This window comes from Pseudorca crassidens, chromosome 3 (genome assembly GCF_039906515.1).
Source record: "Pseudorca crassidens isolate mPseCra1 chromosome 3, mPseCra1.hap1, whole genome shotgun sequence".
In the NCBI taxonomy this organism is placed as follows: Eukaryota; Metazoa; Chordata; class Mammalia; order Artiodactyla; family Delphinidae; genus Pseudorca; species Pseudorca crassidens.
The window spans coordinates 143,745,338-143,989,130 of record NC_090298.1 but is presented as its reverse complement, the minus strand read 5'-3'; the positions used below and the strand labels follow the sequence as shown (position 1 = coordinate 143,989,130).

The following is a 243,793-nucleotide window of genomic DNA, read 5'->3' as shown; positions in this document are numbered from 1 at the left end:
TTTCTTAAATCTTTTTTGCTAAACCCATCTCCAAGTGGCAGTCAGACCCCTACCAAGTTGACCCCCCCCCCAGTCTTCCGGCGACAGCTCTGTTATCAGTTAAATTGCGTCAATCAAAAAGATATGTTGAAATCCAGACCCCTGCCCCCAGGACCTTAGAAAGTGACCATATTTGGACATAGGGCTGTTGAAGATGTAATTAGTTAAGATGAGTTCAATTTGGAATAGGCGGGTCCCTCATCCAATAAGACTGGTGCCTTAGAAGAAGAGGACACACATAGACACATGGGAGAAGGCAGAGATTGGAGTGCTGCAGCTACAAGACAAGGGACACCAAAGATTGCCGGCCACCACCAAAAGCTGGGAAGAGGTGAGGAAGGACTCTCCCATAGTCTCAGAGGGAGCATGGCCCTGCTGATGCCATGGCTCAGGACTTCTGGCCTCTGGACCCGAGAGAGAACAAATTTCTTTTGTTCTAAGCACCCAGTGTGTGTACTTTGTTACGACAGCCCTGGGAAACTCAGCACAGCTCCGCATAGCTGTCTTCGAATCTACCACTGAACAAGAGTCTTTCAAAAGGAACTAGGTGATAGATGTCAATTGGCTCAATTTGAATAGAATTTTGGAAGCGAAACACATTCACTTTTCACCGGATACTAAAATGGCCTGTCTTCCTCTAAATGTCCTACCAAAAATACAGAGACATTCGAAGATGCAACACGGCTCTCTTTTTCTTATCCTCAAAAAATAAGTTCTCAGGATAACAGGGAGCGAGAGAGCAGAATCATGCAGAAGGTAGACAGAGGGAGAACGTGGGATCTCAGAGTCACCCCTTCCCTATCAGCTGCGTGCTCTTGGACAAGTGGACCAGTCAGCGCCCTGGAGGAAAGACCCTTCACAGCACGTGGTTAGGGGACAACCAGGGATGCTGAGGCAACAGAGGGAAGCTGGGAGCAGCCCTAGGGCTGGAGGACAAAGGGAGGAAACTGAGTTATTGGAGGTTATGGAAAATTTAGTCATGGAGGGACACAGCTCCTGGCAGAACTCCCTCTTCATTCTGAACTTAGTTTTTTCCTCTGCCATTGGGGGATAAGACCACTGACCTGATAGGCTTGTGAGTAGTTAATCTGGTAATGAATTTTAAGGGACATAGCACGATGCTTGGCACAGAGGTGCGTCCTCCATAAACATCTCGTAAAGGTACAGTGATGGCAGAATGAATATTTTTATAAGGCACACACGTAATAATTTTCTTTTTGTAAAAAAAAAAAAGTCTCAAATGATAGACTTGGATAAGTTATGCCTCCACTCCGTGTCATAAAAAGTACAGAGGGAATTGTATAGCATATAAGAGATAATTAACTCCAAGTTGAATCAGGGCTGCCAGAATTCAGAAAGGATTCCTCTAGTCAATCTTGCCCTAAAAAGGCACCGAGGCACACGTACGGGAAGAAAATAGAAGCCAATTAATTCAAAACATTTGGTACCTTGTAGCCTCAAGAGGTTTAGATGGAAGCACTCAGTGACTGTGACTGAAATAGCAAGTGCATTGGTGGCACGTGGTAGGTTGGACACAGCTGATTCAGCCACCATCCAGAGGAGTCCATGGTGATGTCCATTTCCGGTCACTGTGGACTCAAAGGCAAAAATGCAACATTAGGGCCAGTGGGCTTGGAAGGGGCGTTGACAGCAAGGGCTCTTTCTATTTCTGGGGAATTATATTTGAGTCTACCCAATTGCAAGACGGAAAGGAAGGGAAATAACTGGGCTCCTGCAAACGTGTTGGGTGATGGGCTAGAAGGCTCCTGCACGTTGCTTCTGCGAATCCTCATAGCACGAGGAGAGGCAGAAGAGGAAACACACCCAGGGAGGACAAGGGTCTCGTCCAAGGTCCCATTACAGCTGAGTGGCCCAAGAAGAACTCAAATTTAGGTTGTTTTCACTCTTTGCTGTGTATGTTTTCCACCCCATCATGAGTCAAACATGTCGGCCCTACTTTTAAGGTGTGGCCATAACAACCCCAACAGGAACTGTATCACCATACTGGAAGATAAACAGAAATCAAACCACCACATAGGAAGAGAAACAGGGGACCTGGATTTAAATTCCAGTTCTGCCTCTGCCCCGGAGGTTGCTGCCACCATATTTCAATGATTTGAACTCACACTTATTTTTTTTCCCGCATTTTAACATCTGAGAAATCAGAGCATAATTCACAATTAATAGCATGTCATAGTCTGACAGTGGTGATTCTTTCTTAGTAGTTCATAAGATAATGGTGTGCTTTATAATTGCTGGTGCCTTTATTTATGAAATACATGATTATCACCTTCATTTCTCATGGATGAGTAACAGCCTGCTCACAAGTAAATCGGGGGTCTCCTGCCCATCTCCCTGACCTACCCTCCTCCTAGGACACCTCCCTCTTGCTACATTTGCCTTCTCTTCCCACCTCTCACCACAAGCTTGTGCCTATTTATACTGGGTACTGTTGGTTGTCTGGTTAACACTCTTTCCACCTCCCACCACAGCTAACAGAATCCTGATTTGGATAGACATGTTCACCCATGGTGGGTGGGCGGTGGTTATCGTAGCCCATCGCAATTAGATGCTCAATTTAATCATGGATAATGCCATTTCTCTCACTTGTGATTGGTTTGGGGCTGGGCTTGTGAGCCAGTTCTGGTTTAAGAAAAAGTGTCCTGTGTGTGTGTTGGGGTGGGGGGTGGGGTCTCCCGGGGAAATCATCTTCTCTTTTCAAAATGACCCATGAGAAGTTTTCTTCCCTCTCCTAGACACAGGTCTAAATGTGCCTGGAACTACAGGCAGCTATCCTAGGACCCTAAAGGGGATCCAGCCTTGGAATGCTGGGACTGGCAGAGCAGTGACACGCGCAAGACCCCACATTCTAATGACGTGTTTGAACACTGCTGTGTTCCCCGCTTTTCACCCTTGGACTTGAGAACTCCCAGGCAGGGAAGTCAGAAACTTCCTTATCATTTAAGCCACCTTGAGTTGGGTTTTCCGTTACTTTCAGCTGAAAATGTGTGCATAGCCTCAAGGCTTTTCCTCTTGCCTGACCCTCTCCCCCTGGCTGGCTCCACCCCATCCTTCAGGTCCACCTCTGAGGTCACTCCCTGTCACTTCCCTGTTGGATGTGCCTCCTGCCAATCACCCCATCCCATCCTGTTAGGTTTCCTGCAGAACCCTTGGGAACTCATGAAACCTCTCTTGTTTAGGGACGGCACCATCCTCCCTTGTGTTGGAACATAGGGCCCATGAGGGCTATTCAGCTCGCTTTCCAGGACCTAGCCCAGTGCCTGGAATGTAGAAAGCACTCAAGAAATCATCTCCGGGTGAATGAGAAGTGGAGAGCTGGCATTCTAATCCGAGGCACCTCCCACCTTGCTAGACGCCACCTTTCAGAACCCTTCTCCTCCCTCCTTTCGGATTCAGGTTCCTTGTTTCCCTAGCAGCGTGGGCTCCCTAACTTGCAGAGGCAAGTTCCAGTTGATTAACCTCCCTGGCATTTCCCCCTAATGATCAGCATTCTCCCTTTGCACTTGAACACTTAAGAAACAGACAACCAACACATAAGTAACTTCCTGGCCTGCAGTTGGTTTCTCTGCCCAGGATTGATGCCTACGGTCCCTAGACTGAGATGCCGGGCCCAGGATTGGAATGGCTTTATTGTCCACCTCCCTGCCTTCTCTGCCAGTAGCGCCCCACCTGATCTGCTGCAGTGGGGAAAAGGTCACATTGGCAATGGACCCCAAGAATTCCTCAGAAGATGGAAATTTTAGCTCAGACTGGGAAAATGATCTGGCCACAGGCAGTGAGTGGAAGACGACCTTGGTTTCCTCTCTTTTCAGATTCCAAGATCTTTTCAATAACCTGTTACTTCTCTTAGATGGAGACAGAGAAAATGGAGATCAGACGCCTGAGTTGCCATTACGTCCAGGGTAACCTAGAACACGTCATTTAAATTCTGTGAGCCTCTGTTTACCCATCTGCAGATTAGTGTGCTCAGCCAGCCTCATGGCTCTGTGTGTGTGTGTGTGTGTGTGTGTGTGTGTGTGTTTCGTAGAAGATTGTGCAAGCGCTGATATAATGCTTATAAAAAACACTAAAGCAGCTTCTTCTCTAAGGCCAGTTTCAATGTCCATCTAAAGCAGGCATTTAAAAATTTGACCTCTTATAAACATGCATCAGTGTCCTTAAAAGATGCTTAACCTGAAACATCCATTTTCTGCTTGCCTCATCTGACGAGCCATGTCCCCAGCTCCCAGACATCTGGTGCCTGCAGCTGACCCATTAGCTGCCTCTCCTGCCCCCATAGCAGAGAGATCTGTCCTCCAGCTTGATCCAGGCCACCATGAAATATTTAAGCAGCCCTGACAGCAGATAACTTATTTTGACTGGATTCTGCTAGGATCGTGGATTGGATTACAGATGAGAGGCCTGACCAGCTAAGAGAAGTCGGAGGTCTGAAGCAGGGCTGCCTGCAACATGGAGAATGAACACTTAGAAAGAAATTGCAATTTAGGGTGCTACTTTTTCAACAAACGCAAACTTTGCAAGTTCAGACTTGCTGCAGACTCCTAAAACAGTGGCCGAGACCTGAGAACTGATACCAGAGAGAAGAGGATTGCCGTCCTTAGAGTCATAAAGATCTGGGTTCAAATCCAGCCTGGCCATTTTCTGGCTCTATTCCCCTGGCGAGTTACTGAGTTATACTGAGACCCAGTTTCTGTCTGTGTAAGTTGGGGAAAATAAGGCTTACCTCCCAGTGTTGCCATGAGGTCTCAATGTGATAAGATTATTTGGAGGTACCTGGTAGGTTCTTACTTTATATAAGTTTCCTCCTCCCATCCAATCCGGGGCTTCTTACCTAGGTCAACTTTAAGAGACAGCCAGGCATTACCTGATGCATATTGGGTCACCTGGCAATGGAACCAAATTCACTCCATCCACACACTTAGAACCTACTCGAGACTCCTAGGATTTCTTTACCATTCACCTCATTCTACCTCAAAAGGATCTGAGGTTGTTGACTACATAGTGTGTTTATATACACTCCTGTTAATAAAACAGGAGTAGGAATAATAACAGATAATGTTTACAGAGCGCTTACTATATAGCAGGTCCTGAGTTAAGTGCCTTACCCACATTAATGTTTTTCCAAAGATTGGAAATAAAAAAAGGAACTCTCTGGCAAGCAGGTGAAAGCAGACCTGCTAAGCATTGGTGGCCCATTTCTGGTTTTAATGCCAGCGCAGCCCCGAGTTCAGGGCCATGGTTATAAAATAAATTGTTCCGATGGCAGAAAAAAATAAGGGGGTTTGGACTAGAGAGCTTTAGCGTCGCAATAACACAAATAATTTTTCCTCCAGGAGTCCCAGCAGTAGAAGTGTTTCTGTAGCTGGGTGTTCACAGCCTTAAAACCTAAATGTCAGCAGCTCCTGCTGTGTTGGATCATGTGCCATTCCCCTTACGGCCACCAGCTCTGACATCGGGGCAAAGTATCTTAGGTATTTTTTTATCCTCTTTATCGTCTTTTTCAGCCAGTGTTATGACGAAGTCTCTCAAAGCAAATGTTATAACTTCAAAGCCATTCACCTATCATCCTTGTGGTTCCCTTAGGGGGCCCGGTAAGGCCAATTGTATACCGTAAATAATCCATTGGGTTATAGCCAGTTTGCACAATGGACACTCACACTACAGGAGAAAAGTCTATGGTTGAGGGCCCAAGATCTCTCTGAGCTCCCTGGCAGCCCATTCCCCAAGGGAAATTCGGTGAAGTCCGGAGGGTGTTGGTGCTTTGGCTTGGCGCTTTTGAAGTGGGCACCATCTACCAGGCTTTGGGCTGGTTACTTTTTACCCCTCTGGCTGTGGCTTCCCCGGCATGAACACAGGATCTGTCTACTCGTGCAGTGCAGAATGCCTGTAGGATTTGACAGACCCTAGGCTCCGCTCCCATCGTTCCCGGAATGTGTCAGTCTCTGTCTACCTGCCCAGATTCCACACACACCATTTCAAGGACTCTTGACAAGTCCCCTGTGAGGTAGACAGTATACTCCTCTTTGACAGATGAGGAAACGGAGGCTCAAAGAGATAAGGCAAGCTGTCCAATCTCACGTAACCTGCGAGTGGCAGAGCCTGGGCTAGACCCCAGGTCTCCTGACTCCACTGCAGCTTCAGAGGGGTCCAAGGCTGGGCTTAACAGCACACAGAGGTCATAGTGCTGGGACTCAAACCCAAGGTTCTGGACACGGGTCCAGCACGCACCCCATAACACAACATGACTGCCTAGCTGCTGTGCACCCATGTAATAAATTTTTGCTGCCCACTTACCAGGCACTAGGAGCTATTGGATGTCATGAGGACGCAGCTGTGAGCAAGACAGACAGGATCTGTGTTTCTTGGGCTCACCTTCTAGTGGGGGAGGGAGACTCTAAAGAAGGAAGCTGATAAATTGACAATCACTGTGGTTGGGATGAGTCTCATGGTGGAAATATGCAGGGTCTGTGGAGGGAAGAAGGGGTGAGGGTGTGGGGTCACTGCTTTAGACAGGAGGTCAGGGAGGGCTTCTCTGCGGAAGTGACATTATCTGAGAACTGCATGATAAGCAGGAGGCAGATATGGAAGAGAGAACAGGACGGGGGAGGGCCTGGAGGTGCGAAGGCTCTGTGACAGGGACAGGGTAGAGTGGCCAGCAGGTCATGAATGAAGACAAGAAGGGCTTGGGGTGAAGTTGGGTTAACCACAGGCCTTGAGGACACATGGAGGGGCTGAATATTTTCCTATGAGCAACACCGAGACACTGAAGTTTTTAGGCATGGAGGTGACATGACCAGATTTGCATTTTAGAAACATTACTCTTAGCTGCCGCCACTGCTGTTGCTGCCGCCGCCGTGTGTGTGTGTGTGTGTGTGTGTGTGTGTGTGTGTGTGTGTGTGTGTGTGTGTGAGTGCACACGCATGCATATACACGCACTGGGGGTGGGGATCAGGGAAGCCAGAGAGATGCTGCTGTGGGAGCCCCAGCACGCCTGGACCAGGCTGTGGTAACAAGAATGGAAGAAGAGGGCAGATATGGGTCATGCTGAAAAACAAAATGATCAGAATTTACGGATGGCCTGAAAGTGAGCAGCAAGGGAGGGGGAGGTGTTCAGAATGACTTCCAGGCTCTGGGCTCAAACACACCAGGTGCAGAATAGGTCTTCTAATTTGGGGCTGTTAGAACGGGTCCGTGAGGGCGAGGCCTGGGGGAGGGTCAAGGACCTTGCCGGGAGGCTTGAGTTTTGAGTCCCACCCTGCAGCAGGAGTCCTTCCAGCAGCCACCAGACCCCTCTGCCCACAGAGCAAGCAGATAACAATCCCCACTGTGCCCAGAGCCTTCCGGGAGCCCCCGCCAGCCAGGCTCTGCAGCAGCCAGGGCACTGCACTCTCTAGATTGGGTTCCTGGAAAAACTGTTCAATAATTGATAAGGAGCCCTCCTGACATCAGTGAAAGATGAAGAGGCTCTCTCCTCGCTTAAGTAAGGCCTCTCTGGCCTGCAGATCTGGGTCCTGCAGCTCAGCAGTTGGAATGTGAGGGAAGTGAGGGAGGGGGCAATGCAACAGCCATAAGAAAAACACACAGCACAGAATAATAATAATGACAATACTGTCATAACTATCATTTTCTGAACACTTGCTGTGTGCCAGGCAGGGTTCCAAGGGACCACATGTTTCTTAAGAACTCTAAGAGGGAAGTCCTATAATTATTCCCACTTTACAGGTGAAAAAACTGAGGCAAAGGGAGGTTAAGTTGTCCCAGGTCACTTGGCTTGCAAATGGTGAAGCCAGATTTAAACCCCAATAGTCTGGCTCCAGAGTCCCTGGAAACCCTCTCTGCTCTGTACTGTCTCCGTGTGCTAACCGAGGTGGAGAGCTGGAACTTGCAGCAGTGGGGGCTACTTTGTCTCTCCTCATTTAAAATGAATTTATTAGGGGCTTCCCTGGTGGCGCAGTGGTTGAGAGTCTGCCTGCCGATGCAGGGGACACGGGTTCGTGCCCCGGTCTGGGAAGATCCCACATGCCGCGGAGCGGCTGGGCCCGTGAGCCATGGCCTCTGAGCCTGCGCGTCCGGAGCCTGTGCTCTGCAACAGGAGAGGCCACAACAGTGAGAGGCCCGTGTACCGCAAAAGAAAAAAAAAAAAAAAAAAAAAGAATTTATTAGATAGAATGATGTGGGAAACATTTAACTAAGGCCCCTGTTAGGGGCTTATGTTCACTACTTAATTTGATTTACTAGCCCCCTGTGAAATGAGGACATGCCAATTTTACAAATGAGGAAACTGAGGTTAAGAGACATAAGAAGTTTTATCCAAGGCTGGGCAGCTAGGAAAGGATAGACCTGGAGTTTGATCCTTGGTCACTTAACTCCAAGGGCAGAGACCTCTAACTTCACTGCACGTGTAGGTATATGTATATCATATCTATAAATTGCTCAAGTTCATTGAAAAGAATCTTACTCTTTGGACACAGAGCTATGAGGCATATCCTGATGCTGTGAGGTGGACCTTCTGAGCGTGTCTATCCCCACAGAGAGCCCAGTGAATGGTCCACTGGGAAGCTCAAATTCCAGCTGCTTCCGTGCTTTCCTTTCTCTGATCTTGGGAGTGTGCCTGTCTTTTCGTGGCCTTAGAAGAAAGGAAGTTAGACCCTAGACCCATTTCTCTAATCTTCCATCAATTTACTGCTTTGAAAAATTCTGTTGTTTCTCTTTATTTTGCTATCTTCAACAGTTTTCAATATCCCTCCTTCTTCTCCTTCCTTGCCTCCTTCCTTTGTCATTCAAGGAGGACATTTACAGAGCACCTGCTCAGCAGATGTAGCTGCTGATGTTGCACAAAGATCACTGATGGTGGGGCTACACAGCTGGTGCTCAATTCCCAGCTCTGCCCTTGACTAGCTCTGTGGCCTTGGGCAACTTCTTTCCCTACTCCCAGCCTCAATATCCTCATCTGTAAAATGGGTTAATTGTACAATCGATTCCACATGGGTTGCCACAAACAGGAAAGATGGTTACAGTTATGAAAGTGTCTGATGTGGAAAGTGCTCGGTGAATGTGGATGGACACTGAGACTTTGAGTGTGAGAGGAGACAAAAGGATCAGATGCAGACGCTGCCCTTGAAGAGCCCCCTGCCTAGAAGGGGAGATAGGGCCATAGGAGGAGACACTTAAAGTGTCCTGAGGACTGGCAGGCATTGTCATGGAAATGCCTTCAGTTCTATAGAACAGCCTAGAAACACTTTCCTTCGTGTCTCTCTCTCTCTCTCTCTCTCTCTCCCTCTCTGAGGGGTCAGGAAGATGTTTTTCTAGGCCAGATTCAAATCTGCCCTGAATCTTCAGTAAAATAGGGCAGAAGGTAATGAGCAGGAATCGAGGTGATACTACCTGTGATTGAGGCCAGCAGGTTTAAAAGCAGCAGAAAGGTCCCTCGGGCTGGTCTCATCCACGGGCAAGAGACAGAAGTCCAGATCTGCCCTGAGTCCGCACTCTGTCACTTCCTAGCTGTGTGACTTTGGACAAACACCTCACCATCTGGAAGCCTCAGGCCCATCACCTGTAAAATACAGTTAACAATAAATAGTGCTATCTTCAGGGTTGCTATGAGGATTGAGAGAACTATATGCAAATTCAAGGCATATGGAATATGCATAACAAGGACCAGCTTTTAACTTTTGTTCTCTTTTTGGTGGGTGGGGGTGTGTTTGGGGATCTTCTAAGACAGGTGGATTTTATTGGGCAATTAGAATTTTGGCAGCTCCGCTGCAGAACAACTGAAGGGTAGGCACTTGACAATTTCATGTTTTCAGTATTTGAAAGAGGAAACTGTCAGAAATAGATGTGCTCTGAATCAATGGGAGCAAGCCAATTATGAGAGAGCCAGGTTCCTGCATCCAACTTGGAGCTGAGTTCAGGGGCAGCATCCATCGGATCTGATCTCATGGTCATATTGCAGGGTGGGTTTAGGGAGACTTTACAGGGAGGATATCCATGAGTGCTTTAGTTGGCAGCAGCCATCAACCTGGGATGAGCACTGTGAACAGGTCAGCACCATCAGCGATGTTCAGAGCTTCACAAACCACATACACACACATAGCCTCCGCTGAGCTCATTCATGCAGTCAGCTCATGCATATGCAGGAGGTTACTGTTCAATGACCAATCAGAGGACACCTTCTGAGCAGGAAAGGAAAGAGCATTAGACCAGGGAAGTGGAACTCTGTTCAAATCCAGGTTCTGCCTCTTTCATCTCTCTGAGCCTCAGTTTCCTCATTTGTAAAAATGGGGAGAATAACAGGGGCTGTTGGGAATATTAAATTAGAGAACTGATATGAAAATGACCTGACACAGTGCTTAGAAAGTGGTAGGGGTTTAATAAATGCCGGTTAAATTGGAATCTGCTGAGGACTATAGGGACATAAAGATTTAACGAATATTTTTGGGATCCTACAGTATGTCAGTCTCGTGTCAGGTACCAGGCATACAGAGATGAATAAAACATGCCAGGGGCTTCCCTGGTGGCACAGTGGTTGAGAGTCCGCCTGCCGATGCAGGGGACATGGGTTCGTGCCCCGGTCCGGGAAGATCCCACATGCCGCGGAGCGGCTAGGCCCGTGAGCCACGGCCGCTGAGCCTGTGCGTCCGGAGCCTGTGCTCCGCAATGGGAGAGGCCACAACAGTGAGAGGCCCGCAAAAAACAAAAAACAAACAAACAAAAAAACATGCCATTGTGGGGTCTGTATTTAAATAGTGGGACACATGCACACAAACATCATGAGAGACATCACAAAAGGGAAATGTATGCCACGTTTGAAGGACACAAATGGGTTTGTAGTCAGAGACATCCTGTTTGCAGAGTCCTCTTTGGCTACTTCTGGCTTTTAAGAGAATATAGCCATAGAGAAAAATGAGATTCAACAGTTGATTCAATTCGAATTGGTTGAGAGACTCCATCCAAAGTGTGGAGGGGCAGAAGGTGATGTCAGGCTCCCAGCTGGGCCAACACGAGTCTAGTCAGGTACCAGCCATCCACCTCCACATTCCCTGGAACAGGCCACCATCCCTAAGATCCAAAATTTCTCTTTGCCTTTGAATCTCCAGTCCCAGGGTGGGCAACGGCCTCTCTGTGGTTCCAGTTGAGAACCAGTGTCCCAGAAATCTTCCCTGTGCCCATCCAGACCCATACTCCACCCACTTTCACCCTGCTCTGTGCCTGCCCCTGGGAGGCTGACCTTGGTGGATTCAATCAATGGAGCCCCTTACCCTCTGGTTCCTGGTTAGGCTCAAACAATGGGGAGCCTGAACAGGAGATGGGAAGGTGGGAGGAAGGTGAGACTGGGGTATTTATTCCTCTCCCTCCGCCTTGCTGGGCCTCTGTGGGTTGGCTGAGTCCCTCTACCCAAGGCCACAGCTCCTGCCAGGTGGAACTCTCCACACAGTACTCTGTCTCACGGTTCTGGTCACCACTTTTCCCCCTCTCTCTTCAGGCCTTAGGGGAGGTGACAGAACTCAGTTATTACCAGTCCCGGGGAACTGGGCTATCTTTGTGGTTCCCCCACACCTTTGTAAATAGCTCTTTTATTAAACGCTCCTCGAATTGCCTAATTTGAGCATGCCATCTGTTTCCTGCCAGCCCCTGACTGACACCTCCAGGTTCTCAGCCTGGAGATCACTTTGCTCTGCGCATATATTTTTCTGGCCCACGTGGAAAATAAGGTTGGGAATTTGGCCATGATGAAGCTGCCCTTCCGAATCTCTGCACATCCTGTTTGCTCTTTGGTTTGGACCAGCCAGTCACTTTTTTCCCCAGCTCTAAGGAAAAGTGGTTTTCAAGCCTCATCTGAGATTAGGAACCTCGAATATATGTGTGGACAGAATTCACATGAGCCACCAGGGCCTATTCATCTACCACGCATGGTGGTTCTCAGAATTAATTTGCAGCTACACACGCCAAACCCTCAGGAGGACACCTGGTATACAGTAGGCACTCTTAACCTCATTTGGTTGTATCATCGGCTTGCCTATATTCCCTAATGATTCACAGATTCACACAGACATTGTCTCAAGCATCCATTCTGCTCTGTCGCCTTGTCATTTTACATCTGCAACATGTAGAAATATAATTCACATTTTTTTGAACTCCTATGGTAGAGAGTGGAATTGACAGAGTGACTAGACATGCTGACTCTACCCACTCCCCGCCTTATTTATTTACCAACCTGTGACCTTGAACCAGTTACTTAAGGCCCTTGTTAATGCCTGTCTCCTCATATGTGAAGTGTATACGATAATGGTACCTACCTCCCAGATTTGTTGAAGTGAGTTAGCTGTGTAAAGCACTTATATATGCTTATTATGATTATGTACTTACTTTATCCTCACAGGATTAGGAGCTATATGTGATTGTCAGAGCTCTGCAGATCTGTCTGACTCCAAAGCCTGGTTCCAGCACACTGTTTCTATGGCCATAGGGATTATTGGGGGGACAGAGCTTGAGAAGGGATGTAATGAAGATATTAACAATGGCTGCCGTGTGTTGGGTCATTACCATGCTTGTCAGGAACTGTGCTAAGCATCTTCCATACGTTATCCCGATTTCAACTTCCAATGATGCAACAAGGAAACCATTATTAACCTCATTGTACACGAGGAAACTGGGGCACTGAGGGTTAAGTTACATACGTAGGGTCATGCATATTAAGTGGCTCTGGCAGGATGGAATCCTGGTCTGCTCTGACTCAGACATTCACGTTCTTAACCACCAAGAAGACAGTACCATGCTTCTCAACTGACAAAACTCAGGGATCCTACAGAAGCCTGTCTGGGGGGATTCTGCCCTGTGAATTGCATCCCAATATAAACGAGGTTGGCATCATCCTCTGCTGCAGCAGTGAGACGCGTAGCTTAGCACTGAGGCTGACAAACACAGCATCTGATGTAATCTATTCCATTACTGAATGCGCAGTAGCTCACATTAAAAAAAATAAATAAATAAAAGGAAAGAAAGGAAAAACAGGCTGTAGAAATGGTAGGAAGGCGGGAGGCCCAGAACCCAGACAATCGAAAAGCAGTGGCTGGTATTATCCAAGCTGATCACGGTGGCCATCAAACAGGAAGCAGGGGAGGACCCTAACAGTTGAGGTCATCACCACCCCTGCCTGTGGGACAATGAAGGATGAGGGCACTTTGACAAGGCCCGGTTCAGCCAGGCGCCCACAGCCAGGCCCAGCTGTACACAGCAGTGTCACTGCCTCAGAGGAGACCATCTAGGGGGACAAGAGCCCCAGTATATAGTCTGTCCTCTGCCTCCCCTGGCTGTCTGCACCAGGGCAGGGGGAGACTACCCTGTTTCCTCCTTAAAGGCCTTCACTCACAGAGGAGAGATGGACAAAAAGCAACAGGAAAATAAGATCTGGCTTCATCCAACACCAAAGGGGGACAATGTGTGTCAATCCCAGCATGAAAGAGACTGGGGACAAAGCTGATGAGGGAGGGGCCCTGCTGAAAGGGAAAGCCAATAGGACCTAGCAGCGGGCAGCTGCCACTATGGAGGGCTGAAGCCTTGCTAGAACCAGATCCAAGGCAGGTTGACATCTTCTGGCTGGGTTGGCTTCAAGAACCGGATGCCCTGGATTCCACACCCAAGTCAGCCTCCTGGCTGGGCTTCCAGCCACGGAGGCTATCCTCTGTGATCCCGCCCCTGGGCACATTCGATTGGGCTGGGGGAAGAGGTCAGCTGACCTGAGATAGACCAATCAGAATCTCACTGGAAGGGACACCACCACCAAAGGCAGCATTTGTTTTGGTTTGTTTCTTTTTTTCCTATTTTGTGCAATGTTAAATCCCAAGTGCCTAAGATTATGCCAGGCACAGTATATATTGAACTGACTCTTTCTCTGCACTTGGAATCAGGATTTAGCCAACTGTCCTCTGCAGGCCTGGCACTGAGGGACACTTAACCCGAGAGTTGAGGCAGCTACAATCTGCAAAAGGATTAAGGACTGTGCAGAGGGTAAAGGAAGAGGAATAAGAACCAGAAAGGAGAGGGGTGGAGGCAGAGAGGGCCGAACAGGCTTCCAGAATATGTCCCTGTATCTTTATGACGATGTTCTTCTCCCCGCTTTCTCCTTAAGCTAGCCTGAGTGGGTCTTGAGATTTAAAACCAAGTCATTCTAACCAAAACATGCCTCCTTGAAGTCCTTCCCCAAAGGGATTGTGAAAATTCCTGTGAATCCTTGAAGTATTTTTAGCTGCGTATACTTGGACAACTTTAGCCCTTGTCTGATCTGCCTACTGAGACACAGAAGTGGGAAGGCAGGATGGCAGTCTAGAGCCTGACTCCTGGCTCCCAATCCTGGCCCCTCGCCATCCATCCTGCAACCTGTGTCAGATTATCTCACTTTTCTGAACCTCAGTTTCTTCCCCTGCAAAATGGACATTATAATAGCACCTACCTCTGTGGTTATTTTGAAACTATAAAGTGCTTTGCACAGTACTTAGCACATGCTTAGTGCTAGCTTAGGAAAAATAATGTATCCAATACATTGAACGAGCAGGATTCTTATAAAAACAACTTGATTTTTGTCTCCCGTTTCCCTTTAAACCTATTCATTGCAAGTAATCTGTTCCTCACTCCTGAATGAGATTATGAGCAGTCCCGTGAGTTTTCTAATCGCTGTTAGGTAATAAAAGGTCATGTGGTCACTTTAAGTCAGGGACAACTGCCTCAATTCGTTACTTACTTCTTCTCCCCTCTTTCCACCAGGGCCTGCTGCCAGCAGGATCCTGCGGGTTGGGTCTTTCTGCTCCCCCACTAGCATGATAACCTAGTTTCTGGTCCCTCCAAGGATCACATGCGGATAGAGAAGGAAAGTAAGGGGGATAGGAAAGTTCTCAATTGTTTGGTACTGTCAAAGGCTGGCATTGCCCTCTCTGAGTCTGACAGATGTTTGAAGTTGACAGTTTCGCACTTAGGTTTTCTAGAGATATCCCTGCTGGACCACCCATGATGACAAGTCCAGGCTTTCCATTTGGCCAGTCCCCGCCATTCCCCATCTCGGCCTCTCCCTTCCAGCACTTCCTTCAGGACAGGATCTCTTTCACAAAGATCCCAGGCTGACATTCCTACTGTGGTTCTGAATGTGACAACCCCCCAGTCCCCAATACCTGGCCCCCGTTTCACCTATCTCTGGCCTGCCATCGTAGGGCCATGTCCCTTTTCCCCTTCTCTGCTGCCACCAGCCACTGTAGCTCCCTTGAGCACAGGTCAGGCCCAGGCCCACCACATCCTCCAGCTGCAGGGCACACAAAACAAGCTCTCTGAGAGCCCCAATGGGCTAAGACTCAGGGTGAAAGCACAAACTCCTTCTCCAAAGAAGGCATCACAAAACCTTCCCAAAATTTCAACAGCCCACCCCTTTCCTACCTTCCAAAGTGGTGGAGAGCCTTGAGAAGGGTTTGACTGGTTTTTGGAATTTTCTTTTGTAAATTCTGCTCTTGGCTGGCCTTGCCCCTCCTGTGGAATGCAGCAGCTGTCATACCTTGGTGCCTCAGCTAGAACTTCAACTTGAACCTCCTGTTAATAATGAATTGACATGTGCATCTAACCTCTCCGTTCACCAAATGTGATCAGATGCATTATCTCACCTATTCCTCACAGTAACTGTATCGAGGTGGCAATTCTGCTCTCCCCATTTTTCTGATGAGGAAACTGAGAGGTCAGAGAGCTTGTCTTAGATCACTCAGCTGAAGACTTAGAGCCACATTGGTGCTATCTGCCTGACTCCTTTCCACTGTAGCACAGCTTCCCGAGGAAGAAGGCATATCAGGGCTCTGTGCCCTTGCCCTGTGCTACCTGGCACTTGGGCTGTGGGCCTTCCATGGCCCCAGGACACTCCTGACTCAAGGGATATCCTAAAGGCCTGCCTGAAAAGGCAGCAGCCTCCTCAATACAGAGCTAAAACACAGACGGGAGACTTGCTTGAAGTGGATCGAGGCAGCCAGCCCTGTGACTGGCAGCTGGGTTCAGAGAAGCAGCCAAAGAAAAGCCTCGCTTCCTTTGCACATAAAGCGTCCATTCTCAGCCACACACACTGGCACAGACACTCACAGACCAGCGCCTCAAAGGGCCGGACAATGAAACAGACACAGGCAAGAGCAAGAGATTTTTTTTTTCCCTTTCCAAATGTAAAACTCAGATAATACTCAACATTTATATACAATTTGCATATGAGCTGACATTTTTATAGGAAAGGCAGAGATTTCTCGTGCCAGAGTTTTGGGGCAGATGGCTGGGGGCGGTGTCTATAAAGACAGCTTTATAGCCTGTGGTCACTTCTTCATGGTGATCAGCACATGGGCCAAAAATATACCAGTTCCCTTTCCCCCCATGTTTCTTACCTTCTATCCGTCTTGCTCTCTCCTCTCCCTCTCTCTCCATTATTGATATTTTCTAGTGGCCAGCCCTGGAGATGAGTGATACTCCACCCTGCCCTCCAGGGGCTCACAGTCAGGTAGGGGAGCTAGGAGAGGAAAAACCAACAATGAAAATGCGGGATAATAAAGTAAAGATGGAGATGCATGCAAAGTGCTGTGGGACCCCAGAGTGGAGTAAGGGAAAGAGGGATGGGCCGGGAGGTCGGGGGGATTTTCCAGATATTTTACAACTGGTACTAACGTACCAGGCAGAATGGTCACCTAACCCGTCAGAACAGATTCCAGTCTTTACATGGAATTGGGTGAATATCAGCTCGTGGTGGATTGAGAGAGAGCTTCACAGAGGAGGAGATGCCTGAGCTGAGTTGTGAGGGCTTGGTCATTAGGCAAACAAACTTCAAGAGCAGAGACAGGAGAGAGAGTCAGTTAGGGGGCTATTGAGACTTCTTTATCTCTGGTCCCTTAGAAGCCCAGAGTGGTCAGGAGATGTTTGTTGAACGAATGAATGAAATGGAGGCCGTGGGATGGGTAGTCACAGGGGATGAAACTGAAGAGCAGCGGTAAGACAATAATGGAGCTGCCATTTATTGTAGTCTGCTACATGTTCCTTGCTGCCTGTCAGAGGGAGATGAATTGCCAAGATTAGAGGAGCGAAGTCACATCACCTAAAATCCTCTGGCACATAGCAAGTGTTATATCGGTGTTAGTTATTATTATCCCAAAGTTACAGATACACATGTGGAAACTCAGAGGAATATGATAACAGTTTGGACAGCCAGACCTGTCTGACACCAAATCTTATTCCCTTAGCCCATACCCTGCAGGGGAGTAGGACTGTTTCACTTATGTAAATTGCACTATACATATTTGAAAAAAACCACAACATTTTAATTCCCAATGGCCTGCGCCCTGAAGTAACTATGGGGTGAAGCCTGATTCATCTCTCTTCCCACAGGCCTCTCATGGCCAAAGCATCTCGGTGTGACTTCCACACAGCCAAGTTCCTAAATGCAAACATATACTCCTTTGGGGGTTCAATCAAAGAAACCATGATCTGGTCCAAAAATGGAAGCTAAACCATCTTACTGTACCACATACATCGGATAGGCAAGTGAAGGCATTTGCAAGGGTGGTTTTTATAATATACATTGTAGTACAAGCTGTAGTATATGGTACGGTGCAGTTGTGCTGTGTACAGCCTCCAGGGTTAGGAATGGTGAGCTGGTATTTGGGTTAAAGGTCCTTGGCTTGGCGGTCATCCTTATGCCCCTATGTCCTTGGAGTGTCTGGAACCTCCTGATTCTCAGTGGTCAAAACACTCAGATTTTGTCTGAAACCCAATATTGGTTTTCCCAGCTGTGGGAACACAATGAAAATCTAATGGACCCCACTGGATGCTACCCCCTGGTTCTCCACTGCCAGTCTTTCTGTAATTAACCTTTGGACCCAGAAATGAAAGCTCCAAAGCAGGGTTGGAAGGTTCTCTCCAGAACAAGATGGAGCTTCTGAGCTGAGACCCTTTCTCTTGACAATCTGAAAATCGAGATTCAATCAAGGAGAACAGCCATCACCCATATTTCTAAAGTGACCAGCCTGTCAGGCACCAAATAACATCCAAATGTTAACCCACATGGTGAGAAAGAAAGAAAAATAAGATCAGGCTACTTCATCATTAGTCTCTCATAGATGCATCTTATGAATATTTTTCTTTCAGAGACATGTACTGAATACTTGGGAAACAGTATTTGTGTGTGCTTTCATTAAGTCTCCGACTCCGAAACACATTCTGGGACTAATTATTTTTTAACTAACTAATCAGCATGTTTCATTCATAAATTGGGATTTATCAGTATAGCACATGAAAGGAGAGAACATATTATTCTTTTAATTTGGCTAATATGCAAAAACGCGCTGTGTTTGTAATGACCTGCTTTCAGTGAATAGAGGCGGGCTGGAAATAGTAGCAGCTTCCTCTAATGAGGGTGCTGGCTCCTGGCCCCAGCTGTTCACCACCAGACACTCAATGTGCTCCCTGACCTATCAGAGCACGTGTTCCTCCGGTGAGGACGCAGGAGCGATTTCCTCACCAGGGGAAGAACTGATGGCCTTGTGTTTGTTCGACTGATGGAACCAGTTACACCCGCTTTGTTAGTGAGAAGTAAAAGCCTGGGGGAGGAGGGTGGTGGGAAGGAGTGTTCATTTTTGTTGACTATAACACACAATCACACACACACACACACACACACACACACACACACACACACACCGTGAACCTGTCAAGAGTTAAGGCCCAAATCTATTAATAAGAGATTCCACCGTAATCTAGTGATTCTTGTCTTTCTCACCCTATTGTGCCTGCCAACCAGTGTGCAGCTTGTCGGCTATGCAAATAAATCCTCCGCTCTGAAGTCCCCTGATAAAGGGATTTATTTATCGGCCCGACCTGAGTGTCCCATTTGTTCCTGCAAATTTGCTCCTCCCCGCTCTTGCGCACTCTGATTTAGAGCCACGGACGCAGGTTCGCCTGGTTGATCAGGAGCCGGGACAATCTCCCCCGCCTCGAAACCCCAGGTCCGGCTTTGAACCCGAATCCTCTTGCGCCTCTGGTCTGCGGAACTGCTCTGGCCTCACCCAGCAGGATCCGGGGGGGAGGGGCGGGGGCCGGAGTCGCGCTGGCCTTCCCGTGACACACTGGAGCAGGGTCCAGCCGCATTCTTTCTGTCCAGCCCTGGTGCCAGCCTGCCGAGGACTCCGCCCGGGGACATCCTGATGTGGCACATTTTCCAGCCAGGCGCTGCTTTTGTGTTTTAAAGGAGGACGCTTCCTCTTCTGTGTTTTTGTTTTGTTTTGTTTTTCTCCCGTTTGTTTTCAAAACTCTTATTCTAGGAGCTTTTTTTTTTAAATTGAAGTATAGTTAATTTACAATGTTGTGGTAGTTTCAAGTGTACAGCAAAGTGATTCAGTTATACACATATTTTTTTTTTCAGATTTTTTCCATTATAGGTTATTACAAGATATTGAGTAGAGTTCCCTGTGCTCTACAGTAGGTCCTTGTTGTTTATCTATTTTATATACAGTAGTGTGTATATGTTACTCCAAACTCCTAATTTATCATGCTCATTGTAGAAAATTTAGGAAAAACAGAAAACTAGCCATTAAAAAAATCTAAATCCCACTGCCAAGAGGCAACCAGCTTGTATACTCCCGTTCGGGGTATTTCCTTCTGATCCTCTGTACCTGTGGCAGAACGGGGTCTCTCAGCCAGTGAGACCAGTCTGGCTTCCTCTATTTGTGAAGCAAATGCTAAAGCAGGATGGAAAAAAACTGTGCTGTATTTTAAATATTTACAGGCAACAATCAGAGTCACATGATATTAGCAAGAGTATATCTGTGACTATGTGCGAGTATCCCTATGATTATTTATAGAACTGCATTTAGAGATGATGTCAAAAATCTAAATCTGAGACCTTAGGTGAACATGAGGTGCAGTCAAATAGCTCTCCTGGGTCCCTTACCTCACCCCCGTGGGTCTTATGTATGTGTATTTGTGCTTATACCATATTTGAGATCATTCTACCTTCACCTTTTTATATTAATATGACTTTGGTCACATTTTTACAAGTCGACAAAATTCTTCTGCAACAGGTTTTGATGGCTACTCAGCATTCCATTATGCAAACTTACCATTTAAGCTGTCACCCATTACTGGACATTTCAGATGATTCCCTTTTTTTTTCACTCTGATAAATAATAATGCATTGAACACCTTTATATGAAAATCTTTGTGACTCTCTGGGGTTATTTCCTTTGGCTGGACTCCCAAGAGGAAAATTACTGGGTCATAGGGTAGGAACAATTTAGTGTCTTGTTTCATGTTGCTCAGTTCGATTCTGAATAAGTGGTACTGATTTACCCTGAAAGAACATTTTCACCATTTTAGTTAACCTTTAATTGCAGAAGTCATTCACAGCATACACGCTCCTTGTAAAAAGATTTAAAAGGTAAGGCCCGTATCTCTTATCACCACTTCCTCCAATCTCTGAACCCCTCAAAGGCAGCCACCGTTTTCAGTTAAAAAGCCCTTAATCAATGCATTTAATTAGTTATCTGTGTGCTTATATAAAATGTATATCTATGAACTAATAAAAACTCTCATGTCTCTGTAACTATAGAAAACATGGTGGTTTTTGTGTGTGGAATTTTTTTACGTGAATGATATATTGTATGCGTATTATGTAACTTTTTCCCTCAGCTATCTGTCTCATAGCCTTTACTGTGTATATATAAATCAACTTTACTCTTTCTAACTTTCCATACATTTCTATGGGATAGATTCAGCCTAGTTTTGACAGCCATTCTTCTATGCATAAATATTTGGGTTGATCCCAACTGTTTTTCATTTTGACAAAAAGTGCTGCAATATATACCCTTTTACACAAGCAAGTGATTTGAACAGGTTTTGTCTCTACAGTAGGAACCAAGAAATAGAATTTCTGGATCGTGGGATATGCACACTTTTTATTTTAATAGATATTGCCGAACTGTAGAGGACATTTTACATTACTTTAATTAGGGATCATGTAGAATGCCTTGGATTTGGGCTTAATTATCAGGATGTAGTTCTGAAGTATCCTATCAGGTAGGATGTCACCCAAAGGTCTGTTCATGTATTCATTCACCAGCCTAGCCATTTCTGTCTTCTGAGGACCCAGCATGGCCCCTGATACATAGTGCAGAGTCACTAAATGTTGCTAAGGTCCTCTCCTCTGCACCAGCCACACCCTCAAGGGGCCTCAACCCAACACCCGATTCCTTTCTGCAGCTGCCAACCCCCAGCTCAGCTTTCCAGACAGCTCTCAAATATCCCCTCTTCTTGGAAGCCCTCCCTGGAGCTCAGGCTGAGTAAGGCAGCTTCTCTTCCGTGTCCCCATGGCACCCTTATTTATAGGCTTGTCATGCTTATTGCAATTTGGAATTTAGTCACCTCTCCCCTGTTACACTGGACAGTCTCAGCATTTCAGTGGTGCATGGTATTTAGGCATCACCTGATCAGGGTTTGGGGACGGTTGGCAGCACAACAAGCATGTATGCATGGCAGTCTGTTGGCTTTGAAAGAGAGGGGGCCAAGTGTGGGCAGCATTCTTCACATCGAGCTGAACAGAAGAAGGCTGTAAAAAACTAGATGGCAAATATTTGACCCTTGACAGTGATCATGATGTTGATAAAAATGATGAATGATCACTAAGTAGGGTAAATCACAAACTCTCGCACGCACAAAACTTTAGAACCACATCACTCACCTCTTGGGAAAATGTTTGTAATGCTCCTCACTTCAATATTTCTCCATGAAATCTAGAAGTTTCTCATGCAATTTATCTTTTAAAAGGCATCATGGGGAGTGACAAACAGCAGCCAGAAAGCCGCTCGAAGTTTGGAACGTGGCAGCTTATTGTCATCAATCTCTGGGTAGGATCTCAACTCTGAAAAGAAACATGAAAAAAGACTGAAATGAATATATCAAAATGTTAATAATGGCTTTACCAGTGGAATGAGGGTGATGTGTGATGCTCTTTTCTTCTTCTTTTTACTTTTTTTTACAAAACCTTTCAGATTATGTTACCGTGTACATAAATTCATTTTACAACAGAAAAACAAATAACCAAAATCATTTCTAGCAATTAATGAAGTTGCTAAGGAGACAATTTTAAATAATCTGTGATGTGTGGACATCTATGACAGAAGATAATTCCAAGGGGACTAACCTGAACTATCAACTCTCAGGTTAGACAGTCACTCATTCAGTATGAATTGGGTACCCCAGCCGAGGACTGTGCTAGGGGTGAGGAGATGAAGTGCAAACATCAGGTATACTTCCCACCCTCACGAAGCTCACAGTCTACTGGGAACCACAAACTCAGCACTAATGGGGGTCAGGCAGCAGGGAGAAAGGAGTGAAATCCACCAGCAGGCCCACTCCTCATATTTTGCAGGCCCTGGGAAAAAGTTTAAATGGAAGTCCATCTACCAGATCACTAAATACTTTACAAGCTATAAATCGAGTTAACAAATGAAGTAACTTCTAGTCTCCTACTCTGACAAATGTACCTTTATAATGACCTGGAAGGCCAAGTTCAATGTAGAATTCTCAGACTCCTCAGGGTTCCTTACCTGAAGATGATGGGGAGAACTGGTCCCCAGGCCAAGGGCTTCCCCACCCCACTCAACACACCGTCTGCTCTTCTTCTCTTCCCATGCCTGACTCCATCCCCCACAGCAAGGAACTCTGTACAGGTGGATGGACACCAGGGCCTGCACATTCAAGCTTCAGTCCCTTCCCTCCCTCCAGCTTTTGTCTTGGCCACTCCTTGGGCATGGGGTATACTCCCTAGCAGTGCTATTCGCCCTTGGGAGAACTAACTGGGAAAGAGGTCTCTGCAGGCTCTGGAAGCAGGCTTGGGTCACGTGGCCAGGGCCCAGCAGCCTGGTCTAGACGAGGCAGTGCAGGCATCCCTTGGTTGCATGGGGTCAAGGGCAGGGCCCCCACTTGCCGGAGTCTTAGGGCAGCACTGTCGCCTTGGGAGTGTTGTAGAGCAGATGCCCCATCGTACAAGAGCAGCAGCTACTCAATGCCAGCCCTAATTTGCCATATGTGGGGAATGGATTCAGATGGCTACACCTTCCACTTTTTTTAAAGAGAGAACACAAATCTGGGTTTTCCTATGAAACTGCATAGTTTTTACATTACCAAGTAATAACAATAATGAAAAAAACACAAAAATCATCCGGCTGGCCAAATTAAAAAGTATCTGTGAATCACTGTGGCCTCTATGAAAGGAAAGAAAATTAAAATTCCATTTACAAGTTGCTTGACCACCATTTAGTTTTGAAAATGATATTCACCAATTCATTAATGTCACTTAAGCCCATAAGTAAATGGTATGTCTCCACTGCTGTATATATGTCTGAATTTCATGCACTTTCTCCTCCCCAGCAGAAATCCAATTTACTTGGTACCTCCTAGTACTGATGTATGTCCCCCATAAGCTATCAGGAAAGGCCTGATTTGGGGATCTGCTCATTTTTCTTCCCTGCCACTGACTCTCATCATGTCCTCCTCTGGCCTGCCATAATAACCTGGGAACCTACCTCTCCCTGCACTTCCCATGTAGCACTGTCATTAGCTCTGTACACGTCTGTCACTTCAAGAATTACCTCCATGTCCCCAGGGCCTACCACAGAGCCTGTCATATGGTAGACACCTAGCACATTTTGTCTGTTCTGGACTGAATTTGTTGGTGGTTGGTTCTCTGTGATGACCCACATCTCCCCAATCACAAATGAATAATAATCATAGGGGACATTTCTTGGACACTTGCTATAGGTAGGCACCATCCTAAGAGCTTTACATGTATTACCTATATAATCCTCTCAACTAACTGCTCAACAATTTTTTATCCCCGCTTTCCAGATGCAGAAACTGTGGCTCAGAGAGACAAAAAGACCTGCTCATGAGTCATTCAGCTGGCAAATGTCAGAGGTGGGACTTGAACCAATCTTGCCTGATTCGAAAGGTACGTATTACTCAACCAGTAAGCCAGGCTTCCCTAAAAGTGCCACCGACGGTTTCTGAGATGTCTTTAGATGGCACAGAAGAACTCTTATTTCTATTACTAGGCATTTGCTTGACTCATTTATTTTAGTGTGGGTTAGGAAAAAATAAATGACAGCATCCATTTATGGCATGGTGTATTGATTTTTCTATTTACATTGGTGATAACAGAATTTTTCTTTCCAACTCATTTAGTTAAGTTCTAAAACATTGAGTCCATATGTATACGTATAGCTGATTCACTTTGCTGTACAGTAGAAACTAACACAATATGATAAAGCAACTATACCCCAATAAAAATTTAAAAAAATAAAAGTAATAGGGCAATGAAAGAAAAAAAGGAAAATTCTTGGCTCTATCCCATACCTATTTAATCAGAAATTCCAGTTTAACTAGTCTTCCAGGTGATTCTGATGCTTACTAAAATTTGAGGACCACCGAGCAGAGGGAAGAGTTTTGAGTCAAGATACCTGGGCAAAATGGTGGGTGAATAATAAGATAGGTCATACAACAATAAAGCAAAAATTATGTGTCTGAGATAACAAAAAGAACTAGAATTTGAAAAACACTGCCTCATCAGTTGCCATACATGGATTAAAAAGACATACACACACACAATGAAACTAATTTGTAAACTCACTTGCTTAAAAAAAAACACATCCCAGGGCCTGCCTAAGAGGACTCCAACTAGCCTCTAAACTTCTAAATTTGAAGCATGTTTCTTCTTCCTCTTTCTATTTTTGGAATTTAAATAGCCAAATGGATTAAAAACAAACAAACAAACAAACAAAAAAAACCCTGCCTCTAAATAAGAAATGAGCTAGGGGCCTGGAGCTCTCCTCTGCCTCATTTCAACTCCAAGCAAATGGTGAATTACAACACCCCTGGACATAGTGGTTTCTAACTACCAAGCTGCCAGGCTTTTAAATAAGAGCAGCACAGAAGTGCGGCCACAATGCTACCTATTTCCCTTGCTAAATTATTTATGCATTTATTATATTTTACATGGGCTGTTGAACCTGACGGTACTTCTGTGGGGGCCAGGTCATTTCAAGAAACCCATTACTGAGAATCAACTCAGCTATGTTAGAAACTGGCACATCCAATTGTATGTGATATTGTTCGTTAATATTATACAATTACTGCCTCTGCCATTGTTTTCAGGTGGCGATAACTTTGTGTGTGTGTGTACGTGTGTGTATCTGCACTATTCAATGGCTTCAAGGCACACTTCATTAACAGGCTGTTTAACATGGAGGGTATATCAATAAAGACTAGCTTTATGCAATCGTGGAACTGCACCTAAGATGACTTGGCCAAATGAAGCTATTACCCTGTACAATGTGTTTTACACAAGACTGAAATGGTTTACTAAGTTTATAAAGCCACTGATTCGCCAAAAGATCAGCAGTGTGGTAGAAGTTTTATGCTATGCCAATAGAAACTTGATGTACGCTATTAGGAGATTCCCCAAATTTTCCAAGCCTTGTTGTTAAAGTCAACCTAACATTTATTACTTCGGACTTCCTTATGACTTGTATAACAAGAGGAAAGAAAACTGATTAATTCAACCTTAAACACTCATTAAAGGCCTACTGTGTGCTGGGCATAATGCCGGGCTTAGGGGTTCCACAACAGAAAGAAAAGTGCCTGACCTGGAGGAGCAACTCCAGTGGGTGGATCTAAATAGCCAATTACATAAATAGTTATGTGGCCAAGTGTCTGTGCCAACCTGGAAGAAGATGCCCACCTCTGCTGGGGGGGTCAGAGAAGGCAGTGAGGGTGCTTGAGTCCCATCTCCCCTGGCAAACGAGATAGCTGTTCTTGGCAGACAGACATACACTGAAAGGCCTAAGAAAGTTGTGCGGTGAGCATAGGACACGCTTGTTGATTCCTCCAAAGACTTTCCTGCTCCTTCACTAGCAGAATTCTGATTCTGTTTGTTTCACATTGGGATCCTTTGGTCTCAGGGAAGGTGGGCCCAGATCTCGTCTAGATCAAGGCATGTGACCCCATCCTGAGCAAAAACATATAACAGGAAGTGTGCTTGGAGGGTCCTTGAGGTAGACCTTTCCTCCCTGATCAGAGGAAAGCTCGTGACCAGAAACTCTCAGCTCTTTGAAGCCCTCTGTGTCTTGCTTCTGAATGTCATGGTGTGATGACTGGGGCTGTGGCAGACATCTTAAGACCCTGAAGGTGAGGCCAACATCCAGAGATTCCAATCCACAGCCCTGTCATACTTGACCAGCCAGCATCAGCAACTGCTCACCTCTAGACTTCTTGATGTGTGAGAAAAATCACCACTTACTGTTTGTCACTCTTACTCATGCATTCTGTTACTTCCAGCAAATAGTATTCATGACATTGTAAGTACTTGGAACCTCAAGTTTTTCAGAATGGTTGGAACAGTGCTCTCAGAGAGTGGCAGGAGATGATGCTAAAATGTTAGGCAGGTGCCAGTTCATCAGGTGCATGGGGTGCCACACTCAGGAGTCTGGCAGTGCCTTCCAGAGAATGGGTCCCTTCCCAGTGGGGTATATGAGATAGTTGTAGGTGGTACACAGACAAGACAGTATATAATCTTGAATCACACAATGAGAAATTTCGCTCCTTTTCCATTCTTTTTCAGCCCTTCTCATTAGGTAAAGACGACCTTTCCAGGTTGGGCTAGTAAGTCTTTAGCACCTCTCTCTAACCTTATTAATCTTCCTTTTTAACAAAGAGAAAGAAAGCCTCAGACTTAGGGCCGGTGATATACTCACAGGATCTAGGAGCAATTCAATACCATTATTTTGTTTTCATTATTTTAAATGTGATAATTACCTTTTGGTTATAGCATTTCGGGTGGCTAATCAAGTTGTCTTGACTGCATATTTATTTGTTTGTTTTTTTAAAGATAAACCAGTTTATAAAAAATGTTAAAGGAATGACAATGCAGGAACTACATCCATATGGCAAAAACTGGGATGCTGGAATGAAAATCACTCAAGTTTGAAAAATAGAGTTGAATACATAAGGAAGCCACTTGAAAGTATTTAAGCAATGGAGTAAGGTCATTAGATTCTCTACTTAGAAAAATTCAGTGAGCCGGTCCAGGAAGGAAATCCAAAAAAGAGGGATATGTATACGTATAGCTGATTCACTTTGCTGTACAGTAGAAACTAACACAATATGATAAAGCAACTATACCCCAATAAAAATTAAAAAAAATAAAAGTAATAGGGCAATAAAAAAAAAAGAAAAAAAGGAAAATTCTTGGCTCTATCCCATACCTATTTAATCAGAAATTCCAGTTTAACTAGTCTTCCAGGTGATTCTGATGCTTACTAAAATTTGAGGACCACCGAGTAGAGGGAAGAGTTTTGAGTCAAGATACCTGGGCAAAATAACTGAGTTATACTAGACAAGGCCCTTCCCTGGGCCTCAGTTTCCTCAACTGCAAAATGAGGGCATTGACTTGGCTATAAGACCTCAGGTAGTCATGAAACCTCTCTGGTCTACATGCCCCACCCCCAATATCCACCTCCCTTTGCTCCTTTGATAATAGAATATACATTTTTAGCTTAATACATAAAGCATGAAATAAAGACTATACTTCCCAACTTCTTTTGCCATTAGGTGTGCCCATATGGCCAAATTCTGGCCAATGAGAAGAGAACGAAAGTGATGTGTATGTCTTCTGAAGTTCCCTCAAAGAACGGTTGTGTCCTTCTTCATCTTCTTCTATTTCCTTTGGTCTGAAATACAGACGTGATAGCTGGAGCTAGATCAACTATCTTAGATCCTAGGTAGAAGCTGAATTCTGAGGAGGGAAAAGCAATGAAATAAAAGGAACCCTGGTTTCTGATGACTTCTTGAAACTACCCCACCAGCGCTATATGGACTCTTGCAAACTTCTTTCATGTGAGAAAGACACTTCTTTTAGGCATGCTTCATTTGGATTTTCTGTGCTTTTGCATTATTATGAGAAAATCTTTAGTACCTTATAACTTTATGAGAAAATACTATGAGAAAACAATCAGAATATCGTGGGGGCAGGGCCTGGGAATTTGCATTTGATGGGCTCCCATGGGGACTGCATGCTAAAGTTTGAGGTTGGATGCTTACGAATCAACTCTTATAATTGTTCTTTAGTTATATATATATATACACATACATATACTCCAAGAATAGGGGAGCAAGAAATTTGGACATAAAAGGAAAGGACCATCTTTAGTGTTTTTTTATATAGATGACTTTCTCTGAAACTTTATTGCTTACGGGTTCCAAAGTGAAACTCCTTTGGCAGTAAAAATTCTGGCTGAAAGGAAATCATTGGACAAACTGGACCAGTGCCTGTGAGCTCAAGGCTATGTTGGGGCTAAAATTTTGGTCTCTGACTCCCAGATCTCTGATCTCTGGACTCTGCAGCTTCCCTGTGAGCTCCAAAAAGCTCTTCTTTTTCCAGCATCGTAGGTGAAGATCCTCTAGTCTAGCCACAGAGTGTGAGATGGTGGCTGTTTGGCAGCCTGGCCATGGTTTTGATACAGGGAAGTGAAGTGTGTCCAATCAAAACAGCCAGGGGTAATCTAGGTCAACAGCCCATCCACATATGTGGCTGGAACCACAAAAGAATCCAAGTCATCCCATGGGATACATGTCACAGTTTGGAAGGTCAACCCTCCATTCCAGCTCACCTAAATCTTGGCCGGGATATGGCGAAATCAAGTGAAGCGCGTCTCTGTCCTGGACCTTTCCAAACCTTTTGTTCAGTGACATTGCGTTGGAAGAACTGACTTCACCGCTCCCCACCAAAATGGATTGTTAACTATGGACTCCATGTTAATGACAACACCTTAAGTGGGAAAGCAGGAAGAAAACAGTATTTAAAATGCAGAGGGCTTTTGCAGGTTATAAAACAACAAACAAAAGGAGAAAATGTAACCCAGCAATTAACTGTAAAAAAACCAATGGTGCTTTCTAAGTAAATGTGCCTGCTTTCCAACACTGAAACAGGGTGAAGATCAGAGGTGGGTTTAATAAAACCTGCCTTCAGGACGTGGTTCTCTTTCTGTCTGTCTTGCCTTCTGGTAGTGAGCTTTCAAGTAGTTTTGGAAAAGAGGATATTGCATAAGTAATTCCATCCTTCCCTCTTCCCCTACCTTCACAAGACCTGCTTTTGAATATTAATATTATATGTTTTTCTTTTCAGTAACATATATATTCCTCTACTATGTTAGAATCCTTATTAACGCTGCTAAGCAAAATAACTGCTGGGTATTAATCTCTTAGGGGACTGGACCATGTACTTGCCCGGACTTGTCTTCTCACTACAGCTCCCTACCCAAAACAACACCAAGGACACGGTGTCCTTCAGTTCCATTAGAGAAAGCTCCTGGGCCACCAAATCTAAAAAGATCAACTGCTTTACATATTTCTCCATGTGATGAGCATGTGTTCATGTAATTTATGGTAGTATCTGGTGGCTTTGTGTATGAGTGTCATATTTCCATAATGTGCCTCGGTGTCTCACGGAAATGAACCAAAGCAGGGCCACTGCATTGTGCAACAGGGGGATGGGTATTCACATCATAGTCTGTGGTGCCTTATGGAGTTGCACAGTGCACAACCTGGGCAACGATGGGTGGTGGCCCTGATTGCTAAAGTCATTAGACAGGCCCCTGGGGAGCTTGGGTGTGTGCTGTTGGGAGAAGACAGTGTGTGCTTCAAGAGCAGTGGTGGAGGACATTAGCTAGCGTGGGGAAGAGTTCACTCTGTGTGATTATGAGGTGAGATTTATATCGCCTGCCAAGCTTTAAGAGAGGCCGATGAAGGAAATAATAGGGCCCTGCTTCCTGGGAGGCTCCGACTTTGGGGTGTGGTTGACCTCAAACCCCAGAGGGGGCTGGGCTGTAGCCAGCAGGGTCCATTCACTAGCCTACAACTTTTCTGAAGGTGTGTCAGCCCTTAATGGACAGTGAGGGAGGGTTTTAAAAAAAATCTTTTTAATTAAAAAAAAGAAATCTGGTAGCACCTTAATGTCCAGGGAGAGCTTGCTTTCTCTGCAACCTGGAGGCTTACCAGTGAGCATGTTTCATGGGAGGTGCTCTCTTCTGCCAGCAAAGTGTTCAAGCCAGCACTCATCTGCAACTGTTGATCTCTTTGGAAATCCTAAATAGAGCTGCTGAATTGTTGTCATGGTTACCTGGGACAGTTTCTGAGGCCAGAATGTTTTCAAGGAGGGCAGCCCTGAGCTGGGTATCCTGGGTTTCTGAGTAGGCAACTGACTCAAGAGAATTGCTTCCGCTTCCTTCTCCCATGCTCCTAATCCCTAGCCAGGAACCTGATGTCTGCAGAGATCATTTTAGCTTCAGCCCAGCCCAAACCTACTGCCCATGCTTGATTTAGCCTTAAAAGATCAGGCTGACCTAGCAGCACCCTGACTATGGCTCTGGTGTGTCTCCTCCCTCTACAAACCAACATAGGTTCCTGGATTCACTCATGCATGCAGCTTCTAGGCAAAAGGCACTTGAGAAGTGGTTCTCTGTGCTTCATATGTTAATAAGGAACTGACATTTTTGAAAACCTCTTATGAGTCCAGCACTTCACTTGTATCTCATGTAATTTACCACCTCCTAGCCAGGGAGGAATATCATTCACATTTTATCTATGAGGAACCAGGGGCTTGTAGTGGTGATGCCCAGAGCTCTACAACTAGGACGTAGCAGATCTGGAATTCAAATTACCTGTTTGGTTCTAAAGATAGCCCTCTTTCCTTCAAATATGGCAGCCAGTTTAGTCACTAAGAATTGGCAGCCCCAAAAGACTCTCAACCATCTACTGGACATTGAAGATTCATTCATTCATTCATTCGATAAACATGTCCTGAGTCTGCTCTGTGCCAGACCCTCTGATGGCCACTGGGGACACACAGATAAATCAGACACAAGCTCTGCTCTTGAAAAAACTAACTCACTGACAACCAGCAGTGAGTAAATGAGAGGAATCTGTAAGATGCTACAAAAAGGAGCAGTCAGGGAACTCATTTTGGAGGAAGTGACACCTAACTGAACCAGCTAAGTCTCAAGGTATGTCCAGTTGTGGGGAATAAACAGCAGAATCAGACCCAATCCCTAACACTTAAGGAACTCAAAGTAGAGTTACAGAGACAAGACTCATGTTCATGGCACAACGAAGAGACAAAAAAATCACCGATTAAGGTCCCAAACAGGTGTTCTACATGGAAGTATGGGAGGATTGACAAACTTAAACAGCAGAAGTTGGGGTCACTGAAGAAAGGCTAGGGAAATGAAATGGAAGCCACCTTTTTTCATGAGATTCTTCTTAAAAGTCTTTGATCTCTCCCTTTTTTATTCCCGACTCTTGCCATAGTCACCCGTGGCTCTCCTCTGATTTCTTTTCATTTCTCGTTTTCTACTAAAGGAAAACACTCACTTATTCAACATCTTTAGAGCGAGTGCTGAGAGCAAGGCATTAATCTAGGTCCTGATGGTGGTCGTAGTGGTGAGAACGTACAAATATGAACAAGACATGGAGCCCTTGAGCAGCAAATGAACAATCTAAATGATTAAAGTTTGAGAGATGTGAGTCCCAAACCAAATGGCATAAGGAATGAAATTATTCAGATTTGGAAAAGGGACTGTCATTCAGGAAAGATTTCATTGTAGTTGGTTTGTTCACTCATTTCTTCAGCATTCATTCACTGATGACTCCTATCTACAAGATTCCCTCCTCAAAGAGCCCACAGTTGACCACAGGTCCAGGAGACATAAGCAACCATTACAATAGAGGGTGATAAAGAAGCATGAGATGTACACTGGGCCATGGATGTTCGTAAGAGGGAGCTCGGAAGACAGAGTTGGCAGCTTTTGAACCGATTCCTAAAACTAAATAGGAGTTTACCAGGTGGAGAAGTGAGGAAAGGGAAGGCTAAAAGGCGCTGAGATTGTATTTGGAGCACCTTGGTGTGGGGCGGTTGGAGGGAGACGAGGTGTTAAGATATACTGCCCCCAGAGTGGAAAAGCCTTGAACACCAGACTAAAAAGTTTGGTCTTTTTCAAGGAGGTAGTGGGCAGTCGCAGAGAGGTCTGAGCAGGTGAGGACCCTAACAAGCTTTTCGTTTTGGAAATGTCCCTCTAGTAAGCGAGAAGGGTGCACTAGAGCAGGATGGGGATGAGGGCTCAGCCACAGACGTTTACAGCAGCTGTATCTTTGTGCCTGAGACTGCACCAGACGGGAGCCTAAACTAAGCAGGAGGAGTGGGGGTGGGGGAATGGAAGGTGAAAGGAGAGTCCCGCGTGAGGTCTACATTCAGGACAAGGACATACGCAACTCCAGGCACCGCACAGCTGCCGGGAAAACCCGCCTCCTGTTCCAGATCCCTCTAGGGAGGAGCTCCGGTCAAAGCACGTGATGCCTGGGGAACCACGTTTACTATGGGCAGTCCTCCCGTTCATCCGCGGTTTCAGGGGTTGCCCCACCGATCTCCCACACCTGGACTCTTTACCGCAGTGCTAGAGGAATCCGTTCTCTTCCACGCGTCCCGCTATACTCCTCTTGCAGAGCGTGGTTAGGCGAGATAAACAGCGCAGGAGCCCTTTGCCCACACTAAAGATGGCGACCAGTTGCGCTCACTCTGGGTCGGGGGAGCGGGTTCCAGGCGCCAGGCCTCACTGGGCGAGGCGCAGACGGAAGGGGCGTCTCTCGAGATAACTTTTCGACCTTCCTGGGAGGGCGCCTGAGCCGAGGGGTGTGGCCTAATCTGAATTATAGCAGCTGATTGGCTTTTCGGCAGGTGGGCGGGGTGTCTGCCCTAACCCACCCCTCCCTCTTCGAACCGGAAGTGTCTCTCGGTCTTTCCAGCTGGTTGTCATTTCACTCGGCTCGGTTCTAAGGAGAGGGACTCAGCCGCGGCTGCTGAACCCGGGCACCGGGAGGCGGTGGCAGCGGCGGCGGCGGCGGCGGCAGCGGCGACAGCAGAGGAGGAAGGAGGAGAGAAGAAGAGCCAGGCGGAGTCCGCAACTACGACAGCGGGGACTGCGGGACCGGGGTAAAGCGACGGCGGCGGCGACGACGGCCCAGCAACCGTGAGGAGAAACAAAAGCCTTCTAAATTACAGTTTTTAAAAAAATCTGGGGGAAAAAAGAGAGAGAGCGAGCAAAGGGGGGAAGGCCCTTGTCTTTTAGAGTAACTACGCTGGTGGGGTTTTCCTATTTTTCCTCTTTTTTCCCCCCTGCGGAGAATCGAACTGAGAGAACTGAACAAACCGCCCCTGGGTCCCATGAGGGAAAAAAACCCCGGAGCCGCAGAGAGGGGTAGAGGCCGAAACCGCAGGACCTTCCAGGTCGACCCCTTGGTCCCCGCACCCCGGGGCCGCCAGCTTGTCCTCGTCGAGTCTCTCTAATACGTCCTGATCGCGACACCCCCAAGAGGGAGAAACGGGTGTTTCCAACCCATTTCATGGGGGAGAGGAGGCCGGGGGGAGCCCCAGGAACAGCGACCGCAGCAAGATCTGCACCCAGAGCTTCAGGAACAGCCCCAGAGGCCAAAACTGCACCCCGTGAAAGATCAGAAACAGGACCAGGAACAGCAGAAACTTCCCTGCAATCATCTTTCCATTAGTCAATGCTGATTTCCTCTCCCGCAACCAGGAATTCGCCTCCCACCCCAAATAACCTAATATAATCTATATATATAAATATATAATATATAATGTTCTTAAATTATTCCTGATTTTTTTTAACCAAGCTGCCAAGAAAAGAACGTATTCTCCCCTTAGCCCTATTCTAATTTTTATGTGAGTGAATCTAAACTGCTGAAGAAGACCATATGTGATTCTTAAATTATATATATATATATTTTTACTCCGCGCAATGCTTATTCTTCTACATCCATAGATGCTTGAGAAGCTGTGTTTTTGTCATTCATGTACGTTTTCCTTTGGAAAAAAAAAGCGCCTATTTTACTAACCAAAGACTTGATTTTTACCCTCTTCGTTTTTATTCCCTCCTAGAATAAGTTGGATTCATGTCAATGTTTTAAGACATTTTTTTTTTTTTTAGTTTTTTTCTTTCAGAGACCAGAATTCCAAATCTGAACTAATTTAGGGTGATAAGCTGCGATCTTTGAGCTAGCTAAAAATAAGACATTTCAAACAAACAACTTAAATTTGGGGTAGAGGATACAAAGGCGTGAGACATCAGGTTGTTGTTTTTTTTTATCATAAGATTCTGAGCCTAAAAATAATAAATGGGGGATTACGGGTTTGGAGTGCTAGTGCAAAGCAATACTGGGAATAAATCTGCTTTTCCAGTCAGATTCCATCCACATCTGCAGCCTCCACACCATCACCAAAATGCCACCCCCAGCCCCGCTGCTTTTATAAATAATAACACAGCTGCCAATGGCAGCAGTGCCGGGTCAGCTTGGCTCTTTCCTGCCCCGGCTACCCATAACATTCAGGATGAGATCTTGGGATCAGAAAAGGCAAAAAATCAGCAACAGGAACAGCAAGACCCTTTAGAAAAGCAGCAGCTCTCCCCCAGTCCAGGTCAGGAAGCTGGAATACTGCCTGAAACTGAGAAGGCAAAATCTGAAGAAAATCAAGGGGACAATTCTTCAGAAAACGGCAACGGGAAGGAGAAAATAAGAATCGAATCACCAGTGTTGACAGGGTTTGATTATCAAGAAGCCACGGGGCTAGGTACTTCAACCCAACCCTTGACATCTAGCGCGTCGTCTCTTACTGGTTTCAGTAACTGGTCAGCAGCGATAGCGCCTTCTTCCTCTACAATCATCAATGAAGATGCAAGTTTCTTTCACCAGGGAGGGGTCCCGGCTGCTTCGGCTAATAACGGTGCTCTGTTGTTTCAAAATTTTCCCCATCATGTCAGCCCTGGGTTTGGAGGCAGTTTCTCTCCTCAGATCGGGCCTCTCTCACAGCACCACCCCCATCACCCTCATTTCCAGCATCATCACAGCCAGCATCAGCAGCAAAGGAGGTCTCCTGCCAGTCCCCATCCCCCACCTTTCACACATAGAAATGCTGCTTTTAACCAGCTGCCTCATTTGGCGAATAATCTTAACAAGCCCCCCTCTCCATGGAGCAGCTACCAGAGCCCCTCTCCTACACCGTCTTCTTCCTGGAGCCCAGGAGGTGGTGGATATGGTGGCTGGGGAGGTTCCCAAGGCCGAGATCACCGCAGAGGGCTGAATGGAGGAATAACGCCCCTGAACTCCATCTCGCCTTTGAAGAAAAATTTTGCAAGCAATCATATTCAGCTCCAGAAGTACGCTCGCCCCAGCTCTGCCTTTGCTCCTAAATCCTGGATGGAAGATAGCTTGAACAGGGCTGACAACATTTTTCCTTTTCCGGTAAGATTATGTTCCATTAATAGATTAAGATGAAATAAGGAAACGGCAGGGTGTAATATCTATGTAACGAAGAGAGTTTGAATTGTCTGTATTCATATCAGAGCTCTTCTTAGAAAATGAGTTAATTACCAGACATGATTTTGGCAGGAGAGGAGTATAATTTGGAACAAAATATTCAGCTTTTTTTTTGGTAAATTTCTAATTGTTATCTTCCCCTAGATGATCGTATAAATTATCATAATTATGAATACCAGGTAGCTAGTGATGTCATGATTATTAACTATAATACCTTTCTAGCCTGACAAGAGAATCGTGGTTGGTTTTTCCCTACTTAAGTGAGAATAAATAATGTAGATATAAATATATTTCATTGTGGAAACTGATGAGCATTTTCTACCCGTTTGCATAACTATATAACCTCGCAAATTAATTTTTGTCCACTGTAAGGTAGTGATTCACTGAAAACCAGCTATTGAATTATAGTTTTCTCACTGGTTATATTTTAAACCTGAAACCTCTCTGAACCCTGCGGTCTGAACAGTTTGAATTCATCAATTCGGCAATTCCTGTTAAACCTTTTTGCAAATTCTGGCCTGCCTTGTGTCAGTAAGGACTGCTAGAGAAATGATCTAAATATTTTCTTCATCCCCAATTACCCAATTATTTTTGCATACTATGAAACTGTTGATCTCAGAGTGAGTCTTTTATGATGCCTTTCACCCATTTGTTTATTTTCCCGTGTTAACACTGGGGGTGTAGATAATTAAACCATTCCTAAAAATAGACCCAGGCAAAGATCACTTGTCTTTCTTGCCACCAGTGTATCCTTATTCTGCAAGAGTCACATTGTTTCATGTTTTTTAATTAATGAGCAGCCAGTCTAGTTGATAGACATAGGATAAAGGGAATTTCATAGTTAACTGAACGTCAGATGCCCCACTAAATTTGTATACTTTGGGGGTATGATCATTTATATGTGTTTAGGAAATTTATATGGGTTTTAAGCTAACATTGAATCAGTCCTCAGAACAAACCCCACAAGATAAGTTCTGTTATTATCCCCATTTTAGAGATGAGAAAATTGAGTATCAGCAAGATATAATAACTTGCCCAAGAGCACACAGCTGATAAGAGTACAAACTCTAGGTTAAAAAGCAAGGATTAAAAAATGCTACATACATGTGTAGGCATACACATGTGCTATATCTAGAGGGTTATTTTAGAGATCTTTCGGCAAAGGCTCAGACAGATTTCAAAATAATTGCAATGTCTCCATATATGATGTCAACACAAGTAGAATTATCTGTTTTAATTAATAATTTGCTCAGAGGGAGGGGAAGTTTGCTAAGAGAACCCTGTGTCATTCCAAGGAATTAAATATACCTTCTCTAAGGATTCAGGTATAATGATTAGGATGTATCTTAAAATATTTGGTGAAATCTAGTTAAAAAAATTTTTTTTCAATAATTTTTTTGCCCAGGTATAAAAAAAGCTGTTGGCTTTTGTTTTTAGAACGGGTTTTTACTCAAACTGAAGAGAGCAATTATCATGCTTTAGTGGTCAGGTGAAAGGCTGTTGAAGACATTGGCAATCCATGAAGTCTGTTTTTAAAAAGTTGGTTTTGATATTCCTTTGAACATAAATTTAAGGGAAATTTAATGCAAAGGTAACTTTTATGAATTATTTATATATTCCTAATTGAAAAAATCTAAGACGGCATTCTCAACATTTTAACTGGGTTAAGATTGGCTCAGAATTAAAAATACTTTTCTTTTCTATTTTGCTACTTATAAAGTGACAGAATGAATTTATGTGACCTCATAGTTTGTTTTCCATTCTCAGTTTACTGACTTTTGATAAATGTTTGCTTTGGGAAAAATAAAAATTTCAGAAAATGTATAAACTATATGTATATGCACATTATTAATATTTTTATGGAGCTAATGGGATGTGTTTAACATGTGAAATTTTTTTAATCAGATGGTTTCTTAGAGATTAAGCTGGTGTATGAAATAATAGTAGACTAAGATTGATACTAAAAGATACTGTTAGAAACTAACTCTTCCCTTAGAATTGTTGTCTGTTATGCTGAGAATGGAAAATGGATGAGTCAATATACCTGGCTGAAATTTGGTAGGATTAGAAACTAAGTTGTTGCTTTCTGTTCACCATCCCCACCATTTTTAGGAGAGTGTGTATATTTCTGTGTGTGAGAGAGTGAAGAGAGAGAAAGAGAGAGGTTGGGAGATGGGGAGCTGAGAGCAAGCATTGGGTTGAGTTGTAAGTCACAATAAAAATAAGTGATTTGAAAAGAATCTTTATGACAAGAAATTCCTAATAGGGTTTTGAAAATATAAGAAGTTAGTAAACTGAGTACCGTGGTGCTTACTTAAATGAATGCAGTTCTGTGTGTGTGTGTTTTAGAGAATTATTCTTTTGAATAATTTTTTGGCAAAAAATACTGTTTTGAGTTGATATGAATTACTTGGTTAAATCTGATATGAAAAGATTTGAAGAAACATTTATTTGACTGGGAGCCCAGACACCTAGGTTGTGGTCTTGGCCCTGTCAGTGTCATAGCATTTGGGGACCTCAGTTTCTTCATAAAATTGGGGGTGGTGGTGACCTAGGTGATTCCTAAGTTCCTTATGATTCTAAAGCAAGCTACTGTGAAATTTAAACTGCTGCAATCACAGTCCATACTTTTTTCTAAACACTGCTATCTTATTTAAATTTATTGCCTTAAACACTATTAATTTTAGGAAAGACATTTTATAGATTAGTAATTCAATTTCCGTTGCTTTTAGAAAGCATTCCTTAGGTGTTATAGAGAGATCTTAAAATTTACCACAGAAATTACAGGAGAGAATTTACATGGCTATATTATAATATTGGCATTCAATCAAAGGCTAGCATGGAATTATTATATTAAAAGGAAATAATTTACCTGAAATGTAACTAATACTGGGCAGTGTTTATTTTAATTTGAAATGAATCAGAATGGTTTTTACATTTGTTTAATTTAGGTTTGGGTACATACAGTGAATTAAAATTCATGATGACATTTTAAATTAATTTTGGGGGCCAATCTTAACCTTCTCTTTTACCCATGTTTATGGAGCAGGAGCAAAGATTCCAAATATGTGAATAATTCTCTAAATAACTGATATGACAGGCATTATATTTTGGGATTTTCTTTGTATTAAAATTTGTTTCTAAGTTATTTTTGCTTAGCTTAAAGTTTTCATTATGTGGATGCAGATAACATGCCTGAAATCCAGTTTTCAGATACAACTAAACTAATATGTATTTAATAATAGCTAACATGCCTTTGATAGTCTAAGTGTTTTACATGTATTAACTCATTTACTTCATTCAACAATCCTATGAAGTAGAAATTATTATTGTTATTATTACTATTCACACATGAGATTTGGCTTTTAACCATTATACTACAGTGTCTTTTCACATAGACATGTTACAGATGGGGGCAGCGGTAAATGCCTCCCGGAAACGTGTAAGATGAGAGAAAAATTTTTACAGTGAATCATTGATACCTGATAATTAAAAGCTGATTATAAAGTTTTGAAAAGTGGAAAATAATAGAATATATTTATTTGTCAACTTTAAAATATTAAACAAATAATATTCAAATCAATATTTTTTTGTTTGATTTTAGTACGTACTATGTACTAGGTACTGAGCTACGTGCTTTCACATATGTTATCTCACTTCATGTATAGGATTTCTCAACCCTATGAGGCTTAGTTTTATTGTCTTAATTTCAAAATGAAGAAACAAGGGCCATGTTTATGTGACTAAAGGCATGATTTGACCCTTACATTAAGGGGAGGAAAATCCTACCCATCCTGCCAAACACATCCTGGAATCCTGATGTCCAAACCAAATAATATATTGGGGCACCTGCCAGTAATTAATTTGAATATAGCAGTTCTTTGGAGGGGTGCCTAGATCTTCTGTCCTTACAGGAATGTAAAGGAGAATTGTATGCTATATATCCTAGTACTCTCTTATATTCAGCTCAGTTATGCCCCCATCTCCATTAGCTAAGAACCAAGAAGAAGACCAAAAAGAAAAAAAAAAAAAAAGAAAAGAAAAAGGAAAGGGGGGAGACAAAATCTGTTACAAAGATGATCCTAAAACTTGATTGATAGGGAGACATTTTAGGATTTGGAGCCCATTTGCTCTTACTTGGTCACCATGGATTTGTTAAGTTGTCTTAACCAGGCAAATAATTTATGTTACTTTAATAACTCTCCTTGTGTTTTCAGTTTATTGATCCTCAAAATTATATATGGCATCTTATATCTGAAAACAGAAAGTTACTGCATCGCTTCGGGTCTGAAAGTCATGGTGAATTATCAATATTAAAATTACCTAAAGTGCAACGTTGTTACATTTTTTGTTTTCTCATATAGTCCCAAGGGATATAGGAAACATTTTCTTTGACTTTGTATTAATCTATATTAGAAGATGGGAAAGTAATTTTTTTTAACTGTAAGGTATGGGTTGGATGGTTCTGGTTCCAGCAGAATTGAAATATTGGAAAAGTTTGGGAAAAGCTTACCAGATACCATTTTACACCTTTTTGTAGAAAGCCTTTTAACTAGGTTTAATTGCTTTTCTGATGGAATTGAAACTTGGGCAGGGTAGTTTTTTGATTATTTTTTGATGTGTCTTCAGGGAAGCCATGGAATATGATCAACACACTGTTCCAACATCTTTCAGGAAAAACCTGGTTATTGCAAGCCTAGTGAATGTGCTTGTTGCTAGTTGCAACTAGAAAGATGTTATTTAGTTCATGAGTTTATGCTTTTGAGAATAATTTTTGTTGGTGTTCACGAGAAAGAAATGGAAAAGTAGTCTTAAAGTTAACATATGCCTATTTTGAATTTTACAGTCTAAATCTATTTTCCTTACGACTTTTTTGCTCTTTCTATTAAGGAAAGTAAGCTTGAGGTTCCATTATCACATTTTTTCAGCACTATATTTTACCTCAGTTTTTGGTCCCATCACAGATGAGATAATATATTTCTATTTAAGGCAGGGAGCTTGTAACATGAGCATTCATTTTAATTTTTCCTGACAAAAGTCATTTTGTATTTAATTGTTCAAACAAAATTGTTCTTGAGGAAATTAAAGTATATTTTTACCATGATAAATTTATAGCAGTATAGAATTTTTTACTTCAAAGTTAGCGTAGATTCTCATCCTATTGTATAATATTGGAACAGAAGGAGTTACACTTTAAGGTTTTCAGAAAATTCTCAATAGAAAGATAAAAGATCTATATAGATCCTATTTTTAATCAATTTCTGAAGCTAACACTTGGATAATTACTGAGAAAAGCTATTGTGTGAGGCCAAAAATATAGTAGACTGAAGCACAGGCCCTGGATCCAAACAGACTTACGTTTGATCTGAACTCTAGTTAGCTGTGTGACCTTGAGCAAGTCACTTAAATTTGAGAACACAGACCTGGCAGTGAAGGGTTATTCTAAGGTACTTTAAATATGTGGCCGTATTAGGTAGCTTACATTTTTTTGTTTAAAATAAAATTAAAATCTCTAATATTGAGTAAAATCAGGAAATTAAAATAACTACAAAAAGCTTGGGTATCTATGAAAGATTTTGAGCAGTCCTTAGTTTTGCTTGTCTTATCATATATGCTCCACTTCTCAGAGTACTACTTTTAAATAAGCTAGATGCAACCCAGGACAGATAAAACATTTAGCAGAATTATCAGTTTTCTTGAAGAGAAGTTGTTTTTTTTTTTTTGCGGTACGCGGGCCTCTCACTGTCGTGGGCTCTCCCGTTGCGGAGCACAGGCTCCGGACACGCAGGCTCAGCGGCCATGGCTCACGGGCCTAGCCGCTCCGCGGCATGTGGGATCTTCCCGGACCGGGGCACGAACCCGTGTCCCCTGCATCGGCAGGCGGGCTCTCAACCACTGCACCACCAGGGAAGCCCGAAGAGAAGTTTTAATAATTGTTTATATACCTAAACATTTATTAGCATTGGCAGCCTGCATCTTTCAGTAGTTTGAAAGATTTTGCCTATTTTTAAGAAATTTAGAACATTTGATTGTTTTTGTATACATTAAAGGAGACTGTACTTTTTTTTAAACATCTTTATTGGAGTATAATTGCTTTACAATGGTGTGTTAGTTTCTGCTTTATAACAAAGTGAATCAGCTATACATATACACATATCCCCATATCTCCTCTCTCTTGCGTCTCCCTCCCACCCTCCCTATCCCACCCCTCTAGGTGGTCACAGAGCACCAAGCTGATCTCCCTGTGCTACGCGGCTGCTTCCCTCTAGCTATCTGTTTTACATTTGGCAGTATATATAAGTATATATAAGTCTCACTTCGTTCCAGCTTACCCTTCCCCCTCCCTGTGTCCTCAAGTCCATTCTCTACATCTGCGTCTTTATTCCTGTCCTGCCCCCAGGTTCTTCAGAACCATTTTTTGTTTTTTGTTTTTTTTAGGTTCCATATATGTGTTAGCATACGGTATTTGTTTTTCTCTTTCTGACTTACTTCACTCTGTAAGACAGACTCTAGGTCCATCCACCTCACTACAAATAACTCAATTTCATTTCTTTTTATGGCTGAGTAATATTCCATTGTATATATGTGCCACATCTTCTTTATCCCTTCATCTGTCAATGGACACTTAGAAGGAGACCATACTTTAATGAAGAATTTATGATTTTGTTCATTAAAAGACAGGAAAAGGTGCCATAGATTTGAATTGAATATATTTTAGCTTTTATCCTGGAATTAAGTTCTGTTTTTTATATTTTAATTAATTTATTTAGCATATATTTATTGAGTACCTGCTATGTTATGGACTAGGCATAGGTAGATATCTCATAAAAATTGTTTTGATTTGATTCATAATGTATTTCTGACCTGTGCTAATCTTTGAATGATACTGAACATGCATTTTTTATCATTGTAAACAAATTAGCAACTAGCCCAATAGTTATATTTCATTTTAATCCACGAGCTGTTTAAACTTCAAGGCAAACTAACAGGTTCAACTTTAGGTATAACAGAAACAGAGTGTAAATGACAGTTCCAAATATTTTATTAATGGTCACATTTATAAATATACACCTGTACACAACATGTGCTTTTTTAAGTTCTGTGACAAAATGGTACTACAAAAGGCAAACTTTAGCCTGTGGGTCACAGAATTTAGGTCTCATTACATGTCAAGGAAAAAAACTTCATCAGTCACTTACAGGTTCTCCCTCATGTTTGCAAACTGAATTTTTAAAGTTTAAAGTCTTAAGCTGAAGAAGTACTTCTCATATTGTAGAGTATTTAGATTGGGCAATTTCTATTTGCTGCATATTTACCAGATATATCCCAGTCATTGCTTGCTTTTAGCTCTAAAATAAGTTATAGTTAATTCCTCAGTATTATACACTTTAAAGCCATATTTATATTTAAATGTTATGCAACATACTTTTAATAATAGTTTTCCCAGGTGTTTTTGAGGAATGCATCTGGTGCTAGTCAGTAAAATAACTGCTGTAGCCTTACTGTCTCTAAGAACCTTAAAAAGAACCAAACAATGTAAGAACAGTTGCTACTCAGAAAAACCTCCTAATTATCATATGGAAGTCAGATCTGAGTTGATCTGAGTTTCAACGATGGCTCTGCCACTTACTAGCTGTGTGACCTAAGGCAAGCTCCTCAACTTTCCTGATCCTTCATTTTCACATTTCTTTTGTCCAGTGTTTTTGAAGTAAAATGAAATATGCCTAATATTTGGCTTCCAAAAGATTCTGTTGGTATAAGAAAGTCATCAAATAGAAATATTAATTCAAAATTTTGCAAATAGCACAGATTCTTAAAAGGTGAAAACCATTGTGTAACTGGTATATGGTAATTTGAGTTTAACTCTAAAGAAGAATTTTATAATCTGAACTATAATTTTGTTTAATAAACTCAATACTTAATAGTGGGAGTCAGCCCAGATGATGCTCCCATTTTCTTGAACATTGCTGGAAAATTTAGTGACCAACTGTTTTTTTTGTTTGTTTGTTTGTTTCCTCTTTGGATAAAGTTTTTCCCCCCAAGTCTTTTTCATTTCTTATTATGGAAAAGTTTAAACATATTCAATAATAGAGTAGTGTATAGCAAATTCCCATGTACATACATGTCACCTGGCTTCCAACAATGATCAGCTCCTGGACAGTCCTCTTTCATCCATCTTCCTAACTGTCTCTTCCTGCTTTCATGTTATTTTGAAGCATTTCCCAGGTATTGTATCATTTCATCTGTAAATGGTTTAGTATGTGTCTCTAAAAGATAGTCTTTTTTCCCCCCTTAAAAACATACAAAAATATCTTCTAGTTGTTTTTTAAAGAAAGATAGTGAGAAATTGAAGCAAGGCCCACATTTCTGTTGTACCTGCTCAGCCTGTTTCACTGCTCAACCTGATGCTAATCTCTAAAGAAACCACTATTGGCCGCATCTCCCTTCTAGGTCAAGAAGGGTGCTGGTGGTCACATGGCCGTCAAAAAAAAAAAAAAAAAAAGAGATCCAACAAGACACCAAAACATCAGCTGATGACCACAAATTTGGGAGGAGATTGTTCAGTTTTCCTCTCTTCATTTCAGCCTTCTTCTGGGTTCAGGCTTCTGTGGACTTGGGGGAAGGATCTCCAAAAGGAGAGAGAACAGGACAGGACTGAGAGCGTTTTGGTTGTGTTTTTGTTTGTTAATGTGTTTTTGTTTTTCCAAAGGGAAATTTAAAGGTTTGGGGTCTTTTGCAGGCCTTTGGACTGCATCACATTTTTTTCATCTCTTGCTGTTTTTCAACCCACAAATGTTTGATGCTTTCAATGGACTGTGTGCTAGGAGTACATGACCAAGGCAGACATGCTCGTCCTCGTGAACTGTACAGTCTGGTGACCTCTTGCTCTGTGCCTGCGTGTTGAGAAGTGCCTTCTGCTCCGGAGACTGGAGAGCTAAGGATGTGGCGGGGGGAGCTGTGAGGGCCCAGAGGCCGACACTGGGCACAGGCTGCCTTTTGACGTTGCTGTCAAGGCTCATGAAAGAGAAGAGACATTATGGATGTTATGGGTTATAGGATACAAGCCTCAGTTTAAGAATAAAGATTGTGTATTTGGGTGACCGTTCTCTCTGCTGACTCCGGACCCTGATCAGGCCCAGCAGATGTATAGCAGAGGACTGCTGACTGCCAGTAAGCAGCCAAAGATAGAGGAATGGCCAGAGGGTCTAAATGACTTCATTCCTTAGGGCCTAGTTTTAGTAGCTCTTCCCACTTTCCTGAACTAATGACCTCTTGCCCCAAATAGCTTATTAGGTAGGAAATATCTTTTTTTTCCCCTTTTTTGTTTCTCTATGAAAGTGAGCTATGGGAAATAGCAGAGAACAGCTGAATTATTCAGATACAAACAATACCTAATTTAATATGTTAGTTTCGGGCTCTTTTGCCATTTCACCAGAAAGAGAAGGGGCAGAGGGAATGTTTATTGAGAGGATCTCCTAGCTGGCGGGTGTGGTGCGGACCTTGTCTCATTTCTCCGCACCCCAGTTTTATAAGGGAGGTGGGATCCTTATTTCCATGATGAAATCAAGGTTCAGAGACAATGCAGTGTCAAGATCAGTTGTCTTCTAAGTGGTGATTTACACGCAGGTCTTGGACTAGATTTTAATTATTTCCCTCTGCCAGGCAAGGTGAAAATGAGCAAATAGTTAACAAGAGGAAGGGGTCTATTGATTTAGGAACTGACTAATCAAGTCTAGAATGCCAAGTTGTGTTTTTAATACAGTCAAGTGGTGACAAGAAATATTTACCACTTTAAGGATTTCTAATGGTGAACCTGAATGTGGTTTATTTAGTGAAGGTGGGATAAAAGAAAATTTTCTCAAAGGCTTTCTGGAGAGATCAGATTCATCAGTTCATGTGGAAGAAAATGGAGCTATTGATCCAGTCAGGGTAATACCCCAAAGACATTGATTCATTTTGTTATAGTTTATTATTCTATTAGGAAGCACTTGGTAGCCCAAGATCTGGAAGACTCTGCCTCATTATAAAGCGGTCCTAATGAGAAAGCACTGACTGAAGAGGGATCCTGCTAAGAAATATGAGATGCTATTAAATGTGGTTTCTCCTACTTCAGGTAATTACCTCTTTCACTTTAACCTCTGACACTTGTTCTCTGCATTCAGACCCTGTATACAGTGAAGGATTTCATACCTTGCAGGTGTTGATAGATTGGAATTTCTAGGTCATGACAAAGCTCATTTAAATGGACCACTTCTCTGAGCTTCTGCTCTGAAGTCAGACTCCACCACTTACTTCGTGACTTTGAGGGCAAGTAGTTAACTTCTCAGAACTCATTTGCCTAAAATGGGGGTGATAATTGTATCCACTTTACATGATGGTTGTGAGGAACTAATGTACATAAATCATACATCATTCATCTGAGACACAACACAGAGCCAGGAGGGACATGTTAGCCACTTTAATGATGATGGTAACGATGACGAGGGACTTACTGGATGCTGCACAGTTGCTACAGTCTGTGGCTGTGGAGGTGAGTGGAGCTCGCAGTCCAGTGGCAGAGGGGGTGGGTAGCTGTAACAGAACTTGTCAATATCATGTGGGCTGTCAGTGTTCTAGGGGGATATGGGGAAAAAGGGACTTGTGCCTGCACAGGGATGGAAGGGTCATCTGGTAGTGGAATCTTGAAAGCTGACTATATTGCCAACCTTTGGTATCTGTGGCCTTAAATACTTAATCCAAGAAAAATATTTACATTTTGGCAAATTTTGGATTAAAACTCCCAGAGTTACCTTTGATTAATTATGGGCTGTGCTGGCATCTCAGACTTCCTATTTATTTTGGCAGCTATACACTGGCATAGACTTTGCCTTTCAAACCAAAATATTTTCCTTTCCCTTCTTCACCAGGGAAAGTTTAAGCCGGAAAGAGAAACTTCCATAAGCTGATACAGATACCTAGCAGTCTGAGAAGTGATGCTTACAGTAATGTATGTCTTTATAGGAAGGCAATGAGTAAAGGGAGTAGCTGAATTTTGGCTTTGGTTCTTAATAATGTGGGCACGTTCAATTAAGTACATTTTGTGTTTTAGACCAGGTCTAGTAATGCTAAAACATACTAACTCAAGTATAAGAAGACAGGAACAATTAGTGGAGTGGTCAAGGTGGTTGTTCTGTTGAAACTGAACTGAATTGTAATTTTTTTTCCAATTTATGCATCTTAGAGCTTGGAAGAGAGGGCTTTGATTTGGGTTTTGAGAGCAAAGCCCTTTCTCTTCATAAGGAAACCTTAGAATGGTTGATGTAGAATATTTAAGCTGGACTGCATCACAGCTGTCAACAGGATGTAAGCTACAACTCACACCCCCAAGTATCTAATGAAGTTAACCTGTGGAATGGAATTGCTTAACTCAGTGGTTCTCAAAGTGTGGCCCCTGTCTTCACTTAGAAACTTGTTAGAAATGTGAATTCTTGGACCCTACCCAGACCTACTGAATGAGAAACTTGGCGGGTTGACCCGGTAGTCTGTTTTGACAGGACCTCCAGATGATTCTGATATACTCTTAAGTATGAGAAACACTGGCTTACATTATCCATCTGGATTTTTTTTTAAAAGCTACAAAAATGATAATTTTGGTTTGTGGCATAATTGCAATCTGGTTGTTCATCCTGATTGTAATAGACCCAACAGGTTCACGTCCTTCTTGTGGCTACTCTGGGATGTTATAAAAAGACGTGTCATCAGTTCTTTGCTTACGTAGGTCTTCCTATTTTGCTGTGGCAGTCAGGATTATTCAGGTGTATATTAAAAGGACAGGTCCTGCTGTTTGAAATACTAATTTGTTTTGTCAGAAGGTTATTTTTATCAACTTTGATTTTCATAGTGGCTTGTGTGGTTTTTCCTTTAGAAATTGTCCTGTGAAGTAGAGATGACAGAAACTGAAACCAACAAGTTACAACTCAATATATTAAATACAATTAATTTTTACAAAATAAAAGAGGTCTACACATCGTAATCAAGTTTGCTTTGCTGAGCCTTGAAAATAATTGATGGTCTTTTATTTTCATTCATGATTATTAAGCTCGCATGTTCTAGAGTCAGAAGGCCTGGGTTCAAATTCTGCCTTCTCCATTACCTGATGTTGGTAAAGTTACTTAATCATGCTAAACTTCACTTTTTTCATCTGTGAAATGGAATAATAACTTAACACTTAATTGTATAGGATTTTTGTGAGGAATAAATGAGAATATGCATGTAAAGCATTAGAGCTTGTTAAACGTTAGCTGCTGGTACTATTATTATTGCTATTACTACCACTTCTGCTCCTGTGGTTGGCCGTAGTTAACCTAGAGATGCATTTGTGTTAGGTCTTTAATTTGTGGACCACATCTATCTGTCATCTCAACAGGAAGAAGGAAGATAAAGCTTCTTTATCTCTTCTTATGTTTTTAGTATCTCCGACATTATCCTATATTACTCTTATACATAATTTTTGTTCTTTCTTTCATTTATTGAGTAATATTTGAGTGCCTACTGTTTGCCAGGTACTAGCCAGCACATTCCTGCCCCTAGGACCCTTATGGCAGACAGAGTATCTCATTTATTCTAATATATATCTTAACTAATGTGGTCTTTTGACTGCCATGACCATTACTTTACCCAAGGCAGCCCATTTGCTTTGGAGTGAAACTTGGGCTTGCATCCTGACTAAGCTGCTGAACTAGGCAGTAACCTGTCTGTGCAGTAAACTGTGGATTTTCTCTAGTCTTAGTTTTTGTCATTAAAATGAGAATAATAGGGCTTCCCCGGTGGCGCAGTGGTTGAGAGTCCGCCTGCCAATGCAGGGGACATGGGTTCGTGCCCCGGTCTGGGAAGATCCCACGTGCCGTGGAGCGGCTGGGCCCTTGAGGCATGGCCGCTGAGCCTGTGCATCTGGAGCCTGTGCTCTGCAACGGGAGAGGCCACGACAGTGAGAGGCCCGCGTACCGCAAAAAAAAAAAAAAAAAAAAAAGAGAATAATACAATCTAACTTAAATGGAGGTTTGAACATTAATTAAGACAGTATTTAAAAAGTACCTAGAGTAATGTCAGGTACTCAGTAGATGCTCAGTAAAGGGTAGCTCTGCTTTTCTGCTTTTTATTTCTGTAGTCTGCCAAGAGAAACTGGCAGCAGTGGGTTGAAGCAGATGAGTGTTTTTTTGTTTTACAATAGAGTCTTTGAACTTTTATTGGAAATCAGGACATCCCCCTTCAATAAATTGTTTTAAGTAAGTTTTTTGGAAAATGCTTCTTATTTTGCATTATGTTTAGCATAATGAAAACGCAGTGACTGTCCTTTTAAGACTATAAAAGTTCATTTTCTTATTAATCAGTCATTGACCCCCCCACACCTTTTTGTGGGCAAGAAGTGATAAACTTTGATCAGTCATTCTTGTTCACATCTTTGATTCCTTCCATACTCATCATAATTTAAACTGCAAATCTTGAAAGAGCACAGACTATCTTAGGATATCGGAAAGTTAGAATACAAGTGTATTTTGTTTGTGGGAAAGGAATATTAGAGATCTAATCAAACTCTTTCCTTTTTCGGATCAGGAAAAGGGTCTAGAGGATGAAAATGCCAAGCTCACATGACACTGCAGGCTTCCTAGTGCCTAATGCTCGGTTCCACTGATTTAGGCTGATGTTCATATTTTGATCATCAGCTCAAGTTCAATCAAGAAGAGCTGTCACTTAACAAGGTTTCTATTTTATAGTTAGTTTACTTTCTGGGAAATGGATTCTAGAAAACAGGTAAGTGGTTTTGATATTTGGCTCAATTAGCAAGCCAGAAAGGAAAAATCAAAGGATGAAATATAGAAATCAAAGCACTCTTGACTTGTCACTTTGGTTCTTGGGCAGGAAAACCAACATTGTTTGTGCTGTTCTTATTCCTTGGGTTTATTTGTGTCTGTACCCCTCCACCTACTTCTTAATGACACAGACATTTACATTTTGGTCCTTTTTGTAAAATTAGATACTTAAAATAGACAGAAAAAAGTCAGTGAGGGAGAAATCAAGAATGATAAACTTTGGACCCTCTCTGAGAACAGAATGTTTACTTGACAAAATATGTGGCTTGAAACTCTGAATTACCATAGCATCATAAGAAACAAAGTGTTATACAAATGTAAAGTAGTTTATAATAATTGTAATTGCGAATAAGGTTGGATCATGGGGAGGAGTACATATTAGACCAGGGTTGGCAAAAATGTGGTGCTTGTGCCATTGGGTCTGTATCTTGCACTTACAGGTGTCTGTTGAGACACTGTTTTCTTCTAATTCCATTCAGAGCCTGAAAATTCTTCTCAACACATTGCATCTGAGAGTCAGTACCAGTTGATCAGAGTTTGTATATTGGTATTTATTTATCATCCTTGTATTAAACCGTGACGAATGAAAGGAAAGCTAGTATAAGTGTAAAAAGGATAGAGGGCTTTTTGTTTGTTTTTTAATCCCACAAAGCATTACTGAAAATTTAAATATTCATTTAGGATTTTAGTTTTAATGTACCAATTAGAAGTCAGTGGTTATTTTAGCAAAAATCTTTATATTCTAGGCAATAGGCTGGGGGGGCGGTATGAAGTGGCTTCGCTAAATTATAGGTGAAAAGGAGGCTTCTTTACTTACTGGATGGAAACAGCTGTCATAAAACAAACAAAAACACTGTATAATATTCTTTATCGACTGATTCTCTTGGGTGCTTTTGTCATTCAGTGATTGGCAAAATGCAAGTTCTGGAAGTTCACAGGTTGCTTACTACTTTAGTTGCATTAAAAAAAAAAAAAGGCTGAGGTCTCCTCTTCCATCTCTCCCCACCACCATTACATTTTGACCCAGAAAACCCCCTACAACTCTATAGCCGGAAAGGGGATGTATAAAAACAAACCTCAAGATAAGGAAATAGGAGAAAAGAAATATTTCCAACATTTAAAATAAATTACTTGAAGGAATTCATTCATTCCTCAGTTGAGGAAACATACGCAGGCTTTCTAAGCTACCAGGCCCTGTGTGAGGCACAGTGATACAGATATGTGGAACAAGGCTTCTCAACCTGTTTCACATCATGGCACGCATAGAAAATGATAATATAGAAATAGAAATCATCTGCCAGGGAGTTCCTGCCACATCAGGCCCTCTGGGCAGTCCTGTGGGTTGAGGAGATGATATCTTGGCACACCCATCACCCTTTGGGAGTTACAAACATTGGGAACTTTTGATGTAAGACATACTTCCTACCCTTGGGAAACTGACAGAGAACATAGGCAAGGGAACAGATACTGAGCATTAGTGTCTCCAAGACTGGTTTTGTTGTGGAGAAGAGATAGTGGCTGGCCTGATTTTGAGTGTGGTGCATAGATTGTTGGAGGGAGGACAAATCCAGCTACTGCAGGAAGAGATAGCGGAATTTTGTCTTAACTTGTTTCTCCAGTTATGCCTCAAATCCACTTGGCTTCCGAAAGAATGTGCAATAAAGTTTTGATTTAATTCAGGGCTTGAGATGAGGAAGGATAAAAACAGAAGAGTTTTTCCTTTTTGTGAACACTAACCTTAGAAATTCTCATTCTGGCCACCTGTCCTCCTGCCTCTCTATGGACCGTATTGAGAAGATGAGGACAATGAGGAAAGGATCAGGAGGAAAAGTGGGAAAGATATTCTGGAAGAGCCATACCAGTTTGGAGCCGAAGAGCATGTTAAGGCATCTGCTCCCCTCCCATCTTCATCCCCCACCACCCCGGGGGAAAAAACCTGTAATGCTGTCTACTTTAAATATGGATTATATCCCAGTGTAACTGCCCTTGGACCCCTCAGGTTGCAGAAGTAAAAAAAAAAAAGTTTGTATCCTAAAACAATTTAGTGAATATTACTGGATATCTGTGTGGTGAGTGGGGTCAGGAGGGGTGGTCCCTATTTTATGGAAGGATAATAATAGTACAGGGTGAGTAGTGTTATGGAAGGACAAAGGAGAAATGTCAGGATGATCAAAAGGACTACTTTTGCCCTATCAACCTTAAAGTTCTAGAGAAGCTGGAAGGTGGAAAAGTGAGATCCCAACAAGTGTGGAAAAAAAAAATAAGGGGTAAAATGAGGCGAATCCTTTTACAAAGCCAAAGCTTTGAGTTAAAAAGTAATGAGAGGGCTTCCCTGGTGGTGCAGTGGTTGAGAGTCCGCCTGCCGATGCAGGGGACACGGGTTCATGCCCCGGTCCGGGAAGATCCCACATGCCACGGAGCGGCTGGGCCCGTGAGCCATGGCCGCTGAGCCTGCACGTCCGGAGCCTGTGCTCCACAACGGGAGAGGCCACAACAGTGAGAGGCCCGCGTACCACCAAAAAAAGAAAAAGTAATGAGAGAGAAAATGTAATAAAGAGGGCTTTGGAAACCTCCTTTTCTTTAATACCCTTGCTGTGGTCTTTATATGTGTTAATGTGTTTATTTATTCTTAAGGTGGGTCAGAAACATGTATTACTTCTTCCCCTTCAGTATTTAATTTGAAAACTTTTTCATCTACTTTTCACTGTCAAGCTAAACTTTAATTTTAGTTATCTCTAGTACTTTTTGTCCTGAAGAATGCCCCAGCAGTTGGGGTGGTTGTATATTTTCAGATTCCTCACCCACTCATGAAGTGCATTTCGTTAAGCTGGGGTTTAGACCAGCAGTGTTCTCCACACCCTGTCTTTCCTTTAATGGCAGAAAAATCAAGAATACTTTGCACATACTTGCACAAGAATACTTTGTAAGACCACTGAGTGGTCTTACAGACATTTGATGATTATTTTCAGATCTTGGCTTATAAGTAAATATAGCTATTCTGAATAGCACATGTAGATGCCACCTTAGTAGATTACTGCTGGAGCAAGTTTGGGAAGCTTTGCCACATGACTGCAATCTTAAGTGACAGAGAAAGATTATGAATTCTATTTTTACATTTATTTAATATTCTTAATCATATGAAAATTTCTTTTTGCTTTGTTCATGAAAGTTATGCTTTTATTGAAATTATTATTAGAAATCAAATCAATCTTTGCTGAGCCCTGGGTACCTAACGTTTGTGGTTTTGGTGTTTTGGAAGTGTTAAAAATAAAATGTAGTAATAATGTGCCTTATACAGAGAGGGAGGAAAATTGCCACTTTTTGATGTGTCCCATCAAATACAACTTATTATCCTCTTTTATAATTAAATGCTGTCTTAAAAGTGGTTTGTGGCTGTTTGTGTTTACAGGATCGTCCCAGGACTTTTGACATGCACTCACTGGAGAGTTCACTCATTGACATAATGAGAGCTGAAAATGATTCGATTAAAGGTAATTTTCCAAATGTAACTATTTGATTTTAGTAAATAGTTTAAAATGTGTATTATCTATGTAACATGATGAGCAATATGGCAAATATTATAGATTCATATTTTATATCCAGTCAGTTCCATCAATTTTATACATGTACCTCTTTTTGTTCAAAAACAAACATTTTATGCACATACGCTGTAAGCCCTTCACAATACCAATTAAGGGAACTACCTACAAGAGTTACTAATTGCTAAGGGAGGGCAGTTAACTGGAAAGATGGGAACCATACTCCTAATTTTTTTTTTTTATCTCTCAGGCAAAACCTGCTAAGTGCCGCAAAACCTTTATGTCTGTTCACCAATGACAGTGCCTATACACTAGGAAGAGTTCAAATGTTGATAGATTTTTTGGCTTAGTTTCATGTTTTTTAAAATGGCCAACAGTTTCAAAGTTAAAATGAAGCTTTGTAGTTCTTGAAATACTTTTTCTGTATTATGTTAAAAAAAAAATAGTGCTATTCCCACTTGGATTCTGGTCTCAATTCTTTTACCCTGAATAAGATATTGCAGTTTGACTAGGCCTCAATTCCTTCATCTTTAATAGGGGACTTAGAACCACTCTTATGGTAAGGGACTTAATAATGGGGAGCTTTAAAAATACAGGTGCCTGGACCCCATCCCAAGTGTGGGGTGGGGCTTATGATACTTTTTAGTGTCTCACGTGATGTTCATGTGTAGCCAGAGTTGAGAATGAGCAGATTAGATGTTCTCTAAGGGCCATTCTAGCTCTGATTTTGTGAAAACTACCCCACAAAATAAAATATTTTTCTGCAAAAAATCTCGTTTTACTAGACTGAAGAGTTTATTTATTTTTTAAAGACATTTGGGTTGTTTGATATATTTGGTCCTGTCACAAGTTGTTTGTTCGTTCGCTCATTCATTCATTCATTCATTCATCCAATGTTTCTGAGGCTGCTTTGTGCCAACACAGCTTTGTGCTGGGATCAAAGGTGGCAAAGAGCCTGTGACTTCAAGTGGTAACCAGCTTGGCCTAGTTTTCCTTTGAGTTTGGTTTATCATATTACTGATGCAGTAAACCTATAACAGTAAATTTTTTTATGAGGAATTTTTTTGAGGTCTGGAGAAATGAAAAATAATATGTGAAAAAATATGTGTCCATCTGATGAACTAACTTTGAAGTGGGATTATTTTGAAGGGCTTGACTGAATTCCTCAGGGAATTCTGATGGCCTGTAATCTGATTGCATACTTTGTTTCTGAGGAAAGAGGTCTCTCAGAATTGGCCTTTTTTTTTTGGTCACTTCTTAGCATTCTGACTTTGGCTAGTCCTTCAGCCTCTTCGAACCTTTGTTTTCCCATCAGAAAAATTAGGAGAGTCTAAGGCCCTGTCTAGCACCAGAAAAACTGCACACTTTAAAATAAAGTAGCTAAAGGAGAAATCTGAGTAGTCTGTGAATTATACAGTCTCACTTTCCTGGTTTTGTACTATAGTTATGTAAGATGTTCCCAGTTGAGAACACTGGAAAAAGGGTACACAGAATCTATCTGTACTACTCTTTGTAACTTGATGTGAATCTATGATTGTTTCAGAATGAAAAGTTAAGTACAGAAAAAGTTTCTAAAGGACACTTTTTTTCCTTAATTGATTTCCTCAGCAACTTTTTTTTTTTTGAGAGCCTCTTCTCTTATGTACTAGATAATAGGGATAATAATTAGAACTCATTTTCATGATAAGTACCTATGTCTTTTATCAGAGAAAACAGTTTACAAATGGCAGCAGTATAAACACTTTATTATGTGATGCTTCTAAGAAGTAAGCTTCTAACTAGTATTTATGTAAGAGTTTGCACACATTATTCTAATAGGATTAACAACATTTCCTTGGTTTATCGGATACAGTGAGGACAACTCAGGTTTATTTTTTCTTCTAGTTTGCTAAGTGGCTCATTGTGTAAACTTCTGCCTTTATTCTATATTCCCTTTTAAATTTATTCTTACCACTTTTTACCTAAATTAGGTTTCTTTAGGCTGATTCTGTAGAGATAATTAAAAGTTAAGTCTGGTGACAGAAAAAATTAACTGATTGACCTAACGTGGGAACACAAATGTTTTGTGAAATTATGACATAAAAGAGGAAGTGTGGCATGATGGAAAGACCATGGGTCTTGCAGTCACATAGACCTGGATTTAAATTGCCATTCTGGGGCTCCCCTGGTGGCGCAGTGGTTGAGAGTCTGCCTGCCGATGCAGGGGACGCGGGTTCGTGCCCCGATCCGGGAGGATCCCACGTGCCCGTGAGCCATGGCCGCTGAGCCTGCGCGACCGGAGCCTGTGCTCCGCAACAGGAAAGGCCACAACAGTGAGAGGCCTGCGTACCATAAAAAAAAAATAAAAAAATAAATTGCCATTCTGCCACTATAGTCTTGTGGTAGTTATGAGGATTAAATGATATCATGTGTCTATAAAATACAGCATACTGCCAGTTCATTGAGAAGACACTCAATAAATGGTATCGAGTATTACTAAACATCTATTAAGTCTGTTTTCATGCTTATCAAATGAGAAAACCGGTTTCAATATGAGTGCCAAGGAGACTTAAGCATATTAAATGAACTTTGTGTATTTTTTCCTTCTAAGAGAAGTAAGGAATTCACAGATGAGTTCATGGTCCTAAAATGCCAGACTGCAGTTATGTTTGATTTTTTTTTTTTTTTAAACCAAGATGATGAACTTTATACCATTGTAGTCTATCGCAATGCAGTTTTGCTCAGGGGAATACTTTATTTCTTGTCAAACTCGCCTCTGATTTAGATAGCTATTTTAGGAAAACTGTGTTTGATTTTAACAGTGGTTCTATTGTGAAATTTTGTTTAAAGGTGATAATAAAAGCTGAATATCTTTAAAAAATCTAACACATTGTCCTTTTAAAGTAAGTATATAAAACTGCCTGTCCATTTTGAAAATGAATAAATAGCCTCTTCATGAGCTCTGCTTCCTTAGAAACAGATAAAACAGAAAATGGGCATTATTTCTATGAGACTAGTATAGAATAATATGCCTTTCAAAAAATTAATTTGAAAATTGTTTTTAAAAAACTATCATATGGAGGCAGGTTTTATATTTGGGTTAGTTTTATCTTAAAAATAACCATAAAATATATTATGAATGACTTCATTTATTTATTTATTTATTGTTGTTGTTGTTTTTCATTTATTTTTATTTTCATTTGCAATTCCTCATAGATACGTCATTTGTGTGTATGTGTTTAAATAATGAAGCCTAAAATTGATACAAGACCTGTCAATTGAATGAAGTCGTTAAGGGCTGTATTATTTATTTAAATTAAAAAAAAGAAACCCCAAATTGAATTTGCCTTTTCCTTTTGGGAAAAAAGAAAAAAATCTCCCTTAATGAAGTGGGTTTAAAATTTTATTTTATTTTTGCCATCAACAGACAAGATGTTAATATGCCTAGGAACTTTCAAATATAATTTTTGAGTTTATCTTTTATGAATATGCTGTTGATTCCAGTTGGCTTGTTTAGCAACCTTTTTTTTTTTAAAGAAATGTGCAAACAAATAGCTAGCCTTCATTTCATAATTTATATATATATATTTTTACAGTTCATTTAAAAATAGTTTTTCTAAGAATTTTAAGGCTACTGTCATTTTCTCCATGTACAGAGGTTTACCTCTTGGAGAAGAAAAGGGTCCTCCCTCTGCCTTATCTCCATGTCCTTTCACTGATCAGCTGGCATGTCTGTATGTAGTATTTTTATCCACAAAATTATGTACTGCCTTCTCCATAACCAACACAAGTGACAGTCTGTAGCACTTCTTCCCCAGAGAACGATTTCATTTTCCTCACTGCACACCCAGTCTTACAAGCTAAGAGCCTGCTCTGTAGACTAATTTTTGAATTTTGATCTCTGAGATGGCAGCTTGTGCATTGCTACTATAATTATTAGGCTTATCAAGTATTTTCTTCACCTGGACAGGAAAATCTTTTACTATTGTAGATGCTGAGATGATTATTTGGGAGGTATTGTATCTTACTGTTATTTATGTTTTTTCCTGCCTGTGAAATTGCTACTTATTGTTTAGAAATGGAGCAGCATGAAATCGATTAAAAACACGTGCGAGTGCATCTGTTTTCAGCCCTTATGAAGCATAGTTTGGACACAGTGAAATAAAGATTCATGAAGTGGTATTACATTCAGTGTACAGTAGGAGAAACCTCTAAAAATTAAGGAGACTTTTAAAATTTTCTTTCCTGTATGTGAAGGGAATAAAGGAATATATGTATAAACCAAGAAGCAGTAGTTCATGGAATGGAAGCAGAGGGAGACAGCACTGGAATAAAGAGACAAAAACGAGTATTTGAAAATTATCAGATGTCAGAGTAGAACAATTCAGAGTTTCATAGTAGTGGTTGAGTGTTTTAAATCATATATACGAAAACAATTTAATATCCAGTTTGCTTCATTTCACTAGAAAGCCAAATGAGACAGCAAAATTATTGAGAGAACAAAGGCAATCTGTAAATTGTCAAAACATTATATAGTTGTTCTTCAGATATTAATTAACTAAATTATGAATCAGAATATCATTTTATTTTTCTTCAGAATACTGTGAAATTAGAGTCTTCCACTCTTCATATTGTTATAGGAAGTATCTTGCTTCCAGTTTTTGGAAGGGGAAGCTCAGCATATCTACCCCAGTCCCTCTGAGTTTCAGGCATTTTAAATACTTAATTTGCATGTGGGCAATGATGATTGCATTCAGAAATGCAAGTTGTTTAAAGTGCCAGTCTTTTACATATTCCCGTTGTGCCCGAGAAACCTATTGCATATGTCAGTCAAGTAAGTAGTGGGAGTGTGTTAGACCTTACTGCCTCACTTGCCTCATGCATTAATTTAATAAGAACTTATTTTAAGAGCTGGACCTACTCCAAAAATGCTATGCATTTAATTCCAGACTGCTGAAGGTACTGTGACCTTGCATTTTAAAATACTTCTGAGATTTTTTTTTTTCCTTATCTACACATTAAATTAGGGGCCCTCTCCAAACTATTTTTCATGGCTGTGAATTTGTTTGAAACAAATGCTTCAACGAGTGGGCAAGTGATGATTCCATCTGTGCCTCTTTTCTTTGCTGCTAAGCAGAACCATTTATAATAATCTCTAGAAGAAAATCATGAAACTCAGTTGAAAGTTTAGTATACAAAGCCAGTTTTGTTAATTTTCTATAAGATTTTTTATGTCACTGTGGGAGAGAGTGACTGTTGGGATAATTATTTAAATTCTATATCTTTACAGTAGGGGAACGAATAAAGTTAGTGCTGCTTTAAAAAGATATCATAAATAATAACCAGAAAACCTTAAATTTTCCTTCGATCCACAATTGTTTTAATATTCCTATACTCCAAATTGCAGTCACTTAGCTCGGTATTTTCAAGAACAGATGTTGTATACCGATACAGATGTTTTGAACAGATATTGTATACTGACTTTGTGTACACTGAGATAGCTCTGGAAACCTTCCATGAGAATTGCTGACAATAGGACTAAATTTAATATCATTCAGTTATAAATCTGAGTTTCAGAGTAAATACAGTTCTAAAAAATGAAAGGGACTTTTACCGAATAAGTTCTGTTGCTGTAATATTATTTAAATGATTTATTTGAAATAGTTGTGGGGAGATGTAATCTCTTACAGTATTTAACCTTTTCCTATTTAAATCAGTTTGCCTGTGGCAATTTGAGGAGAGACAACTATGCACTGCTCTGTACCCCACTCCCCAGTCACCTCTTTAAAGGATTAGATGGACGTTTTTCTTCAAGGGATATTTAATGGGCCATGATACAAAGTACCATAAAGAAGACACGGATAAAGCAAAACGGCTAAATTTTACTTGGATTCATAATCAAATTTCTCCTTCTTAACAAATTACCATTATGTGGTATCAAATGCCTTCTGGTGAATTGGGGGATCTTTAAATATTACAAGTGTTGAAGATTCAGAGTCTTCCAGGCAGCAGCCCTGCAAACCTGGCTGGAGCCTTCCTGAACTCGGCTGGTTCTTTCTTGCTCTGCTTGGGTGATACCAAGTAATTCAAAGCAGCATAGCAGGGGAGTGGCTGCAGTCTCTGGGGAGCAGAAAATTGCCTTACGCCTAGAAGCTTCATGAGTAATGGAGTAAGGCACACAGCAAAGAATACAGTTCATAAACGTGGCTACAGTTGAACTTCGCGTGTGGCTATTAGAAGTGAGGTGGTTTCCTCTCCTTCCCCACTCTCCCTTTCCTGACTGCTGAAATGGAACATCCTAAACATTCTTTCTCTTTTGCTTGACTTAGTTGTGCCGTAGGATGGGACCTGGGCTTCTGTGTTGAGGTAACTTCCTTTGTGAGGAAGAAGGGGGCAAAGTGCTGGGGCATGATTTTCTGTGTATTACTGGTGCAGGGTGTATTCGTAATTCGGACCCACTGTCTCCTTTTTGGTTTACTGTTGGTCAGGATTTTTCTGATTCCTCACAGCACAGTGCAGGCAGAGTTTACAGAGGTGTCGGTTTCAAACTGTGTGACTATACTTTTCCACGTTGAGGATTGCTGTTGTTTTTTGTTTTGTTTTATTTTGTTTTAAATTTTTCAAGGGGAGGAGGGGAAAGGGCAATGCCTGGGAGGACAAAATGTGTTGTTTGTGAACACGGATGTGCTCGTAGCCTTGGATTGAAGTCTTCCTTACTCTAGGCTCTGAAGTGAAACCAACTTGGTTCATACTAAATGCTCCTGTGCCTTGGCCAGATCCTCATCTGCCCGATTTTTAATATAATATGTACTGGTAAGTACAAAGTAGTGGTCCTCTGTCCTCTGCCCTCCATGTGTTTGTGATAGAATATTGACCCTTGTTCTTATTTGTTCCGAAAATCATACGAGCAGTTGTCACAAAGGGGGAATTTGTCGTATGTCATCAGTGATGGGGGCCCATAATTACTCAAGCAGTCCCTTATCTTAATCCTGAACATTGAGCACAGAGAGTCTTGAGCCCAGGAAAACTGAGTAGGTATCTTAAAACATTGTTGCAACTCTGCTTTTACCTGGGTGAGAGATGAGGGTAAAGGGGGGCAGAGGGGAAAATGACAGTAAACTTTTTATGTTATTAGAAGGTTGAAGAGCCTAACGATTTCTTTCAAAGGTACTTTTAACTCATTAACTTTTTTTTTTTTTTCTTTACAACTGTATTAAGGCTCACGTACTTTATGGCTGTTGTAACTTGATTTTGTTAGACTCACATTCAGGGCAGGGATTGGTAAAGGAATAAACTATATGTGACAGTTAACACTTAGAAATACCAAATCAAAAAACAAGCAGCAGTCAGGTAGCACATTAGTGAGTGCTTTTCTGTGATCTTGTACCTTTTCACACTAAGTACTGTGTACAGCTTAGTAAGTATAGATATTACCATGTGGACAGACAAAAATATTTTCCATTCAGAAATGAAATCTGAATAAATTCAAGTAGTAAGGTTTTCAGATTTTGTCAGCAGTTTGTCAGTGTCAAATATTAGGGACCTCCCTACCGTGTAAAAAAGTAGAAGGAGGTCCAGAACATTTATAGAGATCCGTTTTGTTCATGCACCATGTCCAAATTAATAATATATTGTACCTTTTGATAGTGTCACTTATTATTTTTCTGTTTTTTCCTTCTATATTATAAAATTCTGTAGAGAGGTGACTTGCTGTTTCATTTCCTGACAGCTACTAGAACAGCCCTATATGCTAATAATCTGCATAATGAAAGCCTTTTTGATTATGGAGTAAATACAATGGTGAGTTGTCTGTGAAGGTCTTAAGACTTTCTTTAATCCTGTTATATAATCCTGGAATATGTTATTTGCTGACTTTAAGGGAGTGGAAGCAATGCCACCTGATTCATAGCTGTCATAAAAATATGCAAGATTCTCTTTGCATTCAATTTAACAACAGGAAGCAGAATAGTTGCACAATTGTGCCACAAAATTATTTCTTCCTGACAGGCATGGAATTTCTACCTGAATATTGTAGGCAGTTGATTCACTTAGCAGCTGTGTATACCTGATTTGTGAATTTCTTTATTCACTACTCCTTAGTTTTTTCCCCTCATGTTGCCACTATCCTCATTACCTAAGTTACAAGAGGGAAAAGAGAAAAAACTTGATGCATTTGTTGCAGTTCAGCAGTAAAAATTTGCAAAAGGAATACCTTTTAGCTAGTTTTAAACTAGTTACTACTTTTCAAATCAGATATGGAGATGGCTAGGCTGCCTCTGGGCTTCATTATCTTGTCTGATAGACCGAGTCTGAATTCAGTCCCACACTAGCACACTCTGTTCTAAAAGCAAGGCTTTGTTTTATTCTGGGTATTACCTGGTAACCAGTCAATTAAGAACATTAGTGGAATTCCGAAGGGAGAGCAGTTCCATAATCTCTTTGGAATCCAACTGGGCTGATGCCAGTTGTTATGCATTGGGAAGAGAAGGAGGAATCAACCAATTAGAGGACCCTTTTTTAATTCTTGAGAAACCAGCACTAAAGTGCAGATCTTCATTCTGAAGAGCAGCCATGAGTAATTAGTGTTAATTAGTATAAAGAATCTAGAAAAGAAAAAAAGTCTAACTTCTACTGGCTATAGTATTCCAAATAATAAATGTCTGGCATGGTTAATTAAATGGAGATATTTAAATTGGCCACTTGATCTCTTTATTGTAAAAGATCAGAAGTTGTTAGCTTATAATAGACTTTACCAAATTGTTAAAAATAAAGAGAAGCATTTAGGAGTGTATTAAGACCTGGTTTTGCCATTAACAGTTACATGGCTTAAGTCAGTCACTTCCCTCTAGATCCTGGTTTCTCTACCTGCAGGAGGAAATGGAGGGATTGAATTTAGTGATCTTTAAGTTGCTATCAGCAATTCCACGCAGTCTCTCTGGCATGGTATTTCTCAGTGACAAAGTTGAAGGTTTTTATAGTTGAATGACTGAAAGTATCATGGATTTCATGTGAGTTGGGGTGTGGCAGCATTTAATATTGAGTAGCTTGTAAGACGGGATAGAACCAGAAATCAATCAAATTTATTCAGTTGAGTGAAGGCTTTGTTTCTAGACTGCATTTTTTCTTTTTGAGATAGGCCCAAAAATACTATGTCAAGGAAGCAGTTGTTTAAACTTGGCTTGATATAATGTTTCTGTTCTCAATTTGTGGACCACGGGCCTCTTCAGCCATGGGAATTACTTGATGGGGTCTAGGAACCTATTAGAACCAAGCATTCTAGTTAGATGATAGATTTGTCATGTATGTGTTGCATGATTATCTTCCAAAAGCACATGGATGCTGATGTAATACAATGAAAATATATTTAAAGGTGTTGCTGAATTCATAGTAGCCTTTTATTATTAAGGGTTTTTGTTGTGGTTGTTTTACTTGTAGTATCCACTGGCGTGGGGCTTGAGGGCTTCAGGTGTTATGGTGGGGAGCCTCTGAAATATTTTGATTGAAGTAGGTCTTAATAATCATGGAAGGTTATGAAACACTGCTGTAGAGAACTTCTCTAATTGTTCCGCTTTAAACTCGTACCATTAGAATGTCCCCCATTACCAAAAAAGAACATAACAAAAAAAGGAATTTAATAGAGGAAATAGTGGGGACGAGGACAAAGAGGAGTGAGGAGGAGTCGCTTACCTTATCCTAGATTATCATCTCCACCAAGTAGCATTTTGGAATGTTGTCTCTGGCATCTGAAGCTATCTTACTGCCTTTTGAGGCATGTCTAGGAGTGTGGACTTGTCAGGCTACATCTGGCACAGTGCCAGGGGGCAGGGGGAGCCCTGTGACAGGAGGGGTGCACCCTGGAGTGGAGTAACATGGTAGCCCTTGTTAGGAGGGGGAGATGGCTTTCTTCAACCACATGGTTTGGAAGTACCTTACATTTTAGCTTCTGCTTGTATTCCAGCTCCACACACATTTGAGTGTATTCCGTGTCCCGAGTAGTAGTAGACCACAGGACACATTTGATGCTGAGCTACATATTTCTTTTTTGAGGTGGACCTGGACATTCTGTATAGGAAACAGTGTTAACAACCAGTTTCAAGTGAAAGGGCAGTTACTTCTGATACCATTTCTCTGGCTTTTATTCTTTGCCACTTCTGAGAATTATCTCTAATTTAAATCCTTATAATAACCTTCCATGTGAGTTTTGCGATCTCCAATATACGGTTGCAGAAACTGCAGCTCAGAGAGATATAACCGCTTTTGTAAAGTCACTCGACGAACTGGTGCCTAGAGAATCAAGATAGGAACACATAGCCTCTGACTTCTGGTTCAGTAGCTTAGGTATTTATTGTGTAGCATTTGTGAGGGAAACAAACATTAAAAAAGTTTGTCTTAGTATACTTTAGACAGAGAGCAGGCATTCAGGTTTCTTAATTTCTCTGTAGGAGACTGGGGACAGAATTTAAAATCTGTATTTTATCATAATCTTCTGTAAAAGATTCAGATCTCACACCTGCTGATTTCTTATTGAAGGGTGCCTCTTGGAGGGTGGAGGTCAAAATAGAATCACTGAGGGAACTTTTCCAAGCTGGCTTATTCTTTTCGCTGATTCTGATTCACCAGGTCTGTCATGAGACTTAAGCATATGTGTTCTGGAAGTGATTCAGATAGACTCTCTCCCTCCTCAACCTCAGCCTCACTCTACTTTGAGAACCACTTTAGATATGTATGTAAAGTCTGAAGCTGTGGGAGGCTGTTCTTAAAACAAATAAATATCAAGCACTGTTTCAGGCTGTTGGGATATATCAGGAAATAAAAACTAAGACTCTTGGCCTCATGCAACTTATTCTCCAAATAATTCGCAGTTATCTTTGAACAGCCTGTTTTTTAGTTTTGAGGGCTAATTAATACGAGGAAGACTCAGTGCCTTTAGTATTGATAAAGGAAAATAAGAACTGGCCTTTTGAGACAACAAAAGATGAAATCAGATTAGGCATGAAATCCAAGTGCATTCTTCATGAAGGTTCAATAAAGTCATCAGAATTTATATTAAGTAAGTGATTAGGGTTGATGATATGTATGCAGAAAGCCAACTACTGACTTTGCTGATGGCTTTTTGGGGTTTGCACTTAAGTAACCAGTGTTAAGAATGGCTTATTTCATCTCTAAAGTTCTCAATCATTTGCAAGTAACTTAGTTTATAGTACCTAGGGATTTCCTAAGTTTGTCTTGGTCTTCTTCATGTCAGTACAGAGAGCCATTGCTCAACATCATCTTTACCTTCTGGCCACTTCTACAATTATTTATTTTTATTCACTGGTTCTTTTAAAATATGTCTCTTATAACACATGCTTCTTTTAATCAACCTTTTTGCAAGGTAGAATTTTAATTTACTGCCTTAGCTTTGTTTCTGGATTATTACAGCTTTTCTACTATCCATTGGTCTGTTTTTCCACTTTTCTTTCCATTATATTATCTTTCTTTTTTTTTTAACTGGCTTTGGCTGGTTTACTGTGGATAAAAACTATGCCTAATTTTTTAAAGCTTAAAATATTGCCATTAATCACTGGTATCATAACATCCTCTTAAGGCAAGTTATCTTGTTGCTCTGTCCTCTAAATGCAGCATCCAGAGTCAGAAGGCCTCTGGCAGGGATAAAAATAGCCTGCCTTCCTGCTTGCTGGTTTGTTGTTAGATTTACTGGCAGTAGGAAATCTTTCAAATTCCTTAATTGGGTCAGCTCTTTGCTAGTGACTCTCTAGACATTCCCTTCTGCCTGAAATTCTTAGATGCTTTTAGATCTTCCATCTTTGCACCTGCCCTGAGTTATAGTCAAAGCAAACCATCTTTTGTTATGAAACCTTCTTTTATTCCGAACCCTTCCTCAATCTGTAGAAACAAATCCCATTACCTTAAAGATAGAGGTTCTTTTCTTTTTTTTTTTTCTTTTGGCCACTATACATTCTGGTTTTCAGCTATCCGATCACAATTGAAAAATTAGATCTGAGCTATTGGTACAGAAGAGATCCTCCTTGGCTTCTGTTAAAAGGAATATTTTTAAGTTCCTTTGAATTTTCACATTTCCTAAAATATTTCTGCTACTTTGCCTGTTTGGCTATCATAAAAGTAAAGAGTTAGGTTTTTTCTCTTCTCTCCCCCAGAGAAGAGTGATATCCTTGTTTGTAACTCAGAACGTTAGCAAACTCTTTATTTCTCTGAAGCCAAAAATCCCGCAGATAGCCACTCCCTTCTCCAAGGTTCCAGTTTGGGTCTTATTTGGCTAAGAGGAATCCTTCCTTTCTTTCTCTCACAAGTAGAAAACTGTTGGTTATCTTTGGCTTATAAGTTAGTGACAGAAAAGGAATTAATATTAATTGAGCACATACTCTATACTGGGAGAATTTTCTGGGCTTTCTGCAAAAATTATCTCATGAATTTGTCACATGTAAATAGAAATATCTCTGTTTTACTTCAGAGAAACTGAGTAATTTGACCTAGCTCACAAGATGGGATTGGTCCAACTCTGCACTTTTCACTGGGTGTTTCATGGCAGAGAGACCACCAGCTGCTAGCTTTGTTTTATTCACTTATTCAACAGCTATTTATTGAGTACCTTTCCCTGCTCTAAGCTCTGGGATGCAAGACGTGAAATCTATCCTCAAAGATTTTGTTGCCCTAGACTAGGAACAGAGCTTAGAGATAGGTGATTTAAATATAGTATAGGGCTTCCCTGGTGGCGCAGTGGTTGAGAGTCCGCCTGCCGATGCAGGGGACACGGGTTCGTGCCCCGGTCCGGGAAGATCCCACATGCCGCGGAGCAGCTGGGCCCGTGAGCCATGGCCGCTGAGCCTGCGCGTCTGGAGCCTGTGCTCCGCAGTGGGAGAGGCCACAACAGTGAGAGGCCCGCGTACCGCCAAAAAAAAAAAAAAAAAAAGTATATATATATAGTATAATAAGTGTAAAGCGTGCTCTATGGAGCCCACAAGGCTGTCTGAACCGGGGAGCCCGTGGCTTGAGGCAGGGACTTTCCATAGGATGTGAGGCCTAAGAAAGAAGCTACTTGGACAGAACGGCGGAGGCTTGAGTGGTGAAATACTGGGGCCAGAGAGAAAGGAAGGCGTTCCAGACAGAGGGAGGGACCCAGAAGTAAAAGTTAATGGGCTCGTAGTTCTGAACGTGCAGAGTACCTCATGTGGGAAGGGAAATGGCATTGTGAGAGATGAACCTAGAGAGGTAGGCAAGAGAAGTCAAGTATTTTTACAAGCCCCGGTCTTTAAACTGAAAGTCAAATCTGTCCTGGAGAGGGGTTTTGTGTAGCCTAAACTGTGTGTAATTTAAATGGCTCTTTTGGAGGGGGCAAGACTCTCTGTCCAGTTGATGTCAGCCCCAGCCAGTGTCTCCTTTGTAGTTTTGAGTGGAAACGTCTTTACTGGAAGTCGGTTGTATCACAGATAGGTCAGGGGGTAGAATAAGGTTACTGATTATGATTTGGGGAGTTACTTTTAGGTCATTGGAAGAAATTATTAAAAATGATTATCCTTGTATCATTAAATGATAGAACATAGTGAGCACATTTTTATTCGTTCATATTGATACGTGTTCTGCGTTTGTGTGAGTATAAAGCTGGTATTCAGAAATTGAATTTATTCCACATTTCTTGGACCTTGCTTGCGTCATCCAGGCCCCCACAGCGCCATCTTGCTGCAAGTCTCAGGCAGTGTTGGTAAAAACAGCAGATGGAGAAAGGCAGTTACAGCACCTCCTTTAAAAAATTATTTATGGCAGTATAGCTTTGGCTTACTTAGATATGAGCTAAATAAAATTAGCAGGAGCAAAATCAGGAGAAGCATCTCTAGTTAAACAATAACAAGTAATGTATATGGTGTATGTATGTATGTGTGTGTATGTGTGTGTGTGTGTGTGTGTGTGTGTGTGTTGTGTCATGTGCATAAACCTTTTAATCGGTTTTAGAAATGGACCTAAGTCCATGCCTATCCTTTCCCTATGAGAAATTTTTAACGATGTCCACTGAAAACCTCTCCTTTTTTGTTGGAGTGTCTAGGTTTTTATACTGTGAGTCAATAAAAATACTAACCCAGAATTTCATGCTTCTTGTCACTTCTTTGGACTGCATGGCTATATTTTAGACAACCTTGCAGAGTTATCCCCTGTTATCATTCCTTGGCCTGTACCATGACCCCAACAATGCTGGCATGACTGAAAAAGAGAAGGCCATAGCATGAAATCTAATAGTGCTATAGACCATTTGATATTTTTCGTTGCTTGTGTGTTTGAAATGGCAACATTTATTGTATCATTTACTGCTGAATCATCGGTAGCAATAGTATCTGGGTTAAATTTTAGAAAACAAGGGTACTTTACCTAATTTTGAAAATAATGGAAACATTTTAGAGTATTTCCTTCTAGTCTTTTCTCCTTCCATCTCATTAACTCAGTTACTTTAGTTAGTGTCTTAAAAGAGTATGATAATATACACTGTTGTTTTGAGCACCTCCTCCCCCCAGCAATTCTTAGTCATTCTGGTTGATAAATATTGGTTCTTTCCAACTCGCAAATGCTTAGCATACAATTGCCTAGTTCGAGTCTGAATCTTTTCTAGGCTGTAGAATTTGGTAGTGTAGTTCCCCAGAGTCACACTGTATCAGTTGCCTATATTTGGCTAGGTTGAGTCATGTCACCAAATATAGTCTATGCCTTTTGCATGATGTATGCCAGGCTTCTGGCTCCAAATGCCACAGCTGGCCTCCAGAGATGACTGCTTTTCCTGTCAATTGCGTCCCTTAAGGTTAGGACTGCTGAGCTGGCAGTATTTCTTTGCATTTATAACACAATCAATACCAAGAGCCTCCAAAGATTGAATTTTATCCACTAAATAGGTTTACTTGCCTGAAATCCTAATGCCTTCCTTCTCCCTTGAGGAATTCAATTCTAGATGTGCCCAAACCTGAGGTATGTTTATAGATAGATGAGTTATCAAAGAAACCAATGAAACAAAACCCACAAACACTGGGTTATATTCATATTTAGATATCGCAGGGATTTTTATTTTACTTCACTTTATTCATTTGTGAAGTGCTGGTGTTTTAAGTTCAGTGGAATGAACTAATTAAATGCTTACCTGGTGCCCAAACAGGAAACTCGAGGTACCTACGTTTTAAAAAAAAAAAAAGCTCTTGGGAGTTCCCTGGTGGCCTAGTGGTTAGGATTCTGGGCTTTCACTGCCGTGGCCCAACTTCAGTCCCTGGTTGGGGAACTGAAATCCCACAAGCTGTGTTCTATCAGGGGGAAAAAAAAAAAGCTCTAGTTCCTAAAGGGGGCTATTACTTAAAAGAGATAAGAAAGTTAGCCAGTAGCTGAAATGATTACGTGAGAAGGTTGGCTGTTGCAATATAGATAGAAATAAAATCTGTTGAGTTAATATAACAAGGGGTTTCCTTTTTGGGAAAGGCGCCCTGGAAAAAAATTTGAAAAACAAACAAGCAAACAAAAAAAGATTTGAAAATATCCTCCATTGGAAACAAAGAAAGAGGGCCACTGTCTCAGAGGGAGGGAGGGGATTGTCAGTAATCTAGCCATGGAATAGAAAATGCAAAAATGCCGGTGAAAATTAGCATCCGTAGAGCAGAGAGAATATTAGAGCAGAAATAAAAGGGGTACAGGGAGAAGGTGAAAGGCTTGTAGAAGACAAGGCACTTGTCCCATGGCACTTATAATGGGAGCTTTCAGAGAATTTCCAGAAAGGAAGTGATATATATTCTCCATAATAGATGTCATGAGTGGATGACTCTAGATATTTTAATTACAGAAGAAATTTATAGAAGGAAAGGGCAGGTAGGATAGGGAAGCATTATGAAAGTTTTTTTCAAAGGTTTCTTAATGTCACTGCTAATATTTTAAAATTGAAGTAGAAGGCATTGCTGCTGGTTTAACAAAATATTACAGGTATCTTTACTACTCAGAGGCCAGAACTAATTCCAGCCTGACAGGACTCATGAGAACAGGTCAAAAAATAAAAACAAGTATCACTTTGAGAGTTAAACTGTGAATTTTGCCACTGATTCTTCAGTGCTCTATTGTCTTAGCTGAAGGTTAGAACTACTGCATTTAGAAGTCTAAGGATCAGAAAAAGTCTCAAACGTTACCTACCTTGGGGGTGGAGGGTGGCATCTCTTTAGGAGGTGTGTGTTGAGGCAGACTCTGAGAGAACTGAGTTAAGGGATATTTTTGTGCCTGTCAAGTTGAAATATTCTTATCTCTCTCTCCGTAAAAGGTACCCCAAAGGTGAGTTTCTGATAAGATGGAACTTGATTTGTTAAACTGGGCCAGCTAGTTTGGGAATTTGTTTTTTGGATCCTCATCGTTAATTATCCTTCCTTAGTATCAAGTAAGAAGCATTATAGTTCATATGGAACAGCCCTGGTTTCAGTTGGAGTGTTAGAGTATCTTCAATTAGATACCCAATTAGAGTATCTTCTTAGAAATAGCAAAACATTTTCTTAACTTCGGTTAATATTGTTAAATATTTTTGTTTCTGTGTTGACTTATATCATCTTTTTAAAACATGTTTTATGATAAATAAAAATGGTATGAGTGATAGCTGTTAATTCATTTACCAGAGGGTTTTACAGCTACAAAATTAATGCAAATGTTCCATCATGGAAAATCAGCTGCTACTTTGAGTCAAGTGATTCAGAAACAGCACTCCCTCCCTCCCTCCCTCCCAAGTTTTTAACAGTTAAGGTCATGTTCTTGTTCCAGCATCTCAAGTCTATGCTTTTTTAAAGATAATACTTGTGACAGGTCATATGATCTGGGCTTGTAGTTAAAGCAGTTCAGCTGGAATTCACTGGATTTGGATACTTGACTGTGTGCATATGAGCATTAAATAATGAAGCCAATTTTTAGGAAGAAATTGAAATATCAAAATTAATTTTCACCTCCTCCTTGCCCATCTTCATCCCTACCTCTCTTCCCTAAATAGGAACATGCTGAAATTTTAAGTGGAGCAATTAACAACTTAATTTTTTAAATCCTTGTATTTGGTGTTAAATGGTAGAAAAATTAAGTTCAGATTTTGTTTCACATGAGACTCCAAGGTTTGCACGTGGATTAATTAAAGCTGTTAGCCACAGAGAACAGTTTTCTCTCTTCATGGCATAAGTTTATTTCTGTGGAGACTGTTTCAAAGAAGTAGGATTTTGAGAGACTGAAGGATAGTTGTGGTCTAAAGTTCCTTTTTGAAGAGTTGTAAATGTGTGGCTGGTGGACTGATAGGACCACGTATTAGACCTGGCTCCCGCAGTGTTCTCTGGAACTAGGTGGAGTCTTCCTGGCATCTTGAAAGGCTTGCCCCAGCCTCCAGGCCTGGGAGAGCCTCTGCTTACCCACCTTTTCATTGTCTTAGAGAGTCTGTTGTGGTTCTGTGGAGTCAGAGTTTAGACTGCTGGTTTCCTAATTGGAATGTTTGTAATTCTGAGTCAATTTTAAATTCTCACACTGCTTCTGATGTATAGAGTGCTAGACAGTGGTGGGTAATTAACAGTGAAGCTCCCCTATCCATTCCTTAGATGAATAAGACTTGAGGGTTCTCCACCATTCTTATGAAGGGCATGGGGAATATGGAGACATGAAAATGTTGTCATAGTGAGTTTTGTAACTTATAGCATAGAACTAGTTACATGATGTGTAGTCTAGCTACCTCAACTTGCATGTAGAAACTCTTGCAAAACAGAAATGCATTCCCCCCAGCCTTTATTTGTGGCTACCAATTTGGAAGGTAGAGCATCCTCCCAAAATTTTAGACTTTCACAAACCCTTTTCTGGAGGGTATCTTGGGTGCCCATTTTAGGTTCAAAATTCGAAGGAAATTAACCCAGCATTTGCTGAATGCTATTGTGCCTCTGGGCATTGTGCTGTGTACTTTGATATTTTCTTCATGTGTTAAGTACAATGAAATGTGCCTCTTTACCTTCTGTACTTACTCCCCGAAATTTGAATTTAAACCCATTAGTGTGTCTGTACATGTAGGCATAAGACTGGCACTTTTGTTACGAATTATATAAAAAAATGCTACTGCTAACTACATACTTCTAAAAAGCTATGAAAAACTACACATGAAAGAAAAATTGCACATTTATGGGGAAAAATATGAAGATTGTTATTATGAGTTGGTATTAGAACATAATGGTATAAAAATTTCCTTTGGATGGGGATTTGGAAATTAGAATAACCGAATAGTTAAATATAAGGGGTATTTTATTTTCCCACTTTGAAACTTTCCCTTTTTGAGTGTTTGTGAATATGCTGTTTGATATGTCAACTGACTGTGTGTTTATTAGCACAGCTAAGTTTTATCTCATAATACGGCTTTTTAAATACCTATTAAACAATTAATTCAGCTTTGTTGTTGAATACATTTAAACCATCTATGAAAAAAAATAAATTTAGTAACGGCCTTCTTTTACCCTCAGGTCGTCTAAACTATTCATATCCAGGATCCGATAGCTCTCTGCTTATTAATGGTAAGTGATAATTGATTCACCTTAGTGAAGTTCAAAGAACTGTAACAAGTTAGTACTGGGTAGAAAATACAGTAGTTAAGCCTCAGCAGGTGGAGAAATGACATTAGTTTGCTCTGTAATGAATATGCAAGTTGCTATTAATCTATCACCTATTTTATGGATAATTATTATTCCTCCAAATTAGAGCAGGAACTTTTTTTAAACTTTGAGAGCCAGCTAATTTGCTGTCTTGAAACTGGTGACAATGAGAATAAATGAGACTCCCATAATGACACATAAAGAATGGCTTAATCCAATGTTAGCTTCTGTAGAGTGACCTTTGAAATGTCAACATAAAAACCATTTCCATGTAGTTGGAAAAGTGTTCCAGGAGAAAGGGGAGGTAATCAGAGATCGAAAGTCAGACAAAACAGCCTGAGACCACAGGGCTTGACACTGCAAAGGACAAGGTCATTCACTGTTTGCTGTCTAATGACAACAAGAAAAATGAAGTTTTATTAGCCTTTGCAGTGCCTTCGGTAAATTCTCCTTGCCTATTCTAAATATTACCACTGCGCTGTTGAGTTCTCTTTTTATGTGCATATTCTGAAGCAAACTAAATTTCACACGGAAGGAGGGGCCATCTACTCACAGAAGGAATTAAAGAATTAAAAATTGTCTTTTTTGTAGTACTATAGTTTAAAATAATTGGGTGGAATATAGAAGTCTTGTTTACTTCTTTTCCACTCTTTTACTGTTGAATATGGATTTCAAATTTGTGTGTTCTTAATGCCTTCCATTTGCCAAAACTCATTTTCAGTCCCACCACTTCTGTGAATTACTCTTGACCAAATAACTATATTCTGCTCATTCCCCAAACAAAGCAAAACCAAAAAATCCTACTCCTTGTCCATGCTATAGTATGAATGCGGAATTAACAATTGCTTTTATGACTGGATTTCTTTTTGCTTAGTGTTTAAAATCAGTGTTCTGTAGAATGTAAGATTGTTGAGCCAAGAAATGTTAGAAGGAGATTTGATTTATGAGAGTTGCTGGGTGCATTAGATCCTCTGGAGACTATATGGTTTGTAAAAACCTCACTTGTTCATTAGTCTTTAGTCTTTCCGTGCTACATTTGCCAGAAATAATGCCAAAATATAATATCTCAGTGTAAATGTGTGTAGACCGAAAACCAAACACAGTGGTGACAGTGGCATCAGGATAAGGGGGGTAATATAAGGCTTGCCATTGTAGCATGGTTTCATCTTTTCCTGTGGAACGAGTTCCAGAGTCAAGTGCTGGAAATCGCAGGGAACCAAGATTTGAGATACTGTTGTGTGATCTTAGGCAAAGTGATCAACTCTTTGTTGTCCCAATTGCTTCATGAAGTCGCTAAATTAGATCAGTTGCCCCTGGGGTCATCTTTGTTGAGATGAGAAAAAGAAACACTCTCTAGTGGGTTTCCCTTAAAGCCCAATTCACTTAATATTTTTTGAGTCTTTTATGAGATTCTTTCCTTTTACCTTCCCTCCCCCCTGCCCCGTTAATATTCTTTCATTTAAGAATAGATTATGTTTTAACAACCCTTACTTGGCAAAGAAAAAAGAAAGGTAACTTTCCCCTCTGAATGTTTATGTTTTGAAATTTTATTGGCCCATAGATTCTAGAAGGAGACTAGATGGTTTTTACTGTTGTAGACATGGAAATTTTGTTATAGAAGTATACTGACTGAGGTTAACATTACCTCAGACTGAAAGATAGGATGATAAAGAACAAAGAGATGTCAAAGAGGGGAAACTTGCTGGCTCCTCAGGCAAGACCCAGAATATGGGGTTATGGCTGCCATGCTCTCAGATCCAGTATTCAGCTTTGCAAGGTCCCGGAACTTGATTTTGTCAGATTTGATCAAGTGCTAGTTCTTAATAACAAGCCAACTAGGACCGGGTGCCAATTTATGCATTCATAATGAGGAGTACAACTTCTGGGTAGACCAGATGCTAGAATTTACTGATAGACCCATTCTTTGATAGCAAAGTGCAGGTTTTGGAAGACTGCTTAAAAATCTTGAAATTAAAGCAAGGTGGGGGTGGAGGAATGTTAAGACAGTCCTTAGGCATTGCCCATTCTCTTCAGTCAAATTTATGAACCATCTTCTGTGGTGGATTGCTTCTATAGATAAATTGATCTCATTCATATGTTGATTCTTAGTAGCTTTGTTCTCAGTATAGCTCAGGTTTTGGGGATCCCCATATTGAAAATCTAGTATAATCCATTCATTATGTTTAATGAAGATAAACTTAAAAATCACAAATGCTACCTATTTCATAGGACTGTGGTGGAGATTTAAGTGCATGTGCCATCATTTAGCATAGCACCTGGCATGTAGTCAAATTAAATAATTAGAATGTCATTTTGGGGGGATTGGGAATATTAGTGCTAAAGATTTACAAGGGAAAAAAATACAAAACAAGGGATTATGATTGTCTATGAACGAACATGCTTTCTTTGTCTTATTAAGAGCGATAACCTGAAACTTTATTTACTTTTAAATACAGTCCCTTTGCATCTTACATCCATTCAGCTTTTTCTTAAAACTGAAAATAAAAGCCAGATATGTTATGTTGCTTTATATTCATTATTCAATTTTAAGACTTTAAGGAACCATCAGGAGCTGTTCTTTCCTGTCCACCTAAATAGTCTACTCAGGCTTTTAAAAACCTTTAGAAAGGTGATTATATAGCTATACTCTACTTTGCTTCAACTATAACTTTCAGAGCTTTTTCTTCCAAGCCTCTGTTGAGTTGAGAACCATTTCTTGCTTTGTTTGAATAAAAATGTGAAAGACGGTTCTCACATCGACATTTGAATTTTGACATGATTTTTATTGTATAACTTGTTTTCAAATTTTCAAGCAATCACAAAGCGTTTTGGAAAGAAGTGGGGTTTAAATCCTAAATAAATAAAAAGAAAAAAAGATTCAGAGTAGTCAGTCTACTAGCTTCAGCAATTTATATTGGAATAATATTGGAATTTGCATGTACAAAGATAAAAAGAGCTTACTTATCCAGTGGATCAGATTCAGATTGCTTTCTTTTTTCCCCTTGGCTATGCTCAGTCATCAGTTTTCAGATTATGCAGTTACCCTCATATTACCACTCATAACTTTTAAAAGACACTGCCAGTATAATTCAACAAATAATAATTGCATGTTCTAGGGAATTATTATTGTTGTTATTAGTCATAGAGATATTTTTGAGGGGCATTCTTGGGGAAAATCCTTGGATTTTAAATGTATTAAAACAAAACAAAACAAAACAATTTTCTAGCTACTTTCTGGATATGGGATTAGTTTGCTAGGACTACTGTTAACAAGTACCACAGACTGAGTGGCTTAGACAGAAATTTATTTCCAGTCTTGGAGGCCGGAAGTCTGAGATCAAAGTGTCAACAAGGTTGATTTCTTCTGAGGCCTCTCTCCTTGGCTTGTAGGGTAGCTGTCTTTTCCTTGTCTTTACATGATTTTCCCCTGTGTGCAAGTCTGTGTCCTAATCTCTTGTAAGGACACCAGTCATTGGATCAGGGCCAACCCCGGTGACCTCATTTAACCTTAACCACCTCTTTAAAGGTCCTGTTTTAAATACAGTCACATTCTGAGGTTCTGGGGGTCAGGACTTCAGCATATGAATTTTGAGGAGGGAACACTATTCATCCTGTAACAGATGCCGTTTCCTAGTTAATCTTACACTTAGTAGGAAGATAGAATATCCATTTTATGTTATGATAAGCAAGCCTGAAACTTACTCAGTTTCTCAGCTAAGTCCGAAAGGAGTGCTAAGCATAGGCCAGACTCACCTTATATTCCTCTGGTGTGTCTTGGTTTAGCTCTGAGATAGATATCAGATTAAATGATTAATATTCTTTTTACCCAACTTGAAGCTTTATTTTATCCAAGAAAACTAATATTTAACCACCACTACCTCTGTATAAAAGTGCTCGTGCGTGGTACTTTTTTCCCTAACCTCCCGTTTCACTGCTTTAGCCCTTAGGATTAGCTGCTTCAAAAATGAACCTTGTGGCAGGGAAAGTTATAGAACAGCAAAATATTGGGTTGGCCAAAAAGTTCATTCAGTCAGTGAACACGTTGTTCAATAAAGTTCTTCGTGAAAATGAAAAATGCGTCTTTCATTTTTACTTAAAACTGAATGAACTTTTTGGCCAATCCAGTAAATTAGTTTCGAACAGGTGCATGTATGTATGTATTTCCTAGCCTCTGTGGATGTCTCTCCCTTAGAAGCATCAGCTAAAACGTTTGCTCCTCCCAGAAGAGAAGATTAGTAAGAGATCTTTTAAAGGTTAGCATAGAACAACACCTCTTAATTATAGTTCTTTGGAAGGAAAGGGAGAAGATTTTTGCTTAAAGGGGACGGGGGCGGGGCAGAAATCTATGAAAAGGGAGGGGAAAATTTACCCAGGAGAAATGTAGATTATAGTCACTTGCTGAAAATGTATATTGTATGGTTCTAGTTGCTACAGTAAGGAGCATGTTGAGAGATCCCTTCTTGAAAAAGACAATATGAAAGCAGACTATAAACTCTAAAGTGCTCTACAGTTGTTAGCCTTGGAATAGTAATGGAAAGCTGAAAGTAACTGTTGAACACCAATCTAAGAATTTATACATATGAGTTTACTTTTGAGGAAGAAAATTATTTACTGAGCGTCTGTCTGACTGACCATCATATATACATGTGGTATCTTTTATGATTCTCTCTTCATTTCTCCATTTTTATAAATAAGAAACTGAGGATTAGGGATATACAGAAACTAGAATTACATTCACACTCTGCCCTTCTGTAAGATAGCTCTTTATAAATAATCCTCTCGTATCTTTATTATACCTTATCAACATTCTTTGAATATTGTTAATGCCAGCAGGCTAGTATAAACAGAAGCCAGTGTGACATAGGAAATTCTCTTAAGCATACATCTAAAGTAATGTTGTGACAATGAGCCCGTTAATAAATTAGGAGGTGATTTATAAAATCCTTTAAAATGATTCTTCGCATCTCTGTTGAATTGTATGCTTTGGTCTTTGTGATGATTTTCTGCTTTTGGGTTCTACCACCTTTATTCTTTTGTTAACAAATCAACTCCTTTTAGCTTCCAGGCTTTGATTTATATCTTTTTAACTGACTTACTAATTTGATTCCCCCACATACTTTTTTTTTTTTTGGTGCTACTGGAAAAGTCAGTTATTTGATAACATCTTTTAATCTGAGCCCTCTCCCCTTGTTTTTCCAAGTAGCATTGCTATCTGCCTTCTCAACATGGGGGCAGTGAGAGGTAGATGGAGAGGCTGAGGTAGGCCAGAGGTAGTGTGAATAGGATCAATCTTTCATTGCCCACTAAAAGCTAGTCATAAAGTCCTGTTATTTACAGAGTTGATTAGATGCCCTCGTGTAGGAAAGGATGCTTTTCTTTAATATATCATTTGTTTGTTTTTAATGTAAGTACCAAGAAGAAAACCCAAAAGGGTCCATTAGCAAATATAGTAATATAGTGTACACAGTAGTAATAAATTTAAATGGTGCAGAAAAGGATAAAACAAGAAGTGGAATCATTCCTTCTTTCCCCATCCCAGTCCGTATCCTCAAAGGTTCTTGTGGTTGTTTCTAGAAAAAACATTTGTGTACATTCCCACATATCTGTTTATATTTCCTTTATTTTTAAGTTCACGTAATAAGAATCATACAATACACACTTAAGCACCTCATGCAAACTACATTTTAGAGAGCTTTAATATGAACACATGAATATGTGCCATATTTTTTAAATGGCTGCACTTTTTGTTATGAACGTATCACTATTATGGATAATTTGTTCCTTTTGTGCCTAACAAATGTTATAACATGAGAAAAAGATACTTTTAAAGAGATAAATAAATGATATTTTCATTTTTATAATGAAATATATATATAATGTGTATTGAAAAAGACCCGGTAAGTCTTTCTGTACCTTTTTGCAAGTCTAGAATGCCAGACTACTGAAATTTTACTAGAGGGAATTTACTGATGAATATAGGGCATTTTTAAGCAATCTTGTAAAGACACTTTGGAAATAAAGTATTTATCATAGATCTAATAACAACATGCATCCAGAAGTTATAAAAATTTATAGCCATAATGTTTCCAGCCCATTAAAAAAATTCTTGAATCATTTTAATACTGAACATTAAATTATATACATCAAAACTAAATAATAAATATAAAAGATAAACATATAAATAGTATTAATCTTAACTCTGATGGGAACTAGAAGATTTTTATTTAATAATAGTATGCATTTTTGAAAACTTTTAACAGTGTATATACTCTTTGGTAATTCACGGAAAATTCTAAGCAGGGTTTATTTTAGCTGATTTAGCCAGAAGTTTTTCAAAATATAGATTTCTTTAAACATATTTAAAGTGATTTTTTTTTTAACTGCCGCTTCCTCCAGTATTTGAAAAACATCAAATAATGTGCAACACTTGCAATCATAAGATTGGAAATCTGACATTTTCCTCAGGAAAGTGGTGAAGCTCTGTGTTATAAGTATTTCATCATAATATGTTTCACCAAGTATAATTTGAAATAGGTGAGAGAATTGTGCTTAAGTACCGCTTTTGTACATAGATGAAGTGGTACCACTTACCATTCATTCTGTTAATGTCTGGGTTCTGGTTACATAGGTGTGTTCATGGTATGGAAAGTTCATTGAACTGTACACTTATGATTTGTCAACTTTCCTGTATATATGTCATATGTCAAAATCTACATTAAAATAATGTATAGTATTATAATAAGTGGAAATAAAAAATTTAAACATTCTCATTTTCTGTGCTCCAGAATGTCATTGTTTTTATTTTTTGGTAATACTTTATATTAATTTGCCTATTTGATTAGGCAGTTTTTGTAGCTATAAGCATTGTACACCTGTAACCTGTTTTCCCTAAATGTGGGAAAATGTTTCTAAATATAGTTTTTAGAATCTAATCGTGGAATTTAATCATGAATTCTTTTATATTAAGCAGCTTAATTTTGTGGTACAGAATCAAAGTTTGAAAGTACACGTTTGAAGACTTGGAGAGTATTTGATTTTTGCTTTTGATCTATATAGCCTTTACTGTTCCTGAAACTCTACTTATTTTTGAAATAGCGGAAGCTATGAGATTTTTTACTGTTAATTTTGTAGCTTTTAAAAGCCCACTCTTTTCAAATATCTGTTTTCTCAGAAATCCAAGAAGCATCAATCAACTTTTTAAGATTGACAGAACCAAGATATTCAAATAATTAATTTCCCCAAACTCCCTTGTCTTTGAAGCAGTTGTATGAATAGAATATTCTTAAACAACTACTTCTATGATATTTTTGTCTTTCTAACCTCTGTCAGGTTCACTAAGTGAGAAAATACATCCACTGCCACCCCAAATTTAAGAACTACTAAAGTGAAAATCTAACAGCTGAGGGAGATTTTACTGGTTTTAATCCATTTGCCTAAGTACTTTGGTGAAATTCAATGTTATCTAGTAATGATAGAAATTATTTTGGTATGAGACATAATTTCATTTTGGAAAATAGGTACATGGTACTTCTAAGTTATAACTCAGTTATAACTGAGCTGTACTTACTTAGCATTTATCGAGAGGGCTAAGAATGAAAACCCTGACCAGTTAGTGTAGTGATCTCTTAAAATGTGCTATAATTTCTAACTGGAAAACCTATCCCAGCTTCCTGTTTAAACTTCCTTTCCAGTCAAGAGACCTCACTTGTTGTGTATGCTGCTATTCTCGGCATCTTTCCTTGAGCATTACAGCACCCCTATTCATGCCACTGCCAGGTCTTGCAATGCCCTTTCTCTGTTTTCTCTTTAAGGTCCATCTCAGAGCCACACCCTCCCCTCTCTGTCTCTTTAATCAGAACGAGTTTCTCCTCCTCTTCTGCTTCTGTTGCACCTAACACTTAACATGCCTATTGCTGTAATGGTTACATTACCGTTATTTGCTTATGTGGCCACCTGGCCTTTAAGTTCCATGTAGTCAGACCCATGTGCAATTCATCCATAGTGTTTAGCAAGATCAGGCATGCATTCAAGAAATGTTTGTTGAATAGAATTAGGGTATTTGGACAAACTGCACATACAAGTTCCAGTTTGTTTGAGGGAAGACATTTTCTCAGAAGTTTACTGATTTGAAATTTATACTGCCATTTTCTGAGTATTCAGGTATATACATATAATAATTATAAGTCTATATTATATTGTATTATACTATATATTATATTCTTTTTCTTCTCTTCTTGGTTGGAACCTACTTTGTGATAAAATGCCATACTTTTTACTTTTCAACATTTGGGCCATGGTGGAAGATTTGATTAGGGACAAGAAGCTGGCTAAAAGGAAGTTTATAAATTTCCTAAAGACTTCATTTGTTATGAGTTTCTTTATTAGGGAATAATTGAGAAATAGTATAAAACTGCTGTTTATCCTGTAGTGGCGAAAAAGTCATGAATTAAATATTGAAATATCTACTGAATGGCTAGTTAGCAGGGAATTCTGGGAGAAATTAAGATCAATATGGTAGGAGTTGGTTTAGATCATGTTACATATCCCTTAGTTTCATACTAGTTTGGACCTTGGGTGACAGAGCAGAAAGCTTCCCTTAAAACAAGTAAGGCTCAATACACTTTTTACAGTGTCCTTGAACTTAAAAAAGAAGGAATGCATTAAATTGACCTCTCACCATCCAAATTCCATATTTTTTTTGAGATGCTTACCAGGAAATGAGGAATACAGCCAATTTTTTTCAGTTTCTAAAGCTGGTAGATGAAATCACAGTTGATTCTTTTGACAATGTTTGAAAGGTTGTTTTTTTGTTTTTTTGTTTTCTCATTTGACATGCAGCAAGGACATATGGGCGAAGGAGAGGTAACATTATTGTTTCTAACTTTTGAATGTATCAGTTGTATTTGGAGAGGACCCAAGTTTGCTCAATTTCTAACCCTTGTTGGGAAGCGGGTAGGGGGAATGAAACATAGCTGTGATCAATACATACTTTATATGTTATAGTTAACATAGACATTCTAATTTGAAGGAGTCAGAATGGTAGGATTTGGGTTTGAATTGAAATAATTTCAAACTCACCTTATTTATATCTGAAGATTTGTTTCCCTTTTTCCTTTGTGAAAGGAATTTCTTAGGAGAACAAAATTAAGAATCTTTAAAAAGGAAAATATAGTGTGACTGGTCCCAAAATACCTGATTATATTGGAGGTTCAGTTATGCTTGAATAGCTTAAATCTGCTTTCAAAAATTTTTATTTATTTGTCTATTTATTACTGAGCATAATACTGCATTTTGTTTAAAATGAGACTAACTAAATAGATGACTAATCCTATAAATTTCAAACATTGGGGGGGAAAGCTCTACACATTTTAGAGAATTTCAAAGAATCATTTCCTAGAGTGCCTGCCTGAATAAACTTTATTTTTTGCCTCCTGTACTGTAGTTTTGCCTTTTTATAAGAAAGTAAGTTAGGCAGTTAAATAACGTAGCTTTAAAATATAAGTGACTTTTGAAGATCCAGAAATAACCTCCAATTTTAGAGTCACTTTTTATCTTCATTATATAACTCTTTTGAACTGTGGTTTTATAGGGTAAATTCATAACAAATATACTGTCAATTGTGTTTAATAATGAAAGTTGAAAGGAAGACAAGTGTGGTGACAAAAGGATATTGGAATGTTTCAGTAAAAGAAGAGCACTTAAGATATATTTCTGCAGAATCCATTAACAAATTCCTTATGTAGTACCTAGAAGTAAATTGGCAGCCTGAAAAGTGACAAAACAGTGCTTGAGAGATTCTACAGTTCTTTGTAGCTCTTTGCTTTGCTTATGATTTATACGTTCATAGTTTACTGACAGGTAAGTATGGGAAGAATATTAACCACATTGGCATCTCTGGTCTTTTCTGTTTTTATATTCTGTATGATAGTATTTTCTAACAGCAAACGTAATGACTAGTTTTTAGAATTAGACACTACCTGTACCAGCTGATATTTACTCAACTAAAAGAAAATTTATCTTTAGCATGCCTAAAAATCTTAAATTCTTTAAGACTAGCCAACAAAATTGGATAACAGCATCAAGTGGATTTTGATGGCATGCCATTAGTTAAGGTAAACTGAGTGCTCACTTTGAAAATCACCTTGTTCATTTTAGGGACATTCTTAGAGGAAATTGGGCAGGCTATATTGTATGATGTTTTAAAGAAATTTAAGTGATCTAGCATCTGATGGTCAAATTTAATCCTTAGTGTACATGTGTAGGTTGCCAGTGGCCGTGGGGCCCTGCCAAGGTGGTGCAGTCTGCTGCCAACTGCTTTCAAAAGAGTGCTGTCTCCTATTGTACTTACACCTCACTCAAGTTTCCAGATCCCAGTGGGATGGTTGAGCAGCCCTCTGTTGAGCCATGTACTTTCTCCCTGACTCAATTGGGACCTTAAGGTGATGGAAATTCAAGAGCATGTCTAAGTGATTTGTTGTTCAGTGAGAAAAATAAAAGCAGCAGTTTTATTGGATCTGCTGTTTTCCTTGTTTCTTGTGTAAGATAATCAGTGGCAAGGAACATTTTCTGTTAGCTTTTTTTTTCCTGCTTTCTGTTCCAGGTCAGTCTTCACTGTTTCCAATGGAAGATGGATTCTTGGATGATGGCCGTGGGGATCAACCTCTTCATAGTGGCCTGGGTTCACCTCACTGCTTCACTCACCAGAATGGAGAAAGAGTAGAACGATATTCTCGCAAGGTGTTTGTGGGCGGATTACCTCCTGACATCGATGAAGGTATATTTAGAAAGAGCCGTTTATAGCATGGTGCCCAGACTGTGGCACATAGTAGGTAATGCATAGGAAATGGTTGCTGTTATTATAATAACAGTCTTATCTGGCTCCAGGTGTTCAGTTGTGATTGCATTGTTCTCTTGTCCTGTCTTCCTAACACAACACGTAAGGTTAGTTCACGGAAGGAAAGGGAGCAGGACTTTGGGAACCCGCTGAAGCAAGTGGCTGGACTAAATCAAAAAGAGCAAACATCACTGGGAAAACCTCTCAAGGATTCTGCTGTGGGCAAACACAGATGCTAACTGCATTTTTGTCTGTGTGTCCTTCCTTGGCCAAATTCAATTATTCATTTTCCTATTTTCTACCTTTTATGAGTGCTCTATAAATGTACAGTTAATTGTTTAAAATCTTAGAATAAGCCTGAACTTTTGAAAAATATAGCCTGGAGTCGTATCATTTTCTGAGTATTTTTTCACTTGTCAAATATTTACATGCTTTCTGAATGTTATGCACTGTTCTTAGGATTGTTTAAAGTAGTAAATAAGATAGAAAGCCCCTGCTCGCATAGAGTTGACATTCTACCGGGGGAAGGGGGATAAAAAATGTGTGAAAATATTAGAGAATAAGTACTGAAAAGAAAACAGGTTGATGTGATGTAGTGAAGTCTCAGAAGGGAGACTTGTGAGATTAGGTGGTTAAAGAAATCCTCTTTGAGGACATGGTCTTTGAGCTGAGACCTGAATAAGGAGCCAGTCATGCAAAAAGACATAGAGGACTATTGTCCAGAAGTATTTTATTCACCTGTGGGTCTAAGTGACCCTGACAAAAGTCAAAGTAGCGACCATATAGCAACCATATATCCTTGCTTGCTCTTTGTTCCTAATCTATTTTGTCTTGGTTTCCTGAATGGAAATGGAAAGAAATGTTACGGAGGATAGAAGAGTTTTCTCTAAAAATCTATAAGGTCTAATAATGAGGTTTAATAACTTCCCATTTAGATTGAGGTTAAACTTACTGAGCCACTACATTTTCCTTAAGATGATCAGTCTTTTGGAAGATTGAAACAACAATGGCTTCAAAACAGCCAAAGATTGAAATAAACACAGGTTTTTTGTGTGTATGTGTGTCTATGATAAAATGTCCTGGAGGAAGCTGTGCTGAAATTTCAGGCCAGACTGGCTCAATCCCCGTTCTGTCGTCAGAAGGCATAGCTTCTGTTCAAAGTGTTCATCCTGGGTTGAACACCTCATCATGATGTTGTTCACTCCAGTAAGCTCCTGGGTGTGACCTTTTCTTTTCTCTAGCTGGAATCGTCACTTTCCTTAGCATTATGGATTCTAGGTTTTATGAGCCTTTAGAGGTCAAATCTTTAACACTCCTGAGCCCTGGATGGACTTCAATGAGGAAATTATGTGCTTATATACAGAAAGAGGAGACTGAATTTTATCTGACCTTGCTCGGGATAAGCTCCTTCTCTGGCTTAGTTAGTCTGTATCTTTTAGGAAAATTACTAAGCAATCTTAAATGTATCGTTCCTAAAATTCTTAGAGGCACAGGTAAATTTGACCAGTTTGGCAAAGGAGGTGGTTTAAACTGAGCAAAATTAATGGGAATTGTGTTAGTCATCTTACTTTATCCTCAAGACCATGTATGTTGATAAGTTGGTAGCAATTTAGGCAGGCAGCCCTTTCTATTAAAATGTGAAATACCTATTCATGAAGAATACTGTGTTCTGCAGAGTTGTGCACTAAGAATCACAGAGTTTATGGGGCAAAAGGGGCTAGAGGCAGATCACTTAGAACCTAATGAATTTTGTACCAGAAGCACTAACAAAAAGAGAATTAGTACCTTGGAAATAACTTGGACAGTTCAGGCAAGCAGCTCAGTATGGTTAGAGGCTGCCTCAAGGAATATTGAAAATGCACAAAACCAATAGAGCAGAAATGCTGGCTTGCTAGCTTGGAGGCAATGCAGATGAAAGTGGACCTCTGAGCAGATGAGGAATGGAAACTCGCAGGAGATAAGAGCCCTGCAAGGTTGGGGGGACACCTCTCTGACCAGAGAGGCTTGGTTGCTGTGCTCATTTTTTATTTTCTTATAATAGAGCTGAGGGGGCTCCTACCTGCACATCACACAAGCTGGGGGCTTTTTCCTTTCCTGCTGAAGGTTATGGTTCTCCCACTATGCTAGCTCACCTTGCTTAGGAAAAGTCATTTGTGAACCCGTATAATGTCTAGGTTACACTGACATCATTCCCCTATTTATCAGTCTCACACGAGCTAAATGGTACCATAGCAACAGGCATCATAGCTGTTCGAACAGACTACTGTTTCACAATCTGGAGGAGATGAGAACAGTTCTACCAGACTGAAATTTGAACGTGTTTCTCATCTCTCTTTTCTGTTCCTGCCCTACTCCCAGGTCTTATCTACATATGCTTACCTACTCTTTCTAGAAGTTTCCTGGAAATTTATTTTCCTATAGTCTACTCATTAGTTCTCCAAATATATAATATAGCATAACTGGTATCGTTTACATTAATAGGAAAATATGATCAAGTCTTCCTTGTCCATCCCATGTGCCCTTCCTTTACCTTCTTCATAAGGCTCAGAGATATTGGTGTCCAAGGAAGGTGGTTGGTGAGGGGGAAGAGGGTGCCAAGTGGAGGGCATGTGTAGGTATACACATGGAGGGGCCTGCTCGGAGGCCTCAGCAGCAGTGTGCATGGTGCCCAATAAATCAGGGCAATAAGGGCTAGGGTGCAGAGGTGGAAGGTAGAGGAGACAGCCAGGGCAGCTAGCTGAAAGATGGGTTACTTTGAGCAAGGAAGCCAACATATTGAGGATGATGAGAACTTAGTTTCTCATAGCGAGAAGGGAATTTACAAACATGGGGAGGGGGGAAGGCTAGAGAAAAACACGGGATGTTGGAGTGGACTTTGCAATTGCCAGTATGAACTCATTTTTATAAATGTACACAGATACAGAAACAGTTGTAAATGTATCTGTGTGTATATTCATATATTTCCTAGCTTGGTCCTCTGAGAAGAATTAGAAATAATAAATAACCACTAGCAATGACTATATGGAATACCCAAATCTCAGTTTCTGAATATCTTTTGTCACTGAAAGGAATGAGGATTTCTTGGGGTGTGGGGGGAGAGACGGCGAATTCTGAGGGTAGGGCAGAGAAAGAACAAGATGAAAGCGTGGAGTATCTTCTTGGGCCAGGAAGTATGGAAGCCCTTGAAGGATGATGGGGGGATAGGTCAAAAGGACATAGGAACCCCCACTGGCCAAATCAGGGACAATTTTGAAGACAGATTGAACATCAAAATAAATGAGGAGAGAATCAGATTACAACCCACTGAATAAAATAGGTCCATACTGGTATAAATAAATACATGACTAAATAAATGGGGGAGAAGGGAAAACTCTTCCTTATTGTATAATACTAACTAGTAAATGTAGAAGGATTGATAGAAATAGGTAATCAGCATTTGGCAGTAATCATTGTGGTAGTTGATATAGGTAGGAGTCTTCAGTGGATGCCAAGTCTAATGAGGGAACAGGATATTAATGGATAACACAATATTCCCCCACAAAATACTAATCAGATTCAAAGGGGAAAATGGTTTCTTTTTGGTGGAGAAATCAGGCAGGTATCAATTTGACTAGCTGAACAAGATTAACATACCTAGTGAAAGGACAGGATGACATAGCATCATTATGGTGGTTTTCCTGTTTGGAATGCATAGGTCATGAGGAAACAGTACCGACCCAGGTTGAGAGCCATCCTGCAGAATGAATGGTCTGTATATTTTAAAGCTACTAAGCATGTAAAAGACAGGAAAGAATGAGGAACTATTGTAAACTGAAAAAGACTGATGACCTGGGACATGACATCTAAATGTAGCATGGTTCTGGATAGGATTCTGGATCAGAAAGGAAAAAAGAGATATATTGTGATAGTTTAAAATTGGGATGGAGTCTGTGAATTGGGAGTGTTTTATCAATGTTGATTTCCTGATTGGAAGCAGCGTTGTTTGGTGGTACATAAGGGAGTGACCTTGCTTTGAGCAGGTACCAGTAGTTGTGTTTGGGGGTAATAGAGCGTCATGTCAGAAAAAGATGATAGATAGATAGATAGATATAGATAGATAGATAGACAGATAGATAGATTCATGCATAGATAGAAGGGGAAGAGGCGGAAGACAAACACACAAAATGTTAACAGTAAGGGGAATCCAGATGAAGGAGATGTGGGAGGTCTTGGTGTACTATTCTTGTAAATAGTAGATAGGAAACTTTTTTTCTAAACTATTCCCCAAAAATGAACATAAAAATACTTAAATCTACTTTTTTGGTTTGTTGTTCATTAGATGAGATCACAGCTAGTTTTCGTCGCTTTGGCCCTTTGATTGTGGATTGGCCTCATAAAGCAGAGAGCAAATCCTATTTTCCTCCTAAAGGTAATTTTCAATATTCAATATACATGCATAGTTTCTCCTTATGTTCTTTTCATAAATGTTTACCTTCACTGTACAATTTTTCATTGTTAAACTTACATTTTCCCAAATATGTCTTTAAAATTTGTATTTAGTATGTACTTTCAATTCAGATTTAATTTTACTCTAAAAGAGGTTTCAAGATAATACCAAACTGAACTTTATGTTGATATTATCAGATTTAGGGTGAGATTTAACTTTTAGGGGTTTCTGTTTGTTTTCATTTTTTTCTACACCTTTTCCCTTCCTTAGTTTTATGCTTCCTTTCCCTCGAAGAATTATTTTAAAAATAGGAAAAATATAAATCTTTCAAAAATTTTTTTATTAGGCTATGCATTCCTGCTATTTCAAGATGAAAGCTCTGTTCAGGCTCTCATTGATGCATGTATTGAAGAAGATGGAAAACTCTACCTTTGTGTATCAAGTCCCACTATCAAAGACAAGCCAGTAAGTGCAGTCTAGCATGAAAATAGCTTCTCATTTTTGCCTCTATTTGTTAGCTCTGAAAAACCCACAGACATCTTTATGTATCTGTTAATTGACATGTTTTAAGTAGAATCGAAATGAAAAAGTTTTGTTTTTGTCAGCTTCCTAGCATTGACATTCTGTATATTTGTGCACATTATTTTGACATTGAATTTTTGGTTAGTTAAAATATTGGTGAATCTTTCTATTAAAAGACTTCACCTGGAAATGCATTTGGTAAATATAAAGTAGCTGAATTTCCTCTGAATGACAGAACTCAAATCACAAATAGATCTGTCTTTCTCCTTCCTCTCTTTGATCAAGATTTTACCCAATACTATCCTTAACTTTTTGCATATGGTACTCGCCAGGTAAAATGAATTATGTATATACATAAATGTACATTGCATATTGTTTCTTTTTGAAGAAGTTTTTCTTTATTATAAAATTTAGTCTTTAGGAATAGTAGCAACTAGCCTGTTTCGACAAATCTGGCAAACCAACAATCTGGTATCGCTCAGCCAGTACCTAGTGATGGGGTCCAGTTCAGGATGGAGGCGCCAGTGAGCTCAGCTCAAACAGTGATTTGTGGAGCTCCTCTTAGTGTCTTAGGGTTGTCCCAGAATTCTTATGTGGCTAGACTCTATTTGACTTGCTTGTTCCCTGCCAGTCCCTAAATTTAGGTATTTAAATTTGGGACCTTCTGGCCTTGGGACTTAGTTTGGTGTACCTGTTGGGAATACCCCACTATCAACCCCTTAGCCTTTGGTGTGGGCATTGGTAACAGTTTATACACGCAAACAATTGAATTGAGGTACTTGATCCTTGGTTATTGTAATGGACACACTGAAGTGTTTTATCATAAAAAGCTTACTGCAGATATCATCAATATTTTTATTTTGAAATGCTTTTTGAAACAATGTAACAGATTTGTTAGTATCAGGAGTAGTTTGCATTTCCTGGACATAGGATTGGACACACAGTCCTAGTTCACATAGCACTGAATACTAATCAACATCCAATACCGTGCTAAATTTAAATTATATGGCTACTGGGGTGCTGCGTAGGAGAGGGGCCCAAATAAGCTGTAAAATAGTTAATTAACTTACAGATAATTATGGGCATGTTAGTGTTAAGTGATTTGGGTTATAATAGGCAACTAAATTGAACTTTCCACCTTGGTTAGTCTACTCTTAAATGTGAAATGAAAGGTTGGAATATGCTACTTGTAAGTCTTTCCTAGTTTTCCAGTTTTATTGATTTGTAATGACATGGATTATTGCTTTTAAAAGTAAAATACTCTGCAATAATTTTAAACTTCCTTTCTCCATAAATTGTCTGTGTTGAGAATGAGACATTCTGGTTTGCACACTCTCTAGGTACAGATTCGGCCTTGGAATCTCAGTGACAGTGACTTTGTGATGGATGGTTCACAGCCTCTTGACCCACGAAAAACTATATTTGTTGGTGGTGTTCCCCGACCATTGCGAGCTGGTATGATTAAACAAAGAAACAAACAAACAAACAAACCCTATTTATCCGTTAGCATAAGAAATATACAGATTTTTCAGGATAAATTCTCCATAAGCATTTGAGTTCATGTCTAGGAGTGAGAGTTCTGGAATCCAAGTAACTGGGCTTGAATTCATGTGCTCTGCTTCCAGTTAATAGCTGAGTAACCCTGCTCAAATTAATTTCTCTAATTCTCAATTTCCTCATCTGTCAAGTGGAGTTATAAGTATGTCCTTTATGGAGAGTTGTTTTGAGGATTAAATGAGATTGTGGATGCCTAGTGCTTAGCGCACGGTCTCGTAATGCTAATGCTCATCGCTCTCATCATCATCTGAGAGAAAAAAACCCTTCAGGGATGGGTTAGGTATCGAGATGTTTGCTGTTTGTTTTCCACGTCCCCATGTGCTCAACAGCTGCTTACTGAGCTCTGAAATACAGCAGGGTTCTTAGCAGTGCATTGTGTTTTCAGAGCAGTGCTTACAGAAGAAATTTCATCCCCAACTTCAAGTAATTTGAGGTTTAATAGTATAAGTGAGATAAAGAACATAAAATGAACATGAATGCAGTTTCAAAATTGTAACATTTCATGGAGAAGAAGATGCATTTATTACTTCAAGTTTCTTTTTTTTTTATTGATTATTTTTTATTTATTTTTGACCGCGTTGGGTCTTTGTTGCTACGTGCGGGCTTTCTCTAGTTGCAGTGAGGGGGGCTACTCTTCACTGTGGTGCACGGGCTTCTCACTGTGGTGGCTTTTCTTGTTGTGGAGCACGGGCTCTAGGCGCACGGACTTCAGCAGTTGTGGTACGCAGGCTTGGTAGTTGTGGCATGTGGGCTCTAGAGCGCGGGCTCAGTAGTTGTGGTGCATGGGCTTAGTTGCTCTGCGGCATGTGGGATCTTCCAGGACCGGGGCTCGAACCCGTGTCCCCTGCATTGGCAGGCAGATTGTTAACCACTGCGCCACCAGGGAAGCACTACTTCAAGCTTCTATGTGAAAAATTGGCAAATAGCTACACGGTAAGGAAAGGTAAAAAGGATTTTGTTGGAAATATGCTCAAAGGACCCCCAAAGAGCCTGCCAATCAGCTTTCTAGTGTTCAAATGATCATTTATGTTAAGCAGTACATTGTTAACTGGTAAATATATGGTGCATCGTGGCGTAGAGCAGATAGACCAGGGTGCCAAGTGCAGCACAATCACTTAACTATCCATGACTTTGCACAGATTAATCATCCTCTCTGTGCCTCAGTTTCCCCAGAAAATTACTACCTACTTCATAGGGTTGTTGTGTAGATTAAAAGTGAACATATGTGAAATACTCAGCAGAGTCCCTGCCCTTAGTTACAGTAGGTTAAAGATGAACACATGTACAACTGGTTATAATAACTAGTTTCACTTTAATAATTATTGTAATGACAGACAGATGAACTGCTTTTGATGTAAGAGCCAGATGAATTTTCCTGATTTCAAATGTCCCATTTGCTCCTTCCGTATGTAGTGGAGCTTGCCATGATAATGGACCGGCTGTATGGAGGCGTGTGCTATGCTGGGATTGATACCGACCCTGAGCTGAAATACCCAAAAGGAGCTGGGCGAGTCGCATTCTCTAATCAACAGAGTTACATAGCTGCTATCAGTGCCCGCTTCGTGCAGCTGCAGCATGGAGAGATAGATAAACGGGTAAGTCCTGGACTACATTCTGGCAAGTTCTAGAAATGGCCGTCTATGTCATCACCGAGCTTGGAGTGGGGGAATTTTATGTGACAGTAAACTGACAGCTGATAGTTATTCCCGTAGGACCCATTAGATGCATGCTCTGGGATACATCTAAGAGTTTCATATGAATTTCTTCTGTCTCTTAGTTTCTGAATAGCCTAACCAGAACATTACAGTCACTTTGCTCGAGTCCATTTAATCTTTCCTAAGGTATCACCTCCATCCATTCACTTATTCAGTTAGTCATTCAGTGCATATTTGCCGAATCCTTTGTACTATGTTATATCAACTATACAAACATGAACACCCTTGAGATCTCCTCACGGTTTTTTTTTAAACCTGGGATATCAAAAATACCTCAGCAAGCCCTATTTTCCTATGTAACAAATGATTGAGTAAATTCATTTCTAGGACGGCATGTATAAGAAATATTTCATTGTAACAGATTAAGTAGAACTCAGAATCCTTTCATCTGTAATCTATTTTACTGCCTGAAATTAGGTAGTAGTTCATTAGCATTATTTTCACACTTTATATTCCTCTTTGTTGTGTTTATCCTCTGAATCAAAAGCCTGGAAAAAAACCCTCAAAGTTAACTCTTCTGTTTTTTAATGTATTGTATTTGAGACTATGTGTTCCAGTATATGTCTTTTTTCTTTGCATTCACGAATTTCTTATTTTTGTGTTTCATGCATTCAACAAACATTTTAGTGCCTAGGGCAAGAAGTCCCTGTCCTCATGGATTTATGTTCTGGTGGATGGAACTCTATCCTACACCAGTACTACTCAAAATACGGCTTGTGAACCGACTGCCAGTTGGTAAATGGTTTGTTAGGAGTTTGTGGTGACATAGGAATTTATACCAGAATGTGAATCTGCTGCATTAATAAGCACAGTGTTTATAGTTCAGTTGAGATTTTTTCATAGAAAGACCTTCTTGATGAAGAAAGCAATGTGTTGATTTACATTCTGGTGTCAGCTCCTCATTTCGTGGCAGACTGGCACTTTCATTAGGGCTGAGTTAGGTATCCAACACTCCAAGGCATTGTGCTCAGAAAAGTCTTTGTTGATTGACTGTATTGTGCCTTTCTCAATTCAGTACGTAGAAACTATCAAGTCACTAGTGGTTTACACTTACTGCTTATGTTCCATTTCATGTACATTCCACATCGGTGGCAGCTGAAAGTTTCCCATGGTAGTGATCATCATACTGTGAATATATTAAGGAGAAAGGTATACATTATACTGTAAACATGGAGGAGGGGGGCAGGATTAGTTGCAGTATATGTTAACATGCCTCCTTGTTTTTTATTCACACTAAAAAATATGTACATCTGAGTAAACGGACACTCCCACCTCATCGCTTCATTCCATCATCGGTTTCAGAATTGTAAGGTTAGCCATTAGAAATTCAGACGTAATTTGTTTTCCTCCAGGATCCAATTCTTTGACCAGTGTTCCTGCCATTCTGTAGATGTTATGGAATGGCCTCGGGGCCAGAAGCCTAATCCTCTGATTACATCTGCTCTTCCTGCCTTCCATATCATTCTTCTCTTTTTGTTCACAGCTAACCTTGTTCAGGATTCCTTGTCAGAAGTGGATGGCACCAGTGGTAGTCATAGCCTGGTATAAGGGAGTTTCAATCATGAGTCTCTCCAAGACTAAAAATAACCAACTCTTTTCCCACTGGAGAATTAATAGCCTGGTTATTTTTAATGCTTGAGAGGCTCAAATGACATTGGCCTATTGAACACTGGAACAGACCCAGTTTTATAAATTCACCTCTGACTTTTAGACTGAAGTAAACCATTCTTCCTGACAAAGAACAAAGCAAGGTTTTAGATTATGAGTACTATGGCTGCATCTTGTTTTCCTGGAGTTCGAGGTTTGTGATTATAACCCAAGATGTGTACACTGTAAATAGAAACCATGACCCAAACCTTATTACAGCTCAGAGGCTTGTGATGCAGAAGGCAGGCAGCTTCCCTCTGATTTGTACATTGAAGTGTTATTTTGTGGCACTGGGAATCTCTCAGTTGGTCTTGTGTAAATTATAATTCCACATATGACAAGAATCCAGATCCACTAATTAAAGTGACGGTTTGTGTCTATGAAAACTCTCCTGTGGGTTTAACCTCATAATGTTCGTAAACGTTAACTTGGCTTCACTCTTAACTTTCTGCTGGGATCTTGCTTTTCGTTTGAAAACTGTTTATTTAATAAGACAAAAATGTAAAACAATGGGCATAAAAGCCTTACCAGTTTATTTCTTAAATGATGACAGCTAATTTCAGTAAAAGAATTATTGACTCTTCCTTTGGGGTACCTTGGCACAGACTCATTCAGACAGTGGATGGAAATGTACATACACGGTATAAGAGTTGCCTGGTCCATTCACTGAGAAATGTAAACACCCTTGTTTTATTTTTGATTGCAGGTGGAAGTTAAGCCATATGTCTTGGACGATCAGCTGTGTGATGAATGTCAGGGGGCCCGTTGTGGGGGAAAATTTGCTCCATTTTTCTGTGCTAATGTTACCTGTCTGCAGTATTACTGTGAATATTGCTGGGCTGCTATTCATTCTCGCGCTGGCAGGGAATTCCACAAGCCCCTGGTGAAGGAAGGCGGTGACCGTCCTCGACATATTTCATTCCGCTGGAACTAAAGGATAACTACAGTGCTCATTTTCAGGCCTCAGAATAAGTGCACTCTTCTGTTAATTCTGCCCCCTTCCTCAACCTCTTCATGCTGGCATGTCCTTTTGTGCAGTCTGTAACTTAACAATAAGTCTAATGGAAAGAATGACCTATAATATAGGCATTTTGTAGATTCTCGTGTCACTGAAAACAATATGTATGAACTCCTTTTTCGTATTGCCATCATGTTGCATGGAAGTTTCATTCTCTTGTTTTGCTGGAGACCAAGAGGATCCAAACTTCCCACAACATTTTCTTAGAGGAGAGAGAGAAATATTAAAAGAGAAATGAAACAATAGAGTATTTTGGGTTTTTAATAAAATTATTGTTAATAATGTAACAGATAAGAATACTTTTATTAAAATAACCACATAACAATAACACTATCAATCTCTCCTGACGCGGGGTTTCCCCCAGGGAAGTGCTTTTGCCTTTCTCTTTCTTTTCTTTCATATTTTTTGCCTCTCTCTTTTTTTCCGTCCCCTTCTTATTCTTTTAACAGCAATGGAAGAAGTTAACAATTATTAACAGGAGAGAGCGTGTTAAAGCAAACACAAATGCATGAGCAAGATTGAAGCAGCATTATAACTAATTTTAAGGGTTTAGAGGCGGAATGTGATTTCATTATGCCGCAAAGTTACTACCACATCAGAAAAAAAAAATAGTAAAGTAGGCAGAGCTAGGTTTATTTTCTTTTAAACAGGTTTTTAAATTTAGAATATAAAAATTGGGTACATTTACTTCTGAGGGGAGTGCACTTATTTATTTTAAACTTTTACTTATCTGGTCACAGCCCCAGGAAACCTACCAAAGCTAGAGTTAATGACAACTGGTGGGAAAACTAGCATTTCCTCTCCTAAAGAACAAATATATAAATTTTATTTTTGATGTTATATATAAACTCTATATCCTAATTTACTAACACTCATCAGGTGTCAGCCTTTGCTCTCCATTTTGACGTTAAAAAAAAACAAACAGATCTAGAGATACCTCAAGGATATCATTTTTGATTTTGTGTTAGACTACCGTGTGTAGCCCAAACTGGAAGACAAAACCAATATTCAAATTGGCTGCCGATTGGCTTACTTTTAGATTTAAAGTTACTTTGGGTATCCTGTAATTTAGTTGTAACATAGAAAACGAAAAAAAAAAGTTTAAAAAAAGTTAAGTAGTTGCAAAGTGTTTTGCACTGTTGAATTAAGTAACTGTGTAAATCTGTGCAAAGGTACGTCTGTTTATCTTACTCTTCCTATAAAATAAAATAACATTACAGTTTCAGAACTTAGCATGGGACATAGTCAGTGTTTGAAGTGCCAACTTCATCAAGTAATGCATGCTTTATTATAAATAAAACTAGCTTTTGAAAGGCGTTATGATGTGTTGAACAGTATGCTTCAGGGGTAAATTGAAAATAGTCTCTTGAAGCCCTGGTCATGGAAGTAACTTTTATTTTTATGGACATTCTCTTATGAAACGCCCTATCCACCATGAAAAGGATTATCATCAGTGTGCAAAACATTAAAAAAAAAAAAATCTAATGGCAATCTTGCTAGTTGTGCTACCTAACAGTACCATCTTGGATCCTTCAAAACCAAAGACTTGCCCCAGGAGTGCGGTGGAACCACCTGGCTGATGACCCCTGCTGATCTGGAAAAGCAGTCCTTTATTTTTAATCCAGGCTTTAATGAACTATATACCTGTTAAGTTCCAAAGGTCAAAATGGAGGCATTTGCTGTCTGTTAGATACAGAAAGGGAGCTGCTTTGAAAGAATCCCCTGCAAATATTGAAAGCGGTCATGTGAATGGAGGGTGCTCTTGCGTAGCTGGTCAGGGACTTTTTTTTCTTTTCTCCTGAACAACATAATTCTAATTGGAATGTTCATTTGCCTCTTCTTATTCTTTTCAGTGCTTGTAGGTGGCTTGGGGTGTGCTATCGTGCTGTTCCTACTCAGTAAACAGGTGTGATGAGCTAACAAGAAATAAGAACTAGCTTTGAATAATAATTTTTCCCTTTGTACATGACCTGCTGAATTTCGGTACAGTGTTTTTGTAGCTAACTTATTTTGTCATGCACATAATGTATATTTGTTATGCACTACTTTTGTATATCTTGTTTTTCCAACAGTGAACATTTTTAGGCACACTTTTCACTGACGGGATATCTCTTTATGCAATACCTCAATTTTTCATATTGCAAAGAGTAGCTTTTTGTACTTTTATTACTGAGAGATCTTCATATACTTCATTTTTTAATATAAATAATTTTAATAAATTTTATTTTCTTATATTCTGCTTTTTATACATTTCAGTGCTCTGCATACATTTTAAATTATGAATGTTGTGCACTGGCAATGCTATTTTAGAGTCTGCAGAGAAGAGAAAGCATGTTGCTTAAACATCCTTCCCCAGCACCAGCTATTGGTGTACCTATAATTTAAGAAATAGTCTATGTAAAGTCACAAATTAATGAAAAAAAATTCGCATGAAAATGACAGATAACACTGTAGTTCCTTAAAAAAAAATGAAATGCATAAGCATAGGGTAGAAATTTAAAATAACAAAATTGTCTACAGCTTCTTACTAAGTTTTTAAAATTATTCATAACGCAGACATTTTTGGTGAATGTTTAGCCATTTTTAATATTAATAAATTGGTGTTAAGTGTTTGATTCAGAGATGTCTGCTCTTTTAAATTATATATAAAGAAAAAAAAATAGCCTGCCGTGGGACAGGTGTGTAATGTTAGTATGCATGACTAATGTAAGAAATTGTTATTCTACTAATATTTACTTGTGATTGTGTGACAAGCGTGTTTACAGATTATTTGGTTACACTTCAATTTACAGGGCATAAACAATTATTATCTATTACTCTGGACTTTATTGATTACATGTCCTTCAGATTACATGGGATTGTAGTTGGGAGTTACCATGTAACTCAAAACATAATTAACATGTAATTAGTTTACAGATTTTAGGGTATCACTTCAATGTACCAAGCATGTAGTTCTAGCGCACTAGCATGGCACCAGCCATGTACTTACAATGTAGTTACAGAGTAATTACATGGTTATTTTTGCAATGTAAAATAAAGTGTTTCTGATTATTTTCTATGTAAAGGAACCCTCTCCCTTCCCCTTCTGGTCCCCAAGCTTCGGTAAAATATATATACTTCTCCATACACAGACCTCTGCAGAATGCAAAATAAAACTTGCAGTGAATGAATTTAGCATTTTATGAGAGTGCTGTTGGAAAGACTTGATAATTCACCCTTTTTGTTTTGAAGAGTTGAATCTTCTGTTAAAAGGTGATTTAAAACTTGAATGTGATGAATTGTGGCAAGTTAACTTCAAGTTATGTGCAATACTTATTTCAAACTTTTGAAAGATCTTTGCAGTGTAATTCTTTGTTTTTAATTACAGACATTTAAAAATGTCATTTTCTACTGTTAAGAGTAATCCTCTTTCTTGCTGGTGTTTCTAAAGAAAAGAATCAGAACTCAATCTTTCTACTAATGTAAATTTGAGATTATTTTTAAAAATGGAATAAAAGAGGTTTTGGTCATTTGCTTTATTTTATTATCTTATTTTAAAGCTACTGTGATTGATAGCATTGTAAGAATTGGGACAATATTGTATTCAACTGTTTTATTTTTTATATTTTTAAAATTTAAAGTATAATTAGTTTTTATAATTTTCATCAGATTTTTGTTATATTTTTTGGAAGTGAAACTTTTAGCAAGTGGGTGTCTAGTTTTTACTAATCCCTAATTTTTTTTTTCCAGTGTATTGCTCATATTATCAGAAGGAAAAGTTATTTAAGTATGTCAGTTAATTGTACTACTTGGCTGAATTTCCATATAGTTTTTACTGTGTATGGGGAGGTTGTAGTATTTATTATAGCATTTTAAATAAGGGTAATTCATTTTTTATTAAAGTCATTTTCACGTTAAGTTCCTATTTTTGTATGTTCTACTCTTAAGTTATATAACAGTTCCTTTTTTAAAAGAGTTCATTTGTTGAAGTGCTAGTGGAAAATTAATGTTATTAAATAGTTTGCAAATGACTATTTATACCAGTATGCATATAATTTTTAAATATTTGTAATGTGAGATGTTGAATGAATAAAACTTTTAACTCAGCTTTCTTTTAATATACTTATTTATTTTCAACATAAGTAGATTATGCTTCCACGGTTGGGGATATAACATTTAAAAATATGAGGAATGTACTCTTTGGCCAAAGCAGAAGGAACTGAAATGAAAAGATGTCCGGTCATATAAGTACTCCTGGCAAGTGTGCCTTGCTTATGTAAACCCATAAATGTCAGGGGTGGTCGTCTTTGGCCTGCACTGTTAGTTCACACGCTGCCCTGCAGAAGTCTTTTCATTTGTAGCCTTCAGCATGTGTGTGAGGCCTAAGCCCAGGATCCGAGCGTTCAGTCATCTGCTTTAAGGCCAAATGTCCAATGAAAGTAAGGGAACACGTGTTTACTTAATAGGGAAGATGAGTATTTGAGAGGTTTAGTTTTGGGTCTTTGTCAGTGAAGAACCTTGATTTCTGGCCACTCTAACAAGAGGATCTGGGTTGTTAACAAGTCTCTCTGGAATTTTAACCACCCAGTTCCTCCCTAGATCCTGACGTCACAGGATGTGGCCTCTGGGATTAAAATCAGTAGAGCATGTGAATTGAAAGTATTATCTTTGGGTTGGTCCATAAATCATGTGGACTACTGAATACTGTGATGTGTTAGTCATTTGTATTTTAGAGTGCATTTTCAAGCTTTTAAGGGTTTATTATAGCATAAAACATAACACTGAATATATCCTGCTTTGTCAAATTTAATTTCTGCTCTTTCTTACCTTGGGTATTGTATTCCTAAGACTAGAAGAAGCAGTTCTTGTCCTGAGACAAACGGACTCTGGAGGTCTTTTGCTTCTAAGTTGTCTAAATATTCCCAATATACAACTCTTCCAACTGTAGGGGTTTCTGAGAGTTCACGCTGAACCAGCAGTGCATAGGAGCCCCCAGGAGTACTAGGTCACAGAAGCTTTGGCTGGCAGTAGCCAAAACTTAAGTTCAGAGTTCAGTGAAGGGCCCCTGAGAAAGCCCCAAGGACATAGGAGATGTGGGTGACATTTGGTTGCCACCTCTGCTGTATCCCTGGGCATGCTGGCATGGTTTCAGCACTGTAGGAGAGGGAGGGAGAAAAAAACATGAGTAGATTTAGTTTCTTTATTTGAGGAAATATTTATTTTAGGCAAGTGATATATCAACTATAAGTGATGTAACTGGTATCTTGAAATAATATGTAGGTGTAGTACTTCTGGTGTCTTAAGTCATGGAATAGTGAATCTGGAAAGGTTGTGTGAGGTTATAAGGGCTGCATTTTCTTATTTTATTCAATGGTAGCTTACCTAAACCCACCCAACAAGGAAAGCTCTTTACTACATTCTTAACGGTCCTTAACAATGAAGTTATGTCATAACTTCTTTTGGTAATGGGTTTGTATTCATACACAGTTCAGAAGGAAAATAAGTTTTTTTTTTTAAGTTTGAGAAATACTTAAAGTCAGAGAAAGAAAGTCCTTGGGAAAATAAGTTCCTGATTTTAAAAATTAAGGAACATTGAAGGTGTCAATGAAGTGAGTTAAACACATTGAAAGGGTAATTATTTTTCTGAAGTATGTAATGACAGAATAATAAACAAGAAACTCTTAATATTTGTTTCCCAGATTCTCATCTTCAGAGCATTAAGATAGTCCTTACCGCGAGAAAAGGACAAAAAAAAAAAAAAAGTTCTGTCATTAAATTAGCACTGAAAATAAAGCATCCTGTTTCTTGGAAAATAGGCAATTGACTTATTAAGGCTTTGAGAAGTTCTACAGTGAAGAAACCTAGTTGCTTTGTTTCAAGCGTTTTCCCCCTGAGCTGCTTTGACCGTAGACTCTGTTTCCAGGTAATGCAGGATCCCATGGCACATACTTTGGGTGCACTGCTCTACTTGGTAGTACGTTTGCTGGTGTCAGCCTTAGAACCCCACTTTGGATTGTATTCTGCAAGGGCTCCTGTTCCTGCCCCGCCTGAGTCATATCCTTGGCTGTTGCCATGGTCTGCATTGAACTTGGGTTCGACATACTTGCCTAGCCTCTGACCCCTGTCCCATTTCCAGTTCACCTCCTTTCTTCCCTCTTCCCTCTGCTCCCACCCCAGGAGAAAAAGAGTTTACTCTGCAGCAGAAACTATCACCTTGCAATGCTATTTTGATTATGCTCCTCGCTGACTCAGATCGGCCCTTATTTCTCACGAGTGCCACAAATACCACGTCACCCAAGCAACCTGTACTCTGAATCTGTGGTGCACTGTCTACCTTTCTGATAACGCATATCATTTGCCTCCATCAGAAATTTCCTTTGCCAACCTCCCCCAGCACACACCCCACACCCCATGCTCTGAGAATAGGGACCACAGGCTTCAAATACACTTAAGAATTCAGAAAACGAATATTTCTACCCTACTATGAGCCCCTTATCTAGCAGTACCCATTCGGTCTCTTTTATTAGAGAACGTTTTGTTTTGGCTTGCTGAGTCTTGTTGGTGTATTTTAACTTGGAATCTTTTTCTAGTCAAATTGGGTGTCATTGTTTTGTCTTACTGTGATTCACTGTGGTGACCAGAGTTGGCAAAGTACAGTTTGTTTCAAGGAAGTTAAAAATGAACAGCAGCGTCAAAATCCAACGTGTGCCCAAACCCGCAGTGTTTGCTATTGCGGATAATCTGATTAAGCATCAGTAAAAACCTGCTTGTGGGTAAGTGGGAGGCGGAGGGTGGTGAATCAGTGAATACAATGCCAGAAGCTCAGCCTGCACTTTCTTCACCTTTTCATTGCAGTTCTATTTCAGTAAGCAGGGCTTTGACACCATCAAAATGTCACTGCGATCAAAGCAGATGTCACCATTTTTAAAGAGACTATTTTCAATGCTTCTCCGACCCTACTCCCAACACCAAAAGAGAGAAGAACCAAACATAGCCAGGAAGGATCCCCACTGAACACAAGAGGGCATTTAAAACTTGTTAGCAGGAAGGGAACTGGCAGTAACCTAAGTCTGTGAAACCGTAAAAGGTTTTAGACAGAATCCAGGAAAGACCTGAGCCTCCTTATTTGAACGAATGGAGGCATAATTCACCTCTCATATTGGAAGGAAAAGACAAGTGGCCCCTTGTGTGTTTAACTGTGTGGGGTGGGGGAGGGGATGTGGAATGGCTTCATGACCGCGAGGACGATCGATGGTTTGGTTCTGGAAGAGGAAGCTAGCGACTGCTGATTGACTGTGGTGCATCAGGCACTTACGTACTTTGGCAGGTTAACCCCCATTCCCCCCCTCCCCCCGTGAGGCACTGAACAGAATACAGAACTGTGTCCTGTCCCAGAGCAGTTGGGTGACCTGGAAGCTTACACAGCTAGTATGTGGTGAAGCCTGGACTCCAGTCCCCACCTACCACAACCCTTCCTCTATAAACCTCACTGCCCCTGGAATAGCAATGGACAGGATTTTTTTTTTTTTAAGTTAGGTTTGTTTTCAAAACAAAAAATGTCATTCCTAAACCTAATCTAGGTGCAAGCTCTCGTATTTGAAAGTATAGAGAGAGGGTGATGAAGCAATTCACTAGAGAGAAGGTGAGTTTTGATTGGAGTCCACGCATGAGGTCACTTGCTCCCCCAAGAACTGGTTCTTGGTTAAAGGATTTTGCTCAAGGTCATATAGGTGGGGAGGGGAGGCCAGGTAAGGAGGCCAAAGCGCTTCCATCTATGAGGCCAAAGGGGGCTCCTGTTTACCTCTACAATTCTTGTCTGCCCCACTGGCCTCCCTTAAATGTGTGTATGTGATTCAGCAGCCAGACTGGGGTATACATTTCCAGGAGTAGGGGCAAGGGAGTTGAAATGTCATTTCTATTCACTTCAAGGGACTACAGACTCCTGAGTGCATATCCTCCCTCTTTGACTTCACCACCAGGAAAAGACACATATCAGTTTGGGGGGCAGGAAGAAGGAAGGGCCTTTTCTCTAGTACTGTGAACCCCCAGATCCCAGAAACACAAGCCGCTCTGGCAGTGAGAATAATAATCATGATGATGATAACATCTACTAGCATCGATGGAGTGCTTACCAGGTGCAGGCATCGTGCCTCTCTGCCTCTGCCCACAGTCCTATGAGGCAGGTACTGTTAGCATGCTCCTTTTAAACATGGTCAAGATTTAGAAAGGTTAACCAGTTTTCAAAATCAGGGTTCACACCCAGGTGCTGTTTCTCCTCACCCCTTGTAAGTTTCCAACAAGAAAGAAATTTTAGTAAAATTTTATTCCCCGCCCTGCATTGACTAAGAAATCACCAAGACGTTATACCGAAAGGATACATACCATTTTAGAAACCCATCAAAAAATTATTTTCCTTTATTTTGTTTGACAAGGATGTCTTTAAAGATAAGGTGATGGCTATTCCTTGTGGTTGTTATGTTGCCCGCTAAGTTGTCGGGTGACGAAGAAGTGGTCCAACCAATCATTATCACGTGGGTGCCAAGGAAGGATCTCTAGTTAGCTGGATGGATGGATGGGCAGATGGTTGGATGAACGGATGGAGAATGGATGGTTACGTGGATAGGTAGGTAGGTAAGTAGGCAGACAGACAAGACAGACAGATACAGATAAGGTACACAGGTATAGAACTATACATCAGATTTTCTTTGAGATTCAAGGAAAATCCCACCAAAGAGAAAGGGTTTTACTTCCTTCTGTAGAACTATAATTGAACAACACGTTCTATATAGAAATCAAGCCTCCTCATGAATCTCATCCTTTGAGACTCTGCACCATCTCTGTAATCAGAACAAAAATAGTCCTGAAAATCCAAAGGAGCGGGGGAAAGGCTTTCTTACTGGTGTGCCCTGTTGAATTTCAGAACAGCCCTTGAGTATTTTGCTTCTGGGCTGAGATGTCAGAATCGTTAAAATAGATTTCTACAGAGAATTTATGTTCCTGATTTTCATATATATGTAGAAAGAAAGAAGAAGTGTTTGCCATTTTTAGAGCACCGGAGCTCTGGAATGTAGAGCTTTGATCATTGCTGCAGCCTGAACAGCTGTTCCTGAACAGATGTGACACTGTGGAGCCTGGAAGAACCAACTTAGAATCTGGAACATAGATTTGCAGCACAATGGTTCTTCTGAGGGAGATACTAAGGCCATAGCCAAACACAGTCATCAGTAACTTCCTTTTTATTTGCCACCCAAAGAATTCAAATCAAGGACCAAATGCAAAATTCTAAAATTGGAAGGGATGCAAGTGGGGACGCAGATTTACTGCCCTAAAGAGTCCGATTTAAATCAGGATCAGCAGCCCTCCTCGAGGGGTGTCAGAAGGTGGTGGGGAGGAGGGTAGGTGAAGGCGGGCGTGGAGGGAATGGGAAGGATGGGAGGAGAAGGGCAGTGGAATGCAACTGTCAGGTGCAATTTAGTGTCCAGAAGCCACTGGCACCTCCCTCCACCCCCATACACCCCATAACCAGGACACAGCGTCCCACACTCCTGATCGCAATCTCATCTCTCTCTCTCCCAGGGCGAGGCGATTTTGTAGTGACGCTGTAGTCCCCCATAAAGGGGGGAAATTGGAATCTTTTTTGGCTTTCCTTATACTTGTTTTATATCATAATAGTTTCTTTTCTGAATTACATATGAAGAGTGGAGCTCCATAATTCTCGAAAGTTGGGTTCCAGCCATGTCTTTTTTTGATAGGAGTTAGTGCGTGTTATCACAGAGTAAGTACTCAATATGTTTACCTGTAATTAGTAGCATCATAATGACAGTTGTTGTGCTATTATTATTATCTACACCCTTACGAATTGCGAGTCCCTGTACTAGGTGGGGGGGGGGGGGCAGGAGTGGGCGGCAGGGTCACTGGCAGCAGGTGGAACCCTCTGATGCTGCTTTCCCACCTCCTGCTTATTCTCACGGTTCAACCAGATCCACCCCGGCAGAGTTGCTATGGTGACGGAGAAAGCAGAGACTCCAGGCCCAGTGCCCACTGCTGCTGTGCTCAGTTCCTGCTATTTTCCTTCCTATCTTAGGAACAGGGATCCTCCCATGGGGCGACCACACTCTGCAACAGAGGGGCTGAGTCTGTGCTACCAGCATGAGCATGAACTCCAAGGGGCTATGTCTTGGGACCCTGGTTGTCTGGAATCTTTCTCTTTAGGGAAAGAAACAGGAAAAGAGGAGTGGAGCTGGAAAGTAGACCTTGGGTCTCTCAGCTGACAGCTCCATTATACTGCTTTTGAGAAAATACGATTTTCAGTTCCTCGATTATTTCCCCTTTGCCCTAATGAGTGGCAAACTGTAGGCAAAGTGACCCAGGCACAGAGTGGGATCGTAGAGACCACATGGGTTTTGAAGTCAGGCAAAGCTGGGTTCAAACCCCAAAGACAGGAACCACCAGGGTTAAGGACGTGGCTCTGGGGTGAGACGCCCAGGATTTCTGTCTCTTTGCCACCGCTGGCTGAGTGACGTTGGCCACAGTAGGTAACCTCTGAGTGTCTGTGGTCTCATTCATCAGAAGGCACAAATAATAATACCTCCATCGGGTTGAGGTGAAGATTAAATGAGGCAGTCATAAACACACACACACACACACACACACACAACTATAAACATTAGAGACTCTCATTATCGTCACCATTATTGCCCCAGATCTGGCCATTACTGGCAGCAACTACCTCGGCAAAGTCCCTTCCCCTCTGCGATATTACACCCTACCCCACCCATCTCTGTACGGAGGGGATGGTGAGGATCAAGTGATGTGAACGCCCAGTGCCCCTCGGGCTGCAGCAGCGCCTCCTGGCGGCCCCTCCCCGCTGCCACACTCACCCTGCTGCAATTCTCCCCCTGCAGCTAGAGTGGAACAGAAATCTGGCTTTGCCAGGCTTTGCTAAAACCCTCCAACAGCTTCCCTTGGCCCTGGAGATAAAATCCGCACCCTTCCCCAGGCCCGGACGCCTAGCGTGATCTAGCCCCGGTTCCCACCTCAACCTCCTCTCTTTTTTCTCTCCGTCTCCATCATGCCCAGCCACGCAGCGGACGAACCTCTCCTTCCTCCAACGCAAGCCCCCTTTCCTCGGGCAGGGTGTTCGCTCTCGTTTTTTTCCTCCTGTGAGAAATTATCCACCTGCCCTGCTCTGCCTTCTCCCGCGCTTCAACTCAACTCAGAACAGACCAGGCTCCTCATTCACCCTTTGGGACTTGGATTAAACATCACCTCCGAGGGAACTTCCTGAATCACCCTTTCTAAAGATTCCCCCCGCCGCGACTCACCATCATCACACTTGATTGTTATCACAAGCGCTCCTTCTGAGTAGCATTTATTACACTAATTATCACGCTATGTAATTTGTGTACCTGCGTTTTTGGGTAGGGGAAACAAATGCTGTCTTAATCATATTGTGTCCTTAGGACTTGTCACGCGCCTTGCACATCGTAAGTGCTTAATAAATGTTTGCTCAGTGGGTGACGCACAGGATCCTGACGTTAGTTCTCTTTCCCAGGCCGGCTCTCAAAACTGCCACTAAGAGGATGGCTGTGCTGCAATGGGGCCCCAAGCCTAAGGTATTTCCCAAGCAAAATAGAGATCAGAATGCTCGATAAAGGCAGCTCAGAGTCCTCAAATGCTAATGGGCGCCAAGTTCACCTGGGGATATTGCTCAAATGTGGGTTCTGGTTCAGCCCCCCTGGGAGCCTGAGACTCTGCACTTCTAACAAGCTTCTCAGACCACGCTGGAGGCTGGAGAAAGAAGCAAGTCCCTGTGGAAGCCTTGGAGTAACAAGGACAGGGATAGTGTGGGTGCTGAGAGAAGAGAGTCTGGCTGGGTAATGGACGCAGCTTGTGGACTGGAGACTGGGGGACCCAGGCCCCCGGGTGGAGGTAGGGGGAGGAGCAAAGAGCTGGTCTCTCCTGAGGCTAGAAGAGACCAGCCAGATACAGCAAGAGGCTGGGAGCTGCTATGTCTTAGAATTTGCCTTAGTCCCAGAGAGAGAATTCTGTCCAGGAGTTTGCTCATTCATTTATTCATTCATTTCGTCAACAAATATTTGCACATTATTCTGAGGATACTGTGGGGATGAGACACATAAAGTCTCTGTCCTCTTGGCATTTACATTCTGGGGACAAAGACGTGGATTTGAGCCCTAAGCTGTGTGTGTGTGTGTGTGTGTGTGTGTGTGTGTGTGTGTGTGTGTGTCGATGTGATTTTGGTGAGTCATTTCAGTAATCTGAGCCCTAGTGAAATGTGATGCCCACACCCAGCACTGGGAGTTGTTGGGTGGATCTCAGGAGATAATGCCTTACAAAGATAAGGTTTTATAATTATTCACAGAACCACTAATCTGAATTTTGAACTTGCTCTCTGTTAGCCAAAGGTGGCAATCTGCAAAGGAGAATCGTATCAAGGAGTTTTCTTACTCATTCAATCATTCATCTAAGTGTTTGCCCTGTTCTATACTCTGGCAATATTATGGGGGCAAAGCCATGAAAGTCCCTATCTTGTTAGCATTTATATTCAGAAGAGGAAATCAGACAATCGCCAAGTAAGCACATATATAAACAAGAAAATGTTATTACTGTTAATGTTATGAGAAAAACGAAACTGGATAATATGGTGGAGACTGGGAAGGGGCTACTTGAACTGGGGAGATTAGAGAAGGCATCTCTGACAGGTAAGATTTAAGCTGAGATCTGAATAATACGAGAAAAACTAGCCATGGCAAAATCTGAGGGAAAAGTGTTCTGGGCAAGGGAACAGCATATGCAAAGGTCCTGAGGCAAGACTGAGCTTGATATATCAAGGCTGTGACAAGACAGAGGGGTCATGAGATAAGCTCAGAGAGGTCAAGGGGCCAGATAAGGCAGGGCCTTGCTAGCCAGGGTAAAAATTTTGAATTTTATTTTAAATTAGATGGAGAGCCACTGAAGAGTAGCTGCAGCAGAGGGACGGGAAGTGATCAGTGATCACTCTGGCAATTGCATGGAGAATAGATGGTAGGGGAGCAAGAGTGGGAGCAGAAGAACCATTTAGGAGGGGGTGGCAGTGGTCTCTGTGAGTGATAATTGTGGATGACGGTGAATGTCAGTGGATGTCAGTGGATGACACTGGCTTGAGGAAATGTGGGGAGTGAGGAAGATATCTGAGAATGACTTGGGTTTTGGCAAAATCCCACATGCTGCACTATTTTTGGAGGAGATACAAGTTACCATGCAGTACTAACCCCACTCCCTCGGAACACTTCGGCAAAGGCAAAACCTTTGTGAAAGCAGAAGGAAACAAGGCCCGTCCTAATCCTACCCAGATACACAGAAGCTTCAGAAAGGAGGGTGTTGATTACAAAGGGCAATCTTTACCCCAGTCCCCTCCTGTCCTCTGAAGTCTCATTGAAATGCTTGGCTTGTATGAAAGGGCACAAGAGATCCTGCTTTAACAAGTAACAAGTGGCACTTAGTGGCATTGAACAGGCTCTAATTCTGTGTTGGTTGAGTGATGGTGAGGCAGCAGGGGAGGGGGAATGGGCTGAGTTTCCCTGCTACCAGGCCTAGAGGATTCTCTCTCAATTCCCCATAGGGTGGGGTCCTCCCATCCATTTGGTCCCAACAAACTCAGTGTTAGGCTAGGTCCCCTGGGACCCAAGATCCTCTCGTTCACAAAGGCCAAAAATGGAGACAGTTGACATTAAACAATGGCCATAGAGATCTAATGACAAGTAGGAGAACAGAATCGAGCCATCACACCCCTTTAAGCTCAGGGCCATTCCTCTGCTTGTAACACAAAGAATCCAGTCTTAAAAGTAACTCCTGGGATTTCTTAGAGAAAAGCATAATTCTGTTACATTGTATTTTGGGGGTTAACAGCATTTATTTGTTCGATGTAAGCATTTAAAACATATCACAATTTCTTCATTTAAAAATAAAGTATATTGGGCTTCCCTGGTGGCGCAGTGGTTGAGAGTCCGCCTGCCAATGCAGGGGACACGGGTTTGTGCCCTGGTCTGGGAAGATCCCACATGCCACGGAGCGGCTGGGCCCGTGAGCCATGGCCGCTGAGCCTGCGCGTCCGGAGCCTGTGCTCCACAACAGGAGAGGCCACAACAGTGAGAGGCCCGCGTGCCGCAAATAAATAAATAAAAAATAAAGTATACCTTTTCCCTTGCCTCCCTCCTCCTGCTATGGAATTGGCCTGGGCTTCTTTCTTTCTCGAAGTCCTGGGGTTAGCTTTTGGAAAGTCAAGGTGGGCTTGGCAGCAAGAACCATTTCAGTCCCCAAACCCATTCCACTCTCAGGAACACGGTGGAAGCTGCCAGAAGCATGTGGCAGAGCCAGTGGAGAAGGAAGGAACAACATTTCAGGCGCAGATGAGGTGGGAAGGCCCTTTTCTGACAGTCATCTGTGGCTATCTCCTCAGGGGACCGTATGTCCCCACGCCTGCTGCTGGCCAAATGGAATTCACGACTAGGAATATGCATCTTTTGCTTCTCTGCTCCTGCAGCAGTTTGATGAGGGGTGGGGGGAGGAGCAAATCATCTCTTCTGCTGGCTGAAAAGACATCTCGCACAGTTGCTCCCGGTCTTTCTATGCAGGGCACCCCCCAGGCAGGCGCTGAACTTCTCCACCAGCCTGGCGGAGCAGCCGGGGGCCACGCACTCCACGGCGCCTAGGGATTAGAAACGCACTTTCTCCAAGCACCATTTTCAAAAAGCAACCGAAAAGAGTCGAGGTTTGAATTCAGACTACTCATTCCTTGGTAAATATAAAAATTGAGTTCTTTCTGGAAATGGGGGGAAATAAAGGGAAAGATGATTTTATCTGGGAGGTGCGACTGCCACCTGGTGGATGAAGCTAACTGAGCAACTAAAAGGGCTGCTTACTTTAATGAGTCAGCCGTTCAGTCATTTCTTCCCTCTTCTCAATTGTTTTCACGCGGAGAAGCTCCGTGGAGGGGAGGAGAGGGCTGGCCACCGCACAGTGGGATGGATGCTGTGATAGGGCCAGTCTTGAGTAGGGGTTAAGGGCGTGAGTGCTGGAGCCACACCGCCCAGGTTTGATTCCCTGCTCTAAGACTTTCCTGTTGTGACTTTGGCTGAGCTGCTAAACCTCTTCTGTGCCTCTACTTCTCATCTGTGAAGTGGGGCTAACACTTCCTATCTCATAGAGTGATTGTGAGACATAAAATACACGCTCCATACAAACGGTTAGCACAAATCTGGTGCACAGAAAGCATTCAGTTAAAGTTAGTTGGTGGTATGGTGTGAAGAAAAACATGGGGCTGTGGGCACCTTTGGACCTACTATGTGCTGGGCATGCTGTGGTGCCTTGGGGATATGCTGGTGAGCAGAAACTTTGCCCTGATCTCATCGAGTTCATTGTCTGGAGGGATTCAGGCACAAGCAAGCAAATAACCACAAGAAGAGCAAAATAGACATGGTCCTTACCCCCAGGGTCTAGCTGCGGAGTTAGACCTGTAAACGGGTGATTATAATTTGAAATAACTTTATTCCAGGATGGTCCTCAGTGCCCTAGAAGCACATAAGGAGCAACTAACACCTGGGGAGGGGGATGCTTTGTGAAGAAGGAGGCTGTAAGTTGAGTTCCAAAGGATGAGAAGGAGTAGCCAACTGAGGCAAGGAGAAGAGGGTTCGAGCAGAGTTGAAACGCTGCTCGCGGTGGCTCATAGTGAAATCAGACTCAGTGCCTTTGAGGAACTGACAGAGGTTGGGTAGGGCTGGAGGCCAAGGGAGAGCTGGGATGAGGGTGAAGATGCAGGCAGGGGCCAGCTCCGCAAGGGCCCTATGAGGCCCATGAAGGGGACTGCATTTTGTCTTCAGAGCAACGGGGAGCCATGGTGAGGTTAAATCGGGAGAGCAAGGCCAAAAGTGGAGAATGACCTTGTCATGTCAGTGGAATGGCAGAGGTGGGACACCCTGGTACAAAGGGTTGATTACGTAGGAGGAAATGTTGGCTAGGTAAATGGTGGAATGAACAAGCACACTCTCTCCCCCTGTTATCAGAAGACTAAAGTCAAAGGAAGCTGGTGGAGCTGATATGCGGAAGCTGGTACCATCCCTTGGAAACACACTTAAGGACAGGGGTGGCTTCTTTTGAAATGGCACCAGCAAGGTGAGGTGGAGAACAGGAGAGAATTAGAGATCTGGCCTCTAATGCTAGCAGGGGAAATAAACAGCTCTTCCTCCACAGAGTTTTGACCTGTATGTAGTCACAGAAAATGAATGTTTATCTTCGCTAAGTGACTTAATAAAGAGAAGCAGCTGTGCTGACAGAGAGCCCAACTGGGATTGGGACACTCCCATCCACCCTGGTTCTTAGGACTCAAGTCCGACCACCATCCTCCCCATCAGGTAGGACAGAACGGAGAAGGCCACTGCCTGCCTGGCGGACACCAAAGGCATTGCTTGGGATTCCAAGACACAAGAAGGGACCAAGGGATAAGCTCCTCCTGGGCAGGGTGAAGTTTTCTGAGGGAGAAAGTGAGTTCTGGGAGATATGCAGGAGGCTGCATGCAGGGAGGGGTGGGGCTGGAAGAGAGCAAGACCCAGGAAAGGAGGAAGCTTGCTCTTTGCAAAGGTCTTGTGTGGAAGAGATGGTTCTTGTGGGATTTTTGCCGTTCATTCCTTCTACTCTTGCCCTTTTGTAATTTGTCTGCCCATTCATTTAGTTACAGGCAGACCTCATTCTATTGCACTTCATTTCATTGCGCTTCACAGATATTGCTTTTTTTACAGATTGAAGGTTTGTGGCAACCTTGCTTGGACAACTCCATCCACTCCCTTTTTTTGCAAAAGCATTTGCTCATTTCCTATCTCTGTGTCACATTTTGGTAATTCTCACCATATTTCAAACTTTTTCATGATTATTATATCTATTATAGTGATCAGTGATCTTTGATGTTACTACTACAACTTGCTGAGGGCTTCAGATGATTAGCAATTTTGACCAATAAAGTATTTTTAAAGTATGTACATTTTTTAGACACAAGGCTATTGCACACTTAATGGACTACAGTATAGTGTAAACATAACTTTTATATGAGCTGGGAAACCAAAACATTCGTGTGACTTGCTTTATTGCGGTATTCGCTTTATTGCGGTGGTCTAGAACTGAACCCACAATATCTCTGGGGTCTGCCTGTACTTCCTTATTAATACAACAAATGAAAGTGGAAGGCCTGTGTGTTTCAGGCACTGTGTTAGGCACCTGGGTACATGCTGTGGGAACAAAAGGGCCAAGGTCCTCACTTTCATGTAGCAATTGTGGGGTTGTGGGGAGAGGGTGGCACTCAATAAACAAGTAAACCACTAAATGAGAAAGACAGTTTCAGGCCATGGTGGAGACCATGTATGAGGGAGGGACTGGGGACAGGGGCTGCTCTGGACAGAGGGTCCCAGGGTGGGCGCTCTCAGGAGGGGCCTATAGGCTGAGAACTGAACGGTGAGAAGGTTCTGGCTATGTGAACCCCTTTTACCCACCAGGCTCTCTTGTCATCCTGCTGGTCACCCCGTCAGTATCCATCCATGCTGATCTTGGGTGGAGCGCTGCGAAGGCCCGAGACTTTAAGTTGGGAGACCTGAAGAGCTAAGCACTAAAGAGTAAGACCAAACAAGATATACACTCGCCTATGTAAAGACTGAAGCCAAGCTATAAACAACTCAATTTCTGATAGGATTAAGATGAGCTCCCCCTACCTTAAGTGCCTGCCAGAATCAAAAGTAAATTGTAAAAGATAACATCATCCCAACCCTCCAATAAACTCTACAGTTTTAATTATACAATATCTGGCATTTGGTTAAAAAAATTCCCCATCACACCAGGATTAAAAAAAAAATCAGATAACCAAAGCACAAGAGAGAAAAAAGTTGTTACAGTTATCATAATGGTATTGAAAATAACTCTGATCAACATTTCTAGAAAATATTCTGAAGAAATTCTGAAGAAGAAAATTCAGCAGAATGGAAATGAAATTCTAGAAATGAAAACTATAATAATTGAAATTTAGAACTCAGTAAGGGAGTTTAATGGAAGATTAGATGGTACTGAAGAGAGGATTAGTGAACTGCTATATTGATCAGTAGAAAATAACTAGACAGAAGCTTCAAGAGAAACAAGGACAGAGACTACAGACAAGAGCAAAAGAGGTAAATGGAACTGAGTACAAAGATATAAAATGTGTAGTGGAGTCTCAGAAAAGAAGGGAAAGATTAGAGTAGAATTCACCAAAACTGATAAATGATAACAAATCACATATTCAAGAAGCACTATGAAGTCTAAGCAAGATAGATGCAAAGAAAATCATGCTCAGCTGTATCATGGTAAAATGTCTGAAAAGCAAAGACAAAAAGAAAATCTGAAAAACAGGCAGAGGGAAAAAGAATGTATTACTTTCAAGTGGGGCAGTAATATGACTGACAGCTGACTTCTCAATAAAAATAGTAGAAGCCATAAGACAGAATGTATCAAAGTGCTGCAAAAAAAATAGCTGGCAACCTTTAATTTTATACCCAGCAATGATTGCTTAAAAATACAGTTATATAAAAAAATACAGTTATAAAAAAAGACATATCAAGTAAACAAAAACTAAGTGACTTCATCTCCAGTGGAACTATACTAGTGTAATGTGTAAAGGTTGTTCTTTAGGTAGAGGGAAAATAACCCCATTTGGAAGAATGGATATGTAAGAATGAAAGAAAACAATGAAAAGTGTAACTATATCAGAAAATCAAAATGAGTATTGACTATATAAAACAATAATAATTTTAATGTCTCATGGTGTTTAAAATATATTCTAGAATTTTAAAAAATCTATATGCTGCTTACAATACACATTATAAACATAAGAATGAAAAAAGGTTGAAAGTAAAAGAATGAAAGAGATAACACCATGATACACTAACCACAAGAATATATGACAAGAAGCAGCGTTAGAGACAAAGAAACACTTCCTAAAGATAAAAGAGTCAAAGTACCAAAATGATTCTAAATGTGTAGGCACCTAACAACAGTTAAAGACATATAAAGTAAATATTGATATAACCAAAATGACAAACAAATTCAGAGCCGTAGAGGGAAATTTTTAGCATACCCCTCTCAGTAACTGATAGAACAATCTGATCTATTGATAGGGCAAATAGATCAAAGAAAGATCAACAAGTATACTTGGAATAGGAAACCCAGATAAGACACTTCACAAATATGATATAATTTTGTATATATATAACACTAGACACAACAACTACAGAATACACATACTTTACAAATGCATACGGATATTTCCCAAAAGTGGACCACATGCTGGCTCCTAAAACAAGTCTCAGAAAATTTCAAAGGACTGAAATCACTCAGAGTATGGTCACTAACCACTACGGAATAAAAATAAAAATAAACAACAAAAAGTAGAGAGTTCCTAAATGCTTGAAAGTGAAACAATATATTTATCATAACCCATAGGTCTTATAAAAATTATAATAAAATATTTTGAACTGACTAGTAATGAAAATATGACATACAAAACTTGTGGGATGCAGCTAAAGCTATGTTCAGAGGAAAATGTATAGCATTACATGCTTGCATTAGAAAAGAAGAAAGGCTTAACATCAATGATTTAAGTATCCATCACAGGATAGTATAAAAATAATTAGAAAACAATAGAAGGAATCAACAAAGTCAAAGGTGATTCCTTGAAAAGATTAATAAAATTGATAACTTACTGTTGAGATCAAATTTAAAAAAAGAGAGCATAAAGTAACAGTATCAGGAATGAAAAAGGGATATCACAATGCTCCTAGGGACATTAAGAAGATAATGAAAACATATTTGAACATGTTTTTTGCCATCAAGTTTTAAAGGATAGGAGGAATGAACAAATTCATAGAACACAATTTATTGAAACCGACCCAAAAAGAAATAGAAAATCTGAATAATCTTATGATTACCAGAAACCTTACTCACAAAGAAAACTTCATGACTAGATGTCTTCAATGATGAATTCTACGAAATACGTAAGGAAGAAGCCATTCTCTCTCATGAACATAGAAGTAAAAAATCTAAACAAAACACGAACAAATCAAATTTAGAGGTATGTCAAACATATTAATTGATGATATGTTACAAACAAGTTGGACGTATTCCAAAATGCAGGTTTGTTTTAACATTAGAAATCAATCAATGTAATACATCACATTTTCAGAATAAAGAAGTAAAATAATTGTCTCAATAGATTTTAGCAAAAGCATCAGATAAAATTTAACACCAATTTATTACCAAAAACTCTTGGCAAATTAAAAATAGAAGGGAACTTCCTTAATCTGTTAAATGATATGACAAAAAACAAACTTACAGCAAATGTTATACTTAATAGTGAAACATTGAAACTCTCCTTTAAGATCAGAAACAAGACAAGGATGTTCATTATCATCATTTGTATTCAATATTATATTGGAAGTTTTAGCCTGAATCAACTGGATATACATACGGACAAATAATTAATCTTGTCCCTCTACATCATACTATTCATAAAAAATCAATTCCAGGTGGACTGAGTATTTAAATGTACAGATAAAACAGTAAAGCTCCTAGAAGATAACAGAGGAGAATATCTGGAATAGTCAAAGGTTTATTTAACCAAACACAAGAAGTATAATAGTAAAGAAAAACATTGATATATTGGACTACGTTACAGTTAAACTTTTTTTTTTTTTTTTGTGATACGCGGGCCTCTCACTGTTGTGGCCTCTCCCGTTGTGGAGCACAGGCTCCGTGGCCATGGCCATGGCTCACGGGCCCAGCCACTCCGCGGCATGTGGGATCTTCCCGGACCGGGGCACGAACCCATGTCCCTTGCATCGGCAGGCGGACTCTCAACCACTGCGCCACCAGGGAAGTCCCTAAACTTTTTTATTTATTGAGTTTATAAAGAGAATAAGAAGGTGAAGCACAGATGAGAAGAAAATTTGCAATATATACAACTAACAAATAGCAAATATATAGAATATGTAAGGAACTCCTCTTAATGAATGCGAACATTATGAGAACCCCATATAGAAATAGACAAGAGGGACTTCCCTGGTGGTGCAGTGGTTAAGAATCCACCTGCCAATTCAGGGGACACGTGTTTGAGCCCTGGTCTGGGAAGATCCCACATGCTGCGGAACAACTAAGCCCAAGTGCCACAACTACTGAGCCTGCACTCTAGAGCCCGAGAGCCACAACTACTGAGCCTGCATGCCACAACTACTGAAGCCTGTGCACCTAGAGTCCGTGCTCTGCAACAAAAGAAGCCACCGCAATGAGAAGCCCGTGCACCGCAACTAGAGAAAAGCCTGCACACAGCAACAAAGACCCAGTACAGCCAAAAAAATAAAGAGGCAAGAGATTAAAATGCAAAAGATAATATCCAAATGGCCAATGAGCTCAGCTTCACACATCATCAGGAAAATGCAAATTATAAGAAAGTAATACCACATTGTGATGGTTAATTTTATGTGTCAACTTGCCCAGGCCACAGTACCCAGATATTTGGTCAAACATGCTAGGTGTGTCTGTGAAGGTATTCTTTAGATAAGATTAACATTTAAACAAGTAGATTTGGAGTAAAACAGATTACTCTCTATAATATGGATGGACCTCATTATGGTGTCAGTTGAAGGCCTTAATAGAAAAAACAGAAAAAGAATGATGTCTCTTGAAGAAGGGTGGATTCTGTTAGCAGAAGACCTTCAGACTTGAACTGCAGCATCAACTCTTTCCTGTGTCTCCAGCCTGCTGACCTATCCTGAAGATTATGGACTTGTCTACACACACATATCCTATTGGTTCTTTTTCTGGAGAGTCCTAATGTGCGCATCCATTAGAATGGCTGAAATGAAAAAGATTGACAACACCAAAGGGTGGTGAACCTGTGGAGCAACTGGAATTCTCATACTTTGCTGGTGGGAGTGAAAACTGGTACAACCACTTCAGGTTCCTGTCTGTCAGTAGCTGCTAAAGCTAAACATATGAATACCCTAAGCAATTCCACACTAAGGTACATATCCTATAACATATATTCAACTATATATATATAGTTGTTCCCAGAAGCACTATTGATTGATGATTACCCTAAATTGGAAACAAACAAATTTCCCTCTACAGTGGAATGAATAAATGGTAGTATATTCAAATGATGTATAAACTTATGCAATAAATTGTGTCTCATAGACATACAGAGTAAAAGAAGTCAAACACAATGGGCAAAACTAATTGATGCTGTTTGAAATCAGGAAAGAAGGCAAAGGGATTGGGACTGGGCAAGGACGTGATGTGCTTCTGCAGTGCGCCATTTCTTAACCTCTGCGGATACTACGTGGGTGTGTTCTCTGCGTGAAAATCTATCCAAATGTATACTGATGATTCGTGCACTTTTCTGCACATATTTATAATCCAATTTCTTGAAGTTTAAGAGAGTATGTCTCTGTCACTGTCTATTACTTTGGGGAAGTCACTCTACATTTTGGAGCCCCAGATCCTCTGCTGTAAAATGCTGTATGGATTTAGAGATGGTCCATGGTAAAGCTACTTGACCTGGTTTCTTCCCTCTCCCCCCACCATGCTCTTGGTTCAGTTCATTTTCTCAGAGAGATCTGCCCGTCATGGTCTGCTCCCCACTCCTAAGTGATCTGGTCTCCAAACTCTAACTCCAACTTTCAGATGAGTGGTCCATCATCCACCCCCCAACCAAACACCTTCTTGCTCCCCACTCCGTGCAGAGTGGTCCAAACTCCCCTCTTCCCGCTGCCCACAGGGTGACCGGTCTCTGTAGCCTCTCTCACTCCCCTACTTGTTCCCTCATCCCTCATCTCTCCCCAACCCACATGCCGCCCCCCACGCCCCCAGGGTCCTGCTCCACAGCTCGCCCCTCACCCCCTACACAGTGCACAGTGGTCCAGCCCCTCAGCTCTACCCGTCCCCCCTTCACACACACAGTGGTCTGGCCCCCAGGTCGCCCCCTCCTCCGCGCGTCGCCCGCCCCCAGTCGCGCTGGGCTGGGCGCTGAGGGCACTGCGCGGCGGTTGCGCGAAAAAGGCAGCGATGACGGCGGCGGGCCGTGAGCAGGAGCGGGACCGGACGCGCTTCGTCTACGTGACTCGCTTCGGCTCGCACCAATGCGGCGCCGTCCTTCAGCTGGGCGGCCGCCGGGCTCAGGGTCTGTGTAGGCCCGGGCTCGGGGCCGGCCGCAGCCGGGAGGAGCCGCAGGCGGCTGTGCCGGGGGTCGCTGGCGGCGGGGAGCTGTGCCCCGGCTCCCCGCCCAGGGCCCCCGCGGCCTCCTCTCCGGCGCGGGCGTCGAGCTCGCGGAGCCGGCCTCGGCAGGAGGCACATGCAGGTGGCGCGAAGGGCCGGGCGGGCGGGGACTCGGGAGGGGGCCCCCGGCCTGTGGAGGGTGCCGGCTGGTCAGCCCGCCTTTCCGTCCTCCTCGGCAGCCGTCCTGCCTGGGGTCCGAGTCTCAGGGCGGTCGGCTTCTCAGCTCGCGGCCTCCCTGTCAGCTTCCGGTCAGCCTCCCTCCCGGTGGGCCGCTCTGGGCTCGTAGTGTCTCTCAGAGGCCTCGGCGCTGGCCGCGGGCAGTGGTCGGCCCTCCTGTCTGTCCGGGGGCTGAGAGACAATCCCGACCTCCGCTTCGGTGTTGCCCCGAGAGGGCGCTGAAGTGCAAGTGAAGGTCATTTGAGTTCCGAATCCGAGAGGGGAGGCTCTTGAACGGAGCCGCTGAAGTCCTTCAGAATGATGGGGGCCTTGGCGTGTGTGTCCATATTCCTTTCAGGACTCACTGAATTTATAAGTTAGCCTGAGGAGAACCGACATCTTTAATGATGTCACTTCCTCTTTGAAAAGAGAGGATAGGATGTCTTTCCATTTTCACTTTACTTTTGTGTCTTTCAGGAATGTTTTTAAAATTTTTCCTTCTATCGGTTTTTCATGTATCTTGTTAAATTTATTCCTAGGTATTTGATCTTCTCTGCTGTAGTAAATGGGGTTTCCTCTTCCGTAATGTCCTCCAGATGTTCATTGTTTGTGTATATAAAGCCTCTTGATTAAAACAAACAAACAAACCCAACAACTTTCAGGAGATTTGACAAAGTTATACACCTGATAGTACACCACCACAATCAGGACCTAGAACATTTCCATCACCTGGAAAAGTCCTACCTCTTTTTGAGAGCCCATCCCTCTACCTGTGCTTAAAACAAAAAAAAAAAAAAAGAAAAAATAGTTTATTGAGACGTAATTTACAATCCGCTCAGTTTACCCATTTAAAACGGGCAATTCAATATTTTTTTACAGTGTTGTGCAACCATCATCAAAATCAATTTAGAACACTTTTATTACCCCCTCAAACAAACCCTGTACCCATTAGCAACTAGTCACTCACCGTGCCCCTTCACTGCCCCCAACCCCAGCCCTAAACAAGCACTAAACTTCCTGTCTCCATAGATTTGCCTATTCTGGACAATAGGCAAATTTGGAAAATACCAAATTTGCAAATTTCTGGATTTGCCTATTTGCCTATTCTGCCTATTTCATATAAATGGAATCACAGAATATTGGCGCTTTTGTGACTGACTTCTTTCACTTAGCCTACTGATTTTTGTACGTTAATTTTTGATCCTAGTACTTCACTGAAATCATTTATTATTTGAATTAGTTTTGTCATTAATGCTCATGATTTTCCAGGTATACTATCATATTATTTGTAAATAGAGATAATTTTATTTCTTTTTAACCCATTTTTATGCCTGCAATTGATTTTTTTTTTTTTTTTTGTCTAATTGCACTGGCTAATACCATGAATAGAATGTTGAATAATAGTGGCGATAGTGAGCATTCTTGCCTTGTTCCTGATCTTAGGGGAAATCCCTCTAGTATTTCCCCATTAAATAAGGTATTGGCTTTAAGACTAAGGGGGTGTATGTTTAAAACATTAAAATGTATTCTTCAATTTTAATTTTATTCAATGTTTTTACTAAGAATGGGTGTTGAATTTTGTCAGAGGCTTTCCTAAATCTATGGAGATAATATTTTTTCCTTAGATTTGTTAACATGGTGTATGATACAAATGGATTTCCTAAGATTGAACCAACTTTGCATTCCTGAAATAAATCCCACTTGGTTATGATGTACTTTTTTCTTAATATAGTGTTAGACTCTCTTTGCTAATAATTTGTTTAGGATTTTTGCATTAGAATTTGAGACAGGGTAGTTTTTCTTTCCTTGTACTTCTTCATCTGGTTTAGGTATCAGATTATACTTAGTTCATAAAAGGAATTAGGAACTTTTCCTTCCTTTTCAGTGCTCTGGAATAATTTATAGAACATTGAGACTATCTGGTGTTTGAAGATTTGGTAGAATTCTTCTGTGAAACCATCTAGGTCTAGTGCTTTTTGTGGGATAATTCCTTAATAACTTTTTCTGTATCTTCTATGGAAATTGGTCTGTTTACACTTTCCAACTCTAATGGGTCAATTTTGGTAATCTGTATTTTCCTAGGAAATTATCCATTTCATCTAGGTTTCCAAATTTATTTGCATAGAGATCTGCAAAATAGTGTCTTTTGATTTTTAAAAATTCCTTGTGTTTCAATGGTTATTTCCCCCTTTTCATTTTTTTTTTGATGTATGTGCTTTCTTCCTTGTCCTTGATCAAGTTCACCAGTGTTTTGTTAATTTTTTTTAAAAACACAGGATTTTGATTTGTTAATTAGGTATTTTGTTTTTTTAGTCTCTTCCTCAATAATAAAGGTAAATAATAAAGATAAAACTTCATTATTTCCTTATGTATACTTTCTTTTGGTTTACTTTTTTCTTGTGTGCTTTTATTTTGAGCAAGAAATTTAATTAATTTTTTTCTTCCTTTTTATTGATAAAAGTGTTTAGTGCAATGAGTTTTCTTCTAACCACTACTTTAAATTCCACTGATTCTGGGGCTTCCCTGGTGGCGCAGTGGTTGAGAGTCCGCCTGCCGATGCAGGGGACACGGGTTCGTGCCCCGGTCCGGGAAGATCCCACATGCCGCGGAGCGGCTGGGCCCGTGAGCCATGGCCGCTGGGCCTGCGCGTCCGGAGCCTGTGCTCCGCAACGGGAGAGGCCACAACAGTGAGAGGCCCTCGTACAGCAAAAAAAAAAAAAAAAAAAAAAAAAAATTCCACTGATTCTAATGTATAGTGGTTTTATTGTCACCATTTAAAAATATATTTTTTTGTAATTTCAGTTTGTATTATCACTTTCACTCTAGAGTTGCTTAATAGATTTAATTTTTCAAAAATTTCCAGGACTTTTTCTTTTTCCTAGTAAACTCTAGTTTTATTGCATGTGATCAGAGTGTTGTTTGTAATGTCTCCACTTTATGGATGTTACTGATGTTTTCTTTGTGACCTAATTTATGAGCTTTCCTTTTGGTTCTTTCTCTCCTCCATAAGCCAAGAGATTGGAAGACTGTCCCTTTAAGTTGTTTTTATCCCTTTAAATCATGCTTGCCCCTTTAACCAAATCAGTCTCATTAAAGTGCACATTTTTGGCATCTGGCCCTTTAAATCGTACATTGAAATTCTCTCCTGTAGTCTGTGCTGTGATCTGCCTGGTTATCTTCTAGTATTTTCAGAGTTAGGGTGGATTTCAGTTTGCTGTTGGTTGCTCCAGCTCTCCTGCAGCCACCTTTTCTAGGGTCCCTCCTTTCTCTTCCTTGCTGGCCACAAAACCCTGCTTAGGGTGAGGTTTGAGCAAATGGCATCATAGTGCCACGATGTAATGACTTTTCTCATTTTGCTTACATTTATTTTTCATTTCCAGCATTCTCTGTCTTCAGGTAATGCTGAGGGTGTGGTTTTGTGTAGAATTTTTGTAATGTAAAGTTGTTTGGGGAGAAATTTTTGGAAGTTGATTACTATACCCTGCCTCTCCCCCCAACCCCATCACATCGTCTAGAGCTACCCAGAAGTTCTGCCTTGAAAGGTTTTGAACAAGAGAAGTAATAGGGTCAGATTTACTTAGTTCATGCTGTATAGGGGAGATTGCATTGGAGGCAGGCAAGACTGAAGCTCAAGTTGAAAAATATATAAATATATTTTTTGGTATCCTTTCAGAACTTACTTAATTTTACTTTGATAATTTAACTTACTTAAATTTACTTTGATAATTTGGAAGTATAAAACTGTACTCTGTGTAACTTGATTGACTCCTGAGAATAAGCTTTTCAGAGATCCTTCATCAGGGGCACTATTTTAGACTTCATGCTCCTCTAAAGGTCCCATTGCTAAAAGGCACTCAGGTTTTTTGTCTTTTTTGGCCCCTGCGCTGGTGATTAAAAAATTTTAGGGGTAGTATAAGACACTTTAGCACTAGGTTTCCCCCTCCTTTGAATAATAAAAACAGATAAAAGATTTACTCTAGGAATTGGAGAGAGTATGGTGGTGTTGGTGAGCTCTTCACCTTTAAAGGGGGGAGAGCAGGAAGTGAGGAAAGAATAAAATGGATCTGATATTGCATTAGCACCAACAGATCAAAGAGACAAATAATAGTCCAGCACTAAGATAGTGGATTGGAAGTGAAGAACATTGAAAAACAGGTGAAGAAGCTCATCGGGGAAGGGAAAGGATGCATGAATTAGTGCTGGAGATCGCCACATAAGTCAGGTAGAAATAACAGGATGGCAAAGAGCTGAGATTGTGAAACCAGCTTTCTGCTCTTGTAGCTGGTTTGTGCTGACCTAGAATGGCTTTCCTCTAGTTGGCTTCTCTTCTGGGAAACAAACAATAATGCAGTTTGTTTTGAAGTTTGGTCCTGAAATTTTGGAATTTTTTGCCGTTCCTTTGTGGCAGGGGTGACATGATCAGAGCTGGAGGGAGGATAACAGGGAGGGAGTGGGATTGGGAGAGATTGGAAGCCAGAAACCAGTTTTGAGGCAGTAATAAAGTAGAAAGATAGAAGGCCTGAACTAAGACAGTGGCAATGGAGGCAGAATGGACAGGACTGATGACTGGCTGGAAGAGGGAGAAGGATGGGTTGAGGCCAAGTCTGAAGTTTATGTGCTGGGCAGCTGGGTGGATGATGGAGCCATTAACTTTGGTGACCACTCTGCTGTGCTTGTGAAACCAACAATAGGGTCAAGGGAAGGAGGTCCTGAGGTAGACTTATATTTCAATCAAGCCAGAAAGTGCTTAAGTGCTTAATGATTTTACTCATTAAGTAAAATGAGTAAAATCACTAAGTGCTTAATGATTTTACTCATTCTTGGATGTATTTAGTATTAACGTTAAGTGGACATTCATTGCATACTTTTGTCTGGCTCTCTGTTGGAAACAAAGGTGAATTATTTACCCATTCAGTAACATTTATTTAACATCTACCATACTGTAGGCACTAAGTCAGGTGCTAGTGACACAGATAGATCAGACAAATATTTTATTCTCAAGGGACTTATAAATGAATAATGTGAATAATGGAAATATAAGCTAGCAAGCATCAGTGCTGTAAGAGAGACAACTTAGAAGGGCTTTGGTAGTTCAGGGAAAGGGAGACATAGAAGGAAGAAATCAAGGTAATGAATGGAGAAATTGCTAGTGGGACAGTGGATATTATCAAGAGCATTGGCTTTGAAGTCAGAAAGTCATAATCTTGGCTTTCTCATTTACTAGCAGTGTAATATTGGCTAAGTTAATTAACTATTCTGATGTTCAGTTTCCCTTTCTGTAAAATGGGGATAATAGTTCCTACTTTAATGAGTTACTGTGAAGTAATGATTAAATGAAGTAATGCATGCAGAATGCCTAGCACAGTGTTTGGTATAGAGTAGGTGCCCAGTATATGTTGGCACACTCAGCAGGAATGGCTTAAGGGAAGAGAAGGTGATCAGCCCAGTGTCTAGCACATAGTGCATACACTAAATATTTATTGAATGAATGAAAAATTAGTTTTGGACCACATTATGGAATGCCTTGGGGACTCTAATTTTATAATCACTGCAGATTTTTGAATGGTGGAGTCGAGTTATCAGAGATACAGACACTTCTGGAAGATAAGCTTTTAAGCCGTTTGAGATGTCTTATAGTTTAGAAGTCCAGGGGCAGCCAAGTCAGGTAACTCTTCTAATGTTTCAAACAAGACTAATCAGTCAAGCTGGTTCCCTGTTCTCACAGAACTTGAGATACATACCCATACTTTATATATAGTAGAGGATGTTGAATGCTGTTGTGGAGGTACAAATAAATGCTTTGGAGGTGGTGAATAATTTGGGGATGAAGGAGTCAAGGAAGGCTTCGTGGTGGTGGAAGTAGCTCCATGAAATTTACACATATTCCTGAGATAGGAGGGGATTACAGGTAGGAAAAACATGTTAGTGAAGCACTGAGTATGGATCAGGGATGGATAATGATTTGGGAAGAAGGAGAAGTGTATTTTGACAGGGTCAGAGTGTGTGGAAAGAGGAGGAGAGGCAGATTTGAAGCATAAGCTGGGACAAAAATCTACGGTATACACTGGAGCCATAGCCTCAGTAAAGTACACAAAATAAGTGGAAGAAATAATTTTGCCTTTTTTCTTTTTCCCATCCGCTATACTCCTTGACATATTTTATATTCCCAACTAATACAGATAGACGTGATGGCTCCTATCTTGACCTCAAGGAGTATATGTCTAGGTTATGTAAGACTAACAAACAGAAAACATTTGGAAGTGATGCTGGTGTAGTATTCCAAAGGTTGTAGGTACTTAGAGGGAAGGATACATATGGGTATATGAAGAGCTGAGTTTCCCAAACTTAAGTTATTTTCCTATGTTTTATCTGCACATCATCTGCACTATCATTTACTTAATGTATTTATTTAAATAGGTGCATGTTTTTCCTCCCAACTAATTTTCTTTTTAGAACACTTTACATCATTACCTCAGTGGAAAACATGTATCATTTTCCATAAATAGAAATTAATTAAAAACAATCTAATAAAGGTAAAACAATATTAAATTCTAGCCAAATAGGTTGCCTGCTGGAGGTTGCTGCAGTCATAAAGAGAGATTAGCAAGTCTTAGAAAAGTCTTAATGACATAATAGTTACAAACTCAGACTTTCTCCTGGCTGTAATCAGAAGATTGAAAAAGAATTTGAAAGGGAATGAGTTTCTCACCATGTGAGTTAATATTCTTTAGTGCTATGTCTGCGCCCCACTCAGAATCAGTGGCATGTTTCTCACAAACTGGGACATGCCATTTTATTATTTTTTTAAATTTATTTTTTTAACATCTTTATTGGAGTATAATTCCTTTACAATGGTGTGTTAGTTTCTGCTTTATAACAAAGTGAATCAGTTATACATATACACATATCCCCATATCTCTTCCCTCTTGTATCTCCCTCCCTCACACGCTCCCTATCCCACCCCTGTAGGTGGTCACAAAGCACCGAGCTGATCTCCCTGTGCTATGCGGCTGCTTCCCACTAGCTATCTATTTTACGTTTGGTAGTGTATATATGTCCATGCCACTCTCTCACTTTGTCCCAGCTTACCCTTCCCCCTCCCTGTATCCTCAGGTCCATTCTCTAGTAGGTCTGCGTCTTTATTCCTATCTTGCCCCTAGGTTCTTCATGACCTTTTTTTGTTTTTGTTTTTTAGATTCCATATATATGTGTTAGCATATGGTATTTGTTTTTCTCTTTCTGACTTACTTCACTCTGTATGACAGACTCTAGGTCCATCCACCTCACTACAAATAACTCAATTTCGTTTCTTTTTATGGCTGAGCAATATTCCATTGTATATATGTACCACATCTTCTTTATCCATTCATCTGTTGATGGACACTTAGGCTGCTTCCATGTCCTGGCTATTGTAAATAGTGCTGCAATGAACATTTTGGTACATGACTCTTTTTGAATTATGGTTTTCTCAGGGTATATGCCCAGTAGTGGGATTGCTGGGTCATATGGTAGTTCTATTTTTAGTTTTTTAAAGAACCTCCATACTGTTCTCCAGAGTGGCTGTATCAATTTACATTCCCACCAACAGTGCAAGAGGGTTCCCTTTTCTCCACACCCTCTCCAGCATTTATTGTTTGTACGGTTTTTGATGATGGCCATTCTGACCGGTGTGAGATGATATGTCATTGTAGTTTTGATTTGCATTTCTCTGATGATTAATGATGTTGAGCATTCTTTCATGTGTTTGTTGGCAATCTGTATATCTTCTTTGGAGAAATGTCTATTTAGGTCTTCTGCTCATTTTTGGATTGGGTTGTTTGTTTTTTTGATATTGAGCTGCATGAGCTGCTTGTAAATTTTGGAGATTAATCCTTTGTCAGTTGCTTCATTTGCAAATATTTTCTCCCATTCTGAGGGTTGTCTTTTCATCTTGTTTATGGTTTCCTTTGCTGTGCAAAAGCTTTGAAGTTTCATTAGGTCCCATTTGTTTATTTTTGTTTTTATTTCCTTTCCCTAGGAGATGGATCAGAAAAGATCTTGCTGTGATTTATGTCATAGAGTGTTCTGCCTATGTTTTCCTCTAAGAGTTTTAGAGTGTCTGGCCTTAAATTTAGGTCTTTAATCCATTTTGAGTTTATTTTTGTGTATGGCGTTAGGGAGTGTTCTAATTTCATTCTTTTACAAGTAGCTGTCCAGTTTTCCCAGCACCACTTATTAAAGAGGCTGTCTTTTCTCCACTGTATACTCTTGCCTCCTTTATCAAAGATAAGGTGACCATATGTGCGTTGGTTTATCTCTGGGCTTTCTATCTTGTTCCATTGATCTATATTTCTGTTTTTGTGCCAGTACCATACTGTGTTGATTACTGTAGCTTTGTAGTATAGTCTGAAGTCAGGGAGCCTGATTCCTCCAGCTCCGTTTTTCTTTCTCAAGATTGCTTTGGCTATTCGGGGTCTTTTGTTTCTCCATAAAAACTGTGAAAATTTTTTTTCTAGTTCTGTGAAAAATGCCAGTGGTAGTTTGATAGGGATTGCATTGAATCTGTAGATTGCTTTGGGTAGTACAATCATTTTCACAATGTTGATTCTTCCAATCCAAGAACATGGTATATCTCTCCATCTGTTTGTATCATCTTTAATTTCTTTCATCAGTGTCTTATAATTTTCTTCATACAGGTATTTTGTCTCCTTAGGTAGGTTTATTCCTAGATATTTTATTCTTTTTGTTGCAATGGTAAATGGGAGTGTTTTCTTAATTTCACTTTCAGATCTTTCATTGTTAGTGTATAGGAATGTAAGAGATTTCTGTGCATTAATTTTGTATCCTGCTACTTTACCAAATTCACTGATTAGCTCTAGTAGTTTTCTGGTAGCATCTTTAGGATTCTCTATGTATAGTATCATGTCATCTGCAAATAGTAATAGCTTTACTTCTTCTTTTCTAATTTGGATTCCTTTTATTTCTTTTTCTTCTCTGATTGCTGTGGCTAAAACTTCCAAAACTATGTTGAATAATAGTGGTGAGAGTGGGTAACCTTGTCTTGGTCCTGATCTTAGTGGAAATGGTTTCAGTTTTTCACCATTGAGAATGATGTTGGCTGTGGGTTTGTCAATGTGGGCCTTTATTATGTTGAGGTAAGTTCCCTCTGTGCCTACTTTCTGGAGGATTTTTATCATAAATCGGTGTTGAATTTTGTTGAAAGCTTTCTCGGCATCTATTGAGATGATAATATGGGTTTTCTCCTTCAATTTGTCAATATGGTGTATCACATTGATTGATTTGTGTATACTGAAGAATCCTTGCATTCCTGGGGTAAAACCCACTTGATCATGGTGTATGGTCCTTTTAATGTGCTGTTGGATTCTGTTTGCTAGTGTTTTGTGGAGAATTTTTGCATCTATGTTCATTAGTGATATTGGCCTGTAGTTTTCTTTCTTTGTGACATCCTTGTCTGGTTTTGGTATCAGGGTGATGGTGGCCTCGTAGAATGAGTTTGGGAGTGTTCCTCCCTCTGCTATATTTTGGAAGGGTTTGAGAAGGATAGGTGTTAGCTCTTCTCTAAATGTTTGATAGAATTCGCCTGTGAAGCCATGTGGTCCTTGGCTTTTGTTTGTTGGAAGATTTTTTTTTTTTTTTTTTTTTTTTTTGCGGTACGCGGGCCTCTCACTGTTGTGGCCTCTCCCGTTGCGGAGCACAGGCTCCGGACGCGCAGGCTCAGCGGCCATGGCTCACGGGCCCAGCCGCTCCGCGGCACGCGGGATCCTCCCGGACCGGGGCACGAACCCGCGTCCCCTGCATCGGCAGGCGGACTCTCAACCACCGCGCCACCAGGGAAGCCCTGTTGGAAGATTTTTAATCACAGTTTCAATTTCAGTGCTTGTGATTGATCTGTTCATATTTTCTATTTCTTCCTGGTTCAGTCTCAGAATGTTGTGCATTTCTAAGAATTTGTCCATTTCTTCCAGGTTGTCCATTTTATTGGCATAGAGTTGCTTGTAGTAATTTCTCATGATCCTTTGTAGTTTTGCAGTGTCAGTTGTTACTTCTCCGTTTTCATTTCTAATTCTACTGATTTGAGTCTTCTCCCTTTTTTTCTTGATGAATCTGGCTAATGGTTTATCAATTTTGTTTATCTTCTCAAAGAACCAGCGTTTAGTTTTATTGATCTTTGCTATCGTTTCCCTCATTTCTTTTTCATTTATTTCTGATCTCATCTTTATGATTTCTTTCCTTCTGCTAACTTTGGGGTTTTTTTGTTCTTCTTTCTCTAATTGCTTTAGGTGTAAGGTTAGGTTGTTTATTTGAGATGTTTCATGTTTCTTAAGGTAGGATTGTATTGCTATAAACTTCCCTCTTAGAACTGCTTTTGCTGCATCTCATAGCTTTGGGGTCATCGTGTTTTCATTGACATTTGTTTCTAGGTATTTTTTGATTTCCTCTTTGATTTCTTCAGTGATCTCTTGGTTATTAAGTAGTGTATGATTTAGCCTCCATGTGTTTGTACTTTTTACAGTTTTTTTTTGTTGTTGTTGTTGTTGTTGTTTTGCGGTACGCGGGCCTCTCACTGTAGTTCCCTCTCCCGTTGCGGAGCACAGGCTCCAGATGCGCAGCCTCAGCGGCCATGGCTCACAGACCCAGCTGCTCCGCGGCATGTGGGATCTTCCTGGACCAGGCCATGAGCCCGTGTCCCCTGCATTGGCAGGCGGACTCTCAACCACAGCACCACCAGGGAAGACCTATTTTTTACAGGTTTTTTCCTGTAATTGATATCTAGTCTCATAGCGTTGTGGTCAGGAAAGATACTTGATATGATTTCAATTTTCTTAAATTTACCAAGGCTTGATTTGTGACCCAAGATATGATCTATCCTGGAGAATGTTCCATGAGCACTGGAGAAGAAAGTGTATTCTGTTTTTTTGTGGATGGAATGTCCTATAAATATCAATTAAGTCCATCTTGTTTAATGTATCATTTAAAGCTTGTGTTTCCTTATTTATTTTTATTTTGGATGATCTCTCCATTGGTGAAAGTGAGGTGTTAAAGTCCCCTACTATTATTGTGTTACTGTCGATTTCCCCTTTTATGGCTGTTAGTATTTGCCTTATGTATTGAGGTGCTCCTATGTTGGGTGCATAAATATTTACAATGTTATATCTTCTTTTTTTTTTTTTTTTTTTTTTTTTGCGGTACGCGGGCCTCTCACTGTTGTGGCCTCTCCCGTTGCGGAGCACAGGCTCCGGACGCTCAGGCTTAGCAGCCATGGCTCACAGGCCCAGCTGCTCCACAGCATGTGGGATCCTCCCGGACCAGGGCATGAACCCGTGTCCCCTGCATCGGCAGGCGGACTCTCAACCACTGCGCCACCAGGGAGGCCCTGTTATATCTTCTTCTTGGATTGATCCCTTGATCATTATGTAGTGTCCTTCTTTGTCTCTTGTAATAGTCTTTGTTTTAAAGTCTATTTTGTCTGATATGAGAATTGCTACTCCAGCTTTCTTTTGATTTCCATTTGCATGGAATATCTTTTTCCATCCCCTCACTTTCAGTTTGTATGTGTCCCTAGGTCTGAAGTGGGTCTCTTGTAGACAGCATATATATGGGTCTTGTTTTTGTATCCATTCAGCCAGTCTACGTCTTTAGGTTGGAGCATTTAATCCATTTATACTTAAGGTAGTTATCGATATGTATGTTCCTATTACCATTTTCTTAATTGTTTTGGGTTTGTTATTGTGGGTCTTTTCCTTCTCTTGTGTTTCCTGCCTAGAGAAGTTCCTTTAGCATTTGCTGTAAAGCTGGTTTGGTGGTGCTAAATTCTCTTAGCTTTTGCTTGTCTTTAAAGGTTTTAATTTCTCTGTCAAATCTGAATGAGATCTTTGCTGGGTAGAGTAATTTTGGTTGTAGGTTTTTCCCCTTCATCATTTTAAATAGGGACATACCATTTTAGAACATACTCTATTTCACTCAACAAACAGCATATTTATTGTGTATCTAATTTATACAGTACTGGACCTCTAATGAAGAATAGAACATACTCCTCAAGTAAACAATGTGACAATTCCTATGATAACTGAGCATAGGGTGCTTTGTGGAATCAGAGAAGGCCCTCCACCCCTGGAAAGCTAAGTATTGGAGGAGTAGAAGAAAGCCAGGTATAGAGTGGTGGTAGGGCAGGAATGAGGTGGGGAAGGGTTGGGGTACATGTAGAGTGTTACAGAGAAAAGGAGAATAAATATAAAAGCTTTCAGGGAACACATGCTCATTGTTGTACAGGTTTGTCTTTGGACACACAATCCCTTAGGTTTTCTTCTCACAGTTAATATTTGGGAAGGCAGCATGGTTTAGTGAGTAGAGTCAGGAAGCTTATCACTCTGACAAACCTTTATTAGTACCTACTCTGTGTCTGGTAGCATAGATAGAAAGATGAATAAGGCACACAGTGACACTGACCCTCCAGGAGGTCACAGCCTAGTGGCAGAAACAGTATAAACACATGCTATAAAAGTGTGCTGAGTGCTGTGAACAAAGTGTCCCTGGAACCTGTTCCTGGAACCAGTGCTGTCTACCCTGCTGTTTGTGGGGCTGTGGGTGTTTGAGGGAAGGCTGTAGAGAGGAGGTGATGTGTGGGCTGAGTCTTGAAGAGCAGGTAGACATTTGCCTGGCAGGTGTGTATGTCTGTATGTGTGTGTACAGGCATGCATGCACACAGTGGTCTAGCCCAATAGAACAGCATGTGCAAAGACTGGGAGGGGTAAAGAACAAGATGTATTTGAGGAACCACATGGTCTCCTGTGCAGTTGGAAGCATAATGTGTACCTGGAGTTGAACAGAGAAGAAAGACTATAGAGATAGCCTGGGGCAAGATGTGGTTTTTGGTATTTATTTACTCTGTTGCTGTCCTTTTGGGGGCTCAGCTTTCAAATCAGTAAAGGAAGGAGATCTCCTAGGCACTCCCAAGGTAGTTTATCCTTAGTTTTCTTGTTTTATTTTTTTTCAATATAGTATTAGCTAATTGGTAAACTGGTATTATCTAGTGATCTGAAATATATCAACAAGTGTAAATATCCCCAAAGAGAGCTCAAGAGACATTTATAATTGTCAATTCTCAGGATAGTGAATCCTTTAAAGGCTGTGCTGACCTTGATATTTTACCTTGTGACTCTCTTTTTTTTTTTTAAATTAGGTTTAACCCAGAAGAATTTAGCTAAAAAGTTTGACTTCCCCATACCTTTGAATGAAGCTTCCAAAATAGTGAAGAAAAAGAAAAAGGTATATTATTGTAAAGGGGAATGAGTGATATTTTGAATTTTAGATTAACCTGTCTAAATACAAACGTGTGAAGATACTCAAGGCATTAAAAATAGTGCCATCTTTTGAAAAATTTAATTTACTGAGATGAGAAAATAGAATTAATTTAGCAGTAATGAAACTGGGTTTGGAAATATTTATTAACCATAAAGAGTAGTCCTTCCAGTGTCTGAAGATATAAAACGCATTTTAATCAAAATGTAGCTGACTGTGAGCTTTTTCAAAGCATGAAAATATATGTTCCATAGAATATAACAAACTCAGATAGTGTTACATAAGAAAATCATGGATTTCACAGAAAAGAAAAAGGTATCTCTATTGGTGTCATACTGCTCTTTTAAAGGCAAGGGGTGTACAAGTTTCTAGCAGGAAAGCTGACAAGCATGAACCTTTATGCTGAACCATTTTCATGTCTGGCTGTCCAGATGTCATGGTAACTTTGAGTGTTTTAAACATATTCAAGGGACTTCCCTGGTGGCTCAGTGGCTAAGAATCCGCCTGCAGTTCAGGGGACACGGGTTCCAGCCCTGGTCCGGGAAGCTCCCACATGCCACGGAGCAACTAAGCCCGTGTGCTACAACTACTGATCCTGCGCTCTAGAGCCCGCGAGCCACAGCTACTGAAGCCCATGTGCCTAGAGCCCGTGCTCCACAACGAGAGAAGCCACCGCAGTGAGAAGCCCGCACACCGCAACAAAGAGTAGCCCCCGCTCACGGCAATTAGAGAAAGCCCGCGTGCAGCAATGAAGACCCAACTCAGCCAAAAATAAATAAATAAGTAAAATTAATTAAACATATTCAAGATCAGTTACTCTACTAATCTTTGTTTACCACTATATATTTTACACTTCAGTTTAAAGAAACTGTTAGTTGATAATGACACATAAAATTATATTATTTCTGAGCTTTGAGTTTGTTTGATTTCTAATACATGTATAGTATAAAATAGCATTCAAAGTGACTAATCCTTGCAGCAAGTGTATTTTGAGTGAGAATATAATCTTCCCACTATACTAAGAAATTTTTCTTCTAAGAACTAATTCCTCTTGGGCAATAGCCAATATTTACCTGTAACTACTTTGTGCCAGACACTGGGGTAAGTGCTTTACCTATATTTTTCATTAATTCTAATAATCCAGTATTCGAAGTTATTCCTAAATGAGATTAAAACACTTGCCCAATGTCAAGCAACTGGTTAAGTGGTGAAGCCAGAATTTGAGCCTAGATCTATCTGCTTCTATAGTCTCCATTCTTCCTATTCTAGTATATTCACGTTCTCTAGTAAGTTTGCTTTGGTATGTCCTAGGAGAAATGTTTAATTATTAAGTAGAATAAAATACATTAAAAATCATATCATTGTCCAGTGGTTTAGACATAGACATAGGAATAGAAATTCGCTATTTTTACTACCTTTCAAAACAAAATTGAGTATGTTGAAACCATAGGACTTACTAGATATTGCCTTTGAAAGACATTGCCTTCGACCAGGACAGTTAATTTAAATACTGCAGAGAGGAAATGCTAGGAAGTTGGAAAAAGATATCAGAGAATTCACTGAATATGGGAAAACAATCATGTTTAATTTTTAGATCTCTAAGTATAATATTGCTTTATAATGATAATATCAAACTGGCATGCAACACAGTTGGCTCACTCCCAATTGCCTACATCACAATGTAGTCCAGATTCTCTGCCCAGTGCTCCTTAACTGTGCTTACCTTTTTAAGGTTTCAGTATGGAATGGAGTGTACAAAGTCATTTCTAAAATGCTTGAAGAAAATGAAAAATACAGACTTAGGCTGAAATTATGTAGTGAAAGTAAGTTAACACAATTTTCATTGCTTTAAAGAGAACTGGCTTCTCTAATAGTTTAGTTACCTTTGGATTACATTAGACCAGTAGTTTTCCTAATTGTCACATTCAATGTATAGAGCTATAGAAAAAAGGCTACCATATTATCACTGTTCATTGTAATGAAAAGTCAATGCATTGTAAAGCATTAAGTGTAGAGTAGACCACAGGTGTATGTGTGTGTGGAAGAGTGCAGAAGGTGAATGTTGACTGGAACTGACTGAGTCAAGGGAACATGCTTGTCTATTAAATTTGAATTTTAATGCCAACTCTTTTTTAAAATGCCAAATTTTTAATACAGATTACAAAACTCATCCATATTGATGAAGAAAAACATTTTAATTGTATTATAGAAATATAAATTCTGTGTTGCTTCATACAGTCACTTCCTTTTCATGATGCTGCAGTCCAATTTAATGCATTTAGCAAAATCTGCCCTTGAGTTATGGCCTTGATGTCACTATTTCATTCCTGGAAAACAATTCATAAATTAAACCATGTTTTAAGCTGCATCAGTGAGTTGATATTTTGGCCAGAGCAAAATTAGATGTAATCTAGTATCTTTACTAAAGTAATTGGAAGTTCTGGATGCTCAAACAATTAAGTTGGATAAAATTTATGTAACATGAATTGCTAAATCATAAGGCATTTTCTTTCCTTTACATGCATGTCCTAATACATATATTACCATGCTGAATGCTTCTGTAAGTTTTTAGTGCAGTCACTCAAGGACAACTTTTATATTGACAGTCAGTAAATCTGCATAATTTGATTTTGTGAAGAATATTTTCGTAAGATAATTAAAACAGAATGCCATTTTGTAAGCAGTGTAACACTGGAAACTCATTACTGTTATTGTAATATTGCATCCATAATAGCATAAATTGTTTGCAATCATGGTACATGAACTAATGTTCACATTAGTGATACTCTGTTTTATTTTTCTTATCCATTTAAGGAGGAGAATGAAGCAGAGGGCATTTAAGAGGAAAAAAGTTGTCAGTGGTTTCTTAGGTGACAAAGATGTTTGAACAGGCAGAGAAATGTGCACAAACCCTGGACATTGTTCTGAGTGTTAATCCAGATCCAATTACTCTAATAAATGTACTAGATCACATCTAATTTTGCTCTGGCCATTACCTTGAACTTGCCGGGTTCTTTTGTGCCTCAGCAATAGACCTTCTATTAAATATCAATGATCTTGTAATATGATCTTGTAAGGATTATTTAGCAATTTAAAATAATATGCTGTGTTTTCCAGAAATAGCCTCTTATAAATGAAAGGTATCCTTGTAATTCATTATTTTTATTACAATTTTTAACCTGATTATAGAAACTAATAATTATATTTTAAAAATGTATTATAATTCTTGTTCCTTATTATATATTTATTAATGGGAAAGCCAATGCCAGAGACCAACTTGAATTTTCCTTATATTTTATGTTGTTCCTAGATTCAAATTACACAAAATGAATCTTCTTGTCATCTTCTGGTAAGAATCCACTCAGATAACAATGAAAAGGTGTAGACTTTTTCCTTCCCCTTTACATCCTACCATCTCCAACCTTTAATGTATACCCATTGCTAATTCTAGCCTGTTTCCTTCCTTAAACCCAGTGTCTGACACATAGAAAGCACTCATTAAATATTTGTTGAAATTTAATAAGCTTCATTTGGGCCTCATATTCACAACGCTATTGAAACTACTCTCTCTATGGTCCAAGTTTTATGTTTTTTCTTTTTCATGTCTCTGCTTAGTTCTCTTTTCTTTTTGAACATGCTGTCACATTTAATACTGTTTTACTACTACTTGTTCAAATTTTTCTTCTTATTATCCTGAAGACTATGTCATGGTTCTCTTTCTACCTTTCTGACCATATTTTCTATGTATTTTTTATTTGTCCCTTTTGCTACCATCTAATAACAAATGCTTCCCTAGGAGTAATTGTTGGTCCTGCTGTCTCTTTACATATTTATTCTTAGATAACTCACCCATTTTATAACTTCAGTTACTCTTTCTGGGTGTATGACCCTTAAATCTCTATCCTACTTCTGACCTCTGGTCATGTGCCTCTGAATTTCTTTAGGCTGTTCTACAGTTACTTTTAAATGCCACATGGTTTAAACTGAGCATGTCATCCCTCCACTTTTTTTTTTCAATTGTGCCCTGATTTACTAATCATCTGGGCTCATTCAATTCTTAGGAATAGGTTACACCCAGTTTGGTGGGGTTTGGAAAGTAGTAGAAAAGGTAAGTAAGATGGGCTTTGGAACAGAGAAATTAGACTTTTATAAGTGGGAATGTGGGGGAAGGGAGTATACTTTAAGACATGGACATGAGAAAATTCATGGAGTCACAGAAAATGTTTAGGAATATACAGCTTGATTAAAGCTTTTCAAGGTAGTCATAGTGAAGAAAGGTATACAATGTACTGAGAATGTATTTCAAATGGTCTCACATGGATACTTGGCCAAGGATATGTACTCAGTTCAGTAGGCAATGAAGAAACATGGAACATTTTCGTAACCCTTTATTCCAAATGATTTCAAATGTACATAAAAATCACAAGAAGAATACAAAGACCTCCAGAATACCCGTTACCTGGGTTCACCGATTTTTACATCTTGCCACTTCGCTTTATGATTATCCTACTCGCCCTCTGTCTTTCTCTGTGTGTTATGTGTATCAAGTATTGCCCCTTAATACTTTAGTGTATATATCCTAAGAACCAGGATATCTTTTTTATAACTACACTACAGTTATCAAATTCAGGAAATTTAACATTGGTATAAAACTTTTATGTAATCTATAGTCTGTATTCCAGTTTTTTCTTGTGCCAATAATGTCTTTAATGGGATTTTTTTCCTGTTAGCAGGTCTGGTCCAGTGTCATGTATCGCATTTAATTGTCATGTCTCTTTAGTCTTCTTTAATCTGTAACAGTTCTTCAACCTTTCTTTGTCTTTTATGACATTGACATTTTTGAAGAATGCAGGCCAATTATTTTTCAGATTATCCCTCTGGACTTGCTGATACCTCCCATGATTTGATTCACATTTTGCATTTTTGGCTGGAACATTATATAAGTAATGTTACTTCCTTCTCAGAACATCACATCTGGAGTCATGTGATTTTCATTTATCCCTTATTGAGGATGTTAACTTTGATCTATTGGTTAAGATGTCCATTTCTCCACTATATATAGTTACTATTTTTCATTTTGTAATTAATAAGTATTTTATGGAAAGATAATTAGAAATTACGCAAATATCTTGTATATCATCAGTATAGAACATTTTAAAGCAGTGGGTTGATCAGATCTGCATTTTAGAAAGAATCCAGTGTCATTTTATAAAAAGGTTTGGAATAGAGGCAAGATAAGAGGTGAACAAGAAAATCTAGGGATTGTAACAGCAGTCCAAGGGAAAAGTGAAATGCACTTAGTGAGAGTGGAGAGGATACAGATGACTAGATGTAGGGCAGTATGAGAGATGATACTAAGGTTTGAGAATGAGCAAGTAAGAAATAAGGAAGTCAAGAGAAAGAACTGGTTTTGTGAAGCTACTGAGTTTTATTTTGGCACGTACAATTTTAGACGATAGGTATTCAGGTGAAAATTGTAAGCAATTGGAAGTGTCATATCAGATCCAGTGTGATATCTATACTGCATAAAGGTCATATGTAGTTCTAGCAGTAGATGCAGATGCAACCTCAGTGCGGGGATGGAGGGAGAGGAGAGGACTGAGAACAGAATGTCAGGCAATGTCTAGGATGAAGAGGAAGTCTCAGTCCCTCGAAGAGGGATTCTAGGGGCTTAATTAGGAGTAGTGAGAGAAATAATTGTCAGTTTGGGGGGATACAAATGAAGCTTGTGGGAGATCAAGGGATCAACAGTTTAAAGGACAGTGACCTTGTTCAGTGAGAGTATAGGGGTACAAAAAAGTAGGGGTATAGAAGTATATGTATATCAGCTGGGAATATTTTAGGAGTTCCAGTGCTTAGAAGTAAAGTAGAAGTTCCAAGTGATGACAGTGACCATCCAAGCAATGACTTTGCTTGTGAGTGGCTGAAGTGACTTTGCTTGTGAGTGACTTTGCTTGTGAGTGCTTGTGAGAGGCCTGGAGATAAAGTCCTGTGATATAGTCTTTTTTGTGGCACAGTTCTTGTAATTGGGACTATTGAAGTCACCAAGGGTATTGGCAGGAGTTGGAGTGGAGAAGAAAATATGAGTTACATATTGAGTCCATCAGAAGCTTTTTATGGTCAACTAGAGAAAGTAAAAATCCAAACAGTAAATGCAGGGAGTGGCTAACTGTTGCTTTGCAGTTTTAGAAATGTTAAAATTTTTCAGTGACTACTGATTATGACATTTTGTATTAACAAGATTCAATTTTGTCACCTTTTATTTAGGGTTAACCTATTTTTGGATCTGTTTACCAAAGAAGATTATGAAGAGTTTAAAGATGGAACTTTAAACTGAATCATAATTATATGTTAATTTTGATGTGTTTTGTTGGAATTGGGACTTTAATAGTTGAATAGAAAAAACTATGTTCTTTATCAATTAGTAGTGTTTCTTTGCAAATTAATAAAAATTTTAGTTAAATATTGTTATTATATGCATACAAGTGTTATTTTTAGAATTAATACTTATTCCATACTCATTCAAATTAATATTTTACATAAAATTTAAATTAACATATCAATATAATTGCATGCATTTAAAATTGCCAACTTTTCCCTTTTATTAGTGAGTCTGCATCCACTGCTGGTTTTCTTTTGTTTGTTTAAGAAAAGTTTTACTAATGTGTTAATATTTCAGCAAAGTTATTGCAATGGGTTTGAAAGGCAGACAGACACTATATAGGCTATAAAGTAACAAGTTTCATACAATTAAAATATTACATAGACCTATGGGATTTACTGAATAACTAACAGACCCATAAAAGAAATTAAATCTGAAATGTTAAATCCAGTATTAGCACCTACAATATCTCTGAAAGTAAAACTTTTAACTGTTTCATTCTCTCCTGGTATATGTCCTAACTTTCTCCCAAATACAGTGCTCTCAAACCCCAAAGATGAAGGGCACAGGAAATCCCAATACTAAGAACACACAGCCAAAAAGAACTAGAAACAGTGACCCAGACTTGAGACTTTTAGTTGGAAATCACTTAACTTACTGAACTTGAACCAATCATAATATTTCTGTGCACTGAATACTGTATATGAGGAAAGTCTAGGAATCATAAGGTTTGCCAGTAGGGATAGTTAAAAATTAGCAATATATAGTATTATTCCTATCAAATTTTTTTCTCTTAAGTTATATTTATAACAAAACTATAATTAAAATATTTATTAACACTTGCTTATTCAGGGACACAGCAGGGACATTTGTGTTTGATGGTTTAGCATCCACTTTATTGTGCTTACTTATTTTTATAAGGAACAAGCAACACATACCACATCTTCCCAATGTTCAAGGTAATGCAGTAATAACAGAATTCTCAAAAAAAAAAAAACCCAAAAAACAAAAACCTGGAAATTGCATTAAATACTGCTTTAATCAGGAATTGCTATAATAAAACAAGTAACATTATACATTATTTTTCCAATGAACTTTGGTTTGAGAAACTGAACAGCAGAACTTGATCTTTAAGCTTTGAGTCATGGCAAAACTGGTAATTCTCTGAAATCTGGGAGATGCATTAGCAAAACCGGACACAGCCCACCCTTCACCAAAATCCTGGAGAAAAGCATTTTATGAATTTGGGGGAGTAAGACTGAGCACTGGCTAGTTTACGACTTGCTGAAGCCCAAGGAGTGACGAGAACCACTGGCACTGGTAGCAGGTAAGAAATAAACTGTGTTGGGCTGACCAACTGCATATTTTATTAATGGCTTTGAATAAAAAAAGTGAAATGCTTCATTGTGTTTTCTCAAAAACTAATCAAAAGATTACAGAGTCCTACACAATTTGGAGACACAAAGTGGATGCTGAGTGACTAGAGGTCGCTCCAGGTGTGGAATTTTACAAAGTCAGTCCTTGGAGTGAATGGCACTGTGGCTCTGGCAGCAGATACGAAGGAATGATGCTCTGGAGAGGAGGTGGGGGACACTCTGCGGTTGGCCGGTGGACAGGTGAGGGTCCCAGCTGGAGGTGGGCCTTTAATCCTATGGTTTATCTTCCACTACTCATGCCTCTGTCTTTATAAATAGTAATTTCAATAACTCGAAGTCCTCTCTCCATGGGATCTGTCAGGAGGAGGCCCTGGGGAGCATAGATCTTCTCATTCTGCTCTTGAATGTATTTGGAGACTTTCTTCAGAACCTTCTGGTAGTGAGTTTCCATGCACAAGAAGATGGTGTATGCTGTTAGACAAGCCAGGCAGCCTTCAAGATAGGACTGGCCCCCGAGCTTCTCTGCTTCAGCATAAAGATTATTTAGAGTTCAAACTGTTCCTTCAAATTGTTGCCTATCAATCCTGTTCTCCAGCTCCGCGGGGAACTTTGGTCTGGAACTGGCAGTGGGTGCCACTGATGTAGTCTCACTGAATGAAAACCTTCCAGGACACTGGTGCCTGCTGCGGCCTCATGGCGAGGACAGGACGGGCCGCGCTCCCGGGCCCGGCCCCGCGCACCCCAGAGCCCCGTTCGGCCCGGGAAACACGAACCCGCCTCCGCTGCCCTCCAGCGGCTGTCGCACCGCCTACACCTCCACTGCTTTATTCATCCCTTCATATAGATTTAATTGTTTTAAGTTAAATTTGGATTCATTTAAATTATTTTTGGCTTCCTCACTTTTTCTAAGTTTCTCAATTATGATAAAGACCTACCATTTACATAGCAAACAGTTATTTGGGGTGTTTAATAGTTATTTAAGCCATCTTTTTATCCTAGGGAAAGTTAGTAAATTTATGCAGAGTCTGTATTATAAAGTGGAGTATTTTAGGGAAATTTCTGGATAAAGATCAGAGGAGACATTCTCCTTTCCAGGCCCTTAATTAGATACATTATTTTTATATCAGTAAATGAGAGATTCAGAACTCTGAAAATAATTTAGAAGTGTTTTTCAGTGAAGTCCCTTTATATTCTACTCAATATTTGTAGTAATCATCTAGTACCAACATAAGTTCTGCTTTTTGCTGATGCAGTCTCTCTCCCTAAATTGTATCAAAGGCTGGAACTGAAAATGTGGGAGGGAGGAGACAAAAGGTTTTCCCTTAATCAAGCTCCATGTGCACTCCTTGCTTCTTTCCTTGAGGTGAAGGTCCTCTTTTTTTATCCAGGATGATGACAGTGACATCCATTATTTTTGAGGGTACTGAGAGGGTGAGCCTCCTCATTTCTCTTACAATGGCATTACACAGTGGCAGTAATACAGAATTCTCATGAAATGGTACAAGATGTAAGGATTGTAAAATAATTCATAATTTTGTTTCTTCTAGTTATAAGTTAACTACTTCATGAGCCTAGAACAGACTAGGGTTTGTGGTAACATGTTCTTGTGACTGTTTACCAAATCCATCTGTTTCCCGTTGAAGGATACACTGCCTGAGTGAATGGGCCCTGCTTGCCATGCAGTGTCCAAAGGTCCCCCGGCAGCGAGGGTCATGCAACTTCTTTGGAATGCACTGGGCAAATTTTCAGGCTGCTAAATTCTTGGGTAAAGCTTCAAATTTTAGCTTAATACAATTTAAATCATTGTAAAATGAGACATTTACTTGTTTACACTGCAATTTATGCTGCATAAAGTGTTGTGATGAACATGAATGAGGATGTTAGGTTTGCTTCAATGTAAGTTTATATTTATGTGAGTTATACTACTTGACATAGTGAAGTAGTCTGTTTTAATTTATCAAGTGTGTCAATATTTATTAGATTTTAGAAATGAGTCTAATGCTGGATACAAGCTTGGTCTCACTGTTCTAGAACTGTGGAGTAATGAAGACTCTTACTAAAATGAATGTTCTAGATATTTCCTCTAAATCTTTAAATTTTCATTTAATAATGTATACCTGACTCTTCCTTTCTTCTGCTTGGACCAAAGGCATTTTATTTTTGCCCAATAGTCTAGTATTTGCAACTTCTGTTTTGGAGTCTGCAGTGAGTGTTTCATGCTTAGCTGTGCATGCTGGGGAGGAAAGATATTTTAGTGGTTCAAATTAAGCATTTGGGTGAGTACAGAATAGAGGAGAAACATGTCAGTACTTCAAAATATTATTCAGCCATTTATTCCAGTCATCTGGAGGATTATAGGTGAGCTTTGGAACTATTAGGAAAAACGAATGGGATCTTTTAGCAAAGGAGATAACTAAAATTCAAGACATTTCCCATCTAGTATAAGCTGAAGAAAGGTTAAAATTTGGGGAAAGTTTTGGGTAACCTAGGAGTCTTTGAGAGTAGGCCTATAATACAATGATGAGAGACTAGTCTTGAGTTTGGGAGCCAGGCCTGTGGGAATGGAGGTGGAAACACACTAGTGCATCATTAGTTAAAGGGAGAATGCTTGGCTGGGAAGTGGTATGCCACTGGAGTAGCATCACAAGTTCCTAAGTCAGGGACCATATATCTATGGCAGCTATGTAAATACGCTTCTCAGATTTCCTACCACATAGGGGGACATAATTGACTGATGGCCCACCTGTACTGCATTGTGCATTGACTTATTACATTTGTATGAGGCCCTGCTTCCCAACTAGTTGCTCCTAGCCACTGATTAAGCATGGCAGGGATATTAAGGCAGATACATTTCTGTGAGATGAGCCTCAAAGACTCCCCATTTGCTTCGCTGAAACTTTCTTAGAACCACAGCAGAGAGAGAGTCTAAGACTTTTCCTACCCAACCATCTTTCCTTCCCTCTCTCCCCTGCAGAGATCAGTCCTTCGTCATGCTGGGATGGCTCTCCTAGGCTCCCCTGGCTCTCTCTCTTTTCCCTCCAGGCATTTCTCCAGTAAATACTTGCACATCTAATTCCACCTTGGCATCTGTTTCTGAGAGGACTCAAATGAATGCAAGTGATGTCCAGAGTGGTCTGATAAAGTAGGCAGCAATATGGGGCACTGGGATGGTATATTCACCATCCGGATGGCAACAAGACACTTTCTGAGTGGTATGTGCAATATGGATAGTCCCTGGCACACGGTGGTGGTCCTATTCTTAAAGATCTCAACTGAGGTCACTTGGAAAAACTTCACAGTGGAGTGGAATATCTTCACAGGTGTGATGATCCAAGCATTTGAAAGATATGGGGCAAGTAATGCCTTCAAACATAGTTTAGTTGTCTGGTTACAGCTATGTTGTATTAACACTCTACAGAGAGGATAGTAAAAAACTGTATGTCCATTAACAAGCAGTTAAAGAATAAATGTGAGGACCAGAGTGTCTCTCTGGTAGTTTATTGAAAGGTCTTTATCTGTTGCAGTGGAAGAGCGGACCTTGTTAAGTGGCAGTTAGAGGGTCTAAGAGCTAAAGTTGAAGAGCTCCAGAGGTGAATAAATGATCTGTTAAGGCAGGTCTGCTATGACAAAGTCAAGGCACAGGTTGGGGAAATCTGAGGCCCTGGAATGTGTAATGGCACTATCTAGATATATTTCCCTGAAGATGTTGGCTCTGCAGATTCCCATGAACCCTAGGAATTTGCAAGGTAGTCCACCCTTCCCCTGTGCTGGAAGGTGTTGCAGAAGCCCTTCCCCTTCAAGGCAACAGGTGCCCTCCTCAGGAGCTGCCCTTATCTCCTCTCCTAGCTACTAGGCCATAACTAAGGTTAAATCCTAGGGTAACCCAACTGGAAAAGTGCTAGGCCAGATAAGGCAGGAAAGAGATTATACACAGAAAGAACTCTAAGAATTAGCTAGCATGCAGTGTCATGAGAAAGGAGCATACCCCAGAGATTGGATTTTGAGGTGCCTGATCAAAGTGGCTGAAACGTAAGACTATAGATAATAAAGAATTCATAGACATGGAGGAACTTTCTTGGGATACATGGGAAAAGGGGAATACTCAGGATTCTTGGACACAGGTTCTGAGTTTACTTGGATATCTGGAGCCCCAAAGCATCTTCAAGGCACTCTGATTAGAGTGGGGACATCTCAGGACCAGGTGATAAATGGAATCCTGGTTAAAGTCTGGCTTACAGTGGGCCCACTGGATCTACAAGCTACTCAGTGGTCATTCCCATAGTCCCCAGGAATATACCTGGTATATACCTGGTAGTTGGAGTAATTTCCACGTTGGATACTTGTCATTTGGGGTAAGGGTTCTCATAGTGGGGAAGGACAAGTGGAAATGTCTGAAACTTCCCTCTTTTCCCAACCAAGGTATTAAATAAAAAAAAAAACAAAAAACAAGATCACATTCTGGGGGATGCAGGGAGAGTGGCAGAGATTAGCACCACTATTAAATATCTAAAGGATGCAAGGATGGTGATTCCTATCAGACCTCTGTTAAATATACCACTCTTATCCCTGAAGAAACTAGATGGATCCCGGAGAGTGATCGTAGACTACTGCAGACTTAACCAGTAGCCCTGTTTGCAGCTGCTGTGCTAGATAAATATCATTGGTAGAGCAGGAACATGATGTGTAGCCACTGATGTGGCAAATGCAGTCTTTTCCATCCCAATCAGAGGTCAGAGACAGTTGCATTCACTCAGGGAAGATAGTGTTCATTTAGTTTTGCCTTAGGGCTATGTTAAGTCTCCTGCCTTTCATCATAGTGTAGTCCAAAGAGAGCTGGCCTGCTTGGTCATTCCACAGAACATCACAGTGATCCATTACATTAACAATGCTGATCAGGTAAGTCAAACAATAGATGGCTAGTACTCTGAAAGCCTTGATAATGCACATGTGCTCCAGAGGGTGTGAGAGATAAACTGCAAAGTTTCAAAGACCTGCTTGAATTTTTAGTGAAATCTTAGGATTCCAAAGAAGAAAACTTCAGTGACGTTTTTAGGGTCCAGTGGTCAGGAATATGCCAGGATATCCCCTCCAAAGTAAAAAAAAAAAAAAAAAAAAAATGCATGCATCCTGATTCCCTTACCACAGAAATTGAAGCACATGCATGGTGGATGTCTCTGATTCTAGAAAAAAACACATTTCTCACCTAGGAATATTGAACTGGTCCATATATTAGGTGACACAGAACGTTGCCAACTTTGAGTGGGACCCAGTGCAGGAAAGAGATCTGCAATAGGACCAGGCTGTGGTGTAAGCAGTCCTGCTGCTTGGCATAAGATTTGGAAGACCCTATGGTGTTGGAGATATCAGTAGTGGGAAAAGATGTAGTGTGAAGCTTATGAAAAGCTTAACACAGGCCCCATAATAGAATTATAAATCATAGTAGAATGACAAATTTATGTCTACATCAAGAAAGAAAATGCCTTTTGAGAAACAGCTCCAACATGTTTTGGGGCTCTGGTAGAGACAGATTGCTTGGTCATGAAGTACCAAGTGACTGTGAATCTGAAACTTCACTTTATGAAAAGAATTCTGTTGAACCCATCTAGTCAAGAAATTGGAGTACCTGCAGCAGACTAACATAAAATGGAAATAGCACATCTGGGAAGGAAGATTAAGCAGGACCAGAGAACACAAACAAGCCACATGAACAGGTAGATCACCTGCATCATTTGTACTAGCTCCCCTCCCCCTGCTTGCACCTATGGCCATATGGGCAGTCTCATACAACCAGTTGAAAGAGCAGGAAAAGTCTGAGCTCTCTTTGGATGGATTGGCTTGATCATGGATGCAAGCCAATATATATGGTGGCAGCATGACAGTCATGTTCCAGAGTGGCCCTGAAAGATACTGGAAAGGGAAAAGAGCAGAGTTGAAAACAACACACCTGATCATCCACTTATTATAGAAGTGACTCACAGTGAGAATCTGTATGAATTCCTGGGCTGTAAGCAAGGGCCTGGCCATCTGATCTGGGGCCTGGTAGGAAAGACTGGAAGATTGGAGACAAGAAGGTCTGGGATAGAGGCTTATGGTTAGACATATGGGAAGGGGCACAAAGTGTGAAGATTTTTGTATTACATGCTGACACTCACCAGAAAGCATCCATTCTGTGTGCTTGTTGCTTCACAGCAAATTATCCCCAAATTTAGTGGCTTAAAAAGACACACATTTATTATCTCACAATTTCTATGAACCAGGAATACAGGCACAGCTATACTGAAGGCTCCGCTTCATGGTCTCTCTCAAGGCTGCAAAGTATCAGCTCAGCATGTGTGGTCTTATCTGAAGGCTCAACTGGAGAAAGACCTACTTCCAAGTTCTCTCATTGGTTGTTGGCAGCATTTGGTTCCTAGCTGTTAGCTTATGGCCACCCTCAGTTCCTTGCAATGTGGGCCTCTTCAAAATAGTGAAAGTATTGCCATCACTTTTATCAAGTTATATAAGTTTGAAGCAAGTCACTATGTTTCTTCTGTATTCAAGGGGAAGCAATTACATGAGGATGTGAATACCAAAAGTGGAGATCATTAGTGACCACCTTAGAAATGTACCTACCACAGATTTTTATTTATTAACTCTTAAGAAGATTTAGTGGTCTCTTTAGGGTTTTCAATATACACCTTAAGTTATTCAGCCTACCTTCAAATAACCTTTTAGAGCAATTAAAAATAATAAAAATGTGAAGTATATATTTACACTCATGCCATTTCTAGTGATTTTCATTTATTTATGTTTATTCAAGTTTCTGTCTGCTTTCATCCTGACCGAAGAACTTCCTTTAACACTTCCTGTAGTGCATGTCTGATGGTAATGATTACTCTTATTTTTTGTTTTTCTGAAAAAATTCTTTATTTTGTTTTCATTTTTGGAGAATATTTTCCCTGTTTAGAACTCTGGGCTAACTTTTCTTTTTAAGCATTTTATGGATGATACTCCATTACCTTCTAGATTGCATAGTTTCTGATGAGAAATCTGCTGTTTTTCTGTCTTTGTTCCTTTGTGTGTAAAGTTTCTTTTGTCTCTGGCTGCCATCAAGAGTTTCCTTCTATTTTTGGTTTTCAGTGGTTTGAATATGATGTGTCTAGGTTGTGGTAGTTTGTTTTTTCTTTTTATCCTTCTTGGTGTCCTCTTTTTGGATATTTCTTTTGGTGTTAATACTTTTGGGCAGTTCTGGTCATTATCTCTTCCATATTTCTTCCATTCCATTCTTTCTTTCTTCTTTTGGTATCCAAATTATACATATTAGACATTTGATATTGTCTCACAGATTGTGGATGCTCTGTGCTATTATTTTTCATTCTTTTGTATCTTTGTTTTTCAGTTTGGGCAATTTCTATTGATTTATTTTCATGTTCATCGATTCTTTCGACCACTGTGTTAAGTCTGCTGACGAGCCTTCAGAAGGCATTCTTCATCTCTGTTACTAGCATTGCACTACATTACTAGCATTACAAATTTTTAATTCCAGCATTTTTTTTATTCCTAGCATTTCCACTTGAAAATGGAAATAAAAACTTACAGTTTTTATTTTTCTGATGAAATTCCTTATCTGGCCAATGCATATTGGCAATCTTTCCCACTAGACACTTTGTTCTATTTATCAGACTTATTTTAAATTCTCTGTCTATTAACTCAAACAACAGCATCACATATGAATCTTTTTCTTTTGATTGCTTTGTGTGTTGAAGTTTTGTCCTTGCTTCCTCATGTGTCTCTTAATTTTTGGATACATCATCAGTGCTTAATTCTTTTGCTTTTAGGGGAGATAGGGAAGAAAGATCTGAACAGGATTTTGTGCCTTTCTTTCAGTGCTGCTATTTTCCTATCCAAGTTCTACACTATAAGGGAGGCTGTCTGGGGTCTCTGTTCTGTCTGAGGTCTTTCTTGTGAACACCTGGGAAGATATGTGTAGAAGACTTGTGAATAGGTGAAAATTCTCATGTCTGTGGTTCTGGGGGATTCATTCTATACTTTCACACTGGCTCACATTAAGCTTTTAGCAATCCATCAGAATTTTAAGCTGAATTGTTCTTACCAATTTGTACAATGTCTGGCATTTACCCTAGGTGAGCAAATGCTAGCACCTTGTTTCTTCTTGGAGGTGCCTGTCTTTCCTTAAATTTCAACTAAATTGTTTGTACTGCTCCCTCAGCAATCTGATGGATTAAAGAAAAACTGTGACTTTGCAGTTACCCAGCTTTCTTTTTGTTATGGTGGGAGTGATGCTCTTTCCAGTTTGGCACATACTAAGCTGAATTCAGAAATTTGGTCCATTTACTCTTAATTGATTATGATTAATTTCATGCTATCATGTCATTATAGCTACTTTGTTCTTGCTTTTTCTACTCAAGATAGCTACATTATAGCTACTTTCTTCTTGCTTTTTCTACTCAAGATAACTATCATACTGAATCCATGCATATGATTTCTTTATTTTGCTTTTTATATAGTTTTATTGCAATTATATGTCTTTTTAAAACTTCATTATAAATCTAGGTGTTTAATTTTCTAATAAGGACATTAGGTTACATATAATCTTCTTAGACTTTTAATATTACATTAATATTACTTTTTAATATTACATTGGTAAAATTTATGCATATTGTTGACTGTCATCATGGTTCATTTGTTTTATTCAGAACTTTCTAAAAGTCAAGTAAAGTGTGGGGAAATATCCACATTCCTGGGAATAACACAATTTGAGCCCAGATTATCCCACTTTTCCTCATGATCATGATAAACTCATTTACCACTTGCTTAATTTGTTTACTTTTATTGATAATAAATGACCATAACCCTAAAAGAGACCTCTGATTCCTGTGCTTTTAGAAATCTGATTGCATGTATAAAAACATTTTGTATTCCTAGAAAAGTTACAGTATAAAATCAAATTAATATATAGACTCCCAGTTGAAAGACCTGACATGAAATATCCTCATTTACCCTATTCTCTACTTTCTAAGAATCTGAGTATGAGGGAGTTTTTTTCAGATTTCAGGACATGCTCCAATATGATCTCAAATGACTCCATTTAGTTGTCAGTTCTCATGTTGGTCTTTCCATGACCCTAATGTGTCCTTATGGTACCTTATTATTTCAGGAGTCTGGTGAAGTTTAGAGAAATTTTTCAAATAACTGGAAATAGCCTAGTTGACTATGGATGAGTCCATTCGTCGCAGTATTTTAATCTATGAATTATGTAAGTTGGTATATTTCAGAGAGGAAATATCCTCTCTGAGCCTGACCTTTTATTTTCTTTTTAAAATATCACCATGAAATGGAATCTTCCAGACATCAAGAGAAAAAGAGACCAACTGAAAACTGAAATTATCTCAACAAAAGGTAATACTAGGTAGTTACCAAACATGTGCTACCCACTCCTGCCTGAAGGTGGGAGTCTTCAATTATATAATGGTCTAGGATAGAACTTGTGGAGGAGTGGTGACATCCAGCCCTAACTTATGTGAGTCAGGTTCCAGTGGGACATTCATTCATTTACTCATTTATTTATGTAATATTTATTGAGTCTATATCATGCTCCTAATTCTGTTCTAGGCCTGGGGCAACAGAAGTGAATGAAATATGATAAAAATATACTATGGAGAAAAATAAAGGAGATGCAGGTATGTCAAGGGATACAGTGTTAAGTACGGAGGTGAAGAGAAAGCCTCACATAGAAGGTGACATTTAGATAAAAACCTGAAGTTCGGAAGCCAGACGTGCAGAAAGAGCATAGGAACATTCTGGGTAGAGGCCAATATCCTGAGGCTGGAGAAAAGGAAAGAAAAAAGAAAGAAGAGCTCAGGTAGAGTAAGAAAGATAGAATAGTAGATGAAGTGAGAAGTTAGAGAGTGAGGTGTTCTATTTTGAGGACTTTACTTAGATGGAAAACTACTGGAAGGTTTTGAGCAGGGGATTGACACGAACTGACTAACATTTAACAGAACTACTTTGGCAACTGTTTTGAGAATGAACTGAGAGGAGGCAGGCCTTTCTTACCTTATATGAGTCAGTGGGGGGTAGTTTTTCTCCCATTCTTTAACATGAATGTAAAAAGTAAAGGAAGTAAAATTTCTCTACAAAAAGGAAATTTTCACAGGGAATTTGCAAATATTATAAGCTCTCACTCCTTGGTGGAGATACACAGTCCATTTCCTGGGAAGGGACACTCATATTCTGGTGGTACTTTAAGAACAACAGGTATATGAAAAAACACTAAACATCACTAAGCATCAAGGAAATGCAAATCAAAACTACAATGAGGTATCACTTCACACTTGTTAGGATGGCTATTATCAAAAAGACAATAGATAAAAAGTATTGGTAAGTGAGTGGAGAATAGGTAACACTTGTGCATGGTTGATGGGAATGTAAATTGGTCCAACCACAATGGAAAACAGTATGGAGGTACCTAAAAAAATAAAAAATAGAACTACCATATGATCCAGCAATACCATTTCTAGGTATATACCCAAAGGAAATGAAATCAGTGTCTTGAAGTGATATCTGCATTTCCATGTTCACTGCAGATATATATATATATATATATATATATATATATATATATATATATGGAGTCAGCTCCATTTTTCTTTCTCAAGATTGTTTTGGCTACCTGGGGTCTTTTGTGTTTCCATAAGAGTTGTGAAATTTTTTGTTCTAGTTCTATGAAAAATGCCAGTGGTAGTTTGACAGGGATTGCACTCAATCTGTGGATTGCTTTGGGTAGTACAGTCATTTTCACAATGTTGATTCTTCCAATCCAAGGACATGGTATATCTCTCCATCTGTTTTGTATCGTCTTTAATTTCTTTCATCAGTGTCTTATAGTTTTCTGCATACAGGTCTTTTGTCTCCTTAGGTAGGTTTATTCCTAGGTATTTTATTCTTTTTGTTGCAATGGTAAATGGGAGTGTTTCTTTTATTTCTTTTTCAGATTTTTAATCATTAGTGTATAGGAATGCAAGAGATTTCTGTTCATTAATTTTGTATCCTGCTACTTTACCAAATTCATTGATTAGCTGTAGAATTTTTCTGGTAGCATCTTTAGGATACTCTATGTATAGTATCATGTCATCTCCAAACAGTGACAGTTTTACTTCTTCTTTTCCAATATGGATTCCTTTTATTTCTTTTTCTTCTCTGATTGATGTGGCTAAAACTTCCAAAACTATGTTGAATAAGAGTGGTGAGAGTGGGCAACCTTGTCTTGTTCCTGATCTTAGAGTAAATGGTTTCAGTTTTTCACCATTTATAACAGTGTTAGCTGTGGGTTTGTCACATATGGCCTTCATTATGCTGAGGTAGCTTCCCTCTATGCCTACTTTCTGGAGGGTTTTTATCATAAATGGGTGTTGAATTTTGTCGACAGATTTTTCTGTACCTATTGAGATTATTGTATGGTTTTTATCCTTCAATTTGTTAATATGGTCTATCACATTGATTGATTTGCGTATATGGAAGAATCCTGCATTCCTGGGATAAACCACACTTGATCATGGTGTCTGATCCTTTTAAGGTGCTATTGGGTTCTGTTTGCTAGTATTTTGTTGAAGATTTTTGCGTCTATGTTCTTCAGTGATATTGGCCTGTAGTTTTCTTTCTTTGTGACAACTTTGTCTGGTTTTGGTATCAGGGTGATGGTGGCCTTGTAGAATGAGTTTGGGAGTGTTCCTCCCTATGCTGTATTTTGGAAGAATTTGAGAAGGATAGGTGTTAGCTCTTCTCTGAACGTTTGATAGAATTTGCCTGTGAAGCCACCAGGTCCTGGGCTTTTGTTTGTTGGAACACTTTTAATCACAGTTTCAATTTCAGTGCTTGTAATTGTCAGTTTATTATTTTCTATTTCTTCCTGGTTCAGTCTTAGAAGTTGTGCATTTCTAAGAATTTGTCCATTTCTTCCAGGTTGTCCATTTTATTGGCATATAGCTGCTTGTAGTAATCTCTCATGATCCTTTGTATTTTTGCAGTGTCAGTTGTTACTTCTCCTTTTTCATTTCTAATTTTATTGATTTGAGTCCTGTCCCTCTTTTTCTTGATGAGTCTGGCTAATGGTTTATCAATTTTGTTTATCTTCTCAAAGAACCAGCGTTTAGTTTTATTGATCTTTGCTATTGTTTCCTTCATTTCTTTTTCATTTATTTCTGATGTGATCTTTATGATTTCTTTCCTTCTGCTAACTTTGGGTTGTTTTTGTTCTTCTTTCTCTAATTTTTTAGGTGTAAGCTTCGGCGTTTTATATGACATTTTTCTTGTTTCTTGATGTAGGATTGTATAGCTATAAACTTCCCTGATAGAACTGCTTTTGCTGCCTCCCATATGTTTTGGGTCATCGTGTTTTCGTTGACATTTGTTTCTAGGTATTTTTTGATTTCCTCTTTGATTTCTTCAGTGATCTTCTGGTTATTTAGTAGCATATTGTTTAGCCTCCATATGTTTGTATTTTTTATAGTTCTTTTTCTTGTAATTGATAACTAGTGTCATAGTCTTATGGTCAGAAAAGATACTTGATACAATTTCAGTTTTGTTAAATTTACCAAGGCTTGATTTGTGACCCAAGATACGATCTATCCTGGCGAATATTCCATGAGCACTTGAGAATAAAGTGCATTTTGTTGTTTTTGGATGGAATATCCTATAAATATCAGTCAAATCCATCTTGTCTATTGTGTCATTTAAAGCTTGTGTTTCCTTTATTTATTTCCATTTTGAATGATCTGTCCATTGGTGAAAGAGGGGCGTTATAGTCCCCTACTATGATTGTGTTACTGTTGATTTCCCCTTTTATGGCTGTTAGCATTTACCTTATGTATTGAGGTGTTCCTATGTTGGTGCATAAATATTTACAATTGTTATATCTTCTTCTTGGATTGATTCCTTGATCATTATGTAGTGTCCTTTTTTGTCTCATAATAGTTTTTATTTTAAAGTCTATTTTGTCTGATATGATAATTCCTACTCCAGCTTTCTTCTGATTTCCATTTGCATGGAATATCTTTTTCCATCCCCTCACTTTCAGTCTGTATGTGTCCCTAGGTCTGAAGTGGGTCTCTTGTAGACAGCATATATATGTGTCTTGTTTTTGTATCCATTCAGCCAGCCTGTGTCTTTTAGTTGGAGCATTTAATCCATTTACATTTAAGGTAATTATCAATATGCATGTTCCTATTACCATTTTCTTAATTGTTTTGGGTTTGTTATTGTAGGTCTTTTCCTTCTGTGTTTCCTGCCTAGAGAAGTTCCTTTAGCATTTGTTGTAAAGCTGATTTGGTGGTGCTGAATTCTCTTAACTTTTGCTTGTCTGTAAAGGTTTTAATTTCTCTGTCAAATCTGAATGAGATCCTTGATGGGTAGAGTAATCTTGGTTGTAGGTTTCCCCCTTTCATCACTTTAAATATGTCCTGCCACTCTCTTCTGGCTTGCAGAGTTTCTGCTGAAAGATCAGCTGGTAACCTTATGGGGATTCCCTTGTATGTTATTTGTTGCTTTTCCCTTGCTGCTTTTAATATTCTTTCTTTGTATTTAATTTTTGATAGTTAGATTAATATGTGTCTTGGTGTGTTTCTCCTTGGATTTATCCTGTATGGGACTCTCTGTACTTCCTGGACTTGATTGACTCTTTCCCGTGTTAGGGAAATTTTCAACTATAATCTCTTCAAATACTTTCTCAGTCCCTTTCTTTTTCTCTTCTTCTTCTGGGACCCCTATAAATCGAATGTTGGTAGGTTTAACGTTGTCCCAGAGGTCTCTGAGACTGTCCTCAATTCTTTTCATTCTTTTTCTTTATTCTGTTCTGCAGTAGTTATTTCCACTATTTTATCTTCCAGGTCTCTTTTCCATTCCTCTGCCTCAGTTATTCTGCTATTGATTCCTTCTAGAGAATTTTTAAATTTCATTTGTTGTGTGTTCATCATTGTTTGTTTGCTCTTTAGTTCTTCTAGGTCCTTGTTAAATGTCTCTTGTATTTTCTCCATTCTATTTCCAAGATTCTGGATCATCTTTACTATCATTACTCTGAATTCTTTTTCAGGTAGACTGCCTATTTCCTCTTCATTTGTTTGTTCTGGTGGGTTTTTACCTTCCTCCTTCATCTGCTGCATATTTCTCTGTATTCTCATTTTTTAAAAATTACTGTGTTTGGAGTCTCCTTTTTGCAGGCTGCAGGTTCGTACTTCCTGTTGTTTTGGGTGTCTATCCCCAGTATGTGACGTTGGTTCAGTGGCTTGTGTAGGCTTCCTGGTGGAGGGGACTGGTGAATGTGTTCTGGTGGGTTGGGCTGGATCTTGTCTTCCTGGTGGGTAGGGCCACGTCTGGTGGTGTGTTTTGGGGTGTCTGTGAACTTAGTGTGATTTTAGGCAGCCTCTCTGCTAATAGGTGGGGTTGTGTTCCTGTCTTGCTAGTTGTTTGGCATTGGGCATCCAGCACTGGAGTTTGCTGGCCGTTGGGAGGAGTTGGGTCTTAGTGTTGAGACGGAGATCTCTGGGAGAGCTCTCACCGATTGATATTATGTGGGGCTGGGAGGTCTCTGGTGGTCCAATATCCTGAACTTGGCTGTCCCACCTCAGAGGCTCAGGCCTGACCCCAGTCTGGAGGACCAAGATACTGTCAGCCCCATGGCTCAGAAGAAAATGGAGAAAAAAAGAAAGAAAAATAAATTTTAATAATTAAAAAATAATAATAATAAAAAAAGGAAGAGAGCAACAAATCAAGAAACAAATCCACCATTGATAACAGGGTCTAAAAACTAAGATAAACATAAAAATCAGAAACAAATCAGTCACAGACAGCAAACCCCAAGTCTACAGTTGCTCCCAAAGTCCACCGCCTCAATTTCGGGATGATGCATTGTCTATTCAGGTATTCCACAGACGCAGGGTACATCAAGTTCATTGTGAAGATTTAATCCACTGCTCCTGACGCTGCAAGGAGAAATTTTCCTTTCTCTTCTTTGTTCGCACAGCTCCTGGGGTTCAGCTTTGGGTATGACCCCACCTCTGCATGTAGGTTGCCCTCTGGTGTCTGTTCCCCACCCAGAGAGGAGGGGGTTAAAGCAGTGGCTAATTAGGGGGCTGTTGCTCATTCAGGCTGGGGCAGGAAGGGGTATGGTAGTCATAATTGGAATGCGGGGTGAGCCTGTGGTGGCAGAGGCCAGCATGACGTTGCAATAGCCTGAGACACGCCGTGTGTTCTCCTGGGGAAATGGTCCCTCAATCACTGGACCCTGGCAGTGGTGGGCTGCACAGACTCCCCTGGGGTGGGGGTGGGGGGGCGGCTGGGGGGTGTGTGTGTGTGTGGTGTGGATAGTGACCTGTGCTTGCACACAGGATTCTTGGTGGCTGCAGCAACAGTGTTAGCATTTCATTCCCACCTCTGGGGTCTGAGTTGATAGCCGCATCTCGCGCCCATCTCTGGAGCTGGTTTCGGTGGTGCTCCGAATCCCCTCTCCTCGTGCACCCCAAAACAATGGTCTCTTGCCTCTTAGGCAGTTGCAGACTTTCTCCCGGACTCCCTCCCAGCTTGCTGTGGCGCACTAGCCCCTTCAGGCTGTGTTCACGCCAACCCCAGTCCTCTCCCTGGGATCTGACCTCCGAAGCCCGAGCCTCAGGCCCCAGCCCCCAACCCCGCTGGCGGGTGAGCAGACAAGCCTTTCAGGCTGGTGAGTGCTGGTCGGCGCCGATCATCTGTGCGGGAATCTCTCCGCTTTGCCCTCCGCACCGCTGTTGCTGCGCTCCCCTCCGTGGCTCTGAAGCTCCCCTAACTATACCCTGTCTCCACCAGTGAAGGGGCTCCCTAGTGTGTGGAAACTTTTCCTCCTTCACAGCTTCCTCCAAGGGCTGCAGGTCCTGTCCCTTTTGTCTCTGTTTATTCTTTTTTCTTTTGCCCTACCCAGGTACGTGGGGATTTTCTTGCCTTTTGGGAAGTCTGAGGTCTTCTGCCAGCATTCAGTAGGTGTTCTGTAGGAGTTATTCCACATGTAGATGTATTTTTAATGTATTTGTGGGAAGGAAGGTGATCTCCACGTCTTACTCCTCCACCGTCTTGAAGATCCCTCCTGGTCTTTATCTTTTAAAAATAAAGAAGAAAAGCCTCAACAGTTCTATACAAGGAAATAACACTACCAGAATTTTATTTTATAGAAGTTGCTTGGACTATAGTCTAAAGAATAGATTGGTGCGGAGGAAAGCACAGTTGTCAGGAGACTTGTTAGGTAGGGAAGTAGAGAGCAATTAGGGGGAGTCATGGACATAAGGAGGGGTGGACTGGTGTGAGAGATACTTGGGAGGGAGAATTATCAGAACTTGGTGATTGGATGTAGGAGTTAGGAAGACCTCAAGGGTCCCTCTCAATTTTCTGATTGGAGCAATGGATGGATGATGGGGCAATTCACTGAAAGACAACACAGGACGAGGAGCATTTTTGAGAGAGAGAGACCAGGAGTTCAGTTTTGGACATGTTGAGATTCAGGTGCCTGTGAACCATCCAATGAAGATGTCGAGGAAACAGTTGTATATAGGGGTCTGGAGTCTAGAAGAAATCTATCTGTTGGAATTTAGGAGTTATTTATATATGAATGGTATTTGAAGTCTCAGGATGTGATTGCCAAGTGAAGGAATATGATATGAGGACAGCCTAGGATAGAGCCTGTGCCCTTGGCTGAAGAGTGACACTTTGGCTGAGGTCTTGCCCTCTTGGGAAGGGCGTTCACTTGCATCTCAACTCAGGACAACTATGAAGGGCCATCCCAGCTTTATAGGTACTTGTGAGATTGGCTGAGGGCTTTGTTGAGACTGTATCACCATTCAAGTGCTCCCTCTAACCAATTCTGCTTCCTTCCCTTCCTTTCTTTATCCTGAGAGCACTCCTGAATAAAATTTCTGCATTCAAACTCTCAAAATTGGCTTTTGGAGAAACCTGTCCCACAACAGAACTTTCCACTCAGTTGAGACTTATTTTACAGCATAGACTGGGAAGCACTTTGTTAGATGAGACAGATGAGAGGATCGATTATTTAACAGGAAGAGAGCCCCTTGGAATGCCTTTTAAACCATACATTTCCAGGCAAAATTTAGAAACTTCTCAAAAAACCTTTATTCTTATCAGCTTATTTCTTTCTAAGTGGATCCCCAGCCCTTAATTGGAATGGTTCTTTGTAAGCCTTCCTGTATCAAGCTGATGTCAATTTTCACCCCCAGGACTTGCCTCCTTTACAGTGTCTCCTTCTTCATCTATTTCTAGCCAACTAGAGGAGACATTTGCACTGGGTTTTCTGCCACTTGCCTTTCTGTTTCTCTATTGTTCTTTTTCCCTTTAAATCAAAAGTAGGCAGTGTCCCCTTCCCTTTTTAAGAAGAAAGAGAATCTCAAGCTTTTCATAGCTTTCTGACTGCTGTTATTTGAAATTTAAATATAGAGCTCCTAGCAATAATATGAGCCTAGCTTCCCTTTATGCTTGCCTCTGGGAGAGTCTTAGGACAGATTTCTAAAAAGCTTATATTCCTATCATACCATTAAATTTGGAATAAACTCTTAAACTGACAACTAAACAAGATTTATGATGAGACATCTAAAGTGCTTTTCAAAAAAAAATAATTTATTTATGGCTGTGTTGGGTCTCTGTTGCTGCACGTGGACTTTCTCTAGTTGTGGCGAGTGGGGGCTACTCTTCATTGCGGTATGCGGGCTTCTCACTGGGGTGGCTTCTCTTGTGGAGCACACGCTCTAGGCACGTGGTCTTCAGTAGTTGTGGCATGCGGGCTCAGTAGTTGTGGCACACGGGCTTAGTTGCTCTGCGGCTTGTGGGATCTTCCCGGATCAGGGCTCGAACCCGTGTCCCCTGCATTGGCAGGCAGATGCTTAACGACTGCACCACCAGGGAGGCCCCTAAAGTGCTCTTAGGGACTTCCCTGGTGGTCCAGTTGTTAAGCATCTGCCTGCCACTGCAGGGGACACAGATTTGGCCCTTGGTCAGGAAACTAAGATCCCACATGCCATAGGGCAACTAAGCCTGCATGCTCAAGAGCCTGCGTGCCACAACTGAAGAGCCCGCCTGCCACAACTACTGAGCCTATGTGCTCTGGAGCCCGTGCCACAACTAGAGAGAAGCCCACCCACTGTAGCTCTGTAACAAGGAGTCTGAACGCCACAACAAAAGATTTCGCATGCTACAGCAAGGGTCCCGTGTGCTGTAATTCAGACCCAATGCAGCCAAATTAAATAAATAAATAAATAAATGAATATATTTTTTAAAATGTTACTTAACATGACCTAGTCAAGAAATAAAGTCCAATTATAAAAGACCAGTAAGAGCAAAATACAAACAACAGAAGAAAGGGTTTGCAATTATATTTTACATGGAAAGGAATCCAAATCATGAAATATTAAATAGGACTAATAGGTTATTTTACATCTATAAGCAAAACTCATAAGAAGATGTGGCATCATGAAACTATGTGCCAAATAATGTAGCTTTAATGCAAGGAGAAACATCACAACAATAATGGAAAACAGCAGCACCCCTCTCTCATTTCTTGACCGATCAAGCAAGTAAAAAATCAATGAAGGTATAGAAGATTTAAATAACTTAAGGAACAGACTTGATTTAATAGTTATGTATAAAAATCTGCATTTATATAGAATATGACTTCTTTCTTTATGCTAAGAGAATTTTAACAGAAATAGTTCATATGTTAGGCTACAATGAAAATTTACTACATTCCCCAAATCAGAAAAAAAACAGAAAACACTCTTGGACTACATGCAATGAAACCAGAAACTAGTCTCAAGAGATGTAAATTAGTAACAATGAAAACCAAGCATTTAGGAATTAAAATGAAACAAAATTATTTTACTGAATGACTCTTGAGTCAGAGAAGCAAATCTTCAGTTATACAACATTTAAAGGAGGATAATAAAAAAGCAGCACTTATCAGAGATATATTAAAGTAATAACATTAATTTATTTTATAATAGAACAGGAAGAAAGTAAATCAATAAACTAGATATTTGTTCCAGGATGTTCAAAAGAGAAAAATGAGATACAAACAAGGGAGTGAAGAATAAGAAAATAATTTAAAAAATAAGTTAATAAATTATAAAACTAAAAAACCCCCCTGAGCTAGTTATAAAAAATGCTTATCTAATAATTGAATAATAAGAGTAAATATTTATTTTTCACTTATAGTTGTTGTTCTAAGCAATATATATATATATATATATATATATATATATACACACACACTCATCTAATCCTTATAATGAGCCTATGAAGTATTACTAGTACTCTCAATTAACAATGAGGACATTGAGGCACAGAGAGGTTAAGTAACTTTTACCCCAAATCAGAAATCTAGGAAGTGACAGAGCTGAGATTTGACCCCAGATAGTCTGGCTGCTAAGACTATGTCCTTAATTCTCACACTATACTCACAATTATGAAGGAAAATAGTTACAAGCTCATGGAAATAATAAATAGCAATTTAAAAATTTATAAGTGAAAACAAGCCATATGATATTATGCTAAAAACATGGGTAATTTAAACATATTCTTTATAAGTAATATATGGTAACAGTCACCTGGAATTATCAGGTAATGCTCAAAAGAATAACTATTTCTTTGTTTTATCCAAGCCAGTGCCTATACACTACCTTAAGTGTGTATTATTAATTTAAAAGTAAAGTTGATAAACTAAACTGTTCATCAGGGGATTGTAGTATACACACATCAGTTTTGGTTGTTTTTTTTTTTTGAGTGCTCAACACTCCTTCCAACTTTTTGAATACTCCCTTCCTTTCTTCCAAGAAATGGCTTTGTCCCCATCAACCATCTGGTTTGAGTAGGAGGTCATCTTCAGATCTCATTTCTCTTGTCAGAAATGGGCACTGGATTCAATTGTGCCTACCAGAGTCCTTCCTTGGAAGTTTTGAACTTAGGACCTGAGAGAACAAGTCTCATGTTGTTCTTTGGTATGAAGGAGATTATCTTAGCAATATTTCAGCTGAGAACAACTAAAATTTTGGTTAAAATAAAACCAGCTGTTTGAAACAGCGATGAGATACCACTACATACCTATTAGATTGGTTAAAATTCAAAACACTGACAGCACCAAATGCTGGTGAGAATGTGGAGCAACAGGGACACTCATTCATTGCTGATGGGAATGAAAAATAGTTCAAACACTTTGGAAGATGGTTTGGCAGTTTCTTTCAAAAGTAAACATACTCTTACTGTTCTATCCAATAGTACTGTTTTTGGTATTTATCCAAATGAATTGAAAACTATGTCTACATAAAAACCTGCACATACATGTTTAAAGTAGCTTTATTCATAATTGCCAAAAGTTGGAAGCAACCAAGATGTCTTTCAATAGGTGACGGGATAAATAAACTGTGGAACATCCAGAAAATGGAATACTATTCAGTAGTAAAAAATGACCAGTCAAATCATGAAAAGACATGAGGAACTTCAAATGTATATTGCTAAGTGAAAGGGGCCAATCTGAAAGAGCAACATACTGTAAGATTCCAACTTTATGTCATTTTGAAAAAGTGGAATTTATAATCTGTGGTTTCCACAAGGGATTTTTAAGGCAGTGGAACTCTTCTGTATGATACTGTAATAATGAGTATATTACATACTTGTGCTAGTGGATACATTATACATTTGCCAAAACTCATAGAATGTACAACACAAGGTAAACCCTAATGTAAACAATGGATTCTAGTTAATAATAATGTATAAATATTGGCTCATCAATTGTAACAAAGGTACCACACTAACGTCAGATGTTAATAATAGGAGAAATTGTGTATGTGTTTTGCTGTGTGTGCATGTGTGGGGTGGGGGATGGCAGGAGAGAGGATATATGAAAACTGTACTTTCCACTCAATTTTTCTGTAAACCTAAAACTGCTTTTAAAAACAAAGCCTGTTAATTAAAAACAAAACAAAGCCCAAAGTAGCTGTTTGAAAGAGAGGGACCAATGAAGCAAGGAATTGAAGAGCTATGGTTCTGGAGAGAAGTTAATAATGGATTGGGGCAAGCCTCAGATTCTCTACTGCTTTCCTCCTTCACACTGCCAATTCTTGATGGCAGACCTAGAAGCTGAGAAGAAAGCAGTGGCCAAGAGCTTTCAGCAGTCTCTTGGGACTGGGAAATCAAACATTGGGGTTCATTGCTACCAAGATATCCAGGACTGGAAGGGGACATGTTCCCAGAGAAAAGGGAACTGCTGAGCAGTCAGCCCAAACTTCCCTACCATTTTTTTTCCTCAAGATGTTTTCTGATTCCTAATCTGTACTTGAGACTGATGGCCCAAATGTAAAGTGGATATGAAGAGGTTAAGAAACTTAAACAGAACATTTGAAGCCTCCTGGTGCCACAAGAGACAACAATTGGAGTTCAACGTCTGCCTTGGAGGAGGAGTCTTGGTAAATGACCTAGGCTTCTGTTTGAAACCCTCAAGGGACTGTTGAAACCCCAAATAGACCAGACCTTACAAGAACTGAAACTCAGCCTCTATCTCAATCCTTAAGTGGACCAAGGTGAATTGCTCCTACTTAACTCCCTGTGAGAATTAATTTAACTTTGTTAGAAGAAAATAGTATCTAGTTCCTTTATACTTTTTTTCATATACAATGTAAGACATTCAATAAAAAATTAATAGACATGCCAGAATCTAATTAGTAAAAGTCAGGAGAGAAAAAGACATAATAGAGATTCACATGAGATACAGATACTAAAGTTATCAAACATGGATTTAAAAATATATGTGAGTAATAGCATCAAAAAATGACAAGATGCAGAGTGTCACCAAAGACCTGAATTTGATAAAAAGAACTATAAAAACTATTTAGAAAAAATTTAATAACTAAAATCAAGAACTCAATAGATGATTTAACAGTAAATTGGATAAATTAAACAGAAAATAAAACCCATAAAGATTACACAGATGAAAAGATTAGTCAAGTGGAAGATGGAAAATATTTAAGTATGTAGAAGAAAAATAAAAATAGATGAAAAATGCAGAAAATACCATAAGAGATATTGGGCAAAATCTAAAGCATATGTAATTAGCAAGCCAGAAAAAGAGGATAAAGTGGTGCTAATAAATATCTGAAGAAATAAAGTAACAGGAAATCAACAGAGAAAATCAATGAAACCAAAAGATGATTCTTTGAAAATATCAATAAAATTTATGAGCTTCTTACCAAGGTAACAAAGAAAAAAAAAGGGAAGAAATAAATTACTAATATCAGAAATAAAAGAGGGTACATCACTGCCAATCCCATGGATATTAAAAGGATTATAAAGGAATACTATGAGCAACTGTTTGCTCACATATTTGATAACCTAGATGAAACGGACCAGTTCCTTGAAAGACACAGAAAAAATAGAAAATCTGAATAGGCTTATATCTATTAATGAATCTTAATCAACAATTAATAACCTTCCCTAACAGAAAGCACCAGGCCCATATGGGTTCACCAGTGAATTCTACCAAATACTTAAGGAAAAAATGATACCATTCTCTACAATCTCTTTCAGAAGATAGAAGCAGAGGAAAAACTTCCAAACTCATTATCCTAGTCCTAGTCTAGCATCATCCTAATGCTCAAAACAGACAAAGACACTACCAAAAAGAGAAAACCACAAGCCAATATCTCTTATTGAACATAAATGCAAAAATCCTCAATAAAATATTAGCAAATTGAATACCATAATGTATAAAAAGAATTACACACGCAGCCAAGTGGGATTTATCCCAGGTATGCAAGGCTGGTTCAACATTTGAAAATCAATTAATGTAATCCATTACCTCAATAGGCTGAAGAAGAAAAATCACATGTTCATTTCAATAGGTGCAAAAAAGCATTAGATAAGATCAAACATCAATTCATGATAAAAGCTCTCAGCAAGCTAGGAATAGAGGGGAACTTCCTCAACTTGATTAAGATTATCTGCAAAAAACTACAGCTAACATCATAGTTAATGGTAAGAAACTGGAAGCTTGCCTACAAAGATCAGGAGTAAGGCAAGGATGTCCCCTCTCACCATTGCTTGTTGACATCATACTGGGAGTACCAGATAATACATTAAGACAAGAAAAGGAAATGAATGGTATACAAGATGGGGAAGGAAAAATTAAAACTGTTTTTGTTTGTAGATGATATGATTGTCTATGTAAAAAATCCAAAAGAATCAACAAGAAAATTCCTGGAATTAATACTTAATTACATCTAGGTTGCAGAAAACAAACAATATGCAAAAGTCGATTGCTTTCCTATATACCAGCAATGAACAAGTAGAACTTGAAATTAAAAACACAATACCATTTACAGTATCACTAAAATATGAAATGCTTAGGTATAAGTGTAACAAAATATGTACAAGATCTATATGAGGAAAATAACAAAAATCTGATGAAAACAACAAAAATCTGATGAAAGAAATCAAAGAACTAAATAAATGGAGAAACATTCCATGTTCATGAGTAGGACAAATCAATTTTTTCAAGATGTGGGTTCTTCTTAACTTGATCTATAGATTGAATGCACTCTCAGTAGAAATCCCAGAAAAAGTTATTTTATGGGTATCAACAAACTGCTTCTAAAGTTTGTGTAGAGGGGCAAAAGACCCAGAATAGCCAACACAATATAGAAGGAGAAAAACAAAGTTGTAGGACAGAAACTACCTGACTTTAAGACTTACTGTAAAGCTGCACTACTCAAGACAGTGTGATATTGGTGAAAGAATAGACAAGTAGGGCTTCCCTGGTGGCACAGTAGTTGAGAGTCCGCCTGCCAATGCAGGGCACACGGGTTCGTGCCCCGGTCCGGGAAGATCCCACATGCCGTGGAGCGGCTGGGCCCATGAGCCATGGCTGCTGAGCCTGCACGTCTGGAGCCTGTGCTCCGCAACGGGAGAGGCCACGACAGTGAGAGGCCTGCGTACTGCAAAAAAAAAAAAAAAAAGAATAGACAAGTAGAATAATGTAACAGAATAGAGAACCCTGAAATAGGGCCTACATAAATATAGACAACTGATTTTTGATAAAGGAGCAAAGGCAATAAAATGGAGAAAAGAGTCTTTTCAACAAATGGTGCTGGAACAATTGGGCATCCATATGCAAAAAAAGAAAAGAAAAAGAATCTAGACACAGATCTTATACCCTTCACAAAAATTACCTCAAAATGGACAAAAGACCCAAATGTAAAGTGCCAAAATATACAGCTCCTAGAAGATAACATAGGGGAAATTCTAGATGACCTTGAGTTTGGTGTTGACATTTAACATACAGCAGCAAACAAATGGCTCATGGAAGAAAGAAGTAATAAGCTGGATTACATCAAAATTAAAATTTCTGCTCTACAGAAGACACTGTCAAGAGAATGAAAAAACAAGTCACAGACTAAGACTAAATATTTGCAGAAGTTGTATCTATTTAACCAAAAAATACGAAGAATTCTTAAAATTAAACAATAATAAAAAACCCAATTAAAAACTGGGCCAAAGACCTTAACTGACACCTCCACAAACAAGATACATGGATGGCAAATAAGCATATGACAGCACCAAAAGCTGATAAGAATGCGGAGCAACAGGAGCTCTCATTCATTGCTGGTATGAATGCAAAATGGCACAGACACTTTGGAAGAAGTTTGGCCATTGCTTACAAAAGTAAGCATACTTTTATCATTTGATCCAGCAATCGAACTCCTTGGTATTTACCCAAATTAATTGAGAACTTATGTCTACACCAAAACCTGCAAACAGATGTTTATAGCAGCTTTATCCATAACTGCCAAAACTTGAAAGCCACAAACATGTCCTTCAGTAGGTGAATGGATAAACTGTGGTACATGCAGACAATGGAATATTATTCACACTGAAAAGAGATGAGCCATCAAGACATAAAAAAACATGGAGGAAACTTAAATGCATATTACTAAGTGAAAGAAGTCAATCTGAAGAGACTACATACTGTAGGATTCTAATTATGACATTAGGGAAAAGGCAAAACTATGGACGGAGTGGTTTCCAAAGATTGGGGGGAGGGTGGTGAATAGATGGAATAAAGAGAATTTTTAGGGCACTGAAACTACTCTGTATGATAGTCTAGTGGTAGATGCATATCAGTATAAATTTGTGCAAACCCATAGAAGGTACAGCACCAAGAGTGAGACTTAATGTAAACCATGGACTCTGGGTGATAATGATGTGTCAATGTAGATTCATCAATTGTAACAAATGTACCACTCAAGTGGGGGATGTTAAGAATGGCGGAGGTTATGAATGTGTAGGGGCAGAGGACACATGGCAAATCTCTGTACCTTCCATTCAGTTTTTCTGCTCTAATATATATATATATACATATTTAAAAAATGAGGTAAGAAAATTTCTCTAATCTGACAAAAGACATCAAACCCCAGACTCAAGAAGTACAATGAACCTTATTCAAGATAAAGTAAAAACGCATTTTGGTACATCATAATAAAACTTCTGAAAATTAAGCCATGAAAAATATTAAAAGGATACAAAGTAAAAAAGAAATATTATCTTCAAAGGAGAAACAATAAGATAGACAGTTGCTTTATCAAGAAAAATGAAAACAATATGATACCACCTTTTAAAGGGCTGAAAAATAAAATCAACTGCCAACCAAGAACATTATACCGAGCAAAAATATCTTTTTTAATAGAAAGCCAATGTCAAGCGAAAATGAGGGATCTTATTACAATAAAGCTATACTAAAGTAAATACTAAAGACTATTCTCTTTTAGAATAAATTTGAGAATAAAAATGATCCTAGATGGAAGTGCAAAATGCAGACAGCAATAAAAAGTGATATAAAGGATAAACATCTGGGTAAATCTAAATGAATATTGACAATAAAACTTAATTAAAACAATAATCTATGTTGGAGAGGTTGGTTCAAGGTGGCAGAGTAGAAGGAGACGTGCTCACTCTTGCAAGAGCACTGGAATCACAACTAACTGCTGAACAATCATTGACAAGAAGACACTGGAACTCACCAAAAAAAAAAAAAATACCCCACATCCAAAGACAAAGGAGAAGCCACAATGAGATGGTATGAGGGGTGCAATCACAATAAAATAAAATCCCATAAACTCTGGGTCGGTGACTCACAAACTGGAGAACAATTATACCACAGATGTCCACCCACTGGAGTGAAGGTTCTGAGCCCCACATCAGGCTTCCAAACCTGGGGGTCCAGCAACAGGAGGAAGAATTACCAGAGAATTAGACTATGAAGGCTAACGGGATTTGACTGCAGGACTTTGACAGGACTGGGGGAAACATAGACTCCACTCTTGGAGGGCACAGACAAAGTAGTGTGCACATCAGGAACCAGGGGGAAGGAGCAGTGATCCCATAGGAGACTGAACCAGACCTACTCTCCTGCAGAGGCAAGGGGTGGCTATGGTTCACTGCAGAGATGAGGACAATTACAGCAGAAGTTCTGGGAAGTACTCCTTGGCATGAGCCCTCCCAGAGTCCACCATTAGCACCACCAAAGAGCCTATAGCTTTCAGTGCTGGGTAACAACCAACAGGAAGGGGACTCAGCCCCACCCATCAGCAGACAAGTGGATTAAAGTTTTACTGAGCACTGCCCACCAGAGCAACACCCAGCTCTACCCACCACCAGTCCCCCTCATCAGGAAGCTTGCACAAGCCTCTTAGATAGCCTCATCCACCAGAGGGCAAACAGCAGAAGCAAGAAGAACTACAATCCTGCAGCCTGTGGGACAAAAACCACATCAACAGAAAGACAGACAAAATGAAAAGGCAGAGGGCTATGTACCAGATGAAGGAACAAGATAAAACCCCAGAAAAACAACTAAATGAAGTGGAGATAGGCAACCTTCCAGAAAAAGAATTCAGAATAATGATAGTGAAGATGATCCAGGACCTTGTAAAAAGAATGGAGGTAAAGATCGAGAAGATGCAAGAAAATGTCTAACAAAGACCTAGAAGAATTAAAGAGCAAACAAACAGAGATGAACAATACCATAACTGAAGTGAAAAATACACTAGAAGGAATCAATAGCAGAATAACTGAGGCAGAAGAACGGATAATTGACCTGGAAGACAGAATGGTGGAATTCACCGTTGTAGAACAGAATAAAGAAAAAAGAATGAAAAGAAATGAAGACAGCATTAGAAACCTCTGGGACAACATTAAACACAGTAACATTTGCATTATAGGAGTCCGAGAAGAAGAGAGAGAGAGAGAAAGACCTGAGAAAATACTTAAAGAGATCTTAGTTGAAAACTTCCCTAACGTGGGAAAGGAAATAGCCACCCAAGTCCAGGAAGCACAGAGAGTCCCAGGCAGGATAAACCCAAGGAGGAACACGCCTAGACACATAGTAATCAAACTGACAAAAATTGAAGGCAAAGAAAAATTGTTAAAAGCAACAATGGAAAAATGACAAAATACAAGGAAACTCCCATGAGGTTAACAGCTGATTTCTCAGCAGAAACTCTACAAGCCAGAAGGGAGTTACACAATATATTTAAAGTGATGAAAGGGAAGAACCTACAACCAAGATTACTCTACCCATCAAGCATCTCGTTTAGATTTGATAGAGAAGTCAAAAGTTTTACAGACAAGCAAAAGCTAAGAGAATTCAGCACCACCAAACCAACTTTACAACAAATGCTAAAGGAACTTCTCTAAGTGGGAAACACAGAGAAGAAAAGGACCTACAAAAACAAACTCAAAACAATTAAGAAAATGGCAATAGGAACATACATATTGATGATTACCTTAAATGTGAATGGATTGAGTGCTCCAACCAAAAGACACAGGCTTGCTTAATGGACACAAAAACAAGACCCATATATATGCTGTCTACAAGAGACCCATTTCAGACCTAGGGACACATACAGACTGAAAGTGAGGGGATGGAAAAAGGTATTCCATGCAAATGGAAGTCAGAAGAAAGCTGGAGTAGCAATACTCATATCAGATAAAATAGACTTTATAAGAGACAAGGAGTGACACTACATAATTATCAAAGGATCAATCCAAGAAGAAGATATAACAATTATAAATATATATGCACCCAACATAGGAGCACCACAATACATAAAGCAAATGCTAATAGCTGTAAAAGAGGAAATTGACAGTAACACAATAATAGTGGGGGACTTTAACATCGCACTTATACCAATGGACAGATCATCCAGACAGAAAATTAATAAGGAAATACAAGCTTTAAATGACACAATAGACCAGACAGATTTAATTGATATTTATAGGACATTCTATCCAAAACCAGCAGATTACACTTTCTTCTCAAGTGCACATGGAACATTCTCCAGGATAGATCACATCTTGGGCCACAAATCAAGCCTCGGTAAATTTAAGAAAATTGAAATCATATCAAGCATTGTTTCCGCCCACAACGCTATGAGATTAAAAATAAATTATAGGGAAAAAATATAAAAAACACAAACACATGGAGGCTAAACAATACATTACTAAATAACCAAGAGATTGCTGAAGAAATAAAAAATACCTAGACAAAAATGGCAATGAAAACACAATGATCCAAAACCTATGGGATGCAGCAAAAGCAGGTCTAAGAGGGAAGTTCATAGCAGTACAATCCTACCTCAAGAAACAAGAAAAATTTCAAGTAAACAATCTAACCTTACACCTAAAAGAACTAGAGAAAGAAGAACAAACAAAACCCAAAGTTAGTAGAAGGAAAGAAATCATAAAGATCAGAGCAGAAATAAATGAAATAGAAGGAAAGAAAACAACAGCAACGATCAATAAAACTAAAGTCTGGTCCTTTGAGAAGATAAACAAAATTGATAAACTTTTAGCCAGACTCATCAAGAAAAAGAGGGAGAGGACTCAAATCAATAAAATTAGAAATGAAAAATGAGAAGTTACAATGGACACTGCAGAAATACAAATCATCATAAGAGACTACTACAAGCAACTCTATGCCATAAAATGGACAACCTGGAAGAAATGAACAAATTCTTAGAAAGGTATAACCTTCCAATACTGAACCAGGAAGAAATAGAAAATACGAACAGAACAATCACAAGTAATGAAATTGAAACTGTGATTAAAAATCTCCCAAAAAATAAAAGTCCAGGACCAGATGGCTTCACAGGTGAATTCTATCAAACATTTAGAGAAGAGCTAACACCTATGCTTCTCAAACTCTTCCAGAAAATTGCAGAGGAAGGAACACTCCCAAACTCATTCTACGAGGCCACCATCACCCTGATACCAGAACCAAAGGTACTACATAAAAAGAAAATTACAGACCAATATCACTGATGAATATAGATGCAAAAATCCTCAACAAAATACTAGCAAACAGAATCCAACAACACATTAAAACGACCATACACCATGATCAAGTGGGATTTATCCCAGGGATGCAAGGATTCTTCAATATATGCAAATCAATCAATGTGATATACCATATTAAATATTGAAGAATAAAAACCATATGATCATCTCAGTAGATGCAGAGAAAGCTTTTGACAAAATTCAACACCAATTTATGATAAAAACTCTGCAGAAAGTGGGCATAGAGTGAACCAACCTCAACATAATGAAGGCCGTATATGACAAACCCACAGCAAATATCATTCTTAATGGTGAAAAACTGAAAGCATTTCTTCTAAGATCAGGAACAAGACAAGAATGTCCACTCTCGCCACTAATACTCAACATAGTTTTTAGAAGTCCTAGCCACAGAAATCAGAGAAGAAAAAGAAATAAAAGGAATACAAATTGGAAAAGAAGAAGTAAAACTGTCACTGTTTGCAGATGACACGATACTATACATAGAGAAGCCTAAAGATGCCACCAGAAAACTACTAGAGCTAAGCAATGAGTTTGGTAAAGTTACAGAATACAAAATTAATGCACAGAAATCACTTGCATTCCTATACACTAACAATGAGAGATCAGAAAAAGAAATTAAGGAAACAATTCCATTCACTATTGCAGCAAAAAGAATAAAATACCTAGGAATAAACCTACCTAAGGAGGTAAAAGACCTGTACTCAGAAAACTATAAGACACTGAGGAAAAAAATCAAAGATGACACAAACAGATGGAGAGATATACCATGCTCTTGGACTGGAAGAATCAATATTGTGAAAATGAGTATGTTACCCAAAGCAATCTACACATTCAAAGAAATTCCTATCAAATTACCAATGGCATTTTTTACAGAACTAGAACAAAAAAATTTTTAATTTATATGGAGACAAAAAAGACCCCGAATAGCCAAAGCAATCTTGAGGGAAAAAAACAGAGCTGGAGGAATCAGACTCCCTGACTTCAGACTATACTGCAAAGCTACAGTAATCAGACAATACGGTACTGGCACAAAAACAGACATATAGATCAATGGAACAGGATAGAAAGCCCAGAGATAAACCCATGCACCTATGGTCAACTAATCTATGACAAATGAGGCAAGTATATACAATGAAGAAAAGACAGGATCTTCAATAAGTGGTGCTTGGAAAACTGGACAGCTACATGTACATGAAATTAGAACATTCCCTAACACCATACACAAAAATAAACTTAAAATGTGTTAAAGACCTAAATGTAAGACTTGAATCTATAAAACTCTTAGAGGAAAACATAGGAAGAATACTCTTTGACATAAATCACAGCAAGATCTTTTTTGACCCACCTCCTAGAGAAATGGAAATGAAAAGAAAAAGAAACAAATGGGACCTAATGAAACTTACAAGCTTACAGCAAAGGAAATTATAAACAAGACGAAAAGACAACCCTCAGAATGGGAGAAAATATTTGCAAATGAATCAATGGGCAAAGGATTAATCTCCAAAATATATAAACAGCTCATGCAGCTCAATATTAAAAAAACAACCCAATTCAAAAATGGGCAGAAGACCTAAATAGACATTTCTCCAAAGAAGACATACAGTTGGCCAAGAAGCACATGAAAAGCTGCTCAACATCACTAATTATTAGAGAAATGCAAATCAAAACTACAGTGAGGTATCATCTCACACCAGTCAGAATGGGCATCATCAGAAAATCTACAAACAACAAATGCTGGAGAGGGTGTGGAGAAAAGGGAACCCTCTTGCACTGTTGGTGGGAATGTAAATTGATACAGCCACTATGGAGAACAGTATGGAGGTTCCTTAAAAAACTAAAAATAGATCTACCATATGACCCAGCAATCCCACTACTGGACACATACCCAGAGAAAACCATAATTCAAAAAGACACATGCACCCCCATGTTCATTGTAGCACTATTTACAATAGCCAGGTCATGGAAGCAACCTAAATGCCCATTGACAGATGAATGGATAAAGAAGATGTTGTACATGTATACAATGGAATATTACTCAGCCATAAAAAGGACTGAAATTGGGTCATTTGTAGAGTCAAGGATGGACCTTGAGACTGTCACGGAGTCATGGATGGACCTTCACTCTGTCAGAGTGAAGTAAGTCAGAAAGAGAAAAACAAATATCATATATTAACACATGTATGTGAAATCTAGAAAAATGGTACAGATGAACCGGTTTACAAGGCAGAGATAGAGACACAGATGTAGATAACAAATGTGTGGACACCCAGGGGGGAAAGTGGGGGTGTGGTGGTGGTGGTGGGATGAATTGGGAGATTGGGATCAACATATATACACGAATATGTATAAAATAGATAACTAATAAGAACGTGCTGTATAAAAAATAAAATAAAATAAAATTCAAAAAAAAGAAAAGAAAAAAATAATCTCTGGTGGGTTTTCAATATATGTATAATGTAAAATTTATGATAGCAGGATCACAAAAGTAGTAGAGTGTGGTTAAATTGTTCTAAAGTCCTTGAAAAGTAAAAATATTAATTTATATTAGACTATAATAAATCAAAGTTGCACATTGCAATCTGCAAGTTAATAAGCAAAGTAATAAAAAAAGAAATAATTAAAACAAATATAGGTAAAACTAACACAATATTTTAATAACCCAAAAAAAAAGGTAAAAAAGGAGAAAGGAATAAAGAATATATAGGACACATAGAAAACAAATAGTAAGATGGTAGATTAAACTCAGATATATCAATAATTAGATTCAGTGTTAGCAAGTCTGTAAAAAGACAAAGATTTTCAGATTGGATAAAATTTAAACCCAGGTATATGCTGCTTGCATGGGGCATACCTCAAATATAAGAACACAGAGAGATTGAAGATTTCATCAAAGGATGAAAAAGTATTTCCTGTACAAACATGAACAAAAGAAAGCTGGTACATCTATGCTAACACCAGATAAAGAAGACTTTAAAACAAGATGCAACTGTAGAGATAGAGGATATTTCATAATGACAGAAAAGGGTTAATCCAACAGAAACAATTCTAAGTTTGTATCTACTTAATTTTGTACGCTCAAATATGTAAAGCAAAAGTAACAGAAATAGGGACTTCCCTGGTGGTCCAGTGGTTAAGAATCCTCCTTCCAATGCAGGAGATGTGGGTTCAATCCCTGGTGGGGGAACTAAGATCCCACATGTCACGGGGCAACTAAGCCTGTGCACTGCAACTACTGAGCACGTGAGCCACAACTAGAGAGAAGCCCTTGCCACAATGAAGAGTCCATGTGCTGCAACTAAGACCCAATACAGCCAAAAATTAAATAAATAAATAAATATTTTAAAAAGGGATTAAATAACTAACAGAAATAGGGATTAAATACTAACAGAAATAAAAGAAGTAGGTAAGTCCACAATTACAGTAGGAAACTTTAGTACACTTATTGCAGTTATTGATAGAACAAACAGATGAAAAAAATCAACGTGCAGATTTGAACAATATGATAAACAACCCTAACCATGTTGACTTATACAGAATCCTGCACCCAACAATTCAAGGATACTCATATTTTTCAAGTGCACATGAAACATTTGACAAAATTGCCCATAGGCTGAGCCATAAAGTCTGTTTTAATAAATTTCAAGGGAATAAAATCCTAAATAACATTTTCTTTGATCACAGCACAATAAGGTATTCATTAATAACAAAAGAGATATCTAGAAAAATCCCCAAATGTTTGGGCATTAAACAGTACTCTTCAGAGAAAGGGAATCTCACTGTCCATTAAGAGGTAATCCTGAAGGCTGTTGTTAACCTTAACTTTTGTTTTATGGAGGAAAATGATCTGAGAAAATAAAGTCAACACAGAGAGAAACAGAAAAAATGATAGACAAATTAATCAATTGATCCATCTCTGTGGTCCCTACAGTTGGACTATTTGAGCCAATACATTTCTGATTCAATATAAGGTGACTCCACAAACTTGTTATTTGAAATCACAAGAGTCCTGATTAATGACAACACACAGGAAAGTTTTGCCTCACCTGACCTCTGCTCACTTCTTCTATTTCTTCTGCAGCTTAAACTCCATGCTCTGAACTCTGAACTCCAGCCAGACCAAACTACTCTGCATTCCTGGGAATTGTCCAAGCCTCAGTACATGTCTCTACCCTCTTTGCCTTCCTGTCTCTTATTTGTCCTCGGATCTCAGCTAAGACTTCCTCTGGGAAATCTTTCCTGTTCCTAGGCTAGTACTGGGTAGTGGAATCTCAGTAATCTTACTGTAGTCTGTGCTTCCCTTTATTATAGTGGTCATGTTAGTGTCTGGATTCAGAGAGACTTCCAATTTTGTGACTTACTAGCTGCTTGACATTGGGCAGTCACTTCTATGAGTTTGATTTTTTTTTCTTTTGTAAAATGGGGGTAATAACAGTATCTACACTATAAGGTAATTGTGAGAATTTAATGGTATTATACATGGTAAGTGCTTAGACTATTGCTTGGCACATAGTAAGTACTCAAAAAATGTTAAATATTGTTATCATTATTTCAGAAGTTTGTTGTGAAGTGTAAGAGAAAATGCATACAAAATCTTTATCACAGTACCTGGCACACAGGAAGGACTATGTATCTGCCTGCTAGTTGAGTCTCTTAGTGGACTGTGACATCTTCAAGATCTGGAACCATGTTGGAGGTGGGTTCAAAGCCCCATGTCTGACCTCATCATCCATGCTTTTTCCACTTCACATTATTGCCTCTGGGAAGTAGGTGAAGTTTACCTTTAAAGCATTTTAAGCTTCTTTCTTCCATTTAATCATGCTCGATTTCTTTCTCTGTGAAGTCTTGGAAGGGGTCATAAAGATTCATTCATTAACACAAAGTTTGATTGACTTAATTATGTCCTCTTCTAGGACTCTAGTGGCTCATGATATTTGAACATCATTTAATGTGTTTATTTGCCACCTATTTGTTCTCTTTGATGAAGCATTTGTTTCAGTCTTTTGTTCATTTTCATTTTTTTCTTTTTTACTGTCTTTTTTTTTTTTAAAGAAGATATTGGGGGTAGGAGTTTATTTATTTATTTATTTATTTATTTTTGTTATGTTACATCTTCATTTCTGTGCGAGGGCTTTCTCTAGTTGTGGCAAGTGGGGGCCACTCTTCATTGCGGTACGCGGGCCTCTCACTGTCGTGGCCTCTCCTGTTGCGGAGCACAGGCTCCAGACGCACCGGCTCAGTAGTTGTGGCTCAAGGGCCCAACTGCTGCGCGGCATGTGGGATCCTCCCAGACCAGGGCTCGAACACGTGTCCCCTGCATTAGCAGGCAGACTCCCAACCACTGCACCACCAGGGAAACCCCTACTGTTGAGTTTTGAGAGCTCTTTATATGTTCTGGATACAAGTATTTTGTCAGGTATATATAATTTGCAAATACTTTCTTCAGTCTGTAGTTTGTCTTTTTAAAGTGTCTTTGGCAGAACAAAAATTTTAAAACGTGATGAATACTAATTTACTAATCTTTTATACATTGATTTTGGTGATTTTGGTGTCAAGTGTATGAACTCTTTGCCTAACCCCAGGACACAAAGAATTTTCTCTTATGTTTTCTTCACAACGTTTCATATTTCCATATTTTGCACTTAGATTTATGATCTATATTTGTATAAGGCATATGGTTTAAGTCAAGTTTCACTGTTCAAACACCATTTTTTAAAAAGATTATCTTTTATCCATTGAAATGCATTTGCACTTTGTCAAAAAACAATTGACTATTATTTATATGGGTCTATTTCTGTTGTCTCTATTCTCTTCCTTTAATCTATATGTCAGTCCCATTACTAATACAATGCAGTATAAATAACTGTAGCTGTGTATAGTAAGTCTTAAAAATGGGCAGTGTGATTCATCCAATTTTATTTTTCTTTAAAAAATGGTTTTGGTTATTCTAGTTCTTTTGTCTTTTCATATACATTTTATGTTTTATATTTTTCTTATTATTTTTAAAATTTATTTTTAATTTTATTTTACTTTTTTAAAAACAACTTTATTGGAGTATAATTGCTTTACAATGATGTATTAGTTTCTGCTTTATAACAAAGTGAATCAGCTATACATATACATATATCCCCATATCTCCTCCCTCTTGCGTCTCCCTCCCACCCTCCCTATCCCACCCCTCTAGGTGGTCACAAAGCACCAAACTGATCTCCCTGTGCTATGCGGCTGCTTCCCACTAGTTATCTACTTTACATTTGGTAGTGTATATATGTCCATGCCACTCTCTCACTTCGTCCCAACTTACCCTTCCCCCTCCCCGTGTCCTCAAGTCCATTCTCTACGTCTGTGTCTTTATTCCTGTCCTGCCCCTAAGTTCTTCAGAATCTTTTTTAGATTCCATATATATGTGTTAGCACACAGTATTTGATTTTCTCTTTCTGACTTACTTCACTCTGTATGACAGACTCTAGGTCCATTCACCTCACTACAAATAACTCAGTTTCATTCCTTTTTACGACTGAGCAATATTCCAATGTATATATGTGCCACATCTTCTTTATCCATTCATCTGTTGATGGACACTTAGGTTGCTTCCATGTCCTAGCTATTGTAAATAGAGCAGTAATGAACATGGTGGTACATGACTCTTTTTGAATCATGGTTTTCTCAGGGTATATGCCCAGTAGAGGGATTGCTGGGTCATATGGTAGTTTTATTTTTAGTTTTTTAAGGAACCTCTATACTGTTCTCCAGTATAGAGGCTGTATCAATTTACATTCCCACCAACAGTGCAAGAGTATTCCCTTTTCTCCACACCCTCTCCAGCATTTATTGTTTGTAGATTTTTTGATGATGGCCATTCTGACTGGTGTGAGGTGATACCTCATTGTAGTTTTGATTTGCATTTCTCTAATGATTAGTGATGTTGAGCATCTTTTCATGTGCTTGTTGGCAATCTGTATATCTTCTTTGGAGAAATGTCTATTTAGGTCTTCTGCCCATTTTTGGATTGGGTTGTTTGTTTTTTTTATCATATATATTTTAGAATGATCTAGAGTTACTTACAAAAATTGCTACTGAAGATAATAGAAAATAAATCCATAAATAAATTTTTAGAGTTGACATCTTTATTATGTTGACTGCTCCAATTCATGAATGTGGTATGTCTTCAGTTATTTACGTATTTGAGGTCTTTCATAAGTATTTCATAGTTTTCCCCATTCAGATTTGGTACATATTTTGCTAGATTTATACCTAAGTGTTTCATTTGGGGACAATATTTTAAATGATGTCTTAAAAACCTTTTGGTTTCTAATTGTTCACTGCTAAAATATAGAAATATTAAGTTGCATACATCCATGTGTCTGCAACTTTGCTACACTAGAGATTTAAATTTACATTTAGTCCCAGGAATTAAAAAATAGATTTCTTGGAATTTTCTATGTAAATTATCATATTGTCTGCAAGTAAGGATAATTTTTTTTTTTTAAGAGTCAATTGGATTTCTTTTTTTTTTTTTTTAACATCTTTATTGGGGTATAATTGCTTTACAATGGTGTGTTAGTTTCTGCTTTATAACAAAGTGAATCAGTTATACATATACATATGTTCCCATATCTCTTGCCTCTTGCGTCTCCCTCCCTCCCACCCTCCCTATCCCACCCCTCCAGGCTGTCACAAAGCACCGAGCCAATATCCCTGTGCCATGCGGCTGCTTCCCACTAGCTATCTACCTTACTACGTTTGTTAGTGTGTATATGTCCATGACTCTCTCTTGCCCCATCACAGCTCACCCTTCCCCCTCCCCATAACCTCAAGTCCGTTCTCTAGGAGGTCTGCGTCTTTATTCCTGCCTTACCCCTAGGTTCTTCATGACATTTTTTTTTTCTTAAATTCCATATATATGTGTTAGCATACGGTATTTGTCTTTTTCTTTCTGACTTACTTCACTGTGTATGACAGACTCTAGGTCTATCCACCTCATTACAAATAGCTCAATTTCGTTTCTTTTTATGGCTGAGTAATATTCCATTGTATATATGTGCCACATCTTCTTTATCCATTCATCCAATGATGGGCACTTAGGTTGTTTCCATCTCCGGGCTATTGTAAATAGAGCTGCAATGAACATTTTGGTACATGACAAGGATAATTTTATTTCTTCCTGTCCAATCTGTTTACCTCTTATTTATTTTTCTTGCATTATTGCAATGTCTAGTACTTCCAGGTATGCTGTTGACTAGGAGTAGTGAGAATGGACATTCTTGCCTGCCTGTTCTAGATCTTGGGAGAAAGACATTCAGTCTTTCACCATTAATTATGACATTAGCTTTTCTTTTCTTTCTTTCCTTCCTTTGTTCCTTCCTCTTTCTTTCTTTCTTTCTTTCTTTCATTCCTTTCTCTCTTTCTTTCTTTCCTTTCTTTCTTTCTTTCTTTCTTTCTTTCTTTCTTTCTTTCTTTCCTTCCTTCTTTCTTTCTTTCTTTCTTTCTTCTTTCTTTCTCTCTCTTCTTTCCTCCCTCCCTCCCTCTCTCCCTCCCTTCCTTCTTTCCTTCTTTCTTCCTTTCTTTCTTTCCTTCTTTCTTTCTCTCTCCCTTCCTCCCTCCCTCTTCTTCCTTCCTTCCTTCCTTCTTCCCTTCCTCCCTCCCTCCTTCTCTTTCTTCTTCTTCCTTTCTTCCTCCCTTCTCCCTACCTCATTCCCTCCCTTCTTTCTTCCTTTCTTCCTGCCTGCCTTCCTGCCTTTATCTCTTTCTTTCTTATGCCCTTTATCAGGTTGGGGCACTTCCCTTCTATTCACAATTTTCTGAGAGTTTTTATTATGAATGAATGTTAAATTTTATTAAAATCATTTTCTCATTGAATTGCATCCCCATGGTAAAACCCACTTTCTCATGGTGTTTCATTTTTTTTGTCTAATGATGGATTTGATTTTCTAATATTTTGTTGAAGAGTTTTGCACCTATGTTCATGAGGTATATTGAATTGTAGTTTTCTTGTCTTGTACTGTCTTTGTCTGTTTTTGTATTAAGGTAATGCAGGGTTTGCAAAATGAACTAGGAATTGTTTCCCTCCTCTTTTATATTCTGGAAGAGATTGTGTAAAATTGGTGTTATTTCTTTAAAAATATTTGGTTGCATTCACTGTGAAATCATTTGGGGCTGGAGATTTGTTTTTTCTGGAAGATTTTTAACTACAAATTCAATTTCCTTAATAGTTAGGACTATTCAGGTTATACTTTCATCTTGGGTGAGTTTTGGTAATTTATGGTGTTTGAGGAATTGGTCCATTTAAATTAGTTCATCAAACTTATGTACATAGAGTTGTTTGTATTATTCCTTTATTATCCTTTTAATGTCTGTATGCTTTGTAGTGTTATTCCCTCTTGCATTCATGATATTGGTAATTTGTATTTTCTCTCTTTTTTCTTTTTCAGTTTTTCAAGAAGTTTATCTGATTTATTAATTTGTCAAAGAACCAGCTTTTGGTTTCATTGATTTGCTGTATTGATTTTTTCTGCTTTCAATTTTATTGATTTTTGCTCTTTATTATTTCTTTCCTTCTGCTTGCTTTGGGTTTATTTTGCTCTTCTTTTTTTCTGGGTGATGGCTTAAGATTATTGATCTGAGACCTTTATTATCTTATGTTATACACACTTAATGCTGTAAAGTCTCCTCTAAGCACCATTTTAGCTGCACTCCCCAAATTTTTATATCTCATATTTTCATTTCTGTTTAGTGCAAAACATTTTTAAATTTCCCTTGAGACTTTCTCTTTGACACATGGATTATTTCAAAGTTTGCTGTTTAATTTTCAGGTGTTTGGAGACCTGCCCATTATCATTCTGTCACTGATTTCAGGTATAATTCTATTATGGTCAGAGGACATTCTTTATATAATTTTCAATTTGAAAAACTGTGTTCAGGCTTGTTTTATAACTCAGAATATAGTATATCTTGGTAACTCAGGATATAGTCTATCCTAGTAAGTGTTCCAAGTTCAATTAAAAATAATACATATTCTTCTGTAGTTGGGTGGAGTTTTCTATACATGTCAATTAGATCCAGTTGGTTGATGATGTTGTTCAGGTCTTCTATAACAGTGGTTTTCAACTGGTAGTGGTTTTGCCCTTCTTTCTCAGGGGACATTTGTCAATGTCTGGAGATATTTTTGATTGTCACAACTTGGGGGAAGATGCTGCTGACACGTAGTAGTAGAGACCAGGAATGCTGCTAAACATCTTACAGTCCACAGAACAGCCCATGTCCCCCACAAGAAATAATTATTCGGTCCAAAATGTTAATAGTTCTGAAGTTGAGAAACTCTGTTCTATAGCCTTGCTGATTTTTAATTTGTTTTTTCAATTAAGGAGATAGGAGTGTTTGAGTCTTCAACTACAATTGTGAACTTGTCCATTTCTCCTTTCAGTTCTGTCAGTTTTTGCTTCATGTATTTTGCAGCTTTGTTATTAAGTTCATGCACATTTAGGATTGTTATGTCTTCTTAGTCAATTGACCCTTTCAGCCCATGTAACGTCGCTCTTTATCTCTGGTAATTTTCTTTGCTCTGAAGTCTACTTTGTCTGATAATAACATAGTTACTCCAGCTTTCTTTTGCTTAGCGTTATCATGATGCATCTTCTTCCATCTCATTACCTTTTTTGTTGTTGTTGTCAAATAATCCTTTAGTGAAATATTTTCCTTTGTAGTTTTTAACTGGCTGTGCATTCTACTGTACCATTGTTGATGTCATCTATGATGCCATGAGGATGAAGGCCATCAAATCACAGCTCATTGACTAATCAGTCCCCAGCACCTCTTTAATGTTTCTAGAGAGTTCTCTAGCTAAAGATCAGTGCTGCATCTGTCAAGCAATGTTGACAATGTCATCAAAAGTGATATTTCCACTGTGCTTACTGTTTGTCTGCTTCTTTCTCTCTCTGGGTGGTTCCTTGAGGACTTTGGTGGTCAGAGCAGAGGGAGAATGTACTACTTCAATCTGGGCCTCTTTGTTCTGAATGGTTTCTCTATAATCCTTAGACCCTTCCAGTAACCAGTTGTCTTGGTGACGTCATCACTAACATTTTTTGGAGACAGATCCAGCAGGATGATTTTGGGGGCCAGGGAAGACGTGGCACTGACTTCCTCACAGGTGTACCTGAGGTTCATGACTTTGATCTCATTGAGGTCACACTTGGGTTGCATGACAGAGGCAGCTAGTGTCAGATGAACCCAGAGGTGGGAGGACAGAAGAGAGTTACACCTTGTCTTCCTTTGAGCTGAAAGTCTGAGCCAGTACTTTTATCCTGCCTATATCATTTTATTTGAAGTGAGTTTCTTGTTGACAATATATATTTGGTTCATGCTTTTCCTTCATTTTGACAAACTCTTCTTTTTATTTGGTTTGTTTAGACCACTTACACTTAATGTAATTATTGATATGTTTGAATTTAAGTCTACTATTTCATTATTTGTTTTCTGCTTGTTCTCTCTTTTTTTTGTTGTTTCTCTGTTTTCCATTTTCTGCCTTCTTTTGGGCTACTTGAACTTTTTTTAGTATTCCATTTAAATTTATATATCACATTTTGGACTTTATCTCAGTATATTTTTGGTTATACTAGCAATTACAATAGCATAATTAAGTTTTCACAGTTTAGTTGGAATCAGTACTTTACCATTTCAAGTGGAATATATATTACCACCAGATTGGTCCCTTTATCCTTCACTTATTATGTTGCAGTTGTCTAATATATTACATCTATGTCTACATACTTGGAGAACCTCATCAGAAAATATCATAATTTTTGTTTTCAGTTGTCAAACATCTTCTTCAGAGCTCTACAGGAGAATAATAGTCTATTATATTTAGCGCCCCTCAATATAATTCTTCAACAAGGGGCTTCTCCACATCACTCTGGCCCCCTGTTTCTTTCTGCACCCTCTCTCCTGTCCTCACATATAAGGAAGCCTGGATTTTCCATTTCCATGAGACAGGCCCTTATCCTGGACCTTACTAAACTCTCAGGGCCTGTGGCTTAGAGTTATTAAAGGCACAGTTTCTGCTTGTGAATCAATCACAAGCAGTGTTGAAGGGACTTCCCTTTTCCTTTGGAGGCAGCAATAATAGAATCAAATACAAGTGTTCACAATTGTTTCCATGTAGCTGTCTACATTTTGTTGTCCTTAGTCAATGCCTACACCTGAAAATCCTCCAGGTCTTTGGAAAAGCAGGGAGTGGGGGACTAACATTTATTGGAATACCTCCTTCTCATATATATGCATACCTCTATTAACAGAAGTGCCCTACGCAGCTCTGATGTAGTAGAGCCTCTATTGTCTCAGAAACATCTCTCTCTTTTTACACACACACACACACACACACACACACACACACATTTCATTCCTAAACAGTACAGGTAATGTATATGTTTTCTCCTGGCCTTTTAGCTAGGAGACTATATGCTCAGTATGTGAACACCAACTAAGGTGACCAAATAATTTATCGTGCAAGCCAGGATACTTTTGAAAGTGAAAGGGGATGCTGTTACTAATGCCAAGACCTCATGAAGTGCCTCATAAACAGCACTGCAGCTGGGAATGAATGGCCGAATGTGATTTGGACACAGCTGGGAGAAACCAGTGGAAACAGCCATGACCTCGGAGGATTTGAAGAGCATGTAAGAGCAACCCCCAGGGATGAAACAATTCAGCCATTCAGATCCCTGTCCCTGAACTAAAAGGGGTTTCCTTGAGTGCAATCTCTTCTCATATTCACAACCAGTCTACAAGGGAGGTGTTATTATCAGAGATAAAGAAAGTGAGTCTTGGAGAGTGAATGCAAAATGTCTAAGATCCCCACAGCCAGAATTTCGTAGAGCTGACACTAGGACTTTGCCCTCTCTGATTCCACACACCAACCTGGAAGCCCCGTAATGTCATGGACTGCATACAGACTTTGACAGCAATGGATCGGGGCTCAAATCCCAGTTCCTGGTGCTATACCAGCTCTGTGACCTTAGCTGACCTGCATGATGACAGTAGCATTGTGAGAATAGGAGCTTATGTTTATGCATTGCTTGCCAAGCACCCTGCTCTGAGCTAAATGCTTTCCCCAAGTTATCACATTCACACCTCACACTAACCCCATCATGTAGGTACTCTTAGAAATCACAATTTGCAAATGAGGGAAATAGTCTGAAAGAGCCTGGAAAAGTCCCCACTGCATGGGAGATAATGAATTTTAGTTCTCCTTCTCTCCTTGCACAGGTCAGAGCACGATGCAGGTCCTGAACAATTCTGTTTCATGATATTGTTCTGGAGGACCTTAGGAGTGGTCCGTTCTCCTAATGAATGTGCCTCCTTCTCCAGTTTTTCTAAAGGCTCAAGGATTGCTTATAATATGGTGCGTATTAATTTTTTATTTTTTATGGCCAGAATCCCTCCCACTTTTTTGAAACCATTTTGTTCCATTCTGTGGTTGTGGCCATGCATGAGAAACAGCAGGTGGTGCCAGATGACAGATGGTGTGGGAGCCCGTTTCCCGGTGGGAGGGGGCGCGAGCGAGAGAGCGAGCAAGCCGGCAGACAGCTGCGAGGAGCCCGCTCGCTTGCGCCTCGCTCTCAGAAGCTCTCACTCCAGACGCACGCAAGGCGCTGTCCTTTCAGCACCACAAGCTCCGGCTGAGGAGGGAGGACTCCTGGCCGTCCTCCTCCTCTTCAAATTGGCTTGAATCTGCTCTGACCCCTCAAGAGTGCAGCGCAGTAAGTAGGCATTTGTTTTTGCTATAAACCACTCCCCAATGTCCTCCAACCCTTTCCCTTTCACTCCCACAACAACCCTATTTTGTCTAATAACATTCCATCAGCAGGATTGACAAGAAAAATTCAGTTGTGCTGGGCTTCTGGGGCTGGGGTGGGATCACCGTTTCACTTCCAAGGGAGCTGGAAAGAAATAAATGTGATTTGTTTATTTAGTTGGCAATCTTGCAATATGGGGATTGCTAACTTTCCATGGAACCAAAAAAAAAAAAAAAATGGCCCTTTGCTATTGAGGAAATGGAGGCATTCCATGGCTGAATAACAGGATCAGGTTCAAGCCAAACCTTTTTTGTTTTAGGAAATTGTATCTCCTGTACAACCTACATATTGAGTCAAAAGGTACACTACACATAGGGGCATTGAATGTATTTATTGTATTTTAGGGAGATTAATGGAAAATAAACAACAACATAATAAAATAGCAACCAAGATGGTAAGGTGAAATTTATCATACTGCAGGGCGACCCAGAATAATAGGATTTATTTTTGCACTAAGAATAAGCTTTCCACTGAGATTATATGATTATGTTAGCTCTAGTGTCTTGGATATTTTTTTAAGATTGTATGTTTTGTATGTGAGCCTAGGATTTTCCTTGAGTTTCTCAAATTTGAAGGCTCTTAAGTGCCGTGGGTAGGTGGCATATCTGGATGATTAAAGAAGTTTTACTGGATGATGGGAATCATGTCAGGAAATCTAGCAGAAGATCGATGACTGATCTGTACACTGAAGCTGCTGGAGTGGAACTGTTGAGGACAGCGCTATTTTCTCTGTCATCAGCCCTCTGTTTTCCTGCCTCACTTCCCACTGTAACTAGAATCCCACTGCTTGCCTTAGGTCTGGGAAGAAAGGCGTAAGGATGGTGAAGCTGAACAGTAACCCCAGTGAGAAGGGAACCAAGCCGCCTTCGGTTGAGGATGGCTTCCAGACCGTCCCTCTCATCACTCCCTTGGAGGTTAATCACTTACAGCTACCTGCTCCGGAAAAGGTAAAGCAGGTGCTCTTTTCCTCATCAGCCCCCCCATGCTCCCCCCTTCCCAGGAAATAAAGCAGTAAAAAATTCCACCTCCCCCAAACCCTTTCATTCCCTCATCAGCCAAATACATTCCCTATCTTGTAAAATGTAGTTATTCCTTCCAGAGACATGACATCTCTTATGTTATTTCAGATTTATGGTAAGTGTTTATTCATTTTGTTTTGTTCACATATACATACATGGGCAAGAAAATAATCTTTCCTCTTAAAAGTTCCATCATAGTAGATGAATACTAATAAGCTTCTAGATGATGAAAGAGAAAATTGTCTTGATTATTTTGGGAAGGTGTTTCAAAAATTGACTGCTACAGATTTGAGGACAGAGAATTGGATGCAGTCCAGCAGGCATTTAGTTTGCGCCTCCTAAGGCCCCATTCCTATGCTGCAAGTTGGTTATAAAAAGACACATTACGAAATCCCTATTCAGGATAACGCTTAAATTAATATAAAGCATCATGGTAAATGCAGTGCCTGAGCATTACAAAGATTGTGAGAGCACAGGAGTGGAAAAAACTAAACCCTGTTGTGGCAGAGAGGGGACTGGGAGGACAGATTAGGTAAGCTGCAGAGGAGAACATTTGAATTTGGCTTTTAAAGGTGAGTAAAAACCTCCCGGATAGACCATTGGAGGAAAAGGCATTTAAGGCAAAGGGCACACATATGCAAAGGATGGAGAGCTTTGGGGAAATAGCATGACTGAAGTAGAGTGTCTTTGGCGGGGGCGTGGCTGGAAATGAGTGGCTGGCTGATGGCACGTCTCCTGACATGGGAGTAGTCCATGAGGAATGGAGGTGAGCTATTATACAAAAGTGGTGGAGTTAGCCCACGGACACAGGTGGGAGAAAGGATATTGTTTAAGATCCCTCTGAGAGAACCTGGGGTTTTACAATGTGAGCGTTTACCTACCATAAGAGAGAGCTTGGGAGGCAAATGATGAGGTTCCCTTGCTGAAGAGTGAACAATGGATCATTCCATCTGTTTGATTTTTCTCATCGGCATCTCCAGGAGGGCATTGTGTGTCTTAACCAATTGGCTCTATCCAATGAACAGAAGAGGAGCCGAAGCTAGATAGATGTCCTGGCTGATTGGCTAAGGGTTGAGTCATCTGTTTTGAAAGTGCAGAGGTTGTCAGTATGAAAATGTGCATAAGGGTGGCAGAAATAAAGAATCCTTGAGCCATTCTGAGAAACTGGTAAGACCTTCTGAAAATAAAATTTGAACAGGCAGTTAGCACTAAAGACATGTGAAGGAACAGTATTAATTGGGTATTGGCTACCTGTACAGCAGAGGTTCTCAGTTTTTGACTTGCATATTAGAGTCACCCGGGGAGCCTTTGAAAATCCTGATATCTGTATCAGAGCAATTGTATCAGAATCTCTGGGGGTGAGACCCAGGTGTCAATATTAATTAAATCTTCCCAGGTGACTCCTGTGTGTAGCCAAAGTTGAGCGCCACTGTGTTAGATGCACATTACCCAGGGATTATACATCCACGTTTGTGGGCAAAAGGCGAAGGACCAGAGAAATTTGGTTAGTTATCCAAATTCACAGAAGGAGTAAGTGGCAATGATGGAATTTGATCCCAGATGTAATGGAGATTGAGGAGAAGCAGAGGGAATATTCTCTCAAGGTTTCGTGAAGTTTCAGGAAGAATCTTTACCCTTTACAGTCTCAAAGATCTGTATGTCCCTGACAGGTATGCAAGGAAAAGGGATTGGGGTGAGGTCACTTCTCCTCTTAGCTCTACACACATCTGCGGGTCATCCAGAGATATCATGGCCTCTGTCTCCCCTTTCTCCCCACCCCATTTCCCACCTCCAAGGGCTTCTTTCTTTCCTTGAGAGAGGAGACACACCTAATAACCACTGAGCATCTGGTCCAGATGTCCCAAAGCCCGAAGATAATACATTGTGGACTTGCATGCATGGAAGGCAAACCAAAGTATCCTGTAAGATGCAAATCCCTAAAGGGACACATTGCTACAGGCGCACATCACAGACTCACTCTGATGTTCATGATAAAGTCTTTGTACCAGGAGGACCGCAGTGTTCTCCTCTATGACGTGGGGAGGATCACACCTACTTCACAGTGGTTGGGGCAAAGTTAGATGTGGTCTTATAAATAAAGTCCCTGGCACAAAACTAACCATAAGAGAATAAAAATTATCATTTTCATGTGCTTCTTAAATGCTAGATGCTGTTGTAAATCACAAGTACACACCACACACACACACACACACACACACACACACACACACAATGTTCTTTCATCCTTTCAATAGTTAATAGGACCTAATAAGGGAGTTGCTACTTTGATCCAGTTTTTAAAGATGATAAAACTCAGGCATGGAGTGGTAAAGTCACTTCCCAAAGCACAGAGTTGGTAAGTCTCCTGGCAAAATCTGGAGAACCGAGAGCCCAGGCAGCGCTGTTCTAGAACCTTCCACCTCAGCAGGAATAGGGAGCCAGCTGGTCTGGGAGTCCCCAAACTTGGACTCTAGCAAGAGCTCTGTCACCAACCTCAGCTCAACTCCTGTGAGTTTTCTGTGCTAGGATTTAGATTTTATAATATTTACAAGAGTAAACCAGGTTTTTCCCCCTGACATTAGAACAGATGTGTTAACAGTAAATTCCACTCAAGAAGCCAAATGCTGAGAGCAGTGTTGTGTTTACCAGCACAGACTCGGAAGCCCCTCTCTTGGGGGGTTCAGTGCTCTACCTTTTATGAGCCTACCCTGGCTGAGGACTTGAGTGAGGTTCTCTAACTGCCTCAGCCTCAGCCTCCTTGTGGGTAGAGGGGGGACTCAACCTCAAGGGGCTGTAGAGAAGGCAAGGTGAGTTCTGACACAGTTGTCAGCTCTCTCACTATGTCCAGCCAGATGGTGAGGATTTGAAGCTAAAAAGGTTATCAGAAAGAAGTATATTTAGCCCCAATGTTACATCCTGGGTTTTCCTCTTGAAAATGTAAAATACGGAGTGCGCTTGGTGTGTAATACTGACAATTATCTTGTTCACTACATACTCTTTAGTATGGAATGCGAGTTTCTGGGGAAAAGCTTTTGGATGCTAAGCAGTGAGGACGAGCATGTCTGAAACCCTTGCTCTGGGCCAGGAATGGGCCATGCAGGGCATTCATAGCTGTTGTTTCAGTTAATCTTCCCAACGGCCCTGTGAGGTGGGTGTTAGTGCACCCATTTCACTGCTGGGGAAACTGAGGCTCAGATCAATGGAGTGACTTGTCCAAGCTTCACAGAGAGAGTGGAAGAGCTGGGGTTGGAACCCTGGTGCACCTGACACCACAGCTTTCCCCTCTGCACCGTGCTACCTTCGATAACAAGAAGCCTCCCATCCCCAGGCAGTGCTTCCTCAAACTCCGCATTCCCTCATCTACGGCCATGGCTTCTTCTTGAGCTCTCCTGGACATGCAGGTGGGGCCTGGGGCGATCCTGCAGAGAGAATGTCACGGCCTCCAGGGCTCCTTCCCTACCCAGTGCTAGCGGGACTGTGCATGCCTTAGGAGACGAGATTGGCTGGCCTCGTGGTTGTTTCCCCACCTCTTCTATCACGCTAATCAATCCTCCACAGCGCACCTGCAGTAGTGCCTCTGGAGTTGTGACCAGTCCTTCTCCCAGGGAAAGCCTGTCCAGTCACCCGCACAGGGTATAGTCCTCAAATCCTGACCTTGGCACTCCAGGTCCTCCATTATCTGCCCCACTGGCTTCCATTCCTATCACTCCTCACTTTGTACCTTGAACACCAGCATGTCAGAACTAACCTAGAGCCATGGTTTTCAACCGGGGGTGACATTTCCCCACAGAGAGACATTTGGCAGACGTTTTTAGTTGTGACAATAGGAGGAGGGATGTTTTGGGCCAGGAATACTGCTGAATATCCCACAATGCACAAAATTCCACCCCCCCACCCCCCCAAAAAAAGAATTGCCCTGCTCAAAATGTCAACAGTGCTGAGGTTGAGAAACCCCGCCCTGGAATTTTCTACACTCTCCAGGGTATTTCTTGCTCCCTCCTCTTTGCCCACGCCATTCTTTCTGCCCAGAATGCTCTCCTTGCCTCTTTGCCTGTCTGATAAGCCAGTGCTCATCTTTGTAAACCCAGTTCAGATGGCAGCTCTCCTGGATACCTTCCCTGACCACCCATAATTATAGCTAAGGTTATACTTATTACACTGGAAGGTACTCACTCTCTCATCCAGCATGTCTATTGGGCACTTCTATGTGCCAGGCCCTATGCTAAGCTATGCATATACAGCCATGAAAAGTCAGGCATGGCCGTTGCGGCAGAGGGACTTCAAACAAGCCGGCACACAAATAGAAATACAGAGATGCAAACTGCAAGAAGGGCTATTAAGGAAAGAATAAGGTGCTGTATTGTTAAGAGACGCTAAGACTTAAGGGGACTGGGCTTCCCTGGTGGCGCAGTGGTTGGGAGTCCGCCTGCCGATTCAGGGTACATGGGTTCGTGCCCCAGTCTGGGAAGATCCCACATGCCGCGGAGCGGCTGGGCCCGTGAGCCATGGCCGCTGAGCCTGCGCATCCGGAGCCTGTGCTCCGCAACGGGAGAGGCCATAACAGTGAGAGGCCCGCGTACCGCAAAAAAAAAAAAAAAAAAGACTTAAGGGGATTAAATTATGATGGCAGGATGGTCAGGGGAGGTCCTTCTGAGGAAGGAGCCCTGGCTGAGAGATGGAGGATGGGTTGGTAAAGGGAGTAGGGGGCAGAGGGACCAGCATGTGGACAGACACTGAGGGAATGGGAGGAACAGTCCGGAGGTTGGGTTGGCTGGGTCAGCTGAGGGAAGGGGAGAGACTTGGGAGATGACGTGGGGTGGGCACCAGCTCATGAGGGGCCCCGTGCATTTTTCTGAAGAGGCTTAAAGAAGAGAGTAACAGGATCATATTTCTATTTTAGGAAGATTCCTCTGGCTGCAGTGGGCCACCCTAGGGCCAAGGGACTCATGCTTGGTCTCCTGGTCTCTTCTTCCTCTTTTCTCCAATCCATCTTCCAAATGAGGCAGCACCAGAGAAATGTCCCCAAAACAGAGGCTACTGGGTTTCCTGCAGTACCACCAACCTCCCAGCCCTGGCCATGTATGGTGGAAGGAAAGAGTGGGGGGCAGGAGATCAGCTAGAAGGTTACTGCTGTGCTCATGAAGGGGATGGTGGTGGTGGGTTCTAGGATGGTGGCAGCAGAAATGGGGAGGTGGATGGATTGGTGGAGACTTGGTGCTGGGTCAGCACTGAGGAGCTTTTCCTACTAGGCCTGAGGGTCCTGGCTCTGTCTCATCTTTGTACCCTTAGTCCTGGCATATGGCGGGCAGCAGGAAATGCTGGCTGAACGAGGCCCCCTGCCCCTTGCCTAGGGTAAGGCTGGGCTTAATTTTTCCACTTGAATCTAAGCAGTCTGATGGCTCTCTCTAGGTCATGGGAGCAAGCTCTTGAGAAGCTGGAACATCAATCTGTAGATCCCAATTTCCAGGACGTGCCTTTGGTTTACCTAAGTGACCATGATAACCCAGATGTCCCCACAACTCCTCTGTGAGGTTGTAACCATGCAAAACAGGCTCAGAGAAGGGGAATGCTGTCCTAGGACACACCAAAAGAAAACAGTGCAGCCAAGATCTGCACCCAAGAGTGCTGGGAAATGCCAGCTAAGGGATGGCTGGTCTGCGGAAAGCGAGCCACAGACCGGCACAACCCCACCTTGGCAAAGCCCCAGATGAACTGTGTATTCATCAAGCCAGCTGCCAGGCTCTAAGCAAATGTACCTTTCCTTTCTACTAAGTCTTTACACATCCTAGAGGACGTTGGCTCACCTGCTTGTGGGAGGAAAGGAACGCAGACATTAAAATATCAATTATTGATGTTTAGCACCCTTCACTCTGTGTGGTAGAGCGCATGTGCTTGGTTGTCTTAGAGACTTGGATTCAACTCTCAGCTAAACTAATTATGTACTGTGTGGCTTTAGGCAAGTTGCTTGGCATCTCTGGGCTTTTTTTTTTTTCTTCTGTAAAATGAACATAATAGCTACCTAACCGGGTTACTGTGAGGAAAAAAAAAAGTGAAAATTGTCTAATGGCACAAAGAAGGTGCTCATTGATAGAGTTTCCTTTCTTTCACTGGATATTCGGAATATGTCTCCCGAAGGTGGCATTTTTGGAGGATGACTGTAAACGTGAGACATGCTGAGAAGGATGGGGTTTCAACAGCGGGGGAGCAGGGGTCCGACAGGACGGATCTGGAAGGATGTTGGGCAAAGGAGATGCTGCTCCTGTCACTGAGTCCTCCATGCCTTCTTGGTCATTCTCATGGCTTCACTAGAGGGTTTCTTTTTCTCCCTGATACACAGGATCAGAGAACTGTCAGCCTTTCCCTGGGGAGCAGAGAATGCACGTCTCTGCCGATTCCAGGCTTATTGAGCCCCCTCGTTCTGCTCTTCAGAGACTCACAAGATTATAAATCACCCTAAATTGGGCAAAGGCTTTGACTAGGTGATTCCAGAAAATAGACAAAAAATGACCTATAAGCAGATTAAAAATTATTTATAATTTGAAAATATAATTTTAATGAAACATAAATTTTTACCTATCTGATTGGCAAAAAAAAAAGTAATAGTGCCAAGTGTTGCTAACACTGGGAGAAAACAGATCTTCTCATTGCACTCCGGTTGGTTATATAATGGGATGCAATGGTTTTTAGAGGGTATTTGGATATTGTTTATAAATTTAAACTGTATATCCTATTTAGTTGGTATGTTTGCTACTGGCAGGAATTTATTCTATGGGTATGTTTTTCAAGTATGCAAAGGCATATATATATACAGAGAGAGAGAGAGAGAGAGAGGGAGAGAGAGAGAACAATTGGAATGTTCCATGAGATTGGAGTGGTTGGACAAACCCTGGTGCATGGATGTGGAATAGTAAGCAATTGTTATGAGGATGAGACAGATTTGCTTGTGTTTGCGCTAATGTGGAAAAAGCAACAGACACATTGCTCTGTTAAAACAACTTTAAAGAGTGTGGTATAGAGTGATCCCATTTGTGGAAACACGTGTGTATGTTTCATTCTTATAATTCATAAAATAGTCTTGAAAAGACACACAAGAAACCATTAGATGGTTAGAGTATGGATGGAGTGGTTGGGGTCCCTTTGAAAACTTTTATTCTACAATTTTCATACATTTTTTTACCATGAACATATATCAAATTTTCTATTTTTAAAAAATCACCTCCATCTCACAGATGGTGAAACAGTCTCAGAGAGCTGAAGTGACTTACTTACTTGCTCACGTTCACACACGGAGAGACCACTGTGGAACGAGCTAGTGCCCCTGCATGTAGAGGGAGGTCTGTATAGATGCACATGCATTATAGCAATGCAGTTTGAATTTGAATCCTAATTCCACCACCTACTCGCTGTGTGACCCTGGGCCAGTTTACTAACCACTCTGTTTCTCTGTTTTCTCGTTGTTAAAACAAGGACAGCAATATCTTCCTCTAAGAATTGTTTAAAGGGTAAAATGAGAAAATGCATATCGAATGTTTATCACAGGGCCCGGCAGAGAGTAACTGCTTAATGCCAGGTTGCTATTATGGTTGTTGCTGTTATCATCATCATTAGTTCAGTCCCAGAATCAGGATTGTTTTTCCTGAAGTGCACGGGGCTGGCCCCAGGCTGTAAGAAGGCTTGAGCAGAGAGGTGGGCTGGGCCTTGCCCTATAGGGGACAGGCCTGGGTGGCAGAGCTGTGGGCCAGCCTTGCTGTAGTGACTCCGGCCCCGGGCAGCTAGCCTCTGCTCAGAGCAGGAGCTGGCCATCCCTGTAGGAGCCAATGAAGAGTCGCTCACCTTGCCCAATTCTGTGCCTTGCCTGAGAGTTGGAGAGTCATAGACTTATTGGGCTAGACCATCCATTTGAGGCCATACTGGCCAGCCTTCCATTCTGCCCTGAGAAATCAAAGGCCCAGCAAGTAAAAGAGACTCAATTCCACAGAAAGAGCCCTGGACTGGGAGTCAGCAGGTCCATACTAGAGTCCTACTTCTGACACTGCCTTGTTGTGTGACCTGCAGCAAATCCCTCTCCCTTTCTGGGCTTCCATGTCCCCATCGGTGAATGGGTGGGATTGGACAACACTGTCACTCATGTACTCTGAGCACTGACATTTTACCTTGTGTTCTGGGCCCACTACCAAACTTCAAGCGAACGCAAAGAGATGGAGTGTGGGTTGAGGAGTGAGGCAGTCAATGGGAGAAGGTTCCCAACTATGTACTCAGGCCCCATTGGGGTGACTTCACCTTGTCTCTTTAGATGAAGGATTCATTCATTTGTTCATTCAGTTAATAGCGTTTATGGAGCATCAGGTGCCGTAGGATCAGAGTTCGAGTGTTACGAGTTTTGAATGATGACCTTACTAGCGGCTCTTGATCTGAGCCAGAAGCTCAGGTTCAAGCCTTGACTCTGCCTCTTAGTGGTTATGTGAGGTTGTGAAGTCATTTCTGCTCCCTGAGACTCAGGTTCCTATGAAATGGGGATAATCAGTCCTACCTCAGAGTGATTGGGAGGATTTACTGAGATATAGGATGTAAAGCTTTTGGTACAGTGCCAGGCACATAGTGGGTACCTTAAAAAAATGATAGAAAAAAGCAACGTGTTCTTGAGTTTGGATACCAGCTCAACCACTTACCAGTCATTTGATCACAGGTAAGTGACTGAAGTCTCTGAGGCTAAATGTCCTCATCTGAAAAATGACAATAATAATGATCTTAAAGGAGAGATGTGAGGATCGGAGAGGGGGGTTGTGTGAACTAACTGAGGACACATCAGTAGGGCCTGTAGGTCAGTGTCTGGCACACAAGAGGTGCTCAGGGGCTAGCCTTTCATTGTACTGCCCCGAACTTCTCTCTTTGCTGCAGGAATGAGCTGAAGGATACAGCTTAGGTCTATTTTTGGCCTGTGCAAGTCCAGCTCATAAAAATACAATCATGCTCCTTGTCAGCACTTCTGCATTTTTATTTATTGTTTCTGCCAATCCTGGGGCCTCTCCATGTACGAACCTCTTCATTATTGATAATCCTGGGAAGTAGTATTTTAAATTTTTATGATCTGTACTTTGCACCATCTGAACCACCATGTATTATCTGGCCTTGCCAGCAAAGGGGGAATATATCCAGATAAGGGGTCCTTTGGGGATGAATAATTTATCCCATTTTCACAATGCCAATTATGTGAAATTATGTTCTTCATATCAGCTGCTGACCGAACAATGGGGACTGATGTATTGATATGAAAAGAAAACAAATTTATTTCTTTGCCCATATCCACAATGATATTTGAAAACCTGGAGTTTCATTCTCCCAAGTGTCTATAAAACCCCACTTTTAATAATAACAAGAGTAGAAAGAATTTTTTCCTCCCCTCTCTCCACTTTTTTCTCCCATTTCTGTTATTAATCAAGGAGCTCAGGGCTCTGTTTTGCTCCACTTTTTTTTGCAACTGCAGAAAATAGACCCTTTCTTTGCAAATTTATTTTCTCTTCTCTCTCTTTCTTTGCGTATGCAAGCTGATTCCTCCAAGGTACAATTAATAACGATTGGCTAACATTTCCCCTTCATAGTACTAAAAAAAATTGACTGTTACTATACCTCCTTTTATAGAAGGGAATTGTTTCTGGCTCCAGTCCATGGGAGCAGCACACCACACTCCATGACATGCCCAATAGCTGGTTGATTCCAGTAACTGTAGGGCTGGTTTTTCCTGCTCTCTACATCTCTCCAGCGTATCTTCACTGTGCCAGAGGCTTTTCCTCTACGTGTAATGCACACCTGGAAAGCCATTCTCTGGTTTATAATCCTTCCTCAGTTCCTCACTGTTCTCAAGTTCATCTTCAAGATGCTAAGCATGGCATTCAGAGCCTCTGTTTATCGCTCACTTCACCTGCCCTGTTCCCTGGCCACTCAAAACTACCTCTTTGTGGTTTTCCCAGGTCCAGCCTCCTGGATGTCTTCTGAACGTTTGCTGGTTTATGATGCTCTCTTGGTCTAGAAATCTCTTTTTGTTTGGGTTTGGGGAGGCAAGGACGGAAACGAGGAAGCTGTCAGAGCAAAAGTTCGCGGAGAGAGGATGATGCTCTGGATTAGGGTGTTGGCAGTGTAACTGGACAAATGGGTTTATTTGAGAGAAATTTTTGAGGAAGCAGGAACTGGTGATTGGAATGGATTTGGAGACTGAAGGGAAGGGACGGGTCATGAGAGATTCCTGTATATGACTTGACATAAACAATGACATATCATGCTGCTATTTTCTTATCTGGCGATTACACGGGGAAGAGATTGTTGAGGGCAAGATGGTTGGGGAAAGTGGGTCAGGGAACCCAAGTGCTTTGCTGGGGACATGGTAAATTTATGTGTGTCTATCCAAGGGCAAATGTCCAGTAGGGTGATCTGAGTGCTGGGTGGGGTCCGAATTGGAGATGTAAATTTGAGACTTATGAGAATAAAGATGGACTTGGAAATGGTGGGAGTAAGAACACTCAGAAGGGACTTGTAGGAAGGAAGCATGCCCATGACCTAGCCCTGAGAGATTCTAACATTGAGAAGTCAAGCAGGGCGGGAGGAACCTGAGGAGGGCTGGTCGGTGAGCGGGGAGAACACCATGGACCCAGGAGGAGGACTTTTAAGGAGGAGTGAGTGGTCAAAGAATATTACTGAGAGGTCAAAGAAGATGAGGCCAGCGGACTGCCCATTTGTTCCAGGCAAGTAGGCAAAGACCTGCTTTTGACATGGAGAAGGGGTTCTAATGAGCTAACACTTCCTTAGGGGCAAAGGTAAAATATTACCTGGGTTGCTTTTGGAGAAAATATGGTATAGCTAAAGAGAGGAGCGGATGACTGAGGACTGACGCAGGGTCAGTCAACCTGTCTGTTGGCCTAGTTTGAACTCAGTGGTTTGAGAAGTGTTCTGAAGCCAAAAGAAGTGTTTTCATTAGAAACTCACTCAGGGCATAAGCAACATCTCACAGGGGTTCAGGGCAAAGTAGTATATGGATTTGAAGGAGGGCTATGACCCCAACTCTGCCTAAACTCAGCATCACTCCTGCAGATGGTAAATGGCATATTAAATATATATATTTATTCAGATAATATATAAATTATTTTATATATATTGAACTTGATATAAATGAAATCACACAAGACATAAAAAAATACTTTTTTGCATCAGATTTCTTTAGTTCAATATAATAATGTCTGTGAGAGTCACCCATGTCTATGTAGCATTGCTGTGTAGCATTCCATCTTATGAATACACCACAATTTATCCATTCTCCTGTTAATAGACATTTGGGTTATTCTCAGTTCTGTGTTATTATGAAAAAAAAGTGGCTATGAACATTGTTGTGTGTATCTTTTGGTGGATTCATCATATTTTGAGGTGATTTTTTGCTGGTGCAGAGAAAATCTATTGGTTTTGTTATACTTATTTAGTACTTGAACATCTTACTAAATTCGAATAGCTTTTCACTTCATTTTTTCTTGGAACACATTTCTATCAGATAGAAAGCTTTTCACCTCAAGTACTAGAAAACACAACCTAAATTGGATTAAGGTTCAAAGAGTATATATTTGCCCCCCTCCCCACCCCCATGACTGCAGGGTACAGCATGTGTCTGGTTTCAGGCAAGGTGTGATCTAGAGGGCAGGGTGTCATCAGGGCTCATCTCCACTTCTCTGGGTTCCTCTTGGCTCTGGCCCTCTTTTGTATGCTGCCTTTGACCTCATCCTGGCTCCTCCCCATAGTAGCAACAATTGCTTCAGCACTTTCAGAACTAAGTCCTCACCACACCATCCAGAGGAAGAACATGTTCTTTAGGGAACACTCATAAAGAGCAAGGAGGTGTCTTCCCCCAAGTTCCCAGTCAGTATTGCCTCATATCTCTTTGATTCAAGTTAGGTAACATGCCCATCTCTGAGCCAATCAAATTTTGTGATCAATAGAATAATATGCTCTGATTGGTTTAACCTAATTAGGGTCCATCCCCGCCATCAAGGAAGTCATCAGTTCCACCAAACCACATGGCTGCCACATGGGACAGGGGTGAGTTCTTGAAAGCAATATCGGGCGGTGGGGGGCGGGGGTTTTGGATTGAAGAAGGAAATGGACGTTAGAGAAGCAACCACAAAATATTTATTATGACAATTATAATATATTGGCTGTAATGGTTATTCATTGTCTCATTCCAACAGTAATATTTGTTTAGTTTTGGCTCCTATCTCAACATGTTGGCCACTGCATGAGGTCTTTAAAAGTTACATGGAATGATATAAATGGTTTAGGGCTTTTTGAGAAGTTTTGGGAAAGATGTTTATAAAAATAAAGGGGCAGAGGGAAAGACTAAGAAGCTTAAGAAGAAGCTAAGAACTAAGAAGCTAAATGCTTCTTAACACTTGAGGTGTTATGCTTGAGACCAGTCTGATGGCTAAGGATCTAGAAATGAAGGACTCAAGCTAAGAGATGGTTGAGATGGACTTTGCAATGTGGGAAGGCATATTAGTTTTCTGTTGCTATGTAACAAATTATCAAAGCTTTAGTGGCTCAAAACATCACAAGTTTATTATCTCATAGTTTGTATAGGTCAGAAGTTCAGGCACAGTTTAGATGGATTCTGTGCTCAGGGGTCTCCTGCGTCTGAAATCAAGCTGTCAGCTAGGCTGCATTCTCATCTGGTTCTTAGGGCCCAGGTTGTTGGCAGAATTCAGTTACTTTTGGTTGTAGGACCGAAGTCCCCATTTTCTTGAGTGACCTGGCTGTTGATCGGGGTCATTTTCAACTCCTAGAGTCCACCCTCAGGTACTAGCTGCATGGCCCTCTCACAACATGTTGACTTACTTCTTCAAGGCCAGCAAGAGAATCTCTCTCCAGTCTGCTGTGACCGAGTTTGCATAGCATACTCATGGGAGTGACTATGCCATCATATTCACAGGTCCTGTCCTCAGTCTTGAGGGAGGAGATTATACAGTGCATGTACACAGGGGTGGGAAGCTTGGGGACCGTCTTAGAATGCTGTCTATCATAAAAGGCAAAGGCAGTTTTTGCCCTAAGGCTTATAGGTCACATGGCACACTGACCAGGAAATTCACTATCTTAGAAATAGACATTGAGATGGATTATAATATATTTATATATATACATACAGACATTAGATATATATACACACACAACATGGGGAATTGGGAGAAGAAACTATAATTTCCAGTTTGTGAATATTTCTAAAAATGTGGATTCAGAGAACTGATCAGACATCTAAATTTTCAATATACTTCATAGCCTGTCAGTTGATCTAGTGCTATTCCAAATATTTTTAATCATTACAATTTGTAGAATATCTTTTAAGTTCACAAAGCACCTGCGCGTACATTGTTTCATTTGGCCCTTCCCAGAATGTTGTGAGTTTCTAACAGAAACACTTAGCCTGTGAACCGTGCCTTGGCATTTACTCTTACATTTATATTAGATCTTAACTCTCACTAACACACTGAAGTTCACATAACACCAAAACGGCCAAATCTGTAGACTACATGCTAATTTACACTTTTGTTTATTTGACCATGTGGTTCAATTTGCATAAAGTATCTTGTCTTGTTCACCCAGGAAACTTCTATTCATCCTTGAAACCTTTTTTTTCAGACCATGCTTGAACAGTATTGTTCTTGAGAAATCCTTGCCTTGCTCTCGAAGGGCTGGATAGGGAGGACCTGCAGGCTGACAGGTGCAAGAGAGGCCCGATTCCATATCCGCCTCAGACACCTATTGGAAGAACATTTGGCAGCACTCAGAGGCAGTGTTCAAAAAAACGTTGTTATTGAATGAACGGTCTGAGTGCTTAACTTATATTAAATCATTTAAGCCTCCTAACAACCCAACCAGGTAGTGATGGTTATTTTCCCATTTAATAGAAGAGAAAGCTAAGACACAGAAGGTGTAGTGCTTGAGCCAGGATTCAAACCCAAAGCACGATGTTTCCTCTCCCTACAATATTGACAGTATCAGTATTTGCCCCACAGCACAGAATTAAGTGAGATAGTGCATGTCAAGCACTCAGTGTCTGCTGTATAGTAAATTTGCTAAGCATGAGGGATATTTTTATTACTTGTGGCAAAGAAGCTTCTGCTTTCCTATTCTTTGGAACAGGAGATAGAAAAAAATAAAAAGAACATTCCCCACCCCACTCCCCCGCAAAACCCTCATCCTTGTTTAGCTGTACCATTTCTTTAAGGAAGCCAGGGCTCACTTTTTAATATTTGGAGAAGCAGAATCCAAAGGGGGTGGAGCAAAACAACAGAATTTACATTTGCAAATGAGTTCTAAATGTCAGGGAAGGAGTGATGTTGTAGATGGGTTGGGACCCAGATCCTCCTTAACTAACATATTTAAGTGCCACACCGTAGATGTTCAATAATAGTAGTTCCCCCCCATCCTTTCCTTTTTGAGCTATATTTTGTCCAAGGCATGCCTCACAGACCTTAAAGAAAATTCTTCATAGAAGAATTCTTGCAGGAGTTCATACACTTGACTATTGTCTCTAGGAAAACTTGGTGAAAGTTTTCAGTGAAAATTTGGTTAATTTAAGCACTAATGAGAAGAATGATCATAGTTAGAAGATTGTTTCCTTTGAGCTGTGTGACCTTGGACCAGTGACTTGACAGCTCTGTGCTTCAGTTTTCCTTTCAGGAGAATGGAAATAGCAGTGGTATGTAGATAAAGTATATGGAGGGCTTGATCTAGCTGTGGCACATAATAAATTATTCCAAAAGTATTACCCGCTATCATCTCATTCAACCCTCAAAACAGCCTTTTTAACTAGGGGTTATGATTATGATTATTGTCCATATTTTACAGCTGAGGCCCCGAGACTCAGACATCTTCTGTGTTACCCATGACACTATGACACTTGGCAATAGTTATTGATTGTCTGTCAAGTTTCTTTTTTCTCCCACTTTGCCTCCACAGTGGGATGGAGTCCCATAAGTGTCTTGGCAGGTTGACAGCTTATCTGGAAAAGATATTAACCACCTCTGCAAAATATTCAGACTTCAGAAAAATAAGATGATACAATAGATTCAGTAGACCTTTCTGTTTTTCTTTGTGGAAGGCCCTAAATGAAATTGGAATTAAGTATATGTGCAAACGTTTTGCTACAAGATGTTCATCATAACTTGTTTATATACCCTGAACTGTGGAAACAACCTACGTGTTCAGCCATCAAGACCGGTTAGATTAATTGTGGTATATGCACACAACGAAATATTAAGCTACATCAAAAGGCAAAATGAAATCATATATTTTTCTACGTGGAGAAAATGTTAGTAGAGTGTTGTGTGATAAAATGAAGTATGAATCCGTTTCATAAAGTATATATTTGCATAAATAGCAAATACATATGCAGAATATGTGCATATATATGCATATAAAAACTGGAAAGGTGAGATCAAAATTGTCACCTATGGTTGTCTGTTGGAATTGGAAAGTATTATGGGTGATTTGAATTTTCTATTTTCCTGTGTTTGTTTGAGTGGGAGGCTCTTTATTTTCTGATCTTTATGCAATATACGGTAAATTCTAGTTACTAAAGAAAAGGAACAGAAAAGTCTTTCAAGTCTCTGTGCATGCTAACACTGGTTGAACATTTCAGGTGATTGTGAAGACAAGAACGGAATATCAGCCCGAACAGAAGAACAAAGGGAAGTTCCGGGTGCCGAAAATCGCTGAATTTACGGTCAGTGTCTTGATGGTGTAACAGAAAGACTGGGTGTAGGTCACTGAGTCTAATCAAATAACTAAAGCTCTGCCTCTTGAGGACAAGTTATCCTCTCTCCTACTCCAAAATGTTCAGACAATTTGATAATTGATAAATGTGTCTCATTTCTTCTTTTTCCTCCTGTCCCTGTCTCTCTGCCTTTCCATCACAGTCTTCAGGAAATGTGATAGAAATGTATAAAGAAACTCAAAGTTTAGACATTGGTTGATTGCAACAAATACAAAAAAGACAAAGGGAGAGAAAAGTTGACTTCTTAGTGGTAAAAACCGAATGGTTGATTTTCTATTTATTGGTGGCTGGGTCACTAGGAGAACTGGTGAATACATATCACTGTGATGAATTGCGTGAAGGAGCCATGAAGGCTGCTCTGTGAGGATGTATGGAGGAAGCTCAGGGAAGTACCCTGGGGAAGTCACTTAGATGGCTAAGGAGAGCACAGCTTGTGCAAAGGCCCTGAGGCTGGAGGGAAGTTGAACCCAACATTGAATAGGAATAAGGGCAGTGAAGCTCAGCTCTAGGAGGGGTGTGGGGACCAGACAGAGATGAGGTATGAAAAGTGGGCAGAGGGCAGACAGTCCCAGTCATCGTAGGCTGTATGGAGGAATTATTATTTTAGGCTAGAAGCATGAAAGAAACCCCAAAGGACTTCAAGAAGAGGAAGGATATGATTAAACTGGGTTTTTGGAAAAAGCATGCTGGCTTTTACATGAGTAATAGAGGGAGAGTGGGGAGACTGCTGGGTTACTGCAAGTAAAAAAACAGTAGTGGCTTAGCAAAGGAAGGTGAGTGGAGAGAGGCCTAAAAGATACTTAGGAGGCAATATCAGCCATGGAGGCAGTAGAGTAAGTGGTTCTGTGGATGGAAACTGAAGCAGTCTGGCTGGGTTTGAGCCCTGTTTCCACCTCATACCAGCCATGTGGCCACAAGCTAGTCAATAAACTTCATTTATCAAATGGCGATAATAGAAGGTTACTGTGAGAATGGAATATAGAATACATGCAAAGCACTTGGATCTATACGTGATAAGTGCACGATTAATAGTAACTATTTTGTATCAACTGTGGCTGAGGGCTTTGGAAGTGAAAACAGCCGTTGGTTGGTTGTCTGTATGTATTTGTATAATACATACTTGGTTGGAGTATGTATTATACATGGATAAGCATATTGGTCCGCTTCTGTCCCTATCTGTCTCCCTGCTACATGTGTCAGAGCAGCTGGGTGTGTGAGCCTGGGAGGGAATATGGCACGTCTGTGTACATCCCCCCAGAATGTGGGACTTCCCTGGATGTTGACCCCCTCTTTGAGGGCAGGACTTGCTTTTATTTTTGGCTGTAGCTTTAGTGTCTGGCACACAGCATGGGCCCAGTGAACGCTGACCTGGCCTGAACTGCATGCAGGTATCTGCAAGAACCAGCAGGTAGCTGTGAGGGGAGGGTAGGAGTATCATGGTGCATAATGTATGAGCATCAGGCCAGGGAGTAAAGCTGACCTGTCCTCCTGGCGGCAGAGATCATCAGAAGTATGCCCAGATTCATGCACAAAAATGTTTATTGCAGTGTTATTTGTAAAATCGAAGCATTGGAAACAATGCTAGATTTTCAGCAGCTTTCTCATGATTCCATATGTAAGACCACATGCATAGGATGGACTGTTTCAGCAGTTTCTTAGGAATCACTTTTGGAGGGAGAGTATTTCGTTTACTCTGAATTATGGGCTTAACGAGATATTTTCATCTTTCTTGTACTTTCTCAATTTTACACGAGCATGAATTGTTACAATAATCAGAAAAAATTAGAATATTTTAAAAATTTGCTCTTTTTGCCAAATAGAGTGTTACAGTTTTTGATGGAATTATTCCTTATTTAGCAATCATTTAAAATGATGGTTATGAAAACATGCAATAATTTGGGCAAATGCTTCATAGAGGAAGCTGAGTGAAAAAAGCAGAGATTAAAATTGTATGTTTTCTATGGCTGGAACGATGAAAAAAACCACAAGTATGCAGAGGAAAAAGGACATGGAAAGAAATGTCTCAAAATGTCGTTTGTGGCTGTGTTATCAGCCGTGGTGTTGGACCATGTTGTCATTGTTTTCTTTTTTTTCCTCTTTGTTGGCAACTTTTGGTGATGTGGCAATTTTATCATATTTGATGCCCGTGAGTCCCTGAGAAGCTGATATAATCCCGTTTTTTTCAAGGGGAACTATGGCTCAGAGCAGTGATGTGACCTGCTCACCCACTAGCAAGTGGCAGGGCCAGGGCTGAAAGCCGGCCCCACCCCCCGCCTTTCTGTTCATCTGTGCCGCCTGCTTTGGGTAACTATGGGTTAGAACAGAAGCGAGTGAGCCAGGAGAAAATGAGTGGCTTGTCAGGGTCCAGGGCCTGAGGAAGTGCCCCACGCAGCTTGACTCAGTTGGCCCTGGAGGTTGGGAAGAAAGGGCGTTGGGGTTTGGGGGCAGCCCTTTGTCAGCACAGACTGTCAGGTGTGGGCGGAGGGCCCTGCCGCTTGGAACAAAATGGGAGGAATGGAGCAAAATTGTTTGCTTTTGTAGAGCTGTGAGCATTTATTAGCCTGGCTTTTCACTTCCTTAAAGAGAGCTCCCCCTGGGCCACGTGAAGGATGTATCTGCTGGGGTGAAGGTGGATGCAGCACCCTAGGGAGGAGCTTGTGCTGCTGGCGATTCTGAGGCAGGAAGAGTCTGAGACAGGAATAAAGACACAGACCTACTAGAGAATGGACTTGAGGATACGGGGAGGGGGAAGGGGAAGCTGGGACGAAGTGAGAGAGTGGCATGGACATATATACACTACCAAACGTAAAATAGATAGCTAGTGGGAAGCAGCCGCATAGCACAGGGAGATCAGCTCGGGGCTTTGTGACCACCTAGAGGGGTGGGATAGGGAGGGTGGGAGGGAGACGCAAGAGGGAGGAGATATGGGGATATATGTATACATATAGCTGACTCACTTTGTTATACAGCAGAAACGAACACACCATTGTAAAGCAGTTATACTCCAATGAAGATGTTAAAAAAAAACAGGGAAGCGTCTGAGGGTCTGAGCTGTCAGCTGCAGTGGGACTCGGGGGTCCAGCTGGGTTGTTATGGAGGTAGAATTGTTCCTGGTTGGAGAAAGGGGCATCAGGGGCTCCTCCGTGTTTGGCTTGACTGACTGAGCCGGGGGGTGGGGGGTGGGGCGGGATGCTGTCCACTGGGTAGGAGGTGGGGGACCGGGCAGTGGGAGATGCATTGACTGGGAGGTGCCTGGGGACCATGGGAAGGGTGGGGCAGAGGCAGTCTGGCCACCCTTGGATGTAACGGGTCTGGAGTTCAGGATAGAAATTTCGGCTAGACCACGGGGGCTGGAAGTCAGAGAATTCCCAGTTCATCTTAGAGAGCATAACGCTGGTAAACAGTGGCCGGGCTACCCCTCCAGGATACTGCCCGGGGCAGAAGTAACCACGGGGATGGCAAAGATGCCTCCCTCCCTCATTCCAATATCTTCATGGAGGTGGCACAGCTTGTGAGTTCACATCTCAAATTGGACATGGGGAGATCAGCTCATAGCAATTCTCTACGAGAGAGAATGAGAGGAGAGAGCAGGGAGGGAGAGACGAACTGAGAAAGATTGAAAGAATCGCCTGGAACTTTTTTTTAACACGAAGGCTCTTGCAGTCATTGCCAAGGCCCACAGACTTGAGAGACCGTTCATCAGGCTTCTTTGAGAAGATGGGAGCGTGCAGAGAGAAGCCCCTCCTTCTTTCTTAGTCCTGGGAGCTGGAGGTTCTTCTAAAGCTGATTATGCTATCGAAGGAGCTGGTGCATCCGGCCATGCCCTAAGATCTGACTGTCCCCAGGCTCACCTGTGAGAAGGAACTGAGTCTTGCATTTGGAGGCTGTTGGTGCCAATCTGATGAGAGATATTGCAGGGAACACCTGCACTTTGGGGCTAGATCCACTTGGCAACTTGGGTCACAGCCCTGTCACCTCTTAGCTTAGCTTCCTGACCTTGGGAAAGTCCCTTCACCTCTCTGAGCTCTGATTCCTCATCAGTAAACCGGGACACAATAGCACAAAGTGTAAGGCCTTGGTGCACTCTAGTGCTCAATGAATGATCATTTTATTCTCTTCCTGTTCAGATCCCTTTCCTTCACCCCGGGTTCTTCGCTTGCTACCTCATTAGCTGAATTTTGTGTGTTGGTTGAGACAGACCTGGTCCTCCCTCTCCTGGCTTTTTCTCCCTGGGAATGTGGCTGGGAAAACCTGGAGGAACTGTTCTAAATGTAGCCAGTTCGATGTCAGGATCCATGGGTGGCCTCTGGCTCTCTACAGTGACCTAGAGAGCTATCTCTTTGCCTCCTGGGGAGTGTAGGCAATAGTTTTTGGTAGGCTACTTCTCAACACATCCATTATAAAATGAATAATCCTAGTACCTGTTAAAAATGCCTTAACGTCCACTTTGTAGGCTAACAACCACCTTGTGCACTTGTTACTGTTATTCTTATCCCCATTTTACGGACGAGGAAACTGATGCTCAGAGAAGTGAATTGTCTGACAAGGCCGCGCGGCGAGGACGTGTCAGAACAAAATAAGAACCCAGCCCTATGGCTCCACATCCCACTCTCTCTGCTACACCTGATGCCACCCTGCCATTGTCCTTGCCAAACTGTAGCCTGTCTGAATTCTTCCCTTCCTGGCCGACTTCTTCCCTTCCTGCCCTTTCTCCCCTTTCTTCTTTGTCTTTATCAAATTTGCTCTGGGCTGGGCTGGATGCCTGTTGCTGGGAGACACACGGTTATGCAAGACAAAATCCTTGCTCTGGAGGAGCTTGCAAAGGTGTGGATTAGACAAGAGTGTCCTGGCCAATTTCTTGGAATACTGTCCCTGTATGGTCACCTCCTCTGGGATGCCTCCCTTGATCCTCTGAGCTGGGTTTGGTGTCTCCTCTGGGCTCTGCAGATCATATGGGGTTCTCGAATGCTGCTGTACTGTAACTGGCTACTCTGGCATCTTCAGCCCCCTCCAGCCTCTGGTCCCTGGAGGGTAGGATCACACTGGCCCACTCATGTGTTCCTAGTTCCCAGAAGAGGGCCTGGCATAGAGTGGGTGTCACGTGTGCTGCAACGTGAGCCCCAGACTTTGGGGACCGCCTCAGTATTCATCCCCGATAGCATGCTGAGTCTGGGTTCAGGAAATTTGACTCTGGTGGCTATGGTCTGGATAAGCTCAGATTAGAGGGTGTCCGGGCACATGGGGAAAGATCCTGGGGATGCCTACAGACCAGACCCTGAGCACAGTCAGTGGGGAGAATCCAGAATGGGAGGGATGCATTAGGGTAAAGGGACCAGAACCCATCATTCCCGTCAAGCAAATGGACGCATTAAGATAAAGCTGGCTGGGGAGAACTAGAAGCGAGAGCTTAGCAATTTTTAAGGAGCTGGTGTCTGTGGGCTATTATTAGAAACAAAAGACAACAACAAACCAACGGAACAAAAAAAAACGAAAATCCAGTTGAAGCTTCAAGCCTAATATTATAGGGTGTTGATTTTTCAGTATTCCATCCAGTCACTGATCCACTCAACTTTTTGGGGCTTGTGCTCTGCTCCTGACCTGACCTGTGATTGGCGCTTTATGTAAGGTATCCCACTGAATGATCCCAGCAAACTGGGCTGGCGAGACTGTCACCCCACTTGCAGGTGAGGGAACCAGGCTCAGAGAGGCTGGGAATTTTCCCAAGTTCCACGCCCAGGAGGCTGTGGAGCTGGGATGTACTCGCAGGTCCAAAGCAGGGGGCCGTGGCCGGGTGTAAGAGGTTAGGGAAGCTGCCGCCAGTGGAAGGGAGCCTGACTACCAGTGAATAGCTCCCGGGGGATGCTGCTGGGCCAGTCTACCTGCCAGACGTTTCTTTCCTTCTCTTCCTCTTCCACCCAGCCAGGGGATGGGGGTGTTTGCACTCTGTCTCAGGCCTCAACTCTGTTCACATTCCTTCTAACTCCAACCTGGGAAAGACATGGCAAAACACCAGAATCAGCCTGCCCGGCTGGGTGTCGGGAGGTGGCCACATCTAACAGCCGGCAGAGTCCAGGCCCCTCTCCTTCCTGAGAGTCTCTGGTAACTGTGCTTTCTTCTCTGGTCTCTGTCCTAACCCATCATCTCCTGGCCCATCCTCCTTCTGGGTGCCTCTGCCTCCTTTCTCAGCCCCCTCCTGCCCATTCTTCTCACCTCCCCAGAGGAGGACTCTTTCTAACGTGCATATCCTGCAAGGACACTGCCATCCTCTAACCCTGCCATAGCTTCCATTGCTCACCTGCCTTCTCCCTGACCTGCTCGAAGCCCTGGTCCTTCCCTCATGACACCATACTTCGTATGCCTCCCTGTCTTTGTTCGTGCTGTCCCTTCCCACTGGAATGCCCTTCCCACCTCCATCATTGGGCAAACTCCCTATTCATCCCTCAGCACCCAACTCAAATGGCTCTGGCCTGTGAGGGGTTGCCTGCCAGCCGTTGCGCAGTCTGTCCTTCCTCCTCGGGGTTCCTGCACCTGCTATATAACCCTCCAGTTATACAGTGTTGGCATCAACGTTACCTGCTGTGTCTCCCACTGACTTGAGGCTGGGATGGTGTCTTCTTTATCTTTGCTCCCCAAGAAACTAGCCAGTGCCGGCCCACACCTGGCACCAAATGATGTCTTTAATAACTAAATAAACAGGTTAATGAGTAAACAAAAATAGCTGGCTGATGGAAAACTACACACTGATAAACACCAGAGCTCTGGCTGCCTCATTTTCAATATCTTTATTTAAAATCGGGGCTCTATCTTTGCTTCTAAGCTTCTTGCCGATGACACATTCTCATACATGTCCTCTTCCTGGTGTCACATTCCCTGGGAGGTGAGACCTCATTTATAGCTTTGCCATTCGCTTCTACCAATTTTTCATCAAAACCCCAGGGGCTGCCCTCCATTGGTGGGATTCTAATATTTGCTGACAGCAGCAAATGGGGATAAGCGATTTTACTTTATTATCTGTTGTCTTGGTTTTTATTGCCCTCTTTTTTTTTTTTTAACTTTTTGTTTGTTTGTTTGTTTGTTTTTTTTGGGTTTTTTTGCTGTACGTGGGCCTCTTACTGCCGTGGCCTCTCCCGTTGCGGAGCATAGGTTCCGGATGTGCAGGCTCAGCGGCCATGGCTCACAGGCCCAGCCGCTCCGCGGCATGTGGGATCTTCCCGGACTGGGGCATGAACCCGCGTCCCCTGCATCGGCAGGCAGACTCTCAACCACTGCGCCACCAGGGAAGCCCTTTTTTTAACTTTTGAGGAACATTTAAGGTAAGTTATTAAAAACACTGCCTGCTGGCTTAGGAGCAGAGTCATCATCTGGAACGGAAAGAATTTACATGTGAGCGCTTGGTGGAGAAAATTTGCAATAGTATTTGATGTTTATTATCGCACTTCTGGCTAGGGTTTTATCAAAAATCAGAATAAAGATGTAGGCCTATGTTTATGGCTGGGTGCTTTCTCCTGGCCTCATGGAATGGTACTATTAGAGTGACCTTCAAAAACATATATTATTGAGAACTGAAAAGCAAATGTGGCTTAATTTTTTTAACAAAACATTTCCCTGGGAGAGAAAACATCTGTGGTGCTATCTCAGGAGGAATGGGCTCAGGGTTTGGATGTGGGACTGGGAGATTCAATGACCACTCCACAACCTAATGACTGGGCTGCTTTTATTGCCAGGTTCTCATTCTCATTGACTCAAACATTGGCAAATAAATGTTGTAATAAAGCAAGTCACTTGTTTATAAGTTTAGTGTAGATGACTTTTAGAGTTTAGTGAATATTCTTATTTCCTATGGGACTCCTGTAGGAGTTGGCTGATTAAAAGTTTGCACACTGCTCGTTAAACCGTTGGAAGTTTGTAACCAACCATGGTGGGAGTATTTACACCATGGCAATGAGCAAACAGTGTAAATCATGCAACACCCCCCTTTCTCAGCCCAGGAGGGTTTACCAGCACACTTGTGTGAAGGGCAGTATGGAAAAGGGGAAATACATGGGCTGGGGGTTTGACACTGTGGGTATGTATGAGCTAAAGCAAGTCATTTCATCTCTCTGAACCTGTGTTTCCCAATCTGTAAAATGAGATAATGCTGTCTACATCATAGGCCTGGCCTGAGGACAAGATGAGATAATATAAGCCCCATGGTAGCTTGATCAATGTGAGCTGCCTCTTGTCGTTCGTTACATGATAGTTTCATTGCTGAGGTGTTGGTCATCCGGCTAGACGGAATGCTTCCACCCAGGGTGGGTCTCAGTGGGAAGCCACGCCTGGCTCCATCTCACTAGGCCCTCTGTCTCGACTGACATTGCCCTGGCTCAGTTGCTCCTCCTCGCCCACCATTCCTGCCGGGCCAGCTTTTGACCTTCCAGCTTCATCCCATCTTCCCCTTTCTACCTGTTATGAAGTCAGAATGATCATCAGATCCTGCTTGAGAAATCTCTGATGGCTCCCCACTCCGACAGGCAAAAATGTGAGGTTTTTGCGTGATATTGCAGGCTCTTGCAAAGGTGGTCCTTGCTGCTAAGTCCCTCCACCATTCCTGTGTCCTCAGTGCTCCGGGCCTCTCATGGCTCTGTAAAACCACCATGCCCTTTCACCCCTCCAGGTCTTTGCCCGTGCAGTTTCCTCTGGCTCTATTGCCAGCCCACGTTTTCCACCTTGTGGACAAGCTCACCTCCTCCAGAAACCTGTCCTTGATTCCCCAAGTCAATTTCTCATCTGGAGAATGTCCCAGCCTTTGCCTGCACCCACCACTGCTCTGAGATGCCACATTGGCTTCAACTAGAGTTCTCCTGCTACCTGGCTGGATTGCTGAAAGTAGTGCAGAAGGTAGGGCTTCATAAAGGTTTCTCACATCCCATGTTGGGGTAATGAAAGGAAGATGCTTGTGGAAAGTAAAACAAGATTTATTATTTGTAATTAATTAATAACAATAACTTCCATTTCACTGAGCTCCTATTATATGCTGGGTAGTTTGCTAGTCATTTTCTATTTTATCTTTAACTCTTGAAGTAGGCGTTATTTTTGATAGCCAGATGAGGAGACCAAGGGTCAGAGAGTTTAATGAAGGTATTCAAGGTCATGCAGCCAATAAGTGGCAAGAGTCAGGCTTTTCTGGACCAGAGGGGTATGTATGTCTATGGTATGTATATGAGAGTATGTGTGTGTTCTTTTGTCTCTGTCAGCTTCCAAATCAGGAAACCCTGTACATATGGGTAATTGGCTAACTTAAACTAAACTGAAAAGTGGTTGCTAGAATACTAAAATGTTGCTGCCTATCCCTGTTACTTGCCAAGCATTAGGCCAATTTTGCTTTGGCTCTCTTCTTTTTTCTCTTTAAATACACTGTTTGGCCAAGTCCTAAATGCATGGATCCAAAAGAGAGGAGAGAAGCAAACATTTCCCAAGGAAGACACGCCATTTTCCTCATGGCTTGTCATGTGGCTTGTCTCACGGTCCCCTCACGCAGTGGGAGGATTAATCTCCTGACTGTCTTGCTCTCTGGGCCTCTGCTGCTACAATGTGTGATTATTTTAAACGGGATTAAAAAAAAAATTATGATGTTTAAGCTCCTGGAACTGTCAGAGGAAGACAGGTCCTAACAAAGTGACTGTGTGGCTTTTTGTGTCACCATCATGTTCTATAATTATAAGAAAACTAGTCGTCATAGCAACTGCCACATAGGCCTGGCTTCCTCCTGGAGATGCTGGCAAGCTCCTCGGCTCTGTGATCTGAGCAGTTGCAGGTGGATTTGGTTCTCAGAGGGGATTCAACTCTCACTTGGGCGATAATCATGAATGCACTCTAAGACTCCACAACCCGAACTCAGTTTTACTATGCAATCTGACAGACCTGGGTTTGAATGCTGGTTCTAGAACTCAGTGGCTACGTGGGCAAGTCATCTCACTTGCATGAGCCTCAGTTTCCTCTTTAGTAACATGGGTATGCCAACGCCCACTTCGGAGGGTTGTTGTAATAACTGTGTTTAGGATGCGCCTGGCAGAGTGCCTGACACACAGGAACTCTGATATATACTAGACGTCTTCCCATTCACCTCTTCACTGTGAACAAATGAAAGAAGAAAAATGCTAAATTAGAGAAGGATGGATGTTTTCATATTCTTTTATTATTATTATCATCATCATTATTGTTATTAATTTTGGTAGCATTTGTAGCTAGAAAAACAAGTTAGTAAATCGAAATTCTAGGCTGAGTCATGTATATCAGGGAGAGAAGGAGAGAGATGAAAAGAGAGAAGAGAGAGAGAAAAAATAAATGAATATTCAGCTAGATAAAACTGATTTTATTTATTTTTTTCCTTATCTTTAAAAATTTTTTTTATTTTGCATTGGAGCAGAGTTGATTAACAATGTTGTGTTAGTTTCTGGTGTATAGCAAAGTGATTCAGTTATATATATACATATATATACACATATATATATGTATATATATGTGTATATATATATTCTTTTATATACATACACATATTCTTTTCCAAATTCTTTTCCCATTTAGGTTATTACAGAATATTAAGCAGAGTTCCCTGTGCTATATAGTAGGTCCTTATTAGTTATCCATTTTAAATATAGCAGTGTGTACAGGCCAATCCCACACTCCCAATCTATAGCTTCCCCCCCACCCTTCCCCCGGTAACCATAAGTCTGTGAGTCTGTTTCTGTTTTGTAAATAAGTTCATTTGCATCATTTTTTGTTTTTAGATTCTGCATGTAAGTGATATCATATGATATTTGTCTTTCTCTGTCTGACTTACTTCACTTAATATGATAATCTCCAGGTCCATCCATGTGCAACTGATTTGATTTAAAATTCCTCCAACTTTTTTTTTTTGTGGAAAATTGCATTTCTCTGAGGCTAAGAAAAAGACATCTGATCTCGGGACTTCCCGGCGGTCCAGTGGTTAACACTCCATGCTCCCAATGCAGGGGGCGTGGGTTCAATCCCCGGTTGGGGGAGCTAGGATCCCACATGCTGCACGGCGTGACCAAAAAATAAATAAAATAAACGGTAAAACTGGAGAAAAAGTTCAAAAAAAGCAAAAAAGAAATATATCTGATCTCTAAAAAAAAAGTTCTAAAATGAGTAAGGAAACCTGGTTTCTGGTCTCAGCCTCAGAGCTTCAGTTTTCTCATCTGTAAAATGAGGAAGTTGGGTGGGACAGTCTCCAAGGGCTCTTCTGTGTGAGATGTTCTAAGACTGTGGCTCTCAATCAGGGATGCTTTTGTTCCCCAGGGGACATTTGGCAATGTCTGGAGACATTTATGGTTGTCACCATTCTGTGTGTGTGTTTGTATGTATATGTGGTACTGGTATCTAGTGGGTTAAAGTCAAGGATGTTGTGAAATATCCTATGATGCACAGGACAGCCCTCCACAATGAAGAATTATCCTACCTAAAATATCGATAGTGCCAAGGCTGAGAAAACCTTGGCCTAGAATTTATCGCCATATTTATTTGCCTGAAAATAGGAATTATGTCCCACCACGACATGTCAGAGCTGTTGAATATTCAGTTTCTTATCTTAGCCATCTCCTGGAGATTTGAAGCCCTAGAAAAATTAGTAAAAAGACAAAAGACCTCTCAAGGTCCTAAGGGACTTACTAAAATATGAGATGGTCACAGGAGGTGGGAAAAATTAATTCCTTTGAATTTTCGTTCCCCTTGGTTCTGCATAACTCTTCATGGCTCAAAGGTGATTGTTCATGGGCAAAGTAAAATGTACAAAATGCAATTTTAAATCCATATACAGCTTTATTATTTTTCTATATATATAGGATAAAAATATTTCAATTGCATCCCTCATTTTCCAGCTTGTCTTTGATTTTGACATTCCAAGCCATAGCCAGACAGACGTCTTTTCTGAGAGTCACGTGTGATCAGTTCTCTCTCCTGCTTAAAGCCATTCTGGGGCTTCCCTGGCCTTCAGGGTGAAATCTGAACTCCTTAGTCTATTGTCCCTGATCCTCAGAACCTCTTTCTTCTCTCTTCAACCTCCTCTCCTTTCTGACTTCACACCCCTCCCACCAACCAAAATTACTCGTGGAATCCTAGGCATACTTTGCCCTATCCTGCCTCCACTCCTCCAAATAGCTGTTTCCTCCGCCCTGAGTGCTTTTTTCTCCCCCACGGTCTAGCGGGCACCTTTTCGTCTCGTAGGCTGGCTCACACATCACCTTCTGGGTGAAGCCTGTTCTAATAGCCCCTCCTCTCTTCCCCACTGTCATGTGGAACTGACCCTTTCTTCCTTGGGGACCTTACTCACCGGGGAGTTTGTCAACTTGACCTCCTCTGTGCAGTTATTTCCTTACATGTGTTTTCCCATGGCCCTAAGAAAGCCTGGACTCTTGAGGACAGACACCACCTTTGATTCCCTTCTAAATCCTCTACTATGACTATCGACCCTGGGACCTTGGTGGTCAGTAACTTTTTAAATAAGAGTAAGATTTGGATGAAGGTAGTCAAAGGAATAAAATTCCATTTATAAAAAGATAAATAAATAATAGGGATGTAATGTACAACATGATAAATATAATTAACACTGCTGGATGTTATGTATGAAAGTTGGTAAGAGAGTAAATCCTAAGAGTATTCATCATGAGGAAAAACTTTTTTTTCTTTTTCTTTTATTTTGTATCTATATGAGAGAATGGATGTTCACTAAACTTATTGTGGTAGTCATTTCATAATGTATGTAAGTCAAAAGATTATGCTGTACACCTGAATCTTATTCAGTGCTGTATGTCAATCATATCTCAATAAAACTGGAAGAAAAAAAAATAAAGTAAAAGTTTTGGAGATTCTGTGTAATCAAATGCCCATTGAAGAGCATTCAGATTGCGGTGTAGAGTATATTCTACACAGATGATAAGTTGAAGGCAAATAAAATGTGCTTTAAACTATTAAAAAAGTAACACATATAATACATGCACAAAATTCCAACACTATAGAAAGGCATAAACTGAAAAAAGATCTCCCTTTCTCTCCTTTCATAATCCTTCTCCCCCAAACTATCCATTGTCTAAGTCTGCGCTATCCAGATTGGAAGCTCCGAGCTGCGTGTGGCTGTATACATTTAAATCAGTCAAAATAAAATAAAATTCAAAATTTAATTCCTCAGTCACACAAGCCACATTTCAAGCGCTCAATAGCCACGTGAGCCTAGCAGCTACCATATTGGACAGCTCAGATTTATAGGACATTTCCATATTGCAGAAAGCTCTATAGAACAGCCTAGGAATATCTCCTTATGTTTCTATCCAGAGGCGTTTTCTACGTGTCAGCATATTTGTATTTATATATGCTTATGCACATTTGATATTCTTTTTCATTTTCTCAAATGGGACCATTTTATATACATTCTTCTGTACCTTGCTTTTTTTTCTCTTAATAATATATCTCGGAGACCTTTCCACATCACCACACTGAGATCCTTTTTTGTTCTTGTTAATGACTGTAGACTGAGGATTTTCACAATCTTTCTTAATCAGTCCCCTATTGTTTTAGCTTTCAGTCTTTTGCTGCTAAGAACTCTGCTTCAGTAATATTCCTAGTATGTGTATTTTCACACACATACACACACACACACACACATCTTTCATATATTTTACAAGTATATTTGTAAGGTATGAGAATCTTTATCTTAAAAACTTTACCAAAGTGAATATGAATTTTCAGTTTTAATAGCTTTTACCAAATTACCTCCAAAAATTTTCCACCACATATACATCCTCCACTGTGCCTGCGAATGTATTCTTCCCCACTTTGCCAGCACCTGTTTTAAGAAACTTTAAAAGTTTCACCAATCTGATATATAGAAAATGGCTCTTCACCTTTGCTTAAGTTTGTATGTCTTTCACTACTGGTGAGATCGAGCCTCTTTCCATGTACCAGTTGCCTGTTTGTGTCCTTCCCGGAAAACATCCTACTTGGTTGGACCACTTGCTGTTCCTTCTTGTTGATTTGCGTGGCCTCTTCCAAAAGCTGAGAACTTAGTCATTCTCACTTATTCAGTATTTTCTCAGTTGTCCTTTGCCTTTTTGTTTTGTTAATGGTGCAACTTCTTTTTTATATCTTCAGTAATTCTTACTTTTGCTTTATAACTCAAATTAATCACACACTCCAGGAGGCATAAAGGAAATTATGGGTACATTTGACTCTATAAAAATCAAAGCCTTCTCTCACCCTAACGTCATGTTTTCTTCTGCTGCGTTTATGATTTTTTTTTTTATGTTAAAATTTGGATCCCTCTGGAATTTGTAAAGAGCAGGGTAGGAATCCAACTTGACTTCTTTTTGAATGGCAGTTTGACAGTTGATTGATGATTATTAGTTAATCCTTTCTCTCTCTGACTAGACATGCCACAGTTTTTAGATACTGCGTTCCCATATGTATTTGAGTTTACTTCTCTGCTCTCTTTTCTTCCATGGATCTGACAATTATTTGCTATTGATAACAGAGACAATGCTAAATTGTCTCAATTACGTAGTTTTATAATACACTTTAAAATCTGTGTAAAGTCTTCTTCTCTTATTCCTTTTACATTTCAGGAACTCCTAATCCATTCTTGCACATTTACTTTTCCAGGTAAATATTAACATATATTTTAGGTCCAAAAAACTCCTGTTAACTTTTTAAATTTGGGTTACATGAATTAAAGATTAACTTGAAGAGAAGCTACATCTTTAAAGTATTGAGTCTATTTAGAGACAAGATTTAACTTTGCATTTGTTGACATCTTCTTTTGAGGTTCTCAACTGCTCTTTAAAATCATCTTTACAGTTCTTATTAAATTTATTCCGGGGCTTCCCTGGTGGTGCGGTGGTTGGGGGTCCGCCTGCCGATGCGGGGGACACGGGTTCGTGCCCTGGTCTGGGAGGATCCCACGTGCCGTGGAGCGGCTGGGCCCGTGAGCCGTGGCCGCTGAGCCTGTGCATCCGGAGCCTGTGCTCCGCAACGGGAGAGGCCAGAGCAGTGAGAGGCCTGCGTACCGCAAAAAAAAAAAAAAAATTATTCTTAAGTATTTTACCTATTTTTTGTTGGTATTGTAAAAGGCCCTTTTCTTCCATTATATTTTCTAATTTAATTTTTATTAAGTTTTTATTTATACTTAATAAAAATGTTTTTGAAGTTTGTACATTTATTTGCCACTAGGCAGTTACCAACTTCTCTTGTTGTTCCAAATAATTTGTTAAAAATTTTGATTCTTTGGGTTTCTACATATATAATTGTATCATCTGTCCATAATACTAATATAGCTTCCCTTTTCTGAAACTTCGTTTTCTTATGTTATTTCCTTTTTGAAATTTTTAGACTCCTAATGTCATTTTCTTATCTAATTGCATTGGTGAATACCTTCAGATCTGCTGTTTCTAGCATTTCACCATTTAAATTTTGATGGATTTTTTTCCCCTCAAATGCCCTTTCTGCATTTATGGAGATGATCACATGGTTTGTCTTCATTGACCTAGTATTATGGTAAATTATACTGATAGACTTTTAAATATTAATGCATTCTTACATAGCCTCATTTGGTCATGGTGTACCACTGAATTCTGTTTGCTAATATATTATTTTAAATTGTTGCTTTAATAATATTGTGAGGTTGTGTTGAGTTTTCTTTTCTGCGCTGTCTTTGGCAGGTAAGGTTGTTAGTGTTATGCTGTGTTTGTAAAGAGAATATACATGCCTTTTCCTTTCTCCATGTTCTAGAAAATTGGAAAGAGTAGAGAAATAATGTTTCTTTGAGTCTTTTATAAAACAGAATTAACTCATAAAATCCTCTGGCTTAGTGTTATTGGGAGGGTGTGGGTAGTTTTCAGTAAATATGTGAAGAATTAATAAAAAAATTCCATTTGTACCCAGCTACCTCTCTAAAGCTTTAAAAGATGACATTATGAAATGCACCCACTGTCATTCTCCTAATTGTAACTCCCTTCAGTGATTTTTCTCAAAGTGGCCCCATTCAGTCAACAAGTATTTGTAGAGTAGCCACTGTGTCCTTGGCCTTGAGGTAGGTGGTACAGGTGATTCATGGAAGTACCTGACATGGCCCACAGTCAAATGTTCCCAGGAGCTGGCATACTGCTGAAACCTCCATTTATGTGAATTTGATTTGAAAGAAACATCATTCATCATTGAATATTAATAGAGCTCGGGGCTCTGTATTTACAGATCACCCTTTAGGCACACATTAGTTATTCTTGGATCTAGAGTAAAACATCTCACTCCAGGCTGCACACAGAGATGTAACAATTTGTCTTTCCTTTCTGTATTTGAGCCTGCTCCGTTTCTGATGCTGGCCTGCAGGGTAGGGCCACGTTGGTCAGCAGTGAGTGGAGCCCGTCAGACCTGCCTTACTCCCGGGCTTTCCCAGTGTGACTCACTTCTCTTTACCTCCTTGAACTTTAGACTTTTTCATCTGTAAGATGGAGATACTAATCCTGTTTTGTGATAGTTAAATGAGTATGTAAATGTAAAGCATCAAAACACAGTTGGCATCCATTTCTTTTGGTATTTCCCAAAGTAGCTAGCTCAGTACTGGGCTGTGAAGAAGACATTCATGGAATACTCGTTTAGGTCTGGACTATTTTTAGAGCCCTCGTTCTGATTCTCCTACCTCCCAATTTCATCCCGTCCAATTCAATTTCCACCCATCCATTCAATTTCCATTTTAAAATAATGGAGCCATGTCAGTGAATACCAGATGTCAAACATCTGTTAGCTCTCCAGTGCTCACAATAAACTCTTTAGTCTGACACCCATGCTCTTTCTTGAGCTTGCCTCTGTTTACCTTTTAAGCGTCATCTTTCATGTACCACCCACACCTCCATATCTTTGTACAGACTGTTCTCTCTGCCTGAATCACCCTTTCTCCATCTCTTTCCAGGCTAGCTTAAGGACCCCTTCCCCAGTGCTTTCTCCATCACAGTGCTTCTCACTTTGTCTTCTAAAGTCTTTCTTAAGGGCAGAGACCACACATATGTCATCCCTGAATCCCATGTGCCTGGCCTAGACCTGCTATGGACCAGGTGCTCCACTAGTATCTGTTGTCAGGTGCATGATTAGTCTTTGGGTTACATGGTAAAATATGAACGAGATTTTCTCCATTTCGGTTCTCTGAGGAGCCCGGGGGAAACAGTTCTTTAAAATATGAAAATAAGACCAGGAGAATCAATTGCATTTCTTGGCTGCAGGAGACGATGGAAAAGCATGACTTTCCTGAGCCTCCTAGGGCAAGGCCCTATAATGGGACGTTAGAGGCACCTTTCATTTTAAAGTGGATTTAAGTGGGGCCCAGGCTGGAACTCACCGAACAATTCAGCCACCCACTGCTTGTGAAATTCAGGAGCAGGCCTGCTTGAAAAGCCCTGCATAGCTCCTTTCTTCTTTTTAGGCAACACTGAGCTGGCTGGGCAGCCTCGCTGACGATGTTACAGTTAAACACCCACACTCCAAGATGCCTCCTTCAATAAGTGGAGGGGGAGAAAAGGCCAGAAATATGACAGGGTGAATAATTGATAGAGCATCTTCTGGGTTCCAGGCACTGGGCTTGCCTCATTTATCATCTCCTTTGACCTTCGTAACTGCTCTGTGTTGGGGACATTATTGTAATCACTCTCTTTGTACAGAAAACAAAACCAAAAACAACCAAAGAACCGGAGGGTGAGAAAGAAGTGACTTGACCAAGGCCACACATGTTAGATAGGAGCCATTTGTGCATCTCCTGAGCAATCAGTTTATTTTTATCTTCTGGACTCTTGAATGTTATAAAGGATCCAGTTCCTATCTGTGGCTAGGCGTCCAGAAAATCTTGTACCAATTTTTTGCCCCCCCTGCTGCAAGTACAGGCACTGTTATAACACCTGCTTCTGATGTATGTCCATCCTTGTTCCTTTCATTTACTTCGTTCATTCATTTTCGTTTACTTCATTTACTTCACTTTCCTCATCTGTGCAATGGGGACTGTAATAATAATACCTATCACAAAGATTGCTGTGAAGACATAATGGGGAAACCATATAAGATGCTCAGGGCAAAACTTGGCAAACTGGGAGCACTTAGCGAATGTTAATGATTATTAAATCATGCACCTTAAATCATTTCTGGAAAAAGATAGGGGTGTAATGAAAATAAGATGAATGAAACTAGTTAGGGGCATTTATTTACTAAGCACAGATTTATTGAGCACCTACTGCAGTCAAGCCTTGGCCAAATGCAGGGGCTACCAAGATGAATCCTCAGGGCTGGGGCCCCCAAGGAGGAAACAGCTCAGTCAAAATTCAAGTCCCCCGTAGGCATTCTCAACAGGCTTGTGGTTTCCCACCATGGAGCCTCTAGCTGAGAACATTCTGCCTCTTCTGTCCTGCTTTATTTTCTGTACCCAGGAAGCAACCCTGACCTGAACCTCACCCCCAGCCCCATGGTTTTCTGCAACCCTGCAAAGAGCAGCTTCGCATATATATGAAACACAATGATCCTTTGCTCTGGGTCACCGTGCCCAGCTCATCCTGCCAGGACTGCTGGGAAGACACAGCAGGCGGTCACAGTTGAATATGCACACAAACCAGGGACCCAGATTGCAGCCACTATGGGGAACTCGTTGAGGAAAGGCAGTTTCCTTAAGTTCCAAGCCCTTACCTTAATGCTCTGTGGAAAGGTCTCTGCAGCATCGCAGACTAGCTGTGTGTGCAATCCTGTGTGTCAATGGGTGATTTGCTCGTCTTCGCAGAGTCAGAATTGGTTTATAAGAGACATGAACTTCCATTGTTTGGAGCCAGGGATAGGGGGCAAGAGGCAAGGGCCTGAAACATGGTTTCCCAGTGAAATCATGGAAAAGTTAATTAAAGCTGTGACTCAACAGACCGTTTTGATGAAATTAAGAGGTCCAGCCAGGCATCATGCTATTTTAGTGACAGGACATCAAGCAGGTGGTTTTATAGGCGACTGCTTACGGAATGTACTTTAATAATAACGACAGTGATGATATCCAACGTTGCTGGGAGCTTTACATCCAGCGTCCTTGAGAGTCCTACCAATGTGCCTGGTAGTGGCTGTTATGATTAATCCCATTTTTGCAGCTAAGGAGACTGAGGCTCAGAGAAGTGGCATCACATGCCTAAGGTCACACAGCCCGTAAGTGGTGGAGCAGAGACTGGATCCAGGCTTGCTCCCTCTTGTACCGCCTGGCACTGCCTCCCTTTTAGACGCCTGCATCCCAGTCTCTGCAGAGCTGAAATTGGACAGCCACACCGCCTTTACCCTGGACGCTTGGATGCCTTTCATTTTCTTAATAATAAGTAAAAATCATAATCACAGCAGCGGTAAACCAACTTCATGACCTATCTGCTCAAAGCCCATTTGCCTGCACGTGGGGACAGATTTGTAGCTATGACCCCTCCCCATGGAAACAGCAAGGCTTGTGCAACATCTTAATTCACTGAGTTCCACTTTGTGCAAAATAACCCTGGTAAGATTTGTGAGGCCTTCTGGCCCAGACCGGTTTTTACAAAATACTGGTGATTGACCACATTGCAGTGGAAGCTCCAGGCTTCTCCTTGTCTAAAGCCCGGGCAGGAGGAAGGTCCAGGTGTTTTGAGCAAATGTTAGAACAAAGAGGCTCAACCCGGGCTGGCTGTGTGGTCCTGGGAAGTCCCCTCATGAAGACAGGAATAATAACATCTTCAAATAGTTGTGTGGATTCAGTAAAGCAGTGCATGTACAGCCTGGGGCCTAGCTTCTAGTAGTTGCTCAATAAATACTAGGTCCTCCTTCTCCATGCCCCCAAATCCTTCCTCCATGATAGACAGTGCTGGGCCTCTTTGCAGCTGTTTCCTAGACATGTGCTTCAGACCCTTCTAATCCCCCACCCTGCCGTGTCCAGTAAGTGTCACAGGTGCTCTGGGTGCCACCTGGGCTGGCTCTCCACTCAGCCCCAGACCAGTCACACTCCCCAGCTCATCACCTTGGACCTCGTTACCTCCCTCCCAGAACAAATTGGGAGCGAGTCCTGGATTCAACCTTTACTGGCTGTTTGACCCTGGACCAACCACTTTTTGGAACCTTATTTCCTATAAAATAGGGTTAAAAAGACTGACTTTACAGAGTCACTGAAAGGTTTAGAATGAATAATGAAAGAAACCATAGTGTTGTATCTGCTGCCCCCAATTTAAAAATTGAGACATTTCACTTGTGGGCAGAATCTCTGTCTTTTCTTGAAAAAGGAGAAGAACAGCCATATTAGGGCCTCATTCCCATCCTTGACAATTGTCTGGGGCTGAGCAACTACCCCATGTGGACGCGACATGTTTCCTCCATTCCCTCCAGTCTCCACCCCTGGCCCTCTTGCCTCAGTTATGTGGCTTGTCTGCTGTGTGATTGCACATAGTAGGTGACCAGGAAAGGATGGCTTCTCTCTTTGATAGGCTGTTTAGATCTAGGTACACTGGTTAAGATCTCTATTCTGCATTTGCCTTTGATTATCGGCTGATAAAGACACAGCCTTGTGAAGTAAGACCTCAGCTTCTCCAACCTGTAAAAGGTTTACTCTCAAAGGTCTTAATATCCTCTGGCCCAAGCTGAACAATGGTTTGCCCTTGCAAAATGAAAAATACCTCAGGAGTCCAGAGATTTATCTCCTGCATAACCTGGGCCCCAGGGCCCCTGTTTCTTCTTTCTAATGATTATGCCAATAGCAAATTCAATTGGAAAATGAGCTATTGCTTTGGAATGTTCCAATTTAAATTGTGCCTTTTCTCTTTCAAGGTTTCCACTAATATAAATGAATTCCTGGCTCTGGCCGGGATCACACTTCTGTACCGTTCCAGCTTCCGTGGGGAGTTGCCCTTTCTGGGTTCTGAAAGAGACTCTTGAATTTTTGCTCATATAAAGTTTGAGGCCACAGATGTTTAATTTTCCCTTTCCTTTCAAAAGGCAATTACCTCAGCGGGATTCACTGGGGCCCTAGAGAATGGGCTTCTTTAATGGCTTTTGGGGGGCTTCCATGGGAAGCTGACCAAAGAGTCTGACCAAACATAATCTTTTTGATTTGGGATGGAGAGAACCTTTGTATTCCAAACAGCCACTCTGGTAGCAGCCATTCCAGAGGAAGCGTATGTACACACAACCTTGGGGTTCACATCTGAGTTCAGCTTCTTCTCCACTCATTATTTGAGTTTACTTGGGCAAGTGACTTAACTTCTTTGGGTCTTACAACGTTCTTCGTTTATAAAACAGGAAAAACGATAAGACCTACCTTATAGGATTGGTTTTAAGAGTTTTCAATAAGAAATAAAGCAAAACCATAAGCAAAGCTAACTCCTTCTTCAGGAACTGACCCCAAGTGAGGAATGAAACAGAACGGATTCTCACCCTCCAGACCTGACCTGCCATGTCAGCGTTTGCTTTTCTACCCAAGAGATAACATCTCAACAGAAATCATTCTGATACATTCACTTAGAAGGCACTTACCGAACACTGCTTCGGACCAAAGCCAGGCAGGTGATCTGTATGACCTCATGTTGCCTTTCAGAGCCTCTGGGAGCTAGGGATCATCGTAACTCCCATTTCATAGATGGAGAAACTGAGCCTTAGAGCTGTCACAGAACTTGTCTGAAGTCACACAGATAGGAGGGGTGGAGCTGCCAATGGAGAGCATGTATGTTCTCAGAGTCTGCACTAGCTCCAGACTGGCTCTGGTTAGTAGTGATGGCCGTCTGCAGCCTCGTCCCAATATTTCATAAAACCCAAAGGAAATGGTTTCTTTTCTCCTGATTAGTCCAAACAAACCAACAAAAACACCATGGGTTGTTGTTTTGGCCCCTCTGGTTATTTCCCATTCACAGCTATGTGCGTGAGTCTGATGTGTCCAAAATAGGAGAATGAATTCATTAACATTGAGCGAATGCCGTCTGTTTGGCGTGAAAAAAGAAATCACTCAAAGCATGGAACCATGGGACAGGCAGAGGGCACGTGGTTTTAGATCCTGAGGCGTGTTCATTCTTTCCAGATCCTTGGGATGAATATCTCCGGCTACCAGCTCTGTGCCAGGTGTTGCCCTCTGTGTTTTCACATAGCGATCTCATTTCATCTTTACATCGGGGCTTCAATATAATTATTAGGATCCCAATTTCCAGAAGAGAAAACTGAGGCCCAGGAAATGTAATAAGAGAACCAGGAGGTGCTGGGGTTAGAATCCAAACATGGGCATTTCTGGCTTCCAAGCCAAGGCTCTGGCCACCACCCCATTTTTCTCTCTTTCTTGAAACAGAACAGACTGATGGAAAATTTTCCATCTGAGGCCACAGTGACACATGCATAGCTGATCTGAGAACATTTGGGCTTGGAGGGTAGATTCAACTTCTAGGTGCTGCTTGACGGTGAGAATGGTGAGCCCTTGACAGGACCAAGTAGCTGAGGGGTCAGCCTACATACCCACAGCTGTAGATTGACAAGGGGTTGGAAGAGTTTTTGGTTCCAGAATCCTTCCGCTGTTTCCTTCTGAGGCTCCCTGCCAAGGAGGTCTGCACATAAGGATGGACCCCAAATGGCAGATGAAGAACTGCCTTATTCACCTGGTGGGCACCCAATAACCCAAGAAGCAGCTTCTCCCATGAGCACAGCTGGGCATGAGGCTCAGAGTGAGAGGCCTAAGTGGTTCTCTAGCTTCTCACCCTGTTTTTTCCACCCTCACCCCAGGAAGAGATCTCATACTGATGGATACTCATCACTGGAGGGAAAATTGAGGTGGGAGGTAGGAGAGAGAGTGTCTGTTCCTAATTCCTAATATCGGGTTCACCTAGTGATAACCTTGGTCAAGATGCTGCAGGGGAGGGGAGGGATGGACGAGAAAGAGATGGCCCAGGCTTCTTCCATGTCGGAAGAGTGAGAACTTTACAGTCATCCTGACCCATGAGGCAAGGAGTCAGAGAAGAGGTGTTCATGGGGCCTGGGCTCTGGGGGGCAGGAAGGGAAGAGTTCACAGCTAGAACCTGGTGCTGCCTTTAAGGCACAGGATCCATCGTATAGCATAGCCATTGCTGCCAGGCTCTGAAACCATAAGATTCACGATGTCTCTCCTTCAGGGGAAACCAAAAAGGGGACAGCAAGGGGAATTGTGTTGGAGGTCTCTGAGGCCACCCCCAGGTCGATGATTCACTAGAAAGACTCACAGGACTCAGGGTGGAGCTGTAGTCTTGGCTACGCTTTAGTACAGCGGAAGGGTACAAAGCACAGGCAGCAAAGGTAAAAGGTGCAGGGGGCGACCTCCAGAGGAAAGCAGACAGGCGCTTGCAGAGACCTCTTCTAGTGGAGTCACGTGGGACATGCTCGCTTCCCCCAGCAACGAGCTGTGAGCGCACTCATGGAGAGTGGTGGACCGGGGAACTCATTAGAGGCTTAGTGCCCAAGGTTTCTGCTGGGGGCTGGCACCCACTGCCTAGCACGTACCCAAGTTCCGGACTCCAGAAGGAAGGCAGGTGTTCAGCCTAAACCACGTTGTCTGCACGGTTTACGCATGGTGAGCCCCTTTTACTAGTTCTGGGAATCGTGGGAGCCCTCCCGATGTCCAAGTTCCAGGACGCCAGCCAGGGCTCAGCCTCCCAAGCGGGCTTTTCCAAGGGCAGCTGTCTCGGGTCTGCTGTGTTAACTCTTTTGTGAAAACACTCCAGGACTCCTCCCAGGTAGGGAGTGTGTGTCTGTGTCTGTGTGGGTGTACGTGTGTAAGGCGGGAGGCGTGAGGAGGTAGAAGGTTGGATAGAGTTTCCTTCCTCCTCATGGACAAAAGTAGCAGAAACTACTACTTCTGAGTAGTTTCTGAGGCAGAAATTGAGGAGAGGCAGGAACGCTTCCTCCCCCAAAGATGGCCACCTTCTGTCCAGAGGCGATCCTGCTGCGTGTGCTGCTGTGTTATTGGCAGGCATTCGTTCTCAGCCTTGCAGGAATTATAGGAAGACGCGGAGTAGCTTATCTGGCTCAGAACCCCCCGCTGGCACGCCTAGCAGTGCTACACATGGGAACTTGGAGAAGATGATTTCTAATTTTCCAAACCAATTTTGTTGACCTGATTTTTTTTTTTTTTTTTTATCAATTCTTCTGCCAAGAAAGGGGATTGAGAAATGAAAGTAGCTTAATGGAACAGGCTATCTGGCCTGCAGGGTTGGTGTTTCCATGGAGATGCGGATGCAGGCTGCATCTAGACAAGGCTCGGCTGGGATGTGGTGAGGCAGCGGTGCACCTCTGACTGTGGCCAGGACGCGTGTAGTCGGCCATCTGGGGCAGGAGACCACCTGCCCTGCACTGGGGCCTGGCTCTGGGCTGGCTGAAGCAAATGGATGTGAGGCCTTCGAAGCTCACACATGTGCTCTTTGTGCTGAGCCCCAGCTGAGAGCTGGCAGGAGGTCAGTGAGGTACGCTCCCCGCCCTTGAGAAGCTCACGGTGCAGTAGGGCGTGCTGACAGGTCTAGAAGTCGTCATAACACAGAGCAACACATGACGGTGGTGAGGATGGAGCGAGGGGGAACCCAGAGAGACCTCACTCCTGAGGGAGAGATCTGCGGAGGCTGCCTGGTGTGTGGGGGTGACACCCTCCAGGGGAAGACAGTGGAAAGGCATGCCAGTAGCAGAAAGCCTAGAGCTTTCAGGAACTAAGACTGTACCGTGTGTGTGTATGTGTGTGTGTGTCTACATAGGTCTGTGTGTGTCTGTGTGATATGTCTATCTATGTGAGTCCGTGTGTGTTTGTTGTGTCTGTGTGTCTTTGTTATTGTGTGTGTTTGTGCCCATGTGTCTCTGTGTGTGTCTATATATGTCTGTGTGTGTCTGTGTTTGTGTGTGTCTCTGTGTGTGTCTCAGTGCATTTCTCTGTGTGTGTGTGAGGGCTCCTAGGGTCGAAGCAATTGGTGCTGTTGGACAGGTAAGTGGGGGGCCAGAGGATGAAGACAGTGCAGTGCTGAGGGAAGAAAATATGTTTTGGATCCAGACAGACCTGGCTTCTGGGACTTGCTTCACCACTGATGGTCTGGAAAATCCTGACAAGTATGCAACCTCTGCAATCCTCAGTTTCATCATCTGAGAAACAGGAATACGTGCAGGACCCACTTTATGGGCCACTGGGTAGGACTGAGTGAGGTCATCTATGGAAAATGCTGAGTATCTGACCATCAGGGATGTGAGATCCTTGCTTTCTTCTCTTCAGAAGCCAAAGCATTTTGGCCCTCATCTTGATCTAACTACAGTTTCCAGGCCACTTGCATCCAAACCTCCTGGACTTGTGTGGAAATGCTGACCTGTGAGTGCTGGGCTGACCGAGGGAACCCGGATCTCTGGGTGCAGGGTCCAGGGCTCTGCATCTCATCGATCACCTCTATTTGATGCGTCAGGGCTCTGATGCTCAGTAAGGTCCTGGACCCACTGTGTCAGGACACAAAATCTGCCCCAAAGCAGGCTCACGTGGGATCTTCAGCCCTACCGTGAAAGGTTCAGAGGGGTAATTTAATATAGGAAGATCCCATCGGTGGCCAGCAGGGACGGTGGACTGGGAGTGAGAAGCAGCAGAGACTAGGGAGGAGATGGCCCATGGCAGAGATGCTTTTCTCCCCCATCAACATGAATCACCAGCAAATCCTTTAAATAGTAGGACCCTCAGGCCCTCAGAAGCCCAAAGACAGAGGACACTGCCCTGCCCTTGAGGGGCGGCTGTTAGTTGGTCTGGGAGGACAGGTCACAGGTGATGGTAACACAGTGTAACAGCTGAAGGTCCTCGTGCTGAGGAAATAACTGAACCACACTCAGCTCTGATGTTGTACAATTGTAAGGATAACAGTGGTGGCAACAAGAAGCATTCGCTTATCATTTTTGCCTTTACGTGGCAATTTGCTGTTTGCGTTATTCATCTCGGTTGTACCTCATGACAGTTTTGTGTAGATCAGTGTAATGATTTGGGGCCACTTCGCAGATGGTGAAGTTGAGGTCTCTCTTCTTCTGGGGTGGCTCGGACTAGGCTTGGGACGATATTCTACGTGATCAGAGAAAGTTGGATGGGCCACAAATGGGTGAAATGGGAAGAAGCAGAAGGAATCAAGATTTATGCAGGGAGGCATGTGGATAGGAACAAATAACAAGCATGTAAAAACGGACTGGAGATGGTGGCAGAATTGTAATGGGCGTTTCTCCTCTTGGATTTCCAATATTGTTCTTATGATGGTACAATACATTTTTAATAAAAATGAACTCTAACATAGTTATAGATTTACTGGCAATATAGCATATGGTTAGGCAGCTGGACTTCTGAGTTAGACAGACCTGAGTTCAAATACTCAGTTGTCACCTCATATAGGGAAAGTCTTTCCATTTGCCTCTGATAGACCATCTGTAAAATGGGCACATCAATAGTGCCTTCCCCATAGACTTGTGAGGACACAAAATGATGTAACGTGTGTGTGCTCCCCCTGGATGCTAACGAAGGTCATTACTTTGGGCCAGGCCTATGCTTGAGGGCTTCAGACACTAGCACATTCTGCCTCACAACAGCCGGTGGAGAGAAGTAGGCAGAGGATTCCAAAGGACAATCAGCTTGCCCAGGAACACAGTAATAAGTGACACAGCTGGGCTTTCAGACTGACGATCCAGCTCCAAAGACTCGACTCTATTCATTACTTGGTGATAGGGAGAGGGCCAGGGAAACCAGGGTGTCATTTGGGCAGAATTTATGGATTCCATGATTCTCTTGCACTTTCCTCTTAAGCCCTATTGTCAGGATCTTTGGGGCAGAGCCAGGAGCAGGGTGCCGGGTGGTCTAATTCTGTCTCTGGAGGTTCCAGCTGTCACATACAAAAGATGAATGTCTGTTGGGAAGCTCTGTTTTTATCTCCCCACAAAGTTTAATTTCCCTGTTATGAGTGGTTCTATTGCTTTGAGATTTCCAGGGTTTGCATTCTTCATAAAGAAGGACGGTTTATTCGGTATCGTGGTGCCGAGATGCTGCAGTACATGAATGTTAATGAAGTTCATGTTTGCTGGCATAATGAGGGTCCTAGATCAGCACCCTGGCTTGGCGGAAGTGGGAGGGTTTTTGTTTTTCTCCTCTCTCTTCCTAACTCCTGGGGTTTCATGTCTGTGGTGACACATCCTCCTAGAATAAGTTTACAGTATACATCGCCTTGCTTCATTGCACTATTGCAAGCAAATGCAGCAGCAGGACTGAGGAATATTTATCAGAAAGTCTGTTAAGGTAGTGTTTAAGATTGAGGGCTACAGAATCAGATATTCCACAGTTCCAGTCAGGCTCTGCTACTTCAATAACCACGTGAGCTCAGACAAGTTGCTCTGTGCCTTCGTGTGCACGGGGGGACTGTAAAATGCGGGTAATACTTAGGCTTATAGGGCTATCATGAGGATTAAAGGAGATATTATATGAAAAGCTCTTGACACAATACCAGTGCACTATTACAGTCAATAAGTGATTGCTATTATTGGTTAAGCCCAGGGGTCAGGACAACACTGGATAATTTATAGACATCATCTCATTTAATCATCACACCAATCTTGTGGGGTGGGATTTTTGTTTCCATTTAACAGAAGAGGAGACGGGAGCTCAGAGAGGTGAAGCATCTTGCTGAAGGTCACACAGCTTATCAGAGGCAGAAGCAGAATGGGAACCTTGTAGGGATGGGGCCATAGCTACTGCAGAGAACTGCACGGACGTTGACTAGAATGAAGGTCTAATTCACCCAGCCATCAGAGAAAAGCTTCCCGTCTTTTAGGGCATAGCAGGCAGACAAGAAGATTGTTTCAGGGGCAAAACTAATCATTTCCCAGCATCATACAGACTACTTCAGATGACCCAATGCAATGATTTTATCCAGTTACCCTGTCAGGTGTGGAACAGTTAAAAGGGGCCCTAAAATTCACTCTTGGTAGTGTTTTGTGCCAAAAATGAAGAAAGAGGTGTGGGGGTAGGGAATGTGGGATGTACATTCTGCTCTGTGCCAGGTCTTGAGCTGGGACCACAGAGGCAAACATACAATAGAATGGATAGTCGTGATACAGGGGGCTGAGTGCTAAGTGGTGAAGGGAAAAAAAGTGTGGTGAGAACACAAATTGGCAAGGGAAGGCTTCCCAGAGGAGGTGAGATGTTGTAAGTTGGGCTTTGAAGCATGACTAGGAGTTCTCCAAGGAAAAAAGAGCTGAAAAGGTATACAAGAGAAATACATGTTGAGAAATGGCAGTCTTCCTGAGTGGTTGGAGCCTTTGAAGTACCTGCTGAGAAGCATGGCAGATGATATGGCGAGACGGAGGAGTGCACATCTATATAGCACATATGCCAGACACTGTGGGAAAGCACCCTGGGGCTGCCACAGCCAATGGCCACACACTGGATTAATGCAACAGAAATTCATCCTTTCCCAGTTCTGGAGATCAGTAGTTCAACGTCAAGGTGTTGGCAGGGCCATGCTCCCTCTGAAGGCTAGAGAAGGATCTATCTTTGCCTCTTCCAGCTTCTGGTAGGTCCAGGTGTCCCTTGGCTTGTGGCTGCATCACTCCAATCCCTGCCTCCCTATTCACATGCCCTTCTCTTCTCTCTGTGTGTTTGTCTCCCTCTGTGTGTCTCACATAACGGGACTTGTCCTTGGATTTAGGACCCACCTGCACAATCCAGGGATGATTTCATCTCAAGAGCATTAGCTTACTTACATCTACACAGACCTCTTTTCCAAATAAGATCATATTTACAGGTTCTGGTGATTAAGACATGGACATATCTTTTGAGAGGCCACCATTCAACGCACTCTAGGGCTTCCCATCCATTATCTGATTTAATCCTCAGAATTCTGAGGGGCAGATACTACTATTACTCCCCTTTGCAGAAGTGGACACTTGTTGAAACAGTTAAAGGTAAACTGTACGAGAGCAGGAGCCTCACTGTCCTCCTCAGCACTGTACGCCCAGTGTGTAGAATCCTCTCTGGCACATGTAAGCACTTAATATTTAGTGAATAAATGCTTTACGAGAAGTATAGCATAGGCTACGAGCCCAGGCCATACTCTAGAGAGTTAGACTCCTGACTATATTACTTAATTAGCTGTGTGACCTTGAGAAAATTATGTAACCTCTCTGTGCCTTAGTCTAAAAAGTGAAAATGTACTATCTTGTAGGGCTGTTGTAAGAATAAATCCACATGAATGGATAAAGAAGATGTGGCACATGTATACAATGGAATATTACTCAGCCATAAAGAGAAACGAAATTGAGTTATTTGTAGTGAGGTGGATGGACCTAGAGTCTGTCATACAGAGTGAAGTAAGTCAGAAGGAGAAAAACAAATACTTTATACTAACACATATATGTGGAATCTAAAAAATTGGTTCTGAAGAACCTAGAGGCAGGACAGGAATAAAGACGCAGACATAGAGAATGGACTTGAGGATATGGGGAGGGGGAAGGGTAAGCTGGGACAAAGTGAGAGAGTGGCGTGGACATATATACACTACCAAACGTAAAATAGATAGCTAGTGGGAAGCAGCCGCATAGCACAGGGAGATCAGCTCGGGGCTTTGTGACCACCTAGAGGGGTGGGATAGGGAGGGTGGGAGGGAGGGAGATGCAAGAGGGAAGAGATATGGGGACATATGTATATGTATAACTGATTCACTTTGTTATAAAGCAGAAACTAACACACCAATGTAAAGCAGTTACACTCCAATAAAGATGTTTAAAAAAAAAAAAAGAATAAATCCACGTCCAGTGCTGAGAAAAGTGCCTGGCACACAATCTGTGCTTAGTAAACGGAAGTGTGTTGTGTTATTCCACACTGCCTCTCAGGAGGGGAGGCATACAGGTCGTGGTTAATTAGAGTGCTCTGGGAAAAGTGTGTCAGGAGCGGTGAGCAGACAGGGCAGTGGCTAAATAGCACCTGAAGACTCTGGGGAAGAGAAGAAACTTGGCCTGAGTCTAGGATGAGCAGGAGCTTCATGGACTTGGGAGGGGAAGCTGGCGTTCCGGGCAGAGGGCCCAGCAGTGCCGGAGCTTCGAGGTGGGGGAAATGAGGGTGCAGTCAGGTAGCAGGGGGAGGGGTTGGGGCCGAAGAGGCACATCGAGTTTCCGTCAGGAAGGGCCTTGTCTGCTCTGTAACGAGTTCAGACTTGACCCTGTCGGTGTGATGGCTCATTCACCAGGGAAGCAGCAATGCTCAGGCTGGCTTGTTAGAAAGTCTAGGGTGGTCTTAGAAGCCGGGAGGCTGGAGGCCAAGAGAGCAGCAGGGAGGCCGCTGCATGCAGGGGTGAGGTGATGGTGGTCCTACCCAGGGAAGTTATGATGAAGATGGTGGAGAGAAATGAACAAACCACACCAGAGGCAGAAGCTCCGGGAACCGGTGACTGACGGGTGGGGCTGGGGACAGAAGCGGGAGGTCTGGCAGTGTTGGCTGCAGGACAACCCACTCGCCTCTGGACCTCTGCAAGGTCCAGAGGCTAGTGGGCAGAGCTGCTTCCCACCACAGCTGAGGGGAAGACAGCAGGCTGGTTCTGGCATGGTGCCCTTGAGGGACCTCGAAGCATTGTTCAGACTTATCTTTTACTAAATGTGGGACCTGAAGCAAGTCACCTAACCTCTCAGAGCCTCAGTTTCTCCATCAGCAAAATGGGGTTAAGAATTCTACTTTCTTCATATGATGGTGGTGATATTAGTATACAGTAAGCTCCCAATAACTCTTAGCATCTTTTGTTACTGTGACTACCACTGCTGCTGCTATTATCACTATATGGAGGAGTGGATCACAGGGTGGTCACGATGACTGCCATTTCAGTGCACCTTCACCAGAGGCCCTGGCTGCACACTCTTTTAAGTTCTTCCTCTATTCTCTCCCTGACCTATGCCCAAAAGCTGGAGGAGAGATCTTGGGCAGGTCTTAGCTGATGCTAACCCAAACCCTGAGTTTTTTCAAGGTTAAGGTACTTTATTTTGAGCATGTGTATGGGCGGGTGGTGGAAGGGGTTGAGACTAGGGGCTGGAGAAGTACAGGTGTTTCAGTGCCCCACCCCATCCCATGTGATGTGGTTTGGACCAGGTTGAGTGTCTGCGTGTGTGTATGTGGGGAGTAAGGGTGTGCATGTGTGTGTGTGTGCATGTGTATATGGGTGTGTTCATCCTCCAGGTCTTAAGTCAATTCAGCATTTCAGTTCAGGAAGTGTTTACGGGTGACCCCCACCGTGGGAGCCATGGTGCTGGGTACAGAGGAAAGGATGAGATTGCTGGCTGCCCAGGGCACTCCCAGCAGAGGGATGGTTCAGAGGTATGAGGAGGTAAGGATGACATGGTGGATCCCATCAGGGCAGCCCAAGCAGGCCCCAGGTACAGAGCAGGGCAGGATCAGGTGTTCAGGGAAGGGGCCCCAGGGCTGAACCAGGAGGTTGATGAGGAAGGACACGGTAGTGGGGATGATGTGTTCCAGGGCTGGGCAAGGCACGGATAAGCATGAAAGAAGGAGCCCTCAGCAGCCTGGGGGTGGGGGGTGGCTGGAGGGGAAACTGTGAGTCAGGGACCGGTGGCCTAAGAGGCTGGAGGGTGGCAGAGGGACGCAAGGCTGGGCAGGGCATTACCTGGAAAACACTGGATGAAAGCTGGAGGAAGCTCCTCTCCTGGGCAGGACAAGGGTGATCTTGGTCTCCAAAGGCCTATAGGGTCTCACCTCAGCACTCTTTCCCCCTTGCCCCTCCTCCCATCTCAGTCAGACCGCTTCTTCCAGGTCCACTGAGACCCTGAGCTCCTCTTCTTTTTAGGGGTTTGGGGCTGCACCTCGGTCTAGGTGGCTCTGGCCCAGGGTCTTCTTGTGTGGGGCTCTTTCTCCCACTCTTGCCCACCATATCTGAGGCTCCCCTCCTATTCGCTGTTCCACATCCTGCTGTGGTCTTGTTTTGAAGTTATTTATTTGGTGATTTGCTGGTTCGGCGTCTGACCCTCTCCCTGCCGTACACTCCCACTGTATGGCGGCATCTGGCTCACAGTGGACCCTCTAATAAACATGTGCTGAGTGCATGAAGGGATGAGCAGGGAGATGGGGAGCAGAGAGGACCCAGTCTCTACGGAAACACTCAAATCAGCATTGAGAACTTGTTTATTTCTAATCCAAGGCTGTTACGTTCAGGAGGTAAAGCCAAGGGCTTTAGAATGTTTCCAAGCAACAAGGCTATATAAACGGAGTCAATCAATACTGATGTGCTGCTGGCTTTCACATTCAGAGGTGCTGTACGGGGGAAGTGGGGACCGCTCTCCCGGGTCCTCTGAGGCTCCCCTGCCACATCGGGAGCTTTGCTGCAGGGACTAAGCACTAGGACCTCTGACTTCCAAGAATCTAATCCGTCGGAAAGGGAGAGGCCAGCTTCAGGATGCCCCACCTTCAGGAAAAATCTCACCCTGGAACCAATCAGAAACCTTGGTCTCCCCCTCCCACCCCAGCCAATAGCCAACACTGACTCAGTCATTAAGAATAGGAATCCAGACCCAGCTCAACATCCTCCTTCCTCCTTCCTTTTCACACCACTCTGCTCACCTCCCAGGCCTTCTCAAGCCATTGATCCCTTCCACCCTTACAGCCCCAGGTCTGGCCTATTTAGGGCATATGTCCTGGTGCATCAGCCTCCCTGCCTCCGGCGTTGCCCCTGCAAACCTGCTTCCAGGTCCACCTCACTCTTCCCTTCCCCCACCATACCATCTTTCCAAAACGTAATTCTAATCCTGTCATTCCCCTGCTTAAAATCTTCAGGGGCTCTCTGCCACCCTGGAGATAAAGCCCAAGTTTTAGCTTGGTCCTTCCTTATCTATTCTCTTCCTACCTACCCATTGCCCGAGGCCTGTCTCTCCCTCACTTGCATCCTCCGGACCAGCCATGACAAACCATATGATGTTTCCAGAACAGCCCCAGCTTCTGCACTGTGGCAGGTGTGACTTCCCCGCTCAGAACCTTCTTCCTCCCCTATCCTGGCATTCTTCCCTGAAGTTACTTCCGGAGTCACCTCCCACAGGAGGCCTTCCCCGATCTCCCCAACCGCAGGCTGGTTAGGCCCAGCAGCCCTCTGTGCTGATGTCCTCACTCATGGTGCCAACCTTGTGTTACAAGGTGCCTGTGTCCTCCTGTCCACCTCTCCCCCGCCCTGTGGGCTATGAAGACTTGAGGGAGGGCTTGTGCCCAGTTCACAGCCCTGAACTCTCTGACCTCCACAGGCTCTTAAGGAATGACCGACCTCTAGTTGTTGCAGAAGTTACCAAGATTCAGGGCGGGGAGGCAGACTTATCTTCGCCTAAAACGGCCTCCCATCACCCTCGTGCTGGGGCCACGGAACACGTGGCAGAAGTTAGCCTTGCTCGGAAGAATGCCCTGAGGTGAGCTGCACCCCTGGCCTCCCAGTCAACATCAGACCTTGACTCTGATGGTCATATAGGCCACCCTGCCTGGGGTCTGTGTCCTGCACTCTTCTCAATACTTGCCCGCACACAGCAACTGCCTTGGGATTCTGATGTAATTGGTCTGAGACGGAGCCAGAGCATCAGGATCGCTTAAAACGCTGCCCAGGTGATTCTAAGCTCAAGGACCCTCATACACAGTCATACTGGAGTAGCGGGTCTCATGTCTGGTTGTACATTAAAATTACCTGGAGAGTGTCCTGGACCCACCATCCCTGACCAGATAAATCAGAATCCACTGGGGTAGTGGCCATCTAGGCATCAGCACTGAATCCTTTAGGATCCTCCCTCTCTCTCTCCTCTCCTCCCTCTCTTTTCTTTTTTCAGAAACATTTGCTATGCTCACCCTGTCAAGCCATAGGAGTGCTATGGGGAATCAGATCCTGCCCCTCCTAGGTGGAGGGTGTTAACTCAGGGCTGTTAGGAATGAAAGAGGTCCCCCCCCCCACCAAAAAAAACCCACCATAAAGGGAACCTGTCTCACAGCCAGCCTGCCGGGCCCTGCTTCAGCTCCCAGCTCCACCACCAGCCTGCTGGGAACCAGGGGAAGCGTCCAGCCCTGCCTGGGGACGCCCACACTGGAGTCTTGTCCTGCTTCCGAGTCAGTGAAGAGACCTGGCTCTCTGCTCAGTCGGAGATTGGGGCTGTATGGGGTCATTTGGAGGGGGAGCTCTCTGAGGGTTCCCCCAGATCCTGCCTCAGGTGGTGGCAGGGCGGGCTGCAGCTCTCGACTTTTCCTTTGCATGTTCAAGGTCTGCGACCGTGGAGGCGACTGTGAGCGTGTCTGTCCCCGTCATGGGGGCAGCTCTGATGACGGGGTGCTAGCAGGAGTTTAAGGTCCATTTGACAAAGTCAGCCGGAGCTCTGGGCATGTTTTAGAAAGTTGAGGTAAAATTCACATACCATAAAGTTGAGAACGTAGAGTGAAAAGTCCAGTGGCATTGAGTACATTCACGATGTTGTGCAGCTATCACCTTGATCGAGTTCCAAAAGGTTTTCATTACCCCCAAAGGAAACTCTATCCCCATTAGCAGTCATTCCCTGTTCCCCGCATCCCAGCCCCTGGCAACCACCAGTCTGCACTCTGTCTCTATGGATTTACCTATTCTTGATATTTTGTACAAATGGAATCATACAATAGGTGGCCTTGCATTCAGCATGTTTTTGAGGCCCATCCACATTTGTACGAGAACGTCATTCCTTTTTATTGCTGAATAATATTCTATTGTACAGATAGACCATAATTCGTTTACCCACTCATCAGCTGATTATGTTTGGGCTATTTCTACCTTTTGGCTATTGGGAAAACTGGGCATTTAAAATTCTTTACATCTATACTCCAAACACCTGCTGACTGGGTGTTCTTAGGTCCTCAGCGATGAGTGGTGGTCTTGGGTGGCTCCTGTCCCTGTACTAATCGAATACTATCTTTGGAGGTTCTAAGGGGTGCATGCGTCTTTGGGGGTACCTCTTGCTCCAAATTCTGGCCTCTGACATCTCCATCTCTCTCCACATCTTGCTGGGTGACTCCAGTCTGACCTCTGTACCATCTCACCCCATGTTGTCACCACCCTAGTCCTGGGGAGGAGGCTGATGAGTGAGCAACAGGCCGCAGCTGAGGGTTTGGGATGTGAATGGAGAGGGTGGACAGCACATTGTGTGGACAGTAGTTTAGAACTGAATTTTATGTGTCACCATGTAAAAGGAAAAAACATTTTTTCTCTATACTCTCACTTCTGACACCAAATGTGTGGGGTTTTTTTCCATACCATGCACTTTTCCAATTCTTGGTGGAGGATTTCCTACAACTTAACTCAACTCTGACATTAACTGTCCTGAGTCAGTACAGACCCCACAGGTCGAGAGCTCAGTCCCACAAGACTGCCTCCACTTCAGATACCAGTCACAAATCTCAGGCTGACATCTGAACTTCTGACTGACTGGCTATAAACTGGGGGCTTCTGCAACCTCCTCCACAGGTTCAGTAATTTGCTGGAATGGCTCACAGAACTCAGGAGAGCACTTTACTTAGTATTACTGGTTCATTATGAAGGATGATAAAGCCAGATGAGGAGATACATGGGGTGAGGTCTGGAAGGGTCCCAAGCACAGGAGTTTCTGTACCAGTGGAGTTTGGGGTACACCACCCTCAGGGGCATGGATGTGTTCTTGTTCACCAACCTGGAAGCTTTCTTAGTCCCTTCGATTAGGGTTTTCTGGAAGCTTCATGATTCATTAAGACGTTGGCCATGGGTGGTTAACTTCATCTCCAGCCCCTCTTCCCTCCCTGGAGGTCGGGGAGGCAGTTAAGTTACAACCCTCCAATCAGTGGTTAGTTCCTCTGGCAACCAGCCCCCATCCTTAGGGACTTTCCAAAAGTCACCTCATAACATAATATAACATAACATTAACTCAGGTGTAGTTGAAAAGGGGTTGTTATGAATAATAGAAGCTGCTCCTTTCACCTTTATGGATCAGAGTTATTTCAGGAACTGGGCACAAAAACCAAATATTACAACAAAAGATGCTGCTACCCTGCTCTTATCACTTAGGAAATTACAAGTGTTTTAGCTCTGTGCCAGGAACTGGGAACAAGACCAAATAGATATATTTCTTATATCACAATAGCACATCATCCTAAAACTTCATACACACACATGCACAGGAACTTCTCACGGACAATGTCTGCCCATAGGATTCAGATGGATGTCTCCCACACCCATCTTCCTCTTTTCCTTTGCAAATTCCTTCCATCCAGTATTTACAGCTGCTAACCAATGACTCCATTTGGAGTCATGTAGAATCCCATCTCCTCCTGTCCTTATAAACCATGTCCTGAGGTGGGAAGGAGATGGGATAGGGACGCCCCCCCACACTCCAAAGTTGATTTTAGTTTTCTTCTGAATCACAATAAGCCTTCTCTCCATGATAGGAATTCTACCATATTTCTAGGCCAACTGACTCAAAAGCCCAGCAGCTTTAAAAATAACATGAAAAAAGTCTGCTTATAAGACTAGGTGCCCAGCATCATGGGGGTTACCCTACCACTTTGTACACAGGCGGTGGGATGGGGCCAGTGCAAACCTGGAGGTGCCTCTGAAATTAGCTACTTAGTCCTTTCTGGTAAATCCTGTTGGTGACTTCAGTTTGTTTGGTGTTGTATTTTTTTTAAAGCTTACTTGTTGATAACGGTTAGGAGCTGGGCTTTCACTATGAGCAATTTGGAGACCATTAGATGCTTCTGAGCAGAGAAGGGACATGCCTTGAGTTCAAGTCTGAATGGACTTCTCAGGTTGCTGTGTGTGAATACATGTAGGGGTAGAGGAGGCCCCTAGTTAGAAGGCAGTTTCAGTACTGCAGGTGAGAGGTGATGATGGCTTTGGCTGCAAAAGAGATGATTTAGGGGGTCAGAAGTGATTGGATTATGGATGTGTTGGAAGGCAGAAATGACAGCTTCTGCCGGTAACTAGGATGTCGAATGTGAGAAGAAGAGAGAGTCAGAGATGACTTCAAACTTTTTGGCCTGAGTGACTGCAAAGGTGAGGTTGACCTTTCCTGAGATGGGTAAAAATGCAGGGCGTGGAGCAGGTTTGGGATGGGAGGGAGGCAGGAGTTTTGTTTGAGAACGCACTTCAGGTGAGTACTGGACACCCAAGTGGAGGTGGAATGAGCATTGATACCTGAGACTGGAATTCAGCAGTGGCAGGGAGGGAGGTGATGGGAGGCAGGAACACCGTAAGTGAGGGCTTAATGGTCATCCCCCTGCCCCCACAGAGTTAACAGGAAAAGTAAATGGGGAGGAGGTGGAAATCACACATTGGGCCAAGACGGAGCTTCCGAGAGTTTCTGGAAGAAGGAGACACCGAGACCCAAAGACTGCAGATGGTTTGCTCAGGCTCACGCTCCAAGTTGGTGACAGAGCTGAGACAGAGCTGGTTCTTTGGGCCCCTGGCCACCCCCTACTCTTTCTAACATACCAGGCTGCCTATCGGCTCTGGGTTTCGAAGGCTGCACCACGTGAAATGAAGTCAGGCAAGCTGAGGCTGGAGGATTCTGTTTTGTTTTCTCCAGGTCACCATCCTCGTCAGCCTGGCCCTAGCTTTCCTCGCCTGCATCGTGTTCCTGGTGGTTTACAAAGCCTTCACCTATGACCACAGCTGCCCAGAAGGATTTGTCTATAAGGTAAGGGACTTCTGGCAGGGGAGTGGCCCAGGTGACTGTCAGCTTCAATTAAAGGGTTTATCAATGTCTTCTTTTCATCAGCATTTAAATTCTGGGTATGGCTGTTTAAAATGTAAGATGTGTCCAGAGAAAATGAAAACACTAATTTGAGGGCTTCCCTTGTGGTGCAGTAGTTGAGAGTCTGCCTGCGGATGCAGCAGACACGGGTTCGTGCCCCGGTCCGGGAAGATCCCACATGCCGCGGAGCGGCTGGGCCCGTGAGCCATGGCCGCTGAGCCTGCGCGTCCGGAGCCTGTGCTCCGCAACGGGAGAGTCCACAACAGGGAGAGGCCTGTGTACTGCAAAAAAAACAAAACAAAGAAACAAAAAAACACATGTCCTTTGGTTATGCTACATGACTTCCTAAGATGACATTTTTAGTTGTTAGAAGCTGAGGTTCGGAAAGATTGGCAACAACTGTCAATAGGAGACAGTGGAATAAACTATGATGTATCCGCACAATGGAATTTCAAACAACTGTGAAAATGAGTGAGGGGGGCTCCAGACGTGGACACAGAATACCCTCCAGGATAATAGTGAAGAAAAAAAGGTGCCACATTGGAGTGAGAAAAGGGGAGGTCAGGGATGTTCACTTCTATTTTCAGAAAGAAATTCTGGATGGATAAATTTAAAAAAACTAAGAAAAATGGTGACTCAGGTGGGCAGGGAGGGGACAGAAAGAATAGGGCTGGGGAGCAAGGCTGCTCTGGATGTATCTTACTCTACATTCGTCCTTGTGTGTATCAGTGTTTGATGTATTTGTAAAAATAAATAAAAAAAATAATTCCTGAAATTAAAAACAAGCTAAAATCTAGCTGTATATCAAGTTGGGAACATAAACTTACCAAGAAAATAAATATTCCAAATGACTGTAGAATGCAGTATATTGACTGTACACCCTCAGTGGCATATATTCTAAGGACACAGAGAGCTGCAGAGAAATCCTATAGTTCCTTCAGTAGTCTAACTATTACTCATAATATTGCTGTTATTTTGTGACCATTTGACATATATTGTAGGATAATGCAAATATATAATTATATTAATGTTGTCAGGAACCAAAGCTTTTGGTATAAGAGAAAAGAGTTACAACTATCCAATCAAGGGAATGAAATGGACAGCAGTTGGCTGCAGGCAATGGCCCAGAGGAGGAGTTGGGGGTGGGTGAATCAGCCAGGTAAAGAGCTACCAAGTGTCTACTGTAATCCCACAGTCAGTAAGCAGAGGATGTTGACCTTGAATTAGTATCATCAGCAGCTTCCTCCCTCCCTCTCTCTCCCTTTTTCTTTCTTTTCTTTCTCTCTCTCTTTCTCCCTTCATTCCTTCCTTCTTTCTCTTTCTTTCCCTCCTTCCTTCCTTCCTCTCCCTCCCTCCCTCCCTCTCTCTTTCTTTCTTTTCTTTTCTTTCTCTTTCCTTCTTTTTCTTTCTCTCTTTCTTCCCTCCTTCCTTCCTTCCCCTCTCTCTCTCCCTCCCTCCCTCCATCTCTCCTTCTCCCTTCCTCCCTCCTTTCCTTCCTTCCTCCCTCCTTTCCTTCCTTCCTCCCTCCTTTCCTTCCTTCCTTCCTTCCTCTCTCTCTCCCTCCATCCCTCCCTCCTTCTCTCTCTCTCCCTTTCTTTCTTTCTTTCTTCTTTACTTTTTATTGAGGTGTAATTGGCATATAACATTATATTAGTTTCAGGTATACAACATAATGATTCAATATTTGTATATATTGCAGAATAGTCACCACTATACATCTAGTTAACATCTATCACCCTGAATAGTTGCAAATTTTTTTCTTGTGTTGAGAACTTTTAAGATCTACTCTATTAGCAACTTTCAAAAATGCAACTTTCAGTATTATTAGCTACAGTCACCATGCTATGCATTACATCCCCAGGACTTATTTATTTTATAACTGGAAATTTGTACCTTTTGACCACCTTCACCCATTTCTCCTACCACCTCTCCACCTCTGGGAACCTACAACCTAGCATCAGGTTAGTTTCTTCTGGCTTCAAGTAGGTGGCAGCTTTGATGATGGTGATGACGCTGGGGAAGGCCTGACGAGGGCCAGGCGCAGGCCAGGTACCATCCCCCGCCCTCTGGCTGAGAGCCTGGCGTGCCTGTGGGCCCCAGGTGGGGTGGCCGTGTTGCAGGGCGGGTCGGAAGCAGTCCACCGAGCTACCCCTGACTCTGTCTCTCTCTTCCCCAGCACAAGCGCTGTATCCCGGCCTCCCTGGATGCTTACTACTCATCCCAGGACCCCAGTTCCAGAAGCCGCTTCTACACGGTCATCAGCCACTACAGCGTGGCCAAGCAGAGCACTGCCCGGGCCATCGGGCCGTGGCTGTCGGCAGCCGCCGTCATCCACGAGCCCAAGCCGCCCAAGACCCAGGGCCATTAGAGGCCCACCCCCAGCCAGAATCGGGGGCGGAGAGGGGGACCCCCGCGGGCTAAGCCAAGCTCCAGTTACAAGACAACACTGTACTCCCGGGATATGGGGGCGGGGGTGGGGCCGGGGGTGGGGGTGGGGGTATCTCACCGAAAATCTCCTGCACTGGAGTTGTCTGAATCAATATTTCTTTTCGTCCTTTGGTATGGTTGATTCGTCCCCGAGTCAGGCTCATGTACAAAGGCATGTTTCGTGTTGACTGTTCCCATGTAAGATATTTTCAAAGCCACTGCTTATTATTTGTTAGGAAAATTTAAAAACGGAAGAGGAAAGAAACAAAGAAAATGAACAAAAAAGGGTGAGACTGGCTGCACCTGGAAGACACTGAAGGGTAGTAAAGAGCACAGATGCTCTGGGCCTCTTAGACGAGAGAGGGTAGCTTCCGTGTGAGCTTCGGAAGGTCCACAACTTGTGAGTGATGCAGGCGGGCTGCTTGCCTTGGCCTCCGGTCTGCAGGGGAGGAATACCAGAAGTTAGGAACTTCTGAGTTGGAGAGAAGGACTGATTTTGGCATTTATAAGCCCAGGATGCATGCAACCCAGAGAGAAAAGCCTCCACCACGTCGTGTGTTTTGCAAAGTTAGCACAAACTCGTCTGTATGGGCATCGGAGCTGGGGCCGGGCTGCATGGCCTAGGGATGTGTAGGGCATAAGAAACACTGAGCAGCGGACAGACTTCCTTTGTCTTTCTCTTGTGTTTCTAGCCCTACACCTGGGTACTGCCCAGGAGACAGAAAGGGTAGAAAGAGAAGAAAGGAGAGGCTGCGGGAAGAAAGCCCAGCGTGGGCATGTGACATTTGGCCAAGCTATAAGCACAGCACCAAGTTTAAAATCTGTGTCTGTTTGCTGTTTCCCAAAGTGCTAATAACACGAGGAAGAACAGGAAGGGTCCTAACCAGGAACCTCAGGTGACAGCCAGGGAGACTTTTCACTGGAGCTGCAGCAAAGCCAAATCATTTCTAAAGGAAGCTAAGACCTGTGGCCGTCTTTTGGCCACTCCTTTGTGTTGACAGGGGGCACCGTCCAAACTCCGCAGTCTGGTTCTGGAAGCTCCTAGCCAGGTGGCAGCATCCGACATTGCCCAGGCCTCCCGTGGCCCTGGTCCCACCTCAGGCGCTCCCGCAAACGTTTTGGGGAGAGCCCCTCTGTGTGGCGTTGGCTCCAGGTCCAGCAAAGCCAGCACTGGCTGGGAGAGGCTGTATGAGGTGTGGTACTGGCTCCCCTCGAAGCTCAAACAGGCCGTTTAAAGGGCATTTTGTTGTGTGTGGCTTTGCTATGATGCTGAAATCATCGTACATAATAGCTGGGTAATAAGACAAGCGTAGCTCAAACTAGTCTGCTGAAAGCTATCATCTGACCTTTCCTCCCTCCCCACCCTTCAGTCACCTCGAGTCACTTGTAAATTCATTGGTCACCTAAAGCGGAATAACAAGTTGTCCCTAGCAAAACTGCTGAGCGCTTTATAATTTTGTGGTGTATTTTTGTCGGTAGGTAGCAGAGGCTGAAGTATTTTTTGGTGTAATCCTTGGACTTTTCTGACAGGAAACAAATAAAGATAGATGTGTCTGGGTCTTGACCTTCCTTTGCATTTTTCTTTATCTTCTGCTCAGTGAGCCTGCTGGGGAAGATGCTGGGGGCAGGCGTCCCTGAGGATGGGTGAGCTCTGGGGGCAGAGTGTCCTGTTAGGCTGGGGCTGGATCTGGGCTGTGGAGGGAACTCCACCCTCAGCCGAATGGGTCTGAAATGATGCTGAGATCACAAGCAAAGGACCAAGAGGTGCACCTGGCTCTTATCTTGCAGCCCAACATCCTTCATCCTATGAGCATCTGCTGAGCACCTGCAGAGGGCCAGGCTGTGCCGGGCATGGGGCATTCAGCCACGAATGACACATATTCACTCTCTGAAGTCTGGAGGTAGGGTCGGATGTGGAAACAGACATTGGCACAAGAAGAGTCTGAGGGTGCCATTGACAGAATGCATTTGGCCAATAGCTTAAGGAGGAAGCTGGTGGGTGATGAGTGGTCCGTTTTCATAATGAGCTCATTTAAGGCTTATTATTACCTAGGCAGGTAGAGATTATTGGTCCCCATTTGACAGATGAAGAGACTGAGGCTCAGAGGGATGGAGAGATGCCCTGGGGCTACAGCGGATGAGCTGGGATTCAAACCCAGGTGTGTGTGACTACTGTATCCCCCTCGACTGCTTCTGTAAGACCCCAAAGCAATGCTGTCAAGGTTCATGCCTCAGAAAGTCACGTCACACTTATAAAAGCGAACTAGCTTATTCTCAGCCTGAATTCAGTATCAGCAGTGAATGTTAAGGATAGCAAACATTTAAAGGTCCCTTTCTACATTCCAAGCCCTAAGCGTTTTGAGCATCCTGGTTCCTGTAACCCTTCCGCCATCTCCGTGAGGTAGGTACCCCCATACTCAACATCACTGTCACCATGTCATCATCACACCTATTTTGAGATGAAAGAGCAGCGCAGCACCTCCACCTGAGGCCTGAAGTTAGGAAGCGGCTGAGGCGTGATTCCAACCCACATATTTGGGTACCAGCTTCTCAACCACAGTGCCATTCCAGCAGTAACCGCTTATCTCTGCCTTTTGCTTGGGAGTTTCTAGTTTGTGTTCACAGCTCTTCTCAACCTCAGATGGCAGACCATTGGGGGAGAGGTCAAGATTGACTGTGGGCAGAGCTGGAGGCTGATTCCCCAGCCTCATTGCTGCACTGGGGGGGGGGGGGGTGGCCATGCAGGCACTGCTGGAGGGAAGGAGGAGAGAGGTAGCACAGCTCCTGCACAAAGGCGGCTGAGCACAAACAGGCCTTAGACAACCACACCTGCACCCATAAGGCCTTAGACTGCAGCCTCTGTTCAGGGACTGGTGAGCTGGGCAGGCAGGGCCAGGCTGTGGGCTGGCCTCCCACTCTCAGAGGCAGCCTCATCCTTATGGCCAAGGCATAAACACCCACTATTTTTCTCAATTACGCAAAGTCAGCTAAAGACTTAGTGAACACATATTCAAACATTCTGTCATAAATGGATTTGCCACTCCATTGCCTCAAAAAATAAACCAAAGCTATCTTTTCTCTGGAATGAACAGGCTCTGGGAGTACGACTGGAAGGAAGGGAGAAGGTCAGGGACAGGAGACGGGGACAGAGATTTCTGATTTTAGGAGCGACCCTGGGACCATGTGCTATTCCTGGCGGAGTTGGAATTTTCTCATCAGAAAAAAGGAGGATGCTTAACTCCTCCCACAAGTATCCAAGGAGTGGGAGATTGGTTCTAGAAGAGTTTAACCAAAGGGGGTTTGGTCGGGGGAAAGCTGCCCTGGGTTTTGGAGGATGGGGTTTTGCAGGGCGCTGCTGGCTGACAAAGGGCCAAGGGGAACCAGGAGATGATGATAAAAACAGTGCCTTGGTTTGTAGAACAAGATCTGTTCGTGGCTTTTGCTCATTTTTTAATCTGCTCTCCAGCAGTGGGAACCTCTCTCAAGATGGTCACAGTTTTGGGGGAGGTCAGACAATCAGGTGTGCAGGAGAGGAGCTGGGACAGAAGTTCTCAGGAGGGGAGAGCGTGGCAGTGGGGTGCCAGCCTGGGGTTCTTGGAGGAACTGAACTTAGACCTGGACCTTGAAGGATTTTGCATTTTGACAGGAAGAAATCAGGAGGTGGAGAGAAGACACCGCAGAGCCGTCCTCCCAGGCCATGGGAACAGCCTCATAAAGGTGCCGAGGAGACAGCCCAAGGCTGCCCCTCACAGATGCCCCTGGGATGTCTCCCCAGTGCCAGTGCTGGATGCGAAGATTAAGCAGGCACAGGAAACTGCTGCTACTGCCCTGGGGCTCACGGTCCAGGCCAGGGAGAGGGGGAGGGAGATAAATGAAGGCACAAAAGCTTCACCTTGGGGAGAGGCAGGAATGGCGCCTGGGGTGATTCCAGCAGTCAATCAGGTTTGAACATATTAGGGAGATGTACATTTTTCTGGAAAATTGAAAGACCACTTGGAGCTGCTGTGAATCACTTTATCTCCCCTCCATCCCTACGATGGGCTTTAATCCCAGGGGGAATTCATGTGGAGGAAGAAAAAGAAATAAATTTCTGGGCTTCCCTGGTGGCACAGTGGTTGAGAGTCCGCCTGCCGATGCAGGGGACACGGGTTCGTGCCCCGGTCCGGAAAGATCCCACATGTCCGTGAGCCATGGCCACTGAGCCTGTGCGTCCGGAGCCTGTGCTCTGCAACGAGAGAGACCACAACAGTGAGAGGCCCGTGTACCGCAAAAAAAAAAAAAAAAAAGAAAAGAAAAGAAATAAATCTCCGATAATTTTTTCAAGAAGTACACAACACTGTCTCTTTAGAAAAATAGCTCTCGGGAACCGTTAAGGGCTGGTTTCCTTGGCAATATCAATGCCATGAGATGCAGTCTGGCACAGAGGGGTGTTCATCTGACTCTGCTCTTTTGTCAGAAATGATGTGTTTCTGAGAACCCAGCCCCAGAGACCATGAGTCCGAGTTGCCCTGAGAGGTGGCCACACCTCTTTCAGACTCTGCTCTGTCTCTTCTCTGTTCTTATCTGTCCTTTTCTGTGCCTCTGCCTCCCTGTCTCCTTCCAAGGGAAACGGTGTCTGGAGGTGCGGACTGACTTGCTGTAATTATGCTTCAGTTCTAGGTCCATGGTGGGCTCTGTGCTGGGTTTGGGCTGGGTGTGAAGTGGGGTGCGTGGCAGAGGGTGAGACAACCCCGGAGAAGTGTGGCTCCCAGGCTCTGCTCCTCCTGGCTCTGTAGCCTTGGCCAGTTCCCTTCCTCTCTCTAAGCTGCAGCTTCCCAATCTCTAAAACGGGCATAATAACTGTATCTACCTCGGTTTGCAAGAATGCAATGAAATAATAAATTTCTACCTGTAGCGGGCACTCAACAAATTGTGGCTGCTATATCTTAATAAGTCTCACTCAGACTCAGTTTCCTTATTTGTAAATTGGAATTATTTATAAATAACACCCCCCTCCCCGACCCAATAGAGTCGCCGTGGCTTAAAATAATGCAGTGGCTGTGAAGTGCCCATAGCCCAGAAGTCGATTACCTCCCATGGGCCCTTAGGAAGCTCATGGGCACACCCCTTTCTTTCCAGGCCTCCCAGAGATCATCAGAGCAGACTCCCTGACTCAGAGCCACATACACCCCATCTTCCTCTGTCTACTAACAGTTTTTATTTGCTAAACTAAGACACAAATATATCATTTTAATGAAGACATTAAATATTTTTTTTTAAGGAAAAAGAGCGAATTTACTTGTATTTCTACAGAGGCTGTGTGCTTCTTCTAGAATGGTTGCTAATGTCACTTTTTGTAATTTTATTCTTTTTTTTTAACCTCTTTATTGGGGTATAATTGCTTTACAATGGTGGTTAGTTTCTGCTTTATAACAAAGTGAATCAGTTATACATATACATATGTTCCCATATGTCTTCCCTCTTGCGTCTCCCTCCCTCCCACCCTCCCTATCCCACCCCTCCAGGCGGTCACAAAGCACCGAGCGGATATCTCTGTGCCATGCGGCTGCTAAGACATTAAATATTGCTTTGAGGTCTCCATCACATTTCCAGAAACAATGTTGATCAAACTCCTTACATGCATTAAAAAAAAAAAAAAGAAACAGCCAAACTACAGACTTTATTTAGATTTCACGAGGTTTCCACTAAAATCCTTCCAGGATCCCACGTTACATTTAGTCGTCTGCTTAGTCTTCT

The 243,793-nt window shown here is 41.3% G+C and overlaps 3 protein-coding genes, 3 long non-coding RNA genes and 2 pseudogenes across 9 annotated transcripts; 4 read left to right on the top strand and 4 right to left on the bottom strand.

Moving 5' to 3' along the window:
• Positions 1-1,494: 1,494 nt before the first annotated feature.
• Positions 1,495-32,728, bottom strand: LOC137220876 (uncharacterized). Its single transcript, XR_010941823.1, has 7 exons — positions 32,593-32,728; positions 21,791-21,970; positions 16,455-16,576; positions 9,445-9,613; positions 6,355-6,525; positions 4,784-4,900; positions 1,495-1,628 (listed from the first exon to the last, which is right to left on the bottom strand). It is a non-coding gene; the product is annotated as an uncharacterized lncRNA (long non-coding RNA).
• A 240-nt stretch (positions 32,729-32,968) lies between these two features.
• On the top strand, positions 32,969-97,337 carry CPEB4 (cytoplasmic polyadenylation element binding protein 4). Of its 3 annotated transcripts, XM_067732819.1 has the most exons (10): positions 32,969-35,472; positions 52,807-52,888; positions 71,404-71,454; positions 80,371-80,394; positions 82,133-82,306; positions 86,685-86,774; positions 87,139-87,257; positions 88,655-88,769; positions 90,285-90,466; positions 92,940-97,337. In XM_067732819.1, the coding sequence occupies exons 1-10, from the start codon at positions 34,348-34,350 to the stop codon at positions 93,165-93,167; spliced, it is 2,190 nt and encodes a 729-aa protein (XP_067588920.1). In that variant the 5' UTR covers positions 32,969-34,347; the 3' UTR covers positions 93,168-97,337. The 3 variants fall into 3 exon arrangements, with proteins under 3 accessions (XP_067588920.1, XP_067588921.1, XP_067588922.1); XM_067732820.1 differs by lacking the exon at positions 80,371-80,394; XM_067732821.1 differs by lacking the exons at positions 71,404-71,454; positions 80,371-80,394.
• Positions 59,240-71,389, top strand: LOC137222089 (uncharacterized). The gene is made up of 3 exons (XR_010942304.1): positions 59,240-59,281; positions 59,638-59,728; positions 60,614-71,389. It is a non-coding gene; the product is annotated as an uncharacterized lncRNA (long non-coding RNA).
• Positions 89,151-92,239, bottom strand: LOC137222088 (uncharacterized). The gene is made up of 3 exons (XR_010942303.1): positions 91,859-92,239; positions 91,641-91,712; positions 89,151-89,797 (listed from the first exon to the last, which is right to left on the bottom strand). It is a non-coding gene; the product is annotated as an uncharacterized lncRNA (long non-coding RNA).
• Positions 97,338-116,360: 19,023 nt separating the features above from the next.
• C3H5orf47 (chromosome 3 C5orf47 homolog) lies at positions 116,361-136,501 on the top strand. Its single transcript, XM_067730250.1, has 5 exons — positions 116,361-116,946; positions 129,907-129,992; positions 131,758-131,848; positions 133,336-133,374; positions 136,293-136,501. The coding sequence occupies exons 1-4, from the start codon at positions 116,361-116,363 to the stop codon at positions 133,353-133,355; spliced, it is 783 nt and encodes a 260-aa protein (XP_067586351.1). The 3' UTR covers positions 133,356-133,374; positions 136,293-136,501.
• A 774-nt stretch (positions 136,502-137,275) lies between these two features.
• Positions 137,276-138,592, bottom strand: LOC137222086 (golgin subfamily A member 7 pseudogene; annotated as a pseudogene).
• Positions 138,593-177,907: 39,315 nt separating this feature from the next.
• On the bottom strand, positions 177,908-178,478 carry LOC137220875 (large ribosomal subunit protein uL11-like; annotated as a pseudogene).
• Positions 178,479-180,765: 2,287 nt separating this feature from the next.
• NSG2 (neuronal vesicle trafficking associated 2) lies at positions 180,766-238,106 on the top strand. Of its 2 annotated transcripts, XM_067732816.1 has the most exons (5): positions 180,770-180,955; positions 181,848-181,998; positions 197,741-197,824; positions 235,463-235,573; positions 237,807-238,106. In XM_067732816.1, the coding sequence occupies exons 2-5, from the start codon at positions 181,870-181,872 to the stop codon at positions 237,996-237,998; spliced, it is 516 nt and encodes a 171-aa protein (XP_067588917.1). In that variant the 5' UTR covers positions 180,770-180,955; positions 181,848-181,869; the 3' UTR covers positions 237,999-238,106. The 2 variants fall into 2 exon arrangements, with proteins under 2 accessions (XP_067588919.1, XP_067588917.1); XM_067732818.1 differs by lacking the exon at positions 197,741-197,824 and having other exon boundaries at positions 180,766-180,955.
• Positions 238,107-243,793: the final 5,687 nt, after the last annotated feature.

Bases quoted from the DNA above. Each gene is read 5' to 3' on its own strand.
- CPEB4 (XM_067732819.1), top strand. From the start codon at position 34,348: ATGGGGGATTACGGGTTTGGAGTGCTAGTGCAAAGCAATACTGGGAAT. The intron at 82,307-86,684 runs GTATATTTAGAA...GTTGTTCATTAG, and splicing joins ACCTCCTGACATCGATGAAG to ATGAGATCACAGCTAGTTTT. The intron at 87,258-88,654 runs GTAAGTGCAGTC...CACACTCTCTAG, and splicing joins CCACTATCAAAGACAAGCCA to GTACAGATTCGGCCTTGGAA.
- C3H5orf47 (XM_067730250.1), top strand. From the start codon at position 116,361: ATGACGGCGGCGGGCCGTGAGCAGGAGCGGGACCGGACGCGCTTCGTC. The intron at 116,947-129,906 runs GTGTTGCCCCGA...TTTTTAAATTAG, and splicing joins CAATCCCGACCTCCGCTTCG to GTTTAACCCAGAAGAATTTA. The intron at 131,849-133,335 runs GTAAGTTAACAC...TGTTGTTCCTAG, and splicing joins GCTGAAATTATGTAGTGAAA to ATTCAAATTACACAAAATGA.
- NSG2 (XM_067732816.1), top strand. From the start codon at position 181,870: ATGGTGAAGCTGAACAGTAACCCCAGTGAGAAGGGAACCAAGCCGCCT. The intron at 197,825-235,462 runs GTCAGTGTCTTG...TGTTTTCTCCAG, and splicing joins CGAAAATCGCTGAATTTACG to GTCACCATCCTCGTCAGCCT. The intron at 235,574-237,806 runs GTAAGGGACTTC...TCTCTTCCCCAG, and splicing joins CAGAAGGATTTGTCTATAAG to CACAAGCGCTGTATCCCGGC.